This window comes from Thermothelomyces thermophilus, chromosome 6 (genome assembly GCF_000226095.1).
Source record: "Thermothelomyces thermophilus ATCC 42464 chromosome 6, complete sequence".
In the NCBI taxonomy this organism is placed as follows: Eukaryota; Fungi; Ascomycota; class Sordariomycetes; order Sordariales; family Chaetomiaceae; genus Thermothelomyces; species Thermothelomyces thermophilus.
In genome coordinates this window covers 2753699-2978278 of record NC_016477.1, presented here as the reverse complement: position 1 = coordinate 2978278, position 224580 = coordinate 2753699, and the positions used below count along the sequence as shown (strand labels likewise).

At 47.0% G+C, this 224580-nt stretch overlaps 49 protein-coding genes across 49 annotated transcripts; 18 read left to right on the top strand and 31 right to left on the bottom strand.

The window, feature by feature from the left end:
* Nucleotides 1–13719: 13719 nt before the first annotated feature.
* Nucleotides 13720–14358, bottom strand: MYCTH_2130164 (uncharacterized protein; the record flags this gene model as incomplete). The annotated part of the gene is made up of 1 exon (XM_003666218.1): nucleotides 13720–14358. The coding sequence occupies one exon, from the start codon at nucleotides 14356–14358 to the stop codon at nucleotides 13720–13722; it is 639 nt and encodes a 212-aa protein (XP_003666266.1).
* A 992-nt stretch (nucleotides 14359–15350) lies between these two features.
* Nucleotides 15351–16596, bottom strand: MYCTH_2130162 (uncharacterized protein; the record flags this gene model as incomplete). The annotated part of the gene is made up of 4 exons (XM_003666217.1): nucleotides 15351–15784; nucleotides 15902–16058; nucleotides 16290–16429; nucleotides 16578–16596. 4 exons carry the CDS (start codon nucleotides 16594–16596, stop codon nucleotides 15351–15353), a joined length of 750 nt encoding a protein of 249 aa, XP_003666265.1.
* Nucleotides 16597–24868: 8272 nt separating this feature from the next.
* Nucleotides 24869–25192, top strand: MYCTH_26863 (uncharacterized protein; the record flags this gene model as incomplete). The annotated part of the gene is made up of 1 exon (XM_003666216.1): nucleotides 24869–25192. A coding segment is annotated over one exon (324 nt), but the record flags the coding sequence as incomplete, so codon positions are not given.
* Nucleotides 25193–26079: 887 nt separating this feature from the next.
* MYCTH_97961 (uncharacterized protein) lies at nucleotides 26080–27630 on the top strand (the record flags this gene model as incomplete). The annotated part of the gene is made up of 5 exons (XM_003666215.1): nucleotides 26080–26109; nucleotides 26386–26555; nucleotides 26655–26766; nucleotides 26821–27050; nucleotides 27084–27630. 5 exons carry the CDS (start codon nucleotides 26080–26082, stop codon nucleotides 27628–27630), a joined length of 1089 nt encoding a protein of 362 aa, XP_003666263.1.
* A 2141-nt stretch (nucleotides 27631–29771) lies between these two features.
* On the top strand, nucleotides 29772–30764 carry MYCTH_89967 (uncharacterized protein; the record flags this gene model as incomplete). Its single annotated transcript, XM_003666214.1, has 1 exon — nucleotides 29772–30764. One exon carries the CDS (start codon nucleotides 29772–29774, stop codon nucleotides 30762–30764), a length of 993 nt encoding a protein of 330 aa, XP_003666262.1.
* Nucleotides 30765–31326: 562 nt separating this feature from the next.
* On the bottom strand, nucleotides 31327–31746 carry MYCTH_2130158 (uncharacterized protein; the record flags this gene model as incomplete). Its single annotated transcript, XM_003666213.1, has 1 exon — nucleotides 31327–31746. One exon carries the CDS (start codon nucleotides 31744–31746, stop codon nucleotides 31327–31329), a length of 420 nt encoding a protein of 139 aa, XP_003666261.1.
* Nucleotides 31747–31814: 68 nt separating this feature from the next.
* MYCTH_2130157 (uncharacterized protein) lies at nucleotides 31815–33241 on the bottom strand (the record flags this gene model as incomplete). Its single annotated transcript, XM_003666212.1, has 5 exons — nucleotides 31815–32037; nucleotides 32212–32352; nucleotides 32738–32861; nucleotides 32918–33050; nucleotides 33230–33241. The coding sequence occupies 5 exons, from the start codon at nucleotides 33239–33241 to the stop codon at nucleotides 31815–31817; spliced, it is 633 nt and encodes a 210-aa protein (XP_003666260.1).
* A 1052-nt stretch (nucleotides 33242–34293) lies between these two features.
* MYCTH_97962 (glycosyltransferase family 2 protein) lies at nucleotides 34294–35746 on the bottom strand (the record flags this gene model as incomplete). The annotated part of the gene is made up of 4 exons (XM_003666211.1): nucleotides 34294–34623; nucleotides 34853–35135; nucleotides 35187–35573; nucleotides 35673–35746. 4 exons carry the CDS (start codon nucleotides 35744–35746, stop codon nucleotides 34294–34296), a joined length of 1074 nt encoding a protein of 357 aa, XP_003666259.1.
* An 831-nt stretch (nucleotides 35747–36577) lies between these two features.
* Nucleotides 36578–37583, bottom strand: MYCTH_97963 (uncharacterized protein; the record flags this gene model as incomplete). Its single annotated transcript, XM_003666210.1, has 5 exons — nucleotides 36578–36755; nucleotides 36795–37054; nucleotides 37106–37312; nucleotides 37392–37466; nucleotides 37509–37583. The coding sequence occupies 5 exons, from the start codon at nucleotides 37581–37583 to the stop codon at nucleotides 36578–36580; spliced, it is 795 nt and encodes a 264-aa protein (XP_003666258.1).
* A 1359-nt stretch (nucleotides 37584–38942) lies between these two features.
* Nucleotides 38943–39799, bottom strand: MYCTH_2310784 (uncharacterized protein). The gene has a single exon (XM_003666209.1). It carries the CDS (start codon nucleotides 39566–39568, stop codon nucleotides 39017–39019), a length of 552 nt encoding a protein of 183 aa, XP_003666257.1. The 5' UTR covers nucleotides 39569–39799; the 3' UTR covers nucleotides 38943–39016.
* Nucleotides 39800–42350: 2551 nt separating this feature from the next.
* Nucleotides 42351–44003, bottom strand: MYCTH_2112991 (uncharacterized protein; the record flags this gene model as incomplete). Its single annotated transcript, XM_003666208.1, has 4 exons — nucleotides 42351–43118; nucleotides 43182–43649; nucleotides 43680–43722; nucleotides 43768–44003. The coding sequence occupies 4 exons, from the start codon at nucleotides 44001–44003 to the stop codon at nucleotides 42351–42353; spliced, it is 1515 nt and encodes a 504-aa protein (XP_003666256.1).
* A 2604-nt stretch (nucleotides 44004–46607) lies between these two features.
* Nucleotides 46608–47182, bottom strand: MYCTH_2310782 (uncharacterized protein). Its single transcript, XM_003666207.1, has one exon. It carries the CDS (start codon nucleotides 47080–47082, stop codon nucleotides 46927–46929), a length of 156 nt encoding a protein of 51 aa, XP_003666255.1. The 5' UTR covers nucleotides 47083–47182; the 3' UTR covers nucleotides 46608–46926.
* A 222-nt stretch (nucleotides 47183–47404) lies between these two features.
* On the top strand, nucleotides 47405–48302 carry MYCTH_2316343 (uncharacterized protein; the record flags this gene model as incomplete). Its single annotated transcript, XM_003666206.1, has 3 exons — nucleotides 47405–47482; nucleotides 47627–47997; nucleotides 48065–48302. Coding segments are annotated over 2 exons (417 nt in total), but the record flags the coding sequence as incomplete, so codon positions are not given.
* A 1011-nt stretch (nucleotides 48303–49313) lies between these two features.
* Nucleotides 49314–49472, bottom strand: MYCTH_37027 (uncharacterized protein; the record flags this gene model as incomplete). The annotated part of the gene is made up of 1 exon (XM_003666205.1): nucleotides 49314–49472. A coding segment is annotated over one exon (159 nt), but the record flags the coding sequence as incomplete, so codon positions are not given.
* A 3131-nt stretch (nucleotides 49473–52603) lies between these two features.
* On the top strand, nucleotides 52604–53575 carry MYCTH_2112989 (uncharacterized protein; the record flags this gene model as incomplete). Its single annotated transcript, XM_003666204.1, has 5 exons — nucleotides 52604–52606; nucleotides 52649–52696; nucleotides 52747–52815; nucleotides 52865–53001; nucleotides 53356–53575. 5 exons carry the CDS (start codon nucleotides 52604–52606, stop codon nucleotides 53573–53575), a joined length of 477 nt encoding a protein of 158 aa, XP_003666252.1.
* Nucleotides 53576–55904: 2329 nt separating this feature from the next.
* Nucleotides 55905–56218, top strand: MYCTH_27592 (uncharacterized protein; the record flags this gene model as incomplete). The annotated part of the gene is made up of 3 exons (XM_003666203.1): nucleotides 55905–56000; nucleotides 56050–56097; nucleotides 56156–56218. Coding segments are annotated over 3 exons (207 nt in total), but the record flags the coding sequence as incomplete, so codon positions are not given.
* A 140-nt stretch (nucleotides 56219–56358) lies between these two features.
* On the top strand, nucleotides 56359–57138 carry MYCTH_2310780 (uncharacterized protein). The gene has a single exon (XM_003666202.1). The coding sequence runs from the start codon at nucleotides 56456–56458 to the stop codon at nucleotides 56969–56971; it is 516 nt and encodes a 171-aa protein (XP_003666250.1). The 5' UTR covers nucleotides 56359–56455; the 3' UTR covers nucleotides 56972–57138.
* Nucleotides 57139–58234: 1096 nt separating this feature from the next.
* Nucleotides 58235–60382, top strand: MYCTH_89976 (uncharacterized protein; the record flags this gene model as incomplete). The annotated part of the gene is made up of 5 exons (XM_003666201.1): nucleotides 58235–58286; nucleotides 58335–58684; nucleotides 58992–59361; nucleotides 59404–60070; nucleotides 60229–60382. 5 exons carry the CDS (start codon nucleotides 58235–58237, stop codon nucleotides 60380–60382), a joined length of 1593 nt encoding a protein of 530 aa, XP_003666249.1.
* Nucleotides 60383–63844: 3462 nt separating this feature from the next.
* Nucleotides 63845–64051, bottom strand: MYCTH_2069148 (uncharacterized protein; the record flags this gene model as incomplete). Its single annotated transcript, XM_003666200.1, has 1 exon — nucleotides 63845–64051. A coding segment is annotated over one exon (207 nt), but the record flags the coding sequence as incomplete, so codon positions are not given.
* Nucleotides 64052–67464: 3413 nt separating this feature from the next.
* MYCTH_2120910 (uncharacterized protein) lies at nucleotides 67465–68824 on the top strand (the record flags this gene model as incomplete). Its single annotated transcript, XM_003666199.1, has 4 exons — nucleotides 67465–67656; nucleotides 67822–68340; nucleotides 68383–68520; nucleotides 68663–68824. The coding sequence occupies 4 exons, from the start codon at nucleotides 67465–67467 to the stop codon at nucleotides 68822–68824; spliced, it is 1011 nt and encodes a 336-aa protein (XP_003666247.1).
* Nucleotides 68825–71879: 3055 nt separating this feature from the next.
* MYCTH_2310778 (uncharacterized protein) lies at nucleotides 71880–72797 on the bottom strand. Its single transcript, XM_003666198.1, has 2 exons — nucleotides 72166–72797; nucleotides 71880–72103 (listed from the first exon to the last, which is right to left on the bottom strand). Exons 1-2 carry the CDS (start codon nucleotides 72660–72662, stop codon nucleotides 72025–72027), a joined length of 576 nt encoding a protein of 191 aa, XP_003666246.1. The 5' UTR covers nucleotides 72663–72797; the 3' UTR covers nucleotides 71880–72024.
* A 1960-nt stretch (nucleotides 72798–74757) lies between these two features.
* On the bottom strand, nucleotides 74758–75793 carry MYCTH_2112984 (uncharacterized protein; the record flags this gene model as incomplete). Its single annotated transcript, XM_003666197.1, has 4 exons — nucleotides 74758–74796; nucleotides 75004–75191; nucleotides 75223–75268; nucleotides 75428–75793. The coding sequence occupies 4 exons, from the start codon at nucleotides 75791–75793 to the stop codon at nucleotides 74758–74760; spliced, it is 639 nt and encodes a 212-aa protein (XP_003666245.1).
* A 2834-nt stretch (nucleotides 75794–78627) lies between these two features.
* On the top strand, nucleotides 78628–80920 carry MYCTH_89981 (uncharacterized protein; the record flags this gene model as incomplete). Its single annotated transcript, XM_003666196.1, has 5 exons — nucleotides 78628–78786; nucleotides 78961–79312; nucleotides 79567–79667; nucleotides 79756–79910; nucleotides 79966–80920. 5 exons carry the CDS (start codon nucleotides 78628–78630, stop codon nucleotides 80918–80920), a joined length of 1722 nt encoding a protein of 573 aa, XP_003666244.1.
* Nucleotides 80921–81770: 850 nt separating this feature from the next.
* Nucleotides 81771–82493, bottom strand: MYCTH_2120909 (uncharacterized protein; the record flags this gene model as incomplete). Its single annotated transcript, XM_003666195.1, has 4 exons — nucleotides 81771–81806; nucleotides 81932–82095; nucleotides 82148–82406; nucleotides 82449–82493. The coding sequence occupies 4 exons, from the start codon at nucleotides 82491–82493 to the stop codon at nucleotides 81771–81773; spliced, it is 504 nt and encodes a 167-aa protein (XP_003666243.1).
* Nucleotides 82494–82552: 59 nt separating this feature from the next.
* Nucleotides 82553–83747, bottom strand: MYCTH_2310773 (uncharacterized protein). Its single transcript, XM_003666194.1, has 3 exons — nucleotides 83667–83747; nucleotides 83172–83608; nucleotides 82553–83104 (listed from the first exon to the last, which is right to left on the bottom strand). The coding sequence occupies exons 2-3, from the start codon at nucleotides 83404–83406 to the stop codon at nucleotides 82968–82970; spliced, it is 372 nt and encodes a 123-aa protein (XP_003666242.1). The 5' UTR covers nucleotides 83407–83608; nucleotides 83667–83747; the 3' UTR covers nucleotides 82553–82967.
* Nucleotides 83748–83926: 179 nt separating this feature from the next.
* On the bottom strand, nucleotides 83927–85471 carry MYCTH_2135707 (uncharacterized protein; the record flags this gene model as incomplete). Its single annotated transcript, XM_003666193.1, has 3 exons — nucleotides 83927–84048; nucleotides 84989–85124; nucleotides 85178–85471. Coding segments are annotated over 3 exons (552 nt in total), but the record flags the coding sequence as incomplete, so codon positions are not given.
* Nucleotides 85472–86356: 885 nt separating this feature from the next.
* On the top strand, nucleotides 86357–87945 carry MYCTH_89984 (uncharacterized protein; the record flags this gene model as incomplete). Its single annotated transcript, XM_003666192.1, has 5 exons — nucleotides 86357–86463; nucleotides 86497–87074; nucleotides 87121–87283; nucleotides 87339–87701; nucleotides 87756–87945. The coding sequence occupies 5 exons, from the start codon at nucleotides 86357–86359 to the stop codon at nucleotides 87943–87945; spliced, it is 1401 nt and encodes a 466-aa protein (XP_003666240.1).
* MYCTH_2310772 (uncharacterized protein) lies at nucleotides 87914–88876 on the bottom strand. Its single transcript, XM_003666191.1, has 2 exons — nucleotides 88599–88876; nucleotides 87914–88544 (listed from the first exon to the last, which is right to left on the bottom strand). The coding sequence occupies exons 1-2, from the start codon at nucleotides 88776–88778 to the stop codon at nucleotides 88179–88181; spliced, it is 546 nt and encodes a 181-aa protein (XP_003666239.1). The 5' UTR covers nucleotides 88779–88876; the 3' UTR covers nucleotides 87914–88178.
* Nucleotides 88877–92296: 3420 nt separating this feature from the next.
* On the top strand, nucleotides 92297–92994 carry MYCTH_2130140 (uncharacterized protein; the record flags this gene model as incomplete). Its single annotated transcript, XM_003666190.1, has 2 exons — nucleotides 92297–92621; nucleotides 92795–92994. The coding sequence occupies 2 exons, from the start codon at nucleotides 92297–92299 to the stop codon at nucleotides 92992–92994; spliced, it is 525 nt and encodes a 174-aa protein (XP_003666238.1).
* A 3127-nt stretch (nucleotides 92995–96121) lies between these two features.
* MYCTH_2310768 (uncharacterized protein) lies at nucleotides 96122–96562 on the bottom strand. The gene is made up of 2 exons (XM_003666189.1): nucleotides 96403–96562; nucleotides 96122–96344 (listed from the first exon to the last, which is right to left on the bottom strand). Exons 1-2 carry the CDS (start codon nucleotides 96469–96471, stop codon nucleotides 96132–96134), a joined length of 282 nt encoding a protein of 93 aa, XP_003666237.1. The 5' UTR covers nucleotides 96472–96562; the 3' UTR covers nucleotides 96122–96131.
* Nucleotides 96563–99341: 2779 nt separating this feature from the next.
* Nucleotides 99342–101289, bottom strand: MYCTH_2130137 (uncharacterized protein; the record flags this gene model as incomplete). The annotated part of the gene is made up of 2 exons (XM_003666188.1): nucleotides 99342–100414; nucleotides 101280–101289. 2 exons carry the CDS (start codon nucleotides 101287–101289, stop codon nucleotides 99342–99344), a joined length of 1083 nt encoding a protein of 360 aa, XP_003666236.1.
* A 2614-nt stretch (nucleotides 101290–103903) lies between these two features.
* On the bottom strand, nucleotides 103904–104718 carry MYCTH_2120908 (uncharacterized protein; the record flags this gene model as incomplete). The annotated part of the gene is made up of 3 exons (XM_003666187.1): nucleotides 103904–104175; nucleotides 104221–104347; nucleotides 104434–104718. The coding sequence occupies 3 exons, from the start codon at nucleotides 104716–104718 to the stop codon at nucleotides 103904–103906; spliced, it is 684 nt and encodes a 227-aa protein (XP_003666235.1).
* Nucleotides 104719–106987: 2269 nt separating this feature from the next.
* MYCTH_2310767 (uncharacterized protein) lies at nucleotides 106988–107781 on the bottom strand. Its single transcript, XM_003666186.1, has 2 exons — nucleotides 107167–107781; nucleotides 106988–107113 (listed from the first exon to the last, which is right to left on the bottom strand). The coding sequence occupies exon 1, from the start codon at nucleotides 107687–107689 to the stop codon at nucleotides 107480–107482; it is 210 nt and encodes a 69-aa protein (XP_003666234.1). The 5' UTR covers nucleotides 107690–107781; the 3' UTR covers nucleotides 106988–107113; nucleotides 107167–107479.
* A 1-nt stretch (nucleotide 107782) lies between these two features.
* MYCTH_2310765 (uncharacterized protein) lies at nucleotides 107783–108823 on the bottom strand. The gene has a single exon (XM_003666185.1). It carries the CDS (start codon nucleotides 108779–108781, stop codon nucleotides 107807–107809), a length of 975 nt encoding a protein of 324 aa, XP_003666233.1. The 5' UTR covers nucleotides 108782–108823; the 3' UTR covers nucleotides 107783–107806.
* Nucleotides 108824–111170: 2347 nt separating this feature from the next.
* Nucleotides 111171–111900, top strand: MYCTH_89991 (uncharacterized protein; the record flags this gene model as incomplete). Its single annotated transcript, XM_003666184.1, has 2 exons — nucleotides 111171–111325; nucleotides 111375–111900. The coding sequence occupies 2 exons, from the start codon at nucleotides 111171–111173 to the stop codon at nucleotides 111898–111900; spliced, it is 681 nt and encodes a 226-aa protein (XP_003666232.1).
* Nucleotides 111901–115606: 3706 nt separating this feature from the next.
* MYCTH_2070048 (uncharacterized protein) lies at nucleotides 115607–115873 on the bottom strand (the record flags this gene model as incomplete). Its single annotated transcript, XM_003666183.1, has 2 exons — nucleotides 115607–115677; nucleotides 115732–115873. The coding sequence occupies 2 exons, from the start codon at nucleotides 115871–115873 to the stop codon at nucleotides 115607–115609; spliced, it is 213 nt and encodes a 70-aa protein (XP_003666231.1).
* Nucleotides 115874–117359: 1486 nt separating this feature from the next.
* MYCTH_2130134 (uncharacterized protein) lies at nucleotides 117360–120156 on the top strand (the record flags this gene model as incomplete). Its single annotated transcript, XM_003666182.1, has 5 exons — nucleotides 117360–117384; nucleotides 117442–117755; nucleotides 117828–118484; nucleotides 118584–119911; nucleotides 119967–120156. 5 exons carry the CDS (start codon nucleotides 117360–117362, stop codon nucleotides 120154–120156), a joined length of 2514 nt encoding a protein of 837 aa, XP_003666230.1.
* Nucleotides 120157–127180: 7024 nt separating this feature from the next.
* On the top strand, nucleotides 127181–129447 carry MYCTH_2130133 (uncharacterized protein; the record flags this gene model as incomplete). Its single annotated transcript, XM_003666181.1, has 5 exons — nucleotides 127181–127362; nucleotides 127567–128586; nucleotides 128652–128730; nucleotides 128785–128868; nucleotides 129109–129447. 5 exons carry the CDS (start codon nucleotides 127181–127183, stop codon nucleotides 129445–129447), a joined length of 1704 nt encoding a protein of 567 aa, XP_003666229.1.
* Nucleotides 129448–131992: 2545 nt separating this feature from the next.
* Nucleotides 131993–133546, top strand: MYCTH_2130132 (uncharacterized protein; the record flags this gene model as incomplete). The annotated part of the gene is made up of 2 exons (XM_003666180.1): nucleotides 131993–132281; nucleotides 133299–133546. 2 exons carry the CDS (start codon nucleotides 131993–131995, stop codon nucleotides 133544–133546), a joined length of 537 nt encoding a protein of 178 aa, XP_003666228.1.
* Nucleotides 133547–135920: 2374 nt separating this feature from the next.
* MYCTH_2130131 (uncharacterized protein) lies at nucleotides 135921–139549 on the bottom strand (the record flags this gene model as incomplete). Its single annotated transcript, XM_003666179.1, has 2 exons — nucleotides 135921–136204; nucleotides 139291–139549. 2 exons carry the CDS (start codon nucleotides 139547–139549, stop codon nucleotides 135921–135923), a joined length of 543 nt encoding a protein of 180 aa, XP_003666227.1.
* Nucleotides 139550–142431: 2882 nt separating this feature from the next.
* Nucleotides 142432–143044, bottom strand: MYCTH_2310763 (uncharacterized protein). The gene has a single exon (XM_003666178.1). It carries the CDS (start codon nucleotides 142949–142951, stop codon nucleotides 142652–142654), a length of 300 nt encoding a protein of 99 aa, XP_003666226.1. The 5' UTR covers nucleotides 142952–143044; the 3' UTR covers nucleotides 142432–142651.
* MYCTH_2310762 (uncharacterized protein) lies at nucleotides 143045–144451 on the bottom strand. The gene is made up of 3 exons (XM_003666177.1): nucleotides 144158–144451; nucleotides 143774–144073; nucleotides 143045–143608 (listed from the first exon to the last, which is right to left on the bottom strand). Exons 1-3 carry the CDS (start codon nucleotides 144281–144283, stop codon nucleotides 143111–143113), a joined length of 924 nt encoding a protein of 307 aa, XP_003666225.1. The 5' UTR covers nucleotides 144284–144451; the 3' UTR covers nucleotides 143045–143110.
* Nucleotides 144452–145994: 1543 nt separating this feature from the next.
* MYCTH_2310760 (uncharacterized protein) lies at nucleotides 145995–146570 on the top strand. Its single transcript, XM_003666176.1, has 2 exons — nucleotides 145995–146371; nucleotides 146421–146570. The coding sequence occupies exons 1-2, from the start codon at nucleotides 146149–146151 to the stop codon at nucleotides 146507–146509; spliced, it is 312 nt and encodes a 103-aa protein (XP_003666224.1). The 5' UTR covers nucleotides 145995–146148; the 3' UTR covers nucleotides 146510–146570.
* Nucleotides 146571–147606: 1036 nt separating this feature from the next.
* On the bottom strand, nucleotides 147607–148253 carry MYCTH_2130127 (uncharacterized protein; the record flags this gene model as incomplete). The annotated part of the gene is made up of 2 exons (XM_003666175.1): nucleotides 147607–147660; nucleotides 147726–148253. 2 exons carry the CDS (start codon nucleotides 148251–148253, stop codon nucleotides 147607–147609), a joined length of 582 nt encoding a protein of 193 aa, XP_003666223.1.
* A 525-nt stretch (nucleotides 148254–148778) lies between these two features.
* MYCTH_89999 (uncharacterized protein) lies at nucleotides 148779–149863 on the bottom strand (the record flags this gene model as incomplete). The annotated part of the gene is made up of 2 exons (XM_003666174.1): nucleotides 148779–149464; nucleotides 149515–149863. The coding sequence occupies 2 exons, from the start codon at nucleotides 149861–149863 to the stop codon at nucleotides 148779–148781; spliced, it is 1035 nt and encodes a 344-aa protein (XP_003666222.1).
* A 292-nt stretch (nucleotides 149864–150155) lies between these two features.
* MYCTH_2310759 (uncharacterized protein) lies at nucleotides 150156–151396 on the bottom strand. Its single transcript, XM_003666173.1, has one exon. The coding sequence runs from the start codon at nucleotides 151028–151030 to the stop codon at nucleotides 150503–150505; it is 528 nt and encodes a 175-aa protein (XP_003666221.1). The 5' UTR covers nucleotides 151031–151396; the 3' UTR covers nucleotides 150156–150502.
* MYCTH_2310758 (uncharacterized protein) lies at nucleotides 151397–152248 on the bottom strand. The gene has a single exon (XM_003666172.1). It carries the CDS (start codon nucleotides 152213–152215, stop codon nucleotides 151763–151765), a length of 453 nt encoding a protein of 150 aa, XP_003666220.1. The 5' UTR covers nucleotides 152216–152248; the 3' UTR covers nucleotides 151397–151762.
* Nucleotides 152249–152550: 302 nt separating this feature from the next.
* On the bottom strand, nucleotides 152551–154723 carry MYCTH_2130123 (uncharacterized protein; the record flags this gene model as incomplete). Its single annotated transcript, XM_003666171.1, has 4 exons — nucleotides 152551–152626; nucleotides 152700–153013; nucleotides 153211–153419; nucleotides 154474–154723. 4 exons carry the CDS (start codon nucleotides 154721–154723, stop codon nucleotides 152551–152553), a joined length of 849 nt encoding a protein of 282 aa, XP_003666219.1.
* Nucleotides 154669–155816, top strand: MYCTH_2310757 (uncharacterized protein). Its single transcript, XM_003666170.1, has one exon. It carries the CDS (start codon nucleotides 154841–154843, stop codon nucleotides 155741–155743), a length of 903 nt encoding a protein of 300 aa, XP_003666218.1. The 5' UTR covers nucleotides 154669–154840; the 3' UTR covers nucleotides 155744–155816.
* Nucleotides 155817–224580: the final 68764 nt, after the last annotated feature.

Here is a 224580-nt window from a genome sequence, read left to right as displayed (position 1 = left end):
ATAATAGTTAGTAATGCTTAGTATAAGTACTTGTGATTGTAGGTTAGGTTGCTATCACTAGTAAACTCCTAGAGTCTACTATAACGAGTGACTAGCTAGCTATATATATATAATTATCTGTCCCTCTTTAATAGTTATTACTAGTACTATTCCTCCTTTTACTCCGTGATTCCGCGTTGTCGATGGTGATATGTTATTATTACTAGTGAAGACCTTAGTCTTGGTAGTAATAATCTTCTGATTGGTCTGTCAAGTGATTGGCTATCGGAATATCCCGCGTCCTAGCTGTAGCCTGCCGGGCCGTCCATGTACTTATCTGTGACAGGTACTTGGGTGATCGAGAACGTTCTAGATAGACTATATAGACCGTATACCAAGAGCCTAATGCCTAAGGATATCGCTATTATTGAAGGATTCTATATTAATATTATCTTAGAAGCTCTATTGCTTAAGGTAGGCGCTTAATACTATAGCTTAGATTACTTATTACGTTTCGGAATATTAGAAAATAATGTCATCCTTTATAAGTTAGAACGTAAGTATAATTATACCTTTCTCGAATATAAGCTACTTTCTTACTACTCGAGCCTCTTAGACTATGTCTTAATTAGTAAAGCAGGTATCGTAAACGTTCGTATATCTTTATAGAATGTGTTTATTATATATGGTAGAAGGTCCTAGACGTAAGCGTTACCTACTATAAAGGAAGATACTAAGGATCTTTAGCACTTAAGAGCTAGCTACCTTAGACTAGAAGCATTAAAAGCGCTTATTAATAACGCTAGAAACGTCTATATCAAGGGGACGGCACGTATTAAGTATAAGAGCTATACTTATATTTATATAAGCAAGGTTATCTCTAGGAAAATACTACCTAAGTAGAAGTCTATACATCTGTTCTAGCGAGTAGCCTAGGATCTATTTGACTATCCTAAAGCGATTAATAGATTATAATAGCTACTTATAATTGTTAATAAATATAATAGGAAGCTCTTCCCTTTCCTCTTAATAATAAAGTCATTAGACTAGATTATAAGAGTTATATAGAATTTCGAGAGCTAGGTAAGATACTAATATATGACAAACCCAACTCAGACTTCTTCTAAAAGGGTTCAGACAAAGGTAGATTAAGCGGGACAAGTAGGCAGGTCGTCTAAGGGATTCGGTGAAGCCAAAGGGTTTACAACAACACTAGAGTTGTCTCTTACAGTAATTAGCAATGCTTGGTATGAGTACTGTGATTATGAGTTACTATCACTAGTGAACTCTCAGAGTCTACCGTAACGAGTGACTATCTATATATATATATAATCCTAGGATCACTAGCAGTTGTGGTGATCCTCTATACTGGCTTACCTAGCTTATGTCGTGAGCTAGTGATCCTCTGCTGGGATCATTTCTTACTAAGTATGATCCTGTTCTGATTAGTCTATCATTCCTTTGGCTTGATTGGCCTATTTGTGCTAGTGGCTTAGGCGGCATCTGCATATATATTTCCGTGACATAATATAGGCTTGCTATCTATAAGATTAAGTAAGATAATAATACTATAATAATTAATTTAATAGGGCGTATACTAATATGCTATTAGACTTAGGCTATAGAAAGTGGTATTAATCTTAAACTCTTACCTTTATATACCTATAAGCCTAATAGACTAGTAGAGCAAGTAAGGTAAGAACTGATCTTATGCTTAATTAAGATACTTAATAGTACGAATCTGCCTATAAAGCTCTAGTTAGAAAGTGTATGAACGGTAGTATACTTATATACGATAAGCCCGAGCCGTGCTTACTTGTTTAGAACTCCTAACGAAGTACTCTATAGCTAGTTTAAATAGTATTTTCGCTAGTACAAACCTAGCTTAACAATTATATTAACTAGTAACCTATACCTAGACTAAAGTAGTATCTTTATATATAAATGCTAGGTATATATCCTCTATAAGGATAGGGAAGCTAAGTAGTATATAAAGGACTTTAAGGTATTATTATATAGGCTAATAGGATATCTTATAGGATATTATATATCTAATATCTATTGTATTTAGATATCTAAGCTTAATAGAGTCATTATAACTTGTAACGTTTACTTCGATAAGAAGACTTTCTACCATCTAGGTAAAGAGTAGCTAATAGAGTTATTACTAGCGGTAGCGAGCTAGGAAGTTAATTAATTCGATCTTAGCAAAGATTCCTAAGATACTAGTTTTCTCTAGGAAGCGTTATAATAGACCTAATAACTAGTAGAAGACTCTATTATAGTAGCTTAGCCGCCTCTATCGTGAAAAAGTCTGGCGGTAGATTAACCTCTCTAATAGGGTTAAGACTTAAAGGTAAGGGAGCTCTCCGATACGTAGCCTACAAGCAAGCAATCAGTTCTAGAGACTCTTATAGCAGAGATATAAGTAATAGATAAACTTACCGAATGGATAGAGAGCTTTAGAGGACTCTTAACCCCTAAATATATGCCTAAGCCCTTGGTGACTTGCCCTACACCGGCTAGTAAAGAGGATATCTACTAGGAAGTAGAAGGGTTTAAATCAGGGCCTTCCTAGTCACTAGCTAGCTAATTGGATACTAGGGAGAGTAGGGGAGCCGCCAAATCTGGCAGAGGAATGCCTTCTATGGAAGAGTTAAGCGTATATAGTATAACGGAAGAGCTAGAAGCTAGGGACGGTACTATTAATATATTATACCTAGCTAGGCTAGAGGAGTAAAGCATTAAACAAAGTCCGGATTAGCTAACGTATTTTCTAGAAGATAAAAGCGAAGGAGAAGCTATTTAGTAACCTCCTATAAGGAAAGGCAAAGGTAGGAGGAGGGCTTATAAGCCTAGGGACCCTATCTAGTCAAGCAAACGGCTATAAAAGAAAGAGAAGGTTAATTATTAATACTCCTTTATCTATATAATAAAAGAACTCCAGTAATAGTTCTATAAGACCTACCTACCTAATTAATAGGAAGCTTACCTAGAGGACTAGAGCATAAGAATGATATATATAGTATTCGCTACTACTATATAATAAAAGAATACTATATACCTTAGAATAGCCCTAAATAAGCTATATTAGTATATTAATAATCTTACTTATATTCCTACTAACTAGCAAGACCTATATAACTACCTATTAGGATAATAGTTCAAAGATATAGCTTATGAGGAGATACGTAACTTAGAGAGCAAGGGAACGTAGAAGATCGTACCGCGCGAGCAGGCAAAAGCGTAACCTATCCCGTTAAAATAGGTCTTCATATATAAGTTTGACAAGGACGGTTTCTTAGAGAAGTACAAGGTAAGGATCTATATATAAGGAAATCTATAAGATATTAGCTTAGTAGAAAGTATATATATAGTTACTCTAGTAGTATAGTCATTCTATATAATGATGATAATCGCTACGTACTTTGACTTAGAAGTTAAGTAGTTCGATGTAGTATAAGCGTTCCTTAACGCCGAACGGCCGGAAGACGATCCTGTCATCTACAAATTACTAGAGGGATTTAAGTAGCTAGGGAAATGTATAGAGTTATAAAGAGCTCTATATGGCTTAAGAGACTTGCCACTCTTATAGTATAAAGAGTTCTATAAAACGCTGTCAGATCCAGGTATAGAACTATCAGGCAAAGAGAAATGCCTCTTCCTAAGTTATAATAAACGAGTTATTCTAATCTTCTATATCGACGACTTCTTAGTCTTCTTCTATAAAAGTAACGCTATAGCGGCCGAGCAGGTAATAGAAGGAATCAAAGCTCGATATAATATCTATAAGCAAGGTAATGTCAGTTGGTTCCTTGGCATTAGGGTGATTCGAGACCGACCTACGTGTAAGATATAGTTAGTCTATGACTAATATATTAGAAAGGTAGCGAGAAGATATAGGCTAGACGTGCCTAGTATGTATAAGCTAACTCCCTTAAGCTATAAAGAACTTAAGAAGTTTAAAGGGAGCGCTACTAATATGTAGATCAAAGAATATTAGAAGCTTGTTAGATTAATCTTATACTATATAGTTATATTATATCTAGACGTTGTATACGCCTGTTTAGTACTCTCTTAATACCTAATTAACTTAGGACTAGACCACTTATTAGAGGCGCGGCAAGTAATGAAATATCTATTTAGGAGCTCTTACCTATTAATCTAGTATAGAGGTAAGCAAGCGTTAGATAGTCCGACGCTTATAATTGCTAGGGATATATTATATATAGATGATCTAGATATATAGTATTTATTATAGGGATATATCTTCTTTTTATTTAGAGGTCCTATTATATAGAAGGTATCGTACTAGGATACTATTATAACGTTAAGCACTAAAGTAGAACTTCTAACGCTCTCCCTTATAGTAAGAAAGGCTATAGCACTTAAAAGGCTATTTATGGATATTGATTTTAAGCTTAGGGAACCCTAGAACATTTACTATAACAATTAGTAAACTATTTGACTAGTAATAGCTAAGAACGAACGTATTAATACTTGCTTATAATATATAGATATCTATAATATATAGTTATATTAGGAAGTGGCAAAAGGGATGTTTAAAGCGATATATCTACTAACTAGTTAGATATTAATAGATAAGCTTACTAAATGACTTAGCCGATAAGCCTTTAAGTGCTTAAGGGCTCTCTTTAATCTTTAAGATATTAGTTATAGGCTTATATAGCTAGGGGGTAGAAAATAAGTCAAATTTGTCAAACAAAATACCGCTTAATATTCCTTATCTATTACTATTAGCCATTACTAGGATTAATAGCCTTACCCTTGCCTTTATCCTAGCTAGGTAACGATATAGCGCCTAATATATCATCGGACGCGCTAACGCGAGCATTATAAGCCTCCTTAATCTTGCCTAACTAGTGGAAGATATCGTATATAGAGCAGGCGATCTTCGTAAAACGCGCAAGTTTAGCCTCATTAAGCTCGTACTCCTCCGTATCATCTATACTAGCACGTTTTAGGTCACTCTAAAGAACTATATATAAATTTTTAAGATCCTATACGTATCTATTAGCGATTTGCCTATATGTCGGGGGTAGAGGTAGGGACTTATAGAAGCCTTAGCTCTATCTAGTAGAGCCTTTGTCAAATCCTTTGCTAACATAACGTAAGAAGTAAGACTACTATTATAGTTAATATAAGTATCGTAAGAGCTATTAGACATATAGGCAATTAGTATATATCTCTTTACACTTATAGGAACTATAGATATAATGGTAGTAGTAAGAGCTAGCACTAGAATAATTATAATATTCGCCAAAAGAACGTCCTATTAGAGCTAACTATATATACATTCTATAGAGGACCTTACAAAGCTTGCTAGCTTCAATGTCGCTATCTTTAATCAGCTTAAACGATCCTAATATAACTAGAATACTTACGGTTTAGAAGCTTTAACGTGCTTATACTTTCAAAGCATTACAAGAGTAGGAATCGACCTACTAGCAGTTATAGTGTTTATAGCAGGCATACCTAACATGTCACAGAAATATGCATATAGGACGCCGCCTAAGCCGCCTTCCCCGACAAGCCAATGGGACAGCAGGCACAAACGGACCAATCAGGAAAGGATTACGCTTGGCAAAGTGATCTATACGCTATAGGATCACTATCGCAGCTATGATCTAGACGGCAAAGGATCACTAGATAAAGAGTGATCCCAGGATTATATATATATATAGATAGTCACTCGTTACGGTAGACTCTAGGAGTTTACTAGTAATAGTAACCTAACCTATAATTATAATACTTATACTAAGTATCGTTAACTATTATAGGAGACAACTCTAGTATTATTATAAACCCTTTAGCTTTACCAAATCCCTTAGACAACCTATATACTTGTCCTACTTAACCTACCTTTGTCTAAACCCTTTTAGAAGAAGTCTAAGTTAGGTTCGTTATACGTTGCTATCACTCCCTTTGTTCTATTATAGTTTAGGACGAAGGTAATTTCGACCTTGATATCGATATAACTACTAATGTTACGGCCAAATAGCTGCTTACCTAGCTTAGTTAACTCTATTAGCAGATCTAGGAGTTAGACTAGAGAGATAAGGCTGCTTAAGCTCGGATTAAGGAGCTCGAGAACGGTAAAAAGCACTTATAGAAGCTAGTTAACGAGGCCTACGCCAAAATCAAGGCACTCGAAGGCATTAAAGCAAGCTATATTAAGATCGAACTACCTGGCAAATATAGAGGAACTAAGGAAGATCTTATAGGATTCCTAACGAACCTCTGATCCTACTTCTGGCTTAATGACGACAAGTTCCCAGATGATAAGGCTAAAGTCCTCTATATAGCTATAAGACTAGAGGGCAAGGTGCTTAGATAGTTTGAGCCTACGTAGAATGACTATCTTACTAAGAAAGACAAAGATAACTAAGATACGTTTATATAGGTAGTCTTTTGATCCTATAACTGGTTTGAAGAAGAGCTTTAGAAGGTTTTTAGCGACAAAGACAAGAAGATTTATATATAAGAAAGACTTACTAATCTCTGATAGACTAAGTTAGTAGCCTCCTATGCTATATAGTTTAGATAGGACATACTTAAGTCTTAGCTTAATGATAAGGCATTAATGTAATTATTCTATAATGGCTTAAAGGAAAAGGTTAAAGATAAGCTATATAAGTATAACCGTCCTAAGACCTTAGATAAATATATTATAAAGGCTATCAGGATTAATAATCGACTCTATATACGAGAGTAGTAGAAACGAGGTTAGATAAACGGAACTATAGTTAAGGCTAACGATAAGAAAAAATGGGCATATGTTAGTACCTCGTATAAGATATATCCTAGAGCTATAGATATAGATATAGCATAGAAGCAAGATAAGAAAGAGACAACTAAAGATAAGTCTAACATTACCTATTATAATTATAGAAAGAAAGGACACTATAAATAAGAATGTCAAAGCCTAAAGAAAGACTAGAAACTAGTCCCTAAAAAGGAAATTACGGCCATTAACGAAACCGCTAAGGATATCATCAAAGTAATAGCTATAAGCTACAAAAACAGGGATAGCGATATAGATAGTCTCGGACACGACAGTAATAGTAAAGACGAACAAGTACCGTACTCTAAACTGGTCATTATAGACCTAGAGACAGGTCTTGCCAAATAGGATATGGCAGGAGAGTATGTACCACCAATTTCGATTCTCCTAGCCTTGAGGCAGTGAGGTTTTATAGTTATATAGAGGTAGAATAGATCGTAGATAACTAATACCTAAGGAATTAAAAGACTTAGACCTAATGTTCTATTCCTCTAGGAACGAATCGAATAGTATTATAATAAAGTTTTCTAGCTTAATACAGAACTACATGAACAGGACGAACGCCTAATTTGACTTGCCTAATAGAGCAATAAGATAAAGGACGAGATAAAGGAACTCTAATATATCGTAGAAACCATTAAAGGGGAATAGCCTATAATATATAATGGGTCCGATAGCTATACTAAGTATTCTAATGACTAGTAACTTAGCTATAATATATAGAACCCTAAGTACTAGTTTATATACACAAACCGTAGAAAAGATAAGCGCACGTAGGAAAGCTATTAGAAGAAACACTCTTACCTTAGTATTAGAGTATCTATAGTCTATATATAGTGGGAAGGATTTAGGAAAGAGTTCTAATACCTCCTAGGCGATGCTACATGATCATACCCTCGATATAAGGCATACGCGCAAGTGCCCTGGTTCTAGTGTATAGCATATAAATGCCAATACTACTTTTACGACAAATTTGAAAATAATCACTAGCCAACCCGACAAGGAAAAGAGAACGGGAGCCTCCGCCCTATAGAATAGGTCTATAATATAGGAAACAAAGCGGCCGAATTGCTCTAGAAGATCAAAGCCTACGATTTAGAAGGCATTATAGTAGTTCTAAAACGAGCCTAGCCTAGGCACTATAGAATAGGACGAGACATATAGGACTCGTGCTAGAGTAACGATTGCCTCTACTACGTAGACAAGAAGAAATCGCGAATTCGGGAACTTTAGATAAAGCTATAGTACGTACGACGAAAAGCAGAACGGACCTAATAGTAGAAAGCTATAAGCATTTAATAGCTTATGGAAATAAACACGATTAATAAAGCTATTATTAGCTAAACAACTAGAGAGGTTAGCACTGACCTAAGAAACGGGTTAGGGCCTTTTAAGGGGCCCGAAAACCATTAATACCTATATAACGGCAAGTAGTAACATAGTATAGGAGGAACTAGTATAAGAGACTACTATATTAAGACCTCTTAGTAGAAACATAGGAAATCGCTATAATCTTTAGATAATAGCGGTAAGACAAGCGATTATAGATAATAGCATAATAGAAGTAGCACGAAATGCTTGTACTAGTAGACAGTAGAGTAGAGATAAACCTGATTTCGCCGACATTTGTAAATTAGCTATAGATACCCTAGAGAATAAAGCAGAAATATAGCATAGTTAAGGGGCTATTCCTAATGTAATAGGTATATAGGGAGACCAAACTGATTAATATTACTATAGTAAGGAAGACTATGGTAATTATATTTAATATCGTAGATATAGGTAATAATAAAGATATAATATTAGAGTTACTATAGTATGAAGATTATAACCTAGACATTAGCTAGAAGAATAGTAGCTACCTATAACCCTAAATAGAGTTATATTTAACTAGTAAGATAGAGAGCACGTAAGGATCGCGAGCAGACGATACTTAGGGGAAGGCATATCCTACGGATCTACTACAAGAGACAGATAGTGGTAGGCAGACTACTATAGACTCTAGAAGAAGTAGTATAACGATACCGACATTACAACAGGAGGAACAAGCTAAACTGCCGATAGCTATTCTCTCTGTTAACGAATGTAGAGCACTATAACTAGAGTAGTAGGTTAAGACAGGGGAAATCACTAATATCGCTATAGACGGAACTAAGTTCGTATACTATTAGAAAGCCGAGAGACGAGATAAGACTAGGGAAGTACTAAAGGAATACAAAGGACACCTAGCATTCGAACCGAAGTATCTAGAAGGATTACTAGAGTACGGCCTATAGGATCATAAGATCAAGCTTAAGAAAGGAGCATGACTAAAGTTCTTTAAGATTTACTATATAAGCTAGATATAGAACGAAGAACTTAAGCGATATTTGGAGGAGAACCTTCGAAGAGGATATATCTGCCTATTAACATTGCTAGTAGGCTACCTAATCCTATTTATACTTAAGAAAGATAGAAAGCTATAGTTATATGTCGACTATTAGCAACTTAATGAACAGACTATGAAAAACCGATACCTATTACTACTAATCTTATAGCTCCGAGATTAGTTAGCAAGAGCCTAATATTTTACATGTCTTAACTTGCTATCGGCCTATAATTATATACAGATTAAAGAAGGCAATAAATAGAAAATGGTCTTTAGGATACCCTATAGCTACTATAAGTACCTTGTTATGCTATTCGGACTTATAAACGTGCTAATAACATTCTAAGCCCTGATTAATTAAGCTATCTAACTCTTTCTTAACAAATTTATAGTATATTATCTCGACAATATACTTATCTCCTTTAAGATAATAGATAAACACTAGAAGTATATAAGAGTAATACTAGATATATTATATATATATAAACTATTAGTTAATAAGGAAAAGAGCAAATTCTATGTTAGGAAAACGGTATTTTTAGAATATAAAATATCCCTAGGACAAATTCAGATAGAACCTTTAAAGGTTAAAGCTATTAAGGATTAGCTATAACCGATGTTAGTCATAGAAGTACAAAGTTTTATTAGGTTTATAAACTTCTACTAGATGTTTATTAGGAACTTTAGAGCGATTGTATAACCTTTATACAAACTTACTAAGAAGAACGCTAAATTCTAATAGAAAGAGAAATATAAGTAAGCATTTACGTAGATCCGCGACGCTATTACTAAAGATCTAGTACTAGTGCTACTAGACCCTAAGAAGCCATTTAAGGTAGAAACGGACGCTTTAGACTATGCTATCGGAGGATAGTTAGGATAATGAGACGAATAAGGGAAGTTACATCCTATAGCCTTCTTTTTAAAGAAGCTCGATAGACTACGTCTTAATTATCTAATCTATAATAAGGAACTATTTACGATTATTAAAGCTTTTAAAGAATGGCGACTATATTTTAACGGTATAATCGAACTAATATAAGTATATATAGATTATAAGAATTTACGGTACTTTATAATAACAAAGGAGCTTAATAGACGATAAATACAATAGGTAGAATTCCTTATAGAATTTAATTTTGAGATCTGCTATAAGAAGGGTAAAGAGAATATACGAGTAGACGCCTTAAGCCGATAAACAGATTATATAGAAGGACAAATAGAAATAACGCTACTATTATTCAAGGAACAAATAGACGGAACGCTATATTACGAAATGTAGATACCTGTAGAAGACGATCTACTTGACTCATTCCTAGAATATTATATAATCTTTTAAGAAGAAAGGATTAATAAGGTATAGTATTAAGTAATACCTAGACTAGTAGTACCTAATGGAGTAGAAGAAAAAGATAGGAAACTCTAGTACCGAGGTAAAGCGTATATCTATAACAAAGATTAATAGCTACAAATGATTTAAGAACTCTATAAGTCGAAACTCGGAGGATACAAAGGAGTTACGAAGACTGTCGTACAAGTCAAGAAACACTACGACTTTCTATAGTTAACGGCACGCGTTAAGGAAGTTATACAGAACTATAATATCTGTAGTCGAAGCAAAACGGCACGGCACAAGCCGTATAAGCTACTCTAGCCACTACTAATAGCTAACAAACCATAGAGTTTAGTTATAATAGACTTTATTACGAAACTGCTAGAATCTAAGGATACGGCTATAGGGGTAATCTACGATAGTATTCTTACTATAGTAGATCGCCTAACTAAATAGGTATACTTCTTTCCCTATAAGGAGTCCTAGATAGCAGAATAGCTAGCAGATATAATCTATTGGCAAGTCATATCAGTATATGCTTAGCCGTAAGAATAGATTACCGATAGAGATACCAAGTTTATATTAAAGTTCTAGCAAGCGTTAATATAACGATTAGGCATTAATAGCAAGCTATTAACGGCATATTACCTATAAACTAACGGACAAACGGAGCGACTAAACCAAGTTATCGAGCAGTACCTCTATTCTTACATTAACTACTAGTAAGACGACTAGGTCATGCTATTACCAATAGTATAACTTGCCTATAATATAACGCCAATAGAAATAACTAAAGTTATATCGTTCTTTACGAACTATAGATACAAAGCAGACCTTAGGCAAGGACTAGAGGTTATAGTGCTAAGAGCAGTAGTCAAAGCGGAACAGATATACGTACTATATAAGAAGCTTAAAAAGGAACTTAAGTTTATTAGAACCAGAATAAAGAACTACTATGACAAATATAGGCTCGAAGGACCTTGCCTAGAAAGAGGAGACAAAGTCTACCTAATTATACGAAACTTACAAACCAAACGACTAAGTACAAAGCTAGACTTTAAGAAGGTTAGACCCTTCGTTATCAAAGAACAAATCTCGACATCTAACTATCGACTATTATTACTATTATCTATATAACTATAGATAGACGTTTTTCATATTTCACTTCTTAAACTAGCGTCAAAGAACGCCAAAATCGCTATAAATATCGAAGCAAAGAATAAAGAGAAAGAATAAGATGTCAAAGAAATTCTAGATTCATATATCATTAATAGAGAACTATAGTATCTAGTTAAATAGCTCGATTTTAAACTAGAGGATAACTTATAGGAACTAGTTAAGAACCTAAATTGCCCTAAGAAACTAGAACAGTTCTACTAGCAGAACCTAGATTAACTAAAGGCAAAACTAGAATAGAATCGAAGACAGCGCCCTAACTAATAACGTTAACGCTACCATTAAGCTATATATCTAGAACTGCCCCCGATTCCTACTGCTCTACCTCCTCTAATTTATCTAAAGATACAAGACCCTAGCAAACTATCTCCGACCCTCAAGATAATAACGATCGCTTTTAATGACGAATACGGTCTAAACGAGCTAGAGACTTGTCTAGACGACGCTATACTTTTGCTAACGAATTACGGTTAGCACGGAGAGCCTCCTTAGTATCTTATTTTAATTGGTTGAGGCGCTTTGATTTGTCTATAATATAGGATACTATAGAAGTTAGTATAGGAAAAATATACTAATAAGGGAATACTAATAAGATAAGACTAGAACCCTAGAACTGTTATACGACCTCCTATAACGAATACATTTGCCGTAATAAGAAGAACTCTCTATTATATAGTAATAGAGGCTATAAGAAAAATAAAAAGAATAAGGTATTACTTCGAACCCTAGCTTATTAATAGTAGTAGCTAGGGCAATACGTTCCTTGGTCTTTATAGATCTTTTTATCGAACGCTTTACTATATAAGATATATTATTAGTAGTATATAGAAGAAAGAGGGAAATATAGGAGATAACTTACTAAGGGTTGTTAGCACTACTTGAAATAGCCTAAGATAGGCTTTCAGGTCAAAAGCCTTAAAGGAAGGGCATCGTGTCACAGAAATATATATATAGGACACCACCTAAGCTACCTTCCCCGACAAGCCAATGGGACAGTAGGTACGAACGGACCAATTAGGAAAGGATCACGCTTAGCAAAGTGATCTATACACTATAGGATCACTATCGTAGCTATGATCCAGATAGCAGAGGATCACTAGATGAAGAGTAATCCTAGGATTATATATATATATAGATAGTCACTCGTTACGGTAGACTCTAGGAGTTCACTAGTGATAGTAACCTAACCTACAATTACAGTACTTATACTAAGTATCGCTAACTATTGTAGGAGACAACTCTAGTGTTGTTATGAACCCTTTGGCTTCACCAAATCCCTTAGACGACCTGTACGCTTGTCCTGCTTGACCTACCTTCGTCTGAACCCTTTTAGAAGAAGTCTAAGTTAGGTTTATCATATAACAAGTCATCTGTTAATTCGAGTATAGGAGGCGTTATCCTATTATTATTATTATAATTAAAACTAGTAATACTATTACTACTAAGACTACGATAGCTATATTTAATCTATAGCTTTAAAGGAATCGCTCTACTATACTCGACTCTTTTAGACTTCCAAATATAGAAGGTAGGCCCCTAAAGGAGCTATCAAGGTAAGAGTAACAAAGGATATAATACCAAGAACAGTATTACCACAAAGTATAGTTAAATGACTATTGCCTTTAACTAAGGGGTATGTCAGAAGCTATAGAGCTTCTAAGAGTATTAGCTATATACGTGCCACATAAGGCGTCGTTGCTAACGCATTGGCTAGTTCCTTTGTCTATAAATATCAGTCGTTTTGTCTCTTTTATAGATAGTTTTAACAAGGCACTGTCTCCTTCGTACAGCCACCTACTATAGACTGCTTTTAACGCTCCCGGAGCTCCCACTGCGTTCGGCACAGATCCTATCGGATGCAAACTGGGAGAAAATCAAAGGGAAAAACCTCGAAAAAAGAAATTCATTCCGAGCATTGTTTCGATGCCATCGACCCACTCTCGTCCTTTAAGTAGCCCACAGAGAATTGCCCCAGACGTCATAGTAGACAGGAGTGCTAATTACTTGCCCAGCAGCGCCTTCCATATTTTCCGCTAATTTAAACGACCTCCGTTTCCGCTAGAGCACCACCTCCCCCACACACCCCCTCGCCCACATCTCGACACGCTTGAAGCGGTGAGCCGACCCATCCACCTCCATCTCCGAGCCGACACGCCCGGAGTCGTCGTCATCATTTTGGTTAAGGCCCATCGCCTCAACACCGGCAGCGATGGCGACATACGCCGGATCGTTGTCGTCGGCCGCGGCGACGACGGAAGTGGTGATTGGCTCGGCGCGGCCTCGGTCCTCTCCCGCTTCGGAGGAGGAGGAGGAGTCGCCAGATGAGGAAGCGGTGCGCTCGGCGTCGTCCCCGCGGGCCGGTCGTCCTCGAGGAACGCCTCGGCGGTCGACCAGAACCAGGCCGCCCTCGGGGAGAAACTCGACGGGTGGCATGTGCTTCCAGCCGGTGACACAGCAGAGTGCGTCGGCGTCAAGCTGTGTGCCGTCGGATAGGTGCACTGTCCTCGCCGACAGGCCCGTCAGGTCGGCGATGTGCACCCGGATGGTGCCGTCGCGCACGAGGTCGAAAATGTCGGTAGGGTAGTTGAGGATGGAGAAGGACGACGCCGTGAACATGGCCGGACTCCACGGCTTCAGCTTCCGCAGCTCCGGGTGGGAGTCGTACTTGTTCAGGGCCAGGACGTCGTTGTCGATCATGGATCAGAACGCGTTAGTGATGGTCCGGCCGATGGCGGTTCAAGTCCCGGAACAGAGGAACGCATTCCTCCCAACCGCAACCACCCCCCAAAAAAAAAGTCACAAATCCCAAACACTTTGCATTCTTCTAGATTTTCAGCGCTCGCTCGCTACTGGCGCGTCTATCACAAATCGCAATCCGTCATGGTTACGCCTGCCCCACACCGCATTTCGCTCCGCGCCAAAGTACGGCCGAGACCAGCGTCGCCAATTGCCAACACAAGTCCGCCAAGATGTCTCCCAAATTTCGATACTCCCGCATGAGCAAAGACGATAAGATATGGGAAGCGCTTGAGGAAATGGAAGACAACTGGCTGGCAACAATACATAAAGTCCGATATGCACCGAGCCGTCGGCATGTTCATTCTCAAGCATAAGAGCGGAAAGGTCGAGAGAATGCACCCCGTCATCCATTTGGTCCAAACGCTAGAGTGGGACTGCTGACGGATGCGCAGAGGGAGGAGGTTATGGAAGAGTTTGTGGAGAGAAAGATGCGGGAGAAAAAAGAAGGCGAACTTGGCCACTGGACTGATGAAGATGCGACGGCTGTTTTGAAGAAGGTGCTTGTCTAATCAGGGGTATTGCGAACCAGGGGGAAGAGCGACCCTGGCGTCGGTTATGAGGTTTGATGGACAAGTCAGGATTACTCTAGATATTTGCCTCTGCTGATTTGGATATTAGAGAAGAGGCTGAATCTGATGCTTCTTAGAGCTAATATGACGACATTAGAAGCTTAGTAAACCTAGGTAGTCAGTGCTATGCTTAGTTGCAGAGTTGAGACAAGTCAAACCCTGATGCGAGGCTCCGAAAACCCCTTCCTAGACGCCCTAGCACTACCCAACCACGGAAGACTTCATGGAGGCTGGGAGGAGGGAGCCAATGATGGGACCGAGATGGTGGGTAGGCGCAGGGGCAACTCCTAGTGTGTGGCCGTATTTGGGCGCCCTTATAGCCTACCATCCTGGCCGTGGTTCCCTAACGGGAGCCGGTTCTCCGTTTTGCATGGGCACGGCCCGCCGAGTCGCAAACGGTTCATCTCTGAAGCATTCCGGGCAACCATCGCTCTGGCGATAACCTGTACCCTCCCGCTCAAATATGATGGTGTTATCCATACCGCTGGCCTTGGCTGTAGGGCTCATCTCAGTCATTGCATTATCTTCCCCCGCCTTCTCGGACATGGTGGCGTCGACTGCATTGCTGATGCTAGCTGCAAGGCTCGTACCGGCCGTTGCAAGGTCTTCACTCTCTCTCTCAGACATAATATTGTTGCCCGCATCGCTGGTCTTAGCAGCAGGGCTCGCCTCGGTCGTCGTATGATCTCCCCCCTCCCGCTCGAGTACGGTGGTGTTGTCAGCATCGTTGATGTCAGCTACAGAGCTTGTCTCGGCTGTTGCGGCCGAGGAGACATCCCGAACAACGAGCTCGAGCAAGGGAAGATTCGCGCTCCCGTCCTATCGGGTAGCTACGCACTTGTCAAGGTGGAGAAGGAGAACCCTCAGATCACCGGCCGATCCGATGTCGTACCGACCCGAGGCGACGCCGTCGCCTAAGCCGTCGTCGCCCATCCCAGGACCACCGCCGGCCGGCGGCTCCACGTGCGCCGCCAGAACTTGCGTCGGAACCTCGGCATTGCCGTGTTCTGCGCTACGGGCGACGAGGTCCTAAAACATCTTATCGCAGTCGACGTATTCCGGCAGTAGCCGGTCGCTAGTCGCCGCCGCCGCGTGATTGACAACCTAGTGGGCCAGAATATCGGCGTACAGTGTCTGTCGGCTACTGTCGGGGTTTTCCTTTTGCAGTAGCACCTGGACATCCCGCAAACTGACGCGCCTGGTAGTCCTTTCTTGGCCCGGAGAGCACTAATCTCCGAGCGTCAGTCGTCTGCGCTTCACGTCCTCGTCTATCTTATGGGCCGTGGCGAGACAGAGAGCTGGCATCGGCCGTTTTGTAGCGCCGGCGCGCGGTCGATCGTCCATGTCGGCGGCCAGGTGTTCCCAACGGTGGGAGTGGTCAAGTGTATACGTGCGGTACGCTGTATCATCACTGTAAGCGTCCGGTCGTCTGTGCAGAACCTTATAGAAGCTCAACGCGTGGTGCTTGACCAATAGTACGCGAACCAGACGCCAAGCAGATAAAACACCTGTCTCCCTGTTTGTCCGAGAGCTTAAGGCAGAGCCTACAGGGCTGGCGTTGACGCATTGCATCCCGAGGCATCGACACCCACCAATCCACCAACAACAATGTGGCCCATCGTCTACCGCCAGGTTGCTCTGACGTTTGACATTGTTCGGCACATTCACGTTTCAGTTGCCGTTGTCACTATCATTATTGTATCCATCATCGTTATCTGCGTCATCGCCCGAGTTAGGAAGTAGAACGCGCATCCGAGGCAAGCGTCATGGAACCGCAGCCTCTGGGCCCTGTTGAGTCATGCCGTTTCCAGTTTCAGAACAGATTTTGGTTGTCTCACCCCGCGAAAATTTGAGGATGGCAAAGCTAGGGCTTCCGAGAAGAGCACGCCATGGAGTGTCGCTCCCGTTCCACGCCCGTACGACAAGTCCAATGTGGCCACTTACGAACCACAACAACGTCCTTACTCCGGCTCCGGCTCCGAACCTCATCGTCTGTCCTATGCACATCCGGCCCAGACTCTCCTATGGCACCTCAAGGCGCCGCGTGGCCCTAGTGCACCCTAACAGGTGGACTCGACGGTTTGGCGTCACCTGTAGCTCGGAGGCAAACAAGGCATGTTCTCACTCATAATGGCAGACTGTTTAGACACTAGGTGACCGGTTTGCTTCTGTTACTCAATCTCGTGCTATGAAATAGCTTGTAGCTCTAACTGGACAGAACAACGAACCCCACGCGTTCGGCCTAGCGGCCAGTCCTGGGATTCCATTAGTAGCTACTGCCGGCGAAGGCGTCTAGCGTACCCTTTCCATCTTTTTTGTATTAATGGGCGTTGAAGTAAGGTGGACAGCGCATCTAAGGGATAACGAGCTCGACGACGTGGCGAAGCTATGTCGCGAGCTTCATGAGTACCTCGCCCGTCTGTGCCGTTGCTGTTGGATGTGCTACCTGGATTCTTTGATCTGGCGTCTATAAAATATCAGGGGTAGTAAACAAACCACATTACCCGGGAAACCGTGTGAGCTGTGCACGGACTTCCATATACTACCACGGTATCTAACCAGGTCTCAATGCGTAACCACTGACTTCGCCTTGTCCTTAATAATCCCACTCGGCCTTGCGCTCCTCCATTTACTCTTCTATGTCTACTACGCTGCCACTCGTCTCGCCACGCTGCGTGCGTTTCTCCTCTCCATCCCTTGTCTTCCCCCTCTCGGCATTTCTCGAACCGCACACGCTCTCGCCTGGCAGCTCACCCACCAAGCCCTACGTCCTTGTGGCGTAGCCGTCTTGAGACCTTCCAGACTTGCCTTCTTTGTCGGCTACAGCTCTTGTGACCGCTCGTCTTTGAGACCCGTCAACGTAGGAGCTCTCACGATCTTGCCGTGCCCTCGCCCTATACGCGGCAACACCTTACGTCGCAGGGTTTCACGTCGTGTGTAAGCTATTCCAGGCACAAGTGCGAGACCACGTCCCCACCCTGGCCATCTGCAGCAATGCCGCAGGAGTTAGCTGCCTCGATACCCGGAGGCTTAAAACGGCAGGTCCTAGAAAACGGGTATAACTATCACAAGACAAAGGAACAAGGGAGGCCGAGATCAAGGCTTGCTCATCATAAAGTTACCGTATATAGGTCCTATATTCTAGACGGTTCAGTGAGAGGACCCACGTGTATAGAATTTTGATACCTAAGTACATCGCATGTATAGTCTACATGCCTCAGCGTACCAAGGAATGACCCCTGACAAGATCCTCATTTCCGGAGGGCAGTACGGTGTTTCTGACGTAGCAGCAGTCAATTTGTTGACGAAGAGTGCTCAGGGAAATACAATTGCTATATTCTGCAGCCTTCTTCAAAACCCAGCATTAGATCTAGCCTGCAATCCATATCAATCCAGGACAATTGCACCGAAGGTTTGGTCTCGCTGGATTCTATCGCCGTCTGAAGGTAATCACCGAGAACGTCCCGGATGTCGTCACCAGTCGATATCAGTTGTGATATCGTTCGGCCAGCGCAAGCCCCGATCCAAATTTCGAGCCTAAGATCCTTGCCCTTTGCCGAAGCCGGATGCAGGCGGATAGCTTCGGTCAACGGACTCCGTCCCTCTTTCTTCCTTATCTAACTTGTCTTGAAGCCAGTACGTAGAAAGGGGCCGACAAGGCCCTCTACCTTGCCTATATCGGCCCCGATCGTCGTACGTTCATCTTCACCAACTGATGAGTTATGAGGGTGTGTATCCCCATCTTTCGCCTTGCTGATGTAATGTCGCAACCAATGTAGCTACGCACGGGATACCGAGACCTAGTCTTCCCTTTCCTTAGCGGTCGTTTCGGCAGGGAATGGGGCTGATTCTATAATATGTATCGCGCCTTCTGCATTTGTGATGTTAGTCTAAGAAACGATGATAAGGGTAAGGTAGTTTAGTATCACCGAATAGAGCCGCAGCTTGTTAGAGAGTGTCAAGACCCTTGCAGTATCTGGCGAGCGCTGACAAGAAGTCTCCTTTGTGCCTTGCAGAAGTTACTTTAGCGAGAAGCTCAACCTCCTTAGGAGCTAAGCGTCGCAAGTCGGTTTGTGTCGTGAAAAGTGGAAGGGTGATCAATTGATCAAATGGAATGCTTAGATAGACATCCCGATGAATAGCTATATAACGACAAGTCGGCTCGGGATGGCGTCGCTCATTTCTCACAAACGTTTCAAGGTCAATGTAAGACAATGGCTGGTTTTGCATAGTGATGAATTTGGACGCTGGTCGATTGTAAATAATAGTTGACTGTCGAGAGTGGATGCCTAGTGTTAGGCGGCGGTTAACGGTTTTAGGCGTCGATTTGGACATTGCTAAAGTGTCGCTGCCGATCACTGCTGTGGTCGGATCAGGGCTTCAAAAGACCCGATATGACCCCGCACTTTCCCTCAGTCATTTTTCTCTACGTGTCGGCAAGGTCGTGCATACTGTGTAGTACAGTACACGTACAATACCTTACTTACATAAGGTAGCTGCATTTTAATGGCTAGCCTCCCTCCTATGCTAAGGTACTTACTTTGTATCCCTGTACTGTGTAGAACACCGTCTTTGGTAGGGCACGCTTGTTTTCTTGCTATGCAGAGCCGCATGGAGTTGCAGGGTTTCTCCCAACCTCGACCTCGTGCCTCTCCCACCAGGACCGTTCTCTCTATCGTTCGAAGTCGCAATATCCTTATAGCCATAAAGGCCCCTGTGCCAGTCTTCCCTTTGGTCATGAGCTGCCAATTCATTGCTCCGTTAATGCGAGATTTAAGTCTATTAGAAACCTACGATCAACCGCGAAGCTGTTAGAGTGAGGGCGCATTCGGTGGGGGCCGGCAGGTGGATTCGGTGACAGCAGACGACATTGTACCGTACACAGTTAGACTGGCCGTTTGTTAAGACTAGGTACTAATAAAGCTAGGATACAGTCTTAGGTGGCTGGCTATCAAGGTGCTCCACCTGGAGGCGCTGCCCGCACGACTGCCTTCATCACCTTTGTTAAGGTACCTTCGAGGAAACAAGCAGCTGCAATGTTACAAGCCATTGAATGAGCTATACACTAGTGTGAAAGTGGTTGAATTGATTGATATAAAAAAAAGGAAGGAAAAGGCAGTCAAGTGCCGGTGCCAGAGCGAAATACAAAAAATGTGTGCGAAGTGGGTCTCGAACCCAGAACTTCGTCACCCACAGGTTCCGTGCAGTTCCATGGGGTTCTGCTTGCTTGCAACAAGTGCCCGGGAACCAAAGAAAGAAGCTGCCGTCCCGGCAGTCCGGGTGAGGGAAAGCCTTATCCTAGTTGAATTATACGGCAGCTAAGCCGTAGGGAAGGCAGCGAGGGGCAGCGGAGATCAGTAGAGAACAACGGGAAGCAAAAGGGAGCAATAGGGAGCATCGGGTCAAGTAGTTGCTTTAAAGGCGTCCTCTCAATTTTATTACGCCTCAGGATACGCTGCTTTATATACAAGATGTCTCCGGAAATGATATACCATTCCTATGCTCCGTTCTCAACGACTCTTTGTTCCTCAGCCCAAATTGCCCAGCCACGCGGTTGCCGGGCGTTCGCTTACATATAGCGGACCGTCGTCGCACTCTTGCTTAGCTGTCGCATTGGGTGGATCCTCGCCGCTCGTCCTGACGGCAGACCTATTCGCATCACCATAAAACCCCATCAGCAACTGCTGCGTCCGACGCTACCTTACCGGCTTTCGTCCCCATGCCGTCACACTGTCAAGAGGTTAGCTGATGTCCAGCTATAAGGAGAAGGGGCACATACTAATGGACTTTGACACTGCTCGCTTCTGACTCGAGTCGGCCGCGCCACACCACCCGACGTGCCTCAATCTCTCCGGGTTCCAATCCTTCTATGTACCATGACAAGAGGAGCATACATTTGACGTCGTACAGGACAAATTCCGTCACTTCTACTGTCTCCCATTCCTCATGAATGTCCACGAAGCCAGCCTCTGCCATATAACGCTAGTATATGCCAGGATCGAGGACAAACGAATGGTAGATTTTGGCTCCAAGGCTGTGTGCCTGCTGAGAGACCGAGTTCCAAGCAGGGATTGCTGCTCCATCGCTCTTGTAGGCGAAAGGCATGTCGCATAGCTCGAGGAATCCGCCTCGGACCAGACAGTTGAAGCAGCTGCGGAACAGCTGGGCCTAATCTTGGACATTTCCCAGAAGCTTGCTGCCACGGATTAGATCGAAAGATTCCGGCGCTTTTTCCCATTCACCGTTAATATCTCGGAACTCGAAGCGGCAACCCGGCACTGTAGCATATTGGACAGGCGCATTATCTATCCTAAGGACGGCGGCGGATTTAGTAAGAGCAACCTTACTTATGCCAGCTTGTTAGCTACAGGCCCGCACAGATGTAATCGCGCAACCTACTCTGCCTAGTAGCCAGAGCCGGCCTTTAGGTCTAGCACAGTCCTGGGCTCCGGAATTAGAGAGCGGAAAAGGCGAAAGTTTTGCCGAAAACAATGGAAATCGAGGCTGCGACAACGTCAGATATATCCGTATATCATCCCTTTGATATTCTTACCCCCTGTCGCTCGTCGTAAGGGAGTCCTAATCTACAGCGCACCTTGTGAGTGTCAGTGCATAGATAGCCCGGCTTACATAGAAGCGCTGCAGCGTACCAACTCCAGCCGTATTTCGGGTTTGGGAACAGCCTTCTACAGATAACAACGTAGTCTGCAGCGCCGTATAGTAAAGAGATAGTGTCGCTGGGACTGCTAAGTTGTTAGTGTAGAGGCTAATGGAGATGCATGTAGGAGAGCTGTACCCATCATGTTTACAGGCAATGTCCTCATCGTCAGTAGACACCGTCAAGCCAGTACTGTGCTCCGAAGTCGGAGTTAAGAGTCTGAATGATGGCGCAGTACTACGGTGTCCTGACGACTCGGAATGACTCGCGGCGGCCCTGCCAAAGTCTGTGACAGACGGTGCATGGCGCCTGAAGTCGGTCTCGAACGGAGGGATAGGATCGGGTAGCGGCTAACGCACCGCGGAAGACCGAGAAGCTGGTGCATCATCAAACTGAAACACTAGTGAGCATTTTCCAGAAAAACCAATACGCTAGACATACCTTCGGGCTCCGCTGGGCTAAGGTAGTCCTGGACTCCGAATGATAGGCAGGTGATGACTGCATCGGACGATGAAGAGGAGGAAGCCAGAGAAAGCTAGATCGATTGAAAATGTAGAGTCATACAAGGTGGATGGTTGCCTTCTTTGCGCCCGGGTTCGAGGGCTTTACCCTACTTCAAAGTGCATCCGTAGAGCGAGCAGCCCGAGAGCGCCGAGCGGGTCAACCTCAGACGGTTCGATATAACAGCTGCCATGGTGAAAAATAACGTTATAGGTGTGCCTATACAATGGGTTTTGTGGGGCGTAGCTTGCGTACCCTTGGAAGCGAAAAAGGTAACAGGGTCCTCGGGACCTAGACACCTATAATTCCGTTGGTAGCAATCCCGATCCTTGGTGCTAGTTCATCTTGATAGATCACGGGTAATAGCAGAGCCAGGCTTGGCAAGAGGACAAAGGCAGAGGAGGACAAAGGCAGAGGAGGACAAAGGCGGAGGAGGACAAAGGCGGAGGAGGACAAAGGCGGAGGAGGACAAAGGCGGAGGAGGACAAAGGTGGAGGAGGACAAAGGCAAAGCGGGATAAAGGCAGAAGGACAAAGGGGTGACCGTAAAACAACGCTAATATTGTACCCGTGAATCTTACTAGGTATTCGATCCCGAACTACGCTAACCTAGATAGCCGGCAAAGACTGTACCAATCATACTTGCGGAATAGCTGTGGAGAACTCCGTCAAAATATGCAGGAGCCTGGCACGCCTCTGTCCGGTCGATAGGTCAGGTTCTCTATAACAGGATCTGCAAGTATAATTGGTGCAGTAGCAGCCCGACCGCGCAAGATGTCTACAGGACTCACCAACTCACATCACCGAAGACATTTAGCACTACGACCCTGTACTACCCTAGTAATATCCCTTACCCTGACGCTCCCGCGCTCCCTACCCCATCAATCTAGATGTAACTATCGACATCAATCGGGACACAACTGGCGACATCTATCTGTACAACAAGGCCTAGTGCAATTGAGCGCTCAAATGGCCTCAAATTGCTTCAAATCGCTGATTTCGCTCTGTAAGCTCAATTCGCCTGGCCTGCCTAGTCTGTTACTCTCCTCCCTACGTACGCCCTGCTCCCGCGAGCTCTCCCGCGCCTAGATTCCTGACTGGCAATACTAACGTTGTTGCTGTAGTGGTGGTGGTAGGCAAAGAAATGAAGCTGGCTGCCAAGGCGCCCTAATGCGCTACGTTCGGGACGAACCTACTGGTATCCACAGGCCAGAAGTCACTCGAACGCAGAAAATTTGGACGCGCGTGCTAAATTGAATCAGGCCCTTGGCACGAGCTCACACAACATAACAAAATCCCCAAGGAATGCATGCTGTACAACGTACAGTACACGGCTCGGAATGGAGTAACATCCCACCCGACCCGACAAGAGAAAAACGGCAATCGCCGGATGCAACGCGTAATACCGTCAACAAAGCATTGCGATCAGAGAAAGCTATTCTAGAGTAGCAGAAGTGAAGGAGAAGTTCGCAATTCAGCATTTAGGCGATTGGATTATTTACGGAACTTCCTAATAACCGGTACAGAGTGTCTAAGACACGAGAATAACGCGTACGAAGTATTTCTATAAGTTACTCCTGGCAAGCACAGCTAGGCTAAGGCTTTTTATTGTCCGTGACGGAGCCCCGTAAGATGCCAGTGCCCGTTGTTGTCCGACGTTTTGTCGTACGTTATATATAACAGTCACTAACGTACATTATCAGCGAGTGGATCATATCAGCGAGTGGATCAGTTTCTACTACCCTATAAACACTATCCTTAATGGCAACACATCAACACTAGGAACCAACTATAATTACATCAGAAACAGCTGAATCAGATGATTCTGCAACCTCCTAGCAAGTGCGGGCATTATAGCCAGGCTTGCCGCACACACCACAGCACCGAACCTTCGTACGACCCTCCCCTGCACTACTACCACCCGGCTGCGTTTCTTGCTCTCCCTCCCCACCTACGGCCTTCTGATCTAGTAGATCAGATGCATCCTGTACAGACAGTAATCCCCCAAGCCGCACACGTGTTTTTTTGGCTCTCCGGCGCTTGCTTAGTGCCTCGTTGGCCTTGCGGAGCGAAGATACCTCTGCCTGAAGAAGGGCCACCTAGTGCATTACAGCTATCGTACCTTTGGTAAGCTGGTCTACAGCAGCTAACATCGAAGTCGGAGAGCTATTTTAATGGTTGGCAATGCGAGTCTTGATGAGCGTTGACTGTAACTCGGCTTCCCGAGGGTTGTGGGGTGTCTGGAAGACCCAGGGTTATGCAGTGCTAGGCCGTGAGGTAGGGGGTGTTGGCGTACGAAGCTTGATATCTAGCTTAGAAAGCACCCTCTCCGGATCGTACGGCACAAGGCCAGCCCCTGCAAAGCCACCCTGGATATTCCTCTCCGTCATAGAGGCAAAAAAGGCCTCGCGAAAGGAACAGAGGAACTCGAGCTTGCTCACGTGGTTGATATACGCGCGAATCAAGTCCTCAACCTGGCGACCGTACGCCTGCTTCAGTGGCCCAAAGCAGCCAACATCGAGTGGCTGGAGGAGGTGGGAGGAATGTGGAGGCATGCAGAGCGTGATAATGTTGTTCTGCTGGCAATGGAGCTCGAATTCGGTCGAGTAGTGGCTCTTGTGGCTGTCGAGGATCAACAACCGGTATTTGCCTTTCGTACGAGGTGCTGTATAGAAGTCGAAGTGCTTGATCCAATCCAGGCCTACGGTATTGGTGGTCCAGCCATTATCAGTGGTTGCGATGCACCAGTCGGCTGGCAGGTTGCACTCGGTATACCAGTTGGCGAGGTAGTACTGCGCGGCCAAGATGATGAATGGGGGGATAGCCCAGCCAAGGGCATTGACTCCCTGGATTACCGTTGCCCATTCCCGGTTGCCAGGCTGGGCCAGCTTTGCCTTACTACGGCCATCCGAGGTCGTAACTACCATGCCCGCGAAGATGATGCCCATCATAAACCCAGTCTCGTCGAAGTTATAGATATCATCATCCACAATGCCGTACTTGGCCTTAGTATTCCATACGAGGGCAAACCACTCGCCAATGACCTTTGGATCCTCGCACTTGGCTCTCTGGTAGTCGTACCTACGCGTATAACGCGTACAGAGCTCTGGCTGGCGTTTGACGAATCGATGCGCCCAGAGCCTGCCGACAGGAGGCGCGTCGCGTACACGTAGTAGTTGGTTGGCCATATCTTCCACACCACTCAATCTTGGTGGAAAAGCTCGCGTAGATAGCTCAATAATATATTGAACAATAGCCTCCTCCTCAGATTGGGTAAGGTTCTTTGAATTGGGCGTTGTATCGCGCCGTGCAGGCCGGCCAGTACGCCGGCGATAGAGGGTAGTATAAGGCACAGAATAGATCTTTGCTGCAGCCCGGAGGCTTAGCTTAGGTTCTTTTTTAAGAGCCTCAAGTGCAAGAATCACTTTAGCCTCGACTGGAATTGCAGACATGTTAGGTATAGTGGAGGAAATTAGTGTTAGGTGTAAAGAGACGCGTCGCGTACAAAATTGATCCACTCGCTGATATGATCCACTCGCTGATAATGTACGTTACATTGTATTATATTGTACGGTAATTCTGTTCAACATTATCTAAACTTGGAACGTTAGCCTTGTTGCAACCGAATTACTCTACAGGACGGCCTAGAGTTTCTCAAGTCCAAAGCACCATTACTACCGAGTGTGTCTCACTCCCAACCTGAAAGCTTCATAAGTTAGGGTACAAAGCTTCGACAAGAGAGAGCTTGTACCCCGACGAGGGTAAGAAGCCTAATCAGGGACGTAGCTTCGGATGCAGGAGCTCTTACAAGTTGGCTAATCACTGTTGTACTCGCCCTACTAGGCGTTTTACTATCTGCCGAAGCGACAAGTTATAGCCGGGGCTCTATCATATGATCTTAGTTCAGCCACAAGCTGGCGAGGTAGGACAACGCTTATAAGCTACATTCAATCTATAGCTGAAAGATAGGATTATCAAGGCTTGGTAGCGCCAAAATGCAAACGGCTCGAAAAAAAAGTTTAGCTGTAGTTTTTGAAATTTTTTGCTGTATTAGTTAAGTACATTCGATCTATTCAGGCCTGTAGCGTCTTATCAGCAGCTAGAAGCTACCTGTTGTCAATTGGTACAGAATCCCTATTTGTCAGCGTTTGACATTGCCAGGGGAAAAAAAACCGAAATCGCAAATATATCGACCAAGCGGAAATCCGCGGCGACAATCGCGAAGCCAGTTGTAAAGCAGAGCGCAAAGGTTCCCGTAAAAGCGCAGATCAACGAAACCAGGACATCGGTCTCGACTGGCTTGATACCAAAGCCACTCTCGAAACACTCCGCGGATACAGTCGACATCGAGGAGGAATCCGCCAGCTAGTACGATATCTCCGACAACGAGGAGGGAGCGAGCGAGAGCGAACAGAAGACAGCAAATCAAAAAAAGAAATCGTCAGATACATCGAGGTCAAAGCTAAGTCAAGATGCCGCAGACGCAGACGCCGTAATGCAGGATGGAGGGGAGGCCTCAGACGGCGAGCCGACATTACTAACATTTGGCGACCTCGTCCGGGGCAACTCGACTGTCGATGTTTCTGCTTCCTTCGCTGCCCAAGCAACAGCCGCCTAGAATTCTCGGCTCTAGATACAGCAGCGCCCGTCGGCCCCAATCAGCGCGACCTCGCTCGGCACCATCCTAAACCAAGCGCTTCGAACAGACGACGCCGACCTACTCGAATCTTGCCTTCAGACGACCAATGTCAAAGTCATAGAAAACACCATCAACCGTATAGATTCCTCGCTAGCCGGCATCCTCCTCTCCAAGCTCTCGGCTCGTATGCACCGCCGGCCGGGCCGCGCCTTTGGGCTCATGAGGTAGATGCAGTAGACGCTGGTAGCACATGGCAGGGCGCTGGTCTCGCAGCTAGACCTTGTCGCGCGGCTAGGCGAGCTCAGCCGCGTTTTAGAGGAGCGCTCGCGGGGCTTGTCCAGTTTGTTAGCGCTCAAGGGGAAGCTGGACATACTATATACACAGATGAAGTACCGAAAGTCCATCAAAGCGGCAGGCTCTAGCCAGAGTCGCCTCGGGGAGGAGGAAGAGTCGAGCAAGGAGGAGGAGGAAGACGCGGACGAGCCTAGGATTGTCTACGTCGAGGGCCAGGAGAGCCTCGGCAAGGGCGCTCTCACCAATAGGACGGCCGCCGGGGGCGTTGTAGACGACGATAACGACTTCCCTGCCGGGACAGCGGTAATCTCAGATTCCGAGGAAGAGTCGGAGGAGGAATTTAAGGGGGACATAGAGGAGGAGTTAGCGGACGCAGAATCACTCGATAAGGACAAGGTCGACTACGACGACGTAGAGGAGGACGAAGAGGAAGAAGAGAGCGAGGATAAAGAGGCTCAGCCGCCAGCCAAGGTCCGCAGGACGTCGGCGAAGATTTCAAAACGGAAGTAGGGTAGGCGGTTATAGACGGGGAGGTTTAGATGTACTGGCCATACATATACAGCGAAATATCGCAGCAGCTCCCATAGAATATAATACGGAATATCATAATGTACATCCCCCTTTTTCCAATGCCGTATAAAGACTGGATCGAGTATCAGAACATTATAAACGACCTAACCTCGCTTGGGTCACAGTTAAGGAGGGGCAACAGATAAGACAAGAAAAGCCAGATAGTTCTAATCCGTTCGTCGGAAGTCCTAGGGATGACTTTACCCCGTGTAATTTTAAATGGTTCTTCTGACTTGGCTCAGGAAGCAGGAAGGGCAGTGTGATATTGGAAGAGCGGACATTTCAATGCCGTGAGAATGTCTCCTCCCCGACTTGTAGTATCCTCCTGAGGGGACCATACCGCTATGGTTGCTTAGAATGCAAATCAGACCTTATGGTCAAGGTGAACCCGGCTTTTAAAGTGCTAAAGTGATAATTTAAGTCTATAAACCGCCATCGCCGTTGCTTTCTCATTCTCAAATCACTCCCCGTTCGCCTTTGACCCATTCTTCAGTGAAGGCGCAGCTAAGAGCGCGCTCGCTTCAAACGAGACGTCGTGGGTTCCTTCTGTGATTTTCACCTCATTTTGAGGCTTAGTGCTGACGTCTGGTTTAGTACCTTTTTTGACTATCTACGAAGCTTCGATGGTGGTGTCCGTGGTCGGTCCGGATTCCGCTGGTAGAATGTCCCCGTTGTGGGAGGCTGAGTTCTGCTGATTCAGCTCTTGCTTGGTTGCCGAGTCCGAGTTCCCGCGCAGGCGTATATTGACTCCTACGCGCTCCTGAGCAACGTGCTGGGCTGTGAAGGGTCTCATTACACACCCAACCTCGGGCACCTGGCTGGCTCAGCCGCTGTAGTAGCTGCATGGACCGGGCTCCTTCCTCTTCGTTGTCTATGCAGCCGTAATTACTAACCGCAAGGTAGAGGGCCCCTTACCGAGCTGCCGCATACGTAAACACTAACCTTGTGCCGTCGGCATTCCTAGGGGCCGCGTCCGCCTCCTTGTCAATGTAACCCCATCATACAGCGTTGCTTCACGCCAGAAAAGGCGGCTTCCGCAGCATGCTGTTAGAGCCACGAATCGCAACCCTAATCTGCCCGTCGTCAGCCCCTTCATCCTACGGCTGAGCCCTCGCGAGCCGCCAGGTCATATCGAGGCTATGTCGAGTTTGCCTCACACCCTCCCCCTGTTAGGGCCCGCGTTGCGACCTTCCTTTGCGGGCTCTCCCGGTTGGATCACCCCTGACCGAGGCTCATCGTCGTATCGGCTTAGCCCTCGCAAGCCGCCTGTAGAGCCGGAGAGGCCAGCTCCTCTTAACCACAGGAGTGACAATACCAATGGTGCCACGCCCTATATCTGGGCACGCCCGGGTGTATCGATGCTTGCCACATGCATCCAAAGCCAGGGGCCTTGCACGGGGTGGATCATACCCTGCTAGCAGCTCAGTTATTAAGGCATCAAGGCATTAAGGTATACATCCCAAGGCTCGTGCAAACCAAGCGAAGGGGCATGGGTTGGCAGATCTTTGCCGGACGACGTTAAATTTTAGTGAGATGAAAACGTTTCGGAGTGAGGATGGGTTTTTGGTTATTAGCATGGAGCCACAGAACAACAGCCATAGGGAGGAACAGAACGATACAGCCAGGTTGCGGATGGATAGCCGTGGCAAGGGACGGAACACAGCTCACACTGAGGCGTTCGAAGCGGCAATTTTGTGTTAACAGGTGGTGTCGATCAGCTGCGTGCACGGCAACCATGGCGTTAAGCCTGAAGAAGGGGGCTTGCCTAGAACCCTGAGGCCAGAGGTTAGGGGATCGGAGCACGCAGAACTGTGTGGGCGCCATTCGGGAACCCTCACGCCCCTCTCAAATAATATACCTCCCCCTAGCCGTCGTGACCTCCCTGCAGGTGGCTGGGCCGCCCCCAGCCATGTGTACATGAGCGACAACCCTCCCAAGATATTCCTCTAGTCTCACTCCAAAAGGTGTCATGAACCCTTATATCGTCTGCCAGTGCCGTCCCTTTGTCTACATTTACATCGCATCCATCGACACGACGCGGACTGTTGTCCAGAGCGAGCCTACAACTGAAACACGCAAAGATGCCCGAACAACGTTCAACGGTTACTACACTGGCCGCACCCGGCTCGCTCGCCGACATAATACGCCGGGAGCCTCGTCTCTTCGTTCTACCGCCCTACTGGACCTATAACCATTCTCGGGTGCTTGGCGCACGCTTCTGGGAGCAGCCTGCTATCACGCGGCCGTTCCTCGAGCAGAAACTAAGCGTACCGCCCAAGCCATCCGAAATGGCTAAAGCGCTGATATTGAACCTGGATACGCTTTTATCGTGGGACACCCTGCCTGAGAGAGCCTTAGAGGCGATGGAGCATGTTATGGCGACCTTCTTTCCTGCTACATTGCACAAGCCCCAGACTGATGCAAGACTGAAGCTCTACTTTGGGGAAAGAGTCTTCAATAAAGCGGTTTACGTTTCGTCTCTATGGACGAGCAGCAGCACCGACGGCTCTGCCTCGACCATCTTAAGCGCGTCGGTTCTGGCGTATGTCCCTAGGGAGCGGCTGCGGTCGAAATTGGTCGCCCCTGCAGATGCCGACCGCGATCCTCACATTGTTGCGACTCTGCTCGCCATGGCGCAAGCGCACTTCTACAAGGAAACGTCATTGACGCCCCCCGTCTTCACGCCAGCCCCGCTCTTCCAGCGGCCGGTGGCTCACACGAATGCCGACACCCCGTTCTACGATGTTACCGGGCAAATCATTACCCACCAGGGCGAGGGCGAGAGCGCGAACTTCGTCGTATACACCGCCGTCGTGATAGCGACATTCCTCAGACGCTTCATGTTTCCATACGAAGGCCCGGACTCTAAAGACAGCAAGTCCGGAATGGACATCTCGGTGAGAAAAGTTAAGGTCTTTCCAATACTTGGCTTACGAGAGCGGTTAGTTAGGGCCCTGCTCCCCGAGCTTGTGGAACCGTATAGTATCTATTTCTGGGGCCCTTTGGTGGAACGGAGTCGCAAGCGGAAGCGAGCGGGCAGTGGCAGCTTTGAAGAGGAACGTTCCGTCGCTTAGGGATGGAAAGCGGCAATTTTGTCGGTGATCCTTTAGGTGTGGTTTGAGCTCGACGTCAGGGGGGGCAAGGTGCATCTCATCGGGATAAAGATATGATCAAATTCCAGAGACATCGGTTGCAAGCTTGTCCTGTTTACGAATAAGCGTTCTGGGCGCTGCTCCTGAGCAGTTTTCCGCATCGTGGACACATTCCAGCAATTTCAGTTGACGAGTCGTAGAACACACCCGTCGCAATGCAATGCTCGATCAACATCAACTTGGATTTATAACCCTAACCCTCGCAGCCTCTCCTCCGCGGCACCCAAGAGTCACAGAGCTGTCAGGAATATGACGGTTGTACGAAACTGCATACGAATTGCGCTAGTACAGGCTGTGGACCTGGTGCTTTCGCGCCCCTGGGTCACTGTGCTATGCCGATTATGGTACCAGAAAAGAGTGTAGTCTCCCGGCCGTTATGTATAGGCTTCCCAATTGTGGCATCGTCGGCGGAGGGAGCAGGGTCGGGACAGGTAGAGAGTGCACGGCCGGGACAGGCAGCGTTGTCGAGGGAGTACAAGCGTAGTTAAATCGCAGCGGTGGTAGTCGCCCATTTAGCAGTAGGCGGCGCGACGTACGGTGAGGGCGGGATAACAAAGGAAGCAGCAGGAAGAGGTGGCGGTGGGACGGCGCTGGTGGTCGGTGGCAATGGCGTAGGCGTAATCAGGCTATAGGAGCTTGTAGGGAGCTGGAGCTCCGAATCTGTCCTTCTCAGCCTCGCCGGGGGTTCAGCGTAGACGTATCGGCATAGGAGCTCGGGGGCAGGTGCGAGTAGGAGAGCGCGTTGGCAAGCGCTTGTGGAAACGGATGTGGATGGTGTTGGGATTGTGAAGGGAGGTGGGGAGGCGGCCGAGGCGGCTGCTGAGCGAGCAACGTACTCCTGTTCGGCACAAACGGCGCTCCTGCGCTCCTCGAGATAGGGCTTGTTGGCCCTCGCTCGCCCCATTCTTTCCCACCGGGCAGCTGGGATACGATATCCCGCAGGCGGTTTCGGTCGTTCCAGTAAAAGTCGCGCTAGGCCTCAAGCTCCTGGCAGCGCTTGGCAAGCTCCTTATTCCTGCTCTCAAGCTCCCGGTTCGCGTTCTCCAGCTTTTGTAGTTCCTCCTGCTGCGATCTCTCCCTCTCCTTCTTCCGCTTTCGGAATCTTGCTAAGGCCGCTGCGTTACCACGCCGCTTGTCGTCCGCGGCTTTAGATCCCCGACGTACATCGACCGGGACCACAATTTCCTTCCCGCGGCTCGATGTGATGGTCAGAACCGGCTGGCATTTGATGATAGGCAAATTCCTAGCCCTGCCTCTAGTCTCTAAGACCGTAGATGTAGCGAACGGTTGAATGGCCGGAAGTGGAGCTGCGAATGGAGGCCCAAATAGTACAGGTCTCCCGCTCCGCTCGCGCCCTAGACCTGCGTACTGCTGCAGCGGTGGGAGGCCATGGCTCAAGCTGCGGTGCGAGACGGACCAAGCAAGGCCGGACGTTGGTGACGGCTCCACCGGTCCTGATGCTGAGCCCGAGTTGTATGACTGCGGTAGCGTTTCGAGCGGGGAGGGCCCACTGCCGTGTATTTAGGCATCGTGGGCTGGTAGACTTGTCGGTAGGTGGTGTTGCCTCACGGCCATTGGGCATGGATAGACGGGGTGAGAAGATCCCCGGTCCCCAGACGTAGGTTGCCCAGCCGTAGATATCGTTAACAGAACTGCTGATTGTAGGGTGGTTAATCCTTGGGTCCGATAGCTAACAGGGCGAGACGGTTATATTTCCCTTTCGTGCTGGCCTGCCCCTATAGCCGATTGTAGGTGTCCTCGCGTAATAGGAGGAGGGCAGGTAAAAGAACAAAACCGTTCCGTCGTACCCCCGTACGTCCCGGTTAGGTTCAAGATGCTGCGCGGGTTCGAGCCCATTCCGTCGCCTTGAATGATCACAACACTACCGGGGTTACTGAAGCGGCTGAGGTCTCTTTTTTAGGTGCGAGTTCGCTGGAGTGGGGAGGAGGATGTGGTGTCCGTCGCTGTCGCTGGAGACCGCGAGGAGTGCCGAGAGGGAGGGCGAGGCGCAGATCCTCCCTGCGACATCTCGTCCTTTTCTCCTTCTTTTTTAAAGTCACCACTTCGGTGAATACTCTCGCCACTCGGGGATTGGCACGGCCTGGCTGGGGCGGGCTTGCCGCACATGGTAATCACTACCGCCGAGGGTCCCTTGCGCCCTCGGAGCTTGGAGCGCACCCTTTCATCAACCGCCCACAGTGTGGGCGGCTGAGACCCCCGGGGAAGCGCTCCGTAAGGGTCTTTCACCGCATTTAGCTGATACGCCACTTTCGAGCGCTCCACTTACGGACCCCCCCGAGACGCCCAACCAAGATGTACAAGGGCTGTTCAGGCGGACTGGCAATCTGATCTGCCTGACGATCGCCTCGCCGACATGTGTTACGCACCTGGCGCCACATCCTGCCAATCACTGGCAAGATTTACCCTGGGACTGGTCGAGTGACCTGACCTACACGGACTACGTTAATGTACGTTAGCGCTTAAGGGACGAGTGCGGGTGGGCCTCATGTCGGTCTCGCCGAGAGAACCAGGTCACGAGCCGTTGGGCTGGGAGACGGTGCGCCTCTAGGATGGCGGCAGATAAGGAGCGCGACGACGGGGGTACCTGCTACGAATTTAAGTGTACGCTGGCCCACCGCTCGTCGGGTACGACAAACTTAACCACCCTTATTTCATTGCTATAAGTCCGTGCTCTTCATTCCTAGCCTGCAGATGCATTCACAGACGCCGATACAGCTACCTACTCCCTCTACGGAGCACGGACAAATCGGCAACTTAAAAGCTTGTCCTGAATGGCTCGATGAAATCGATGACCCCGCTATCCGAAGGAAGTTGGAGGAGGTCTTGGAGGTCTTATACGGTCCTACCTAGTCTACCACTCCCGAGCCGAACTATGAAGTCGCGACACGTACGGAATTGTTAAGCGAGTCGCGCAACGATTCCGAGTAACGCCAGGGCACTCCATCCACTTCTACAACCCTGAAAACCGAGAGAATGTTCCGCCGGGAGCCTATAAGGCTACGATAGTATATACCCTCAACTCCGGCAGATTTTCTTCCATTGACACGGTGGTCATCGGTCCCGGTTCTCACTAGTCGCGGCAAACATTTATACTTGCCCCTTGGGGAGAGCCTATCATAGTCGAAGTCAGCATTAGCTGCGGGGAACAACAAACTTAGGGCGGGATAGCCTGTTCTTCGCGAACCAGAGCACCGTTGGCACCACTCCGTGGCATTAGCGAACGGGGTCAAAAGAGGCAAAAATCCGACTCCTGGAACGACTATCCCTCGGCAGCGGATACAGACGCGCAAGAGATGTCAAGCGCGAGAGGTCTCTGAGGAAGGCTCGGGCAGGCGACCGGAGTTGGAGCGGCATTGCCATGTTTTCGATGTGTGGTGTTCATCGCCGCTCTCCCGGCTTCCCTAGGACGTCTGTTTTCAGAGTTAGAACATCATGGCTTGTGTGTTGGGCGGGCTCTGGGAGCTCGGTGGTGGTTCACCTCTTTGAGTGTGCATAGCGCATAGAGCTTGATCAGACCATGGAAGTAGCCAAACAAGATGGATACCGGCAGGAATATGATGTCACGAGGATTTCTGCGAAGCAGCCCAGCCAGTTTTACCACTTTGGTGAAGCCGAACATGAACGCGACCTCTGCCCCGAGTAGGATGCGCCGGTTTCTAGGCTGCCAGTCTTCTGTACACCACCAGCACGTGAAGAGCAAGAGCAGGTCGACCACAAAGGCGAGCGAGGTGAAAGTGGCAATATGCAGCGCGTACGTGCACTAGGGCTGTTGGCTTGAAAGTTGGTGGTCGGTTAGCATGGCGCGAGGGAAAGGGGGGGCTAACGTACGTCCAGACGTATCTCTCGTGCACTAGGCTAGTCCAGTTGCTCCTCTAATTGCTCCTTGCCCAGCGCAAACACTGGTATAGGAACTTCGTATCGTTCTCGAGCGTCGTCTTAATCTCGTACTCAGGCTAGTACTGTATCCATGTTTTCCACTGGTAGGCTACGAGCCACCGCGTTATAAAGTTGTCGTCGTCGGCATTAAGCCTACACCTTCCCCATTTCTCGTTCTTGAAGCTCCTTAAGAAATCGTAGCTCTTCAAAATCTCGGTGCGGTAGGCGCCCGTACGGCCGGACATGCATGACGTGCCGCCGTCGATGTTGTGCGTTGCTGAGATCTCAAAGTTACGTCGCTCAATGTACGCGGCCCCGAGCCAGTTAAATATACGAGTCGCGGCGCCCCCGCAGACGACACGCTTCACCCGCTGGCACGTCCCAACTCCGCCCATCCTATCATCCTCGAATGGCGCCAGCAACCACGGCATCAGGGTTGACGGCTACTCTACATCGTCGTCAGCTATGACCGTGATAGCCGTCTTGACGTGGCCTCCCTTAAGTGCTTCGCAGACTTGTAGGCGTTTGTTTGCCTTGTCAACGTACAGCACCTCGATGGCAACGGGGGACGTGTGATTCGGCATTTGCAAGCTTGTGGCCACACGACTCAGGGCCTGGTGCTTGTTCCATGTGGTCACGAGTACTAGCTTAGCCGGATTACAGGCTAGAATGCTCTCGAGGGAAGGGCGCAGATTCTCCGGGTGATTGTGGATGGTCGGGATGACCACCGTGACATCCTCGGATGTGTATCTTGGCTTCTCCAAGTTTGGAATTATAGACTTGTAACGCCAATGGCTGACGCAGTGAGCAAGGAGCCGCAGATAACGATGAAGCCTAGAAGAGAATCAGACAACCTGGAAAGCTGCAAGGAAAACGATTACGCCGCACGCAGGGACCGAGGCACGCTGGCCTCAGCTGGCAAAAGTACTATACCACAGGAGCGTGTGAAAGAAAGCCCAGAATTCTGTTGAACGGAGAAAATCGAGCCTCAGAATCATACTGGCCATTAGGTACTGCGGAGAGACTAAAGCGAAACGACAAGGAGCCGGCAATTGCTGCGCCGGATGAAACGCTCTTTTTCTCTATTCAGGAGAGGAATCCTGTAATCTGTGCAGTTGCAACGCCTGCTTCCCTTTCTCAAGGATGTCAGAGGGGTATACAGAGGACCGTACTCTCCAGAGAAAGAGGGAACACGTATTATAATAATCCCGCATATAGCGGCGTGATTTCCTACTTGGTGTACAGTTCTTAGCAGCCAGTGATACTCGGCCGCCGTCACCTGAATCATCAAGGTTCTCGGCTATCCTGGGGCTGTGTCTAATAAGTGCGGTATGAATTTGGCCGTTGTTGCTGCTTCTACGGAAGTCTAGTCCTTGAAATACTCAATCTCTTAAGCGTAATACGGAGTTATCGACCTACATCCGCTGATCAACCTCGCTCTAGGTAGGAAAGTTAAAGACATAATACTATTGTAAGTTGCTCGGCTAGGGGAGTACCCCGTCTTTGCCTCGTCTCCTGGCTTTCCGCTCTATGCCAGTGCGCTTAGGCCCACCCCGCCCTATGGCCTGGCCCGATCTTGCTACTCTTCAACCTGATCCGTCATCCTTAGGCTCCTTCTCCTCCGCAATGTCATACAAGAGCGCAGGGGCCATTCGGCCCCGAATTTCGCCTTGGTCGGGAACCGAAGCCGCACGCGGTCGTTTGCCCGGCGCAGCCGCGCTATCAGGCGTACGCGGGGGTCGGATCTCCAGTCGAGGCCTCTCCCCTTCAAAGTTCACCCAATCAAATTTGCTATCATCGACCTTCCTGCCGCGCTCTAACACCTGCGACAAAAGATTCTACAGGTATACATAGTCCGGCTCATCGTCAAAATCCAAGTGACGAACATACCAAAGACATTCGGAAAACTCCACCGGGAAGCCAGTGCATATATCCTCAATCGTTATCTCTTGCTTCTTCTGTTTGATTCGATCGTTTTTCTCTTTTTTCGGCGCCTTGATCCCTTGCCACAGCAATCTTTCCTACAGGAGATATAGCTACATATAGCATAGAGACTCGAGGTCATCTCGTCGAGATTGCTCCCGCCTAAGGTATATGTAGATGCTTATATACTTTGCAGTACCTAGGAGCGGCGTGCCTTCGCGGTAGGGGATGTGCAACTCGGTTTTTAGGTCCTTGTAGCGGTTGGCTATGCCAAAATCGATAAGATGTACTATATTAGCAGTTAGCGTTCCCGGCCTCCCAAGTACGAAATTATCGGGCTTGAGATCTCGATATACAATGCCTTTCGCGTAAACACGTTCAACTACACCTAGCTAAGAGGTATGTTAAATACTGAGTATTTCAGGATTAGCATATATATATACTATACGCTTGGCTAATATGACTACTGTCTTGACTGTAAACCTCCCCTCGCGTTCTGCAAAGATGCTCTCTAGCGACGGTCTAAGATGATCTATCACAAGAACGTTGTGAAAAAAGATAGGGCCGAAACTATAGACGCGTAGAATACTATCTACTTGAGTTTTGCCGCGATCAGTGATCACTTGGTAAGTACGATACTCGTCTTTTAGCTAAAGGGTTTCGTATCTCTTTAGTTCCTAGTTTCAGGGTAAGTCTCCGCAATGCTGTTAGTCGACATACGCTACGTACGAACTTAATAACTACAGGTATCTCTCCTAAGATTTTCGTACCAGTATAAACGACCCTGAACGCCCCTTCGCTCAGCTTGCTCTAGATGTAGTACTTGTCGTCTCCTAGGGATACTACGTTGCTTTTATCGGCAGAGTAAGCGGCATCATTAGCGTCCAGCGATATCACCAGAGTAGCGGCCTCGTCAGGCATATTGTACAGAGAGACAACTTGAAGCTTGCGTCTAGGGTGTACGGAGGTAGGAAGTAAAGAGTACAGGGGAGTAAAAGGATGACGAGAAATAAGAAACTGGTGGAGTATTTGACTGAGGGCCGGACGGATGTGACCTGTAACGAACCAGTTCTAACAGGCGCTTTCGTTTTTACTATAGTAGTGCAGATTAGGCCCTTATCCGCGTCTGTTTCAACCGATAGCGTCTAAGATTATTCCTAGTTAGCTCTGCTCTGTCGCGATGATTAATCTTCACCGCCAAGGGTCCCTTGCGCCCTCGGAGCTTGGAGCGCCCCCTTTCACCAACCGCCCACAGAGTAGGCAGCCGATACCCCGGGGAAGCGCTCCGTAAGGGTCCTTCACCGCACTTAGCTGATACACCACTTTCGAGCGCTCCACTTACGGACCCCCCGAGATGCTTAACCAAGATGTACAAGGGCTGTTCAGGCGGACTGGCAGTCTGATCTGCCTGACGATCGCCTCGCCGACATGCGTTATGTACCTGGCATCACATCCCCCCACTCCCGCACTGAGTGGATAGTCTCACTCTGGACTAATACAAATGCGGTAGTGCAGGCTAACGCGAGAGACGGCATAGCGCTGCGCCGTTTCCAAGGCCGTAGTCGGCAAAAGACAGGCAGTGCGGCGCTAGGGATAAGCGGCACATATGGTAGGGTAGTGCAAAGACGAGGGAGGCGGCGCAAAGACGAGGGAGGCGACGCAAAGACGAGGGAGGCGACGCAAAGACGAGGGAGGCGGCGCAAAGACGAGGGAGGCGGCGCAAAGACGAGGGAAGCGTCGCAGTATATAAGGCGGCGTAACGACGGGAGCAGTCCGATGCCAAGCCCCTGCCGGTGCCGAGCCCGTGTGCCAGACTAGACGCCAAGCAAGCCCGGGCCGTGCCAACACCAATGAATATCGTCGTGCCATTGCGCCTAGGGCAGAACCAAGAATTCGAATTGCAGGGAATAGGACTGAACAGAAAACTATACACACTATTAGAAAGTTAACGACCAGGTTGATAGTCGGAATCCTCCCCTTTTAGGCCCGTAGTCTAACGCCGTAAACCCTCTCTACATGGCTCTTTGGTTCAGATGCTTGAACTCCAATGCCTCCTCCCTGCACTTTGGGTGGTTACACAACATCCGTTTCGCACTGCCCAGCTACCGCACGTGCTTCCTATCAAAATGGTCGTACATCACCGCCGGTCGGCAGTACTTAAACGTCCTTTCTTTATAGGACAGAGTTTCATCTCCGATACAAAGTAGGCATTGCTTCCTGTCTATCAGAAGCGGAAAGGGGTCCAGCCTAGGAGACTCGTCCTTTACCGTGACGTCGGCCTGCGCCCTCCGTCGGATATAATTCCGTCTCGCGGTCTCTCGCTTGCCGCACAAGGAATCCATAAGCTCAACCGCCTAGATGCGGAGTTCACGCAGCTCTATACCGCTCAAGTCATCCGGCTGGCTACAGAGGATCTCGGCGAGCTGAGCACGTTCTGGTATCTGTAGGTCGACAATCGGCTCAAGGTATTCCTCCTCTTCCTCATCCTCATCCTCGCTGGCCTGTCTCTCAATGTCCCAAGTCGGGCGGTTGTAGAAGTAATCTGCCCGGTACCCTTGCCGGATCCTCTTCCTACGCTGCGCCTCCTTTGTCGCGATCAACGTGCCGAGCTTGCGAATCCGCTCCTCGTTTTCTATGCCTCTGATGCGGTATCGGCCGCCTTTGAGATGGTTCCTCTCCGCCTTTAGCGCCTCGATCTCTGGATTAGGTGGCATCATCTCCCAGACCTCATTGGGAACCATATCCTTCCTTGCGCGGGGGTCACGCATGTGGCCGATATGCGAGAGCATCTTGAGCAGGCTGTCCTCGGTCGGCTCCTCCAGGAACGCGTTTTGAAGGTGGAACGTAATTTTCTCGTTGATATATGCGTTGTTGAACGTGGCCCACTTCGGGTCGTGACGTATCATCTGATCGCGTACAGCATCTGAGGCGTTGCCTGTGTGTTATTAGAAGAAGGCTCTCCTAGGCAAAGAAGGAATATACCGTTTGCCGTATTTGCTGCCCCCCTGCGGAAGTCCTTTGGCTACACTGGTTTCTCTTCTCTAGCATCGAGCGATTGTCGCTCTATGTCGTCCCTGAGCTTGTGGTATGGAAGAGGCCGATACTGTTCATCTCCTGGAGCGGAACTGTCGTATCGCGTGCCTGGGAGCGGCTTAGGAGACCGAGACAGGGAGCTCTTGTTCCTCGGCTTGGGTTTATTCTCTGAAGCAGGATCGCCGTACCGGCGGAAAACAGGCCGCTTAAGCCATTCCTCCTTCCAACGTAATGGAGTACACCGCACTGGTCCCCTGTTCCTGACCTGAAATACGGCTCTAGCACTGGTGAGATTCGACGCTTGGAATGCGCCGTCCCGCAACGCCAGGCTGATAATGACGCTGATGAAGCAGAAGATTACTCTCCTACTAGGAGTAAAGAAAAAGATGGTCCTAAAAGGTCGATTGTCAGTTTCGATCACAAAAAGGAAATGTGCGGTCACGCGGTCACGCGGTCACGTACGGCTTGGGCTTGTTGTCTGCCCCCTTGTGGTGTATGAACTTGACTGACATTGCAAGGACATCCTCGCCGGTTTCCGGGTGGCGTACGACCATCAGCAGGATGTCCTCGTAACAGAGTGCCTTTGGACGCCCGCGGCTTACTGTCTCTTGTGAGAGCAGCTCTTCAAGCACCCTGGAATGCTTATCGAGAGCCTTGTCATCGTCTTTGTCGTTGGCGCTGATTGTCGACAGAAGTGCCGTCGACTCTGACAACAACAAATCGTCGACGAGCCGAGGGAGAAAGAAAACGCGAGGGTCGTCATTTTTAAGGGCTTGCTGCGCCGGGTGCCGAAAATGGATGCCATCTCAACTCTTCAGTTCCTGCGTTTGAAACCAACTGACCATAACCGCGATAGAGAACGGATTGGTTGGTTGGGATTGGAGACAGGGGGTGGGGCTCAAGTGCATGTGCGGTACCAAGTACCTGGCTGTGACACAGCGCGCCGCACTGTTGAGGCACCCGAAAATGGCAGCCTTGCCTAGCCAAATTCGGCAGCCAAAATAGCAAGTTCTCGACTTAATCCGTAATCATAGATTAGATAGGCGGGGCAGCGCACGGGCGCAGGTGTGACAAATCTACCTCGCCCGGGCGCAGACCCACTTGTGGCTCACCGCCCGGCAGTAAAAAGGAGGATATCCTTTCGCCGAGGCATACAGAAGAGGGCAGGGTCTGGGGCAAATCCTGGCGACAGCTGGCGATCACAGTGTCGCACAGTGTAACCGTAGAATCGGTAACCAATCGAATTAATCAAATGACTCGCCTCTGTCTGATTGGCTTGGGTCCTATTCATCTCCGCAAGCGTAGGAGTGAACTGCATAGTATACAAATAAGTGTAGGAGGGTCATTGCTCGGATATAGCGTTTCCTCAGTTGGGCGTCGTTTGCCCTTGAGAAGGATGACAGACTTCGACGCGTGCCAGTCGCCATGGTCCGAGATCGGGTGGCCGCCGGGCTGGTTGACGCCTCGATGGGGTTTAGCGTCTGGAGAAGGATGGTCGTGTCCAGTGTGAAAGTGGTGGCCGATGCGGCAATGTGGTTGGAAGGTAAAGGTGAAGGTGGTCGGGCTGAGAAAGAAAGAAGGAATAGCCGAGAAAACAGAGGAAGGGGGGTTCGGAGAGATTAAATAGCTATCGGGAGCCAGATTCGTAGTATACCCTGCCTCGAGCTGTTGGAGATCGGAGATAGATTCTTCCGAAGCTGGCCGCATCGCCCTGTTAGTAAGGGCGAGTCCACGGGCTGGGCGAAGGCAAGGTCGTCGTGGCCCAGACTAGACACGCTGTAGGTATCCGTAGGATTACAGCTTCCGCCCGTGCCGGAGATACCGCATCCATCCCCTAAGATCCAGAACATGCAGCTGGAGATCGAAATCCTGAACCAGGAGCTCGCCACCGCGCGGCGCCAAACTGGAGAAATGGAGCGCCAGGTAGCCTTGCTCAAGGTGGATATCCAGCACTACAAGCGCCAGATCAGCCGGCAGAATCACCTCGTTGCGCAGATCGCCAACACCATCAAATTCTACTCCTCGGATTCCCGAGTCGAGGCAGAACGCACCCAACACACGAAGCCGGCCCCGCCCGGAGATAGAACAGGTGCCGAGGCAGGATAATGGGTGGATTTGATAGGACAGGGAGGGTTTCGCGGAGGGTTTCGCGCTGCGTGTATTCTATATGGTACTGGTGTTGGTTCGAGGGGGACTGTGCTTTTCCCAATTCCGTTAGCCTTGTTTCCTTTCTCTACAAAATTGTCCCCCCTATTCCTCTCCATGGGGCATCACCTCTCTTTCAGATACACTGAGTGGAGAAACAAGCCTTCGAACACTAACCTTCCAAGTTTGTAGGAATGTAAGAATTAGGTACTAAATGAAGAATCCTAAGCCTCATTATTGAGACAGAGCATTTATTTCTTTAAAGAGGTACGCCGGTGTCGTGAGCAGAGAGTTTGTCGGCTTGCTATGGCAATCGCCCCTGTTGCTTCAAGTCTCCCCAACCTAGCGAGGCAAGCGTAATCGACCTTTTACTAGCTATAGCCGAGCAAACGATAACACTTCCCCTAAGACTTAAGATAGCTAGTACTTATAGGCCTCTCCTCCCCCTTTTTCTTCCCCTTTTACCTGTACTTTCTCCCCTTTTTCCTTCGACTCTATCATTCTCTTAACCTACCGCCCTACGTCATCGGCCGCCTTCTTCGGCTTGCCCTTTCTTTTAATCATAAACCCCTGTAGCTCCGCCGGGGAAAAGACACCTGGTGGGATTTGCCGGGCAAACTTCTCTGCTAGGGTGTTAAGGTTAGGGGCGGTCGGGGTAGGGACGGGGGGAAAGGGGTTGGGGTCGTCTGTGCTGTCAGGCTTGTACATGCGTACAAACAGCTCGCGGGCCTGCTCCTGCGTCGCGTTGGTGAATCCTATCTGTATATCAATACGGCTGGGACGAATCAGGGCCTCGTCAAGCGTCTCGGGCTTGTTGGTGGTCATGATCAGCACGCGCCCTTCATGCGAGGCGACGCCGTCGATAGCGTTGAGCAGGCCCGACAGCGAGATGCCCTTGTTCTCGGACGCGTCGCCGCGCTGGTGGCGCTTGAGCTCGCGCGCGAGGTCCGAGACCTTCCAGTTCTCGGACGACTTTTCGTCGGCGTTCGGGTCGTCGGTGCGCTTGAGCCCGGCCGTGTCAATGTCCTCGAGCAGGACCACGCACCGGCGCGGGAGGGAGGTGAAGAGCGCTAGAAGATCTTCTTCGGTCAGGGAAGGGTCGAGCAAGGAAATGACATAGATGTCGAGACCGAACACGCCGGCGAGGGCAAACGAGAACAATGTCTTGCCCGTACCGGGCGGACCATAGAAGAGATAGCCTCGCCGAAGGGGGATGCTACGGTTAGCGTACCAGCGTAGCGTAGCAGGGTGCAGGTATTCGTTTATGTCCGAGAGCACCTAGATCTTTTGCTCGTCGTCAAGAACGACGGTGTCTATCGGTCGAATGGGGCGGTGTGTAACCTGCTGCCAGTTGTTCCGGCGGCCTTTGCGGATGGCCTCGGGTGCTGGCCGTCGGATGGTAGTCTTTGCCTGGTGGGTAATGTAGAACTGCTCCTTGCAATGCTTTAGAAGCTCCTTGAGGGGCTCGGGAGACCGGCCAAAGCACGAAAGAAAAATGATCTCCTTGTCTTTGTATTGGGGTATGCCGAAAGGCCTATTAGCATCGTATAGCGACTCCTGCTTCCTGTGAAGTCGGAAGTACCGGCCCCTGAACCAGAAGCCGTGTGTGCCGAGGGCGGGCGTAAAGCGAGGGGCAGCTTTGGTCTTTTGGGTTAAGAAGTTGAGATAGGCATTGGAGCCATCGGACGAAACGCGCTTAGTTATAAGTCCGGTCCCGTCTTTGTCATCCCAGACACTATTAGATACCGTCTCGGCTGTGAGAGAACGCGAGTTGACCAAGCTTGGTTGCGAGGCGAACCATTTGATCAACTAGAGGTAGATGTTGTCGTTGCTACTGACTTCGATACTGGCCATAAAGTACTGTCGAGCCAGCGAGTGGAAGCTGGAGTACAGGTAGATCCAGAACTTTTGAACGGCCTAGATGAACCCAAAGGCGCTCAGGGGGTACGTAGGGTCGAAGCCAAAGTGGCCCCCAACTATGTTATAGAGTACCATCAGCAGCTTTAGGAGTAGGTTGAATTGAGGCCCGAGAAGGAGGGTAAGAGTCTCGAGGACGTCATCTGGAAGATGCGGGAGCCAGCTGGTTGTCGAGTTGTTGGCCTCATGCCTGGTGTTAGCCGCAGAGGCTGGCAGGGCGCCTTGGGTCAGGTTGCCTAAGTCCATCGATGCTCTGCGGTAATTATCGATAAGGCGACAGCGGGACGAAAGTCGCAATAGAAGAACAGGCAGTGACAGAAGCGAACGAGCGCAACGGCATATCGCGAAAAGATTCTGTATTCAGCAACGGGTAGGAAAGATCTTTATACACAGAGCCTCTTAGAACCCCGCAGCTCAGGCAACAGGTCACCCAACTCCGACCGCCACCTACAGCCCTACGCACCTACCTTGACGGCGCCCGGCTGCTTGTCGCCTGCATGGGTGACCCTACAACGCTAGCGGCCGTAAGCCTCATCACAAATGCCCACAACAGCGCACCTTCCCACCGCCTCATCCTTGCCTTAAGACGGCTACGTGGTTGGAGGCCGGCCGAAGGGGCAGATGATTCCTGGTTCTCAAGGAGTGGTGATCGAGCTTGCAGATCCCTGGAATTCCCATGCAGCTCGGACATCGTCTCGGCTTTGAGGCTGATTCCTGTCTAGCCATGCCCCTGTGGTGGATTTTGGTGGTACCATGGATGATGAAGCATGTGCTGGTTGGTCAGGCTCGCTAGGGCTCGCAGAATTAGAGGCAAACCACACAGTTCCGCAAGGTGGCGGCAAGGCTTTGCTACGGCAAAAAACACTAAATACATTGTCGCCATAAGAGTGCTTCTATTAAGGGCTAGCAGTGCGGCGGAGACTGCGAGACCAAGTCATCCGGCAGGCAGAGGCTACAACAAGACGTAGCTGCACGAAGCCTCCAGGATCGGCGTCTCGGCTTCCTAATGAAGGGGAAACCTCGGTTTCCGCCCAAACTTGGTTTCCGCCTAAACTTGGTTTCCGCCCAAACTTAGTCCGTTTCCGCGCAAACTCAAAATTCCACTTAACTTATTTCCGCCTAAACTTGGTTTCTGTCCAAAACCAGTCCTCCGCCTACTGCTCTTCTAGAACGGACGGGAGCGCTAGCCGCGAAACATGCTCGATAATGTCAGCCGATGCGGATGAGCTGATATTCCGATACGATAAATTTGATCAGTTGAGGCAGTTTGGGATTAACTCGGAGTATGAGGTGGATCTGGACTTGTGATTCTAATGCCGGTAATTGCTGGGTGAGAGTGTCCGTAAGATCTCAGGGGTAGTAAACAATGCAGGTTACCTAGGCAATTGTGTGAGCCGTGCACGTGCTTCCCAATAATTGATCCTTACCATTCTGATTCCTCCGTTTAGACCCACCAGGAGGACCACCACGGTATCCAATCAGGTCTCAATGCGTGACATCACCTATTGCGAATCACGCCAAGCTCCATCCCCTCAACATCGCGCTCCCTCCTTTTCCTCTTCCACGTCCACCGCCACGAAGCGACCCGGCCTCCCTAGGGGGCGATTGAATACGGTCGGGTGAAGTAGGCAGGCCAAGGTTGTGTTGTTGCTTTTCGCCGTAAAAACGAGCAAGGCTTTTTGCGTGAGACGTGAAGAACGGTGCGTGCACAAACAGCCGTCCGCAGGTGAAGGATCGGTGAGCTAGGCGGTGCCGCTGTCAGGGATCTTTGATGTGGTTGTGTTAACAAGGTCCCCCCTATAGCGATTTCCCGGCTCGACCAGGCTTAGTGTGAGGCGATCATTTATGAAATTATGTATATACACACCTTGACTTGCACATTCTCGGGCTGGATGCCTTGCTGTACACGAGCCTTCATGCTTCTGTGACAGGCAGCGGCATTAGTTGCGGAACCCAAGGTGCCGGGGCCAGCCGAGCAGAGATACAAGGCTTGCCAGGATATTGATCAGGGCTCCTAAGTCATGGTTGACCGTGTTGGGAGACGGCTGCTTGATTTTGCACGGAGATCAGTGGCGCATGCCGACTTTGCACCAGCTGCAGCCGCAGACCGGGCTCCCTTTTTCATGCCGATGCGGCAATCGCAGCCCGGACGGTGCCGCCCAGGTTGAGGGCGTGGCGACTGATACACCTACCCCTCCGTTTAAGACTGCGAGTCCATCCCTAAAGACGCTCAGTGGCATGATCAGACGTGGAAGTTGAGCTAGGAGTGTACAAGGAGCGGCTCAGCCGGTTGCATTAGCGTAGTTTTACATCCACCCCTCTGGTCAGCTTTTTGATCCAATTAGCAATCCACTTGCCCCCGCTTTTCTTCCTCACCCACTCTCTCTCGCCCAATCTCTCTCGCCCCGTCTCTCTCCCCTAGTCTCTCTCTCTCTCGCCCCGTCTCTCTCGCCCAGTCTCTCTCGCCCGTCTCTCTCGCCCCGTCTCTCTCGCCCAGTCTCTCTCGCCCCGTCTCTCTCGCCCCGCCTCTCTCGCCCAGTCTCTCTCGCCCGTCTCTCTCGCCCCGTCTCTCTCGCCCAGTCTCTCTCGCCCCGTCTCTCTCCCCTAGTCTCCTTGCCCAATTTCGACGCTGCCTCTATGGATCGGTTCGTCGAGGCTGCTAACGCGCTCTTAGACTGCTTCTGGGATAAGGATGTCGTTGCCGAGGCTGCCACGAAGCCTACAAAGTTCGATAACCAACTTGCTTAACTCGAACACCATGCTGCCGCTCGGAAGCTCCGTCGCCGGAAGCCCCTTCATGAACCTATTACCTCGAAGGATGTATAGCACGCCAAGGCTTTCGCGAGGCACATTTACAAGCCTGAGCCGCCGACGGAGAAGGGAATCGTGCTAGAAAAGCGGCTCAATTTGCGATCTTTAGATTATACACGGTTTAGCATCTTAGCAGTCCTCTACCACGTAGATGACCTTATCAAACTTGCAGCATCGACCTTCAAGGCGCTCTTGGAGGGGGTTGGGAAGATTGCGGAGTGGTCGACTTGGCCTCGTAACCCGGAACTCATTAACACCCTACGACAATGGAAACCGGCGCCCGCTGCCTTAGTTACCTTGAGCGTCGCCTCCGAGGTCGTCCAGCCACCGCCAAACCCCGTACAACCAGTCATTGAGCCTAGCGTGCCTTGCACGGCTCCGACCCGATTCCAGCCTGCTCCCCTGCGGGCCGCCGTCCCGCCGTCATCACCCGGTCCCGCGACGGGTGCCCCCGACACCGCTTGCACAGCTCTGCCGACCCGACCCCAGCCTGCTTCCCGATGGGTGCTGACATGCTCTTTTTGCGCCACGGTGGTGCGCCCTCGATGTGCCTGCGAGCACGCGACTGGTAAGCGCCCTGATTCTGCTTCCTTATCTCAGCTAATAAAGCGCATCTCCGACAGCTAGTACGACAACTTCAGCAAGCAGTCCGCCAGGTATAGCCTCGACAAACACCCCTGTGCCACCGCCGGCGAATCTTACCGCGTCCGATGCTCGGCCGGACCACAACCACCCCGCATCTGCCCTGCCGCCTACAATACGCCCCACCGCGCCTACCGACGCCACGCCGACGGCAGCGCTGTCCCTGGACACGGGGGCCCAGCCCGATGCCACTCCTACGGGCTCAGACGGTGTGGCCGAACCCACGGGGCAACCAAGAAAGCGGCCGAGAGTAGAGACAGACGCGTTGGATGGTAGGCCTGTCATACGATTTTCTTTCCGCCAAGAGCTGACACAGGTGATACGCGCCAGGCACTGCTGTTACTATACGACTACCCGCTCTAACAGGCAACTCCTCAGATCCGCATGCTGCTGTCCCGTATTACGGTCGGCCAAGCCCTGGTCAAACCCTGACGTCCCAGCTAGGCAGCACCGAGTCCCGGGGCCGACATCCTGGCGCAGTGGGTCCGTCAGCCGGACAATGCTCGAACGTTCCGCCGGACCAACCCGTTTCCGCTCCTCGGCCGAGTCAGCTCAGTGGCACTTCCGTCCAGCCTCTAGACAATGCTGACACTACGCACCCGATCGAGGGGTTTTCGGAATTGATACGTTACACCGTTTTGAGCACCTACTCGAGCGAACGTCTGGTCGAGAAGATTCAACATATTAACGGCAATATCAGGTTTGAGCATCGGTCAGACTGGTATCGAACGAGTTGGATAGGAGGGCTCTTCCGCATCGCCATGACTAAGAAGACGGCAGAGGAGAAGTACGCAGCTTAAGAGTATATGTCGTCATTGAAGGATATACGATTACTGATGCTAACTTTGATCTAGTGCTGCCATTTCAGAGACCTTCTTCAGAGATTGCGAGTCATCTTGAGAGTCTTTTTGCAAACCGGGGTCTCCTCGTCTCCATGCACCGTAAAGATGTTGGCGGTATTACCCCGGTCACCAAGGACGTGGAGATTCACTGGGAAAAGGATTTGTCTCTGCTCGAGCTCTCAAAAAGCTCCTATTTCCAAAGTAGCAGCTTGTATCGTTGTTTCTACACGTTATCTAAGCCCTAAACACCACTAGCCTTTAATTAAGTCTTCCTCTTAATATACTTGATTACAACCCCGTCAATAGCTAGCAATTCACCTTTGAGCTCGTCGGGCTTATATAGCCAGTTTCCCGCTTGCGGATGCTGCAAGCCCTGCTCGTTGACAAGCATTCCTTCGGACGCCACCTCTAAGTATATAGCCACCAGCTCCGAGCCCCTTGTAGTACTGATTTCAAGATCATGCTCTGTCACGCCAGCCTATCTTCAGTTAGTTAAGAACACAAACTAAACGGATATGAGGGGCATTACCCATCTAGCAGCCTTTTTCAAACCCTCATCTTGCGTCCCGATCTTGTCTGGCATCCTTGCTATAGACAGCGACTGTGCTGGGACTTTTAAACTGCGAGTCTTGGGCCGTGTTTGCGACTATCTGAGCTGCAAGTCTTGGGCTGGATTCGCGCCCGATGAAATTCCCTCACGACTACGGCGGGGTATTTTGGCGGGGCATTTTGTGTGGAGCGGGTGAACTGAGTACGACGGGACGAGACAGCCGAGTTGTCAGGTGACACAGGATCCCCTTAAGAGGGATCGGGCTGCACTGAGATCACGTTGTAAAGAGCGGACAGGTTATGGAGTCGTTCGTACGTGAGGGTATGGTGTTTAGAGTCGAAAGTCGGGCGCGCCTCGATGTCTCTTTGAGGTTTGAACGCAAGGGTGAAGCCACTCTTAGTCAAAAGTACCTTTGTTAGTGTGGGTCAAGCGAGCCTGTAGTCTACATAGTGCCAACCGATGTTCCGTATAACATGAAGAACAATGCGCGGACAAGGGATCGTGTCACGCTGTCAACGCACGTCACCGACTCGATCGGGATCGTCGCCTACAAAGCTCGTGCAGAAGATCAGTCCTGGCAAGCAGGGGACTCTGGAGCTGTCCAATTGCGGTTTAATACTGTAGTCTTATATGCTCGACATGCAGCTTCTCACTATACCATCCCCGAACCCCCCGACCCCGGAGTTTGGACAGCATCAAGTTAAACGAAAGTTCCCAATCTTCCCACTTCTTTTCCTTGCACTCTCCACAAACTCCTGGACGTTCTTCAAAGTCTATGACATTAGGTTCGCATCGCTTCTGCCCTCCCTTATAACTTTCGCACCAGTTCAATGCAGTCCAGCGGAAGTGCCCACAAGGATATTCTCGCTGCTGGCATTAGACGCGGATTGCAGTTAGGGTAGAGTGCTTACCTGTTTATAATCGCACATTGTTAAGTCTTGGGCTGGAGAGTGTATGCTGTAGGAGGATGTAGAATCTTGCAGGATGGAAGAGGAGGGAGAGATGGGGGCAGATATAGCACAGTCCTGTCCGTCTGCTCGCAGCGGCACACTGCAAGGTACCCGCGAAGCGCACAGGAGTCCCGGCCAGCCCCTGGCGCCATCACGAACACTGGTCAGTTGTGTATTCCGTCTTGCCGGCGTTCAGGTTTGGGGTCAGGGTTTCCGGAGACAGCCGTTTCCCGAGACAGCCCGTCGCCATTTTCGGAATCCTACGCGCGGTCCTGCGTGTTCAGTTGCAGACCGCCATGCCGTCGACCCTGGTCGACAAGGCCACATTGGTAATATATAGATCGTTATCTTAGCATAGTTCGTACGCGACTTGCAACACAAACCAATTCTTTTTGCTATCTTTAATCACACTCTCCCTCCAATGGACCCTTTCTATGGATTAAAGCCTACCTCGTAAGCCAGTCATGTTTGTGAAGCTCGGCTTGAATTAACATGTCTTTAGTGCAGCAACGGCGGCTGGGCATTTGCTGCGTAAGCCGAAGCCAGTGCGGAATCGAGAGGTACGACAGGAGAAGCCAACTGCTGAAAATGAGGGCGGCGGGACTCACGGTGGGCGGTTGAAGCCAATGGCAAATGTTGTGCCGATCTTGGAGGCCAAGGAGGGAGGCAAAGGGAGAGAGGGTGCTCTGAAAACTGGGGACCAGGAGTGAATGCCTGTCACAAAACAAAACTCTGTATGAGCAGCAACTGAGGCATAACCTACAAGACAGCGGGCCGTGATCCAAGACTGTACATCCCAAACCGGAAATAGACAGCTAGCCGCTTGCTGGGGATCATGGGAGACCGGCGAGAGAGCCTGGGCGAGCTACCCCACATGCATGCCAAGAATGATCCAGACAAGCCCACGATCGACCTGATTATACCTGCGCCTATAGGGTAAGGGAACTAAACACTTGGCGCCAAGCTGTTCCGGCAAGCTACCTGCATGAAGCCGTAGTGGATCCTTAATCAACAGCCCCTCGTTCTCGCAAGCCATGCCGCTGGCCACTTTGTGATCCGGGGTACAACCCGTACCTTGAGGTACCTGCGAGGGTTCCAGCACTCAGTGCGCCGTTCCTTGTTGGCAGGGTCACTTTGGAGTTCCAGCACCAGCTCGGCATCTGATGTGTTTTTATCTAGCGCCAAGCGTCCGTGGTTGTCTCGGCCGACATCACCCCCTTGCTTCTGCAGCCGGCAAGACATCAGTTCCCGACATACTGTATATCGCCATGCAAAGAGACTCGCTCCCAAGAGCCGTGCTTGGACGGCTGCCATCACGTATAGAGGGTCGCTCTTCGCGCCAACGATGACATGCAACGACCCCCATTCTTTCTTTTCTTGCGGTCCTCAACTCAAATCGGAGGGTCCCCGGTCCTAATCGACCTCGAGACCCAGGGCGGCACGCCGCCATGGAGGGTTAAGCAGGGACCCCTACCAACCCAGAGGGCTCCGAATCTTGTGTTATTGCTTGCTCCCCCAAGGCTTCCTCTGCTTCCTTTAGTTGTCTTGCTCTTTTGACAGCACTTACACCAAACCGTATGTAACCTCCAGAGTCCGCCATGATACCCGAGACCGCCAGCAAGCCTTCAGAAACCGAAATGGCCCAGGTTCTGTTGCCCGGCCGTTGGGGCCATACAAGATTTGCTAACGGTAGCCTAGACTCTGTAAGCCTTAGAGGCTCCTAACTTGGATGGGCAGGGAAGGTGGATGTTGGAATTCAAAGACAGAAGAATATGTATTCACGAGGAGGACTTGAAGAAAACGGAGTTGGGAAAGGAGGCGCTCAAACCCAAACCCTTCCCCGAGTCTCGTTGGCGCTGGGTAACCTGGCCTGAGATGGAGATAACTGTAGTGATAATCACCGAGGGACCAGATCGCAGAGTGAAGTTGAAGCTTGGAGACCGTGGAACACTCTATGTTGATGAGGAGGATATGAAGAGAACCAAGTTGGGAAAGGAGTTGCTCGAGCGCTACTACCCGCCTCAACCTTTGTGGCTTCGACTTTGGTGGCCTTGGATAAAGGCTTTAGGCTTTGACTATCTCCCGATCTGAGGATCGTCTTAGGGAGTTGATTTAGGGCGGAGGGCGAGGCAATGATGACGCTTGATCACAAAGTTGCCGCCAATAGTTGTTAGTCACTTGCGTTTCTCCTAGGCCTTGCCCTCTGTGAGGAGGACACGAAGTTGTTCATTTCATTGTGTGCCGTCTGAGGCTTGGAAGGGGGCCTCTCACTTCGGTTCAGCCATTTCGCCCTCCGGTGCCGTTAGACCCCGCCACTTAGCCATCGCTAGCGCCTTGCATGCCGGCCGGCTCCAGAGGATTGAAGCCCCTCTATATTGGCTCTGGGTTGTGGCGTCAAAGCTGCTGCAGGTCGAAGCGATCTCCTAAGCAGGGGTGGGAGTTACCCAAAAATAATTGGCTAGCCGCTGCTGGCAGTTGGCTGTATGTTGCGCCCCTTGCCTAGCGATCGGCCAACACCGCAGCCACATGCAGTCACTCGTAGGGATGCCGAGCTGGTGCGGGGAACCTCAAAATCAGCCTATCAGCAAGCTACGTAGGCGGCACGCCAGGCGTTGGAACCCTCGCAGGTGCCCCGGGGGATGAGGTTAGAAACGACCCCCCTGAGGCTTGAGGGGCCAGGCCCGGGGCGCTCACCTGGAAATCTCCATTCTTGGCCATGGCTAAAGTAGGGATGATGAAAACCGCGCTAATGAGCCCTTTGCAGGGGACGTGGCCAATAAATCGGAGAGTGGACCGGCATCCCCAGATGGCGGACGACCCTTGAGCAGGTATGCGCCCTATGACGCTTATTTCTGGTTGCGATCTGACTTGGATGGTGTGTTCGCGCGCTTCCCCTTCCCCCACGGCGCGAACAACTCTCCTGTACTCTTATTGTCCTTTTCTGCTCCTCGTGTTTACTGCTTCCCAGGTGATTTTGACAACGTTTTTGACATTCTTGCTGAAATTGGCCGTCACGATTCCTTTTGTGATGCTCTCTCCTCTTGGCTCAACATGGTAGGAGAGGACACTCCGCCACTCCCTGGGAATTCCTTACAGACTGATGCCCCAGAGCCGTTATGGGGCGATAGCACAAATGTTGCGACCGTACGTGTTTCCTCCTACCAGCTACGACTCTGCTGATAGCAGATATGTAGGACAACGAGTCAACGGTTACAAACCAGGTGTCCGGCGACAGTGACACGGACTCCGTACTCGGTGATTTGGTACGACGCCTTCCCCTTCCTATAGCATCTGGACTGATGATGGACCTAGGATGGACAGTCGATATATACATTGCCCAGCGATATACCCGTCGTCGAAGAGGAAGGTCGCAAATACTACAATCCCGACAAGTACCCACTGCCCAACGACGAGCAAGAGCAGGAGCGCCTCGACATGCTTCACGAGCAGTAGCTATTGTCATACGACAAAAAACTACTGCTCTGTCCTAAAAAGCGATTTCAACGTGTCCTTGACATCGGCACCGGCACTGGCATATAGGCTATCGACTTTGCTAATGAGCATCCGGAAGCGCATGTGATCGGCGTAGATATCTCGCCTATCTAGCCTAAAATGGTGCCTCGACTCTGCGAGTTCTAGATCGACGATGTCGAATTGGAGTGGACGTGGAGCAAACCCTTTGACTTCATCCACGGTCGTATGCTAAGTGGATGCTTTAAAGATCCTACGAATATCTTCAAGCAGACGTTTTAGTATATTACCCCTATAAATTCCTATTGCTCGACTAACGTTACGTACGCTAGACATCTTGAACCCGGCGGGTATTTCGAGGTCAAGGACATCCTCCTTACGCCCAAGTGTGATGATAGGAGTCTCAAGGGTGACTCCCACCTGCTCACCTGGGCAAGACTTCTTGCCGAAGCTGCTGACAAGATGGGCCGCCCTATCAATCTTGCCTCTTGGTATCGAGAGATGCTTGTTGAAGCGGGCTTTACGAATGTCGAGGTTGTTAAACAGAAGTAGCCTACGAACGGCTGGGCGAAAGACGGCAAACTGAGGAAGCTTAGGCTCTAGTCTCTAGAGACCTTTGCGAAAGAGCTTGAAACTATCTCTACGGCTTTGCTTAGGCACGGCCTAGGTTGGGGCCAGGAAAAGGTCTTGGTACAATGCGCTTGGGTCCGCAAAGAATTCCAGGACCCCTAGGTCCATGCGTACTTTCCTGTCTTTACAGCATTCGGAATGAAGCCTGGGAGAGAGGTCTAGCAGCGCTGCGTTTCCTACTTTCTCTCCTTTTCGATGTCTGGGAAGCCTTGTCCTGGGGCTAGTCCATCTGTAACTCGCTCCTTGTCATTTTCTTCTATGATTACCTTAGTTGGGTGGTTCTATACTTCTAATCATAAACCCTTCGTTGTCCGACTCCAGAGCGTCTATAGACGCCGATTTATACCCTGGAGTCTAGTGGCTCGGGCGCGTGGGGCTTCTATTTGCAGAGGAGTGATGCTGAACACTGGCGGATTGACACTCATCCCGCAAGTGTAACCTCAGTTAACAGGTCCTGTTACAAGCTACAAGAGGCGGCTGTAATCCGAAGACGACCTTGGAGGGTTATATCTATACATATACTACGCTTTTCTCCTTGTTTCGCTTGAGCAAGGCACTTGACGGCTCTTTCTATAGTACTGTACTAAGCTCTCTATAGTGAGGAAGGTCAGGTTGCAACTTGTATGGGTTTAGTGATTGCGGTCCGGGCGAGATAGGAGCCGCCTAGGGTATACAGGTCGTGCTTGAAGTTCCCCGGGCCAGTGAGGCAGCGTCGGCCTGGCGGGTGCGGTTGCACTTGTGGGGGTGGGATTGCACATGGTGGGGGTGGGTTGCGGGGATTATGGATTGGAGTGGATGGTGTAGAGTAACCAATCATCGGAGCTCGTACATAAACCACCTCGACGATCGCCCTACGCCGCGAACCGTCCCCACTCATACATGCCAAGACTTGTCCATGCTGTTCTGGTCAAGATCCACTATTATAGGGCCCGGGACGCTCACCCGGAGATTTCCATTCTTGGCCATGGCTGAAGTCGGGATGATGAGAATGGACAGGCGGAAAATGAAACTGTGCCTGAGAACCGCGCTCATGCCCCTCATGAGCGCTTTGCGGAGAGTGGACCGGCATCCCCGGATGGCAAACGACCCTCAAGCAGGTATGCGCCCCATGACGCTCATTTCTAGCTGCGACCTGATCTGACTTGGGTGGCGTGTTTGCGCGTCCCCTACGGCGCCAAGAACTCTCCTGCCATCTACGAATCCACCCGTTGCTTCTTTACGAAGCTGATTGGTCGGAGTTGCTCAGGAGGGAGTCACGGTCCTTGTAAAATGCAATCATTATTTAGCAAAATATACCGACGATTTTGCAATGGAAGTATGTGACCCGCCAGAACGAAAGCAACGGGGCAAGGGTGACGGCGCTAGCCCTAAGCGGTTTCCCTTGTTTCCGGGTAAGGGATCGTTAGCCTGTGTCCTAGCTTCCAGGGGGATGGCTCTTGACCGGCAAGGGAATTCAGGATTGGCAATATATAGCGAGCCGAAGTACTGACTTCGTCCAAGGACCATAAACCTCTGCCGCCCTGTTGGCTGATATAGCCCTCTCCCCTAGCCCAACGCCCCTCGGTCCTGTCGTCTTGATCAAGGCTCCTTTCTTCTAAGAGTTGTTACATTTATACTTAGGGCGAACTTCTTGTGTTTCATACTAACTCCTCATCCCGGGTACGAGATGGCCCCTGGGAATCTGCCTCCCACCTTCGAGAGCTGGGCCCGCTGGCCTCACCCTCAGCACGCCGCCATGATGCCTTATAATTGCCAGACCGCCGCCGCCGCCTATACCTAACGCCCAGAGTCGGCTTAGCACTTCCTTCCAGGTCCCTCTACTCCGGCCCTAGTGTCGTCCGCGCCCTTCCCAGCCTCGCCTCAGTGCTATATATCTGTCTCGTACAGCGGATACGACCCCTACGGCTAGCCGCTAATGCTGGATGCGCCTTTCAAGTCCCAGAAGTGCCTCGAGCGTATGCAACCGCGCGTTCTACCGGCGGAGCCTCGTGCCGATGGAGGGCTCCCCGGGGCTGCTGATACCTTGCCCTTCGTCAAGAGCGAGGTAAGATCGGCGTCTTCAGACTCGCCAACTCCTGAGACCGTTACCCCTAACGAGCGGGCTCAAGGAGCTCCTATCCATCAGTTCAATACGGCTATCGACACGCTCGTCAGGATCATCGAGGAGAAGCGTGACATTCTCGGCGCGCCAGACAAGGCAGAACCAGGGTGCGAGGGCAAAAAAACTCAGAGGGGCCGTGCCAAGGTAAAACAGAAGGTGTTTTACTGCGATGTGTGCTCCAAGCCGTTTGCCCAGAAGAACAACCTCGCAACCCACCAGCGATCCCACACTGGCGAGAGCCCTTATGTAAGGACCGTCTTCCCCTTTACGACCGATCCATCGTACTGACAATCAGGCCTGTCCTTACTGCCCCCGTCGCTTTACGCAAAGTGCCAACCTCAGGGTAGGATCTTTCTTCCCAATATATCATAGAGCAAGCAACGTCTTACATGTTACCATAGTCACACATCAACCGCCACACTGGAGAAATACCTTACAAATGCCCGCAGTGCCCTAAGAGGTTCTACTAGCAGTCGAACGTCAAAGCGCACATTCGTACACACATCAAACGGGATTTGAGAGCGAAGTAGATCTGCCGCTTTGGAAACTGCCAGAAGGACTTCACCGCAAAAGGGAATCTCAAGGTATATTTCTCCTAATGGCGCCCGCACCTAGTAACTATAACTGACCTCGATGTATAGAACCATCAAAATACCTACCATACCAAGGAGATCGAAGCTTTCAAGGCCAAGCTAGCCAACATGGTGAACCAGGATATGGTGTCCGAAGAAGAGAAGGAGATGGCGCGGTACGTCATCGAGGTACACAACCTAGCAAACAAGGGGATCAAGGGACGCGGCAAGGGCTGCAAAGTCAAGCGAGTTACACTCCTGCACCCGCCGCAACAGCACTCATTGCCGGCATCGAGCCCAATCAGCATCACGACAGCTAGCAACACCAGCACCATCCACTCAGCGGCCCCCTATCCCATGTCGCCCCTGCCCCACGGCCTTCCAAACATGCACACCCCGCCGCAACACCTGCCGATGGCTATGGAACACGACCACCAGGCTATCTACGGCCTCAACAACCTAGCCACCTACAGCATAGCGGGGCCGCCACCCCACACGGTGTTTGGTGGGCCGGTTGCCATCAGCACGCACGGTGTCCTTTATGCCCCCTATAGCATTCTGGACTCGGAACAGCTCAGATATGCTAGCAGCGTCGATGGCTCTACGCTGGTAATGGACCTGCCCTTTGGTGACAGGATGCACTGAGCAGTGAGTAATGTATAGTCTTTAAAAAGGGTCTTGGGAAGGCTGTCTGAACGTGATTTTGCGCTTCCTGCTTCAATATTTTTTTAATGCTTCTCTATTTCCTATTCGACTTCCAAACAGTCACTTGTTCTTTTTCTTTTAGTCAAGCGTGGAGGCTAAAATGTGTTGCGAGTTTATATCTGGGGAGGGCGGCTTTTTAAACTAACGTTTGTTATGGTCAACATGGTGGGAGGGGAGGTACTAGTCATACTAGTGGGAGGAATACCTGTTTCAGTTATGCTTGTTTGTTTTACTTTTGCGCTTGCGGGCTAGATGGACGGTGCGTATGCTCTACTATTTCGACTCTAGTTTAAGTGTTACACCTTGTTTCGAGTACCTTACTCTAATTGCTGCGAGCTCGGCAAGAAAATGAATTAATCTCTTCCCTGCTCTAATACCTTTACTCGCCGCTGGCTTCTCGCTCCCCGGGGACCTTCTACTCCCCGCTGGCCCACAAGGGGCGGCTGTGATCCGAAGACGACCTCGGACGGTCTTATCTATGTATATACTACACTTTTCTCCTTGTTTCGCTTGAGCAATGCACTTGACAGCTCTATAGTGAGGAAGGTCAGGTTGCAATTTGTATAGGTTTTGTGATTGCGGTCCGGGCGAGATAGGAGCTGCCTAGGGCTTATAGGTCGTGCTTGAAGTTCCCCGGGCCGGTAAGGCAGCGTCGGCCTGGCGGGTGCGGTTGCACTTGTGGGGGTGGGGTTGCGGGGATTGTGGATCGGAGTGGGTGGCGTAGAGTAACCAATCATCGGGGCTTGTGCATAAACCACTCGGGCTTCCGTAGATTCCCTTCCCCTCGACGATCGCCCTACGCCGCGAACCGTCCCCACTCGTGCATGCCAAGAGTTGTCCATGAGACGCCTTTGCTGTTCTGGTCAAGATCTACTATTGCAGGGGCTCTCCTACTAAACATACGCCGTGGGGTGACTGAGATGGACGACCAGGCCCTGGTGCACTCTCGGGCGTGTACCTCGCAAGGCGTCTGTCTGCGCATCGACCCTTTGCTAAAGTGCATCCTATGTCCTGGTTCGCGTAGATTCCCCTACATCCTATTTGGACGACTCTCTTATAACCAACCGTGCCGCCTCGACCCTGCAATTCCTTCCCAGCGCGAACTTAGCGACACCACCTTATAATTCCAGACGTAACACGCGAACGCGGGCTCGCTTCGCGACTCTCCTCGATCTGGTGGCGATGTTGCAAGGCCACCAAGATATGTACGACAACAATATGAGCTTCCTAGAGCACCAAGGGTGCTTTCCTAAAGGTAGTAACTAAGCTTCAATGGCAAATTGATCTACTAACTTGTATTAAGGCTCCGATTGTTACGACTTAGAGTCAGCGTCCGAGTCAGAGAATAAGAGTGGCATTAGGAGAGTGCCACGTCAGTTATGCACATTGCGATTCTACGAGTCCGACGATGACCGTCCGGGCCCTCACTCCGGTGCCGACTCGGCCTGCAGCTCTCCCCCGGAAGCTCCCGATGACCGCGATCAAACCAAGTTAGGGCCTCTCGATGGCGGGGAAAACCGCTTCTCTAAAGCCCATGGCATCAACCCAGCCCTCTTCGACGTATATATTTCCGCCCAAAAAGGCGCGTCGTCCCCTCCCCCCGGTATCACCCTCCCCGCCCTTCTAAAGCTGGTAGATGCAGATAGAATAGGGGTTCGTCCTTCGGTTAATGTTAAACATTCGACAGGACTAGCGATTAGGGAGGAGCGCGGGGTTGGACGGTTGGCGCGAGGGAGATAGCGCCGTTGTCAGCCCCTGCCTAACAAGTCTTGGGTAGAACCAACCCAGATTATAGGTGGTCGGCCCGGGCGTTAGGCGTTGATACGAGCACCTTGTTCGTGAGATCCGTGCCGGATATGCGATCCTGAAGGACGAATTCGAGAAGATGAAGACTATGACCGCTTTCGCATTGAACTTGGTCGTCCCACGGGTTGCCTAAGCATACCCCCGCCCTAAGCAGCACGCGACGGCGCGGCGGCAATACCAAGGTTCCGACGCGACCGCCGACGTCGAGGCCGCCACCGCCGACGTCGAGACCGCCACCGCCGATGTCGAGACCGCCACCGCCGACGTCGAGGCCGCCACCGCCGACGTCGAGGCCGCCACCGCCGACGTCGAGGCCGCCACCGCCGACGTCGAGCCCGCCACCGCCGACATCGCGGCCGCCCTGCTCCGCATTACGAAGGCCCATACTCTGTTTGAGACCCGTCTTGAGATACTCGGCACGAAAATAGTCTTACTCGAAGAGCGTATACCTGGCTCTTACCAAGTGGCGCCTAACCTGGCCGACGAGAATAGAACACTAGCGTCTCTCCTAACATCGGATCCTAGTACCGCCGACGAGATATAAGTAGCAAGCCCTGATATAATAGATGAGTTCGACGCAAGCCGAGATATGGCGTCTAGTGACCTATCAACCCCCCCTCTTCTAGTTGACTGCGACATTGCCGACGTGGAGGCACAGACGGCGAGCTCTAGGATGGAGGAGCCCGAGACCGCCAGCGCAGCCGACGCAGACCAAGGCACGACTCCTATCGACCTACCATCCCGTCGCCCCCCTTCGCCAGGTCCTCGGACGCCGCTCCTGTCCGTGCCGATGCCCAGCCAAGAGCGGGCACCCCAGGCTCCCCAGACACAAGACGAACCAGACCAGAGTGCCACAACGCAGGACCAGGACGAGACTCCCCCGGTACAAGATGAGCCGTTCCCAACGCCAGGCCAGACTGCGGTCCACGCTCAAGATGAGCACATTGAAACCCCCACAGCCCAGGAGTTCCGCTCGTTCGCGTCGTTATACACCAGGCTCAGCCGTGAACACGAACCTCGGGGCTTCGTTCTCATCAAAGTTCCAAGCGATGTTCTCGGGAGCTGCTCGAGGCCAACCGAACCACGGATCACTACAAGCTGGCGTCAAGCCCTACGCTGGAGGTCTGGACTGGTTGCCTCGGTCGAGTACGAGGAAGTCCGACATAATCCGCCGTTGAAATGGCACATTGCCGGCCCTGGCCAAGATGAGACTGTTGGGCTGGAGCAGTCAGGGTACGCATCCGAGAATTTCTTGGCGGTTATATGGTGTCGGGGATAAGGGCAGGACGTGGGGAGGCCACCTGGTAACTACGGCGACGGGCGGCCGGTTTGAGGCGGGCCATCCAGAGAAGAATATGGACAATTCACTCCTTGCCAATTTTGCGTGTTAGGTTCTCCGTCTGTACGGAACATCGTGTTTCTTGGTCGAGAACACTCGCATACTGGTTACACCAACCAGGAGTTAGCTTAAGTCTAAAAAGGGAAGTTAAAAACCAGAGCCACAAGGCTTTCCCAAACATCGGCAACCCCTTGATCTTCTTCTGATTTCGACATGCATATACCGTCCCGTGTCGTCGGTTGCGCCTATGGTGGTGCATCGCAGAATGTAGGGCGGAAATTGGAAGTCTTACATTTCCTTCGCGTGCAGGCAGTTTCCACGAACAGAACAAAATAAGGACGAGGGACCCCCTGCTGGGCAGACACTCTCTCCCAACCCTGCCATATTTGCCGCCTCGAGTGCTGCAGGCTGATGGTTGGAGGGGTGCTCCATGCCTCCTCCGTGGATAAGGCATTTGGTGGTTATCGGGCCGAAGGATGGCAAGCAAAGAGAGCCGGCGGCTGCCACCAGCCGATGTCGGGTTTGGAAAAGGCACGAAGGATGCGGTCTGGAGAGGAGGGCCCTGTATGCAGCGTAGCGAAGTGAGGCCGGTCAAGTCGTGTCGGAGGCTGCACCCTCGAACTAGTACGTGAAGCCTCGAGCTCCAGGTGTCCAATAGGGCTCCGATGTAATTGTTTGATCCTTCCAGTTTCCTAATGCGGCAGTCATCTCTTCAATGGCGCCGTCTATTAACTCCTCTGCACCGAGGCAGTGTCTTGCAGCGGTCGGCAATAATTGACGAGGAACCCCTGTTGACGGTCTGCAGGTGCAAGGGGGCGTGGAATCCGGATGGCTGATCTTGTCCACGCTGTGAGAGCCTCGCGGTAAGGAGACATCGACCAAGCCTTCCCCTCTGCAGGCCAAGAGGGCAGGCCCTTCTGCGCTTAGATCTATTGGCGGCTGACCAGTTCCTACCGGTTCGGTATGTACAGCTTCCCATGTTGGTGCGTGACCTGCAGACGGTCGCTTGTCCGCGCACCGTTCTTCGCAGCTCACGCCTTGACGCAAGAAGCCTTGCTCGTTTTTACAGCGAAAAGCAACAACACAACCTTGGCCTGCCTGCTTCGCCCGACCGGATGCAGTAACCCCCGGGGAGGCCGGGTCGCTTTGTGGGGCCCACAGTTGGTGTGCTGTGTCCAACCGAGCCCCTGGTTGTCAAGATTAATGCCTGGAGAAGCCTCGTAGATGTCTCCTGCCTAGGTCTGCATGAGACAAACATTGACACATACAGGGCAAAACCTACAGAGTAACTGTGGCTGATGGGGCCAGCAGCCCGGAGACGTATCTGTTCGCGGCCGTCCCTGCCGCACCACAAATACAGGTGACCCTATTGACCAGTGGCTGACGGCTCGCTTCCGTCGATTCTCGCTACGGATGACGGGCTTTGCAGCCCCTGACACACCGGAAACAACGCAAGCACACACCCTTCACCAGTCGCTCGCATTGTTGGCGGCCGGCGCCCCTGAGCAAGCAGTCCGTAAGGGTCCTTTACCGCGGCCTGATACACCACTTCGAACGCTCTACTTACCCGCTAACTTCGTCTTGCGGCAAGCCGAGACGAGGGTATCCATCGTCTGCGCGACGGCAAGTGACAGGCAGGATCTGGCCCGCGGGCAAGCAAATCAGGGGTCGCGGGTACGAGTAGATACTTTTGGACACCAGGATATTGCACACCCAACACGGCATACGCCTGCATCGCCGCCCAAATCTCTTTCCTAGTAGCTCGAAGTACTCGGCACTGTGCCTGCCTATGCAGGAGCCTCCAGTTGGGGTGCTCCTCGAGCCCCGCTCAGTCGACAACGCGAATCGGCATTGCGCTACTAGCTTTGTTCGCAAGAGGTAACGCCTCGCCAAACCCCCTAACCCCTAACCCCCGGATCTCGGTTCGATGACCCGCCTGCAGGAGATCGGCGTGGTCAGTGGCGATAGACAGGGAGCATTGGTGCAAAGCAGCTCGGCTTGCTCTCGCTAGATGTACGAACCAATGCTGTGTCGGGTGCTCCCCGAATGACATTAGTGCCTCCACTTATATGCACTTACCCCTAACGAGCAGGATCAGCTGTGGCGGAGGCGGGTTAAGTCACCGAGAATGAGATGCTCCCCTATGCAACACGATTCTTGGGGGATACCACTGGAGCGAATCGCGCGACGGCGTGGGAAGGCCAGACAAGACAAACCGACGTTGCGAAGGCAAGGATAATCAGTTGGGCCCTGAATCGCCATGATCAGCTTTGCTACTTGGCAACCCTCTGCCTCATTAGGTCCTCGGTCAGTCGTGTCCCCGTTAGGAAGGGGGTGTGCCCTATCTACCTGGGGGGCCAGGATGAGCTGAGGGAGGGGCAACGGGCCTCTGAATGGTGTAGCTTGGGACCAGAGCGGAGAAACCGGGATGGGGCGGGCTGTTCGTATTGGTATTGAGTGGTTGAAGGGATTCGCTGCCTCAGTTGTGCGGGGCGTAGGGAGGCTATCGGGTACGTGCGGCAATGTTAAGCGGCTAGTTCGAGGCAGGCCGCCCAACTCGTGAGGATGCATTGTGTTGTCAGGACAAACTGTCTTTGCGGATTCTAAAAGGCTAAAGAGTAAGGAAATAAAGGGGAGAGAAAATGGAGATATTTAAAGCACAGGACAGTAAAAGCGACTTGTAAAGGTGCGGTTTATGTTGCTCGGTATTATTATCACGAAACTGTTCGGGTACGGAAGGGGTTAGATGTTATAAAGGCCGCGAACTACCGGCAGAATCGATCGCGACCTTTACCGAGCACAAGCACAGCAAGTTTATCACGCACTGGCCGAAGGATCCAAGGATATCAGCGGAGGGATAGCATTGCGGATTTGCACCATCGTCTTCAAATTCTAAGCCGTTGATGGGGAGCTTGAACTTCGGCGTTTTGTGCAGGCCGACAGACGCGGTGCTGCTCGGAAGACAGGTGCGGCAATAGGGCCCAGCGATGGGGTGAATAGGGTGTTAGGACGTAAGTTAATGCCCAATTAATGCCTTAGGCATTGCAATTTTCCTTTGCCGTCCTATTGCTGGCGCAACCAACAGCAAGGCGGCATCTCGTCGAGTTGCCTGATACGCGCGGTCGTCTCAGACCCGTTGTTTGCCTCGCGGTTGCTTATGCCCAGGCCACCAGACCTCTATCGTTAACATACTACAGCGTAAGTCACGAGCCACCTGCAACCCCGAGGCTTGGTCATCTCGTACGCCTCGGTCGCTTGCCTCTACCACGCCCTCGCTACGCCGGATCTCCCTCGTCCTAGGTCCCGGTTGGCCTGATGGCCCGCTCGGTCTCGCCTCTGCGCTCGACTCCCTTGTTACTCCCCTGTCTCCTTCCCTCTCCCCCTTCCCTCTCTCCTCTCCCTCTCCTTCCCCCCGGCCCTTCCCTCTCTCCCTCCTCGTCTCCTCTTCCTCGTTACTATACTCTTTGTTACCCTCCTTGTCAGAGACCTTTACCGTCCAGGGATTAAGCTGCTTCTAGAGAACCCTGATCCCGATAATATACCTGTATAGACAGATAGTGCTTAGCTAGGTAGCAAACACTCGACGCCAGGAAAGTTGCCCTTTGATCTGCGGAGTAATGAAATATAGCGCTCTTGAGATCCAGTATCTTTATTTTGCTATCTACAAGTTAAAAGTTTGACAAGTTAGCGTTATCTTGATGTACGTCAAAGGCGTAGAATGCTTGGTAGTATAGCTGTAGCAAACTTGACAGCTCCTCCAAGGTTATGGTTACGCCCTCGGGCGCGGACAGCGAGATGCCCCCCAAATACTCGAGAAGTATAGCCCTTGTTCCGTTGTAGCGTAGAAGGCCGTAAAACTTGGGGATAATGGCGCCCTATAGGGGGTTGAGCCGTTAATACGCCTTAACTTCGGTATAAAAATATTCTTCTATGATTTCTTGGTCTTCGCTGGGTTTCTATATCTTCAGTACAGCACGGTCAGGAAGGAACTACTCCGGAAAGACAGCTTGGACCTAAGACTGAGCAAAAGCAGGGAGGAGCCGGGTAGCGGATATAAAGAAGCTAGCTATAGTCGACAGGCAGATCCGGAGTCCCAGGACATAGGGATATAAGTCGGAAATTTGAGAAGTATACGCAGAGATGTAACAGGTGCGGAACTAGAAGTGCTTGCCCCTACGGTATCCTATTAGTATAGGTCGACGGGGAATCCTGTAACGCGATATTTACAATAAGTTTTGTCGGCGGCTTGCGTAGGGCTATAGCAAGTCGAGCTGCTGAAAGCCAGTAACGTTCTGGCTCCTTACGACGTCGGTACTTAGGGAGCTAAATCTCGGAATTGCGAGCTAGTGAAGGCGGACACGGAACATGGTCGATAAGAATGTCGTCTTCGGCCTCTATTGCGTAAGACTAGTTGGTATATAATGTTTTAGGTATAGAGCTGGATAGGGTCTGGCTTTAGCTTTCAAGTCGTTGCAGCAGATTGCAGTAAAGTATATCTTACGTCGTCTTGTCTTGCCCAATTTCGCTAACTATACGTGATTGTCACGTACAATATACCTGCTGCAGCCTGCAGGGCTGAGATACTACGCAACTAGGCGTTGCTGCCTGCCTGCACCCGTTAGGCCGTAAGCCAGTTGCTGCCTACGAGACTGTACGTTACTGGGCAAGATGAAATAACTCGCGCAACGGGCGGGGTAAACTGTAATATACCCTCTTAGTCTTTTTTCTTTTCCTTCGCTCTATCTTATACTCCCGTTTGCGGTCCTTCCTCTTACAGTCTCACTCTGCAAGTCGGCAAATCTACAGGAATTGAGGAATAGTTTACCTTCGACTTGTAACCCTGAAATCCTAAATTTCGAAGTCTGAAGACTCTAAACCTCCAGCCTGAACACCGGCCGACTGTCGCTGCAATAACTTCTGCCTACAATCTTATTAGCCAGCATCCCTCTAATACCCTCTATAACCTACGATTTATATCTTACACAGATAAAACATAGACCCGGATATACCTACTGATATAAAACCTTACAGTTTATACGACTATCGACAATAAGGGCACCGTCTACGCTCCTTTCGATCCGGCGTTTCTAGCTCTCGATAATAACGAAGAGAAACGTGCTAGCGAGCCTGCCCGTCTACTAAACGAGCGGTACTAGAGACTTGAGACAGAGTCTGACGTAGAACATTAGTAGCACATAGAAATCTCCAACATTGTAATAGCGGCGTAGGCCAGATATCCCGCTATCGTTCAGACCTGCTACACCAAGCCCCTGAGCGAGATTACTATCTCGGAAAATGTGGACTCAACCTATAGCGTATATATCGGTAACTAGCGATATCCCGTAGCAATCGGCGAAATAAAGAGAAACCTGATTAACGAGGAGGATTAGCAGGCTAACAGCTTGCGCGATATACAACAGAAACTAGCGCGTAAGCTCTGCGGGTAAGTGACGTTTGTATACCTACCTAGTGTTGATTGACTCGAGTACAGTCTTGTATTAGGCCAGGGTCTTATATTAAATCAACTCTAACTGTCGAGTCGACTAGGTATACTGACAAGTATTAATGTCCCTAAGTCTTCTGCTAGGACGGCCGATATTTGTTGGTGCTCCAGTTTCAGGCCTGTAAGCCCGAATATATCAGGAACGTAGACTGCCTAATCGACTGCTGGGTCATCCCCGTCGAAGGTTCTACGTGCACCTTACAGTACGTACTCTACAGACTTATAGTCTAGGGATTCCGCAGGTACCAGGCTGTCGTTACAGCTAAGCCTCTTAGTGTTAGCAGCTTAAAAGGGCATAGGCGAGAGTTTTTCACCGGGCGTCCGATCTGGAAGGTCAACGGCCAGTCTTCTACCAAATATCCTGAGGATTATGTTCGGGTCGTCGATAGCGCTACTGGAGGTTTGTTCTAGAGTCACGCAATAGTTGAAGATACGGTGTAGGAAACTGAAGCTTTCTGGCAGTAAGGATTTACGACTGGCTATACCGGACCAAGAGTTGATTCCTGGTCAAGCTGATTCCTGGTCAACGGTCTTTAATGAGCGCTTTTTTTTATAGTTTTTATATATGCCTGACTCTGCAGCATTGCTTACATCTATTCGGCGAGATTGTTTCAAGATCCAAGTGCCTTGAAAAGGTGCACCCCTTAGGCCATGCCGCGAGTAAGTACCTACCTCTTTGTCGATGCTCCATTGGCGCCAGGTATCGCCAAAGACAAAAGGCGTCGGTGCTAGATTTTTTGCATCAATCTAGAAGTGGTAGTAGTGATGGTAGCGTTAGTAGTAGTAGTAACGACAAGTCCCGTTGCCTTGTTCCTCCGCCTCTGTTTCTCGTGCGCCAGATTTGCCTTAGGTAACTCTGCGAGACCTTAGCATCGCAGTCGAACCGGTAGAGTGTATCCCCGGCAAATCCTTCCGTGGGATGACTTTCCCGCAAGGCAGGAGGACATCTGGAATCGACTGCTCGACCCGTCCTTTGCCTCCCGGCATGTGTTCCCATGCCTTTCATATATGGCGAAAACAAGCCTTCTCGCACCGGCACATTACTTGTTCTCTGGTGCGTGCTAGACATTCTTGCAGCGGGAAAGCAGCTACCGTAATCAGCCGGGGCGCGTTCTTCTTGTCGGAATATCCAGATCCCTTTCTGTGCCTTTTGTGGTCCAAGAGAAAGCTATGTCAAAAGGGCAATGCCGACGCCACCTTTGGAAGCGCTGAGTAATACAGATACCTGCGCTGACCATGGGTGTATCATCGCGAAATGGCGCTTGCGCCACATTCAAGCAAGGTCAACTTCGTGCACGAGGCGAGTGCTTGCCAACAGAGTTTGTAGATCACGTGCATGGGTGTTGACATCGCGTTCTGAAACCCCACTTGATGTTCCTGCTCGCGTGCGCGCCAAAACGACCACACCCGTATCAGCAGACGTGACGAGTGCAAGACTTCCGGAACATTCTGTCGCCTAGTCTTCAACTGCGGTCCCCATCCCGAATGATGACCGTTCAAGACGAAACCATTCAAGACCACAGTCCTCCCATCTCTTTGGACAATTCCCGCCCACTTTCTATCAACCGCAGTTCCAGTGACACACTAGGGTTAGGGGTGGCTGCCTGTTTCGGTGAAACCACGGCAAGCGCGGCAGTCCACCAATAGCGTCCAAGTGCTTAGAGTGTGACCACGCGGCTAACAAGGAGCCTCGCCCAACACCGAATCCCTCAGAATCCCAACCTAACAAAGATTCCATCATCATCATCGCCGCTCATATCGTAGGGCCTTAACATCTGGGTCGCGATGGAGGACGAGATTGCGAGATTGCGACAGGCTCTTGAATATGAGCGGCGCCTCCGCGAAGAAGCCGAGAGCCGTGCGTCGGAGGAGCAACGCCGTCGCAAAAAAGCAGAAGAGGTCGCGGAAAAATCACGGCCACTGCGACTGGAGCCTTATCTTGAGGCTTGTCACACTCTCAATCTTGCCATCGAGGTAGTAACCGACCGTTCCTTGACCACATAGGGCGAAACCACTAATCCTGTCGGTCGAAATTATCCCCGGCGAATTCTTCCGTGGGACGACTTTCCAGAAAGGCAAGAGGAAATCTGGCACCAACTCTTCGAGCCGTCCTTCACCTCCTAAGAAATGTTCCCATCCTAGCACCAGCTAGACTATGTGCTTTCTCTCATCACACCCATCAATAGCGAACACGGTCTCCGGTACTACGAGCGCGACACTGTTAAGAATGTAGTACAAAAGCTGGTTGATGCGGTATACGAAAACCCGGTGCTTAGAGCTAGTATTGGCCTGCGTAGAACCATCACATTCGAGAGTCATACAAATCTCGGCACCATGGATAGTAGTCCCTCCGAACATCCAGAGCGCACGCCTCTCTCCGCGGGCAGTGCTGGGGAGCCAGCGCTTGCAACGTCCGCAGCGGTCCGTAAACGCCGCCGTATTGCGAGAGGGAAGGGCAATCGGGCAGACCAGTTCTGTATATACAAAACGTCAGATGGCGCAAAGGTCCCCGCGATAGCAATCGAGTACAAAGCGCCGTACAAGCTGAGCCGGGAAGAGTTAGTCATAGGCCTAGTCTCCGAAATCCAACCGGAGCGAGACGTGATAAACAAGGATGGCGATGGCTTCGCATTCGCAGCGAAGCGGCTTGCTACTGCTATTGTCACCTAACTCTTCTCCTACATGGTTAGGAAGGGCATTTAGTACGGGTACGTCTGTACTGGGGAGGCCTTCGTCTTCTTGCACATCCCGGATGACCTAGCCATGGTCTACTATCACTTGTACATACCGAATCAGGATGTTCTTAATGACGACAAGAACAGGCTTCACCGTACGGCCGTCGTATAAGTCTTCGCCTTCATTGTCCAAGCTCTCCGTACGTCGCCGCCTCTACAGACCTGGTACGACGCTGCTGAGAAACTTGGTACCTGGGACGTAGAGTACGATGATATACTGAGCAAAATCCCCGAAACGGTCCGCAAAGACAAACGTCATGCTACCCCATACAAACCCTAGCGTTGGCGCGGCTTCAAACGCTCGCCTATTCGAACTCGTTCGCATTGCTCCCAGACCGACACTAAAGGCCATTCTCGAGATGATGATGACGAAGAAGGTACCCCTCCTTCTCCGAGTACAGATCGGCTGACTCGCTCCGGAAAGAAGTCTGCGACGTCTGGCACCGGTTCCGGTAAATGACAAGGTCAGCGTGATAGAGGAGGGGGGCGGCAGGGCGGGCTAGTACAACAAAGAATACAAGGCCAGCCGTACTATACGTATCAATGCCTCCGTAGGGTGGTATCTAGGGGACCAATAGACTAGAACTACCCTAACGCTGGTAGATACGGATTAAGACACATTAGCCAGGTCGAGTTCTAACGTTCCCTTCAAGCTTAGTTGGCCAAAGACCGCGGGCCTGATACGGACTCTACCCCATTATACTTATCTAGGGCTGTTAGGTCGCTCTTCAAGGTTCTACTATCGGCTTACGGATATACGCTTGTTGCCAAAGGTATAGAGAGGGAAAACCTCCGGCGTCTATCGTATAAGAAGGATATTTACGACTAGTTATACTATACGCAGGGAAAGCACATCCCTATATGCCTTGGCCTAATAGATCTGGTTCTGCTATACTATTTTGATGGCCGACAGTTTAAGCACTTTCTGCTGCTTAGCTAGGCCGGGCAGCCCCTGTCCAGATACATCGACAGACTTGACAAGACACGCGCCATAGATCTGGCAACCAAGGCGTATGCCGAACTTCATTAGCTAAAGGTCCTCCACGTCGACGTAGAGCCTCGTAACATCTTATACGACGCAATCAGCGGGACACTCATGGTTATCGATTTTGAGCGGGCAGACTTGCGCGCTCGCCAACCTCTTGGCTCGATCAGCCCAAACGGCCAAGGTCGGAAGAGGAAGCGCGGTTAGATGGCTCAGAAGCAAGGAAAGGACGAAGACGACTTCACGAAGGAGTTGCAATCTGTCGTTGAGCGCGTTTCGCTGCGTTTTGGTGATGATGTGCCAAGCGGCCCGAGACAATCTGGGAGGAGCCGGGACGAGCATGCTAGGGGTTTATCTCTGATGCGCTTGGCCAAAATGTCTCGCCATGTAGTCTAGCAGTAAGAATGGGATTCGTCATGGCTTGGACGTCCTTATAGCAATCCACTCCATACTGAAAACACTAGCCGTTAGTTCCCACTTGTTCCGAGAGGTTGTGTATCGCTAGCGCTCGGCCGCTATCATCCAGCTTCCAGTGGTCATAATCCCGCTCTTTGGTGGATGGATGTTGGAGGCCTCGGCATCCCCGGCACTGGTGATAGCTGTAAAACGGCAGCTCGGACATGATTGTTGCCTTGCACATCAACTAAAGTGCTAGCAGAAGGGATATAAATGCGCCGAGGATGTGGTTCGAGACCCCCAGGTTCTCGAAGGGAAGCCGTGATTTGCTGGGCAGGCGTCGAGCGAAGGAAAGGAGGAAAGGGTGGATAGAGGACGGTCGAGAGCAAAAGAAAGTGGCTTCGTCTGCCAGGGCATCTGGGAAACCCTTTATCCGAGGAGGCAAGCACTGACGCCACGTCGCGCATCAGTGTAGGTCTTGCATCTTTACGCGAGTTGAACACAGTACGCGAGCATCGGATTGTTTGACCGGCGATTGAGCCCCTGTGCTTTCAAGATGCTACTTCCGAACTTCTTCAACTTATAGGCTGTCTAACCCCGTATCCTCCTACCCTTTGACGTAGCAATTCCGCTCTTTCCTCATCGCCTGCACCACTCAACAACCTATGAGCAGAGCAGCTGGTTCCATTCTCAGGCCCACTTACTAAAGGATCACTTATAAGTAATCAAATCAGAGGGGCTTATATGTGTCGCCATGTAGCTGCAGCCTTCCAAGGACAATTGGTGCTAATACAATCTCTATGGAATTACGTCCATTCCCAGCAACCCATGGCACCATTGATTCTTCCCGGCCAACTCAAAACAATGGCGTCGGTGTACCGGTCCACTTTGTCCTCACTAATTGCAAGCATTCATGCTTCCTTCACTTTCCGTCTTACGCCTTCGAAAGCGTCTGAGACCCGGAGTACACTGGCGTTCAAAGCCTCCAGCCTTTTCTCCGCTCTCAGTTGGTTTGACAAGACTTCCTGCATCTTTTCTATCAACTTGCGTTGGTTCTCGATCACCTCGTTGAGAGCGTCTTGCACCGCGACAAGGTTGTCCGCTTAGACTCTCCACCTGCGGTTCCGCTGAAGAGGCTGAAGGCGGGGTTGTCCTATGGGAGCCGTCAGCATTATAACTGTGTGCTTGCGAGGCGTCAAGACTTCGTACCGAGACATGGTCGTTTTAGGCTTTGAATGCTGTAGAAACTTTAATAGGCATTTGCACCATCATGCTACTCGTTTTCTGCTTATGGGTTTGGAATCAGGCGCTAGTGAAGGACTGGGAAAGCGGGGCTCAGCGCTGATCAGTTGCATGCTCCGGTCCGCAGGTGGCTGGGCGTGGTGGAGTGGAAGAGCGATGAATGCGGAGAGGGGATGGGGTGACTTTCAGGACACGGTATAGGGACTGGGATCGGGACCGGCCGCTCGTAGAGGCTGTAGGCGTTGTTGGGCGACGGATGGGGCGCGATGCAGGAAGAGGCCGATGTGCGGTTTTGTCCGGAAACGGTACATCGCTAGCTGCTGGCCAGGACTTGAGATTGAGGAGGTTCGAGATGCCCATGACAGGAGACGTGGGAGGGGGAAGATCGGATATACAGGTGGGGCCCGAATCGGTGCTCGGGAACGAAAGACTCGCGCTTTGCGGAGGGGATGGCGACGCGGGAAGCGTGGGATTCCGGCTTGCAGGATGCGTAGGCGGCAAAGTGAAGAACGACAGGCCAGTCGTGGCTAGCGATGGCCCTGACGAGGCGGAGGCCGCCGAGCTGGTGGACGGGGTCGGCGACGAGCGCCCGGAATTGTCTCCGGGTCCGGCGTGTTCGATCCGCCCAGGCGGGGGGCCTATCTGCGTGGTAGCCCTCCAACCACCCTCCTCCTCCTGCTGCTGCTGCTGCTGTTGAAGCTGTCGCTGCAAACTCTGCGCGCACTCGAAGTGATAGCGGGGCCGGCCGCCGGTCAGAGCCGCGGGGGTGACCGGGGTGATGGGTGGGGGTGATGGGTGGTGGTGCTGCTGATAGGAGCCTCCGGCGCGGCCAGGGAAGCCTGGCGGAGTCGCCTAGTAGGCGATCGTGTGACTGGGAGTGGCCGTGGCCGTGGGGACGGGGGAGATTCGTTGTCGGCCGTTCGGTTCGTTCGAAAATATAGAGAATGAAACCAGTCGCGCGCGCCTCTCTATATCAGCCTCACCTAGCTACCAGTGCATAGCCTCGGCGGCACGCCAGGGGACTCCCAGTTCTTGGGCCAGCTTCGTCCACATCTCGTGTTTGAGCCTGGAAGGAGATCAGCCTCATGCCAAACGCTGGGAGAGCTTTGAAAAAGGGGTTTTCCTCACTTCTCGTACAACCGTGCGAGCGTATTCTTATGCTCCTCACTCCACTCGTTGTGTCTTTCAGGACGACAACTGACGGAGCTCCGGCCCAAAAGGTGCGTAGAGACGCCCTTCTGTTTTATGTTCCTGCCACGGAGCTGGATGAGCCGGGCGTCCTCCTCACCCGACCACTTGCTCTGCTTCTTTGCCGGTGGCTCGGCCGTGCGCGGTGGCACGCTTCGTTTCCCAGTAGTGCTCCTAGGTTGCAAATCTGACCCCGCCGCTTGTGGTTCCGCGGAGCCAGGTGCAACGGAAACACTTTGTCTGCTAGCTCCGGCCCCACCTATAACGCCGAGGGGTGACGGGCCAGCTGCTACGGCGAAAGGAGCCGGTGGCGGGCCATTTGGGGCCACCGTTACGGCTGCGGCCGCGGGGAACGAGGCGGATGGTGGCTGCTGAGCGGGACACATGGAGGACCCATTCGGATTGCCTCTCTCGAGAAGCGAGGCGATATTTATCATGTCGGCAAGGGTTTGGTGGATCTGAAGAAATGCTTGCTTCGCGTCCTAGCAAGTTGAGAGAAGAGGGAGTGCTTGTGTGCCGAGGGCTTGACGGATCCAAGTGACATGCAGGAGCCCGCAGACAGAGGTTGCTCAAGGGTACGTTGAAGAAACCACTTTCAGCTCAAAAGGAAAAGGGGACCGCAAGTTTGAGGGCACCCAGAATATAAATTTAATTGCCCGAACGGCAATCGCAATTGCTGGCACTGCCGCTTGAGCCCGGATACCTTACCTAGGCAGGAGTGGTTAGCGCTAGGTACTTCTGACGCCGGGGGCGTGTAGGGGTTGCATCCACTTCACAGTACATCATGCAATGGATCAGGAACGCGGAAGCCCGCGAGCTCGTTCTTCCAGGGGCTACGCAACATTTTGTCTTGCATAAGGATCCCCTTTAGCAATTGCCCCGACCTTTCGGACCGCTCTCATCATTACTCCGAGGACTTAAAAAGGCCCTAGGACGTGTAGGATCGTTGCAGCAGGCTGCAAGGGCGAGGCCCTGCATCTGACGACCGGTGGCATCCTATAAGGCCAATGCACAATTGCTTTGGTGCCAGAATGAAGTGCATCTAGGTAAATCGCGCCAAGCATTTAATGTGGAATCCTGGATCAACGCACACAAGGGTGGCGACGGGGCAATGGCTGGTACATTAGCGTACTGTTCTTATAGACACCCTACAAGTTGAAACAAACTTTCCCACTCCCAGTATCGTGAGCCAATTCGGCTGGCAGAATCCCGCGTTCTGCCTCTGATATCCTACTGGGGTATGTTGAAGCAGCTCTTGACCTGGCAACAGGAGCAGTCTGCGGGGTCTTGCAGCCGACCCACACGATCAGCTGCACAAGCAAACTAGTTGCTCATCCAATAAGTTACCTAGTGAGCGGCCGCTTTCCCCCAAATTTCTATATAGTATGGAAGTCACCAACAGATCGACTAGGCGACCGGCGGCCAGGGTTCGCTTAGGGGGCTTATCATTCTGCAGCTGCGGATTGCCAGTTCCGATTCGCCTATCCTCTTCGCCCATTCCTCTTCGAAAGAACCCGGCGCGGATCGATGCGCCGCGCCCCACAGTAGGTAGGGCTCCTGCGCCGCTGGATCGCTGCAGGGGCCAGAAGACCCGCTAAGCGCGGGACGCGAAAACGTCGGTTCGAGAGACCTTTACGGCCTCCGTAGCCTCCAAAAAGAACAGACAACACCAGGCTTCGCTTTTCGCTGACCCAACTACTAATCACTTCGTTTTCGCCATTGACATAATATCATCACCACTTGCCACTTCTCCAAGCCCACAATGGGTCGAAGGTGCAGCCTAGACAGCTAGGCGAACGACGCCTCCCCGTGCCGGGTCGTTCACTGTATATGACCAAGCATGGCGGTCTGTACGCCGACCGCTCTGATGCAGATTGGCTCCCGGTCTGTGGCGTCAAGGCTGTTGCGGGTCGAAGCGATCTCCTAAGGAAGAGTGGGAGGTGCCAAGTGATTGGCCAGCACTCCGGCCAACCCTAGTGTGGAGAACCTTAGAATGACCTAACGAGCTAAACAGCTAATCACTCAACGTGGGCGGCATGCCGCGCGCTTGATTGGACACCACCCCCTGAAGCTCTAGCTAGGTCTCTGAGGGCTAGGCCCGGGAGGCTTACCCGAATCTCCATTTTGCAGCCGGGATGATGAGAATGGGCAGGCCGAAGATGGAACCGAGACTGAAAGCGCGCTAATGCGTAGGCGACGTGGCCAACGGAGAGAGTGGATCGGCATCCCGGGATAGCGGACTCAAGGTAAGCTCTCATCTCAACTGAAAGTCCCATCTCCCCATCCCGGCTTCAGAGACCCTAGATAGTGCGAAGGTAACCGCCGTTTTGCCAGACTGAATCCACGGCCTCGCACCGGTCTGCAGACTTACTCTCTCCTCTACTCGTACCGCTATAGCAGGGCACGAAGACGGACCGAAGCGCGTAATTTGTTTTCCAAGTCCTAGGGATAGTAAACAAATCCGGTTACCCTGGGAACCAAATGAGCACATGCATGTTCGTCCGTCTAGACCTACAAGGACCACTACGGTATCTAATCACGCCTCAATGCGCGACCGCGGACGTCCGCTGTCTTGATAATTACAGTATGTCAAGAGCTAGTAGTAAAATCCCCCTTGGCCTTGCGCTCCCTTCCCTCCTTTTAGAAAGTGATTTCCATTATCTATCTAAGCAGGCAGGGATACTGAAGAGATGGTGCCATTGCGAGTTGCTCGTCTCCGGAGTCCTGTCCGGTCGTGCTCACCTCCCGGCTCTCCGCTCCGCGCCCGGACGTTCATACATTCTCGGCCCCACTCCGCCGCATGGTCCGGCCCGGTCCGTAGTCCCCGCATCCGTTTACCCGACCGCCGCCACATTCTCGGGGCAGCGAGCTGTCGGAAGAGCTCTCAGGCACGAGGCACGCAGTCGATCCAGAACCCTTGCAACGGAAATCGAAGTCGTCCCGACTCCTGGGGTATAGCTTGACGTCTGCGTTGTCTTGTTGGCAGTTCTTACATACCAATTCCAAGCCACTCGCTCCGAAGTTGCCATTTCCGGTCTCTAGCCTAGAACGTATACTTTGTTCCAAATTCGTCCCGAGAAAGCAAATGTGCCACGCTACAGCCATAGCGCCCCAATCCGATAATGCAGTAAAAGACGAACCTAGTGGGCCTACTAGAACCGTTAGCGACAAAGAGCCTAACACGCCGGATTCGCTGACTCACCTCCGAAAGATTACGGTAGACTAGAAAAGCGCTGGTAACATTTCCTAAGAGATCCCCGCGGCGCTGTATCCAAAATACGTCTGCGCCCTCGGCCAGGGCGCTGTTGTTTGTATATATGAGACCGGCTGTAAAAAGAGTGATGGAGATGACGACAACAACCGAGACGTAGAGGACCCAGAGGAAGTCGAAAGCCTTCGGACAAGCGGTGTAAACGACTGAAAATGCTGAGATACCCATTCGAGCCCCTTCGTGGTTAGATCGGCGTCTCAACAGAATTACCGCCGCAACACTAAAAACGCTTAGGAACAGGGTGGAAGCTAAAGCGCCGATTCGCAGCCTCCAGGCAAGGTCGAGAGGTCTCTGCATTGGGACGAAAAGAGGCAGACAACAAGGCAACTAATGTGGCTGTAGAGAGGCGCAGTGCATATGCGGATCTTGCAGAAGCGCAGTTCGCGCCCTGTGTGCAAGGCGTCTAGAGATATATGTATACACCGGATTGGATGTGGTTGGATGATCATTGGCATTTGTCAGGGGCCGTGGCTTTGTCCCGAGCAGCACGGGATGATTCTCGGCTTGCCGGATCCTCATGGCGTTCTGGGTGTGATTACTACCCGAGCGCCCAGAAGTGAGCGTCCAGGGGGTTGAAGAAGTGAGGAAATCCCTGTTCAGAAGGTATTGAACAGGGGTTCTGACGTTACATGTGGAATCAACCCGAACCATCATGGTGTGGGAAAGGACCCAATGTTGCGGACGTGAATCTGGACACCACTTATCCGAACCTCCTCACATTTTCTCCCTTCCACAACCCAGTCTTTCGTCAAGGCAGGGGAGAATCCTCGGTAAGTATTACCTAATTAGGTGGTGTGAACTCGGCCCGTGCACCTAAGGCGGCCGGACAAGATTGTCTTCTTAAGGTTCAGAGTTCGCCTTCCTTCCGAAGACCTCTTCCTCCATCATCTCACCATCAGGCTCCTGACGGAGTTCACTAGACGCTATGGACCGTTCCCCGCACCTTTGCCCGTATGCTGACGACCGTCTCAAGGAACTCGATGAGGCTAACTCCTACGAAGAGCTGCATGCAATTTTGTTTCCAGGTAAACCTATCCCTTCACCAGGTATGTCCTCCCGGATACTTGCTCGACTTCGAGCTTTTAACTAATAGTGGCTTATAAAGCCTACAAACGATGCGTCATAGCGAAGCCATACCAGATTGGTCGCATAGCGCAATCGATCTTCGCTAAAGACCTCAAGAATCGGGTACCCAGGCAGTTTACCACGAAATTAATCCGTTCCTTTCAGAAGGCTTTTAAACGCGCTCTCGACGACTTCAAACAAGAAGAGTCTCCGCATAACACAACGGTGCTTCCCCAAAGTACGTGTTTTCCCTAACGCTCCTTTGAGGCCGAGTCGTTTACTAGCCCCTGGCTTATTAGTGGATACACTCGAGTTCGTAGCTCGCATCGTCCCCAGTGCACAGGAGTATTTCAGGGAGCTGGCCGTAGAGATTGTGGGGGGTGCGCCCAGTGCACCGCAGTTGGATGAGATGTTGGTCCCGTCATTTAGGAAGGCTTTTGATCGGGGTACCGAGAGGTTCGAGAAGGAAAAATCGCCGCCGACGCTGCTAAGAAAGAGCCGCTGATGCAGGAGACCAAGGCGTAATTGAGGCGGATTTGGAGCCTGCTGCTTACGGTGCGTAGATAGATGGAATAAGATGAACATAGCCCCTCCTCACTTAGATTCAACCGCTTCTCCTATCCCCTCTAGCTGAGCCATGTCCAATCCCACTCACCCCGCCGGCCCATCTGTAAATCGCTCCTCGTCGTTTCCGTCTCTTATGCTACCTCCCGCGAACGACACCAGTAGCGCAACTTCCCGGCTCGGTTCCGCTGCAAGCACCTGTATTCTACGTGGTCCGGTTCTGGTCGCCCCTGGCGGCGTCGCCCATTGCGTGAACCAAATGCTGGTTCACATCCTCGACTCGACGGAGCTCGAAGAGGGACGGCAGCGTAACTCGCGCAATGCCCGGGGAGTACCTCGGCGCTCCTGCATGGTACAAACACAGCGCCAAGAAGCTCCGAGCTACCGGGGGAGGGGCTTGGGTGATGAGGCGTATGTTGAAGGGGTAGGAACGTGACAAGCTCCCGTGTATCGCAGTTCCCGTCCGCGGACAGCCTCACCACGAGACCTGGTCCGCCTTCGCACAGCGATACAATGGCGACAATTACCTGACGGCCGATCGAGGCACATGGAGTTGACGTGACACCGGAGCCAAGCCCTCTGCGGCCGCCCGCAGACATCCCGCTCCATGCTGAATACCTCAAACAAGTGCCTGGACAGCCGGTCAGCAGGGGGCGAGGCCTCGGCAGGCTGCCTGCCAGGCTGTTACGCAGTGCCTCCCTGTGTCCTTGGGGGCAAGAAGCTCCGAGTGTCAGGGGAGGAGACTCGAGCGGTGAGGGGTTTGCTGTGGAACGGGTGTGAAAATATACGCTCGTCTCGGTGTGATCGTATCGCTAGTACCTTGAGGTACCTCGACCGCTAATTGAACCAGATCCTGTGGCTGGCCCCTGTTTGTAGCTATAGAACCTTGACGCTGAGGTGCTCGTTGTGACCTGGTCTTCCTATGCCCTTGAGCCGGGCGTAGACTTGTAGGACGGGGCAAACCCTTGGGTGTCCCGTCTCTCATTTTCGGTCTGCGCACTATACAGACCGCTAGATGCCTTGTCCCTGTGTCCTGGCCCCTTCGGCCGCCCCAGCGGCGGACTGTCGTCTTGCATTTGTAGACCTGCTCGTCGGAGTTCTGGTTCGCGTATTTCGCGCCGTCTGCTTCGCAATAGAGCCACGATAATTGGCCTCTGCGGTCTTGCGTAGTAAACACCAGGGCGAACGGGGCCTGTTGGTATCTAGGACCTTCACATCGGATTCCGTCATTACTTGATCAGCCACGTTGCACGCACTGCCAGCAAGGCAAAGAAGGCAATAAGGCAACGACGCTAGAGCGATAAAGCGAATAGGGGTGGATGGTGGTGCGCGAACTTGAAGTATATGTCTCTCTCCTTATAGTTTCTCTTCCTGTATGCATTGCTTATACCCTCCTCTCGACTGCCTTCAGTAGTTGGTCAGGCCCGACCACAGGCCTAGAATCGGCGCATCGCAACCCGAAACGAGCCCTAGAGTGGTCAACTTCCCTACCCATCTCGAAAATGGATCTTACCGAGAAGTGGAAGAGACACCTGCGGCAATCATCCAGGGTACCCAAAGATACCAACACTAGCCCAACCCCGAGCTCAAGGCGGGAGGGCTCCAGGTCGCGCAGTGTTTCGCCGCCGAAGCGATCTAAAGCTCGGCTCGCTGCCAACCCGGTAGCCGACGACAACCAGGCCGAGTTCGACAGGGGATCGATTAAGAAAGGCCAGCTTTAGAGCCCGGACCAGGACACGCCTGTCGCTCGGCCGCGGACCTACGACAAAGCCAATGTGGCTACTTACCACCGCCAGCGCCTCTCGTCAGCCACCCACACAAAACCGCACCGCTAGTCCAGTTCAACATCAGCTAGGGGCGCTGCCCCGCCCTCGGCAGCGGACGATGACACTATAGAGCTTATCAAACAGCCCGAGACTCGCCCTATCTTGCAGGAGCAATTGGTGGCCGAAGTGAAGGGCATCTACGCTGGACTTGTGATAGTCGAGAGCAAGTGCATCGAAGTCGATAACAACCAGAGTTCTCAGAACGATCCTGCCAACCGGCTCAACAATGACCAGTGGCAAGCTCTCATCGCGCTGCACCGCACTTTGCTCCACGAACACCATGACTTCTTTCTCGCATCCCAGCACCCGTCAGCAAGCCCAGCGCTGCGGAGGCTGGCGGCAAAGTACGCCATGCCTGCCCGTATGTGGCGGCATGGGATTCACAGCTTCCTCGAGCTTCTACGGTATCGCCTTTCGGCGAGCTTAGACCACATGCTTACGTTTATATACATGGCCTACTCGATGATGGCTTTGTTATACGAGACGGTGCCCGCCTTTGAGGACACTTAGATCGAGTGCCTCGGCGATCTTGGTCGCTACCGCATGGCGATTGAGGACGACGACATCCGTGACCGAGAAGTGTGGACCGCAGTGAGCCGCCATTGGTACTCCCAGGCTTCCGACAAGGCCCCAACCACGGGGCGTCTTTATCACCACTTGGCCATCCTCGCTCGCCCGAACGCATTGTAGCAGCATTGCTACTATTCGAAGTCGCTGTGTGTCGAGACTCCCTTCTTGTCTACACGGGAGAGCGTGATGACGCTTTACGAGCCCCTCATGTCTAGTACCTTCCACCCGCAGTAGGCAAGGCTCCCGCCGACCGAGCTCAACTTTGTAAAGACGCACGGCATCTTGTTCAGCGGCAAGCAGCAAGACAAGTTAGATGCCTCAATGGAGGCGGTCTTTCAGTCGTTAGATAATCATATCGGCCGCTCCGCGCGGCGCTGGATTGAATCAGGGTATGTAGAATGATCTACATTCGGCTATAGGTAGAGATTGACTTTGCGGGATTAGATATCACATGGCGATCTCTAACATTTGCGCCATCACTGGCTATAGTGACAACAACAACCCCATCACCGCAGCTCTCAAGGCATTCTCAAGCCTCAGGCCGAGCGACGCCGCCAACGACACCCGGGCTCAACCCATGGAGGAAGCCCCGGCCGCGCAGTCCGTATCGTCGGAGAACGACACCAAGGACACCACAGTTTCGACCAGCACGCAACTTTCCAACGCCCTGCGCCTTTTCACCGGCACATACGACATCATATGCCGTCGTTTCGGTGACAATAACATTCTGCCTTTTCTTCATGTCACGCTAGTCTTCGTCTACTACCTGACTTTCTGCCCCGACGCTATGGCACACGTGGCGCCCCACTTCCCCTGGAAGCTTACGGCTTCCATGCTCAATACGTTGTTGAATGGCTCATCGCCAAGTTCTTCGTCGCCGTCTACCGCTGCTGCAGCCCCGGTGTCTAACGTTTCGCAGGCTGCGGGCTTGGCTCAGCTCGTGGAGAGTAAGCAATTCCCGGGGAGCAAAAAGGGAGTGAGCGCTACTGCGGAGGGTGGCGAGAAGGGAGATTCTACTGCTCTCGCTGGTCCCAGTGTTGGCGCCGGGCGGCGCAAGCGGCCGCTTCCGGACGATTACGCCATAAGAGGCTTTCCTTGGGTTGAGAAGTACTTCCCTGACGGGTGGTTCGTGACGGAGGACAGGATCGATGATGACGATAAATACTTTGAGGTCCCAAGCATGCTGGAGGAGAGGAAGGAGCGGGTTGTATGGCTGGGTTGCCGGATTGCTGAGAGCGAAGACGGGAAGTGGTTGCGGTTTGACAATGAGGCGAAGAGGTTTGGTGTGAGCCCAGAGTACGATGTCGAGTTGGAACTGGAAATGGGCGGACAGGTAACCGCTGCCCCGGGGGAGAGTGTCGACTACGGGGAGCTGCCTGACGCGGGTGTCACCGCGTGATTGCCTGCATTGTGTGGTGTGTGCAGACAAGCGCCTGCATTCGGCGTGGACCAGATTCTAGTCGCCTTCCCAAATGCCAGTTTATATACGTTGACTCAGGGAGGCTCGAGGAATGCTGCCTGCCATCTGGGTTGCGAAGTGCTGCTGAACCTGGGAGTGAGGACTCGAAGCCCTGTCGGGGCAGACACCAGCTAACGCTCTGCCGATCTCATGGGTCAAGCTTGGCATGCATCGACTCTCGGGGTCGGCAGTGCTTATGCACCCGCCTACCAATACACCTACCAGCACCAGCGGCACCACCAACAGCAGCACAACCAACAACCCGTCTACGGCCTGCCGCCTGCCTCAAGGGTTGGGGTGCCTAGTTTGGATTCTTAACGGCATTGCGTGACGCGCTGGGATGCTGTCTCTGGAAATTTAATTTCATTATTAGGCAGAAATACCGAAAAAATGGTGCCATTGCGAGTTGCCCGGCCCCGGGAATCCCGTTCCGTCGTGCTCCGCCGCCTGGCTCTCCGCTCTGCGCCCGTACGTCTATACATCCTTGGCACTCTCTGCCAACACGACTCCACCCGCAATCCCCACTCCTCCCCGACCGCACCCGTCTAGCCGGCCGACACCGCATCACAGGCCCCCGACTCTGCGCCATCGCCTTATCGGCAATGACCGCACCGCGTCAGTCCCCATGCTACAGGTTGTAGCACGTCGGGCATCGTGTGAAACGAGTCGACACCGGAGTGAGGGTCCGGACAGTCATCGCCGGAGTTCCCTTCCTATCTCGTCTCAGGGGCGCCTTGAAATCGGTAGGCTGACGTTGTCCCAAAACGTTCTCCGCAGGGGGTAATCACAATTATTTACGCGATGGCGTCGAAGAATCTCGGTGTGCCTGTGAAGATATCTCCCCCGGTATTTCCATATCTCCGATTTAGACAGATCGCTGCCTTTTTCGCGTTTGATCCGGTCCATCTCCGTCTTGACTTTATCTTGGAATAAACGAAGTTCGCGCTCGACCTCGTTTTCAGCCTCACGTCCCGATCCGGGCAGGGAGGTTTGAATCACCGCTTCAGCGGCCGGTGGAGTGAAACCAGATCGAGAATTGGGAGCTCCGGGCCTATGGGAAGGGAGGCGGCCAGTAGGATGGCCAGATTCATCCAGCTCGCTAGTGTTCGCCGGACCTGGAAACCATGTCAGGAATAGAATGCTTTGTCGAGCAAACTGCGAACTTACCAGCCTTGCCACAGCTACGGCAACACCCATGGTCGCAACGCTCAATCCACTCCCATTCGTTCGTGACGGGATTCTTTTCCCATTCCGGCTTGCGTGACATGTTGCTGCACCACCCGCTGGTATTCCGCCCTCCACATTTGCAACATGTCCATTCGCCGCCTCCTGCGCTGCGAAAGTCACAGTTTGCCAGCGGGCAGCTTGCTATTAATGGCTGGGACACCGCAAACGATACATTAGGATATGGCGTCTGATAACCTGTCTCCAAATTTATGAGGGCCGACGGGCAGTAGTGCTATGTCACGGATTGGTGGCTGCAAGAGTGGTGACGGGGATGCCCGTGGCACATGGTTGGCGACGGGAACTGATGAAGAACTCTGACCCGCTAAGCATAGCAATATTGGAATGAAGATGTTTACGGTCGAGGGTACTGGAACTAAGTGGGAGACTTATTTATATAAATAGACGCGTGGCGTGCGCTACTATACATGTGTAATTATTCCGGCAAATGTGGCTTTTTCCTTGGAAAACCATTCGTATTATCCACCTCAATCCCTTTTCTCCTTCGCCCCCGCCCTCGCCCCTAAGCGAATCAATTGTCATTTTGTACTCTTTGGATCTCTAGCGCATGTCTAGCATCCATCCATTGAGGTACATGCCGCTCCGACTATTGACCGACGCTGCAGTTCCGAGATGCCCCGACCTATCAACCGGGCCCGTTTTGTCCCGCCCCTCCGTCTCACAAACGCCCCACGGAGCAGGCGCCCGAATTCACCGAAGCTATAGGGTTCTGTCGGGCAGCCGCATTCTTTTCGGCGTACGCTTAGGGGTGAGGCGCGTGGCTCGCACCAGTCGGGTTGCCGTGGCGGACGGAGCACCTCTGAAAGTGCCAGTTGCGGGTGTCGCTGCGAGTGAAGGTGTTGTGGCACAGGTCACACTTGTACGGCCGGTCCCCGGAGTCTGCCGCAAAACCATTAAGTCACGCGCTCGTAAATATAGCAGATAGAAGGCTGGAAGGTAAACTTACGCGTCCGAAGGTGGCGCTTCAGGGACGTCGCGCGTAGGCCAGTTTTGCCGCAGGCAGGGCAAGAAACATTCTTCCGGAGAACCCGAACGGCCGATACAGCGGCCGGAGAGTTCATCGCCGGCTGAGGCATGACTCCACGGACAGGCACCGGGCGCAGGACAGGAGAGGCGCAACCGCCGACCGTGGCAAGAGCCGGATCGACCGGTAGGGCCTCTGCGATGCTCAGTGGTACCATACTCGGCGACACGCCGAGGTACGGGTGCTGCGGGTGATTGTTATCTCCATAGGGGACAGGATTGCTTTCTCGGAGTGCTGGTAGCTGGTCGTGGTGATACTGTTCATGGTGCTGCTGCTGGGGCTAGTGTTGTATTGCTGTCAATTCGCCAGTTGTTAGATCCGAAGCTGGGGCGTATAGGGCAGTGTATTGGTGGCAATCTGTCTCTTTTCTTAGTAGCGGAAGAGGGCGGAGTAAATAGGAGTCTCTTGAACTGGCCTCGGCGGTGGCGGAAGTGCCAGGCTTGCCCGTATCCCTACTCTAGTTCAGAACCATGAAGAGTCAATGGTGCAAAGCATAACAGACCTGTCAAATCGCAGCCGATACATTTCAGCAGTTCCGTGACGATATGTGCATTAAGTACCGTGTGTGGATTGAGGCGTAGAGCGAGAAAGGAGTCGCGGAAAATATGGGAGAGGTGGAGGTGTCAAGGGGGTTGGGTGCGTGGACTGTTTAACAACACACCAGCCAGCTAGGCGACTGAGCCGGCGGTAACCGCGAAGATGCGCGTATCCGAACGGGTCAATGTGACGCCGAAAACGTTGCCGGTGATGGTCTTCGGGTTGCGCGACGGGAGCGGGGACGCAGGATCGTGCGGGCGCGCTGGGCTTTTTGTGCGCAAAACAGTCAGAGAGGCAGGGGTCTAGGACGGAATCCAGCAGAAGGCTACTATTTGACAGCACCAAGAGACGTACAAATAGTTGCAGGGTAGGTGTATAGGAATGAATAGACGGATATAGATCGGCGGGCGGGAATACGGGATCGCGGTTCAAGCTTGAAGGGTCGGTTCTGTTGGCAAGGTGCGCTGGGGTGCCCAGTTCAGATCCTCGGCTACATGGCGTGACGCGATGGATGTTGCTAAGCGCTTTATTTGGAAAATCATTTACATATTAGACAGAAATAGAGAAAAACTGGTGCCATTTACGAGACGGCGGCTCTGGGAATCCCGTCCGGTCGGCCTCGGCCTCCCGGACTCTCCGCTCCGCGCCCCGCGTTCATGCATTCTGGGGCCCACTCCGCCGCATGGCCCCGCCCGATTTGAAATACCCGCCTTCACTTAGCGGACCGACGCCGCATTTCCGGAGCACGACCTGTCGGACAAGCTCTTAGGCACGAGGGTCGCCGTCGAGCTCAAGCCTACGCAAATAAAATCGAGCTCCTCCCGAGGCCCGGGGTATAAATCGAGGTCTGCGTTGCCCTGGCAGTTCGTTCCAGGCCTCGAAAGCGTCGGGACATAAAGCGCACAAAGGCACATCGTTTCCCTAAGGCAAATGAGCCACGCCAGCTCCACCAGGTAGCAAGGAAAGCAGAGAATCTGTAGCTTTAGCGCTAGCTTTGCAGCCATTTCAGCAGGCACTTACCGGAAGATGTAGTTCATAAGGCAACGACCAGGCTGCCCAGGCACCGACGATAGGGAAAGCCGACGCCACCAGGAGAACATACCACTTCTATAGCGCCTGCTGCGATATAATCCCTTTTGTCTCCCGTATCTTGGCCACAGCCTCGCCCACAGACCACACACAAATGATCGTAACTATCGTACATGTCGCAGCCGTGCGGTGGCTATCTGTAGGGAGAAAGACGGCCCCAATGAGCCCCGCGAGGAAGATGACGGCTGCAGCAATGTACAGCCACAGCGCCCACACTCGTGATTGCGGCCAAAGACGAACCCAGTGGGTCTGCTCGAACCATTAGCAAGAAAAAACCGGACACGCCGTGTTCACTGACTCACCGCCGAAAGACTTCCATACACACGAAGAGCAGCGGCAATATTCCCAAAGGGATACCCGAGCGATCGCCCAATGAAGAACAAGACTGCATCGGGGACAAAGACAGCTATGTGGTGGAAGATCCAGACAAAGTCAAAAGTCTTCGGACGAGCGGTGTAGACAGGTGGACGTACGGAGATCCCCGTTTTAGTCCTTCTGTGGTTGGAGTGGCGTCTCGAGAGAAGTATAACTGCGATCCTGAAGACGAAGAAGCACACGCCAGAGGAGAAGGAAATAAGGTTGAGAAAGTCCTGCATCGTGACGAGAAAAGGTAGCAAGGCAACTAGTATGGCTGAGGAGAGGTGCAGCGCTTGCTAGCGCTATATGCAGAGATCTTGCAGAATTCCAGTTCGCGCGCTGTGCACAAGGCGTCCACACATATATCTACTAATTGGATGATGGAACTGTTGGCTGGTCATTGAACTGCATTTGTCAGAGGCCGTGGCTCTTCCCCCGAGTAGCGCGGGATGATTCTCGGCTGAGCAGCCTCTCTAAGACGCAAAGTTCCCTGCCGCGGGAGGACCGCGCGAATTTGCTCTTCTCGGCATGAACCATGGTGAGCACCGTGGGGGAGACGGGCATATCAATATGAGAAAACGCGAAATATCGTCTGCAGGGCCTGTCAAAGGGCGTGCATCAAGACGGGTAACGGCAGGGGGTGGCCCAGGGCGCTTATACATGGGGTTGGTCAAGGCTCACAGACGCCGTGGCTGAGACAACCAACCAAGCTAGAAATGATCATATGCGCGAAAGCACGCTATACCGAATTGAATTGTTATCAATGATAATAATTCAATTCGGTATAGCGTGCTTTCGCCAGACCCGGGCTCTTCTCGGGTTCGCGCCAGCTGCTCTCTCTTCCCTCTCCATGCCTCGATCCAGCCATGTCCACCAGACGAGTTTGTGGCTTTAACGGCAATGACTATGCCTATCTTGCATACCTTCTTACGGTCACTAACACCATGGTTGCCGACTTGATATCTTAGCTTGAAGAGCGAGCTGTAAGCTTGGGCTGCGTCTAGCCTCAAGCCATAAGTCACCCCAATGGCCACTTGGAAGATGATAAAGGTCAAACACAGCGCCAACACGAAAGTCGGGTTGGTAACCCAAGTAGCCCACAGCTCACCGAGTCTGGGGACTTAATGCCAGGTCTAAAAATTGAGATCTGGGATCCAACCTCCGAGTACAAACCTTCGCAAGCCAAACCTTCGCAAGCCAAACCTTCGCAAGCCAAACCTTCGCAATTGGCGTAGGAGCGCCGAGCGGCGACATTTCTTGACAGGCTGCCTGTGTCAGAGGAGGAATGGTGCCAGAGGAGGCAGGACACCAAGCTTTCTACTGCAGACGACGTTCTCCATACAGTTGATTGCTTGGTGGAAGGCAGCCTGGATCCGCTGAACAACGACAAACATTCATCAGTGGAGAAATCCACCTCTCTGGACGCGGCGGGGGATCAGAACCCAGGAGATGCTTTGGGAGATGCTTTGTCTTCCTCCGCGGAGCAGGCCGCCGCTCTGGTCGCGGCGGGGGATCAGAACCCAGGAGATGCTTTGGGAGATGCTTTGTCTTCCTCCGCGGAGCAGGCCGCCGCTCTGGTCGCGAAGGCGGAATGCTCGCGGTGCATCGCACAATTCTTTTCGCTAGTGTTTATGGCAGAATGCCAGGTGGCGTTAGTCACCGGCTGCCCGAAAACCTCAGTATACTACGTAATACGGAAGTTTGTGGAAGCCACTGGCGGAACGTTCGATGGAGAAAGGGTGCCTGCCATGCTTCTCTGGACAACACTGTGGATCCTCCAGGAACAACAACGGCATGTTCGGCGCGGACTCATGCATCGTGGCATCGAGATTTTTTTCAGTGGTAAGTAGGCAACTTCTTTGTCTCTCTAGCACTAACATCATTATAGGAGGCAAGAGCCTCTGGTTTTACCACGCTTGCCCAAGGACTCCCAAAGAGAATGCCCGTTTTACCAACAAATTCCCTACTTGCAAGGTCCCGGACGAGATCCACGCTTCTCTTCCACTCTGGGTCCCGTTTATCGTCGGAATTCGTAATATCAGTCGGTGGAGGTAAGATTTTACATTGCCGCAGCGCTCGCAGCGTTCTTGGCTAACGATACTGTAGCTATACGACTATTTGTGACGCGCTTAAGGTAAATCTCTGGTCTCGGGAGGATTATTTTCAGAAGTGGCGGGAGAGGTACCGCTCGAGGACGCTCGTCAGCTGTCACCTCGAGGTTGATTGTTCGGAATCGCAGCTTCTAGGGCCGAAAAGGCGTCGACATCACGCTAGGAAGAGGAAGAGATCTGCCGAGCCAGAGAGCCGAACGCTTCGGCCGGACTCAATCGAGGAAACGCAGTTTCGAGCTACGAGCGCCTGCCAGCACCGCGAGCCGGCGGTCTCACGGCATGACAAGTGTCTGACAATCCGCGCTTCGTCGGCTCTCGAACGAGAGGCGGAAACCGCACCGCAGACCTCCCAGGGACAGTAAATCACTCGACGCGATGTCTCGGTGAGAGCCATGCCCGCACCGTACAACAGCCCCACCGCGACGGTTCATTCCGAGTCAGGCAGCGGGAGTGGACAGGCCGTCAGTGCTAGCCTGCCAGAGAGCGATGTGGGGGTCGATTCCTGGCACATACTGCTGGCTGTTGCGGCCGCACAAGCGGGCGGTAATGCATTTACTGGAGAGGAGACAGCGGGCGCAATCGCAGAGCACGAAAGCGACTAGCGCGCAGGTGATCCTCCCGTGGGCTCTCCGTTAGATGCCGCCGTCGGGATTGCCGCGTCACCACTTCAGCTCGATCTGCCGGTTCCGGATGAGATGGATCAGCACAGGAGTGAAGAGAGCCTAGGAAATTTGTGGTCCGTATGGAATATGTCAGCTGACGAGTGGGAAACCTTCATACGTGAAGTCGAGAACAACGCATGGGGCTTAGATTACGGACCGGAGTGTATGCAGCCTTAGTGATCTTGGCTCTCCGAAACCACATCATACATCATGACAATGAACGCAATTCCACCACTCGTCGCCTCCATCTTCTTATCTTCGTCAAGTCGGAGCATGTCACCATACTCCAGCTCCAGCGTGACCTTTTCCTCCCTATCCACCTTACTGACTACAACCTTGTAGGTCGTCCGTAATCCTGCCGAAGGAGAACCGCCCGCAACCGCTCCCGTATCCCCTGACGGTTGGGGTGGTGAAACAACTATGACCACACAAACCCGGCCATCCGTCAATAGGACTCCTTCTAGACAGAGAAGTCCAACTGCACGCCAAAGCCGGATTGTCTTGCCGTAGCTTTTTGCCTCTTGTTCAATAGACCCTTGCTATACTAGTATCAGTAAATGGCATTCCGCGAGATATCGTCTAGCTTTACTCACTTTGTCTCTGTCTTTATCCTTGTAGAATGCTATGGCAACTCGTTTAATATCCTCCCGCTGTTGTATGTCTCCCAGTGACATCGCCCAAAGACCTTTGCGCTCCTCTGTCAACTCTTCATTTCTGAGGCAGACTCTCTGAGTAAGGCCCCGAAAATCTTGTGTCGCCCGAATGAGATACATGTGGCAAGAATCAATTTATGATGGGGAGTCTGAAGAACAGTTTGAGCAGAAATCGTCCACGTCAAATATATGCTGTTTTTTAAGTTATGCGAGCGACAAAGTCTTTAGGCCGAAATCCATTTGACCCGACGTTGAGCCAGATGAGTCATCGGTGTTCAGACCCGTTCCTCTTCTTGGGTTAGGGTTATAAAAGCAGGTAATTCCGGTGAACATTCAAGGAGCGTACATCAGGCTCAAAATGATTCGTCCGACCAACCGTCCAAACAACTATTTCTGTCCTTCGGTACAATCCAAACTCAAGTCCATCCCAGGCTTGCATTGAACAATTGTCTACTCAGGGAAGAATTCCTGCGCCGTTTTCTCATCTAGGGTATGTATATAAGGGGGTGGTGATGGAGGAGGAGTTGGAGGACGAGGAGGAGGGTTAGGGGGGGAAGGAGGGGGAGCAGGTGAAGGAGGGGGAGCAGGGGGAGCAGCTCTGTTGTGCTGGTGGTCCGACGAGTTGTTTGACATGTTTGTCTATGGCAGTCTGAGTGTTTAGCATTACTCGTTACAGCAGTCTGAAGGGAACAGGCAATGCCTACCTTATTTTCTGCTGTTGAGGTGAGGTGGTGATGTAATTCGATAGCTGGCTAGCCGTATGTAGATCGCGATGGTCGTTCACCGCGGCTGCTTGGGAATGTTTCTTTGGGAATCGAGATGTGATATCCCTGGTTGTCGAAGCGGCTGCGGTGGCACCTCCACCGCTGTCTTAGTATATGTCCTGAGGTACTCTTTGAAAGGGCTGCATCTCAAACCTTCTTAGTATGTCAACAGCCGTTGCAGTACCCGAAGCTACATAGGAGGGGATCGGGCGTGGTGTGAGGCGGTGAAGTTCTTGTAAAGAGGTATTCGTAGATCTGCCGGATGGTAAACAAACAGATATTCCCGGACCAAACAAACTCGGGTTCTCCGTCCGTTGACCCTGATCTCACTCTGCTGTTGGGGTTCTTGATGGCAAATGGGGCATCTTATACCCGCTGACTGGTGAGCTTAGATACAGACTCTCGAACTGAACCCCGTCAATGCTTGCTTTGGGTCCCCAATTTTACTCTGCCGATGGCAGCTCGTAACACACCTTCCCCGGCGTTCCCCTCGCCGATCATGCAGGTCAACCAGGCACTTTCACGTTTCTGCCCAGGACGACGCCATTGACCATTAGAACGCTGTGACCGCCCATGTCCAGCAACCAAAACTAGCTAGGCGTATCTACAGACATGGATTGCAACACCATCCAGATCGTTGTGCGTTTATCGTGGCGCGATCTCTCCGAAGTGGTGGCCGATGCGGCAATGCGGTGAAAAGGTGAAGGAGAACGTGGGCGGGTTAGGGAAGAAAGAAGGAGAAGCCGCACGAATATGTAGAAGCCGTGCTATACTGCGCCAAAGACTAGCCGATATTGAGGTACGTCTCTCAATGTGAGCAAAAATGGGATACGAATTCCATTGGCACCAATTTGAAAGACATCTTCAAGTCTGGGCAAAAAATCTGGGCATTATAGCTTGCACTACAGTGTCGTACCGTGTAACCGTAGCGTCGGTAACCAATCGCGTAAAGGGGAGAGTTGAGGTATGATCGCCTAGGTGGACCATGTGGGGGTCTCTCGTCGAACCAGGCCCTGTCGAGCCCTCGGCTGGACTAGAACCTAAATTTTCAAAACTAATAACTGTTGTATAGTATAAAGTTGGTGATGTCCGGCTTACACCTCTTGTGGGTAATGGCGTAGTTACGGCACCACTTAGAGGCAATGAACCGGAAGTGGTTGTACGAGTACTCTCGTTAAGTATAGTTGATATTAGTACCCGTCGGTGAGGGAGAGGGGGAGTTGTATACCTAAAGTTGCAACCTGGAACGAAAGGGGGGGCACATTTTTATAGATGGTCCGGTGCTGCTGAAGTGTCCATTACAAGGTTTGGCGGTACCCCTGACCTGCAGTCCCTGTCGTCGCTCAGTTCTAGCAATCAGCGATTCTGATGCCAAGAACTCCTACCACTGCTCTGTCCTGCCCTCCTCCCGAAATGATCAGCCGAAAACCGGGTCAGTCTATATGGGGGATGGTCTGTCGTCTTTGTCCTGAGTGGCCGCTAACGAAGAGGTGTTGCACCATCAGAAGTTCTTGTCACGACAGCTGGACCCAAGTCCTCCCACTCCTTCAACCAAACCATGGTTGGCCCAGGTATGAGCCGCCTCCAATCAAGAGGAAGAAACACGACTGGGAGGTCTGGTAGTTGGCGCCCCGTCTTCGCACCGGTTCTTATGCACGACCGCCACTGGCGCTGCGAAAATCTCGCATCATTGTTCTCCGGGGTGCGGGATGGACCAATCAGCCTAAGGCGGTATAATTTCGGTGACCACGTTCCCGCCTTGGCGCTTTAGCATCGGATTGATAGACTCACTCCCGGTTTGGTTTGTGATCTGCGGGCGCCACACAGACGTACGCGTATGGATGTACATCTACCTGTTCCTCTGCCAAGGACCAGTGATGTCTTAGCCTGCCCCATCCGATCAGCAAGCATACGAGATTTTCGCATATAGGGGTCATCCAAAGCCTCTACGAATGTGCACTACGTGGACGGGGAACCAGGCACGAACTAAATTCTCGGGGCGAGCCACTTGGCAGAATTGTTAGACCAATGACCAGCTCATGTCATGCTGCTGACATTAATAGACGAGGCATCATGTGCAGCATCTAAGCGTGGTACTCCCAGTCGTAGAAAGGAGTGCAAAACCAACCAAACCAAAAACGACGACCACCCTGCCAGTCCCTAAGCAATTGCTGTCCGACCTTTGTTGTTCCAAGGACTTGCTTATAAACAATAACATTCCGGCCGCCACCCTGCAGTGTATACAGCCGCCCAATGCTGCAATCCCGGGGTGACCCCTCGCCAGATATTGCCAGTTCCTTAGCAGCATTCGGATCGTTGCAGAGATTTCGCCATGCTTCAGCGTCAAGAGTAGTTGCAGGGATGCGAGGGGTCTAGGCTATCGTTAGGAATCCCTAAATATCTCAAAGTTTGAGTAACGGACCTTAGTCATTGTGTCTATTAGCCTAGGAGGGGTAGCCGCGATCCTAGTGTGCTCAGAGGCAGCCATAAGAGCTTTTAAAAACGAAAGGAGGAGAAGGCAGGATATATACAGATAAGGCGTGCTCGGTAGCGGTTAAGTGAGCAGTGAAAAGACGGGGCGGCAAGTGAGATATTTGAGTGGTGTATATAAAAGCACACTTCAAGGTTCCCCTCGCAACTGATCCGCAGATCTCGTGCCGCACGCCCACTGCTTCCCCTGTTGTGCTATCGCCACGCCCATGGAACTCGCGCCGATGCACCTCGACTGAGATGAAGGCTTGCGGCGCCCTTAGACGTGGGGAGACGCGGCCCAAATCTGCTCGGCTGCGCAGGGTTGGAACGGCCGGGGCTAGCTGCCCGCCCGGGCGTACCGATCCTCAAGGTTAGTGTGTTCGGTCTCAGAACACGCTCAAGATGGTGGTCGGCACCTGCCGTCGCTCGCCCTCCCTCCTGCAATTGACAAGGACCGCGGCGCTGTACCTCGGCCGTGACCACACCTTATTGGTTCCGTCGGCTCTGTTTGGGCAGCGGTCTAGGCTTCCACCCGCTGAGCTTTACCTTGTTCAGACCCACGGCATCTTGTTTAGTAGGAAGCAGGAGGAGGGACTTGGAGTTATCGATAACCCGGTCTCATCGAGTCGACAATCTGGTGCGCCACGTACTTCCTCCAACCCCCAGAAAGTTCCTGTGCCCGTCTTAGGCACCCCTGCCAAACAAGACCCGGGCCAGATCCTGCTGGGTGGAGCTTGGTCCTGGAGATGTGGTTCGAGCAACCCGATTAATCCCCCACGGCAAGACGCACTAGTGCGAGGGTGCAGCCTCCAACACGACTTGACCGGCCTTACTTCGCTACGCTACATCTGGGGAACCTCCGGTCTCGGTTCCGGTCCTAGTTTTAGCCCTCCTCTCCAGATCCCATCCTTCGTGCCTTTGCCAAACCCAACCTCGGCTGGTGGCAGCCGCCGGCTCTCCTTGTATCGCGAGAGCCTTCCCCCGCGCTTGCCGTCCTTCGGCCCGACAACTACCAAATGCCTTTATCCACAGAGGAGGCATGGAGCACCCCTCCAACCATCAGCCTGCAGCACTCGAGGCGGCAAACATGGCAGGGTTAGGAGAGAGTGTCTGCCCAGCAGGGGGTCCCTCGTCCTTCCTTTGTTCTGTTCGTGGAAACTGCCTGTACGCGAAGGAAATGTGAGACTTCTAATTTCCGCCCTGCATTCTGCAATGCACCACTGCGATTTTCCAAGCTAGCAGCAATAACACCTAAAGAGGAGGGGACTAAGCTGCTCTCCAAAAGAACTTGAACAATATGTTTTTGGCGGCCAGCAACACCTTCTTAACGTGGGATTCAACAGGTATGATCTTAACAGGTATGATCACCCACTTGTCACAGCGAAACACCGACAATGCAACACCTTTCTCCGCAAAGAACTTCTCTACCTGATTCCATTGCTCGGGGGTCGGCTTAGCGAACCTGTTTGCTAGTTGTTGTTAGACCATTATACGACTAAATAAGGAAAACGATTACTCATAGGCGGCGTCCACCAGTGCCTCCATTTCAGGTATCAGTGCCTGCCCCTCGGCGGTATTATCTTGACGTAGCTGGGCTAGCTCTTCCTTGTAAGTGCCGAGAGGTTCGATCCTGAAACCAAACTTGGTGATCATCTCAGTTCGATAGCGATGTTAGAGAGGTAGCCATAGTACCGTTCTTTTAATCAAGACGTATACCGCCCGCATCTCTCGCTCGATGGCCTCACGCTCGCGGGCCATGTTGTGTTAGGAGTAAGCGTAACTGGTAGTTTAAATTGAGAATTTTCTGCTGGAGAACTGTGCAAAGCAGGTTGAGGGGCGAGAAAAGAAAGATATAGGCAGCAGAGGAGAAATTCCTTCGCTCCTGGCCCAGAGAGGTTCGTTACACATCGGCTTGATTATGTGATGCAGCCGCATGGCCTGCCCCGACTCGATCGCCCCGCCCTAATGCAGATAAGTGCATCGGGCTCCGACCCTTTGCCCTTGCTCCGCTCTAGACTTGTGATCCCGATGCCGGCAATTGCTGGGCGAGAGCGTCCGTAAGATCTCAGGGGTAGTAAACAATGCAGGTTACCTAGGCAATTGTGTGAGCCGTGCACGTGCTTCCGGATAATTGATCCTTACCATTTCTGATTCCTCCATTTAGACCTATAAGGACCACCACGGTATCTAATCAGATCTCAATGCGCGACCGCTGCTAATGGTTGTCGTGGGGCCTAGGCGGGGCAGCGCACGGGCGCAGGTGTGACAAAATTCTAGACTACACCCTTTTATTAGCACAGCCTCTTGCCAAGTTTAACTCCGCTTTGCCTCCTCCGCCTTTGTCCTCCTCCGCCTTTGTCCTCCTCCGCCTTTGTCCTCCTCCGCCTTTGTCCTCCTCCGCCTTTGTCCTCCTACGCCTTTGTCCTCTACTGCCTTTGTCCTCCAAATTTTGTCTTTCCTCTGCCCTCTCCCTCCACTGCCTCTTTCCCCACTAATATGGAAGTACTTCGGACTTTAGTGGAGTCCTTGAAGAACCGTTTGTGGGATCGTGACGTCGCTGCTGCTGCAGCCGCAGCTGCTAGCACAGCCGAGGTTTTTGCTACTTTGCTAAGGGACATTGAGCACCACGCCGCTGCTCGACTTCTGTTGAACAAGCCTCTTCACCAGCCTCTCCTTGACCGCGATATCAAAGCTGCTAAAGCCTTTTTGGCACGCCTCTACGACGAACAAAGTGCTGAAAGAAAATGGAATGAGAAAGCCAGTTACTTCAAACGGCTAGATCCCGAATCCCTTGCGGTTGCGATAGTTATCGGCAATACAGACAAGATCTCCCGCCACGCAACCGACACCATCCAGGCCCTTTGTCAAGGGGCTGAAAAGATTGCTAAATGGTCGCCTTGGCGTAGCGACGCCCGATTCCAGGCGCTCGTGTAAAAAACGCTTGAACAACAGGCTTCTACATCCTCTGCCGACTCTCCAGCTCAGCCGGCCGAGTCCCTGCGCATTACCCTGCCACAAGAAGAAGAACCGCTGATATTCAGGTGTTCTTCGTGTAGCGCGTTGTTGGACCTTGAACAAATCTTCAATCAAGCGACATACAGTAAGTCTCCTTAATTCACTGCTCCTTCCATCAGCTAACAAATGCCACCTTAGCCGCATCTCCTGACCCACAGATTGCAGACACGCCTGCTACGTTCGGTGATCGGTCAAACCAGTCTTCTACTAGCGTTCTCCCACTATAGCCAACGACGAGTCCTGCTGTACCTACCAATGCTACGCGGATAGCAGCAGAACTTTCGCGCACGGGGAGCGAGCAGGCGCTTGAGAACCAGTTGACGATCAATAGCCGAAAGAAACGGCCGAGAGAGGAGGACCCGGGAAATACTTTAGAAGGTAAGCCTCCTTCGGATACATCTTTAGGTAGAAGCTAACAACCAGCCACAGCGACCGCTTCCGTGCACACTGGGACGTCCCAGCCCCATGGCATCGGGTCCTGGGATGCATTTCCTAATCTACCTACCTTGTCATCGGCCTGGATCCCGGATACCAGTGTCCTACCTGGCCCTCATCCAATTCAACCGAGTCCGAGCGCCGTCCAGCACGCATCACCAGGTCAAGGATACACCAGTCCCTGCTCCACTCCTTCAGCAGCTCAGCCAAACAGCATTAACGACGGGCCATATGGTTACCCTCCGCCGCCCGTTGTGGATCCGACTAAGGGGCCTGTTGTGGACCTGACCAAGGAGTTCGACTTTGATAAGTCCGGGCCGCTCATCAAGGAACGGCATGTGATATATCGTCTTGGGGAGTTTCTTTCGTTCGTCAAGGTACATTTCCTACAAACGATCGAGTTCACTATGGAAACGATTGGCATAGATTCTATCCGATACTCTTCTGCTCGTTTCCGTGACGTTTGGTTCCAGGTCACCCCCGCATGGCTTGAGGCAAGAGGATTGCTGCCCTTGTTAGGACTACCTTCCTATGTCCCTCGAACGGTGCTACGCGAAGCGATATTAGACTACCTACGAGAATTCCAAAGTTATGGGTTCCATCATACGATTCACGTAGGAGAGTTGCAGAACCCGGAGCACGCATATGTCATTAATTTCTGGTGGTGGGGCAATGTAGAGGGAGATGGCGCAGTCTGGCCACTTGCTTTTGGAGATCTTCTTATCAAGTGGTTGCGACCAGGTTCTCTTCGAGATTTTCTTGATTAGGTTCCTTAGTACTATAGAACTTATTCCTTGTGAATATAATGCATCTGTGGGTTCCTAGACATCTTTATCACTCGCGAAGTGAAGTATAGCTCTTTGGGGCTCCCGTGTCCGATCTCGATCTTCCCGTTCATAATCACAGCGCCGCTAACTCCAAATTCGATAACGGCTGCAATGTAGCTTTTCGTACTGTCTGTATCCATCCGAAACTGGAGCTTCGACCTCTCCTCATCGGTCTAAATAATTAGTACCTAGCTACTCTATATATATTAGGTTAGTTAAGAATATACTTACTAAATCCTTGCCAATTTCCTCCTTCACTATATCTAGGATCTCGGTATCGGTCTTAGACCTCACGTCCATTGTGATAGGATTCGCTGGTAATGCCGAAGAGCTCTGTCGAATGTATTGGAGAGTTTGCGCCTGATCAAAATTCGCTCGTGGCCCATCTCGATGGCGGGGTATTTGTATCCCACAATCTATTAGGCACGGAACGGAACAACTAGAGAGGAAAGATAGACTATCGGGAAAATTCGCTAAGGCTGTCAGCTGACAACGGTCTGACTGGTCACTGCTCTTGAAGCCTTCTGAGCGAGTATCGTAGATTGTAGATTGGAGATTGGGATGTTCACCATCGAGGACGTGAAGCTCGAGGTCAAAAACTCACGCGCTCTTCGCGTTCAAAAGAGGTAAGAGAGTTTTAAAGAGGGGTAAAACCGGTAAGCATAAGGTGCAGGCTATAAGTATTTAAGTTAGTGCACTCCGATCAAAAGCTGAAGAATAGCGTAATCTTAGCAAGGCAAGCTCCGTTCCGCCTAACAGCAATACTCCGCGTATGCAGGGGATCGTGTCTGATCTGGAACCGACAATCTCGGCGCCACTCCCCTCGGCGCCCTGCATTTATGCTTGATCAACCCACTCGATAGTCTAAATCTGGAGAGCCCCTGTAACGGCTATTGCACAGAGTTGGCTACGGTATATGCCATGTCCGGAGAAGCAAGGGGCTTTGATCACGTCCGATTGGAGGAACCGGAGATGTCATCGCCTTATACTGCGTACATTCGGCAGGAAATCGGTACCAAAGCACCTCCTACACGTGATGACATCTCTATTGCTTATATGACTTCTATCATCTGCAAGACGATCTTCTTAATAGACCCAAGTTTCTACCCAGATATACATACATTGGAGTAAGACCGCCCAAGTCCATCTCCCCTCGTTAGAGATTCTGTTTCTCTAGGTAAGTTGAGTACACCTTGGGTTTGCACTCTCCGCAAACACCATCGGCCCTGTGAATTGTCAGCATAGGTCTACTCATGAGTCCGTTATATATACCTGTAGTCGTCCTCCATGAAAACCAGAGCCTACAAAATGACACAGCTCCATTTGGCGTCGCCCGGAACGGGTCCCATGTCGTCCTGACAAAGAATGTACTCTTCGGGGTCCTGTGGCCACTGGGAAAGGTCGATGCTAGCCTTCTTGCATGCCGTAAGCCATGCTTCCAGTTGGCCCTGAGAAGGAGAGGGGCACGAATCCTCTAGGCTTAGTAAGATCAACCAGTTCTTATATATATTAGGCACTACCAGGTACATACCTTCCTTCATGCAGGCGCGCATACCCCCCGCTCTTTCAGTTTCCCCCTTACTTTCAAGGTAGTCGATCAGGCGTGGCGTGATCTCCCTGAATTTGCGCATGACGAAAAACCCCAACTCGCTCGAGATCGCCTCAAGCTTATCGAGATCCTGATTGTCGAACATCCTAAATCCATCTTGCTATTAATATCGACATCCACAGATGGGAAGCGGGGATAGCTCACTCTTAGACAACGAGAGGCAGCAAGAACCAAGACAGCACTTCGAGGGGGAAGAACCTAAAGCTAGGTGGGAATGAGAGGAAGTCAGCGAGGCGGCTTCGAAAAGCCTTTATATACGTAGGAGTTGATATAGAGCGGTCAGGAGGGGCAAGATCTCCCCCTTTTTGCCCTGGCCAGGTGCAGAGGGAGGTGAGGAGCATGGGAAGGGGCCTCTTTGGGAGGTAGGGCGGCTGAGATTATCTGGTTCAGGTGGACTGGGCTTAACGTGGTATACGACAATAGGCTGAGCATTGTGTTGGCTGGTACCCTGCTTCTAGTAGGGCTGTTCAAAGTGTTGTATGCCTTTAAAGCGAGCTGATAGTGGCGTGCAGCAGAGAATTGACGTTAATAGGGGCACACCTAATGAAGTGCTGACAGGGACAGCGTAGTATAGCCTGTCTGAGCTCATTTGTAATGTACTAATTGTAGAGCTTTGCGGCTGCTCAGTGTGACGAATCCTCAGCCCACGACTTCTGAAAGGGCTCTTGAAGGTACCGCAACGATGGGTGACTGATTCGGTGAAGCTAAAAGGGTCACAACAAGTGTACAAGCAATTGTTTTAGCAGTAGGCGTAGCGAACTGCTTGTATTGCTTACTGAGGAACTCCTGGAGTCCCTCCTACCGCATGGCTATATACTTCGCTAGATCATCGGGCTCACGGTACTCTGGCTCACTAGGCTCATGCGGGAGGATCACTGTGATCTAGTAATTCCTTCGTGATCTATCTTCCCTCCTGCTCGTCTTGATCCATGATCCACCCCCACAGGGCTGGCCATGATCCTTATATGATTGGTCCTTTAAATGATTGGCTCGGAACGCCCTGCGTCCCGCATGTGGCTGTCCTGCCTGCAGCCGCTCGTTGGTTAATTTGTGACACTCAGGAGGCGGCAGGGGGCGAGAATAGGTATCTGTACGAGAGTGACAGAGCAACCGGTCTGCTGACACGGATACCAGGGCTCTGACAGGTACTTCGAGGAACGAGGATCAAAGAGCCGCTGAGACGCCACGTTATGTACTTGTTAGGGAAGACGATGCAAGGAGGCTCCTCAGAACTTGTTATATCCGCTGGGCAATGGGGGTCTCTATTTGACGGACGGCGCATAGAAACGCTTAGTGTATTTAGATTTAGGGCCACATCGTACTCCGAGCTACTTTACACTATCTTAACTAAAACATATGGGCCGACCACTCATTTAGTATACTAGTTCTTTCTTGTAGCAATGCCCGCCGTACTCTGAGATGTCATGCTCCGTTATACCTTGGTCCATTCCTAGTAGTCGAAGATTAGGTTGAGGACGATCCCACTGACAGGCAGGCAAACTCCTTTGGTTCGCTGTAGGCTGTAGGCATCTATAGGATGGTCGATAGGATCCTGCCGACACTAAGGTAAGAGAGAAAACATGGGGATATCTTCATTTGGGTCCGAAAAAGGCCACGGGAACTCGGCGTGTGCAAGGAAGGAATCCAGAAGACTCTGCGACTCGACGCTCCCCATGAGACCTCCCTGAGAGTTTCTGCTGGGTTGAACACCTTGGCAGACAATGTTGGGCCGTGGTTTCAACTCGCGTACTCGACTGAAGAAAGATTCCAGGATCTGCCTCGTAAATTTAACTTTCTTTAAGGTCAGGCGCTTCAAAGGGTGGCGTTCGGTGAAGTCGAAAAGCTCGTTTTCCGGCACCCAAGCGCCTAAAATTTCGTAGAACTGTAGGTCGAACCAGCATATCTGGTTTAGAGGCAGCCGCTGATAGTAGATAGGACCGTGCAGGAACGTCCTAATCGTTAGGGCCGTAAGCCCTGGAAAGGAGTTCAAGAACTTGGCTATGCTGCCCTCGAGGCCCTCGCCAGCGAGGACGGAGTTTAGGCAGAGGTGTCGGATATTATCATACCGCCCCGGCTCTAGGTCCCGTGCATCCAAGAGGCCTTCCACATTGAGCCGTTGAAGGCGCGAGCACGTCCCGAGCACAGGGAGTAGCCGTGACATGGCCTTCGCCACAAAGGTCTCGAGGGAAGGGATTACCCAAATGCTGTCCATAAGGTTGCGAAAGTGTGCGTAGTTCAGGTAGGACATCTCCCAGGCGTGGACATGAGAAAGCGTGAGCTCCCTAAGGGAAGGGAAGTGGGTAAGAACGGTCCGAAACAGCTGAACATCCGTACCGAACGTACGGGACGCTTCCTGTCGAAGGAATTGCTCGTAGCGACGGTATGCCAGTTGGGCGGCGCCCGGATCCCACTTTCTGCTAAGAATCAGAGGGTGACGCTTCCACTCCCCTTGTGAGGCGGCTCTAGGCCAGGCTCCGTCGTATATGGTGAGGTGGCGTACCGCACCGAGCGAGCCATATGGCGATTGGCTGAGTATCTGCAACGCGTCCGCGGTGTCTAGGGTGTTCAAGAACGAGAGCTCCCGCACCAGCGCGAGGAATGCTGCATCAGCATACCGGCGGCTCTCTGGTGTATCTACCCGAAGCCTCAAACGTTAGATCCCCCCTTTCACGAAGCGCCCTACTGGTCGGCTATCTATCCTGAAGAAGGACAATCGATGGCCGAGGCTGAGGCGCCTTGCTCGTTCGAGAAGGCCCTGAGCCACGAGGTCCTTATACCGGGCAAGTGCATCGTAGTTGGTATGAGCATCCTTCTTGCTAGCTAAGTATCTTACTTACTCTAGCACTAACCATCGGAGCATGTAGAGACCGTGCATTTACAAACGAGAGAAGGGCTTCGGTAATTCGCAACACCTCAAAGGACTGGCATATAGAGTTTGTAGAAGCCAAGTATCGATAGAGACACGACGGAATCGACTACGACACAACCAGCCGCGATCAAGGCACAGCGAGGACCAACCTACACGTACATCGCAAGTTATCCCTATATGCCTCAGGAGGAGAGATAGACCGGCGGATCGGAACCACAGTTAGGCTAGCAACGTTCCTCTCCATATGGCTTGAGTCCTTAGCAGCGTCCGCAGCGACAGACCAGGTGTACCTAGAGCCATAGACCAGTAAAGATACCTATGCTTTTCCTGGCAGACGCCATCACCGTGCTCGTTCGTTTGGTCTCCTCGTTGGGGTTGTCTATCGTAGGCCAAGCCGACTCCGTTATATCCTCCCGCCACGTCAGGCACATAGGCCACTTGTTAAGCCTAAGGTACCCTCCCGGCCACCCATATGAGGCAGACCGCTCCGCTAGGCTAGCCTCGGAGGCTTCAATCACCACCACCTCTTTCTTCCCCGTCGCGCTTGCACTGGGCTGATGAGTTGCAGAGAACGACCAACAACGCGATCACCGGTTTTCTGCCTTCCTTTCTGCGTTGTTGCTCTCATACTCCCCGTCATCTTCGCGGTGAGGGCCGCCCCTACAATCACTTCAAATGCTGACAGGTTCCCGTCTCACTGACGTTGATGGCCTACCGAGGTTAGAAGAGCGCCTGCTAAGCTCATGGTAAGAGATGGAGCCTTGGCAGCTGCGTCCATGAGCTTTGGGCCTGAGGTCGCAAGGCGTTTTCCGTGTAGGCAATCACTAACTTTTCCAGCCCTATGCTGTAGTGGCTCTTCAATTTATTCTTTTTTCATTTTATTTTTTCCTTTTTTTTAAAAAAAAAATAGCAAAGGGACTACGGATAACAATCAATCTGGACTTCGAGTATTTCCCGAACTGACTCTCATGGTTGGTATACGCGTAATATGACCGAATTTGCCCCAGAGTCCAGCCCCCTGCTCACACGCCTCCTATTACTTTCTTCTTGCAGTCGATGCTGCAGAACGGATAGGGACTTTAACACCAGGACGAAACTATTAGGGACTTAAACGCCGTAAACAGGGAGGACGACAAGGGTCGCTATCCCCAACCCACAGTGTGCTAAAGATCCAACCACCCTCCAGACCTGACCGCTCTCCAATTCCGACCACCGTCCAGTTCCGACCACCCTCCAAATCCGACCATCCTTGAAATTTTGAACCAATCAATGTCCTTTAGGCGGATTCGCTTGGCTGATCGGTCATCACAAGTTGCCGCAGCATGGATCCAACTGTCTTGGCCTACATGGCCGTCTGTGGGTACAAGAGAGGGGGTAGGTCTAACCACCGTCCAGATCCGACCACCATCCATATCCGACCATCCTTCAAATCCGACCAACCTCCAGACTAGACCACCCCAAAGATCCAACAAGCTGACAATCATCCCACGCTGCTCGGATGGAGCAATGGCTTAATCCGGAGGTACCTTAGTGATGATCCTGGTTCCCCATGCCCTTTTCTAAGCGAAGAGTTAAGAGTACGTATAATTAAAGGAAACGTTTTGTATCCTTGTGGTTCTCAGTATACAAGTATCTGAGGATCCCGGGCCACTCGATGTGCACTTCCTGAAAGCTATATTATGTTACCTTGCTCGACTTATTCGACCCCCGCATTCCCTTGTCACTCAACTGCCCGATGCTGAACGACATTGCCGACTACCAAGTGGCCCAAGCGGCTGCTACATTCGTTCTTCTTTTCTTACTCCAAGCTCTTTACGCCTGGCGCGGGCTATTAACATCACTATTCTGCTCAACGAACAGACGCCGAGAAATACGGCTCCTCTGGCCAGATCCATTTCAGTGCAGCTGCTGCCTGGTTTTTCTCTGTATTGGGATCCCAATCACTGCTCTTTTCGGGCTTGCGAGATCGGGCCGTCTTGCGCATACGAAGGAGTTCTTCCTTGCCTGGAAGGGCGTGACTATCCTAGCCACTGAAGCTTTCCTGGTAAAAAGAAGCTCTCTATCGCTCTAAACCTGGACTGACATACCGTAGATCACTGTGGTGGTATATCCACTATTCAGCGGGCTCGCCCCTGCCTTTCCATGGCTGGATCGATCTGTTCGCGCTCTCATGTTCATTCGCCTCGTCCTCCTCCCTCTTGGGATATGGGCACTAGTGAAGTACGGCGAGGAGTTTGTGTGGGCTATGCCGGCTACTCTTCATCTTCTCCATTTCTGTCTCACGCTTGTACTCATCGCCCGAAACGGAGGACCCTCGGGAGTGCTTAAGTTGCTGCGATTCGCTTCCTGGGTGGCACTTCAGCTCTGTGCCTCTATACTACCGATTGTGGGCGCTATATATCACTGGGAGTCTTTGCATCTGGTTCAGTGCTTGCTCTCTACGGCCCTCAGCTTGGACTATTTAATGTGGAAATGGTGGTTGGAACGGCGGCGCTGGGAGCGTCAATTTGATGTGGAGATGCAAGTTCTAAATGGATCCATCTCTGAGGAGAGCCTATAGTCTGTCAATGGAACTAAATAACAATTCAGGAAGTTTGTGATCTTGGCTAGCACGAACGCCAGCACTGTTCGGGGGCGTTTGAGGCGGGTAAAGGTGACCTGACTTGCCCTACGTGTTCTTGAATCTTGTACGTTATTTTGATCGCGGGCCCGGGACGCAAGGGCCATTGCCAATCCTATGTTCCCGGGCAACAGATTACGGAGCAGAAACCAGGGGCAGTGTTATATGAATCCCTTTAATCGTGTGCATCGATTTTAGCGCGAAACGCGAAACTAACCAATTGAATGCGTAGGATCCTACAAATACATCTCGATACGTTGTCAGCTGTGTTCACGTAGAGGATTAGGCTAGGAGACGCGTATTGGGGCGTGTCTCACTAGGTATCTGCGGAGGTATGTACTTATACAGTATATAGGAAAACTTACATTGTTTCTATATACAGTTACTCGTAACCCCGTAAAGCCACTTCCCTAATCCGTCCTATAACTGGTTCCTGATTGGTAGAATGCTTCGCTTATTGGCGAATCAACGCTCAAAGGATTCAAATACCATCCTAAAATCCGGGTTGGAGATGGTTGGAAAGCCAGATCAAAAGATCGAAGGCAAAAGAAGCTCTAATTAAGCAAGCAAATGAAGGTTGTAAATATTACACTGCTGTAGAACAAAATCCATATAGCACGCAGCGCTAATTGATTTATCTCTGAGGCTTCATCCCAAAAGCTGTAAAGACAGGAAAGTACGCATGGATCTGGGGGTCGTTGAACTCTCGGCGGACCAAGGTACATCGAACCGCGACCTCTTCGTGACTCAGATTCAGGCCGTGTACGAGCAAAGCCCCAGAGATAGTCTCAAGTTCATCGGCAAAGAAAGATTGAGACAACCGGCCGAGCTCGTTCTGCTTGACGTCTTTCGCCCATTGGTTCATAGGCCACTTATGTTTGACAACCTCGACATTCGTAAAACCCGCTTCAACAAGCATCCGTCCATACTAAGAGGCAAGGTTGATGGGACGCCCCATCCTGCCAGCAGCTTCGGCAAGCTCGTGTGCCCAGGCGAACAAGTTCGAGTCACGCGGAAGGGTCCCGTCATCGCATCGGGGCATTAGGTTGATATCCTTGACCTCTAACCACCCGCCAGGCTCTAGATGTCTGCCGCGCGTACGTTAGTCAAGTAATAGAAATTTACGGGGGAAACGTACTAAAACGCTTGCCCAAGGACATATACAAAGTCTCTGAAATATCCGCCCAGCATACGACCGTGGATAAAGTCAAACTTTTGACTCCAGGTCCACTGCTCTTTAACATCATCGATCTGAAACTCGTAGTTTGGAGGCATATAGATGGGAAGGATACCTCGTGAGATATCCAGGCCGATCACATCCGCTTCCGGATGCTCATTAGCAAAGTCCATAGCCCAGAAGCCGGTGCCGGTGCCGATGTCAAGGACACGTCGAAATTGCTCTTTAGGACAGAGCAGGAGCTTTCCGTCGTATGAAACTTGCCACTGCATGTCAAGCACAGCGAGGCGACGCTGCTCTCGCTCATCCCTAGGCAATGGGTACTTGCTGGGATCGTGGTATATGCGACCTCCCTCTTCGACGCAACGGTCATCGAAATTCTCGATACTAGTAGTTTCCGACTGTGTATCGTAGGTCTGTTAGCAATTAAGATGCCGCGAGCAGGCGAAGGCGTCGTACCCAGTCATCGGGCACTCCCTCGTCGACAAAATGTTTATCGATAGTCTCAGCAGGTTCCGACTGTATACCGTAGGTCCGTCAGAGTCAAGATGCTACAAGCAGGTGAAGGTGTCGTACCGAATTACCGGGCGCGGAGTCCATGTCCCCGTTGCCAGACACCGTGGTTATGGCCGTTAACTCGTTATCCTGTATATCTCTTATTAGCGGGGTCGTAGTTGGCCGGAGAAAATGCGTAGGCACCTACGCTCGCAACATCTGTGTCACCGTCCCACAATGGCTCTGAGGTATCAGTTCGTACAGACTCTCCGGGGAATGGGGGAGTATGCCCTTCTACCATATTGAAATGGCATTAAAGGCAAGAAAAAAGAGCGCAGCATGTGAGGAAAAGTGTAGTAGTGAATGTCGGCAAAAGCATTGTCGATAACGATGCCAGAAACATTAGGGAAGTAACGAAGAGACGGAGCAGAGTACTTAAGCAATGGGCACGATCATCTGTCGTGGCCCTAGCTTTACGAGCTGAACACCAAGATGGCCAAACTGCCCCTGCCATGCCTGATAGTGGCTGGGAACCATCCGGGTACAGCGGATCCGCTCCCACCGCGCCACTGTCACTTGCTGGAGGGAAGATTGGGTTGCTCGAGCCAAGCGGGAGCTAGCCTGGACCTTCTCTGGAATCTGATGGTTGCCAACAACAGACGGGGCATTATCCTGTACTAATATAGTAATGAGCTGCTGGAAAGCCCATGCAAGGATATGGAGGGCGTGGAGGCCGCCTACATCGAGGTACATTTGGGCTGGTATAAACTTAACGTTATGTCTGGCATCTGGGACGAATACCCAAGGGTGGCCGGGAGATGTTTGGCAAGGAGAACGTGGTAGGGTGAGTGGGGTGAGAAAAGCGTGGTGAAGTAAATGGAGACAAGGGTACGGGAGATCTAGGTCTCGCGGAGGCGGGCCATGTGTATTGGTCATCACCCACCCAGGTAGTCCGTACTAAGTACATTTGTTCTAACATCAATTGTTGGAGGAAGGCATGTAGGCAGTACAAGTCCCAGAGATTATACAACTACCCCTCTGGTTTCGGAGGGAAATGCGAGTACATATTGCGGTACTTCGGCGGCTGAGACATTCGTATTGGGCCCCTGGTGCCCCTGTCCGCGGACCAGCTCTCTTGCGCCGGTCACCCCCTGGCAGGATATGTTCGTCGTCCTGGTCTTAGCCTCGAAGCTGCTGGCCGATGCCCTCCGCCTCGGCTCTGGCAGATCGCAGAGAACAGAGCAATACAAGGCATAGTTCCTATCCCCTTCGTTGAACAGGATGGCATCAATCTCTACAAGCTCTACGGAGTTAGGGTTCTCCATGCGGTGAAAGGCATTATTGTTGCCCCTGTGGTTGCTGCTGGCTTCCCCGGCCTAAGCTACTATACCGTACTATAAAGACGGGTGACCGTAAAACTACGCTAATGATACGCCTGTCTCATTTTTTCCTGCCCATTCTCCCTTGACCATTTCCCCTACCTATCCTTCCCGCAGTCACTTAACAACGCGCCTATTCAGTCCTGGGTCAATTAGCCCGACGAAGCCGGCTGACAAGTCGCCCGTATGGCCAGCAACGTATCTAACCGCAGCTGCCTACGGAGCCTCGAACTACCCCAGCCCACCCCACTGCATGGAGAGACACAGGGCATTGAGAAGCAGCTTGCCAAGGCTTAGAAGAGGAGTCTACACTAAGGATAGTATCCAGGGCCTACAACGCGACCTGGGGGCCCGGGGCCGGTCAAGACCGAGGGAGTACCCGGGACACCTACACCACTGCCCTGCGGAGGGCTGGGAAACAGTCGAGCACCTTGTCCTTTGATGCCCTGTATCTCCGACGCCTAGAACTTGGCCACGGTTATGAATTCGCACCTACCGCGATTTAAGCAAGGCTAATACCGGAGCAGTTTGCTATTGGGGAAGGTCTTGGACGGGCTCCTTAGTTCGGTCCGCCTTGTGGCATATTGCCTGGCCCGACGTCTTGAGTTGGAAACCCCGGAGGAGATCATAACTATGACTTTTGACTTTCGCCTCAGGAAGGCGCAGTGCTTTCTATATCATTTATTACCTACAACATCGCATCCAGGGTCGTTTTCCGCCATGAAAGCATCATGACTCAGGCATCTGACAAAGGGCGCCTTGGCCTCCTAGGGGTACACAACTTCTCGAATTCCTGACCATGATTAGCCTCGCCCTCTTACAGTGTTGAGAGCCTTCCATTCTTACCTTTACAGATTCCCTGAATCGTCCGATTGCGTCGTTGCCACCCAGATCTTCCGCCCCAGATTCCTTTACCTTGGCTTCGACAAGCTCTACTACTGCACGGACGAGTCTCGGCGCAGTCTTCCTCATCTCCTCATTCGTCGTTGCCGGGTTCTTCCACTCAGCAAGAACGACTTGGATCCAGCGCTGGATACTAGACCACTGGAGTACGTGGCCACCAAAAGCCAAGGTTTGATATTCCCGCAGTCGAAAGACAAAGTGAATTGTACCTGATCCAAAAAAAAACGGTCTGGCCCGGCTCAAGGATAATGTACCGCTACGGGCCCTCGGTATATCGGTCAGGTTCGGCCATCCATGCTTCTCGTTCTTCTTTGGTCGGGCATGCCATCCATCCAAACCCAATGGACCCCTCTTGGACTGTAATCCATGTAGCATAGCCGTGGCTGTCCATGTGTGGAGCTGTATGGTTGCCGCCTTCCGAGACAAGGGCCCATTTGTCGACGGCTTTCCATTCGCGCCATTCCATGAGAGATGCTGTTACTCTTTCCGCGCTGCCGGCACCCAAGACTCTATTCCGAACGTCAAGGAGAAGTCCGTAATTCTCTCCGGTCAAGAACTTTAGTAGGATAGATGGCAGAGGGCATTATAAATCTAGGACGTTCCAAGGGTCGCTTATGCTCTCCCGGCGAAGAAACCGCTCTTTGACTTCTCTAAGTTCGTGGACTTCAAAGGATTCCTCTATAGAGGGGCGAGAAGGAACCTGTACTGAGACTGACAAGCTAGAAATACGAAATCGCCGGAAAAACTGCTCGATCGGCCGGCCGGCGTCTTTGCCCCATACGAACGGCTGCTGGTCCTCGGTGATGATCAAGGCGTCGCCGGAACATTGAGTCTCGACAATACGCGCTGCTTCAATGCTGGTGCAAAACAATGCCTCACTTGAATTTGGGTGCTGGGCCTTGTTTAACAGTTTGCGAAGAAGTTGATTAGTCTCGTCGCCGTGAGAGCCGGGCAACGGCCTAGACTGCTCTAGTTCGGCCAATGCTCGTATTTGGTAGGCATTATTGGCTATACGATCGTGAACGGGCCGGTCTCCGGCAACTCTTGGAGTTCTAAGGAACACCCCTGATGTGTCAAACCGCAGCCGCTTCGGCGGAAAGACATCAGACAGCGATGCTCTGCGCCTGCGGGAGGGAGGACCGGTGTCAGTATATGATGCAGCTTTGTTCGACGTATCTGGAAGCCCAACCATGTTGGCGTTCCTAGCGAAAGCAGTGTCCCGTGCTTGTTTGGCGTAGAACTGGAGGTGCTTGCGACAAAGCTGTGGCAGGAAAGGGAGTAGCTGATTCGCTGCATTGCCGTCGAACAAATGCGAGTTGCTCAATGTCAATCGGAGCCACGGCGGTACTCCTGGACAGCAGTCCCGCGGGATCTCCGTAGGTTTGACTAGGGCGACTCGAGCTCGCCTGCGACTGACTGTATTGCTGCTCGCGGCTCCGCGGTACGATGGTAGTACACGTGGCCGGAGGGTCATTCCAGTAGACTGATCGAGGATGGCATCTGCAAGATTGGGGCCATCCTCGGCTACAGGGTCATCCTCGGCGACAGGGCCATCCATATCCGAGTCTGTTTGATCAGATTCCTCTGACGCAATCGAGGGATCGGAGGTGACATTGGCATAGCTGGAGTTCTGCCGAGAAGAAGAAGGCTCTGGCAACATCTTGATCGGATCACTGGCAGAGTTCTGGGTGGCCTATGTCTGTATTAGCACTGACGCTGTCACTACTAGGGCATAGCGGAACAGTACCTCAGTGGTAGACTTAGCGTAGTCGGCAAAAGATGTCTTAGTGACGGCCTTGACGAGATGCGAATCCGATACCTGTGAGGCAGTGCCTCCTCGTAGGTCGGTACGTGTAGTACTGGCAGTTGTCGACATCTCTGTTGAGCTGTCGAATGAGTCGAGTTCTGGCGGGGTCAACGAGTTCGTACGGTCGGCTACGTTGGCCTGTAGCAAGGTGGCAGCGAATTCCTTCCGGACCAGGAGACCAAATTTGTCGTAACCAAGGGCGTCTGGCAAGTTGTTGACGGCTAGCTTGTTACCGGTAGAGGGGTCGAAGTCCTCTTTGAGATATACCAAGACGCGAGGTTCAATCGAGCTAACCAAAGCCTGCACTGGTCGCATCCTGATGGTCATATGTCGTTTGAGGATAGACTGATTTAGGCCTTTTACAGCGTCGTCCCATCGGGGCACCTTCCGCGCTGCGGCGCGGAGCTTTTCACAGTAACTCACCCCCTTAACAGCCCAATGGTAATGTTGAACAACTTCTCGGCCCCAGCAGCGCGCAACCTCTATTAGAGGGGCGAGGCATCTTGCCTTGATCTCAGACCCTTCTGTGGCAATCCCCAAAAAGCGACGCCACTGCTCTGTGTCGGCCTCCTCCGTCTCTTTGTCCTTGATCTGCTTCTGTCGTTGATACGTAGGACACTCCATCGACATGATGACATCGCAGGCAGAGAATAGCAGTTGCAATCCAACATGTCGATCCAACAGCTCATTTCGTTTCCGTCTGCACAGTTCGTATTTCTCTGTGTCGGTCTTGCAGCTACGCAGTTCCTCGCGAAAGCGGGCGACTTCCGAAGCTTGATCAGGCGTTAAGGCAAGGAAATCGTAGTCAAACTCGGCGTCCGGATTCGCCTCGCGAACCCGAGACACCGGCATCGTCGCGAATTCGGAATACCGTGATACTAGTCTCAAGGTAGAACCTCGCTGTTCGGAAAGGTTGAAAGGAATTTTTGAACGGATTGTTGTTGGGGTCTTTCCATAACCTCCCTTGTAACTAACTACCACTAATAATCAAGCAACAAGTGCCCTCTTATCACGTGGTTCACAGCAAAAAGCCCCACAGTTGGTCGCGGTTTCTACATGACCAAAAGTGGGTCCATGAGCAGCATGTTCCGATTACCGATCTCGGAAGGGAGTGGCCGAGAGCCGGGGCCGTATGTAGCTTACTTCGGCAAAGGCGGTGCCGCTTCCGGGCCGAGTACCTACGCGGGTGCCGCGGATTAACCGCTGCATCGCTGTACTAGTCAAAAACTGAACATTCAGTTGTGCGCAAGTCAACCGCATATTATGACAAAAGTGTCCGTCTGAGCGCCATATAGCAGCCGCTTGCCGTCCTTCGCTGCAATTCTGCGACCCTACACGCGTATGCGTCTGTCCCGTTTCTTAGTCATAAGCGGAACCTCAATTGCCTCTCGTCACGGTCGAACTCATTATTGGCAAACCAACCATCACGGAAGTACCACTTGACCCGAGGAATCCGCGCAGCGCAAAGTCTTTGGGCAGGGGTCGCAGCAGGGATATAGATGTATTATGTAGATGTGGACGGCGCCTTGGCCCTGGCGGAGAGTGTGCCGCCTAAGTAGCGAGTTCAGCGCTCGGGCTGTCAGCTTCTAGGATCGGTGCGATGCGGCCCATAGTCTTTGGGTGGAAAGGTAAGGTGGTAGGAAGAAGACGAGGAGGTTGACGTGGAAGAACAAGCAGCCACGGTCGACAGGCCTCTGGCACAGAACCAAGGCAACCCCGACCCGTCGCACCCGTAGATCGGAAACCGAACATAACATTGAGGGGCCGGGGTGGGAGGAGTACTAGGTAGCAAGTAGTCCACAGGCAGTCGCACCAGAGCTCTGACCGGTACTCCGAGGTACGACGATTAATAAAGAGCCGCTGAGAGGCCACGTCATATACAAAGTAATTATACCGCCAATGTCAACCTCCAATCAGAAGATGGCGGGCTTCTAACTGCAAGCTCTCCGGCAGCACTTATGCGCGTTTCTGTTCGTGTACTGTGTAGGTACTGGTACTTAGGCCACTTAAGGATTGGGAGAGTTGAGGCGCCTTACCTAGTACCCGGCAGCATACGTGTATATATGAGGCTTGAGCTCCTTCGAGGCCAACAGAGCAGTAATTTGAAGTGCTATGGCTCTTCTCAGCCTTTTCAATCAGAATGTCAGTCGATAGGCCTCCACCGCACATTACCCGCATCTTCGAAGCTTTCCGCTCGTTATTCCGCCGCTGTTGCCGTGTGGAACAGCATGCTCTGGATGACGCGTTATTCCGCAACTGTCGCCATGTGGATCAGGATGCTCTGGATGACTTCTTGTAAGTTAAATCCCTATAAAGTAAGGTTATCTATTAATATAAGCAATAGAAACGAAGAGTCGAGACGCCAGTACTTTATGCATTCGAGTGAGAAAGAGATCTTGTTATTTCTCTGTGGTGCTGCAAAATGCTGCAAGCAACCCAGAAAGCGTCTTGACTACGTCAATCTCCTTCTTACGCATCAACTCGACAAATGGCTCATCCAGAGTATGCGTGTCGAGATGGATCCTGCGTCAGCAATGTTGAGGTTATCGGCCTTGATCTCGCTTGAACAGCTTGCCTGCACGGTTGACGAGGACGCTCAGAAGCCTGCTATGGGTTGGCTGCATCGTTTTGTCGAGCTGATGGAGCATGGGACAGATTTGTACGGACCACAGGCTACCCACTGCAATTATTATAAAACATACCGACATATGGGCTGTGCCCTTTTCCGCGCGATCAACTCAGAGGAGTTTGGTTTCATCCATCCTCTCTTCAGAGAAGATCCTCTCTGCTGTGCGCGTGGAGTCGGTTGCGGGTCATTTCTGGACGAGGAATACTGGGTGCGCAGGGTTGTCGAAAAGGAGAACTACTAAGAGTTATGGGAGACCTTTATAACCGTCACTGTGACCTGAGCAAAGAGAATGAGTGTGATTGCAGCTGCAGGCCTATAAGGAAGGTTTTAATTCAGACGTTACTAAGCTACGAAGATTGATCTTGTTATTTAAACAAAAGTATCAACGGTACCCTCCTTCAGTCTATCTCGATACGATAGGAGCTAATGAGCGTACCAAAGGCTTGCAGATTTATACCAGAAGTCTTGAGACTAAATCAGGATCAACGTCAGAAAGTTATCGATGCCCGAGGACTGCTTGTGCCGCCCTGCGGAACTTAGGACCGCTTATTTCTCTCTGAGACCAGTGGACATGGGACTCCCCAGCCAGAATGTACCTCCATTTAGGTGAGTACCCCCCACGCCCTTAGTGTAGGCGACTATATTCCTCTAAAACCCTAAGGTACTCTAGGCCGGACGGACAACCGGCGGGCCGCAAGTGCAACAATGTTTTTTCTCGGGTCCGTGCAGAAGCTTGTTACACAGAGAATTGGGCACGCAGAGACGGGCATCCTTTTACGAGCTAAGGCAAATGCCAGACTCCCCGTCACATCAATAGCACGTACCCTTGTGGTGGAATTGCAGGTTGAGATTGGGTCGGTGGGAATTGTAAGTGGGGGTTCCGGGATACAATAAGAAGAGTGGCTGATTGTCTGGAGGAGTTAATGTAGGTGGTGAATTGGTGCAGGTGGTGAATTAATGTAGCTGGTGAATGGGCTTGCTCTGCATTAACCAATGAAACTTGAGATTCTTGCATTACTATTTGCTAGCCGTCTAGGTACGGATCCGTACTGTAGTAGAAAAGGTGTTTCCTTGGCTGTGCAGTCATTCAATTACAGGTTATCCCTATGATACCGCCGGGTTCCTAACAGATTTCTTTTTCTTTATATCCGGTTTTCATACGGCTACTTCTAAGCCTACAAAACTGCACTAGCAATTGAAAGTCACTCGGGTACTCTGGGGTACTCTTGATGCAGCCAAAGGGATTCGAAGCGGTCTTACAAGGCCAGTAACTGCCGGCACTTCGACGTGTCATCCGGTGGATTGTCTCATTGCTCGTTACCGAACCTCACACGGGTAACCGTCCCGATTCATTTGGTCACCCAGGGCCAAGGCCCATGCAGTTGGATCACGCCCCTGGGGTGGTTGGACGTCCAGCGGTGGGGGCTACAGCCAGAAAATCAACCGCCTAGGCCAGCAACCACGCCAATTGGTCTCCTCATTCCGGACTAGTGTACCTTGTCGCTTATATCCTTGTCCGGCTTCCCTCCTCCGCCTTTGTCCTCCTCCGCCTTTGTCCTCCTCCGCCTTTGTCCTTCTCCGCCTTTGTCCTCCTCCGCCTTTGTCTTCCTCCGCCTTTGTCTTCCTCCGCCTTTGTCCTCCTCCGCCTTTGTCTTCCTCCGCCTTTGTCCTCCTCCGCCTTTGTCCTCCTCCGCCTTTGTCCTCCTCTGCCTTTGTCCTCCTCTGCCTTTGTCCTTCTCTGCCTTTGTCCTCCTCCGCCTTTATCCTCCTCCACCTTCTCGTCTCTATGCGTTTTTGTATCCAACAGTATACTATCCTTAGGTTTGTACCTCGAGGTATCTTGACCGCTGATCTGCCTGCCTACGGACTAGATCCCTCTGTGCCGGTCACTTGCCGTCACGGACTTAGTTCCCTGGTCTCTGCTTGCCTGCTCCTAATCCATGTTTACCGCTGCGAAAACTTGAGCAATGGTTCTACAAGTACTTCTCGACAAACTGAATACCCGACTGTTTCGGATATGTTTGTTTCCTCCGTCCTGTACTACGCCTCGTCTAATTAGACCATTTGGCTTCTCGAACACCGGGATCCAATATCGCTAAAGCAAAGCCTGAACTGCGAAAAACAACGCTAATGTAGCGCACAAGAGGCCTATGCGGAGCCCTTGTCACCCCGACCCAAAGGGTAGGCTAGATCGGTGACTGGAGGCAACCCGAATCCCTGTATCTGACGAGCGGGGCTCGAGCAGGGGCCTCGAATGTTCTGTTGACGGAGGGGTGATTGTAAAGCTACGCTAATGTGCCTGCAAGAGCCTCATGCGGCCCCCTTGTCACACCTCGACGTCCGACCCAAGCCTGGCCAATCAGCCTTCATCCAGAAAATTCACACTGTCTTCTTAAGTAGAGCTTCATTAAACGCCGTCGGTGGATACAGTCCCAGACAACAAGGAATCGTCCTCGATAGAAGGATTGGAGGGGAGTGAGAGCGACAGCGAGTTGATCATTAAAGTCCTAGGCAACGAGGAATCGTCCTCGATAGAAAGATTGGAGGAGAGTGAGGAGCGGGTCGATCGTAAAAGCTATGTAGGGACTTCCCGTTGCAGGCTCTATGTTTTCAACAAACGAGACCTAGAAGCGGAATAGCAGCTTTAACAGCAATATAGGTCTTTTGAAACAGAGCAATGGTTACTTGCATCCACCAAATCCAAGAGCCGAGGCGGAGCGCTAGTGCCAGATTGCCGCCATAGCTGCCACTCAGAGCAGGGAACTGTAAGTATGTCTTCCCACTATGGATCGCAGCCTAGGTACTGAGTGCGGGTGAAGGCAGGGCTTGGGTAGCTGGGGGTGGAAGCAAGACCCTGCACTGGACTGCGGCTAACGAACCATTTGCCGGGTTCGACGGGTTTAGGTAACTGTCTCCCGGAAGGGCGGATCCCGGAGCAGACTAAATCTCCAAACCAAGTACGTATGCTAAGAGTCCGCTCCATTAATACGACCCTTGGGTTATCACAATGGTCGCTCGAACGAATCAACTAAAGTCATTTAAAGGCGCTTATAGCGAGGAAAACGGCACAGGATTAGGACGGTGCAGCTATCATTGTGTTATGGAGGGTTCTCGACAGAACTTTTGGTCCCAACAGAACGGTACCGGATGTAATTGGCTAGCCAAGGGCTGCAAGAGCCCCACCAAGCAGCTCCCGATTCGCTGCCGGGAACATTCCTATTCCAAGGTCCTCACTATGTAGGTGCGTCCTCCCACCGACCAATCCGCTTGCTGGATTGGTCAATGTACGTGTGGTGGAGTGGGCCAAAAGAAAAAGAAAAAAAAAAAAAAAAAAGACTCCTAATGCCCAGACGGCGCGCAGCCAAGCACAGGACATCACTTCACCAGGCCTGCGCTTTGTCCGACCATTAGTCACCCCGGCTCGGCGGTGCTATCGCGTAAGGAGTTCTTCTCCTCCTCGATGGCGTATCTCGCCGTTGTTGACGACCTTGATGTATATCAGTTGTGTGATAGCGTTGGAACAGGGGGAGAGATGTGCTAACCTCTTTACTCGACAGTATCGAGAATGGCGGCCGATTTGGTTGGCATACTGTCCATGACTATACTTCACGGGGATTAATCATCACAACAGGCAAACTGTCGGCCTAAGCTCTCAAGATCTCTGCTTCTGTAGTGCTCCTACTTATGAAACCGTGGACTTCCCGTTGGGAAGGAGTGACACTCCAACTTTTCTTTTCTACACAAACGTGCTGCCGTCGTACGCTAACATGCTAGCGATCGACTTGAAAGAGAAGCACACGGCCCGGTGCCTCAATACATTGAGCTAACTGGTATACTGACAAATTCGTCCTCCTATTTCTGCAGATCCGTCATATCCATCGCCCTATCGTTGATTTTCTGGTCGCGACAGAGGAAGTGGAATGGGGCGGGGAACAGAGTTGACACCCTTAAGAGACTGGTTGATTGGGGCGCTTGATCAAGTTCTCCCACGGAGGGTATTCCTTCGGCTTGCAGTCGCCTACGTGAGAAATGTTAGATCCACGTTCGAGGATGATTGGGGGAAGACACGTACCGCAGCGCTCCTCTGCCCTGTACTTAAAATGCGTCACGTTCGGTTGACATCTCTTGTGGGTGATGGTGTAGTCACGACACCACTCGGAGGCAATCCACCGGAAGTGGCCGCAAGAGTACTCTCGTTGTGTATAGTTGCACATAACGAGTGTATAAGTGTAATAGAGGACTTCAGGCAACAACAAGTATAGACCGATAATGATAATAGAACTACTTTTAGCGCTGTAGGTAAGAAGAGGGGAGAGGAAACGAGGGAGGGGATAGTTCGATGTTTTTCCCGAAAAACTTCAACCATTTTTACTATTAGCATCTAGAGCGTTTGGGCCTTCCTAGGAAGGATTGACTAAAGATTTAGGTATTGAATGAAGAATTCTAAGGCTCAATGGTGAGAAAGAGCATTTATTCCGACCTCGAAGAGTTCTCGGAACCTGTAGGTTAAAGCGCGTAGGTGTTGGGTTGCCATAGCAAACCCCCTATTATTTTCGATGCCCGTCCGCTCCCGGAGCTTCTCAGGGTGAGAGCTGAGGCTTTGCTGTCGATGTCTATTTAAACTGAGGTAAGATTCGCGGAGCAATGGTGAATGAATGGGAGCACTGGTAGTAAGAACATTATCAATTCCAGCCTTCAAAGTACTCAATTCTCACCCGTTCTAAAAGTTTAACTCACACTAAGACCACACTCGTAACCCTAACCCTACTCTGTGCTACCCCTGTACCCCTGGGTTCTGCTGCCCTCCATAAAGCCAAGGATCAGCAGACGGCAGTCAATTCGGGTGGCCTAGGTGCTGTTTGTCAAGCAAATAGGGCCCGAAAGGGCATACGAGAGGATAGGACAAAGCTGAATGGCCGCGGCCGACTGGATTACGAATTGGTAATGACTTAGGAGACGCTGCTTCCTTCGAGTTTTGGGACTTCTTACAAGCAAGGTCCTCTAGCACCGACACCCAGACGCCGACAAGGGGATGGCCGTGTGGCTGAAGCGTCCGAGGGATCATCAACCCCAGAGCGACCAGGGCTCGCCAAGACAGTGGGGGTTGTTTACAGTACATCAAGCAGTCTCACATACAGTGGAGCGGTCCCGGCGTCGCTCCGCTAACTTATCCTGCGGTCGGGCTTGCTCTTACGGGGGTTACACGCTAAGCTCGCTAGTTTTCCCTCGCTTAGGAACACATGCAGCAAGCCTGCCAGCTTCCCCTCCTATCGGGTATACTGCATAGCAGGAACACTCGCCTCGGTTCTAAAGCTACCCCGACGTACGGGTAGAGCAAGGGAGGCCCAAGAATTGCGAATCTGTACCTTCTCGTGCCCATCGCCGACACCACTGCCACCCATCCTCAGCAGCCAGTCCGGCCACTTATGCTGTACTACGCACTGGCCGGTCCTGTAAACAGACACTGTCCATTGAGGGCTCCTGCAATAGGGAGCGCGTGCGTGAGCTCAGCGGCAGTCACCCGTCGGCTGTGCTAAAGCAGCCGAAGCAAGACTCCAGCCTGTTCGCAGACGCTTGGAGAACGGAGCCGTTTGGATTCGACCACTTTGACGCCTATCTCCTCCTGTTCATCTCTGCCTCCTGCTCCGCTCCGTCATCCTCACATCGCTAGTACGCCGTACTCGCTCACCAAGCCCCAGTATGAATGCGCTGCTCAACACCGGCAGTCGGAAGCAGAGCTTTAGCACTGCGGTTCTATAGAAAGCCCAACTCCTCTACCTAGTCCTGCTGTTCTTGGCCTTCAACATCTCCACCGGCGCCTACGCGATTATCACGTCGAGGACCGAGGAAGAGCTAGTGATTCAGGCCGTTAAGGGATCCGACGGCAACCCACTGCCGGTTACCAAGAGGAGGCAAAAGAAGAATGCGAGAGAAAGGGACGACGATTGCGGCAACCGTGGCTTCCTCTGGTCATGCCTAACAGGGGTTGTGGCCTTGACCTTTGTCGCCGATGGCGCGGCAGTCACGCTACATGCCATGATGTCGAGCAGGAGTTCGGGACTGGACGATGCGTGGCGGTGCGGCGAAGAGAGAATTGTGAGTCTTCGCCTTATCGTGGGCGGCGAGTCTGCGCAAGCTAGAGACTCCACGACTGACAAAGCAATCAAGGTCTACATTGTCGGCTGCGGGTTTTTCTATCTCTACATTTTCATCACGGTCTTAGAGCGGGAACGCAACCCAGGCATTGTCCACCTCATCGTCTGGGTTCTCGGTCTCGCCGGGGAGTCGGTGATCTCCGTTGCCTCCATCCTCGTGATGACCAGCAAGCAACACACGACCCTAGCCTATCCCCCGGAGAAGGGCATCGAGATTTGGGACCTGGTCGATTTGAGCATCCCCGGCATCCGCGTCTTCCTCTTGGTGTGCATAATCTGCCATTATGCCGCCGTGGTGATGAGGCGTGTGGAGGCGCACAGGTTGGAGGCGTACAGGTTGGAGGCGAACGAAACGAGCCCGTTGCTGAACGGCTCCCAGGACCACTACGGAAGCGCCAGTTCCCCAGACGACCAGCGCCGTACGCAGCAGGACAATGAGACTGCCTTTTATAGGCCGGAGAAGCTGCCGCACAAGTCGTGGCTTGAATACTGCCGCGGATACTCGGTCTTCTTTCCCTACTTGTGGCCCAGCAAGTCGGCCAGGCTTCAGATCGTGGTGCTTGTATGTTTCGTTCTTGCCATCCTAGAGCGGATCGTCAACATTCTGGTGCCTACGCAGCTCGGCGTTGTGACGGACGTTTTCAAGACGAAGAAGGGCGATGCGGTGTGGGTGTGGGAGCTTGGGCTGTTCATACTATACAAGCTGCTGCAGGGGCCGTCTGGCTTATTAGGATCCCTCCGGTCGATCCTCTGGGTCCCGGTGTCCTAGCACACGTACCGGGCTCTGATTACAGCAGCTTTTGAGCACGTCCACTCGCTCTCGTTGGATTTCCATCTCGGCAAGCGTACCGGAGAGGTGCTCTCTGCGCTAAACAAAGGCGCGTCCATTAACCAGTTTCTCGAGCAAGTCACGTTCCAGGTGGTGCCAATGCTAGCGGACCTCTTAGTGGCTATCATCTACCTTCATAGCCGGTTCGGAGCCCTATACGCCCTCTTCGTCTCCATCATTACGTTCTACTACCTGCATCTGACCATGCGCATAGCTGCCACGAGGGCTGACCAGCGGCGTGACATGGTCAACGCCGACCGAGAAGAAGAGGCTGTCAAAAACGACTCGATCATGTCGTATGAAACGGTCAAGTACTACAACGCTGAGAGGAGGGAGTTTGGGCGCTACGGCGACGCCGTCAAGAAGTTTCAGGGCGCTGAGTCCAAGGTCACATACGGTATAAACTATATGAACATGTGTCAATCGGCCGTGTTTATGTGCGGCCTGCTCGTCGCCCTATTGACTTGCGGCTACCAGGTCTCGCGCGGCGATAGGAGCGTGGGCGACTTCGTACTGTTGGTGACCTACCTTACCCAGCTGCAGGGCCCTCTCAACCTTTTCAGTACGTTTTACCGGACCGTACAGTCGGCAATGATCTCGGGCGAGAGATTACTCGAGCTCTTCAAGATCCAACCTAGCGTCGTGGACAAACCCGGTGTAAAGTCACTTCTGAAATGCAGCGGGCACATCAAGTGGAACAGGGTCAGCTTTGCGTACAACAATCGCGGGCTGGTACTTAACAACGTGTCGTTTGAATGCAAACCAGGCACCACAACCGCTTTCGTGGGAGAATCTGGCGGAGGCAAGTCGACTATCCTCCGCCTCATGTTTCGCTATTACGACTACCAGGGGAGCATTGAGATCGACGGCAACGACGTCAAGGGCCTGACGATCGACTCTGTGCGCCGGTTCATCGGCGTCGTGCCGCAGGATCCTACCCTGTTCAACGAGACGCTGATGTATAACTTGAAATACGCTAGGCCGAACGCGACGGACAAGGAAGTTTATGACGCCTGCCGCGCCGCTGCTATCCATGACCGCATCATGGGGTTTCCCGACGGCTATAACACGATGGTTGGCGAGCGGGGTGTCCGGCTAAGCGGTGGAGAGAAACAGCGGGTAGCGCTCGCGCGCACCATCTTGAAGGGCCCCAAGATTATCATGTTGGACGAGGCAACCTCGGCTTTGGATGGGGAGACGGAGCAACGGATCCAGGACGAGCTCATTAGTGGCAAGTTAGGCCAAGGCCGTACGCGGCTGATTATCGCGTAAGTAATCTTCCTCACAGGTTAATGAACATAGAACTCATGTAGATTCTTCTAGCCATCGGTTGTCGACCATCACCCATGCCGACCAGATCATTGTTCTGCACGACGGATTTGTGGTAGAACGAGGCACCCACCCCGAGCTTCTCGCCCTCAAAGGTCGCTACGCTTCCATGTGGCAGAAGCATTGCCGGGCCGAGCGCGCGGCCGAGCAAGTGTCTGGAGGACAAGAAATGCAGTGGCGATAACTAGGATTCTCACTAGATCGGTTGACAAATAGCCTTTTCCCGGAGCTTGTTCTACATACTGCTCGTTCTGTAACGAGGCGAAGTTTGTCTGTGCTGCTTGTTGTCCACATTGCCGATGTTTTTTTTCCCGCCCTAGGGGCCTGCTGCTGCTTGATCAGGGCGGTACCGTTGCCTACGATAGCAGCAGCGTAGGTGAGCTATAGGTAGCTGAGTTGTGGCATTCCGGCGACTGGGCTTGGGTGCCGCGTTGGGGCGATCCAACCAGGGCCCAAGCGACATGCAACCCGCCGACAAGCGTCCTCGCCAATCATTACCACCTCTATACAGGTACGGAATATTCCGTACATATCGCTACATTGGTAGGCTACACCAGCGCTTCCAGACGCCACAACACGGGTCCAATCCGGGTCCAATCCGGGATCCCCGGCGGCGGAACCACCCTCCCTGTCTCCGCGGGCAGCCCAAGAGCCTCGCAGCCTACTGTCATTCCTCGCCCATGGTAGCGGGTTGCATAACAATCCGAAACATCAGCTCGTGCAATCACCTGGGAGTGGCCGCCTTTCTCGTAATAGTACACCCGAGTGGTCATAGACAGCATGCCAACCGAATCAGCCCCCATTCTCAACTACCGCTAAGTATCCTTATGGTGAGCCGGATACAACTAAGAACCGGGGTAACCGCTAAAAGGAACCTTCCTCCAAGGTAGTGTTGCATTCACCCCTACATTAATAGTAGCCGTAGGTTCCCTTCTGATCGATGACGACTTGTCCCTTCTGCGGGTGCTGCGAGCATCAGGCACTTTCCTCTCGACTGCGCCTCCGCCCCTTCCTCCTCCTTCCCTAAGATTTCCATCTACCGGATTCAGAAGTTCTAGGAGACACCGATTCGCTGCCGCCATTGCCCTGTTTCACTTTGGTGCAAATTTCCATCGGCCCTCGCATTTTCGGATCTGGCTGAGAAAGAAGCATGGATGGTGACGATATTTAGGGTCCAACAGCTATATCTCCGCGTATCCTCGCGTTCCCTTGTATTGTGTCCTTCACTCTCTATCCTACGCTTCTTCTGAATGAGATTCTCTTACCGAGTTACTACTTTCGAAGTCTCCTCTTGCGTGCTAATACAATGCCCCCAAAGAAGTTGCACCCCGCCCCAGATGAGACGGTCAGGGGCGGTGGAAACGAAGTAGGTCTGGCGCTTCTCGGTAAAACGCAATGCTAACTATCATCACAGCCAACCATCTATATCCGAGAACTGTCCGGGTATAGGCACCTGAGAAACTTGGCCCAGACAACGAATTTCCGGTCCGAGCCCCTGAGCCATGAACAGGGGGGCAATCACACCATCTCAGCCGAACTTGCGGCTCGGCTGACTAGCCGTGATCTGCAGCTCGTTCAAGAGTGGGCGAGTACGGGGGAGTCTTTTATTGCGCTCGTTTAGGTATTTCCGGGTTCCGACTATCCCGAGTTCAGAACCCGTCATCTCATTGTCACCGGAACAGGCTCGGGCAACGTGAGCTTTAGCGGAGGCATTGCCTGGGCCTAGACAATTTGGAAGAACTATCAGAAGTTTCAGGCTACAAACTACCATCGTCCTATGCACCAAGGGATGACGAGTCGAGCTGGTCGGATTGAACTGGACCTGAGTTGTGCACCTCAAACTGGATCCGACCTGAAATGTCCCAATTCACTTGTTACTGCACCACTACAGCAGCAGGCTGCCGCTAGTAGCACTAACAAGGACGACAACTGGAACGACAAGATGGCGACACGATAGCTCCAAACCGAAAAGCTAGCGAAGATGTACGAAGATGCTCAGGCCAAGTTTGAGCTTAACGGAGACACGAGCGGGTTCCTTGCTGTGCTCCGGGAAGCCAGACATTTCCCTGAGGTTTGGGACCCGTTGGGGATACCAAGGTTCCAATTCTAACCTTTTCCATGCCTGAAAAATGATGTTTTGAGTGCAGGAATATATAATGGCTACCTGTTTTCCTTTTTCCGCAACCTTCCAACTCGTTTGAACAGTCCTTATCTCCTTTAATACTCGCAGATACTATCAGATCATGTATGTATATGTTGCAGGTTATGATAATGGTCATGTATCCACCTTCTAGTCTCAACGACGGCTGGTGTGCCTTGCCTCAAGTTATTAGCGACTGAAAGTGCGTTCTTCCGAACCTGGCCGTATGCCCTGGTGGCAAGCGCAAGCCTATGGCCTGGGCGAGTGCAAGAACAAATACAGGTAGTGTCGCTTTTCCCATCAACAAGGTCCGAGACTGTGCATCTCGACCGGAATGATGTTCTGATTACAGGCATGGTTGCTGTAGCAACCATGTTTGTTACATACTAACCCTTTGTTTACTACCCCTTGATTATCCACGAAGTCGGGGGCGGAACAGCGGTATATTAGAGCAGCCCTCTCAACCCAAGCTTGAGAACTCTGAGGCTTAAATCTGCCGCTGTAGCGCCAGTGATTGCTGTGCCGCCACCAGAAAGTGTTGGGTTAAGTGTGTGCCTCGAGATGCAACCGACAAGGCTTGGGTGGCTGCTGCCCTCGACAGGCAGAGCGAGCTGAGAGAGGCACTCACACACTTCCTTGCACCATTCTCGCTCTTACGTACTGGTTAGCGAGTAACCTCAGTTGGTGGTCTGCAGTGCCCCGCGGGGATGCCTGGCCCATGAACCCAATAACCCAATATCGAGATCCACGGTCTTGGCCCTCACTGTAAACTGGGGGGCTGGACGGCAGGGTGGCAGAGGCGAGATCGATGGCAGGGTATTCTTCCCCGATGGCTAGTTGTCCTTGGCACCAAAGATATGTGTCGGGGGTACATCCTGTCGGGGGCAGCAGGGCTCATGAGAGCCGTTCCCGAAGGTACCGACTCCCTTATAACGGTCTTATGTCTCCTTTCCTAAGCTAAGTCAATTTGATCTGCAAATAAGTATTTTCGTATAGTCCTTTACCTTGCTCTTGGCAGTGCTGGGGCCTCTAGAGCTGCGTGCTTAGGGCCGCTCGTCGACACTGTTGCCGGTATAGTCGATCGCGGTGCATTGATCCTGGTGGCAATCTTCAAATTGGAGGAGGCTCGCTCGTGTTCGTGACGGAGGCATGGGAGAGGCGGTGACAGCGGTGCACCTGCCCTCATCGTCGCCGGCAGTTGTATAAGACTTGGTTCATGCTGCGTAGTGGGGTTCAATAGCGATCGGATATCCATGCCCCGATGTGTTAGGACGAAGTCTCGTGTTTAGATAAGGAGCGAAAGAAGCGGTTGCTACACGATGCTAGAGCGTACTAACACGTTTAAAGCCTTCTAGGACTCTGATCTAGTCTTTGCGCTCCGTGACAAAAGCCAGCAGTGACATCTATTAGCCGTCATTCTGCCCCAGTCTGAGGTGTTTGCGCCCAGCAATAGGAAAGACGCGATGGGCGGATTAGGCGGGAACCGGGGGGGTGGTTAGTGCCAGGGATGGAAACGCTTAGCGCGCAACTGCCAACGGACTTATTTTTAGGTGACATCTTGCACGCTTGGCCGCAGCTTTTTCGAGTGTGCAGCCTACCAAAAGTAGTGACATGTACCTTTTTACAAAGAACAAGTTTACTATGTTAGCCCTGTATGTTGTCCTGGTGGATCGCCCTACCACGGTAGCAAAAAGAAGACCCCCTGGTGCATGCCAAGCTCAGCTTATGATCGAAACGTCAATCCGTCAATTTCCATAGTCTCGGGCCGCCTCAACTCGGCCCCTGCTCTTTGCTAATCTTCTCCAGAACCCCGGTTCGAACGGAGCACAGACCTTTGTTCGTGCCGCTCGAGACCCGGCGTCGTGGGGCTTCAATCAGCTCAACCTGCTCCTGCAGTGCCGATCGACGCCAAGAATGACCCCACCATGGCGCGTCCTCTGCGGTTTGCCAAGATTGGCAGCAACTCACCAAGGTATGAATAGCGACCGGATCTGTGGTTCAAGGCCCTGGCCAGTTGTGTCCGGGGTCTGGCCCTATCACAGGCGGACACCCAACGCCACTTTAAGCTCCCTGTCTTCAATTTCAGATCCATGATCCCCGGTGAGCGTTCAGCCTCATTCACTGTATAACACTGTATAACTAACCTTGCGTGACAGAAATGATTGTAAAATTCGACTTAGCTCGCGAACCTCGGATTCTCCCGATCTGGTCACCCCCCTTGTGATGGACCGCCGTAGGCTACTTCCATGCCTCCAACATTCTACGCCTAGAGCAGGACACTGATCCAGTCTGGTCATATACAAAATTTCTTCCAGGTTGGGGAAACTTTGATTGCTTCGTACACGGCGCCCTTAACCCGTAGCACCGACTCTAATCGTTCTGGCTTGAGGCAATGCAACCTGTCTGGCTCCTGATGGCTAATCTGTCCTGACCCCCCTTCCCTTCCCGCTGTTGCTTTCACGTGCTGGTGGGGTACGGGAAACTGGCAGCCTAGAAACCGGCGCGCCCTGTTCAGGACGGAGATCGCGTTCATGTTCGGCTTCACCAAAGTAGTGAAACTGGTTGGGCTGCTTCGTAGGAATCCTCGTGATATTATATCTCTGCCGGTGTCAATCTTGTTTGGCTACTTCCACGGTCTGATCAAGCTCTATACGCTCTTCACACTTAAAGAGGTAACCTATAAGCGCTCTTCCAAAGCCCGCCTAATATACAAGCCACGATGTTCCGACTCCAAAAGCACAGACGTCCTGGAGCAGCCGCGAAAGCGGCGATGAACACAACACTTTCCTTCTGTAGGAGGAGCCTGCTCGCGGCTAAAGCATGGCAATGCCACTCCAACTTTGGTCGCCCGTACAGGTCTTTCTCAGGAATCGCCTACCCTTGAATCCCTTACGCTTTTGTCTCCGCTGCCGAGGGCCTATCGGTTTCTTCAAGTGCTGATCTCCGCATCTTTCGCCGCGGCTGCCTATATCGTCCGCGAATGCCTCGGCGTGGTCCCAACGGTTGTCTGGATGGCGGAGGCCGGTCGGTCCGGGCTTGTTTCACGCAGTGTATTCTCAAATCGATTACGATGTCACCCCTAAAGCCAGGCAGGGTAAAGCTTTGCTGCAACTCCTAGTCGGGAAAGATGGACACCGTGTGGGTGAAATACGTGTCAGGGAGAGTGAACGCCATCGTAAGTTGTTCTTTTGGTGCAATATTCTCTCGATTCTCGGGCCCGAGTGCGAGCTTGCTATCGCCTTTGTCGTCTAGAAATACGGGGAACATGCCGCTGTATAGCTCGGAATCGTACGACCCGTCCGATGATGCCTTGTCCGTATTGGCGTAATGAAATCTGGGAGATGTAGGCTGGGTGAAAGTGCATGGGGTCTCAGGTTTTAAGGACGTGGTTGGAGAGCCTTCACCCCCTATTCCACAGAGTATCTAGGCGTAGCTTCCCAAGCTTCCGATTTGCCCATGTTCCTTAGAGGGGATAGATGGCTGTGGAGAATCCATGTGCAGGTTGAGAGCCGGGGGAACGGATTTGTCGCAATGAAGGTTGTTAAATTGGTTGCCCCGACGAGAAGTGGGCTAGCGTACACTTAAAAGTCGTGGCAAGCACTCCCGTTATTGCGCTCCTTACCTGGCCCCACCCTGGAGGCGCCTCCTAGCCCAACGCCTCGTGTCCTGGGTTCTCTCGGCGAGACCACGAGACCCACCCACACTCGTCCCTTAAGCGCTGATCTACATTAGAGCAGTCCGTCGCGGGTCGAGTCACTCGGTCAGTTCAGGGCAGATCTCGCCAGTGATTGGCAGGGATGTAGCGCCAGCTGCATGATACATGTCGGTGGGGCGATCGTTAGGCAGAACAGAATGACAGCCCGCTTGAACAGCTCTTGTCTATCTTGGTTGGGCATCTCGGGAAGTCCGTAAGTGGAGCGTTCGAAAGTAGCGTATCAGACCGTGGTAAAGGACCCTCACGGACTGCTTGCTCAGGGGCGTCTGCCACCAACGATGTAGGCGACTATTTGGTGAAGGGTGTGCTTGCGTTGTTTCCGGTGTGTCAGGGGTTTCAAAGCCTGCCGTGCGCAGCGAGAACCGACGGAAGCGAGCTATCGGCCACAGGTTCATGGGGCCACCTGTATTTGTGGTGCGGCAGGGACGGCCGCTTGCCTAGCGTATCTGTAGCTGTAGGTGAGAGCGGGCAGATATGTCTCCGGGCTACCGGCCCCCTTAGCCGCAGTCACACCGTAGGTTTCGCCCTGTATGTGTCGATGTCTGTCTCATCTATGCCTGAGCAGGAGACATCTACGAGGCTTCTTAGGCACTGATCTTTGCTATGAACAAGGGGCCCGGTTGAACACAGCACACTGACTGTAGGCCGTACAAAGCAATCCGGCCTCCCAGGGCGTTATTGAATCCGGTCGGGCGAAGCAAGTATGCCAAGGTTATGTTGTTGCTTTTTACTATAAAACCGAGCATAGCTCCTTGCGTCAGGTTGTAAGCTGCGAAGGACGGTGCGCGCACAAGCAGTTGTCTGCATATTAGGGATCGGCGAGCTGGGCGGTGCCACTGTCAGGGGTGTCTGAGGTCGAATCTCGGCGTGCGCTCGGTGGGCATCTCGGTACACCCCCTTTTCCAACGAGGACCCTGGCAATGACGCTCGCGCTTTGTCACGCTTGGCTAGCTAGGTCAGCCTTGTCTTTCCCGGGTTGGGCTTGCTGCGGTTGACCGCTATCCGCCTCTGAAGTCCCTCTGGCTGAATGCCTTGCTGCAAGCGAGCCTCCATGCTTCTGTGACCAGCCAGCGGCATCAATGCCGCAACCCAAGGTACCTACTTACATCCTATCCCGCCCCGTTCTTGAGCAGTGGGCCGGGCCCCCTTCCCGTCCCTCTTCCCTGAACGCCCTGCTCGAGAGGCAGACAAGGCAACGAGACGATGGCTTTTGGAGCGATAGTGCGCGAACCAGACACCGAGCAGATAAGTACCTGTCTCCCTGTTTGTCTGAGAGCTCAAGGCCGAGCCAACAGAGCTGGCATTGACGCATTGCACCCCGAAGCATCGACACCCACCAGTCCACCAATAACAATGTGGCCTATCGTCTACTGGCAGTCCGCTCCGACGTTTGACATTTTCCGGCACGTTCACGTTTCGGTTGCCGTTGCCACTATCATTGTTGTATCCATCATCGTTATCTGCGTTATCGCCCGAGTTGGGAAGTCGGACGCGCATCCGAGGCAAGCGTCATGGAACCGCAGCCTTTGGGCCCTGTGGAGTTATGCCGTTTCCAGTTCCCGAACAGATATTGGTCGTCTCACCCCCCGAGAACTCGAGGATGGCAAAGCTAGACCTAATTTTAGGGCTTCCGAGAAGAGCACGCCATGGACTGTCGCTCCCGTTCCACGCCCGTACGACCAGTCCAATTCGGCCGCTTACTAACAACGACAACGACAACGATAACGTCGCTACTCCAGCTCCGTCTCCAAGCCTCATCATCAGTCATATACACCTCCGGCTGGGACTCCCGCACCGGCACCATCACCCGCAGACCCTGAGCCCGCCGAGTTGATCAAGGAGCCCGAGACCCGGCCGATCTCGCAAGAGCAGTTAGTGTCCGAGGTCAAGGGCATCTACGCCGGCCTGGTAGTAATCGAGAGCAAGTGCATCGAGGTGGTCAAAAATCAGACCTCGCAAAACGATGCTTCCGGCAAGCTCATTAACAACCAGAGTTCGCAAACTGGCCCGCTAACCAAGCTCAACAATGACCAGTGGCAGGCTCTGATTGCCCTCTACCGCACCTTGCTCCACGAGCATCACGACTTCCTCCTCGCTTCGCAACATCCGTCGGCAAGCCCGGCGCTAAGGAGATTGGCTGCCAAGTACGCAATGCCCGCGCGGATGTGGCGCCACGGCATTCACGACTTTTTAGAGCTTCTGAGGCACCGTCTGCCAGCCAGCCTGGACCACATGCGCACGTTCATCGACACGGCTTACTCGATGATGGCCCTGTTGTACGAGATGGTGCCCGCGTTCGAAGACACGTGGATGGAGTGCTTGGGCGACCTCGCCCGCTACCACATGGCCATCGAGGACGACGACGTCCGGAATCGCGAAGTATGGAGGGCTGTGAGCCGTCACTGGTATTCGCGTGCCTCCGACAAAGCACCGACGACGGGACATCTCTACCACCACCTGGCGATTCTGGCCCAGCCCAACGCCCAGCAACAGCTCTACTATTACACCAAGTCGCTCTGCGTGAAAACACCATTTCTGTCTGCCCGTGAAAGCATCATGAGCTTGTTCGAGCCCATCATGTCGCCCATCTCCAACCCACAGCAGACCTGGCTCCCGCGCGTAGAGCTACATTACGTTAGAACACACGGCATCTTGTTCACCGGGAAGCAAGAAGAGCGACTGCAGGAATCTATGGACCAGTTCCTCAAGTCGATCGGCGACCACATCGCTCTTTCCTTGTATCGATGGCTCGAACCTGGGTATGTAGACAGTCCGCTTCATTGAACTACAGTGTATGTATGTGTATAGCTAACAGCGCTACTAGGTACCACATTGGCATCTCCAACATCTGTGCGCTGCTGGGCTATGGGGACGAGAGCAACCCGATCGCCCAAGCACTCAAGGTCACACGCCCCAGCGACACCGAATCCTAAGACCAGCCGATGCCCGATTCGGAGACTCCGGCGGCTCCGTCGCGCAGCGTCAGCGCCAGCGAGCAGTTCCGCAACACGCGCAAGCTCTTTAACGCTACCTACGACGCGGTGTGTCGTCGCTTTGGCGACCGTAACACGCTTCCATTTCTTCATATCACCCTCGTCTTTATCCACTATTTGACGTTCTTCCCCGAGGCTATAGCCTACGTGGCCCCTACCTTCCCCTAGAAACTGATTGTACTCATGCTCAATACGTTGATCGGTTGGTCGTCATCCCAAAACGTTTCGTAGGCTCTAGCTCGTTTTCTGAAAGGTGGAAAGCCGTTTTCGATCTGGAATGAGAAGCAGGAGGAGGAGGAGAAGAAGAAGAACGAGGGCGCGGAGGCCGGGGAGTCGCGGCCGGGGCCGCCGAAGCGTCGGCCGCTGCCTGAGGACTTTGCCCTGCGGGGCTTTCCTTTCGTGGAGAAGTACTTTCCCGACGAGTGGTTTGAGGAGAACATCGACTACGACGATAAATATGTTAAGGTCGCGCTGACCGACGTCGAGTCGAAGACCGAGGAAAGGAAGGAGAGGGTACTCTGGCTCGGATGCCGCATCGCCGAGATGGAAGGCAAGTGGCTCCGCTTTGACAAAGAGAAGTGGCAGTTTGGGGTTAACTCGGAGTATGAGGTGGATCTGGACTTGTGATCCCGATGCCGGCAATGCTAGGTGAGAGCGTCCGTAAGATCTCAGGGGTAGTAAACAATGTAGGTTACCTAGGCAATGGTGTGAGCCGTGCACGTGCTTCCGGATAATTAATCCTTACCATTTCTGATTCCTCAACTTGGACCCACGAGGACCACCACGGTACCTAATCAGGTCTCAATGCGCGATCACAGACATCAAGTGGTTCTAAATACATAACGTTACGGATTAATTGTTTACAGTACGGATGGCGAATCACGCCAAGCTCTATCCCCCTTAGCCTGGCGCTCCCTTCCCTCCTTTTCCTCTTCTACGTCCACTCTACTGCCACTCGTCTCGCCACGCTATATGCGTTTTCCTTTCCACCGCTTGTCTTCTCCCTCTTTCCATATTTCTCGAACTCGCCCGGCAACTAACCTACCAAGCCCTGCGTCCTTGTGGCGTAGCCGTCTTGAGACCATCCAGATTCGCCTTCTTTGTCGGCTACAGCTTTCGCTAATTACCGCTCGTCTGTGAGACTCGCCAACGCGGGAGCTCTCACAATCTCGCCATGCTCTCGCCCTGTACGTAGCAACACCTTATGCCGCAGGAATTCACGCAGTGTGTAAGCCAACGGCCATGTCCGCCTACCGGATTCCAGGCGAAATTGCGAGATCACGTCCCCGCTCTGAACATCTGCAGCGTTGCCGCATGAACTGACCGCGTCAATACACGGAGGCGCGGAGAAGGTTACCCCTCTTCCCCTCTATATGTCGCATTCGGAATATTGCCATCTGCATAATATCCACGTCGTTATCCGCAATCGGGCCGGATATGAGCGCAGCTGCGGCAAGGGACGCAGGCCGCCGGCCGCGAGAACGGCAGCTTGGTGACTCGGATTAGATTAGATCACACGCCGCGGCTCCAGCGGCCGCAGACAGGTTTAGGTGGGCGGGGGCTGGCGTCAACAACCATGAGCGCTTAACTTGGCTAGATGATCCTATTGGCAAGGGGCCTCAAGGAAAGATCGCAGCGGGCTCGACTAGAGAGGTGACAGGGTTGACTCGACATGACATGGCCTCGCCAACTCTGCGGGCGGCTCGCGGGGGCTAAGCCAACACGACGATGATGCCTCAGTCAGGGGCGATCCAACCGGGAAGAGTCCCTTAGGATGGTCGCAGCGCGGGCCCAACTGTGGAGATGACAAGGCGGACTTGACATGACCTGGCCTCTCCGGTGATGCGGCGGTTCATGGGGGCTTAACCAACAACGATGATGAGGCCTCGGTCAGGGGTGATCTAACCGGGGGAGCCCCCGAGGGAGGGTCACGGCGCGGCCCAGCTGAGGAGGGGACGAGGCGGACTCGACATGACAGGGCCTCCGAGGTTCTACAGGCGGCTCCCGGGGGCTGAGCCAACCACGAAGATGAACCTCGGTCAGGGGCGATACAACCAGGAAGGGCTCTCAAAGGAAGGTCGCAGCGCGGGACTGACTGGTGATGTGCCGAGGCGGACTCGACATGACGTAGCGTCTCCGGCTCTACGGTCGGCTCGCAAAGGCTAAGCCGATACGACAATGAGACCTCGGTCAGGGGTGATCCAACCGGGAAGAGCCTTCGAGGGAAGGTCGTAGCGCGGGCCCAACTGCAGAGGTGACGAGGCGGACTCGACATGACATAATCTCTCCGGTAATGCGGGCGGCTCACGAGTCACACCGTAGGATGAAGGGGCTAACGACAAGCCTAGGAACCTGTTCACGACAGGTGATTCGTTGCTTTCGCTTTAGCTAGAGTAAGACGGCAAAGAGACGGAACTACCGCGTATATTAAGCAGCTCGGTGCCCCCTATTTCTTGCTACTGGTGGCATCAGCAGTATGATAACAGGGATAAGGAACCTGGTCGTGTAGAAAGGAGGCCACAGATCGTCGTATAAGGAGGGGACGAGGCACGTATTGCCTGATCCAATCCGCCCTGCTGAGCAATCCCTAACGAGACGCAATGGATCATAGTGTTCAGGTCAGGGTTGTAACTCGTGGCACCAAAAACATCCTACAGAAGCTGCCTTTTCTAGCACGAAGCAACGCTATGTGATGGGCGATCCTTGTTGTCGCAGACACGGCCCTTGGGAAGGCCGACGGTGCGAGGTTAGCGTTTACGCGTATGGTAGCTCGGTGAACTGTCCTCTGCCTCGCGATTAGTGATTCCGGCTGCATAGACGACGAAGAGGAAGGGACCCGGTTTATGTAGCTATCACGGCCACCGAGCTGGCCGGGTGCCCGAGGTTAGGCGTACAACCAGGTCCTTTACAGCCCAGCACGTTACTTAGGATCTTTCGCGATTAGCGGAGCGTATAGGGAGTAGGAGGCTAGGTTCTGCTAGGTTTAGCTCGTCTCCTGCTTAGTTGCCGGGTCCGAGTTTCCGCCTAGGCGTATATATTTCGCTCGTTCTCTGAGTTCTCAGAAGCGCAAAGATAGCCTCAGTTTGCCCCTTACTTCTTTCTAACGTTGTTCCCCGTCACAGTCTTATAAACTATTCTATAATTTAGCAGCACAGACGTACTAAGTAACACCATGGCAACAGATTTTAAAAAGGTTCTTATCCCCCTTGCGGCGGCGCATCCTAATCGTCTACTCCCTAATCTTCCGATTCTGAAACTCCCCTCCTCATCCATCTCCAAAACTCCTTTGCAGTCGCCATCTCTGCCGTCGCTGTACAACGTAGGCGGTGCACAGCGCAGTGACACCAAGATGCCGCAAAATGGCTTGATCGAGATTTCAAGCGATAATAAATCTGACGAGTCTAATAAGCTCAGCCTCGGCAGCTGGCACAAGTTCAAATCTGAGAGTGGTGCTAGCACAGGTATAGCTTGGAATTCTCATCGTGACTAGACCACAGGTTACTAACACACTTAAGCAGAAAACAATGTTACCACTGCTCATACTACCAGAGGCAGCAGCCGCCTGCCACGGCCTTAACATACCGGTTGACCGCACCATGGCGATATCGGCGGTACTAAGATGCTACCAAAGGACGTAATCGAGATTTCGAGCGACGATAAGCCAAGCAATGGTGAGACTCACGACAACGAGTCTTACGATGATAAGTCCTATGACGATGAGTCGAGCGACGATAAATCTAGTGACAAATAGCAAAAAGGTAGCCTGGGATGCCTGCTAGCACCCTCGTCTATCTTATATATAGCTCCCTCTACAAAGCTATCCCGATTAGCCAACGCGGCCTCGGCTACGTGTCAGCCAGGATAGGCATCTGCCCCTAGTCACACCATATACAGCAATACCGCTCTAGCGACAGATGCTGCTTCCCTTGTTAAACACAAGGCCGTACGCCCTGATCATAGATGTCAACGTGATCCCCGGCCATTCGTAGAGCCATACGGAACAACGTCAAACAACAATTCGAAATATCTCTCCTATGACGAGCAGGATAAGCGTCACTTCTGCTATAATGTCTAGGAACCGTATACGGCTGCCTCCAAAGAGGGGGAGGAGATATGACGGGAATCGGATAGCCGCTACCGCTCTATATCCTATGATTACTACCGCGGCGGTGACCAGACGAGCGGTTCAGCCTGCCGCCATCCGCCGGTTCCAGACAAGACCGGAAAGCCGAGTAAGGATAATCCTATCAGGTTGCTATAAGTTTAGGAGCGCTAGGCAAGCCTATTGGTATTGCCGTACCATCAGAGCATTAGCGAACCTACGCCAGCAAATGCCGAGTGACGTTCCTAGTACCGGAGTTTACCTAGTACCGCCTCTAAACATAGGGTAGAAACATAGCACCGGTCTGGTGGTAACGCCCTTGCCTAGTACCGTAATCACTATAACAATAGCAATCAAACGAACGGCCTGAAGCAAGGTGATGCTCGGCTGCCGGGCGGCAGAGCAGAGCAGGGTGTAGGAAGTCCTTTCGTGGCGTCGCAAGGACAAGGGAGTGGGGCGAGTGTAGCCGCCGCCGCCCTCCACGCCATCCTCGACCGCCTTAACGCCCGCCTCGACCACGACAAGTTCGTCGAGGGATCGTCGGAAGCCATGAGCAACAACGACCGTATGCTGGCTGATGTCGGGCTATCCCTACAGCCATCTATACAGCCATCCGCCAGCTAGGACCGCGTCAGGCTTTAGCACAGCTTAGGCTGTCGCCTACGTAGCGGTACTGATATAGGAGATAACCCTAGACCTGTCAAGGACGGCGTTAGAGAGCACGGTCGGGGAGATGTTACCTAGCTACTACAAAAGCGCCATAGGATAAGCACTTCGACCTCTACAGTTAGCAAAACGGCACCTAAGGGGCAGGCAGATCCACATCGCGCCAGCTCCCGGTTACAACGGACTTAGAGACCGACAACCCGCCACGTAACGCCTTGCCGAAGTCAGTATAAAATTCCAAAGCCGCGCTCCGCAGGGGTAGCTTCTACGACTAAGAAGCCTCAGGGAGAGTATTTTGATGTCGAGAACATTCTCGACTTCCAGGTAAGGTACTTGGTCCAGTGGGAAGGGTACGGGTCTAGGGAAAACACTTAGGAACCTCCTAAGCATTTCGAGCGATGTCCCGATCTGCTGCGGGAGTTCTACGAGCGTACGGGATCGGTAGGGGAATAGATCGAGCGGTAGTATCGGGCTCTAGGACCGCGTAGTACAGAGGCCTACCGTTTAGTACTATAGGACGATAGGGTGTTGCTGTATATCTAGAGAAATTTGTACGAGATATTGCGGATTAGGCGAGCCTATAACGGCGGAGTAAACCTAAGAAGATTAACCGGTTAAAGATCTGATCACCCTATAGAGAGTATACTTCCTTGTAGCTTAGGGGTTTAGGAACGGTAGGAGTTGTAATGTATATAAATCGAGCACATTCCTCGGGCTGCCTTGGCGTTGAATGCTGCTTAAAAGGTACCATCACGCATCACAAATCACACCACTGCCCTAGCCATCGCTTCTCCTGCCAAGGCCATTATAACGTAGTAGATCTGTCTGCCCCTTACCTAGCATCTCCCATTGTACTCTGTATTAGATGAATGTGCTACCTAGAAACTAATTTGGTTGTAGACTGGGGGGAGATTCTATTATTTAGCATTGTTAGCAGGTTTGACGTTATAAGGGATTATAATTGTATATAGAGAGTAGAAAAAGCGAGACAAGGCTTGGGGAAGCAGTCAATTGTTAAGGTCTGGGATAGGTAGGACGTAAACACAAGCTATGGTAAGATATCTACTGCTGAACTAATTATATACATGATTATTACTGAGGCTAATAAGAACAACGGCTGAAAATAAATAAAAGTAAGTGAACAAAGCCGAAGAGACAAAGCAGTAGTTATAGGAAAATAAGCCAAAATAGATAACAACAGCAACCCAAAGAGACAAGCTATGGCTACCTTTCTGCTACTATAACACAACTGACAGTGACCCCTGACAACAAAACCAAGTGTCCGGCTCAATTCGTAAGGAAACCCGGCTGGAACTAGGGCCGCCAAATGCCGTCAAGATGATGGCGGCTACTGAACTAGGACAGGCCGCTTCGCCCTCAATTTGATCACCTCGGGCTGAGCATCGTCCGTACCCTCGTAGCTAGACTGGCCGGTTCTTTCCAAGTGCTTCTGGAGCATTTCCATAGCGGCCCCTTTGAACGCCTTCGAGAGGGCAGTCTTCGAGAACATCAATAGTCGGCGGATATCCCCGGTCTTTACATAGCCGTACCTATGGCAGTGGTATGCCTTCCCCCACTTCATCCTGAAAACACAATCGAGGTGGAAGTCTGCTGCTTTGCAGCCATCTAGTAGAGTCGCCTCTTCCGAATTCAGCTTTTTTGAGCCTGCTTTCACATACTTCTTGTATACCTCCAGTTCCTTTTCGCTTTTGCACTCGACCTAGAGGCCACGCCCAAGATCCGGATACTGCGCCGACAGACTGTCGAGTCGGACTACAAGGATATTCTTCTTCGTCATATGGATTCTGATAACCTTCCCCCTGCTTGGTACACCGTCGTAGGGGTCGATGACGTCCATGAAGAAATCTTAGGCAGCAGTCGGATCGGACGAGGCCGTGGTCGTAGCCATGGCCTCGGGCGAGTCTAAGGCAAGGGACCAGAGATAGTCAAGGCGCTTAGCAGCTTGCTTCCTGGTATTAGGGTTGCTAGTATACCCGTATTAACCTTCTCGGCAGCCATCCTTGTCAAGAAGATAGGCTACGAAGTCTAGCTTCGGCAAGGACAGATAGGAGTCGAAGAAGACAAGGGCAGGACTAACAGGGATGTTCTGACTCTTGGCTACCGACGCAAACCAATCTATAAGATCGGAAACTTTCTGTTTAAGCTTCGCTTGGCCAAGGCCCCTCTTGATTATAGGCAAGCATGCCGAGGCTGTAGGATATTCAAGTAGCAGCCGTCGCTTGAGGTCGGTAAGTTTGTTAGCTAGATCAGGGATACCGGCCTGCCTTGCCTTCTCTGTATGGCGTTTATAGTCTAGAAGGTCGAGTAGACATTAGGTTAACCTTGTTGTTATTGAAGTCGAGTCTGAAACCAAGCCGGGACTAGGGCCGTCACCGGAGCTATCACCAGAGCCGCCGCTGGAGTCCTCGTCCATGCAGTCGCCAGAGCCGTCACCAGAGCCGGAGTCTTCGTCCATGCCGTCACCAGAGCCATTACCAGAGCTGCCGCCGGAGTCCTCGTCTATGCCGTCGCTGGAGCTCTCATCGGAGCTGAGAGGGGGATAATCCCGAGCAATCTGCTCGAGACTATAAACTTCGACTTTGTCGAGGTCTGGCGCTGTTTCGTTCCGTTGTACCTGGTCTAGGGGGACCCCATTTACCCGTAACAACGCAAGTAGACTCTCCTTGTTAGCTTTCTTGTCATACAGGATGCTATATCGATGAAGGAGAGGCTTAATCTTGTTATTAAGTCAAAGACTTGTATACTGCTTAGCAAGGGAGGATATATTTTCCGTTATCTAAGTGACGAGATTTCCATTTATTAATAGGTTGACAATGTAAGGAGAATAGTAAAATCTGCGAGCTTAGTCTAATTATATTAAATAGAAGGAAGAGCAAACGATAAGAAAGGCGCTTATATATGCTCTTTAGGCTGCCACAAACGTAAAGCGGGAACACGAAGTACCGACGTAAATCAGGATATACGAACACGGCCTAGGTACTCTTAAGAACACAGGCTCTTAAGACATCTTACCTACTCAAAAGAAGAGAAGGGCATACCTCATCGGTCACTATACAAGGCTCGTACCTAACTTTAACGCTGTCTTCAAACAGGTGTAGCATCACCATACATCACTATCCCAAGCGGCTTCATCTAGCGGCCTAGGCGGGCTCAGAGCGTAGCTATCGTCCACCGACCCCACATCTGTATTACGAGGAGCCCAAACCTCGAAGCCGCTACTCCGACCGGCACATTAACGCCGCTCCCTACCGGTACACGGGGGACCTGGAGCGGAGGATCTATAAGCAGAACGCCAGAATCGCTAGGCAGCCGCCCTATATACAGAGCCGCCATTTCGAGCTAGAGCAACCTGTACGGAAACACGTACACTTCTCGCTACCTACATCGCGATGTGACGAAGATAAGCTAGATCGTCTTACGTGGGACTTGGCGAACCTTAGCTTCTATAACCTGTATACTAGGCCGAGCCGGCACTGATATAGCCGTTGTAGGCAGAAACTATAATATAAGAGGGACAGGCTTTAATATATTTAGGGGTAGGGATAGGCTTAAACCTATTTAGGGGGAGGGGTAGAGGGGCAGGGCTAACAGGAATAAACGTAACAGTAGGAACGTCACCTAGTTAGTGACAATACTAGTGTAGGCACCTTAGGCAATTCGAGTTTCCAATGTATTAACTTTGTCTATAGCTTCCTTGCTTAGCTACCCTACTATTATAAGCTACCCCTAAGCTGCTCTACTATTGCTAGACTACTATAGCAAGATCTAAGCCTAACTCCCTTAACTTCCTATAACTTAACTTTAAGACCCCTAAGGGCTTTGACTATAGGTAGGTTCTTAGCGCTCGCATTCTAATATAGCGGTAGAAACGGAGTTGGTACATCTGACTATACGTCCTGAATTGATAGCACTTCTTTGATCTTAGATACATTCGACAAAGCTGTTCGTGCTGGCCTTTTCGTCCCTACACCGCGTTTACATCTACACAACACGTTCGCGTTCTCACCCCGCGACTTGTTCTCGTCGGCGGCTAATTTTGAAGGCGGGGACAGGACTCGAACCTATTCGTGAATCCCCTGTTCTTCGCCCCCTTCTTGTTATAGGATTCTAATCTCAGAATACTAGTTTAACTATAGTATACACTACGGGGATGCTAGCTATTGGATAGTAAGAGTGTATGAGAATATTTAACGTAGTCCCTGGCTAAGCTAAAATACTTAGTTAACTAAGAATTAAAGAGAAAGGCTTCTTTTGCCTCGGATCGATCATTTTGGACGAACTTGTGGCTGAAAGCAGATTAGATCGCAAGTCGTGGTTCAGGTCGGTGTGAAATGTACGAAATGTAAGGCGGCGTGAAATGCAGGGCGGCGTGAAATGCAGGGCGGCGTGAAATATAGGGCGGCGTGAAATGCAGGGCGGCGTGAAATGCAGGCCGGCGTGAAATGCGGGAGGCGTGAAATGCGGGAGGCGTGAAATGCAGGCCGGCGTAAAATGCAGGCCGGCGTGAAATGCGGGGCGGCGTGAAATGCAGGCCGGCGTGAAATGCAGGCCGGCGTGAAATGTAGGTAAGGCGTGAAATGCAAGCCGTCACAAAATCTATCCCAAAGCTACAAGCCGCTATAAAAAGCCAGACCTCTATACCTCTACCAATCTCCCCACCACATGCCACGGCAAACCGCCGCCATCGAAAAACGTGCCCGAGTTCTTAATGTTCTCCAAGCCATCTATTGTCCTCTCGACGCGCGATATTCTAGATATTATGCATGTTTGAGGAACGATTCGCCCCGATCGCCCGTTCGACTTCTACGGCGAGACGTGTACAGAAGCGGACGAACCGGGTAGGATACCTCTGGAGAATTTTAGCTGCAATTAGCGCTAAGGTTCGGTTAGCTATCCGTTTAGTATCTCTGCTATAGTATAAATTAGTATACAAAGATTAGCTACCGCAATAGATAGAGGACTGTATACATGACCGTCTTAGCTTTATCTGAGTAGATGAGAAGGAAGAGGGGCGATAGGCCTGCTAGCGACTGCACCCGCTTGCCAGCCCGCCGATGTCTCAGTATCGTATCCCTCAACCCTGGCCTATCTAAAGGTCTCTGGGCGTTCTCGTATATATCCACAATCGCACTGATATCGCGATCGCCGCGCTCTCTGTGAGCTTCTCCATTCTCCCTCTCCGACTTGACCACGTGTTTGAGGTGATCGAATAGAGCCGTCAGCCGCATATAAGCAAGCCATCGTAATACATGTGTGCTTTGCTTTACTGAGATCACATCGTCTACAGCTCTAAATGCAGCGATGACTCGGGTATCCGAACTAGCGACATGAGGCGGCAACGTCGTCTTCCGGAGCAATGATGTCCAGTCTCCCCAAATCTTCTCGCAGTTGCTGGCAAAGCACTTGATTGCATCACGTCTAACGAGCCTGCTAGACAGGGATTCTAATCGTACTGCCCACTTGTCCTTCTTGCTAAGGCCTTGCACTGAAACCGTGGTCGGTTGGCTCTTCGAATGCTGGATATGACTCTGTCGCTTAGACCTGGAGAGTTTGGTTCGGGCCGGGGGAAAAGGTCTTCCACCTTTCTGGTAGTTAACAGAGTTCTGCCCTATCTGCGGACGCGGTCGGCCTCGCGTGGCCCGCAGAACACATATGTAAATGGTGGGGTTCGTAATACTTACAAGTTGGGCACCCTTTGGTGTCTTGGTGGTTAATGGACTCGGAGTGACAACCGAATGCGTTCTTTCCGGAACGGGTCCTATCGGTGTTTAATTCAGCTGGTCCGTCAATCTCCATGGGGTCGAAATCGACAGCGGCGGCTGCAGTGGGTTCATCAATATCCATGGGGTCGAAATCGATAGGGGCGGCTACAGTGGGTTTATCAATATCCATGGGGTCGAAATCAAAGGCGATCGTTTCGGTAGGTTTATCCATGTCCATGTGGTCGACCACTTCGTCAACTGTCGAAGCCTCGAACCAATTCTTTAGACTCGGCTATAGATGGTTTTGCAGTGTCGGCTTGGTGTCATGACTGGTTTGGACTAGTGAGAAGTGGCTCTATTATTGGGTCGGTAACTGTTGCTGTCTACGAATTTAAACTCTAGAATGGACTGGTTTCGGTGCCTCTGCTACCTGCCTTGCCCTCGGAGGTCTACAGAAGGGAGGTACGTCAAGAAATATAGCAACAGGAAAGTAGCCAGGACGTGTTTGTGTCCCACAAACCCGTTCCAAAGCCTCGCTTTCGACTTCTCGTTCTCGTGCTGGGTAGCTCTAGTGAAGCGAGAGAGTGTTTGCAATTTCTCGGTAGAGGCTAAGACTTTACCCCGCGATTCCTGGTTGTTATTGTGATCTGTATAAGGCGCAATGCAGACTTGTGTTCGCCTTGCTTGCAGAGGAACGGGGATTGACTAGCTACACGAAGACTTACGAGACTTGGCCGTTTGCCAGCTGCTTAGGCCAACCCTATATTAGGAGGCTCGGTGACGTCAACCGGAGTCGTATAGAGAAAAGAAGCAGAGGGAAAAACATGTCTCTCGTATTACTATCCATCCTACAGCCATGCTCCAACTTGAGCTAGTTCAGTACGCCATGTCCCTCTGCCGTCACACCCGTCGCCGGGCCGGCTGTCTCGATTCCCATGCCAGGATGGCCTGGAAGTCGGCACGAATCCGCTTTAGTGCAGCAGCTAAGGGGCGTAAGTGACGTTACTACAAGGACACGGCAGATATACCTACCGTCGTTATGGGCCTCTGCCCGCATCAAGCGTTCGAAGAGGCGATCGAACTCTCTCTCCAGGAGCAGTCCTTTGTAGTAGGCTCGCTTCAGAAGAACGAGGGTACTCTTGGTATCGGTCTTGAGATTCTTGGCAGCCCGTTTCTCGCGGACTATACGCGAGAGTTCCCAGGCCGACTTGATGGTGGTCAAGAAGCTAGTAATGATGATAACCGGATGAGGTATAGTGAAGGAGGCGAGGTTAGGTTTGGGGCAAACAGGCATAGAGGTATGGCGGTCTATTACGCAGCTGATATAGGGTGGACTAGATATGATATCTCTAGGCCAAAAAGGAGAAAAAAACAACTCAGAGGATGGGTGCTTCTTCAGTCTCGACGCGGGAACGGGTTCTTGAACATGCATCTCACCGAGAACGCGTACTAGTCGCACGCTATCGTCCTCGTAGGGCGTAGCGCTTGCGCCATCCAAAGGTACCGCGCTACTGGTAATTAGTGACTGGCCGCATCACACGCGGCAAGCGCGCTGGCGTAGCAATGGTAAATGGTACTACGCGTTCATACTAGTCGCACGCTGGCCATTGCTTAGGCGGGCTACACTGTGCTACTGGTCGTACATTAGCCGCGCCCCCTGCGACTGGTCGCTATGGCACTGTGTTACTAGTCGCATAGGGGCTTGTCCCTTGCGACTGTTCGCCTTAGGCTTGCTCCAATACCAGTCGCAGGTGGCCTTCCTATGCGCCCGGTAACGCTCACAGCAGATCCCCACAAGGTCGCCCTCATAATATACACGAGTGCGACTAGTCACGCTACAGCGGAGCCATACCCAAAATATAAGCCATCCGTGGGGCCTTTATGCTTCATGTGCTTGATATATACAAGTGCGACTGGTCGTGCTTTGGGCGATGACAACCCTGCAACGTACAAATAACTAGCTATCAACAACCATGTAACTAGTTACAGGTGCTCGTTTCTAGGTGTCTAGGCAATGGAAGGCTGTCCGCCCACATGATGTGGTGTCGTTCGCCTGCCTGGTGTACTCGTGGATGCGCGCAACGCCTGCAGCACACGCTCAATTCACCTGAAAAAACATTTCGCGGTTTGACGTACGTACGGAGATAGTGCTCGTGTTTGGAGATGTCGGTGGGATCGGAGTCCGGCGCGTTCGAATGTGCGTCCTGTATTGGCAGCGCTGCTCCAGTCTCGGACGCATTCCCCTCTTCCGTTCTTGGCCCCGCCCCGCGTTCGCGTTTCCGCCCTGAGCCTGTGGTGAGAAAGGAGAGGCCCGCCACATTAGTGCTGTTATTGATCCGCACCCGAGAACGATATTTAGGAACGCGTTTGAGCACCAAAACACGTAGATGCGCAGAAAGGGCGCTAGAACGTGTTACGTTCTACAATGAGCGGACCAACAATCCCTGGCGGAAACGAGTGACAAACCTTGCCCGCAGGCTAGTCGGAGAGAACGCGGTTAACACCTTCACCCAAAACTGCAACAAGACCTTGAAGCAGTGGATGCCTTTACTCGCCGAGACTACACTGCCGAGTGATATCACAAGTTCGGATCCCTGTATCATTGCCGCATTCCAAGCCGTAGACGCTGTCATCTGTGGTCAAGGGTCAGACCTGCTACGACGGCTAGCTTACATCTAGCTCAATCGGCTCTTCGTTTCTCTTAAGGCCATCATCAAGTTCGATAGAGAAAACTGGCGACACCCCCGAAAGCCATGCTGCCGCGATGCGACGGTTGCTATCGACATCTATATGGCCGCCCAACCAGGGCATTTAGACACTAGCGACTTGAGGCGTAAGCTAAAAGAGTGTAAGCGGCGTGCCAGAATCTGGAGTAAGCTTGCGAGACCTTCTCCACTCATGGTTCTCTTGTATTCAGGAGAAACTGAGCCGATGATGTACGTCTTTCCCTTCTTTTCCCGGATCTGAATGCATAGACCCGGCCAAGCGGAGCCAAAATCCCTGCGTAGTTCGCAATGTCGATCGTGGAACAAGCCGCGCCGGACTTCTGCTCATTTCGGACTGGGTAAGACGCTTGCTCTATTACGTGGTTAGAGGCTTGTTTTAAGTCACGCGGCTGGCAACGCCCGGACTGTCCAGCATCCTGCAATGCTATATGTCTGCGACTGCTTTGCGAGCCGCCTCAAGAACTTCCCTCATCCGCATATATAATCCACTATCCTCCCTTTCCCACCTCCTGCCATTCGGAAATACAACTTTCCGCAACCTATTGACCCAGACTACCATTAGCTAGTAATACTGTGTAAAGTTTTTTGCCGCTTCGCTTATAAAATCCCCTTCATCAGATACCTGCCCTTTTTTTTAGTGTTGCTAGTTCTTTCGTATCGGCGTAATTCCACTTGTCAAACTCGGCAACCACCCTGCCCTTGCCAGGGCCGTTACAGTGGATGCATATCCAGAACAAGACCCAGAAGAAAGACTCAAGATCGTGCATGAACGAGTGCTGCTCGCCTAGAAGGGCCCCAATGGCCATAAAGGCCCTTGTCCCGGTCTTCCCCTTGGCTCCCGAGGCGCTAATGCGTTGCTCTTTGATGGCGAGATCCAGGTCGATCAAAAACCCGCGGTTGTCCTTGCTCACCATGAGATTACCGATAGAGATGTCTCGGTGAAGGAGGCCCGCTTTTTGCCGCAATGACTCATGTCCTTCAATGCAGTCAGTCAGCGCGGCGAGTAGGACCTGTCGAGAGCTCGCTTCGTAGATTAGGCGTCCACAGTCGGAAAGGATAACACGCCGGTGCACTCAATTCGGCGGCGTATCGCTGCCGGCTTTGATCGGAGATGTTAAACAGGGTCGCTTGGTAGGCGGCAATAGAGCATCGGTTTGGGTGGACGATCGCTTCGCGCCGGCGATGCTGCTGCTTCGACCTGCTCGTGATATACCTGGCGCACTCCTGCTTAGTGAGAGCCGCGATCGATGTAGCCGGTAGTTCGTAGCCTCCGTGACGTCCAATCCCTTCCGAACATTGTTTCGGACATCGTCATCTGCATTCTGCACCTGAACAGTTTCGTAATGATAATACCGGGCCACATGAACAGCACCCTTGCTAGTTGCCTCAAGGAGTAACTCGCCCTCCTCATCGCGTTCAGGATATTGCCACGAGTCTTTGACAACAAGGGGGCTATATAGGTCTTCTTCTCGATATGCTTTCCCACAAGTCGTTGCTCGGCCAGCGATACAGCGTACAGGCCTCATTAACTCATCGAGGATAAGCCGCTCAGTCCTACCGTCCCGTTTGATCTCGATGAACTGTTAGCCATTTGCCATTGTAATCGTAGGATCGAACCCAAGCTGCTCCTCGCTCATCTAGAGAAATCCGAGGATCGTAGACACGAACCGCAGCCTATCCTTGTTAATGTCGAATTGCTCCGAGGCGATACCCCCAAGCCGGTCAAACAACCATACCCTCATGAGAGACCCGCAGAGGGTGAAGCCCAAGACGAAGCGACGGGTACCCTGAGCGGCAAACACTTCCCTAGCGTACGTGCCGAGATCAAGTCGCGCTTCTGAAGGTCTATCGGCGGCTGGGTTGCTCTTCAGCTCGCCGGGCACGAGAATCTGGCTCCAGTGGCACCTCGAGTCTTTCCCGGCCTTCGGGTCGTCTACAAAGCCGATATCTAACTTGCGTTTCCCGACGGAGCCGGTAATCGGCTTGTTAGGCTGCGCCAGAGGTCTTCGTTTGCGTGCTGAAGCGGAGTAGCAGTTCTCCGCGAATGCCGTTAGCTTCTCGGTAAAGTCCGTAAGCCAGCTCAACACATCATCCTCCTTCGCTTTTTCGGGCCAGCCTACCCAGCCGTTATCAAAGAGCGGGTTGCTGCCTTCTAAGCAGCTCTTAAAGAACGTCTGTAATGCGGTCTCCAGGTTTAGTACGTTACTAAAGAAGGTCTCGTGGAAGTCCCGGAGATCGATATACATAGGGACAAGCTCCTCCCTAAGGACGTTATCCACATGTTCGCGGTACTCGGATGAATTGGCGAAGCTGCCAGTGTTGCGCAGCCATGGGGTTTGTTAGAGAGAGGACGCTATCGGTCGGGGCGGCGGGGTGGATTCGGTGACGGCAGTGATGGCGTCGTAGATTTGGGCCTAGACAAGCGTGTCGGCTGAATCGTAGGCGAGCGCTGCTTTCAAGAGAGGCTTGATATGGTCAAGGTCGGAGTCGTCAGACTCTAGGGAGAGCTCGAGTCGCAGAAGGTCGCTCCGAAGGGTGCTACGGCCAGCCCTCGCAGGCAGCAGACGGGCGGCAGCAAGGTTCTACGCCGCTGACAAGAAGGCAAGCGCGAGTTTCCGGAGATCTGCACGATAGTCAGAGGAGGATACCACAACGGAGACAGCTGGCCAGACCTTCGTCGTCGAGCTGATCAAGCGTGTCTGACGCGTACGGAATGCTCTTGCTATTGCAGACCGATCTGTATAAAGCTCGAAAGTCCTTAAGGCCGTTCCCGATCGGATTTTGCTTGATGATCTCTGATCGCGATTGGTCTGCCATTGCACTTAGCATACGCTTCTCAATTGGAAGTGTAAGTACGAAAGTGCGAAAAGTGCGACAAGTGCGACAAATGCGAAAAGTGCGAAGAGTGCGAAGAGTGCGAAAGGTGCGAAAGGTACTCTGTCTAGCCATTCGTTAGCCGTTGCGATCATTAGTCAGCAATTGGTCGGCCAAGGCACGTGAAAACCACGTTCAAAGATGATCGCGATAAGTGACGAGTGGGCCTCTCGGTCTAGTTAGGAGGAAACGCGTCGGACCCAAAGGAGTAGTCACTAGATATAAAGGTAGTTCCGGCAACGATCAAATCCGCAATGGCAAGAGGAAGACTGGAGCTAGACGAGGAGAGACCAGATCTATTACAGAGGTATTGTACGAGGCACTGTACAAAGCGATAATACAAATTCTAGGAGGCCTCGCTAGTAGGGGCTGATGGGTGGTCGACCAAAGGCGGAAGATGCGTTGACTATACCAGGTGTTCTTGCAGACATGTTACAAGTGCAGGCACACTCTCACATCCAAGAGCCAGCACCTCTGTGGTGCGTATGTATGTAGTTACCGCATCCTCCCACACGAACTGCACTAATCGCTCCGAGCCGCCATGCCACGCACCGCATAGTACTAACACCAATGCCGTGCTCTTCGTACGACACCTTCGCCGCGGCGTATTTCCGCTCTTCTTCGACGCAATAGAGGCTTACAACTACTCTATCTACCTTTTATTTCCAGAGAAAGCGCGATCTTTCCAGATATCCCTATCCCGTTGCGACTTAGAAGGTGCCGCTATCTTTTGCGCTGTCTTTAGATCCTTGGATGCGCTTATGTCCGACGGGCTGTTACTAGTCGCACGTGATGCCTACCTGCGACTGGTATTGCTGTGAGCCTAAGAGGGGACGGGTCCCTGTGCACTAGGCCGTAGCGAACAGTCGCAGGGGCGTGGCCAGTGTACGACCAGTAGCGCAGTGCCGTAGCGAACAGTCGTAGGGGGTGTGGGCAGTGTGCGACCAGTAGCAGAGTGCTATGGCGACCAGTCGCAGGGGCGGCCGGTGCGCGACCAGTACTGCAGCACCCGGAGAGGTAGGACGTGGGGAACCGCCGGAGTGGAGCGCGACTAGTCGCAAGCGCTGCGCCCCACGCGAACGACAACGTGCGACTAGTACGTGTTCTCGGTGAACCACACGTTCAAGAACCCGTTCCTACGTTGAGACTCTCGGAAACCATGTCTATAATACCGGCGTGATAGACAGCCATACCCTCCACGCCTGTTCGCCACAAGCCCAACTGCACCCCCTTCATCATGACTCATCCGATTATCGTCATCGCCAACTTCTTGACCACGATCAAGTCGATATGGGAGCTCTCGCGCACGGTCCGCGAGAAACGGGCTGCCAAGACTCTAAAGACCCAGACCGAGAGCACCCTTGTTCTTCTGCAGCGAGTATACCGCAAAGGACTGCTCCTGGAGAGAGAGTTCGACTGCCTCTTCGAACGCTTAATGCGTGCAGAGGCCTATAACGACGGTAGGTATACCTGCCGTGCCTTAAGGTAACGCTACTTACGCCTTTTTAGTTGCCGCACTATGGAAGATTCGTGCCCACGTCCAAGCCATCCTGACAATGGAATCTGGACGGCGGGCCCAGCGACGGGTAGAACGATAGGGGGATATGGTTTACTAAACTAGCTCGCCCTAGGGCATGCTGTAGGATAGTAATACAAGAGACATATATTTCTCTCTGCTTCTCTACGTGACTCTGGCTTACCTCACCGAGCCTCTTTATCCGGTGCCCGCCTAAGCAACCGCAGCGCAGAGGGTCCATGTCTACAGGCCTTCGTGTATACATCAAGTCAATCCCGCTCCTTCGCGAACAGGGTATGTCTGTCCTGGGCAGCCGCAGCGGCATGAATGCGCCTGGAAACGGCCGAGGTTTGGCCGCTCAATATGCTCGACGTCGGCCGGGTGTCCACGTCCCGCGATGGCCGGCTGCCTAGGTGACGAGCTGTGGGAGAACATTGAAAAGAGGGGCTGCCATCACCTTCCTATATAGCCGCGTAAGCCTATTCTTTACTACGGTCTCTAAGCCACATACTGTATGTGGCTCCCGCTCTTCATTTCTATACACAGTGGACTTACGTAAAAATATTAACGTTAGACTAAATATAGTAGCTTTCGTTAAACATTGGTATTAATATAGGAATTAGACGCGAAAATAATCTAGCAAAGGACTTCTATAGTATCTCGTCCTCCTCTTCTTCCTCGCTAGAGGAGAGATCTGACCTAGTCGTTGACTCGACCGGGAGGGGTTTCGTCTGCGTCGAAGGGCCCCCGTCTTCCTCTACTCCGTCCCTGGGTGTTGATTGGGCCGGGAGAACCGGGGCATTCGGGGGATGCGACTGCACTAAAGGACTGCCGTGTTCCCCCATCCCCTGTACCAACATTGAAGTAGCTCGACTGTCCCAAAGCACAGCATCTCGCTTCCTCGCGGCAATCCTGTTGTGTACATCTCGCAAATCTGACAGGACGGAGAATGTGTTGCGCGACGCAGGCTCCTCGGCGGCATACGCCTGCCTAAGTCTCTTCGAGGCTGGCTCTCGGGATCCCTCTTGTCGAATTGTCGATATCTCGGACTCCTCGAGCGAGTGTTTTCCTAGGTATCGTGTCGGCTCGGACTTTTGCTTATTTATACCTCGAATAGGTGGTATGGCTGGACGGAAAGCCTAGCGGGCCGCTCTAGGTAGATGAGGTGGAGTGGAAGCATTAGTGGCGCGGCTGGATTCTCGATCTGGTGTCGTCGTAGTGGGCTGTATCCGGCTTGGTAGCGTCGGCACGGGTCTCAAGATATCATGGATACCTTGAACTCTGTCATCCTAGTTCACCATGGGTGGTTTGACAATGGGTGGTTTGACAATGGGTGGTTTCACCACGAAAACAGAACGGGCAGCTTCGCGACCAAAGCTGGTGGCTGCGCTCAGCGATTTGTCTCTTGGGGAGCCGAGGGGTTCAGATCGGAGAGTTTGTACATGCTGGGAGGCCACCTCGTGCGATGGCTCGGATGCCGACGAGCCTGTCGGTCGAATAGCTGTTGCCTCGGCACCCTGCGCCGCTTCTCGGTCCGGCGTAGCATGTACCAGAAATTTGGCAAAGGGGTTCGAGACAGAGGCTGCCCCGCTACGGCCTCCAGCTTTCTTGATAGCCTGTTGTCCTATAATAGATCGAGCTGCTTCGCGTCGTGGAATGCCCGTAGCGTCTTGTCGAGGTGCCTTCGTAGTCACGGAAGCCGCCATCTTGTGCCCCGCTTTTGTAGCCGATCTAAAGTGATAGGATCTTGGCCTGATCTTGTCCCCCGTAGTACGAGGGGCCACCCGGGCCCCGTCTTCCTGCTCGTTCTCGGCATCCAGACCCATTTCCTCGTCGACATTGTCGTCCGCGTGCGTATCTTGCGACCTACGTTTTAGAACGACAGTATGCTTTCTAAAGAACGCCGTCATTATATCGAGCAAGACGAATTCGGGGTTAGGCTGACGACGCCGCGTGGCAGCTAGCGTGGGAAGGAACCCGTTCGCTCGTAAATACCAAAATGTCCGTGTGAAAGGCCTGCCGCCTCTCTAGTCCGGCATTTCCTGCCACGGGGAGGAGGAGGGCTTGGGGCCGGCGTGCCAGGGCTGGGACAGGGCAGCCTGGATTTTGGACGTTCGAAACCCGAGTGCGGAGGCCAGTTGCAGGACGTATACGACGCACGACATATTTACGTCGGCCTTGAAACTGTCTTGTGGACAGTCTTCGCGGGGCGGAAGGTCACCCTGGAGCCACGGGAAGAGCCGTAAGCAAGCTAAACAGAGTTGCGTAAATGCGAGGGACGGCGATGCTGGCCCCTCAATTTCGGTCAACTCATTATCATTAGCCTCTACTTTCACAACCTCCGGGGCCGTCTAACTGCCGGAGAGGACTTCGAAGATAGTTAGACCCCTCTTTCTGCTGCTTTTGTATAGGGGCAGCTCGTCAACGACATGTCGAATCAGGATCTTGGCTACAAGGCCAACGTAATGCATGTTCTCCTGAAATGTCTCGAAACTCGGGATAACTATGTCGAGGGAAAGAACGTTTCGCCGTAGCATATCTCTGTCGCTAGAATCGGTCACGCGAGGAAATAGCGTGCCGTTGTCGAACAGGCGCTTGATCGTATCTGCGTCTCCCGAACAGACCGTAGGCATTCGGAACTGAACGATACGTATGCTATTAATGTCGAGAGACTGCATGATCGTCTTCTTACCCTGGCATATCTTCTCCTTCCAAACTATGGAAATGTGGTTCAGGTAGTTAATGATTTGCTCATCGATGTGCAAAGCAAGCCATTTATAGATGTTGCCGAGGCGCAATTGCTCTATCATTGCCGGGATATCGAACAAGCTGTTCAGGGCTTCGACAATAGGCAGGTTCTTAGGCCTTAGGAGCATCTTTATGTTACGCTCTTTAGGCCCCGTGAGAGAGCCCATGTAGAGTGCGTATATAACCTCATCGCGGCGGTAGCTCTCCACAATCTTCTGGTACAGCTCTCCATCCGATCGTTGTGGCTCATAGGAGAACGCGGAAATGAGTTCGAGCAGTAGATCGAGCACTGAATCGTCAGCCTTTAGCTAACTTTGGGAGAGGGAACTTGTAGCTTACGATCCGCAGAGAACAGATGAACGCTCAGTGAAGTCTCCTTATTCCCCTTCGCCGCCGCAACAAGATAGTCGCCGTAGAGGCACGACAATGTGACTCCGGTGAGAAGAGGCAAGTCCCTCTGTCCCCTGCCCCGAGTTCCACGGAGCTGATCGGCGGAGAGCCCCAATCGCGCTAGAATCTGCCTAAACTTCCCTTCTTCCACGGTGCAGGGTATGCGAACCTCGGTGGCGCCCGCTTTGGACAGATTTCTAAACACTCTCCCAAGTCTTTCCCGCACTTTGAAGCTGATCTGCCTCCGATCCGGGAACTCCAAGGAGTCGAGAGGAACTCGCACAGCGCCTAGTGACATTTTGGTCGTTCCGAGTATGCTAGGCGTAGAAACACTCTCTTTTATCGGAAAGGGCAGTTTAGAGAAACTTTAGAGGCTCTTCGCCATATGCCTATGTTAGCGGTTGGCTGTACCTCGGTAGGCTGCCGGAACGGGAACACGAATCGGGACAGGAACAAGAAAAGGGAACTCGGGGACTAGCTAACCCTAACCCTAAGCGGCGGTAAAAACGAAGGCAACAGGGGAGTATCACCAAAGGGGCGGCACGAGCTATAGTTTTCGAGGGGTCATTGATCAACAATAAGCTAGCACGCCACTTTGAAGCACTTTTGTTCAACTATACATCTGTGTCGCTTTGCTCTATCACGTCCGATGAATGCATTATCTAACCAACGTACTGTAAACTCCACGCGACTGTACCATACCTCCCAAACCGAGCCAACGCCATAATTCTACTTTCTCCAGTGAACCGAACATCTCACTGGCGATTGAAGACACAGGAGACATGGCAGTGTGTTGGCAATGTTGGCATCTGAATATGAAATGAGTATACATAGTTTTATGACCGTCCTGTCGTCCAGCTATGAGACCCGAACCCCAAGGTCCTCCCGTTTAGCCATGGCAGCGGCCACGTCGTCGCCACGGCCGCCTGAGCGCTTCTTACGTTTGATGGTCCGAAAATACCGCAGCAGTATGGTGGGCGGCATTGGCTGGCCGCCACGGAGGGAGAAGGGCGGGGTCAACGTGCCCCAGAAAATCAAGATCCAGGGCCGCACTTGAGCCTACATGATTTTTCGTAAGATGGCACGGTTGCTGCTCGTCGACAGTCGATGCGCAGATGATCACGTCTACGCACAGGTCGTTATCAGCGTCGTATATCGGAACGGGGGAAGGCTCCTTCTTGTACGCCACGTTGTGCCTGGCGGCCCGCGTACGCTTGGCGGGTGCCGGGCACTCCCTGTCGCCGTCGCTCTCTGTACGCCTGGCAGCTGGAGCGGGACACTTTCCGTTGCCGCCGCCCTTCGTGCGCTTGGCGGCTGGCACTATGTACTCGCCGTCCATGTCGCCGTCCCTCTTGCGCTTTCGCCCCGCAACATCTGCCGCCGACTGTCCTAACAGGTGCTTTTCCACGCCATGTCGGAGTAGGTCCTCAAAGTCATAGGTGCCTTTCATCTCTCCTGCCGGCATTGCCGAAGCCAGGCGCGCGGCGCTCTCTGATTGCTCTCCGAGCTTGTCGCTATGACGGGTGGCGAGATGTCTCCGGAGGACAGGCCCTGGGGTACAGAGATGTCCGCAGAGAGGGTACGGCGCCACGTGAGGAAGAGCCTAATTGTGAACGGCCCGGGCGTGCATCAGCCATTCCCAGATGCTCATCGGCTCGACGTCAACTTGGCCCTCACGAGTGCAGGCGCCATAGGCAACACGGAGGTTCTTACGATACCGAGGAATCTCGGTCCGATTCATATGGGCGAGGAGAGTACTTATAGATGCCATGGGTGCCTCGCATAGAAGGCAGGCCAACGGCGAGTTTGACGGGCGGCCCCGGTAGCTGGCACCTCGATTGAATCTTGGTATATGGATTAGGCCATGGGTATGCTCGAGGTGATTGCACCACTGCGCTGGACCGTGGACGACAACCTCTGCCGCCCTGGCGTGCCTGCACCGGGGACAAGCGAAAGGGTTGTCAAATGTACCGTCGACAAGATAGGTGTCTTGGAAGTGCCGTGTAAGGGCAGAGCGTGTTATAAACCCTTTGAAGCAGGCGAAACAACAGGATTTTTTTCCTTGCGATTTAGAGGGTGCTGCTGCCTCTGAAGCCTGCTGACGAGCTGTAGTTACGGTAGACGACAGGTATAGCAGTTGCGCATCGATATACTGCTCAGTTACGCTTGTGTCGTTCGGCGGCAATTCGCCCTCGTCCTACGGTCTCCACCGCGATAGACAGGCGGCCACCGGAGCCGCTATACCCGGGCCCCCCATGCCGGGCGTTGGGGTCGGCTCAAGACCTTGGAGACGCAATCGGTCCGCCTCCTTGAAGTAGGCCTGTCGATCCTGTTCGAGCTGCAGCCTTTTGCAAGTCTCGAGGATGCTGCTGATTTGGCCGCGAAGCCTGCTCTTCTCAAGCTTGTCGGTTGTATGCTGGATCTCGTCGCGGAGCTTGGCGATATCCTTTCGTTCCCGGAACTTCGCAATCTGCGCTTCCGACACCTTGATGGGGGCGCCCTCGTCCCGTGTAAGGGTCATATTACGGAGGTCGTTAAAGAGCGTCTCATCCCGGCGCACCGCTTTCGGCCCAAACGCTATTGCGGCAAGATTGGCTCTGACGACAGCTGTCTGGTAGTCATTTTCGAAAACTGGTCCTGAGTAGCCCATAACGTAGTTCCGTAGGGCACTTAACAAACTGTCTGCAAAAAAAAGAAAGGGTCAATTGATATCTAGCGGCGGTAAGTATCTGACAGCAACGTACCATCCATCCGGGCTCTAGCGCCAACGCGAAGAGAATAAGGGCGGATATCTTTCCGGCTGCCTACGACATAGAGGCACCGATTCCAAATCGCCTAGAACTCTGCGTATTTCAATGGGAAGAGAGGCTCGTTGAGGAATTTCTCCTTCCAGGGGATGTCGATACGGCCGGTTTCGCCAAGACGTGGACGCTGTAGAAGATCGCTAAGGGATTTGTACCTGACATCTAAATCTAAGGCGTCCATCTATATCGCCCGGGCGATCACGAGGCTTGCTGAATCGAGAAGGGGAAACGGCACAAGAGTGGTAGAGTGGGCGACGCTATTGACAGGCGGTAGGGGATACACCTCGTCAGTCCTTAGCCTCCCATCTACTAATGGATGCAGCTACTTACGATGTGTTCTTCCTGTATTTGACGGTCTTCTCGGCCTCCTTGATCTTGTTCCGATCGATCCTGTATGTGACAATGGGCTTAACCCGGGTCGGATCATCGGGATCGCGCACGATGGATATGGTGAACTGCTTACACAGGGTATCTTCAAGGTAGCCTAGACGGAAACCGCCGGTACCCAGTTGAAGGATCGCGTGGTGGACCGACACCCTCGTAAGTGGCGTAGCGGGTATATCATCAGCACGCTGATACAGCGCCGTAAGAATGACGATAATGTCTGCTACTGTTGCCTCGACCTTCTCGTACGACGAGCCTATCTCCAACCCGAGTGTTGGGGTCAGTGTCTAGAGAATCTACTAGCCAGGTACTAGTCAGTAAAACATACCTATAGTAGGAGCATAGAATGGGAAGAGGGGAGACGTAGAGGAAGTATCCTCAATGACATACAAGGTAATCCAAGTTCTATACAAGTAGAGGGAAGTGATAGAGTCGTTTCAGCAGCATATACCCTGACAATTGAATAGGCGGGTCCCTCGCGTTTCTCGCCTTCTTGCTCCCACTTCAGCACAAGCCGGCTGGCTTCCTGGGCTTGATCATTCCTTCGCAGCGCGGCCCGCTCGACACGGAGGACGTTAAAATCGGCCGCTGCGACGAGCCTCCGCCAAACCTCAATGACGCTATAAGCGGAGTTGACCGTGCGGACCATGGCGCGCTCCTCGGGCCCTAGCACGACACGTTCCTTGTAGGAGCTTTCTATATATTTGTGTAGAAAGGTCTGGACCGGTGCTAGAACGTTTGGGTTTGATGGATCCCGGGCGAAGTCCACCCAGAAGCGGCAGGAGTCGAAACTACTATAGCTTCACTTAGTTAACATCAGTTTTAGGGCTCGATAGTAAGCCGTATACATCCGGAGAGCGCCATACCTATCTATTAGAGCTTCTTTCTTTCTAGTAAGTTCATAGAAACTTTAAGAAATGATGGAAATTAGTAACACATCAGCACATTGGTCCCAGGCTTTATATTGAGATTTGTTTAGGTTAAAGAAGCCTAGGAAGGAGGGGAAGAAGACATACTCGGTCCAGGCGACCCATATTCTATCGCGCTCCGCCTTTGTGCCTAGAGCAACGAAGGGCTTCTCATTGCCCTCCTCCTCGATAGCATTGACCGTATAAGCCTAGAGGAGCGCATTGACGCTTTCCTGGTCCACCCCGGAGAAGCGCGACTGTCGTTGTACCGTCATGGTGAGTTGAGAAGTGCGTCAGGAGTAGGAAGAACGACGAGAAGGTGAGGAGGAAGGGAGTTCTGCGGTTTGGGGGGAGAGGAGGGAGGCCACGGCAGCATGAGCGAGCCAAGGCCAGCAAGGCCAGCGCCGAGGCTCGAGGGTCGGGCGCAGTTGGTTCGCGTTCCCAAGCCGGGAACGGGATCCTGGCGCTGAAAATGCACCGCCATCGCGAATGCGCGGGGTGCGAGCTGAGGGACCTAATGGGGTGTGGATGAAGTAGAATGGGCGACACCTTCCGGCCTCCGTCGCCGGCACCGTTTGCAGTCGTTACGGAGCCGGCCCCACTCCGGGAACGCGAACGGGTTCTCGGACGGCAAAACTTCGGGCAAGGAGTTGGCCCGTGCTTGCTGAGTCATCCATTGCAGTTGTGCGAAAGTCAAGATTTTGCTTTGTTGCGATGGGTTCGCTTCATTCCCTGAAAGAAGATTGTAATATTAATATTATTTAGATGGTGTTTTCCTGCCTTCGTATTCTTTCCCCTCTAACAGCGCGCACACTTATGTGCGTTGGCAGTTCCCAATGCTCTCCCGACAAGAAACCCCGATCTGCCCGGCCTGAGGTGGACCGGCACCACGTGGAGCGGAGGTCGGCGTACGGGGCCGTTGGGTTCTCGTGTGACGTTGGGCTCGGGGGTTCCACTAACGGTGGTGGCTCTGCCGCTGTGTTGCATCTCCAACCCCGCTGCCCCGCGCGATGACGTGGGGAGGACCGACAAGTTCGGGATCGGTTCATCATAATAGTTCATCTTTGAATCTAAGTCTACAAGGCCCCGGATCCCGGCTTGCATTGAAGTACAGAGCGCCCAAAACCAGCGAACACAACTAACTACACTATACAAGCTTAATTGGACTTTGATTTCGCCATGGCTTCCTCGGGAGAAACGTGGTCGCTGACCGAGCACCTCCTTGCGACGGAAGAGCACCTCTACAAATCGGCAACGCAGCACCCCTTCCTGCTCGCCGGCGCCGAGGGCCGGCTGCCCAAGGACATCCTCAGCCGCTGGCTTGCCAACGACCGGCTGTACATCCACTCATACATCCGCGCAGCAGGCCAGCTCCTCGCCTCCATCGATCTCCCCAAGCAAGTGCCCGGGTCGCAAGAGGCATTTGAGACGCGGCTGGCAGACTGGCTCATCGAGGCGCTTGTCGCCGTCCGCAAGGAGGAGCGTTTCTTCCTCGATGTTGCCGATCGTTACGGCCTCGGGATCGAACCTGCGGTCCCATTGCCCCCCGCCTCGGCCGACGCACAGGATGCTGCTCCCCACGGCCGGGAGGTGCCTGGTCTGGTGCAATACGAATCCATCTTTTCATCCGTCGGCCGCCTTCCCGGGTCGTCCTCCACCACCACCACCACCACCACCGCCGCCGCCGCCGCTACTGCTGCTGCTGCGGCCACATCCCAACCAGCCATCCTTCCGTGGCTCGAAGGCGCGCTCACGTTCTGGGGAACCGAGCGATGCTACCTGGACGCCTGGTCGTGGGCGCGCAACAAGGCAGAAGAACGCCGTTCTTCGGGAGAGCAGGCCGGGAAGGAGGACGCTGATGGGGGCGCACTGCGCAAGGAATTCATTCCCAATTGGAGCAGTCCGGAATTCGCCCACTTTGTGGATAAGTTGGCAAGGCTGATTGATGAAGCGGTGGCCAAAGTCCTGGAGGAGAAGGAAGGCGATGCCAGGGAACAGACGAAGCAAGAGATCTTAGGCAGGGTAGAGGGCAAATGGCAGACGCTCCTAGAAGCCGAGAAACAGTTCTGGCCTGATCTTTGAAAGCCTGGCTATTCCATTCGTCAAATTAGAGGTCTATTACTTGCGCACGTTGACATGGCATTCTGCATTGCCATCACCGGCCTCGATCTACCTCTTTTTTTTTTTTTCAAAAGCCTCATTGTCAGAAGCTAGGGAGCTTCTATAGCTCTAGCTACGAGCAATACAAGCCACCTTACAAGCTCGTAGACGCACGGATCACCTTTCTTTTGTCTATTTATATCGCTCTTTCTCTCCTTTATAGATAGTTTAATAAGGCACTCTTTCTGTTCCTTCCTTACCACTACTCTTAACGCCTTCTAAATGCTTATTCGAGCTTATAACTACGTTTGGTAGTTATAAGCCTGGTGCCTTGACTACTCCTCTGCCGAACTAGCATTAAATTAACTAGTTAAGAGCTTACTCTTCTATAAATATATATACTCTGCTCCTACCATTACTCTATAATACGTTTAACTATGACTAAGTCCTTGAACGAGTACTTTATATGCCTTACTAACGCTAGTAACTAGCCTTCCTAGTATAGTACTCTCGAGTCGAAGGCTAGATTCTTAAAGATCTAGAGGGAGGTCGACCTAAAAGATAACTATAAACTAAGTGAGTAGATACCGCTATACCTAACTTATAAGCAAGCATTAGAGAACATTATTGAAGCGGTTTAAAAGTAGCGTCTTAAAGCGCTTATACTAGCGTTAGGACCTTCTAGGATATTTACCCTTATAGTAGATACCTCTACTCTATTTACTAATTATATATCTATTATAAAAGAGATTGGTAAAGAGCTTTTGAGTCTAAATAAGTAGTAGAGAGTTAATATTACCCTTTTTACTAAGAACTTTGAGAATTATATAATACTTTAGAGCTAGATCGAAAAGACTATAGAACTATATCTCTATTATATAGCTAGAGCTAGAAAAGAAAGGGGTATAAATGATAATAAGGCTATAATATAAGTGCTTTGAAATATAATCGCTCTTTTAGAAATAAATATATATACTTTAATCATAGCTTAGTATATAGCCTGCCTAGATATTACTAAGCGCTTAGGAGTTAATCCTTAGTACTAGCTCCAGGAATTTAATATTATATTCGAATAAGTACTTTAATATAATATTCTAGAGGTATAGGGTACCTAAGGAATCTTTGCCTTTCTTAATACTATTAGTATATAGATTTTACTAAACTAGGTAGTATATAAAAGAAGAGAGGCTAAAATAATAGATACCCTAGGTAAGAGTCTTTTAAAGCTTAGAAAGCTTACATACTTAGTAGAGATTTTTATTAATAATAATAACTTAGAGGTAATTCTATACAAATATTTAGCATTTGTAACTTTATAATAGACTAGGGCTAGAAGTTCTTAATATAACTAGAGGGATATAGGGTATAGTTTTATTTTTCTGGTTCTATAGAGCTTTACTATATATAATAGATATAAATAGGGGTTGCCTATCTAGGGGCACTAGATAGATAGATGAGAATAATAGATAGCTTTTAACACTTGTTTACTCTAATAGATTAGAGTGACAGGATATAGTTTTTCTTTCTTTTATAAGTTAGAGTATCTTTTTCTATATAAGTAAACTCTTCTACGTCTATCTAGAGGGACATTATTATTGCTATCTTTGCCTCTATCGTTATTGCTACCTAGATGGTCGGACTTGCCTGCTATGACCGTGAATACTTAGATGCCCTGGACATTTTGAGCCGAAGCTCCTCCCTATCTAACTAGATAGAGGTTTAGTTCTAGAGATGTTAAGTAGTATCCTAGAGGGTTAGTACTAGCTTATATTTTTAGGGGCTTAATTAGGGAAGAGCTTAGCTCTAAGTCTAAACTAGACTACTAGACTTCGAGTATAGTAGGATAGTAATATTTGTAATAGAGGAGCGAAGATATATATATAGAGGTATATATAGCAAAACTGTTAGGAAAGTAAGAAGAGCAAATATAGGCGTTAAGAGATTAGTATATCTAGTGGTAAGCTAGGGGACTACTCTTACCCTAATATAATAATATCGCTAGTAGAGACGGTAGGAATTATAGGACGATAAGTTTAAAGGAGTTTGATATCTATCTAGAGGGATAGAAACTCTAAAATATAGATTAGCAATGCTAGAACTATCTAGGATTTAGAAATAAGATTTTAGAGTTATATAGGCACTAGAGAAAAGCTTCATAGCTATCCTAGCCCTAGTTACCTTAGTACTAGCGCTTGCTAGTAAGGGTATATCTACCTATATACCGCTACTTTTTAATAGTCTGGTATAGATTTGTCTTATTATTCTAGGAGTTCTAACTTTAGGGGTTAAAGTGCTATTATTATAGAGTATCTCCTATTAGAAGGTTTAGGAATAGCTTTACTAGGTATACTCTAAAGGAGTAAAAGCGGTAGACTAAGTTTATATTCGATCTTATTAGTTATAGGAAGATTTAAAGGAAAGGAAGAAAGCTTCCTAGATTAATTACTTAGATAGAAGAGTTATCTTTAAGGAGGTTACCTAAATAGAAAGGTATGATTAAGGATAGTAACCTTAGGTACTACTTTTCTTATTAGTTTAGTAAATACCTTAATTAGAATCACTACTCTTAATACTCCTTATATCTAGGTATATTGAAACCTTGTTAGGAAGGATACTATTAGAATTATCTTAATTACTAGAGTTTAGAAACCTTACTTCGGACTTAGAAGTTAAATATCGTACTTAAGTAGAGATTATAATGGATAGACTTACTAAAGTTATTTAGGTTATATTCCCTTTACCAATAGATAAGGGATTACCTAGTCTCTTCTCTAGTTATAATGTTACCAAGTACCTTAAGTATTTCGAAAAAGCTTATAAGATCTTTAGTAGAGATAATAGCAATAAGATCTCCTACTTCGAGTAGTAATATATAGATAACCTTTAGGAAATTCTTGACTAGTAGCCGGAGTCAAAGAAAAAAGACTAGGCTACTTTCGAAGCCGCTATTAAGGAACGTTAGAAGTAGAACGACTCTTGCTAGGAAACCTCTACTTAGGAGCTAGAGCGTCTTCTAGATTCCTAGTACGTAGATTTAGCTAAGTCTATCTATAACTACCTAGAGCACATTAATGTCTTACTTACCTAAGTACTAAAGAAGAAGAAAGTAGTCTATTAGTTGTTAGCTATCTAAAAGGTATAAGATAGGTTTCCCTCTACTCTCTAGACTAGTCTTTAGATCTATAAGAAGGGTAACTTATAAGTTAATAATATAGAGTAGGAGGACTTCTATAACTTTATATAGGAGTGTCTATATAAGGGAGTTAATACTAGGTTAGTATATTATAAACTAGATCTAAAAGGAGGAAAAGTTAAACTATAGGTAAGCTAGACTATTAAGAAAAGTCCTTTAGCTCCCTAAATATAAGAGAGTCCTTTAGGTTTATCTACCTAGAGGGATACTACCTTTAATAAGATGTCACGGAAATATACATGCAGGACGCTGCCTAAGCCGCCTTCCTAACAGGCCAATAGGACAGCAGGAATGATAGGCTAATCAGGACAGGATCACACTTAGCAAGAAATGATCCCAGCAGAGGATCACTAGCTCACAATATAAGCTAGGTAAGCCAGTATAGAGGATCACCATGACTATTAGTAATCCTAGGATTATATATACATATAGATAGTCACTCGTTATAGTAGACTCTAGGAGTTCACTAGTAATAGTAACTTACAATCACAGTACTTATACTAAGCATCGTTAACTACTATAAGATATAACTCTAGTGTTATTATAAACCCTTTGGCTTTACTAAATCCCTTAGATAACCTGTATATTTATCCTGCTTAACCTACCTTCATCTAAACCCTTTTAGAAGAAGTCTGAGTTAGGTTCATTACACATTGCTATCACTCCCTTTGTTCTATCATGGTTCAAGACAAAGGTGATTTCGACTTTGACATCGATATAACTACCAACCTTACGGCTGAATAGCTGCTCGCCTAGCTTAGTCAACTCTATTAGCAGATCTAGGAGTTGGACTAGAGAGATAAGGCTACTCAAGCTTAGATCAAGGAACTCAAGAACGGCGAAAAGCACTTGTAGAAGCTAGTTAACAAGGCCTATACTAAAATTAAAGCACTCGAAGGCGCTAAAGCGAGCCGTATTAAGATCGAACTACCTAGCAAATATAAAGGAACTAAGGAGGATCTCGTAGGATTCCTAATAAACCTTTAATCTTACTTTTGGCTTAATGATAACAAGTTTCTAGACGATAAAGCTAAAGTCCTTTATATAGCTATAAGACTAGAGGGCAAGGTACTTAGATAGTTCGAGCCTACGTAGAACGACTATCTTATTAAGGAAGACAAAGACGACTAAGACACATTTATATAAGTAGTCTTTTGATCCTATAACTAGTTTAAAGAAGAGCTTTGGAAGGTTTTTAGTGATAAAGATAAGAAGATTTATATATAAGAAAGACTTGCTAATCTCTGACAGACTAAGTTAGTAGCCTCCTATGCTATATAGTTTAGATAGGATATACTTAAGTCTTAGCTTAACGATAAGGTGTTAATGTAACTATTCTATAATGGCTTAAAGGAAAAGGTTAAAGACAAGCTATATAAGTATAACCGGCCTAAGACTCTAGACAAATATATTATATAGGCTATTAGAATCGATAATTGACTCTATATACAAGAGTAATAGAAACGAGGTTAAATGAATAGAACTATAGTTAAGGCTAATAACAAGAAAAAACAAGTATATGTTAGTACCTTGTATAGGACATATCCTAGAGCTATAGATATAGATATAGCATAGAAGTAGGATAAGAAGAAGATGACTAAAGACAAGTCTAACGTTACCTATTATAACTATAGAAAGAAAGGACACTATAAATGAGAATGTTAAAGCCTAAAGAAAGACTAGAAACTAGTTCTTAAAAAGGAAATTATAGCTATTAACAAAACCACTAAGGATGTTATCGAAGTAGCGGCTACAAGCTATAAAAACAGGGATAGCGATATAGATAGTCTTAGATACGATGGCGACGGTAAAGATAAACAAGTACCGTACTCCGAACTGGTCACTATAGACCTAGAGATAGGTCTTGCCAAATAGGATACGGTAGGGGAATATATACTACCAATTTCGATTCTCCTAGCCTTAAGGTAGTAGGGTTTTATAGTTACCTAGAGGTAGGATAGATTGTAGACAACCGATACCTAAGGAATCGAGAGACCTAGACCTAATGTTCCATTTCTCTAGGAACGAATCGAATGGTACCGTAACAAAGTTTTCCGGCTTAATATAGAACTATACGAACGGGATAGACGCTTAATTTGACTTACCTAGTAGAGCAATAAGATAAGGGACAAGATAAGGGAACTCTAACATATCATAGAAACCATTAGAGGAGAATAGTCTATAATATATAATAGGCCTGATACCTACGCCAAGTATTTTGATGACTAGTAACTTAGTTACGACGTACAGAACCCCGAGTACCAGTTTATACATACAAACCGCGGAAAGGATAAGCGTATATAGGAAAGCTATTAGAAGAAATACTCTTACCTTAGCATTAGAGTATCTATAATCTACGTATAGTAAGAAGGATTTGGAAAAGAATTCTAATACCTTTTAGGCAACGCTACGCGACTGTACCCGCGACACGAGGTATATATACAAGTGCCCTAGTTCTAGTATATGTTATACGAATGCCGATACTACTTTCGCGACAAATTCGAAAACAATTACTGGCCGACCTAATAAGGAAATAAGGATAGGAGCCTCTACCCTGTGGAATAGGTCTATGATATGAGAAACAGAGCGGCCGAATTGCTCTAGAAGATCAAAGCCCGTAATCTAGAAGGCATTATAGTAGTTCTAAAACGAGCCTAGCCTAGGTACTATAGAATAGGACAAGATATATAGGACTCGTACTAGAGTAACGATTACCTTTACCACGCGGACGAAAAGAAATCGCGAATTTAGGAACTTTAGATAAAGGTATAGCACGTACAATAGAAAGTAGAACGGACCTAATAGTAGGAAGCTATAAGTACTTAATAGCTTATAGAAATAGGCACGATTGACGAAGCTACTATTAGCTAAATAACCGAAGAGGTTAGCACTAACCTAGGAAACGGGTCAGGGCCCTTCAAGGGGCCCGAAAATCATTAACGCCTATATAACAGAGAGTGGTAGCATAGTATAGGAGGAACTAGCGTAAGAGACTACTATATCAAGACCTCCTAGCAGAAACATAGGAAATCGCTATAATCTTTAGACGACGGCGGTAAGACAAGCGATTATAGATAATAGCATAATAGAAATGGTACGAAATGCTTGTACTAGTAGATAGTAGAGTAGAGATGAACCTGATTTTACTAACGCTTGTCAATTAGTTACAGATACCCTAGAGAATAAAGCGGAAGCATAGTATAGTCAAAGGGCTATTTCTGATATAATAGGTATATAGGGAGACCGAACCGATTAATATTACTATAGTAGGGAAAACCATAGTAGTCATATTTAGTATTATAGATATAGGTAATGATAAAGATATAATATTAGAATTACTATAGTATAAAGATTATAACTTAGACATTAGCTAGAAGAATAGTAGTTACCTATAACCCTAAATAGAGTTATATTTAACTAGTAAGATAGGGAGCGTGCAAGGATTACAAGTAGACGATGCTTAAGGGAAGGCATATCCTATAGATCTATTAGAAGAGATAAATAGTAGTAGGCAGACTACTACAGACTCTAGAGAAAGTAGTATAACGATACTAACGTTACAATAGGAGGAACAAGCTAAACTGCCGATGGCTATTCTCTCTATTAACGAATGCAGAGCACTATAACTAGAGTAGTAGGTTAAGATAGGAGAAATCGCTAGCATTGCTATAGACGGAACTAAGTTCGTATACTATTAGAAAACCGAGAAACGAGACAAGACTAGGAAAGTACCAGAGGAATATAAAGGACACCTAGCATTCAAACCAAAGCATCTAGAAGAGTTACTAGAGTATAGCCTATAGGATTATAAGATCAAGCTCAAAGAAGGGGCATGACTAAAGTTCTTTAAGATTTACTATACAAGCTAGATATAGAACGAAGAACTTAAGCGATATTTAGAGGAGAACCTTCGAGGAGGATATATCTGCCCGTTAATATCATTAGCAGGCTACCTAATCCTATTTGTGCCTAAGAAAGATAGAAAGCTATAGTTATATGTCGACTATTAGTAACTTAATAAACAGACCGTGAAAAACCGATACCTGTTACCGCTAATCTTATGGCTCCGAGATTAGTTAGCAGGAGCCTAATATTTTACACGTCTTGACTTGCTATTAGCCTATAACTATATATAGATTAAAGAAGGTAACAAGTAGAAAACAGCCTTTAGGATACCCTATAGTCATTATAAGTACCTTGTTATACTATTTGGACTTATAAATACGCCGGCAACATTCTAAGCCCTAATTAATTAAGCGATCTGCCTCTTTCTCGACAAATTTATAGTATATTATCTTAATAATATACTTATCTTCTCTAAGACGATAGATAAACACTAGAAGCATATAAAAGCAGTACTAGATATATTATATATATATAAGCTATTAGTTAACAAGGAAAAGAGTAAATTCTACATTAGGAAAATAGTATTTTTAGAATACGAAATATCCCTAGGACAAATTTAGATAGAACCTTCAAAGGTTAAAGCTATCAAAGATTAGCTACGACCGATGTTAGTCACGGAAGTATGAAGTTTTATCAGGTTTACGAACTTCTACTAGATGTTCATTAGGAACTTTAAAGTGATCGCACGACCTTTATACGAACTTACCAAAAAGAACGCTAAATTCCAATAGGAAGAATAGCACGAGCAAGCATTTACGTAGATCTGTAACGCCATTACTAAAGATCTAGTACTGGTGCTACTAGACCCCAAGAAGCTATTTAAGGTAGAAACGGACGCTTTAGACTATGCTATTAGAGGACAATTAGGATAACGAAACGAACAAGGGAAGCTATATCCTATAGCCTTCTTTTTAAAGAAGCTCGATAGACTATATCTTAATTATCTAATCTACGACAAGGAACTACTTACGATTGTCAAAGCTTTTAAGGAATGGCGACTATGCCTTAGTAATATAATTAAACTAGTATAAGTGTATATAGATTATGAGAATTTACGATACTTTACGATAACGAAAGAGCTTAATAGACGATAAATACGATAGGTAGAATTCCTTATAGAATTTAATTTTAAGATCTGCTATAAGAAGGGCAAAGAGAACGTACGAGCAGACGCCTTAAGCCGACGAACGGATTATATAGAAGGACAAATAGAAACAACGCCACCGTTATTTAAGGAACGAATAGACGGAATGCTATATTACAAAACGTAGACACCTATAGAAGATGATTTACTTGACTCGTTCCTAGAATGTTATATAATCTTTCGAGAAGAAAGGATCAATGAGATATAGTATTAAGTAGCACCCGGACTAGTAATATCTAACGGAGTGGAAGAAAAAAATAGGAAACTCTAGTACCGAGGCAAAGTATATATCTATAACGGGGATTAATAGCTATAAATGATTCAAGAACTCTACGAATCAAAACTCGGAGGATATAAAGGAGTTACGAAGACTGTCGTACAAGTCAAGAAACACTACGACTTTCTATAGTTAATAGTACGAGTCAAGGAAGTTATATAGAGCTATGATATCTATAATCAAAGCAAAACGGCACGATATAAGCTATATAGGCTACTTTAGCCACTACTAATAGCCGATAAACTATAGAGTTTAGTTATAATGGACTTTATTACGAAACTACTAGAATCTAAGGATATAGCTATAGGGGTAATTCATAATAGTATTCTCACTATAGTAGACCGCCTAACTAAATAGGTATACTTCTTTCCCTATAAGGAGTCCTAGATAGCAGAATAGTTAGTAGACGTAATCTACCGGCAAGTTATATTAGTATACGCTTAGCTATGGGAATAGATTACCGATAGAGATACCAAGTTCGTATCAAAGTTCTAGCAAGCGTTAATATAATAATTAGGCGTTAATAACAAGCTATTAATAGCATATTACCTACAAACCGACGGACAAACGGAGCGACTAAACCAAGTTGTTAAGTAGTACCTCTGTTCTTACGTCAACTACTAGCAAGATAACTAGGTCATACTATTGCTAATAGTATAACTTGCCTATAATATAACGCTAATAGAAACGACCAAAGTTATACCGTTCTTTACAAACTATAGATACAAAGCAGACCTTAGGCAAGGACTAGAGGTTACGGTACCGAGAGTAGTAGTCAAAGCGGAACAAATATATGTACTATACGAGAAGCTTAAAAAGGAACTCGAGTTTGTTAAGACTAGAATAAAGAACTACTACGACAAATATAGGCTTAAGAGACCTTGCCTAAAGAGGGGAGATAAAGTCTACCTAATTATACGAAACTTATAAACCAAACGACCAAGTATAAAGCTAGACTTTAAGAAGGTTAGACCCTTCGTTATCAAAGAACGAATCTTGACATCTAACTATTAACTATCGTTACCGTTATCTATGCAATTATAGATAGACGTTTTTTATATTTTACTTCTCAAACTAGCGCTAAAGAACGCCAAAATCGCTACAAATATCGAAGCAAAGGACAAAGAGGAAGAATAGGACATTAAAGAAATTCTAGATTCATATATTATTAACGGGGAACTATAGTATCTAGTCAAATAGCTCGATTTTAGACTAGAGGACAACTTATAGGAACTAGTTAAGAATTTAAATTGCTCTAAGAAACTAGAACAGTTCTACTACTAGAACCTAGATCGACTATAGGTACTAGCTTAGACAAAATAGCCAAGTCGGCCTCCGACAAATCTAGGCCTAAAGAGGACTAATCAAATAGGACGTTAGTACCTTAAGACCGTATGTTACTAATAACGCGTGCCTTAGAATCCTATACCCTCCGTTCTTCTACCTCTATTTCCTCTACAGACTATATACCTTGACGAAATAGCTTGGAACCCCGCTCCTTTAAGAAACGTTTCTAGCGACAAAGACAAGCCAATCGACCGATAGCCGTCTAAAGATAAGTCTAAAGAACAAAAAGGGCCTCTTTAGCATCGGCCTCTTCTTGTTCTACGCGTTTCTATTTAGATATAATCTTCGTTATTATAAAAGATTAGCTATAAATATTAAGGCGACAAGTAAGGCTATAAACAAGTAGACGCTATATTGGAACTATCATAAGAACGACCCTAACATATGCACTTACTATAGCAAGAAGAGCCTAACGCCATATAACAAGCCAAGTTCTGCTTAAAACACCACGAACATAGTATAATGTCTATACTAGAAAAATCAATAAAAGAAGCAAGCGCGGCATGCTGTTAGGATTTCGAAGATCGACGCTTAGAGATACGATCTGCCATCTCGTCAGTCACTAGCAGTATAGAAAAAGGAGAAAATCACAAGGTATACATGGAAAAGGACGTTAGCGCTATTTAAAACGGCCTAAGATAGGCTTTCGGGTCGAAAGCCTTAAAGGAAGGGCATCGTGTTACGGAAATATATATACAGGACACTGCCTGAGCCGCCTCCCTAATAGGCCAATAGGACAGCAGAAATGATAGACTAATTAGGACAGGATTACACTTGGCAAGAAATGATCCTAGTAGAGGATCACTAGCTTACGATATAAGCTAGGTAAGCTAGTACGGAGGATCACTACGACTATTAGTGATCCTAGGATTATATATACATGTAGATAGTCACTCGTTATAGTGAACTCTAGGAGTTTACCAATGATAGTAACTTATAATTACAGTACTTATACTAAGCATCGTTGACTACTGTGAGAGATAACTCTAGTGTTATTATAAACCCTTTGGCTTTACCGAATCCTTTAGACGACCTGTACGCTTGTCCTGCTTAACCTACCTTTGTCTGAACCCTTTTAGAAGAAGTCTGAGTTGGGTTCGTTACACAAGATTATTGATAGGCTTATAGACGCCTTATATAAGCTTTGAATTAATAAGGGTAAAGTTAGCTATAAATCCTTAGATAAGGGGGGGCGTTCCTGTAACTAGATAGATAACCTAAGCGATAATAAGATTAAGGAGATCTGGACCTACCTATTGGCTACTTAAGAGTCTTAATAAAAGAAGAAAAGCGGCAGATTCTAGCTAAGTTCGACCTTAGCTATACCTTATAGCTACTACTACTATAATAACTAGATGTACTTTGCCTATAGGTATCTAGTCCTAGCAAAAGATATCTATAATACTCTTATCTATTAGCTTAGTTTTAAGTAGATCTTAGGTAAGAGAGATCCTAATCTTCTAAAAAGCTAGTAAGTTAAAATCCTTAGTAAGGATATAATTACTATAGCTAATTAGAGGACTTAGTAGTATATTATTTATACTTATATCTCTCTTTAGCTAGATTTCCTTAGCTAAGAGCTATATTAATAGTTTATAAAGAGTTACTAAAAGGAATATAATTAGGAGTATTATCTAGACCTAAACCTTATTATTAATAAGGCTTTCCTTTAATATACTAAAGGTTTATATCTACTAGAAGTGGTTATAACCTCCCTTAATCGCTTTACTAATACTAAGAAAGTTTCCTTAGACTTAATCTATAACTATACTAAGGCTAGGGAGATTAATTTCTAGATAGATCGTAAGCAAGGTAGATATACCTTTATCTAATAGGTAAAATAGACAGCATCTTAGATAGACGACTCCGTTTTTGCTACCGACTATAAGGGCTTACTAGTAGACATGTTATAGTCTGACTAGACGGTGATATAAGCTTTCAATGCTATCGAGTTAGAGGTTAACAGTAAAGATGTTTCCAATAGGGATAGTAATATAGTAATTATAGTATAGAGTATTACCCTTATAAAGCGCCGTTTTATAGAAATGGAAGATAAGCTAATAGAGGATCCTATTAGGTAAGAGGGGACTAATAAAGTAAAGACTATTCGATTACTAAAAAGGAATATAAAAATAGGAAGAGCTTACCTTTTAGCTATAAGCTAAAGGGTTATAGCTATTACTAAGAGGGCTACTGATCTAGCTAGTAAAGGAGCTCTCCCCCTAGCTAGATAGAAACGAACCGTTTACTTTAAGAAATTAGAGAAATCGACTAAGGAAAATGTAACCTATAATATACTTTCTCTAGTTAGTAAGGCTCTTTAAGTAAAGATACTTACTATTAACAAGGTCTTAGGGATCTCCCTAGCGTTTAAGAACATGCTAATTACATTCCTTAAGCAGGATTATAAAAGTCCTTAGAAGGTAATTAAGTATAAGGGCTTAGCTATTCTCTTCCCTAATAAGCTAGCTTTATAAGTAAGAGGGAGAACATTATAAGAGGTTAAGATATACCTTAGCTATCTAGGTAGATAGAGTAACATTAAGGGAGAAGAGTCTATAATTATAGTTCTAGCATTTCTAGGGGTTACTAGTGATAGCTAGTAGGCTATTATAATAGATAGGTTTCAGAGTAACTACCTTACTAGATAGCGAGACTAGCTAGATTTAGAAGAAATCAAAATATCCTTCTAGGCTCTAATTTATATACTCTTTACTAGCTAGAAGATCTAGATAGGTATACTTATACAGATATATACGCTACTAACGCTCTATTATAACTTTAAAGATCTAAGGGGTAAGAAGGTACTTACTCTAATTAATACCAGATCTAAGTATAATATAATTATCTTTAGCCTAGTATAGAAATACTATCTCCCTATATAGATAATGATAGTAATTTCCTAGGGTCTTTATAATAGTAGGCTATTTACTAGGGAAACGGTTAATATAATTATCTTAAGAGCTATCTCGATCTATAAGCATTTCTTTATTTTAGATAGAGATACTAGTAGTTACTAAATCTTACTAAGTATACTATTTATCTATAATATAAGCCTAACATTTAGCTATAAAGCTAGCTATCCAGTTATAGCGAACATTGTCACTAAGAATAAATTAATTAAAGCGTCGGTTATTTTAGATATTATAGCTAAAACGACGTTCGAAAGAAAATATTAACTTATAAGGGACGAACTTTAGTATCCAGTCACGATAACTACCGCTACCCTTACGTTCGCTAACATTTAGGATAGTGAAATTCCATTTAGATTTCTTGATGATTAGGCTAGTAAAGCCATTTTTAATATAATACTAAGGATTTCTTGCCTACCTCTTATCGATATGCTTATTAAAGTTTCGACATTTTATCTTACTAGATAGGACGCTTTAAAACGGAGATACTAGGAAACAGAGGGTAAAACGGAGGAGCCTAGCCGTCTAGATGGATAGAAAACGCTTAGGAAACTTGTATTAGAGGTTAGGAAAGAGTTATAGGAGGTATAGACGTTTACTATATAAAAGTCTATAGCTAGAAAAGTTTACCCTATAGATGTAGCTATTAGTAATAGTTTGGTACCTAATAGTAACCCTAACTAGTAGGAGCAGTGCCTAGGGGAAGCTACTAAGAAGATAAAGTTTAGGTTAGAGTAGGATAGCCTTATTATACTATAGTTTTTAGATCTAGAGCCTAGGACGTAGCTTACAGCCGAATGGCTTGATACGCTACTTATATCTATAGGAGGCTTTCTATCTGACTAGGAGAAGGAACTCTTTATATAGGTCCTACGAAATAGGGAGGCCGCCCTAGCATAGGATTTCACTAAATATAGGCAGATTTACCTTAATATTATCCCTCCTTAGGTTATCTAGACTATCCCTTATATAGTATAGTAATTAAAGAGCATCCCTATCCCAAAGCCGTTAATGCCGAAGGTTATTAACCTCCTAAAGTAGTAGATCTAGTATAGGATTATTAAGCCTAGCTATAGAAGCTACTATAATAACTAGTTCCTAGTCCTTAAGAAGGACGGCGGTCTCTGGCTAATTAATAATGCCTAGAGAGCTGATACTATGATTATATAGGATGCATTTATACCACTAGCTATAAAGGAATTTAGTAAGGACTTTAGAGATTATAAAGTTATCTCCCTCTTAGACCTGTTTTCTAGGTATAACCAAGTTAGCCTTAACGAATAGAATTAGGATCTTACTACCTTTTAAATACCTATTAGCCTCTTCCGGATATATACCTTCCTTATAGGTAGAACGAACTCTATTATCTAGTTTTAATAAGTAATGACCTAGATCTTCTAGAACCTGATTCTAGATATCTATTATATTTACCTAGATAATATCTATATAAAGGGGCTATAGTCTAACTATAATAAGGGAGAAGTTGCCCCTAGGTTATAGAAGTTTATAGTTAAATACCTCTAAAATGTTAACGTAGTTCTTCTAAATACTAAACTTGCCAGAGCTACTATTATAGCTAGGAAATTGTAACGAACCTAACTCAGACTTCTTCTAAAAGGGTTCAGACGAAGGTAGATTGAGCGGGACAAGCAGACAGGTCGTCTAAGGGATTTAGTAAAGCCAAAAGGTTCATAACAACACTAGAGTTGTCTCTTACAGTAATCAGCAATACTTAGTATAAGTACTATAATTATAGGTTACTATCACTAGTGAACTCTTAGAGTCTACCTAACGAGTGACTATCTATATATATATATAATCCTAGTGATTACTCCTAATTACGGTGATCGTGAGTAATCGTATAGTGGTGATCACCCTGATCGCTGGTAAGTGTAGTGATCACTATGCTTCCTATATTGTAATTAGTCCTTTCGTTCCTTTGGCTTAATTAGCCTATTTGTGCTGGTAGTCTAGGCGGCATCTATATATATATTTCCGTGACACGATGCCCTCCCTTTAATGCTTTCGACCTAAAAGCCCTCTTTTAGGCCGTTTTAAATAGTGTTAATATCCCTTACGTTTCTTATACGTATTTTTCTCTTTAGCCCCTTATTACCCTTTGTACTATTAATTATACTGTCTGACGTATATAGATCCCTAGCGTCTATTCGCTATAAGCGTTTAGCTTAGTTTATTTCTAATTATAGGTTTATAGTAATGGCGTATTCCTATTATATAGAGTATAACTAAATGTATAAAATGATTGAAAAATCTTATCGCTATAAGGCTTATATATATTAGGGTCATGCTTACAATAGTTCTAACGTTCTAGTTTCTTCTTATAAGTTCCCATTTCCTTATAAGGGCACATCTCTAATCGTAATACAATAGATCGTATTATATACAAGTAACGTCGTTTAAAGGCTAAAGAGAAAGAGGCCAAAGCCTTACTACAAGAGTATTAACGTAAAGCTTCTAAGGCGTTAGCCTGTCTAACTCGGGTTCGTAAACAACGAGAGTTCCTGGTAGAGAAGGGGGCAGATATAGTTATATAGGGTTTGTCGAATCTAGACGAATTAGAGGCGGTGGAATAGCAGGAATCGGGGGCCGTCGTATAACTTAACAGTAGCGTCAACGTTATTAACTAGGGCGCTGTTTTCGGTTCTGTCCTAGGTTTGCCTTTGGCCGATCTAGGTTCTGCCGATAGAACCATTCTAGTTTCTTAGGGCAGTTTAAGTTCTTAACTAGTTCCTATGAGCTGTCCTCTAGTCTGAAATCAAGCCATTTGACTAGATACTATAGTTCCCTATTAATAATATATAAATCTAGAATTTCTTCGATATCCTATTCTTCTTCCTTATCTTTTACCTTAATATATATAGCAACCTTAGCGTTTTTTGGTACTAGTTCGAGAAACGAAATATGAAAAACATCTATCCGTAGTCGTATAAATGATAGTAACGATAGTCAGTAGTTAGATATCGAAATTCGTTCTTTAATAACGAAGGGTCTAACCTTTTTAAAGTCTAGCTTTGTATTTAGTCGTTTGGTTTATAGGTTTCGTACGATTAGATAGACTTTATCTCCCCTCTCTAGGCAAAGTCCCTTGAGCCTGTATTTGTCGTAGTAGTTCTTTATTCTGGTCTTGACAAACTCGAGTTCCTTTTTAAGCTTCTTATATAGTGTGTATATTTGTTCCGCTTTGACTACTGCTTTTAGCATTATAACCTCTGGTCCTTGCCTAAGGTTTGCTTTATATCTGTAGTTTACGAAGAACGGTATAACTTTAGTCGTTTCTGTTAATGTCGTATTATAAGCGAGTTATACTATTAGTAATAGTATAACCTAGTTGTCTTGCTAGTAGTTAATATAAGAGTAGAGGTATTGCTTAATAACTTAGTTTAGTCGCTTCGTTTGTCTATTAGTCTATAGGTAATATGCTATTAATAGCTTACTATTGACGCCTAATTATTATATTAATGCTTACTAGAACTTCGATATAAACTTAGTATCTCTATTAGTAATCTATTCTTATAGCTAAGTATATACTAATGTAACTTGCTAATAGATTACATCTACTAGCTATTTAGCTATCTAGGACTCCTTATAGGGAAAGAAGTATACCTATTTAGTCAGGCGATCTACTATAGTGAGAATGCTATCGTAGATTACTCCTATAGCCATATCCTTAGATTCTAGTAGCTTTATAATAAAGTCTATTATAACCGAGCTCTATAGTTTATCAGCTGTTGGCAGTGGCTAAAGTAGCCTATACGGCTTATATCGTACCGTTTTACTTCGATTGCAGATGTTATAGTTCTATATAACTTCCTTAACTTGTACCGTTAACTATAGAAAGTCATAGTGTTTCTTGACTTATGCGATAGTCTTTGTAACTCCTTTATATCCTCTAAGTTTCGACTTATAGAGTTCTCGAATTATCTATAGCTATTAATCCTAGTCATAGATATATACTTTGCCTTAGTACTAGAGTTTCCTATCTCTTTCTTCTACTCCATTAGGTACTAGTGGTCCAGGTGCTGCTTAGTATTATACCTTGTTAATTCTTTCTTCTCGAAGGATTACGTAGCATTCTAGGAACGAGTCAAGTAGATTATCTTCTATAGGTATCTACGTTTCATAATATAGTGTTCTATCTATTCGTTCCTTAAATAATGGTAGTATTATTTCTATTTGTCCTTCTATATAATCTGTTTATCAGCTTAAGATGTCCGCTCGTACGTTCTCTTTGCCCTTCTTATAGCGGATCTCAAAATTGAATTCTATAAGGAATTCTACCTATCGTATTTGTTGTCCGTTAAGCTCCTTCGTTATTATGAAGTATTATAAATTCTTATAATCTATATATACTTATACCGGTTTAATCGTACCACTAAGGTATAGTCGCTATTCCTTAAAAGCTTTGATAATTGTAAGTAGTTCCTTATTGTAGATCAGATAATTAAGACATAGTCTATCGAGCCTCTTTAAAAAGAAGGCTATAAGATATAGCTTTCCTTATTCATCTTGTTATTCTAATTGTCCTCTAATGGCATAGTCTAAAGCGTCCGTTTCTACCTCGAATAGCTTCTTAGGGTCTAGTAGTACTAGTACTAGATCTTTAGTAATAGCGTTACAGATCTATATAAATGCTTGCTTATACTGTTCTCCTTATTAGAATTTAGTATTCTTCTTTATAAGTTTGTACAAAGGTTATACGATTGCTCCAAAGTTCGTAATGAACATTCGATAGAAGTTCGTAAATCTGATAAAGCTTTGTATTTCTATAACTGACGTTAGTTATAGCTACTCCTTGATAGCTTTAACCTTTAAAGGTCCTATCCGGATTTGTCCTAAGGATATTTTATATTCTAGAAATACCGTTTTCCTAACGTGGAATTCGCTCTTTTCCTTATTAACTAATAATTTATACACGTATAGCGCGTCTAGTATTGCTTTTATATACTTCTAGTGTTTATCTATTGTCTTAGAGAAGATAAGTATATTGTCAAGATAATATATCGTAAATTTGTCAAGAAAGGGTCAGATAGCTTAATTAATTAAGGCTTAGAGCGTTACTAGCACGTTTCTAAGTCTAAATAGCATGACAAGGTACTTGTAGTGGCTATAGGGTATCCTAAAGGCCGTTTTCTACTTGTTGCCTTCTTTGATCTATATATAGTTATAGGCCGATAGCAAGTTAAGATATATAAAACATTAGGCTCCTACTAACTAATCTTAGAGCTATAAGATTAATAGTAATAGGTATCGATTTTTCATAGTCTATTTATTAAGTTACCGATAGTCAACATATAACTATAGCTTTCCATCTTTCTTAGGCACAAATAGGATTAGATAGCCTACTAGTAATATTAATAGGTAGATATATTCTCTTTGAAGATTTTCCTCTAAATATCGCTTAAGTTCTTCGTTCTATATCTAGCTTATATAGTAAATCTTAAAGAACTTTAATTATACTCCTTCCTTAAGCTTAATATTATAATCCTATAGGCCGTGTTCTAGTAATCCTTCTGGATACTTCGGTTCAAATGCTAGGTATTCTTTATATTCCTTTGGTACTTCCCTAGTCTTATCTCGTTTCTCGGTTTTCTAATAGTATACGAACTTGGTTCTATCCATGGCGATGCTAGCGATTTCTCCTGTCTCAGCCTACTACTCTAATTGCAGTGCTCCGCATTTGTCAACGGAGAGAATAGCTATCGGCGGTTCGGCTCGTTCCTCCTATTACGATATCGATGTCGTTATACTGCCTCTTCTAGAGTCTGTAGTGGTCTATCTACTACTGTTCGTCTCTTACGGTGGATCTATAGAATATACCTTCCCTTGAGCATTGTCTGCTTGTGATCCTTGTATACTCCCTATCTTGCTAGTTAAATACGACTCCGTTTAGGGCTATAGGTAGCTACTATTCTTCTAGCTAATGTCTGGGTTATAATCTTTATACTATAGTAACTTTAATATTATGTCTTTATCGTTACCTATATCTATAATGCTAAATATGACTACTATAGTCTTCCTTACCATGGTAATATCGATTGGTTTGGTCTCCCTATATACCTATTATATCGGAAATAGCCCTTTGACTATACTATACTTCTACTTTATTCTCTAGGGTATCCTTAGCTAATTTATAAGTGTTAGCGAAATTAGGTTTATCGCTGCTCTACTATCTACTAGTATAAGCATTTTATACTATTTCTATTATACTATTATCTATAGTCGCTCATCTTACCACCGTCGTCTAAAGATTATAGCGATTTTCTATATTTCTGCCAGGAGGTCTTAATATAGTAGTCTCTTATACTAGTTCCTCCTATACTATACTACTACTCGCTACTACGTAGGCATTAATGATTTCTAGGCCCCTCGAAGGGCCCTAACCCGTTTCCTAGGTTAGTACTAACCTCTTCGGTTATTCGGCTAATAGCAGCTTCGTCAATTATACTTATTTCCATAAGCTATTAAGTGCTTACGGCTTCCTACTATTAAGTCTATTCTGCCTTTCGTCATATATGCCATAGCTTTATCTAAAGCTCCCAAGTTCGCGATTTCTTTTCATCCGCGGGATAGAGGTAGTCGTTGCTCTAGCACAAGTCTTATATATCTCGTCCCGTTCCGTAGTACCTAGGCTAAGCTCGTCTTAGCACTATCGTAATGCCTTCTAGATTGTAGGCTTTAATCTTCTAAAGCAATTCGGCCGCTTTGTTTCCTATATCGTAGACCTATTCTATAGAGCGAAGGCTTCTATTCTCATTTCCTTATTAGGTTAGCTAGTAATTGTTTTCGAATTTATTACAGAAGTAATATTAGCATTTATATACTATATACTAAAACTAGGGCACTTATATATATACCTCGTATTAGGGGTATAATCGTGTAACGTTGCCTAGGCAGTATTAGAATTCTTTCCTAAATCCTTCCTATTATATATAGACTGTAGGTACTCTAATGCTAAAGTAGGAGTATTTCTTCTAATAGCTTCGCTACATACGTTTGTCTTTTCTATAGTTTATACGTATAAACTAGTATTCTAGGTTCTATATGTCGTTACTAAGTTACTAGTCGTTAAGGTACTTAGCGTAACTATTAGGTCTATTATATATCATAGGCTATCCTCCTTTAATAGCTTCTATAATATATTAGAGTTCCTTTATTTCGTCCCTTATCCCATCGCTCTATTAGGCAAGTCAAGTTAAGCGTCTATCCTATTCTGTGACGAACCCAACTTAGACTTCTTCTGAAAGGGTCCAGACGGAGGTAGGTAAAGCAGGACAAGCAGGCAGGTCGTCTAAGGGATTCGGTAAAGCCAAAGGGTTCATAACAACACTTAAAGTTATCTCTTATAGTAATTAGCAGCGCTTAGTATAAGTACTGTGATTATAATTGTTACCACTAGCAAACTCCTAGAGTCTACTATAACGAGTGACTGGCTAGCTATATATATACAATGGTCTGTCCCTCTTCAATAGTTATTACTAGTACCACTTCTCCTTTCACTTCGTGATTCTATATTGTCGACGGTAACATGCTATTATTACTAGTGAAGACCTTAGTCTTGGCGGTGATAATCTTCTAATTAGTCTATCGAGTGATTGGCTATTGGAATGTCCCGTGTCCTAGCTACAGCCTGCCGGGCTGCCTATATGCTTATCTGTGACACGATGCCCCTCCTTCAAGGCTTTCGACCCGAAAGCCCTCTTAGGCCGTTTCAAATAGTGCTAATAACCCTTCGCTTGTGAGTACTATATTCTCCCTGTTTCTGCATCGTGGTCGCCATGTTAACAAAATGCCGATAGAGAAACGGAAGTTGCATTCTACACGTTACTATGCTTCCCTTGCTTAGAATATCGCTAAGAACGGTTTTATTGTTATGCCTTGCTTTTGGTGCGCGTCGTAAGGCCTCGTCTGTAAAATGATCGCGTATATAAAGCGTTACAAGGCCTATATTTGTCGAGGTCATTCTTACGATAGCTCTAGCATCTTGCTTTCTTCCTATAAGCTTATTTCCTTTTTTTTTTTTTTTACTATAATTCCTAATATTTATTTTAGTAGATTATATTCTTTAGGAGTAGCATTATATTAAAGATGCTAAACGTTATGCCGAACTTGAGCTAGATAAATCCTAATACTATCTAGAAGAGGCCTAGTATAAGTTGTCCGAAAAGCTTATACGGCTCTAGCGTCTTTGTTAGTAGAAGGAGTTTTTAGTAGAGAAAGGTGCTAATATAGTAGCACGTAGTCTGTCGACCTTAGACGAGTTAGAGGAGGTTAAGCAGCAAGAGACGCCTGCTATACCCTTGTCGTAGATTAATAATACTATCGATGCTGTCGACTGGGGCGCTGTCTTTGGTTCTGTCCTAGGTTTCCCTTTAGTCAATCTAGGTTCTGCCGGTAGAACTGTTCTAGTTTCTTAGGGCAGTTTAAATTCTTGACTAGTTCCTATAAGTTATCTTCTAGTCCGAAATCAAGCTATTTGACTAGATATTATAGTTTTCTGTTAATAATACGTGAATCTAGAATTTCTTCGATGTCCTATTCTTCCTCTTCATTCTTTGCTTCGATATGTATAGTAACCTTGGCGCTCTTTGGTGCTAGTTCAAGAAGTGAAATATAAAAAACATCTATCTATAGTTGTATAGATGACGGTAATAATAGTCGGTAGTTAGATGTCGAGATTCGTTCTTTGATAATGAAGGGTCTGACCTTCTTAAAGTCTAGCTTCGTGCTTAGTTATTTAGTTTGCAGGTTTCGTATAATTAGGTAGACTTTATCTCCCCTCTCTAGGCGAGGTCCCTCAAGCCTGTATTTATCGTAGTAGTTCTTCATTCTGGTCTTGACAAACTCGAGTTCCTTTTTGAGCTTTCTATATAGTATATACATTTGTTCCGCTTTAACTGCTGCTCTTAGCACTATGACCTCTAGTCCTTGCCTAAGGTCTGCTTTATATCTATAGTTTACAAAGAATAGTATGACTTTGGTTGTTTCTATTGGCATTATATCATAAGCGAGTTATGCTATTAGCAATAGTATGACCTAGTTATCTTATTAGTAGTTAACGTAAGAGTAGAGGTATTACTTAATAACTTGGTTTAGTTACTCCGTTTGTCTGTCAGTCTGTAGGTGATATGCTGTTGATAGCTTGCTATTAACGCCTAATCGTTATATTAACGCTTGCCAAAACTTTGACGCAAACTTGGTATCTCTATTAGTGATCCATTCTTGCGGCCAAGCATATACTAATGCAACTTGCTAATAGATTATGTCTACTAACTGTTCTGCTATCTAGGACTCCTTGTAGGGAAAGAAGTATGCCTACTTAGTCAGGCGATCTACTATAGTAAGAATACTATCGTAGGTCACTCCTATAGCTATATCCTTAGATTCTAGCAGCTTCGTAATAAAGTCTATCATGACCAAACTCTATGGTTTGTTAGCTATTAGTAGTGGCTAAAGTAGCCTATATAGCTTATGTCATACCGTTTTGCTTTAATTGCAGACGTCGTAGTTCCGTATGACTTCCTTGACTTGTACTATTAACTATGGAAAGTCGTAGTGTTTCTTGACTTGTGCGATAGTCTTCGTAACTCCTTTGTATCCTCCAAGTTTCAACTTATAGAGCTCTCAAATCATCTGTAGCTATTGGTCTTTGTTATAGATATACGCTTTACCTCGGTACCAGAGTTTCCTATCTTTTTCTTCCACTCTGTTAGGTACTAGTGGTCTAGGTGCTGCTTGATACTATGCCTCGTTAATCCTTTCTTCTCGAAAGATTGCGTAGCATTCTAGGAACAAGTCAAGTAGATTATCTTCTACGGGTGTCTACGTTTCGTAATGTAGCATTCTGTCTGTTTACTCCTTAAATAACAGTGGTATTGTTTCTGTTCGTCCTTCTATATGATTCGTTCGTTAGCTTAAAGTGTCTGCTCGTATATTCTCTTTGCCCTTCTTGTAGCAGATCTCAAAGTTAAATTCTACGAGGAATTCTGCCTATTATATTTGTCGTCCATTAAGCTCCTTTGTCGTTATAAAGTATTATAGGTTCTTGTAATCTATATACACTTGTACCGGTTTAATCGTGCCGCTAAGGTATAGTCGCTATTCCTTAAAAGCTTCGACAATCGTAAGTAGTTCCTTGTCATAGATCAGATAATTAAGATATAGTCTATCGAGTTTCTTTAAAAAGAAGGCTATAGGATGTAGCTTCCCTTGTCTATCTTATTATCTTAATTGTCTTCCGATGGCGTAGTCTAAAGCGTCCGTTTCTACCTTAAATGGCTTCTTAGGGTCTGGCAGTACTAGTACCGGATCTTCGGTAATAGCATTCTAGATCTGTATAAATGCTTGCTTGTGTTGCTCTTCCTATTGGAATTTAGCATTCTTCTTGGTGAGCTCGTATAAAGGTCGTACGATCGCTCTAAAGTTCCTAATGAATATCTGGTAGAAGTTTGTAAATCTGATGAAGCTTTGTACTTCTGTAACTAATATCGGTTGTAGCCAATTCTTAATAGCTTTAACCTTTGAAGGTTCTATCCGGATTTATCCTAGGGATATCTTGTATCCTAAAAACACCGTTTTCCTAACGTGGAATTCGCTCTTTTCCTTATTAACTAATAGCTTATATATATATAGCGCGTCTAGCATTACTTTTACGTACTTCCGGTGTTTATCTATTGTCTTGGAGAAGATAAGTATATTGTCGAGATAATATACCGTAAATTTGTCGAAAAAGGGTTAGATAGCTTGATCAATCAGGGCTTGGAACGTTGCTAGCGCGTTCGTAAGTCTAAATGGCATGACGAGGTACTTATAATAGCTATAGGGTGTCCTAAAGGCCGTTTTCTACTTGTCGCCTTCTTTGATCTATATATAGTTATAGGCCAATAGTAAGTCAAGATATATAAAATATTAGGCTCCTGCTAACTGATCTTAGAGCTATAAGATCAGCGGTAACAAGTATCGGTTTTTTACGGTCTATTTGTTAAGTTGCCAATAGTCAATATATAACTATAGCTTTCTATCTTTCTTAGGCATAAACAGGATTAGGTAGCCTACTAGCAATATCAACAAGCGGATATATCCTCTTTAAAGGTTCTCCTCCAAATATCACTTAAGTTCTTCATTCTATGTCTATCTCGTATAGTAGATCTTAAAGAACTTTAGTCATGCTCCTTCCTTAAGCTTGATCTCGTGATCCTATAGGCTGTGTTCTAGTAGTCCTTCTAGATGTTTTAGTTCAAATGCTAGGTGTCCTTTATATTCCTTTGGTACTTCCCTAGTCTTGTCTCGTCTCTTAGTTTTCTGGTAGTATACAAACTTGGTTCTGTCTATAGTGATACTAGCGATTTCTCCTATCTTAACCTACTACTCCTATTACAGTGCTCCGCATTCGTTAACGGAGAGAACAGCTATTGGCGATTTAGCTTGTTCCTCCTATCGCGATATTGATGTCGTTATGCCGCCTCTTCTAGAGTCTATAGTAGTCTGCCTGCCACTGTCTATCTCTTACGGTGGATCTATAGGATATGCCTTTCCTTGAGCATCGTCTACTCGCGATCCTTGTACGCTCCCTATCTCGCTAGTCAAATACGACTCCATTTGGGGTTATAGGTAGCTACTATTCTTCTAGCTAATGTCTAGGTTATAATCTTTATACTATAGTAACCCTAATATTATATCTTTATCGTTGCTTATGTCTATAATACTAAATACAATTGCTATAGTCTTCTCTACCATAGTGATATCGATCGGTTCGGTCTCTTTATATACCTATTATGTCGGAAATGGCCCTTTAACTATATTATGCTTCCGCTTTATTCTCTAGGGTATCTATAGCTAATTTATAAGTGTTAGCAAAATTAGATTTATTTCTGCTTCATTATCTACTAGTGCAAGCATTTCGTGCTGTTTCTACTATGCTATTATCTATAATCGCTTGTCTTGCCGCCGTCGTCTAAAGATTATAGCGATTTCTTATATTTCTGCCGGGAGGTCTTAATATAGTGGTCTCTTACACTAGTCCCTCCTATACTACATTACTACTCGCCATTACGCAGACATTAATGGTTTCTAGGCCCCTCGAAGGGCCCTGACCTGTTTCTTAGGTTAGTGCTAACCTCTTTAGTTATTTAGCTAATAGCGGCTTCGTTGATCGTGCTCATTTCTATAAGCCATTAAGTGCTTGCGGCTTCCTACCACTAGGTCTGTTCTGCTTTCTATCGTACGTGCTATAGCTTCGTCTAAAGCTCCCAAATTCGCAATTTCTTTTCGTCCATATAATAGAGGCAATCGTTGCTCTAGCACGAGTCCTATATGTCTCGTCCGGTTCTACAGTGCCTAGGCTAGGCTCGTCTTAGAACTATCGTAATGCTTTCTAAATCGCGGGCTTCGATCTTCTAGAGTAATTCGGCCGCTCTGTTTCCTATATTATAGACCCATTCTACAGGGCGTAAGCTTCTATCCTTATTTCCTTGTTAGGTTAGCTAGTGATTGTTTTTAAATTTGTTATAGAAGTAGTATTAGCATTTGTATGCTACACACTAGAACTAGGGCACTTATATATGTGCCTCATGTCGAGGGTGTAGTCGTGTAGCGTTACCTAGGAGGTATTAGAATTCTTTCCCAAATCCTTCCTATTATACGTAGATTGTAGATACTCTAGTGCTAATATAGGAGTGTTTCTTCTAGTAGCTTTCCCACATACGCTCGTCTTTTCCGCGGTTCGCGCGTATAAACTAGTACTTAGGGTTCTATACGTCGTAGGTAAGTTGCTAATCGTTAGAATGCTTGGTATAGCTATTAGGCCTATCATATGTCATAGGCTGTTCTCCTTTAATGGTTTCTATAATACATCAAAGTTCCTTTATCTCGTCCCTCATTCCGTTGCTCTACTAGGCAAGTCAAATCAAGCGTTTATCCCGTTCGCGTAGTTCCGTGTTAAGCCGAAAAACTTCATTACGGTACTATTCGATTTGTTCCTAGAGGAATAGAACATTAGGTCTAGGTCTTTCGATTCCTTAGGTATTAGTTGTCTATAATCTATCCTACCTCTATATAACCGTAAAGCCTTACTGCCTTAAGGCTAGGAGAATTGAAACTAGCGGTGTATATTCTCCTGCTATGTCCTATTTAGCAAGACCTATCTCTAGGTCTATAGTAACTAGTTCGGAGTATGGTGCTTGTTCGTCTTTACCATTATTATTATATCCGAGACTGTCTGTATTACTGCCCTTATCTTTATAGCTTGTGGCCGCTACTTTGATAACGTCTTTAGTAGTTTTGTTAATAGCCGTAATTTCCTTTCTAGGGGTTGGTTTCTATTCTTTCTTTAGGCTCTAGCATTCTTACTTATAGTGCCCTTTCTTTCTATAGTTATAGTAGGTGACATTAGACTTGTCTTTGGTCGTCTTCTTCTAGTCCTGCTTCTATATTATATCTATATCTATAGCTCTAGGATACGTCTCGTACGAGGTACTAACGTACGCTCGCTTTTTCTTGTCGTTAGCCTTAACCGTGGTTCTGTTCATTTGACCTTGCTTCTACTACTCTTGTGTATAGAGTTGATTATCGATCCTGATAGCCTATACGATATATTTGTCTAGAGTCTTAGGCTGATCGTACTTATATAGCTCGTCCTTGACCTTTTCCTTTAAGCCGTTATAGAACAATTGTATTAATACCTTGTCATTAAGCTAAGACTTAAGCATATCCTATCTAAACTATATAGCATAGGAGGCTATTAACTTGGTCTATTAGAGATTAGCGAGTCTTTCTTATATATAAATCTTCTCGTCTTTATCGCTAAAAACCTTCTAAAGCTCTTCTTCGAAATAGTTATAAGATCAGAAGACTACCTATATAAATGTATCTTAGTCGTCTTCGTCTTCCTTAGTAAGGTAGTCATTCTATATAAGCTCGAACTATCTAAGTACCTTGCCCTCTAGTCTCATAGCTACATAGAGGACTTTAGCTTTGTTATCTAGAAACTTGTCATCATTAAGCCGGAAGTAGGATCAGAGGTTTGTTAGGAATCCTATAAGATCCTCCTTAGTTCCTCTATATTTGCTAGGTAGTTCGATCTTAATATGCTTTACTTTGGCGCCCTCGAGTGCCTTGATTTTGGCATAGGCCTCGTTAACTAACTTCTACGAGTACTTTTCGCGGTTCTCGAGTTCCTTGATTCGAGCTTAAGCAGCCTTGTCTCTCTAGTCCAACTCCTAAACCTGCTACTAGAGTTAACTAAGCTAAGTGAGCAGCTGTTCGGCCGTGACGTCGGTAGCCATGTCGATGTCGAGGTCGAAGTTACCTCCATTCTAAACCATGATGGAACAAAGGGAGTGGTAATAACGTGTAACAAACCTAACTTAGACTTCTTCTGAAAGGGTCTAGACGGAGGTAGGTAAAGCGGGACAAGTAGGCAGGTCGTCTAAGGGATTCGGTGAAGCTAAAGGGTTTATAATAACACTTAGAGTTATCTCTTATAGTAATTAGTAGCGCTTGGTATAAGTATTGTAATTGTAATTATTACTATTGGTAAACTCCTAGAGTCTACTATAACAAGTGACTGGCTAGTTATATATATATAATGGTCTGTCCCTTTTTAATAGTTATTACTAGTACCACTTCTCCTTTCACTTTGTAATTCTACGTTGTTAACGGTGATATGCTATTATCACTAGTGAAGACCTTAGTCTTGGCGGTAATAATCTTCTGATTGGTCTGTCGAGTAATTGGCTGTCGGAATGTCCTGTGTCCTAGCTATAGCCTGCTAGGCCGCCTATATGCTTATCTGTGACATATTCGTATAGTTCTATATTAAGTTAGAAAACTTCATTATAGTACTATTTAATTCGTTCCTAGAGGAATAGAATATTAGGTCTAGGTCTTTTAATTCCTTAAGTATTGGTTATCTATAATCTATCCTATCTCTATATAACTGTAAAACCTTAATACCTTAAGGCTAGGAGAATCGAAATTAGTAATATATATTCTCCTACCGTATCCTATTCGGCAAGACCTATCTCTAGGTCTATAGTGACTAGTTTAGAGTACGGTGCTTGTTTATCTTTACCGTTACTATCGTGTCCGAGACTATCTATATCACTACCCCTGTCTTTATAGCTTGTAGCCGCTACTTTGATAACGTCCTTAGTGGTTTCGTCGATAACTATAATTTTCTTTCTAGAGACTATCTTCTACTCTTTCTTTAGGCTTTGACATTCTTGCTTATAATGCCCTTTCTTTCCGTAGTTATAGTAGGTAACATTAGACTTGTCTTTGGTCGTCTTCTTCCGGTCCTGCTTCTATGTTATATCTATATCTATAGCTCTAGGGTATATCCTATACAAGGTATTAACATATACTCGCCTTTTCTTATCGTTAGCCTTAATTATAATTTCGTTTATTTAGCCTTGTTTCTACTACTCTTATATATAAAGTCAATTATCAATTTTAATAGCCTATATAATATATTTATCTAGAGTCTTAGGCCGATTATACTTATATAGCTTGTCTTTAACCTTTTCCTTTAAGCTATTATAAAATAATTATATTAACGCTTTATTATTAAGCTAAGACTTAAGTATATCTTATCTAAACTATATAATATAGAAGGCTATTAACTTGGTCTATTAGAGATTAGCAAGTCTTTCTTACATATAAATCTTCTTGTCTTTATCGCTAAAAACCTTCTAAAGCTCCTCTTCAAAACAGTTATAGGATCGAAAGACTACCTATATAAATATATCTTAGTCGTCTTCGTCTTCTTTAGTAAGGTAGTCATTCTATATAGGCTTAAACTATCTAAGTACCTTACCCTCTAGTCTCGTAGCTATATAGAGAACTTTAGCTTTATTATCTAGAAACTTGTCGTCATTAAGCCAGAAGTAAGATCAAAGGTTTATTAGGAATCCTACAAGATCCTCCTTAGTTCTTCTACATTTACTAGGTAGTTCGATCTTGATATAGCTCGCTTTAGCGGTTTCAAGTGCCTTAATTTTGGTATAGGCCTCGTTAACCAACTTCTATAAGTGCTTTTTGCCGTTCTCGAGTTCCTTAATTCGGGCTTAAGTAGCCTTATCTCTTTAGTCTAACTCCTAGATCCGCTACTAGAGTTAATCAAGCTAAGCGAGCAGCTATTCGGCCGTGACGTTAATAGCTATATCGATATCGAGGTCGAAGTTACCTCTATTCTGAACTATAATAGAACAAAGGGAGTAATAGCAATGTATGACGAACCTAACTTAGATTTCTTCTAAAAGGGTTTAGACAAAGGTAGATTAAGTAGGATAAGTAGATAGGTCGTCTAAGGGATTTAGTAAAGCTAAAGGGTTTATAATAATACTAGAGTTATCTTTTATAGTAATTAGCAATGCTTGGTATAAGTATTATAATTGTAGGTTGCTATTACTAGTAAACTCTTAGAGTCTACCTAACAAGTAACTATCTATATATATATATAATCCTAGTGATTACTCCTAATCATAGTGATTGTAAGTAATCATATAGTAGTGATTACCCTAATCGCTGGTAAGTGTAGTGATTACTATGCTTCCTATATTATAATTGGTCCTTTCGTTCCTTCGGCTTGATATGACAAACCCAACTCAGACTTCTTCTAAAAGGGTTCAGACGAAGGTAGGTTAAACGGGACGAACGTATAAGTCGTCTAAGGGATTCGGTAAAGCCAAAGGGTTCACAACAACACTAGAGTTGTCTCCCACAATGGTCAGTGATGCTTGGTATAAGTACTTGTGATTATAGGTTATGGTTGCTATCACTGGTGAACTCCCAGAGTCCACTATAACGAGTGACTATCTATATGTATATATAATCCTGGGATTACTCTTTATCTAGTGATCCTTTGTCGTCTGGATTATGGCTGCGATAGTGATCCTATAGCGTATAGATCACTTTGCTAAGCGTGATCCTTTCCTGATTGGTCCGTTCGTACCTGCTGTCCTATTGGCTTGTCGGGGAAGGCGGCTTAGGCAGCGTCCTGTATGTATATTTCTATGACACTTGATTAGCCCGTTTGTACCAGTGGTCTAGGCGGCATCTACATATATATTTCTGTAATAGAAATCCTAATAGTACTACCTATAAGTAATATTGCTTAGCTACCTTTATATACTTGAAGGGTAATTGCCTAATAATGCTAAAGTTACGAAAATCCTTAAGTAGACTTCCTATTCGGATTTAAAGGATATTTATACCTTCCTAGGGATTGTTAGCTATTACTAGATCTAGATAAAACACTTTACTACAATTGCTCGGCCATTATACGATCTAATAAAGAAGAATGCCTGTTAGGAATAGGGCCTTGCTTAATAGTAGATTATAAAGGAGCTCTAAACTCGAATAACTACTGCTCTAGTCCTTATACCGCTTATTTTCGATGACCCTAAATATAGTTAGATATACCTAATGACTAATACAAGTCTTTTTAATTAGGGAGGGGTCATTAAACAAGTTAGCCCTAATAAAAAGAGGTATCTATACTAGTTTGAGAGTGGGATATAGTCTAAGGTAGAGAAATGGTATAACCTTACTAAATAGGAGCTCTATGGACTGCTTTTCCTATTAAAACGTTTCCAATAGTACCTCTTTAGCGTTTACTTTATTATAGAAATAGACGCTCTTATCCTAGTTCACTAGTTAAATAGCATAGCTAGTAATATACCTAGAGCCTTAATAATATAATAGATCGTATAGATTTAGCTATTCGACTTTAAGGTTAAGTATATTCTAGGTTCTAAAAATGCTATTACTAATAGGCTTTCGTAGAAGCCTCCTAGTCCGTCTAACTAGATAGAGAAAGTAAACAAAGAGGATATTAACGATTAGGTTGACATACAAATCTATACTAACTACGTTAGTAATCCTTTTAAACCTATAGACCCGAACCTTAAGGAAGGATACTCTATACACTCTAAAGCTATCGTATAGTACTTAGCCACTCTAGAAAAACCTATAGCTATCTGACTATACTAGTGGCGACGTCTATTCAAGAAGGAAGCGCTTAAATATTTAGTAGACAAGGGCTATCTATTCCTTCGGCTAGCAAACGATACCTAGAATCCTTGCTATATAATAGATACCCTAGAAGAAAGGTAATAAATTTTCTAAGCCTACTATGATAAGATAGGCTATAAAGGTAGAGAAGCTACTTACCAGAGGGTTACTAACTACTATTACTAGAAGGGAATATATACTAACGTAGTAAAGTAGATTCGTACCTACCTAGAGTGCTAGGCATAGGATACTAAAAGATTTAAGGAAGTACATTTATATTTAGAACCTTTTCTAATTCTATTTACGAAATGGCACTTAGATATCTAGTTTATACTCTTTAACTAGAGGGGGAAGCCCTATTTCCTCCTTAAGACGTGTAACGATCTTTTAGGATTTATAGAAGCCGAAGTCCTACCTAACAAGTTAGCTAGAGCGGTAAAGAACTTCATTAACTATAACATTCTCCTTTATTAGGGACTCCTAATAGTCGTAGTTATTAATAGGGGATCTAAATTTAAAGGGGAAGTAAAAGCTATCTTAGAGGAACTAAGGGTAGAATATATTATTATTTCTCCTTATAACTCTAAGGCTAACGGTATTAGTAAGGCTAGGTATATACCTATTATAGCTACCCTAGCAAAGATAACTATAGGAACCAGAAAGAACTAGCGATAGCTTCTTCTCTATATCTTATATATTAACTATACTACTATTCGAAATAGCTATAGCTACTTACCCTTTAACCTTATCTATAACTATAATCCTATTAGCCTAATTAAAAACAATGTCCCTACCTGGCGAATTCTTTACTAGGACTCTATAGCCGTCTGACTAGACGGGGAAAATCAAGTAGAGGCCTGCCTATGACTATTAGAACTCTATACTAAGATACTACTTGATATGGAATTCGATCTGGAAGTTACCACTGAAAAGGTTGCCGAAGCCAGACGAAAAATGGCTAAACGCCGAAACAAAGCCTACTACCGCAAATTCAGAGCCGAGAATGCCTAAATCAAGGTAAGTGATCTTGTTCCAGTATATAACAATATTTAGCAGATCGATATAAGCTCGTTTCGAAAACTCTAGTATTAGTGGTATAGTCTATACTAGGTCCGGGAAGTTAGGAACAGGAATATCTACTACCTAGAGACTCTTAACGGTATAATTATATAGACACTATATTTCATAAACCGCGTTAAGAAGTTTTTTAAGTAGGATAGAGTTTAGCTTAAAGCTAACAGATTTAATAGTTTTCTAGGCAAGTAGAACCCTTAGAACTAAGTAGGTTCTTTGCTACTAGAAGCACTTAAAGAAGTAGTAGTAGAAGAGGAAGCTCCTAGATAAACTAGGTAACTATAACTAAGCGACTAACTTACTAGATCTAAAGTTTAAGAGTAATAATAGTGACAGTAAGAGCTTATAATCGAACTAATTGGAGAAGAACTACCTAGATTTCAACCTTTAAGCTATTAATAGAAGTATAAGTTAACCTTATTTGATTTTACTTCTATTTACTTTTTACTACCTAAACCCCTAATTACCCCTTTTCTATACTACCTTTACCTCTTTCCCCTAAATCCCTAATTCCCTACCTATAAGCGCTATCTACCCTATTCATAAGCTACCTATTAATCCCTAACTATACCGTCTAAATCTATTAAAATTAAAGAGCTCTTTTTCTACGTTACTAGCTAGACATTCTTTAGCTAGCTATTAAAGTCAAATTTAGCCCGACCTATGAGCCAAGGGTTAGGATCTTAGGAGCTATCATTAACTACATCCTCCTACAAGCACTTCTTATCACTCTAGTAATAGTTTCTATACCATCTGTCTAGGATAGGACCTATTAAAACGTAGCTATAGAATGGCTGTATAGCGTAGATAGTGATAGGCTTCTTATTCCTCGGAGGGATAACCTTAGTTATCAACCTTTGGTAGGATTATTCGTAGGCCTAGTATAGTACTAAACTCCTATATCCCTAATTAGCTCTTCCTTTAACTAGAGGGATAAAGTTATTCTTATATGTCCCTAAATACCTAGATAAACAAACTAAGAACTCGGGCCTGGTAGGTAACTATAGTATAAATCTACCGACTAAATAGACTACTATTATTGATTTCCGTGAAAACTAGGTATAACCGCTTTACTAGAGCTCCCTTATAGGTATAGAAGAATTCTATATAGGTAGGAGCAAGTCTTAGGATTCTAAATATCCACTCTAAAGTATTAGGATTAGGGTTTAGCTCCTAGCAAATATATAGGACTACCTATATCTTAGGGTACTTAATAAAGAAGAATCTATGGTACGAAAGGAATAGTTTATACTAATACTATATTAAGGCTACCTTTAGATAATCTAAAGGCATTAGGGGATTTTCTAGGTAAGCTACTCTTACTACCTATATAAACTTAGGAGGCGTAAGGAACCGATTATCCTAGGTAGTCGTTAAATCTACCGGCCGGTTGGTTATCGAGGGAAGTATAGGCTTAGTATCCTCATCAATTTCTATATCTTCTTAGATAGAGGATTTATATCTCTAGCGCTTAACTCTTTTAATAGATATAATGGTCGAACTTGCTTATAGGAGCTTATAGCAAGTTTAAAGGGGAAGTAATATAGGAAGAAGTAGTACTAGCTATCTAAATAAAAGAAGATAATTATAAGCGAGAGTTAGTTAGAAGGGTAGAAAAGTAAGAAGAAGTTTAAGGAGAAATAGGGGATACTTATCCTTTAAACGATTTAATAGATAGGGCACTAGAACTACTAGACTTCTATTTAAAGAAGGTATACCTAGGCTAGAATAACCTATTATATAATAGGTTATACTCCTTTATTATTACTAGATAAAACGTAAGTCAAGATTATTCCTTAAGGTTATGATGAAGAATAACCTAATTATATAGGGGCTAACGTAGTTACCTATCAGATAGTATTAGAACTAGTAAATATAGCCTAGAATAACTAGATAAGAAAAGTATTTAGGAAGAACTAGAAGGTCCATAAATATCCCTAACTTAACCCTCTTCTCCTCTCTCTTTTCTATAACTAATAACTATAAACTATGAATCACTAACTTATAAAAACGCTAAATAAAATGTCTTCTCTACCTAGTTAGATAGCTAAGTACCGTTAGGCAAGTGTTCTACCAAGCGATTCCTTTCTAAATGTTAGTGGTCTAGGTTTTAAGCGACTCTATATAAGTCTCCCGATGGCAAGTATATATAGGGACAACGTTAGAGAGTTAGATCGAAGAAGAAGAGAAGGATCGGTTCCTCTCCCTCCGACCAGAGGGCCAAGCTAACCGAGTATAGGACTACCTTTACTTCTCCCGGAGGAGGATCCCGAAACCCTAAGGCCCTTTCTTTAGTACCTCCTTGTGACTTAGGTTCTAGGGGAAGAAATTACTAACTACCTGGGGAGCGGTAATACCTAGAAGCTCTTTAATAAACTATATACTAGGCCTATTCCTTATCCTAGGGAAGTTATAGCTAGAAGGCTAGAGTGGCTTATAAGTCCTAGTCTTAAGACTAACGAGCGAATTATTAGTTATCTATTTCCTTTATATACTAGGCTATATAGTCAAAGGAAGATATACTTTGGCTAGTATTAGTATAATATTACTATAAGCCTATATAATATTAAAGGGCTTATATTAAGAAAGGAGTACCTAAATGGCTATAATCTCTTAAACCTACTTTAGTATATATCAGTATTATATAAGCTATATATCTATATCTTTCTAAAAGCTATTAGCGACCTAAAGCCTAAGTAGTTAGTACTACCCCTGTAAAAACAGAAAGATATAGCCGGAAAACGATTCTAGGTAATCCTTTACTACTTATAGTAGTTATACTAGGCTATAGCTATATATAACTAGACAAAGTCCTATCTCTATTATATAGATTTCTACTCTTCTAATAAGCAAAGTCAAAAAGATCTATTTAGAACTCTATAAGATATAGTCATTTACCTTAGCTTTCTTTTTCTACTACCTATAGGTTATATATATTAGCCGATGATATAGGCAACGTCAAAGTAAAAAGGCTAGTAGGAATGTAGTATCTAGGTTACTAAGTTCTATTGCTTCTACTTTTAGGAAATATAATAAGGAGATGAGGTATAGCTTAAGCTCCCCTAGTAGAAGGGCCGTCTATATATAGGGCTAAAAGTGATAGAGGCTAAGAACAAGATATTAATACTCTAGCTTAGAACAATCTAGATAGCTCTAAATTATCTACCTAATAGCTCCCTTTAGCTAGAAAAGCCGAAGAACCCTTAGGGGGATGTCTATCCCTATTAACTACCTAGGTAGCCTATAGATAAGCTACTTTATAGGCCGCCGATTCCATAGCTATAGCTATAACTAGGATAGGCGAAATTAGTTATCTCCATCTAGATAGAGGAAGGAGAAGATAACTTACTATTAACAAAGGAGTAACTAGTTATAAAGAAAGATTACTAGGTTCCCCTAGATAATACTATCTAACAATTCCTTAATAAGGCACCTAAAAGACTTAGGCTACCTTAGCTACTTTAATAAGCGCTTAAGTATCCCTATAAACTAAGGATAGCTATTTACTAGTATATAATAGAATAGGTAAAGGAATAACTTATAGCTATAGAAGGACAAGGAAAACCTTTAGGGTTATAATAATAGTAACTAGTAAAGTAGGCGCCTTTAGTAATATGACGGCTACCTAGTTAGACTAAGACGAAGCCAAGTAAGCCGGCACAGACATAAGAGACACGCTCGACCTAAGCCACTAAGAAAGGATAGGCTCGTTAGCGTCGTCTTAACGATAATCCTACTAAATAGACTTAGCCCTTACTATTTGAATATTTAGGGCCTAAAGATCTTAAGCTAGTTCCTAAGTACCTGCTATAGTTCATAGGCTAGGATACGCTAGATACCGAAGTAAAAGCCTAGTAAAGGTATTAGGCATCTAAGAAACGGCCCTTGCCTAAAGGTAATAATAGAGCTAAACGGGCCAGGCATTATAAGGAATACAAGTAAGGTTTTAGGTCAAATTCGCCGGCAGGAGCCTTAGGCAAATTCGAAGGAAAAGTATAGACTAAGGCTAGAAGTTCTTAATATAACTAGAGGGATATAAGGTATAGTTTTGTTTTTCTAGTTCTATAGAGCTTTGCTATATATAATAGGTATAAATAGGGGTTACCTATCTAGGGGTACCAGACAGATGGATAAGAATAATAGATAGCTTTTAATACTTGTTTACTCTAATAGATTAGAGTAATAGGATGTAGTTCTTCTTTCTTTTGTAAGTTAGAGTATCTTTTTCCACGTAAGTAGACTCTTCTATATCTATCTAAAGGGACATTACTATCGCTATCTTTGCCTCTATCGTCGTTGCCGCCCGGATGGTCGGACTTGCCTACTATGACCGCGAATACTTAGATGCCCTAGACATTTTGAGCCGAAGCTCCTCCCTATCTAACTAGACAGAGGTTTGGTTCTAGAGGTACTAAGTAGTGTCCTAGAGGGTTAGCACTAGCTTAATAGCTTGCTATAGTTAAAAAGAGTAGTAAAGAGAAAGTAGAGAGCTCCTAGACTTACTAGAAAGATTATATTATTATTATTATTAGTCCTATATTACTATGCTAATAAGTATACTAGAACCTCTCTAGTTATATATAAAGGAAACCGTGCCTAATAGGCTAGATAAAAACCTCTGTCCCTCCTTTAACGCCTAGTCTAGAATACTAATATACTATAAAGAAAAGGAGAAGTGGCTAGAATGGCCTTAAAGAGGCCTTCCTTCCTGGTCTAGCCTCTTTGCAAGGCGGTATTCCAGGAGCCTCCTTAGGTCCATTAGCTACTATAGAACCCTCCTTGCCAAACGATAGTTACGGGCCCCTATACCCTGCAAAACAAGGTCTAGGTCCCTTTATAACCGTATTTCCTAGGATTTCTATATTCGGCTTCTTAGTAGGTTTAGGCACTATATAACTAGGTGCTCTATAGTCTCTCTCCCCTAGCTACAGTGTCACGGAAATATACATACAGATGCCGCCTAAGCCACTGGCATAAATGGGCCAATCAAGCCAAAGGAATGATAGACCAATTAGAATAGGATTACACTTAGTAAGAAATAATCCTAGTAGAGGATCACTAGCTCACGACATGAGCCAGGTAAGCTAGTATAGAGGATCACTACAACTACTAATAATCCTAGGATTATATATATATATAAATAGTCACTCGTTACGGTAGACTCTAAGAGTTCACTAGTAATAATAACTTATAATTATAGTACTTATACTAAGTATTACTAATTACTATAAGAGATAACTCTAGTGTTGTTATAAACCCTTTAGCTTTACCAAATCCCTTAGACGACCTACCTACTTATCCTGCTTAATCTACCTTCGTCTAAACCCTTTTAGAAGAAGTCTAAGTTAGGTTCGTCATACATTGCTATTACTCCCTTTGTTTTATTATAGTTTAGAACAGAGGTAACTTCAACCTCGACATCGACATAGCTACTAACGTTACAGCCAAATAGCTACTTACCTAGCTAAGGTAACTCTATTAGCAGATCTAGGAGTTAGACTAGAGAGATAAGGCTATTTAAGCCCAAATTAAGGAACTCGAGAACGGCGAAAAGCATTTGTAGAAGTTAGTTAACAAGGCCTATACCAAAATTAAGGCGCTCGAAACCGCTAAAGCGAGCCATATTAAGATCAAACTACCTAGCAAATATAGAGGAACTAAAGAGGATCTTATAGGATTTCTAATAAACCTTTGATCCTACTTCTAGCTTAATGATGACAAGTTTCCGGATAATAAAGCTAAAGTCCTCTACGTAGCTATAAGACTAGAAGGCAAGGCACTTAGATAGTTCGAGCTTATATAGAACGACTACCTTACTAAGGAAGACAAAGACGACCGAGACGCGTTTATGTAGGCAGTCTTTCGATCTTACGACCGTTTTAAAGAAGAGCTTTAGAAGGTTTTTAGTGACAAAGACGAGAAGATTTATATATAAGAAAGACTTGCTAATCTCCGATAGACCAAGTTAGTAGCCTCCTACACTATATAGTTTAGATAGGACATGCTTAAGTCTTAGCTTAACGATAAGGCGTTAATATAATTATTTTATAACGGCTTAAAGGAAAAGGTTAAAGATAAGCTATATAAGTACAATTAGCTTAAGACCCTAGATAAATATATTATATAGGCTATTAGAATTAATAATCGACTCTATATATAAGAGTAGTAAAAATAAGGCCAAATGAATGGAACTATAGTTAAGGCTAATGATAAGAAAAAGTAAGCATATATTAGTACCTTATATAAGATATACCCTGGAGCTATAGATATAAATATAGTATAGAAGCAAGACTAGAAGAAGATAACTAAAGACAAGTCTAATATTACCTACTATAACTATAGAAAGAAAGGGCACTATAAGCAAGAATGTCGAAGCCTAAAGAAAGAGTAGAAGACAATCCCTAGAAAAGAAATTACGGTTATCGACAAAACCACTAAGGATGTTATCAAAGTAGCGGCTACGAGCTACAAAGATAGGAGTAGTGACATAGATAGTCTTAGACACGACAGTAACGGTAAAGACAAACAAGCACCGTACTCTAAACTAGTCACTATAGACCTAGAGATAGGTCTTGCCGAATAGGATATAGTAGGAGAATACATACCACTAATTTCGATTCTCCTAGCCTTGAGGCAGTAGGGTTTCATAGTTATATAGAGGTAGGATAGATCGTAGATAACTAATATCTAAGGAATCGAAAGACCTAGACCTAATGTTCTATTCCTCTAGGAATGAATCAAATGGTACTATAATGAAGTTTTCTAACTTAATACAGAACTATGCGAATAGGATAGGTGCTTGACTTAACTTACCTAGTAGAGCGATAAGATAAGGGACAAAACGAAGGAACTCTAACGCATTATGGAAACTATTAAAGGAGAATAGCCTGTAACATATAATAGGCCCGATAGCTACACTAAGTACCTTGATGACTAGTAACTTAGTGACGATATATAGAACCTAGAATACTAGTTTATATATATAAACTATAGAAAAGACAAGCGTATATGGGAAAGCTACTAGAAGAAACACTCCTACCTTAGTATTAGAGTACCTATAGTCCATATATAATGGGAAGGATTTAGGAAAGAATTTTAATACCTCCTAGGCAACGCTATATAATCATACCCCTAATACGAGGTATATATATAAGTGCCCTAGTTCTAGTATATAGTATACGAATACTAATATTACTTTTATAACAAATTTAAAAACAATTACTAGCCGACCTAACAAGGAAATAAGAACAGAAGCCTCCGCCCTATAGAATAGGTCTATAATATAGGAAACAGAGCGGCCAAATTGCTCTAGAAGATCAAAGCCTACGATCTAGAAGGCATTATAATAGTTCTAAGACGAGCCTGGCCTAGGCATTACAGAATAGGACAAGACATATAGGACTCGTGCTAGAGTAACGATTGCCTCTATTACGCGGACGAAAAGAAATTGCGAATTCGGGAGCTTTAGATAAAGCTATAGTATATACGATGAAAAGCAAAATGGACTTAATAGTAGGAAGCTGTAAGCACTTAATAGCTTATAGAAATGAGCACGATTAACAAAGCTACTATTAGCTAAATAACTAAAGAGGTTAGCACTGACCTAGGAAACAAACTAGGGCCCTTTAAGGGGCTTGGAAACTATTAATACCTACGTAGCGGCAAGTGGTAGTATAATATAGGAAGAACTAGCGTAAGAGACTACTATATCGAGACCTCCTAGCAGAAATATAGGAAATCGCTACAATCTTTGGACGACGGCGGCAAGACAAGCGACTATAGATAATAGTATAATAGAAAGAGCACGAAATGCTTATACTAGTAGATAGTAGAGTAGAGATAAACCTAATTTCGCCAATACTTGTAAATTAGCTATAGATACCCTAGAGAATAAAGTAGAAGTATAATATAGTTAAAGGGCTATTTCCAACGTAATAGGTATATAGGGAGACTAAACCGATTGACATTACTATAACAAGGAAGACTATAGTAGTCGTATTTAGTATTATAAATATAGGTAACGACAAAGATATAATATTAAGGTTACTATAGTATAAAGATTACGACCTAGATATTAGCTAGAAGAGTAATAGCTACCTACGACCCTAAACAGAGTTATATTCGACTAGTAAGATAGGGAGTATATAAGGATCGCAAGCAGACGATACTTAAAAGAAGGCATATCCTAGAGATCTACTATAAGAGACAGACAGTAGTAGATAGATTACTACAGACTCTAGAAGAGGCAATATAACGACATCGATATCGTAATAGGAGGAACAAGCTAAACCGCCGATAGCTATTCTCTCCGTTAACAAATACAGAGCACTGAAATTAGAGTAATAGGCTGAGATGAGAGAAATCGCTAGCATCGCTATAGACAGAACCAAGTTCGTATATTATTAGAAAACCGAGAGACGAGACAAGACTAGGGAAGTACCAAAGGAATATGAAGAATACCTAACATTCGAACTGAAGCATCTAGAAGGATTACTGGAATATGGCCTATAGGATCACAAGATTAAGCTTAAGGAAGGAGCATAACTAAAGTTCTTTAAGATTTACTATATAAGCCAGATATAGAATAAAGAACTTGAGCAATATTTAGAGGAAAACCTTTAAAGAGAATATATCTGCCTGTCGATATCGCTAGTAGGCTACCTAATCCTATTTATGACTAAGAAAGATAGAAAGCTATAGTTATACGTTAACTATTGGTAACTTAACGAACAGACTATGAAAAACTAATACCTATTACTACTAATCTTATAGCTCCGAGATTAGTTAGTAGGAGCCTAATATTTTACGTGTTTTGACTTGCTACCGGCCTATAACTAAATACGGATCAAAGAAGGCGATAAGTAGAAAACGGCCTTTAGGATACCCTATAGCCACTACAAGTACCTCGTCATGCTATTCGGACTTACAAACGCGCCGGTAACGTTCCAAGCCCTAATTAATCAAGCTATCCGACCCTTTCTTAACAAATTTATAATATATTATCTTGACAATATACTTATCTTCTCTAAGACGATAGATAAACACTAGAAGCATGTAAAAGTAGTGCTAGACGCGCTATACACGTATAAACTATTAGTTAACAAGAGAAAGAGCGAATTCCACGTTAGAAAAACGGTATTTCATAACGAACCTAACTTAGACTTCTTCTAAAAGGGTTTAGACAAAGGTAGGTAAAGCGGGACAAGCGTATAGGTCGTCTAAGAGATTCGGTAAAGCCAAAGGGTTTATAACAACACTAGAGTTATCTCTTATAGTAGTTAACGATACTTGATATAAGTACTGTAATTATAGGTTACTATCACTAGTAAACTCTTAGAGTCTACCGTAACGAGTGACTATCTATATATATATATAATCCTAGGATCACTAGCAGTTATAGTAATCCTCTATACTAGCTTACCTAGCTTATATCGTAAGCTAATGATCCTCTAATAGGATCATTTCTTACTAAGTATAATCCTATCCTAATTAGTCTATTATTCCTTCGGCTTAATTAGCCTATTTGTGCTAATGGCTTAGGCGGTATCTATATATATATTTCCGTGATACGATGCCCTCCCTCCAAGGCTTTTGACCTGAAAGCCCTCTTTAGGTCGTTTCAAATAGCGCTAACATCCTTTTCTATGTATACCTTGTAGTTTTTCCCTTTTTTGTACTGCTAGTGGCTGATAAGATAACAGATTATATCTTTAAGCGCCGATCTTCGAAATCCCAATAGCGCGCCGCGCTTGCTTCTTTTATTAATTCTTCTAGCGTAGACGTTATACCGTGCTTGTAGTGTTTTAAGCGGAACTTGGCTTGTCGTATAGCGTTAGGCTCTTCTTACTATAGCAAGTATATACATCGGGGTCGTTCTTGTAATGGTTCTAATATAGTGTCTACTTATTCATAACCTAGTTTATTACCTTAATGTTTGTAGCTAATCTTTTATAGTAATAAAGATTATATCTAAATAAAAATATATAGAATAAGAAGAGACTGATGCTAAAGAGGCTCTTTTTGTTCTTTAGACTTAACTTTAGATAACTGTCGGTCGATTAGCTTGTCTTTGTCGTTAGAAACATTTCTTAAAGGAGCAGGGTTCCAAGCTGTTTCGTCAAGGTATATAATCTCTAGAGGAAATAGAAGTAGAAGAATGGAGGGTATAGGATTCCGAGATATATGTTATTAGTGACGTATAGTCCTAGGGTGCTAACATCCCGTTTAACTAGTCTTCTTTAGGCCTAGATTTGTTAGAGGCTAACTTGGCCGTTTTGTCTAAGCTAGTGCCTATAGTCGATCTAGGTTCTACTAGTAGAACTATTCTAGTTTCTTAAGGTAGTTTAAGTTCTTAATTAGTTCCTATAAATTGTCCTTCAGTCTAAAATCAAGCTATTTAACTAGATACTAGAGTTCCCTATTGATGATATATAAATCTAGAATTTCTTCGATGTCCTATTCTTCTTCCTTGTCTTCTACTTTGATATATATAGCAACCTTAGCGTTTTTTGGTGCTAGTTCGAGAAGCGAAATATAAAAAACATCTATCCATAGTTATATAGATGATAGTAATGATAGTCGGTAGTTAGATGTCGAAATTCGTTCTTTAATAATAAAGGGTCTAACCTTTTTAAAGTCTAGCTTTATGCTTAGTCGTTTGGTTTATAGGTTTTGTACGATTGGATAGACTTTGTCTCCCTTCTTTAGGCAAGGTCCCTTAAGCCTATGTTTGTCGTAATAGTTCTTTATTCTAGTCTTAACAAACTTAAGTTCCTTTTTAAGCTTCTTATATAGTATATACATTTGTTTTACTTTAACTACTGCTCTCGGCACTATAACCTCTAGTCCTTGCCTAAGGTCTACTTTATATCTATAGTTCACGAAGAACGGTATAACTTTGGTCATTTCCGTTAGCATTATATTATAAGCGAGTTATACTATTAGCAATAGTATAATGTCATAGATAAGCATATAGATAGCCTAGCAGGCTATAGCTAAGACGTAGGACATTCCAATAGCCAATCACTTAACAGACTAATCAAAAGATTATCACTACTAAGACCAAGGTCTTCACTAGTAATAATAACATATCACTATCGATAACACGAAATTACGGAGTAAAAGGAAAAATAGTACTAATAATAACTATTAAAGAGGGATAGACAGTTATATATATATAGCTAGCTAGTCACTCGTTAGGTAGACTTTAAGAGTTTACTAATAGTAATAAGTATAATCACAATACTTATACCAAGCATTGCTAATTACTATAAGAGATAACTCTAGTATTATTATAAACCCTTTAGCTTTACCAAATCTCTTAGACAACCTACCTACTTGTCCCACTCAATCTACCTTCGTCTAAACCCTTTCAGAAGAAGTCTAAGTTAGGTTTATCACATGTTATTACCACTCCCTTTGTTCTATTATAGTTTAGAACGGAGGTAACTTTGACCTCGACATCGACATAGCTACCAACGTCATAGCCGAACAGCTGCTTGCCTAGCTTAGTTAACTCTATTAGCAAATCTAGGAGTTAGACTAGAGAGATAAGGCTACTTAAGCTCGAATCAAGGAACTCGAGAACAACGAAAAGCACTTATAGAAACTAGTTACCGAGGCCTACGCCAAAATCAAGGCACTCGAGGGCGCCAAAGCGAGCCGCATTAAGATCGAACTACCTAGTAAATATAGAGGAACTAAGGAAGACCTTATAGGATTCCTAATAAACCTCTGATCTTACTTCTGGCTTAATGATGATAAGTTTCTAAATGAGAAAGCTAAAGTCCTCTATATAGCTATAAGACTAGAGGGCAAGGTACTTAGATAGTTTAAGCCTATATAGAATGACTATCTTACTAAAGAAGATAAAGATAACCGAGACATATTTATATAGGTAGTCTTTTAATCCTATAACCATTTTAAAGAAGAGCTTTAGAAGGTTTTTAGCAATAAAGATAAGAAGATTTATATATAAGAAAGACTTACTAATCTCTAATAGACTAAGTTAGTAGCTTCTTATACTATATAGTTTAGATAGGATATACTTAAGTCTTAGCTTAACGTATAATGAACCTAACTTAGACTTCTTCTAAAAGGGTTCAGATGGAGGTGAACTAAGCGGGACAAGCGTACAAGTTGTCTAAGGGATTCGGTGAAGCTAAAGAGTTCACAATAACACTAGGGTTATCTCCCATAATAGTCAGTGATGCTTAGTATAAGTACTTGTGATTGTAGGTTAGGTTGCTATCACTAGTAAACTCCTAGAGTCTACTATAACGAGTGACTAGCTAGCTATATATATACAATTATCTGTCCTTCTTTAATAGTTATCACTAGTACCATTTCTCCTTTCACTCCGTAATTCCGCGTTATCGACGGTAATATATTATTATCACTAGTAAAGACCTTAGTCTTAGTAGTGATAATCTTCTAATTGGTCTGTCAAGTGATTAGCTGTCGGAATGTCCCGCGTCCTAGTTATAGCCTGCTAGGCGGTCTATATACTTATCCGTGATACAATGCCCTTCCTTTAAGGCTTTCGACCTAAAAGCCCTCTTAGGCCATTTTAAATAGCGCTAATAACCCTTTGCTTGTAAGTACTATATTCTTCTTGTTTCTACGTTATAGTCGCCATATTAATAAAATGCCGATAGAGAAACGGAAGTCGTATTCTACACGTTACCGTGCTTCCCTTGCTTAGAACATTGCTAAGAACGGTTTTATCGTTATGCCTTGCTCTTAGTATACATTATAAGGCCTTATCTATGAAATGATTACATATACGAAGCGTTATAAAGCCTACATTTGTTAAGGTTATTCTTATAATGGCTCTAGTATACTACTTTCTTCCTATAAGCACATCTCCTTTTTTCTTCTTTTTTTTTAAATGTAATTTCTAATGTTTACTTTAGTAGATTGTATTCTCTAGGAATAGCGTCGTATTAAGGATGTTAAACGTCGTACCGAACTTAAGCTAGATAAATCCTAATGCCGTCTAGAAGAAGCCTAGCGTAAGTTATCCGAAAAGCTTACGTAGCTCTAGCGTCTTCGTTAGTAGAAGGAGTTTTTAGTAGAAAAAGGTGCCAATATGGTAGCACGTAGTCTGTCGACCTTAGACGAGTTAGAGGAGGTTAAGCGGTAAGAGCAGCAAGAGGCGCCTACTATGCCCTCGTTATAGATTAATAATGCCGTCGATGTTATTAACTAGGGCGCCGTCTTTGGTTCTGTTCTAGGTTTTCCTTTAGTTGATCCGGGTTCTGCTGGTAGAACTGTTCTAGTTTCTTAGGGCAGTTTAAATTCTTGACTAGTTTCTATAAGTTGTCCTCTGGTCTAAAATCAAGCTATTTAACTAGATACTATAGTTCCCCGTTAATAATATATGAATCTAGAATTTCTTTGACGTCTTATTCTTCCTCTTTGTCCTTTGCTTTGATGTTTATGGCGATTTTAGCGTTCTTTGGCGCTAGTTCGAGAAATAAAATATAAAACATATCTGTCCGTAATCGTAATGATGGCAGTAACGATAGTCGGTAGTTAGATGTCGAAATTCGTTCTTTGATAACGAAAGGTCCGACCTTTTTAAAGTCTAGCTTTGTACTTGGTCGTTTAGTTTATAGGTTTTGTATAATTAGGTAGACTTTGTCTCCCCTCTCTAGGTAAGGTCCCTTAAGCTTATATTTATTATAGTAGTTCTTTATTCTAGTTTTGACAAACTCGAGTTCTTTTTTAAGCTTCTTATATAGTATATATATTTGTTTTACTTTGACTGCTACTCTTAGTACCATGACCTCTGGTCCTTGCCTAAGGTCTGCTTTATATCCATAGTTTGCGAAGAACGGTATGACTTTGGTTGTTTCCGTTAGCATTATATTATAAGCAAGTTATACTATTGGTAATAGCATGACCTAGTTATCTTATTAGTAGTTGATATAAGAACGGAGGTACTGCTCGATAACTTGGTTTAGTCGCTCTATTTATCCGTTAGTCTATAGGTAATATGCCGTTGACAGCTTACTATTAACGCCTAATCGTTGCATTAACGCTTGCCAGAACTTTAATACGAACTTGGTGTCTCTGTTGGTAATCTATTCCTATAGCCAAGCGTATACTAATACGACTTGCCAATAGATTACGTCTGCTAACTGTTCTGCTATCTAGGACTCCTTGTAGGGAAAGAAGTATACCTATTTAGTTAGGCAATCTACTATAGTAAGAATACTATTATAGATTACCCCTATAGCCGTGTCTTTAGATTCTAGTAGTTTTGTAATAAAGTCTATTGTAATTAAACTCTATAGTTTGTTAGCTGTTAGCAGTGGCTAAAGTAGCCTATATAGCTTATATCATGCCGTTTTGCTTTCATTGCAGATGTTATAGCTCCGTATGACTTCCTTAACTCGTGTCGTTAATTGTAGAAAGTCGTAGTGTTTTTTGACTTATACGATAATCTTCGTGACTCCTTTGTATCCTCCGAGTTTCGATTTATAGAGTTCTCGAATTATTCGCAGCTATTGATCCCTGTTATAGATGTACGCTTTACCTCAGTACCAGAGTTTCCTATCTTTTTCTTCTACTCCATTAGGTACCACTAGTCCGGGTGTTACTTAATACTATGCCTTGTTAGTCCTTTCTTCTCGAAAGATTATATAACATTCTAGGAACAAGTCAAGTAGGTTATCTTCTACGGGTGTCTATATTTCGTAATATAGCGTTCCGTCTATTCGTTCCTTGAATAACGGTGGCGTTATTTCTGTTCGTCCTTCTGTATAATCTGTTTGTCAGCTTAAGGCGTCTGCTCGTACGTTCTCTTTGCCTTTCTTATAGCAGATCTCAAAATTAAATTCCGTAAGGAATTCTACCTATTATATTTGTTGTCCGTTAAGCTCCTTTATCGTTATGAAGTACCGTAAATTCTTGTGATCTATATATACTTATACTAGTTCGATTGTGCCGCTAAGGTATAGTCGCTATTCCTTAAAAGCTTTAATAATCGTAAGTAGTTCCTTGTTATAGATTAGATAATCAAGATATAGTCTATTAAGCTTCTTTAAAAAGAAGGCTATAGGGTATAGCTTCCCTTGTTTATCTTGTTATCCTAACTATCCTCTAATAGTATAGTCTAAAGTGTCTATTTCTACCTTAAATAGCTTCTTAGGGTCTGGTAATACTAGTACTAGATCTTTAGTAATGGCGTTATAGATCTATATAAATACTTGCTTGTATTACTCTTCCCATTAGAATTTAGCGTTCTTCCTAGTAAGTTCGTATAAAGGTCGTATGATCGCTCTAAAGTTCCTAATAAATATCTGGTAGAAGTTCGTAAACCTAATGAAACTTCGTACTTCTGTGACTAATATCGGTCGTAGCTAATCCTTGATAGCTTTAACTTTTAAGGGTTCTATCTAGATTTGTCCTAGGGATATTTCGTATTCTAAAAATACTATTTTCCTAACATAGAATTCACTCTTTTCCTTGTTAACTGATAGCTTATATACGTATAACGCGTCTAGTACTACTCTTATATACTTCTGGTGTTCGTCTATTGTCTTAGAGAAGATAAGTATATTATCGAGATAATATACTATAAATTTATCGAGAAAGGGGTAGATAGCTTGATTAATTAGGGTTTAGAACGTTACTAGTACGTTTATAAGTCCGAATAGCATGACGAGGTACTTGTAGTAGCTATAGGGTGTCCTAAAGGCCGTTTTCTACTTGTTACCTTCTTTGATCTGTATATAGTTATAGGCTAATAGCAAGTTAAGATACGTAAAATATTAGGCTCCTACTAACCAATCTTGGAGCTATAAGATTAGTAGTAACAGGTATCGGTTTTTCATAGTCTGTTCGTTAAGTTACCAATAGTCGACGTATAACTATAGCTTTCTATCTTTCTTAGGTACAAATAGGATTAGGTAGTTTATTGGCGATGTCGACGGGTAGATATATCCTCTTCGAAGGTTCTCCTCTAAGTATCGCTTAAGTTCTTCGTTCTATGTTTAGCTTATATAGTAAATCTTAAAGAACTTTAGTTATGCTCCTTCCTTAAGTTTGATCTCGTAATCTTATAGGTTGTATTCTAGTAATCCTTCTAGATACTTCGGTTCGAATGCTAGGTATTCTTTATATTCCTTTAGTATTTCCCTAGTCTTGTCTTGTCTCTCGGCTTTCTAATAGTATACGAACTTGGTTCTATCCATAGCGATGCTAGCAATTTCTCCTATCTTAACCTATTACTCTAGTTATAGTGCTCTGCATTCGTCAATAGAGAGAATAGCTATCGGCGGTTTAGCTTGTTCCTCTTGTCGTAACGTTGGTGTCATTATACCGCTTCTTCTAGAGTCTGTAGTAGTCTGCCTACCACTATCTGTCTCTTGTAGTAGATCTATAAGATATGCCTTCCCTTGAATATTATCTGCTTGTAATCCTTGTATACTCCTTATCTCGCTAGTTAAATATAACTCCGTTCGGGGTTATAGGTAGCTACTATTCTTCTAGCTAATGTCTAGGTTATAATCTTTATACTATAGTAATCCTAATATTATATCTTTATCGTTACCTATATTTATAATACTAAATATAATTACCATGGTTTTCCCTGCTATAGTGATATCGATCAGTTTAGTCTCCCTACGTACCTATTATATCGGAAATAGCCCTTTGATTATACCATACTTCCGTTTCATTCTCTAGGGTATCTGTAGCTAATTTACAAGCGTCGGCAAAATCAGGTTTATCTCTGCTCTACTATCTACTAGTATAAGCATTTCGTGCTATCTCTATTATGCTATTATCTATAGTTACTTGTCTTGCTGCCATTGTCTAAAGATTATAGCGATTTCCTATATTTCTACTAGGAGGTCTCGATATAGTAGTTTCTTATACTAGTTCCTCTTATACTATGCCACTACTTGCTACTATATAGGCGTTAATGGTTTTCGGGCCCCTTGAAGGGCCCTGACCTGTTTCCTAGGTCAGTGCTAACCTCTTCGATTATTCGGCTAATAGTAGCTTTGTCAATCGTACTCATTTCTATAAGCCATTAAGTACTAGCAGCTTCCTACTATTAGGTCTGTTCTGCTTTCCGTCGTGCGTACCATAGCTTTATCTAAAGCTCCTAGATCCGCGATTTCTTTTCGTCTATATAGTAGAGGTAGTTATTACTTCGGCACAAGTCCTATATATCTTGTCCTATTCTGTAGTACCTAGGCCAGGCTCGTTTTGGTATTACCGTGATGCCTTCTAGATCGCAGGCTTCGATTTTCCAGAGCAATTCGGCCGCTCTATTTCCTACATTATAGACCTATTCCACAGGGCAGAGGCTTCTGTCCTCATTTCCTTGTCGGGTCGGCCAGTGATTATTTTCGAATTTGTCGTGAAAGTGGTATCGGCATTCGTATAACATACATTAGAACTAGGGCACTTATATATGTACCTTATATTGCGGGTATAGTCGTGTGGCGTTGCCTAGAAGGTATTGGAATTCTTTTCTAAATCCTTCCTACTATACGTATACTATAGGTACTCTAATGCTAAGGTAGGAGTATTTCTTCTAGTAGTTTTCCCATATACGTTTGTCTTTTCTACGGTTTACGCGTATAAACTGGTACTCTAGATTCCGTACGTTATAGCTAAGTTGCTAATCGTTAAAATACTTAGTATAGCTATCGGGCCTATTATATATTATAGGCTGTTCCCCTTTAATGGTTTCTATAATATGTTAGAGTTCCCTTATCTCGTCCCTTATTTTATCGCTCTACTAGGTAAGTCAAATCAAGCGTTTATCCCATTTATATAGTTCTGTATTAAGCCGGAAACCTTCGTTATAGTACTATTCGATTTGTTCCTAGAGGAATAGAATATTAGGTCTAGGTCTTTCGATTCTTTAGGTATCGGTCGTCCACGATCCATCCTATCTCTATATAACTATAAAACCCTACTACCTTAGGGCTAGGAGAATCGCAATTAGTGGTATATACTCTCCTACCGTATCCTATTCGGCAAGACCTGTTTCTAGGTCTATAGTAACTAGTTTAGAGTATGGTGCTTATTTGTCTTTACTATCGCCGTCATATCCGAAACTATCTATATCGCTATCCCTGTCTTTGTAGCTTGTAGCTACTATTTCGATAATATCCTTAGTAGTTTCGTCAATAGCTATAATTTCCTTTCTAGGGACTAGTTTCTAATCTTTCTTTAGGCTTTGACATTCTTGTTTATAGTGTCCTTTCTTTCTATAGTTATAGTAGGTGACGTTAGACTTGTCTTTGGCCGTCTTTTTCTTGTCTTGCTTTTATGTTACGTCTATATCTATAGCTCTAGAATACGTCCTATGCGATGTACTAACATATACTCGTTTTTTCTTATCATTAGCCTTGACTACGGTTCCGTTTATCTAACCTCGTTTCTACTACTCTTGTATATAGAGTCGATTATCGATTCTAATAGCCTATATAATGTATTTGTCTAGAGTCTTAGGCCGGTTATACTTATATAGTTCGTCTTTAACCTTTTCCTTTAAGCTATTATAGAATAGTTATATTAATACCTTATCGTTAAGCTAAGACTTAAGTATATTCTGTCTAAACTATATAATATAGGAGGTTACTAACTTAGTCTATTAGAGATTAGCAAGTCTTTCTTATATATAGATCTTCTTATCTTTATCGTTAAAAACCTTCTAAAGCTCTTCTTCAAACTAGTTATAGGATCGAAAGACTACCTACGTAAACGCGTCTCGGTTATCTTTGTCTTCCTTAATGAGATACTTATTCTATATAGGCTCGAACCATTTAAGTGCCTTGCCCTCTAGTCTTGTAGCTATATAGAGGACTTTGGCTTTATCGTTTAGAAACTTATTATTATTAAGCCAGAAGTAGGATTAGAGGTTTATTAGAAATCCTATAAGATCTTCCTTAGTTCCTCTATATTTACTAGGTAGTTCGATCTTAATATAGCTTGCTTTGGCGCCTTCGAGTGCCTTGATTTTAGTATAGGCCTCGTTAACTAGCTTTTATAAGTGCTTTTCGCCGTTTTCGAGTTCCTTGATCCGAGCTTAAGTAACCTTATCTCTCTAGTCTAACTCCTGAATCTGTTGCTAGAGTTGACTAAGCTAGGCGAGCAGCTGTTCGGCTGTAACGTTAGTAGCCATGTCGATGTCGAGGTCGAAATCACCTCCGTTCTGAGCCATAATAGAACAAAGGGAGTAATAGCAATGTGTGACGAACCTAACTTAGACTTCTTCTAAAAGGGTTCAGACGGAGGTAAACTAAGTAGGACAAGCGTATAAGTTGTCTAAGGGATTTGGTAAAGCTAAAGGGTTTATAATAATACTAGGGTTATCTCCTATAATAGTTAGTAATACTTGGTATAAGTACTTGTAATTATAGGTTGGGTTGCTATTACTAGTAAACTCCTAGAGTCTACTATAACGAGTGACTAGCTAGCTATATATATATAATTATCTGTCTTTCTTTAATAGTTATTACTAGTACTATTTCTCCTTTTACTCTGTAATTCTATATTGTTAACGGTGATATGTTATTATTACTAGTAAAGACCTTAGTCTTGGCAGTGATAATCTTCTGATTGGTCTGTTAAGTGATTGGCTATCGGAATGTCCTATATCCTGGCTGCAGCCTGCCGGGCTGTCTATATGCTTATCCGTGACATAACGACAAGGCGTTAATATAACTATTCTATAATAGCTTAAAGAAAAAGGTTAAAGATAAGTTATATAAGTATAATTAGCCTAAGACTCTAGACGAATATATTATATAGGCTATTAAAATCGATAATTAACTCTATATACGAGAGTAGTAGAAATAAGGTCAAATAAATGGAATTATAGTTAAGGCTAATGATAAGAAAAAGCGAGCATATATTAGTACCTTATATAAGACGTACCCTAGAGCTATAGATATAGACATAGTATAGAAGTAGGACTAGAAGAAGATAACTAAAGATAAGTCTAATATTACCTACTATAACTATAAAAAGAAAGGGCACTATAAGTAAGAATGTCAAAGCCTAAGGAAAGAGTAGAAGATAGTCCCTAGAAAGGAAATTACAGTCATCGACAAAACTACTAAGGACGTTATCAAAGTAGCGGCTACAGGCTATAAAGATAAAGGCAATAATATAGATAGTCTTGGATACGATGGTAATAGGGAAGACGAACAAGCACCGTACTCCGAACTAGTCACTATAGACCTAGAAACAGGTCTTACCAAATAAGACACGGTAGGAGAGTATATACTACCAATTTCGATTCTCCTAGCCTTAAGGTAGTAGGGTTTTACAGTTATATGGAGGCAGGATAGATCGTAGACAACCGACACCTAAGGAATCAAAAGACCCGGACCTAATGTTTTATTCCTCTAGGAACAAATTAAATAGTACTATAATGAAGTTTTCCGGCTTAATACAGAACTATACGAACGGGATAGACGCTTAATTCGACTTATCTAGTAGAGCGATAAGATAAGAGATAAGACGAGGGAACTCTAACATATCATAGAAACTATTAAAGGAGAATAGCCTATGACATATAATAGGCTTAATAGCTATACCAAGTACCTTGACGACTAGTAACTTAGTAATAATGTATAGAACCTAGAATATTGGTTTATGTACGCAAACTACGGAAAAGACGAGCATATATAGGAAAGCTACTAGAAGGAATATTCCTACCTTAGTATTAGGGTACCTATAGTCTATATATAATAGGAAGGATTCGGGAAGGAATTCTAATACCTCCTAGGCAACGCTATATGACTATACTCTCGACACAAGACATATATACAAGTGCCCTAGTTCTAATATATAGCATACAGATGCTAATACTACTTCTATAACAAATTCGAAAATAATTACTAGCTAACCTGACAAGAAAATAAGGACAGAAGCTTATACCCTATAGAATAGGTCTACGATATAGGAAATAAAGCGGCCGAATTGCTCTAGAAGATCGAAGCCCGCGATCCAGAAGGCATTACGATAGTTCTAAAATGAGCCTAGCCTAGGTACTATAGAATAGGACAAGATATATGGGACTTATGCTAGAGTAACGATTGTCTCTATCACGCGGACGAAAAGAAATCGTAAATTCGGGAGCTTTAGATAAAGCTATAGCACGTACGACAGAAAGTAGAACAGACTTAATAGTAGAAAGCTATAAGCACTTAATGGCTTATAGAAATAAGTACAATTGACGAAGCCGCTATTAGCCAAATAACTAAAGAGGTTAGCATTAACCTAGGAAACGGGTTAAGGCCCTTTAAGGGGCCTAGAAACCATTAACGCCTATATAGCGGCAGGTAGTAGCGTAGTATAAGAGGAACTATCGTAAGAGACTACTATATTAAGACCTCCTAGCAGAAATATAGGAAATCGCCGTAATCTTTAGACGACAGCGGTAAGACAAGCGACTATAGATAATAGTATAATAGAAATAGTACGAAATGCTTATACTAGTAGATAGTAGAGTAGAGATAAACCTAATTTCGCCAACACTTGTAAATTAGCTATAGATACCCTAGAGAATAAAGCAGAAGTATAGTATAGTCAAAGGGCCATTTCTAATATAATAGATATATAAGGAGACTAAACTAATCGACATTACTATAGTAAGGAAGACTATAGCAGTTATATTTAGCATCATAAATATAGGTAACGATAAAGATATAATATTAGGGTTACTATAGTATAAAGATTATAACCCAGACATTAGCTAGAAGAATAGTAGCTACCTACAACCCTAAATAGAGTCATATTTAACTAGTAAGATAGAGAGTATGCAAGGATCGCAAGCAGACGATACTCAAGGGAAGGCATATCCTATAGATCTACCGCAAGAGACAGACAGTAGTAGGCAGACCACTATAGACTCTAGAAGAAGCGGCATAACGACACTAACGTTACGATAGGAGAAACAAGCTAAATCGCTAATAGCTATTCTCTCTGTCGACGAATACGGAGCACTGTAATTAGAGTAGTAGGCTAAAATAGGAGAAATCACTAGTATCGCCATAGACGGAACCAAGTTCGTATACTATTAGAAAACCAAGAGACGAGACAAGACTAGGGAAGTACCGAAGGAATATAAAGAATACCTAACATTCGAACCGAAGCATCTAGAAGGATTACTAGAACACGGCCTATAGGATTATAAGATTAAGCTTAAGGAAGGAGTACGACTAAAGTTCTTTAAGATTTACTATACGAGCTAGATATAGAACGAAGAACTTAAGTAATATTTAGAGGAGAATCTTCAAAGAGGATATATCCGCCTATCAATATTGCTAGTAGGCTACCTAATCCTATTTGTGCCTAAGAAAGATAGAAAGCTATAGTTATATGTTGACTATCGGCAACTTAATAAATAGACTATAAAAAACCGATACCTATTACTACTAATCTTATAGCTCCGAGATTAGTTAGTAAGAGCCTAATATTTTACGTATCTTGACCTATTATCGGCCTATAACTATATATAGATTAAAGAAGGCAACGAGTAGAAAACGGCCTTTAGAACACCCTATAGCTACTACGAGTACCTTGTCATGCCATTTAGACTTATAAACGCACTAGTAACGTTCCAAGCCCTAATTAATCAAGCTATTTAACCCTTTCTCGACAAATTTACAATATATTATCTTAATAATATACTTATCTTCTCTAAGATAATAGATAAACACTAGAAGCACGTAAAAGCAATGCTAGACGTACTATATATATATAAACTATTAGTTAACAAGGAAAAGAGCAAATTCTACATTAGGAAAACGGTATTTCTAGGATATAAGATATCCTTAGGACAGATTCAGATAGAACCTTTAAAGGTTAAAGCTATTAAGAATTAGCTATAACTAACATTAGTTATAGAAGTATAAAGCTTTATCGGATTTATAAACTTCTACTAGTGTGACGAACCCAACTTAGACTTCTTCTAAAAGGGTTCAGACGAAGGTAGGTTAAGCGGGACGGGCGTACAGGTCGTCTAAGGGATTCGGTAAAGCCAAAGGGTTCATAACAACACTAGAGTTATCTCCTATAATAGTCGGCGATGCTTGGTATAAGTACTATGATTATAGGTTAGGTTACTATCACTAGTAAACTCCCAGAGTCCACCGTAACGAGTGACTATCTATATATATATATAATCTTAGGATCACTCTTCATCTAGTAATCCTCTACCGTCTGGATCACGGCTACGATAGTAATCCTATAGTATATAGATCACTTTGCTAAGCGTGATCCTTCCCTAATTGGTCTGTTTATACCTACTATCCTATTAGCTTGTCAGGGAAGGTAGCTTAGGCAGCATTCTATATATATATTTCCGTGATACAATGCCCCTCCTTTAAGGCTTTCGACCTAAAAGCCTATCTTAGGCCGTTTCAAATAGCGCTAATAACCCTTAGTAAGTTGTCTCCCGTATTTCCCTCTTTCTTCTATATACTGTTAACAACATGTCTCGTATAGTAAAGCGTTTGACAAAAAGGTCTATAAAGACCGAGGAGCGTATTGCCCTGGCTGCTGCTATTAACGAGCTAAGGTTTAAAGTAATGCTTTATTCTTTTTATTTTTCTCGCGGCCTCTGCTGCTATATAATAGAGAGTTCTTCTCGTTACAGCAAATATATTCATCGCAGGAGGTCGTATAACGGTTCTAGGGTTCTAGTCTCGTCTTGTCGGTATTCCCTTATTAGTATATTTTTCCTATACTAACTTCTATAGTGTCCTATATTATAGACGAATCAAAGCGCCTTGACCGATTAGAACAAGATGCTAAGGAGGCTCTCTATACCAACCGCGATTTATTGGCAAAAGTGTAACATTATCTAGACGAGTCTCTAGCTCGTTTAGACCGTATTCGTTATTAAAAGCGATCGTTATTATCTCGAGGGTCGGAGATAGTTTGCTAGGGTCTTACGTCTTTAGATAAATTAGAGGAGGTAGAGCAATAGGAATCGGGGGCAGTTCTAGGTATATAGCTTAATAGTAGTATTAACGTTATTAACTAGGGCGCTATCTTTAATTCTGTCCTAGTTTTGCCTTTAGTCGATCTAGGTTCTGCCGGTAGAACTATTCTAGTTTCTTAGGGCAATTTAGGTTCTTAACTAGTTCTTATAAGTTATTCTCTAGTCTAAAATCGAACTATTTAACTAGATACTATAGTTCTCCATTGATAATACGTAAATCTAGAATTTCTTTAATGTCCTATTCTTTCTCTTCGTCCTTTACTTCAATGTTTATAGCGATTTTAGCGTTCTTTGACGCTAGTTCGAGAAGTGAAATATAAAAAACGTCTGTCTATAGTCATATAGATAATAATAATGATAGTCGATAGTTAGATGTCGAGATTTGTTCTTTGATAACGAAGAGTCCGACCTTCTTAAAGTCTAGCTTCGTGCTTAGTCGTTTAGTTTATAAGTTTCGTATAATTAGGTAGACTTTGTCTCCCCTCTCTAGGCAAGGTCCTTCGAGCCTATGTTTGTCGTAGTAGTTCTTTATTCTAGTTCTGACAAACTCAAGTTCCTTTTTGAACTTCTTATATAGTATATATATCTGTTCTACTTTGACTGCCGCTCTTGGCACTATAACCTCTAGTCCTTACCTAAGGTCTGCTTTATATCTATAGTTTGCAAAGAATGGTATAACTTTAGTTATTTCTATTAGCGTTATATTGTAGGCAAGTTATACTGTTAATAATAGCATGACCTAGTCGTCTTACTAGTAGTTAACGTAAGAATAGAGGTATTGCTCGATAACTTAGTTTAGTCGCTCTGTTTATCTGTCGGTTTATAGGTAATATGCCATTAATAGCTTGCTATTAACGCCTAATTGTTGTATTAACGCTTACTAGAACTTCAATACAAACTTGGTGTCTCGATTGGTAATCTATTCTTACAGCCAAGCGTGTATTGATATGACTTGCCGGTAGATCACATCTACTAACTGTTTAGCTATCTAGGAGTCCTTGTAGGGAAAGAAGTATACCTATTTAGTTAGGCAGTCTATTATAGTAAGAATACTATTATAGATTACCCCTATAGCTATATCTTTAGATTCTAGTAGTTTCATAATAAAGTCCATTATAACTAAACTCTATAGTTTGTTAGCTATTAGTAGTAGCTAAAGTAGCCTATATGGCTTGTGCTGTACCGCTTTGCCTCAATTATAGATGTTGTAGTTCCATATGACTTCCTTGACTTGTACTGTTAACTATAGAAAGTCGTAGTATTTCTTGACTTATACGATAGTCTTTATAACTCCTTTATATCCTCCGAGTTTCGACTTGTAGAGTTCTTAAATTATTTGTAGCTATTAATCTTTGTCGTAGATATACGCTTTGCCTCGGTATTAGAGTTTCCTATTTTTTTCTTTCACTTCGTTAGGTACTACTAGTCCGGGTATTGCTTAATACTATGCCTTGTTAATCCTTTCTTCTCGAAAGATTATATAATATTCTAGAAACGAGTCAAGTAGATTATCTTCTATAGGTATCTACGTTTCGTAGTATAGCGTTCTGTCTATTTATTCCTTAAATAATGGTGGCGTTATTTCCGTTCGTCCTTCCGTATGATCTGTTCGTCGGCTTAAGGCATCCGCTCGTACGTTCTCTTTGCCCTTCTTATAACGGATCTCAAAATTAAATTCCGTAAGGAATTCTACCTATTGTATTTGTCGTCCGTTAAGCTCCTTTGTCATTATAAAGTATTGTAAATTCTTATAATCTATATATACTTATACTAGTTTAATCGTATCGCTAAGGTATAGTCATTATTCCTTAAAAGCTTCGACAATCGCAAGTAGTTCTTTGTTATAGATTAGATAATTAAGACATAGTCTGTCGAGCTTCTTTAAAAAGAAGGCTATAGGATGTAGCTTCCCTTGTTCGTCTCGTTATCCTAACTATCCTCCAATAGCATAGTCTGAAGCGTCCGTTTCCACCTCAAATGGCTTCTTAGGGTCTAGTAGTACTAGTACTAGATCTTTAGTAATAGCGTCATAGATCTATATAAATACTTGCTTATATTACTCTTTCTATTAGAATTTAGCATTCTTCTTAGTAAGTTTATATAAAGATCGTACGATCGCTCTAAAGTTCCTAATAAACATCTGGTAGAAACTTATAAACCTGATAAAACTTTGTACTTCTGTGACTAACGTCGGTCGTAGCTAATCCTTAATGGCTTTAACCTTTAAAGGTTCTATCTGGATTTATCTTAGGGATATCTTATATCCTAGAAACACCGTCTTCCTAATGTGGAATTCGCTCTTTTCCTTGTTAACTAATAGCTTATATATATATAACACGTCTAGTACTACTCTTATATACTTCTAGTGTTTGTCTATTGTCTTAGAGAAGATAAGTATATTGTCGAGATAATATATTATAAATTTGTCGAGAAAGGGTCGGATAGCTTAATCAATTAGGGCTTAGAACGTTGCTAGCGCGTTCGTAAGTCCAAATGGTATAACAAGGTACTTATAGTGACTATAGGGTGTCCTAAAGGCCGTTTTCTACTCGTTACCTTCTTTGATCTATATATAGTTATAGGCCGATGGCAAGTTAAGACACGTGAAATATTAGGCTCCTACTAACTGATCTCGGAGCCGTAAGATTAGCGATAACAGGTATCGGTTTTTCATAGTCTATTTATTAAGTTACCAATAGTTAACGTATAACTATAGCTTTCTATCTTTCTTAGGTATAAATAGGATTAGATAGCCTACTAGCGATGTTAACAGGCAGATATATCCTCTTCGAAGGTTCTCCTTTAAATATCGCTTAAGTTCTTCGTTCTATATCTAGCTTGTATAGTAAATCTTAAAGAACTTTAGTCATACTCCTTCCTTAAGCTTAATCTCGTAATCCTATAGGCCATACTCTAGTAATCCTTCTAGATACTTCGGTTCGAATGCTAGGTATCCTTTGTATTTCTTTAGTACTCCCCTAGTCTTGTCTCGTCTCTCGGCTTTCTAATAGTATACGAACTTGGTTCCGTCTATAGTAATGCTAGCGATTTCTCCTATCTTAACCTACTACTCTAGTTATAGTGCTCCGCATTCGTCAATAGAGAGAATAGCTATTAGCGATTTAGCTCGTTCCTTCTATTATAACGTTAGTATTGTTATACTGCTTCTTCTAGAGTCTGTAGTAGTTTGCCTACTACTATCCGTCTCTTGTAGTAGATCTATAGGATATGCCTTCCCCTAAGCATCGTCTACTTGCGATCCTTATATACTCCCTATCTTACTAGTCGAATATGACTCTGTTTAGAGTCGTAGGTAGCTACTATTCTTCTAGCTAATGTTTAGGTTATAATCTTCATACTATAATAACCCTAATATTATATCTTTGTCGTTACCTATATCTATAATGCTAAATATAACTACTATAGTCTTCCCTGCTATAATAATATCGATCGGTTCGGTCTCCCTACGTACTTATTATATTAGAAATGGCCCTTTGACTATACTATGCTTCCGCTTTATTCTCTAGGGTATCTATAGCTAATTTATAAGCGTCGGCGAAATTAGGTTTATCTCTGCTCTACTATCTACTAGTACAAGCATTTCGTGCTGTTTCCATTATACTATTATCTATAATTACTTATCTTGCCGCTGTCGTCTAAAGATTATAGCGATTTCCTATATTTCTGCCGGGAGGTTTCGATACAGTGGTCTCTTACGCTAGTTCCTCTTATACTATGCTACTACTCTCTGCTATACAGACGTTAATGATTTTCGGGCCCCTTAGAAGGCCTTAACCTATTTCCTAGGTTAGTACTAACCTCTTCGGTTGTTCGGCTAATAGTGGCTTTATTAATTATGCTTATTTCTATAAGCTATTAAGTACTTATAGTTTCCTACTATTAGGTCCGTTCTACTTTCCGTTATACGTGCTATAACTTTATCTAAAGTTCCCGAATTTACGATTTCTTCTTGTCTACGTGGTAAAGGCAATCGTTGCTCTAGTACAAGTCCTATATATCTCGTCCTATTCCGTAGTGCCTAGGCCAGGCTCGTTTTGGAACTACCGTAATGCCTTCTAGATTACAGGCTTCGATCTTCTAGAGCAATTTGGCTGCTCTATTTCCTACATTATAGACCTATTCCACAGGGCAGAGGCTCCTGTCCTCATTTCCTTGTTAGGTCGGCTAGTGATTGTTTTTAAATTTATTACGAAAGTGGTATCGGCATTCGTATGCCATATACTAGAACTAGGGCACTTATATATGTGCCTCGTGTCAAGGGTATAGTTATACGGCGTTACCTAGGAGGTATTAGAACTCTTTCCCAAATCCTTCCCACTATACGTAGACTATAGATACTCTAATGCTAAGGTAGGAGTGTTTCTTCTAATAGCTTTCCTATATACGCTTATCTTTTCCGTAGTTTGCGTGTATAAACTAGTACTTAGGGTTCTATATATTATAGCTAAGTTACTAGTCATCAAAATACTTAGTATAGCTATCAGGCCTATCGTATATTATAGACCGTTCTCCTCTAATGGTTTCTACGATACGTTAGAGTTCCCTTATCTCGTCCCTTATCTTATCGCTCTACTAGGCAAGTCGAATTAAGCGTCTATCCTATTTACGTAGTTCCGTGTTAAGCCGGAAAACTTCGTTATAGTACTATTCGATTTATTCCTAGAGGAATAGAATATTAGGTCTAGGTCTCTCGATTCCTTAGGTATCGGTTATCTATAATCTATCCTACTTCTATATAACTATAAAACCCTACTGCCTTAGGGCTAGGAGAATCGAAATTGGTAGTATATACTCTCCTACCATGTCCCATTCGGTAAGACCTGTCTCTAGGTCTATAGTGACCAGTTCGGAGTATAGTACTTATTCGTCTTTACTGTCGCCGTTATGTCTAAGACTATCTATGTCGCTGTCCCTATCTTCGTAGCTCGTAGCTACTACTTCGATGACATTCTTAGTGGTTTCGTTAATAGTCGTAATTTCCTTTCTAGGGACTAGTTTCTAGTCTTTCTTCGGGCTTTAATATTCTCGCTTATAGTGCCCTTTCTTTCTATAGTTATAGTAAATAATATTAGACTTGTCTTTGGTCGTCTTCTTTTAGTCCTGCTTCTATACTATATCTATATCTATAGCTCTAGGATACGTTCTATACGAGGTACTAATATATGCTCGTTTCTTCTTGTCGTTAGCCTTGACTGTAGTTCTATTTATTGTCACGAGCTAACTATATACCGCGACCTAGTAGGGCACAGGAGGCTAAATGAGCCACTAATCAAGAAGGGCACAAAGCAAGGCTAACACAAGATCGCTAGGGAGCACAGGCTACTATAGGCGAACGATTGCCAAAAGGGAAAGATAGTAGAGGATAGCTAGCTACCAAAGGCAATCTAAGGACAGGATAGAAGGAGACTATAAGCGATCAGCAGAAGTATATATACATATAAATAGCCACTCGTTATAGTAGACTCTAGGAGTTCACTAGTGATAGCAACCTAACCTATAATCACAAGTACTTATACTAAGCATTACTAACTATTGTAGGAGATAACTCTAGTGTTGTTATAAACCCTTTAGCTTTACCAAATCCCTTAGACGACCTATATACTTATCTTACTTAATTTACCTCTGTCTAAACCCTTTTAGAAGAAGTCTAAGTTAGGTTCGTTACACGTTGCTATTACTCTCTTTATTCTATCATGGCTTAGAACAGAGGTGATTTCGACCTTAATATTAATATAGTTACTAACGTTATAGCCTAATAGCTGCTTACCTAGCTTGGTTAACTCTAGTAGCGGATCTAAGAGTTAGACTAGAGAGATAAGGTTGCTTAAGCTTAGATCAAGGAACTCGAAAACGGCAAAAAGCACTTATAGAAGCTAGTTAATAAGGCCTATACCAAAATCAAGGTACTCGAGGGCGCTAAAGCAAGCTATATTAAAATCGAACTACCTAGCAAATATAGAGGAACTAAGGAAGATCTTATAGGATTCCTAACAAACCTCCAATCTTACTTCTAGCTTAATGACGACAAGTTTCCGGATAATAAAGCCAAAGTCCTTTACGTAGCTATAAGACTAGAGGGCAAGGCACTTAGATAGTTCGAGCCTATATGGAACAACTATCTCACTAAGGAAGACGAAGACGACTAAGATGTATTCACGTAGGCAGTCTTTCGATCTTATAACTGGTTTAAAGAAGAGCTTTAAAAGGTTTTTAGCGATAAAGACGAGAAGATTTATATATAAGAAAGACTCGCTAATCTCTAACAGACCAAGTTAATAGCCTCTTATATTATATAGTTTAGATAGGATATACTTAAGTCTTAGCTTAACGATAAGGCATTAATATAATTATTCTATAATGGCTTAAAAGAAAAGGTTAAAGACGAACTATATAAGTATAACCGGCCTAAGACTCTAGATAAATATATTGTATAGGCCATTAGAATCGATGATCGACTCTACGTACAGGAGTAGTAGAAACGAGGTTAGATAAACAGAACTACGGTCAAGGCTAACGATAAGAAAAAACGAGTATACGTTAGCATATTACATAGGACGTATCCTAGAGCTATGGATATAGACGTAATATAGAAGTAGGACAAGAAAAAGACAGCCAAAAACAAGTCTAACGTCACTTACTATAACTACGGAAAGAAAGAACACTATAAACGAGAATATCAAAGCCTAAAGAAAGACTAGAAACCAGTCCTTAGAAAGGAAATTATAGCTATTAACGAAACCGCTAAGGATGTTATCGAAGTAGCGGCTACGAGCTATAAGAACAGGGATAGCGATATAGATAGTCTTGGACGCGATAGCGATAGTAAAGACAAACAAGCACCATACTCCGAACTAGTTACTATAGACCTAGAAACAGGTCTTGCCGAATAGGACACGGTAGGGGAATATATACTACTAATTTTGATTCCCTTAGCCTTAAGGCAATAGGGTTTTATAGTTACCTAGAGGTAGAATAGATTATAGACAACCGATACCTAAGGAATCGAAAGACCTAGACTTAATATTCTATTCTTCTAGGAATGAATCGAATAGTACTATAACAAAGTTTTCCGGCTTAATATAGAACTATATAAATAGGATAGACGCTTAATTTGACTTACCTAGTAGAGCGATAAAATAAGGGACAAGATAAGGGAACTCTAATATATTATAGAAACTATTAAAGGGAAACAGCCTATAATATATAATAGGCCTAATAGCTACACTAAGTATTTTGACGATTAGTAACTTAGCTACGACATATAGAACCTAGAGTACTAGTTTATATATATAAACTATAGAAAAGACAAATATACGTAGGAAAACTACTAGAAGAAACATTCCTACCTTAGCATTAGAGTACCTACGGTCTACGTATAGTGGGAAGGATTTGGAAAAGAATTCCAATACCTTCTAGGCAACGCTACACGACTATACCCGTGACACGAGGCATATATACAAGTGCCCTGGTTCTAGTATATATTATATAAATGCCGATATTACTTTTACGATAAATTTGAAAACAATCACTGGCTGACCTGACAAGAAAATAAGGACAGAAGCCTCTGCCCTATAGAATGGGTCTATAATGTAGAAAACAGAGCGGCCGAATTGCTTTGGAAAATCGAAGCCCGCGATTTAGAAGGCATTACGGTAGTACCAAAACAAGCCTAGCCTAGGCACTACGGAATAGGACGAGACATATGGGACTCGTGCCGAAGTAACGACTACCTCTACTACGCAGACGAAAAGAAATCGCGGATCTAGGAGCTTTAGATAAAGCTATAGTACGTACGACAGAAAGCAGAATAGACCTAATGGTAGGAAGCTACTAGCACTCAATGGCTTACAGAAATGAGTATAATCGACGAAGCTACTATTAGCCGAATAACCAAAGAGGTTAGCACTAACCTAGGAAACGGGTCAGGGCCCTTCAAGGGGCCCAAAAACTATTAACGCCTATATAGCGGTGAGTAGTAGTGTAGTATAGGAGGAACTAGCGTAAGAGACCACTATATCGAGACCTCCCGGTAGAAACATAGGAAATCGCCATAATCTTTGGACGACGGTGATAAGACAAGCGATTATAGATAATAGTATAATAGAAATAGCACGAAATGCTCGTACTAGTAGATAGTAGAGTAGAGATAAACCTAATTTTGCCGATACTTATAAATTAGCTATAGATACCTTAGAGAATGAAGTAAAAGCATAGTATAATTAAAGGGCTATTTCTAATATAATAGGTATATAAGGAGACTAAACCAATTAACATCACTATAACAGGGAAAACTATAGCAGTTATATTTAGTATCGTAGATATAGGTAATAATAAAGATATAATATTAGGATTACTATAGTATAAAGATTATAACCTAGATATTAGCTAGAAGAATAGTAGCTACCTATAACCCTAAACGGAGTTATATTCGACTAATAAGATAGGAAGCGTATAAGGATCGCGAGCAGACGATACTTAGGGGAAGGCATATCCTATAGATCTACTATAAGAGACAGATAGTAGCAGGCAGACTATTACAGACTCTAGAAGAAGTGGTATAACGATACCGACATTATAATAGGAGGAACAAGCTAAACCGCCGACAGCTATTCTCTCCGTTAATAAATGTAGAGCACTGTAACTAGAGTAGTAGGTTAAGATGGAAGAAATTGCTAGTATCGCTATAGACGGAACCAAGTTCGTATACTATTAGAAAGCCGAGAGACAAGATAAGACTAGGGAAGTACTAAAGGAATACGAAAGACACTTAGCATTTAAACTATAGTATCTAGAAGGATTACTAGAATATAGCCTATAGGATTACGAGATTAAGCTTAAGGAAGGAGCATAACTAAAGTTCTTTAAGATTTACTATATAAGCTAGATATAGAACGAAGAACTTAAGTGATATTTAGAGGAGAATCTTCGAAGAGGATATATCTGCCTATCGACATTGCTAGCAAGCTACCTAATCCTATTTATGCCTAAGAAAGATAGAAAGCTATAGTTATACGTTAACTATTAGTAACTTAACAAATAGACTGTGAAAAACCGATACCCGTTATCGCTAATCTTATGGCTCTAAGATTAGTTAGTAGGAGCCTAATATTTTATATGTCTTGACTTACTATCGGCCTATAACTATATACAGATTAAAGAAGGTAACGAGTAGAAAACAGCCTTTAGGACACCCTATAGCTATTACAAGTACCTTGTTATGCCATTTGGACTTACAAACGTACCGGCAACGTTCTAAGCCCTAATTAATCAAGCTATCCGATCCTTTCTTAACAAATTTATAGTATGTTATTTCGACGATATACTTATCTTCTCCAAAACGATAGATAAACACCGGAAGTATATAAGAGTAGTACTAGATACGTTATATATATATAAGCTATTAGTTAACAAGGAAAAGAGCGAATTCTATGTTAGGAAGATAGTGTTTTTAGAATACGAGATATCCCTAGGATAAATCCGGATAGAACCTTTAAAGGTCGAAGCTATCAAGGATTAGCTACAACTAACGTTAGTCACGAAAGTATGAAGTTTTATCGGGTTTACGAACTTCTACCGGATGTTTATTAGGAACTTTAGAGTGATCGTACGACCTTTATATAAACTTACCAAGAAGAACGCTAAATTCTAATAGGAAGAGTAATACGAGCAAGCATTTACGTAGATCCGTAATACCATTACTAAAGATCTAATACTAGTACTACTAGACCCTAAGAAGCTATTTAAGGTAGAAACGGACGCTTTAGACTATACCATTGGAGGATAGTTAGGATAACGAGATAAACAAGGGAAGCTACATCCTATAGCCTTCTTTTTAAAGAAGCTTAATAGACTATATCTTAATTATCCGATCTATAATAAGGAACTACTTACGATTATCGAAGCTTTTAAGGAATAGCGACTATACCTTAGTAGTACGATCAAACTAGTACAAGTATATATAGATTACAAGAATTTGCGATACTTTACGACGACGAAGGAGCTTAACGGACGACAAATACGATAGGCAGAATTCCTTACGGAATTCAATTTTAAGATCTGCTACAAGAAGGGCAAAGAGAACGTACGAGCGGACGCCTTAAGCCGATAAATAGATTATATAGAAGGACGAACGGAAATAATGCCACCGTTATTCAAAGAACGAATGGACGGAACGCTATATTACGAAATATAGATACCTATAGAAGATGACCTACTTAACTCGTTCCTAGAATGTTATATAATCTTTTGAGAAGAAAGGATTAATGAGGTATAGTATTAAGTAACACCCGGACTAGTAGTACCTAATGGAGTAAAAGAAAAAGATAGGAAACTCTAGTACCGAGGTAAAGCGTATATCTACGATAAAGATTAATAGCTGCGAATAATTCAAGGACTCTACGAGTCGAAACTCGGAGGATATAAAGGAGTTATAAAGACTGTTGTATAAGTCAAAAAACACTACGACTTTCTATAGTTAACGACACAAGTCAAGGAAGTCGTATAGAACTATAATATCCATAATTGAAGCAAAACGGTATAATACAAGCTATATAGGTTACTTTAGCTACTACTAATAGCCGACAAACTATAGAGTTTAGTTATAATAGACTTTATTACGAAACTGCTAGAATCTAAGGACATAGCTATAGGGGTAATCTATAATAGTATTCTTACTATAATAGACCGCTTAACTAAATAGATATACTTCTTTCCCTATAAAGAGTCCTAGATAGTAGAATAGTTAGTAGACGTAATCTATCGGCAAGTCGCATTAGTACACACTTGGCCATAGGAATAGATTACCGACAGAGACACCAAGTTTATATTAAAGTTCTAGCAGGCGTTAATACAACGATTAGGCGTTAATAGCAAGCTATTAACGGCATACTACCTATAGACTGACAGACAAACGGAACGACTAAACCAAGTTATCGAGTAGTACCTCCATTCTTACGTTAACTACTAGTAAGACGACTAGGTCATGCTATTGCTAATAGTATAACTCGCTTACAATACAACGCCAACAGAAACAACTAAAGTTATACCGTTCTTTGCGAACTATAGATATAAAGCAGACCTTAGGCAAGGACTAGAGGTTATAGTGCCAAGAGCAGCAGTTAAAGCAGAACAAATGTACATATTATATAAGAAGCTTAAAAAAGAACTCGAGTTTATCAAAACCAGAATAAAGAACTACTATGACAAATACGGGCTTGAGGGACCTTGCCTAGAGAGGGGAGACAAAGTCTACCTAATCGTACGAAACCTATAAACCAAATGACTAAGCACGAAGCTAGACTTCAAGAAGGTCGGACCCTTTATTATCAAAGAACGAATCTTAACATCTAACTACTAACTATCGTTACCGTCATCTATATAACTATAGATAGATGTTTTTTATATTTCACTTCTTAAACTAGCGCCGAAGAACGCCAAGGTTACTATATATATCAAAGTAGAAAACGAAGAGGAAGAATAGGACGTCAAAGAAATCCTAGATTTATATATTATTAACGGAGAACTATAGTACCTAGTCAAATAGCTTGATTTTGGACCAGAAGATAACTTATAGGAACTAGTTAAGAACCTAAGTTACCCTGAGAAACTAGAGCAGTTTTACTAGCGGAATCCTAACCAGCTACAAGAACTGGCTCTAAAGCCTATTCCCTAATAGAAAAAGAGGGGAACCTGCTAGAATTAAAACTAGGATCTAACCCAATCAACTCCTAATCGAGCACGTCAAAAGCACCTAATGCCTAAGCCTAACCCGTGAGGGTCTATATCTCTGATATCGGCAAAGGAGTATCTAGTTCTTCCTCCTCCTCTAGATAAGCTACGCCATGACGAAAAACCTTGGTACTATAATCGTATAGGGATTGCTACAAACGATGTAATTAACTTAAACGGCTTAGTATCTAAGCAAGAAGCGCCTTAGTCTTAGTAATCTCTTTTGAAACCTTCTCCTACTCTAACAAATTCGAAAGGACTAAGACAGTTAGTAACCTAGGACTACAAAGGAAAATAATAAGGAACCTATAGGCATCTATAACGTTTAGGCTACTATACTTCTTGCCTATACGAATATAGTTCTAACACTTATTCAAACCCTCTATTATTATATAACGCTTTTGTAGCTTTGTATTCTAACAACGCTTACAAGGTATAGCGACCTTATAACCCTCTCGCTTAATCTTAATCATAATAGCATGTCATTTGCGCTTAAGATTACGACAGCTCCTAGGAACACGATCAGCTATAGTAGAAGGAAGCTAGCAGAAGAAGGACATTATCTATAGGGAAAGAAAAGGGGGTATTAATAGTATTTGAAACAAGTCATAAGAAGCTTTCGGGTTAAAAGCCCTAAAGAGGGGGCATTGTGTCACAAGCCAACCATATACCGCGACCTAGTAGGGCACAGGAGGCTAAATAAGCCACCAATCAAGAAGGGCACGAAGCGAGGCTGACACAGGATCGGTAGGGAGCATAGGCTACCACGGGCGGACGATTGCCAAAAGGGAAAGATAGCAGAGGATAGCTAGCTACCAAAGGCGATCTAAGGACAGGATAGAAGGGGACTATAAGCGATCGGCAGAAGTATATATACATATAAATAGCCACTTGCTATAGTAGACTCTAGGAGTTTACTAGTAATAGCAACCTAATCTATAATCACAAGTACTTATACTAAGCATCACTAACTATTGTAAGAGATAACTCTAGTGTTATTATAAACCCTTTAGCTTTACCGAATCCCTTAGACGACCTACGCGCTTATCTTACTTAATTTACCTCCGTCTAAACCCTTTTAGAAGAAGTCTAAGTTAGGTTTGTTACATTTATCTAACCTCGTTTCTACTACTCTTGTATATAGAATCGATTATCGATTCTAATAGCCTGTATAATGTATTTGTCTAGGGTCTTAGGCTAGT

Excerpts from the sequence above, each read along its gene's own strand:
- MYCTH_2310765 (XM_003666185.1), bottom strand. The coding sequence starts at position 108,781 with ATGGATGGCCCTGTCGCCGAGGATGACCCTGTAGCCGAGGATGGCCCC.
- MYCTH_2310768 (XM_003666189.1), bottom strand. The coding sequence starts at position 96,471 with ATGGACGTGAGGTCTAAGACCGATACCGAGATCCTAGATATAGTGAAG. Across the intron at positions 96,345-96,402 it reads AGGAAATTGGCAAGGATTTA|ACCGATGAGGAGAGGTCGAA; the intron begins GTAAGTATATTC and ends CTAATTATTTAG.
- MYCTH_2310767 (XM_003666186.1), bottom strand. The coding sequence starts at position 107,689 with ATGGAATGGCGCGAATGGAAAGCCGTCGACAAATGGGCCCTTGTCTCG.
- MYCTH_2310778 (XM_003666198.1), bottom strand. The coding sequence starts at position 72,662 with ATGATAAATATCGCCTCGCTTCTCGAGAGAGGCAATCCGAATGGGTCC. Across the intron at positions 72,104-72,165 it reads CTCGCACGGTTGTACGAGAA|GCTCAAACACGAGATGTGGA; the intron begins GTGAGGAAAACC and ends ATCTCCTTCCAG.
- MYCTH_2310780 (XM_003666202.1), top strand. The coding sequence starts at position 56,456 with ATGGTGAACCAGGATATGGTGTCCGAAGAAGAGAAGGAGATGGCGCGG.
- MYCTH_2310773 (XM_003666194.1), bottom strand. The coding sequence starts at position 83,406 with ATGGTACCACTGAGCATCGCAGAGGCCCTACCGGTCGATCCGGCTCTT. Across the intron at positions 83,105-83,171 it reads GAAGCGCCACCTTCGGACGC|ACTCCGGGGACCGGCCGTAC; the intron begins GTAAGTTTACCT and ends GTTTTGCGGCAG.
- MYCTH_2310760 (XM_003666176.1), top strand. The coding sequence starts at position 146,149 with ATGACTCATCCGATTATCGTCATCGCCAACTTCTTGACCACGATCAAG. Across the intron at positions 146,372-146,420 it reads TGCAGAGGCCTATAACGACG|TTGCCGCACTATGGAAGATT; the intron begins GTAGGTATACCT and ends ACGCCTTTTTAG.
- MYCTH_2310763 (XM_003666178.1), bottom strand. The coding sequence starts at position 142,951 with ATGGTGAGCAAGGACAACCGCGGGTTTTTGATCGACCTGGATCTCGCC.
- MYCTH_2310762 (XM_003666177.1), bottom strand. The coding sequence starts at position 144,283 with ATGTATATCGATCTCCGGGACTTCCACGAGACCTTCTTTAGTAACGTA. Across the intron at positions 144,074-144,157 it reads CGCTCTTTGATAACGGCTGG|AACTGCTACTCCGCTTCAGC; the intron begins GTAGGCTGGCCC and ends GCATTCGCGGAG. Across the intron at positions 143,609-143,773 it reads TCTGCGGGTCTCTCATGAGG|ATCAAACGGGACGGTAGGAC; the intron begins GTATGGTTGTTT and ends CAGTTCATCGAG.
- MYCTH_2310784 (XM_003666209.1), bottom strand. The coding sequence starts at position 39,568 with ATGATACGTCACGACCCGAAGTGGGCCACGTTCAACAACGCATATATC.
- MYCTH_2310782 (XM_003666207.1), bottom strand. The coding sequence starts at position 47,082 with ATGTCAGCACCCATCGGGAAGCAGGCTGGGGTCGGGTCGGCAGAGCTG.
- MYCTH_2310772 (XM_003666191.1), bottom strand. The coding sequence starts at position 88,778 with ATGTATCTCATTCGGGCGACACAAGATTTTCGGGGCCTTACTCAGAGA. Across the intron at positions 88,545-88,598 it reads AGGATAAAGACAGAGACAAA|CAAGGGTCTATTGAACAAGA; the intron begins GTGAGTAAAGCT and ends ATACTAGTATAG.
- MYCTH_2310758 (XM_003666172.1), bottom strand. The coding sequence starts at position 152,215 with ATGGGCTACTCAGGACCAGTTTTCGAAAATGACTACCAGACAGCTGTC.
- MYCTH_2310757 (XM_003666170.1), top strand. The coding sequence starts at position 154,841 with ATGGCTTCCTCGGGAGAAACGTGGTCGCTGACCGAGCACCTCCTTGCG.
- MYCTH_2310759 (XM_003666173.1), bottom strand. The coding sequence starts at position 151,030 with ATGCCGGCAGGAGAGATGAAAGGCACCTATGACTTTGAGGACCTACTC.